This window comes from Barbatula barbatula, assembly GCF_947034865.1.
Source record: "Barbatula barbatula genome assembly, chromosome: 12".
NCBI classification, from domain to species: Eukaryota; Metazoa; Chordata; class Actinopteri; order Cypriniformes; family Nemacheilidae; genus Barbatula; species Barbatula barbatula.
In genome coordinates, this window is record NC_136775.1 from 3701644 (window position 1) to 3945436 (window position 243793).

Genomic DNA, 243793 nt, shown 5'->3' on the forward strand with positions numbered 1-243793 from the left:
AAGCTATCCCGAAGATTTTATTATTTATTCATTATTACTTTTTTAAGTTTCTAAATAAGACTGATTTAGTTTTAGTTATTGTTCATTTTCCTCTTAAGCCAGGACTATGTCTTTAATTGAATTAATATATTTATGTCGCTTTTATAAAAATGCCTTATAACAATACATTACTGGTGTGCAAAACAAAGGCACTGATATATATTAAGATATTTCAGGACAAGTTACAGTATATTCAGTTACGACAGGTCAAACATTCATTTTAGTCTAGGACTATCCTTGTCTATGAAACCGGGCCTTAATACGTTTTTCAAATCATTTTAAGGCCAATATTTGATTTGATTGGTATTTGTTTCGAGTTTAAGTTAACTATAAAAATCTTGCACAAGTTAAGACTGACCCACCATCCACGTGGTTACGTGCGTTTTTGTGCCTGTGGTCAGGTTATCAATCTGCACAGTTGTACCATAAATTAGACCGTGTCAGCTGTGTTTAGTTCCGCATAATGTTCTCAATACCACCTTTGTGAATTTGAGTTATGTAGAGACAAATGTGTTGCTGTATCACACGCAGCATTAATCTCCTCCTGGAGTGTGAAGTGTGTGTGTGTCTATCGCAGTTCCATCATCCTGTCTCATTACAGTGATAAGAGGGGTAATGACACATCTCACCGTGAGAACGTGAGCGACTGACAGCATCCCACGTGCCCCTGCCACTGGAGGAGACTGTCTATGGCAACATCCCTCCCAGTCAATCAATACATCTTAAAACAGTGTCTATTTATAACCGGGATGGACACTATATGTATGTTGGGTTGTTATTTTCTTCACCTTGGCAAACCTGAGCACAACATGAGACGTAGTTAGGATCTCTTCTGAAACTTAACTGTGGTGAGGATGGCGGGACGAGAGCCGTGACGCGAGGCCGGTGGCGTGAGTGATCAGTGCAAGCAGCTGTGCGCGCACCGGTCCCGCATCTTATCACGGAGGAGATTGGGAGCTTAAAAGGATGTTCGGCAGGACTGTTGACGAGAGAGGACCGGGCCCGGACATATGTTTAGTTTATGTATGTTTTATGGCCGGCAGTCTACCGTGAGGTGGCTGCCGGTTACTTCAGTGTTTATTGTTTATTTAATTAAAGTTTGAAAGTTTGAATGTTCGCCGGTTCCCGCCTCCTTCCTTCCCTTCTATGGATCTTTATTACATTAACATTTTAAAATTTAGCAAATGGTTTTATACAAAGTGACTTAAAAATGAGGAGGCGATAATATGAGAAGTGATTCTTAATATGCTTGACATTGTGTGTTGAATAGGAGAGCTGCGGTCCATACAGTAGTAATCCTACAGCAATGTGCTAGTTTCTCCAATCATCTCCAAATTTTCTCATGAGACACGTCGGTCCAAATATTTCAACATCCGGGATTCCAGACAGCTTGATGTAATGTGGTTGTTAATTTTTAAGCAGAACGATCCATAGCACGGTGCTACATTTCCAAAAGTCTAATTGTAGAAATTGAAGAGCAGGTTGTTAAAGCTCATTGATTTCTGTCACGTTTCTTTGGGTCGTAATTGCGTCGCTGAAGAAGGGCAGATCTCTCCAGGGCCGCCTGCGTGTCATTTAAACACATTTATTTTCATTAAGATTTCATTAGGATCCTTTGTGCAGGAAGTCATTTGTCTTTCGGCTTCCTCACAGGCACACGACTCGCTAATTCTGTTCTGTTTTTCGTGCCCTCCTTTCTTTATCACGCATAAAGTCAAAAAGAGCCGTCTGTTTGGTATATAGAGCAGCGTGCATTGCACTGTTTAATGAGTGATGTTTAAAAGCCAACATTGTTGAATGGCTCTCATGGGAGAGATTTCCATGATGTATAGAGTCGGTGAAGGGCTCTCGTGATAACTGGTTGGGACTGCTGGTGAATACAAGAGAGTCTGGTTAGTTTTTCTTCGCATTTCGACAAAAAACTGGCGTTGACAAGTATTTGCATACTTCACTGAAATGAAGGGACGTAGCGATTCACGGTTACGATGCGATTTACGAAACTGATCTTTTTGATCATTTGTTTTACAACATAAGCTGAGACAAATTAGAAATGAACAAGTGCACTTCAAACCCATTAAGAACAAGCAGGTTGTCATGTCATGCCTCTCGCATCCGGTGTTGACGCGGTTGTAAGATTTTGTCTGTGCTTTTCCTATCTTGGAATTTTTTCAACATTTTTTAAGTTACATAAGCATATCCACGTTTACCAAGTTTGCAGTAAACACAGCGGCCCCTGCTGTTCAGAACATGTATCGTGATTCATTTAACATCTCTACCGTGAATCGTTACATCCCTGCTAAAATGGCGAGTCTAGAATTCATTAGTTCAAAGCTGTCCGCGTCCGTGAAAAACAAGCGGATGAAATGTTGGATTATGTATCCATATACATTGATATATATTTCAGTACTCATATCACTCCAGTTGGACGGTTTAAACCTGTATAGGCCGAACTTTGACTTCCTACAAATCCCAGTGTTGTGAAGCTAATTGGAGGCCTAAACCCCTTAACCTTTGACCTCAGTCTAAGCCCCCTCTCTCCCCCCTCTCACCAAGCTCTCTCCTTTTTCTCTTCTACCATCCATCCTCTGTTCTTTCTCTCTCCTGTTCCTCTTCCTCTCTTCATCTGTCTATTCCGCTGGCCACCACTGACAGTGAATTTAAATCCAAAATGAAACGCAGGCAAACGGGAGCGGCGCCCGGCGGCAACATGACCAAGAGCACCAGTATCGGAGGGGACATGTGCAGTCTGGAGAAGACCGACGGCAGCCAATCGGACACGGCCGTGAGTCTGCCGGGAACCGTTTACAAGAAGCGGCGCTCCAGCATCGGCGCCAAGATGGCGGCAGTCGTGGGGCTGAGTCGAAAGAGTCGCAGCGCCTCCCAGCTCAGTCAGACAGGTAAGAGTTTAATCATCTGTGCCCGTCCGTCCACGTGTTTGTTTTGCTGTGTTCTTTGTTTTGCTGTCTCTGTTCTTCGCAGCTCTTTTAACGAACACACGGAAATTCCTGCACTTGAATCACCCCTAACAATCTAACAACATTTGTCTAGCATCCTCCACATTTCTGAGAAGTGTAAATTGGGTCGATGCAGCACCAAGGACCACCACTTAGATTCTTTTGGATAATTGAGACCCGCTCTTCTCCTCTTGTTTCACAACTTCTTGTTTCGTTTCGTTTATACGCAAACTCTCCATTTTTCCTTAGCTGAATGTGCATGGAATGAATTCTGTTTTGATGTCTGGTTAAAATTTCGCAGATTTTGTGTGGTGTTAAAGGGTTGTTATATTAGGATTGCTTTGTTTGAAATGGCAGGTTGATGAAGCATTGTAATGTGATGTCGCTGTTTGTTTGGCAATGCTTCATTACATTTTGCCATCAGTAAGCACTTTATAATTCAGTCTTTCAGAATACCACTGCGTTTATTGTGAAGTCAAATGACTTTTTTGTTGTGTTCATGCTATAATCACCTGAATGGCTGGATGCTTATAGGGCTTTCAGTGTAAAGACTGGGGGGCAGGTAGATCACATGCCTGAAAAATGAACCGGCGACTCGTGCTCGGGCTGCACATGGCAGGTGGTCGGCTGTGTGTTTTTATAAGCTCAGCTGGTGGCCAGGGGGCTGTACCCTCTTTTTTGTCTGGGGGGGAATGAGATCTGGATGCTTGTGATGTCTCGGAGCATCTTTTCCGCAGGCGGAGCATCTGCTTGCAAAAAATAGGACAAACACACAGATTGGTTGCCTTTTTGCTTGAGAGAAATTTGGTTACATTTTTGGCAGCGTGGTGTTATTTAAAGTTGATGTTTGACAGGAAAATATTATTCTGGGTTCAAATGAACACTTTTTTTAATTTGGGGATGCTTTTGCTTTTAGTGATTTTCTTGTCTTCTTCAGACTGATCTAGTGGTGTATTTTGGGGGCTAGCTGGTTATGCCAAGAATGTCAGAGGACTAGTCATGAAAACCCGGCCTTGTTGACTGCATTTACAATTAGCTTGATGACAAAATATTAAATGTACTCTCGTTTGTAAGCCACTTTGGAAAAATAATAATGAATAAATGTAATGTAAATGGGTGGAGCAGAAGGAATTTGGAAAAACGTGAAGTTTGAAATATGGAAAAAAATTCTCTAGAAAAATCTTAGAAACCTGCGGTGGGATGGGTTCATTACTCTCACGTTTGCAGAAGAAAACCTCAAAACTCACATTACCAAAAAAGTCTTCTTGTCTTTACATTCAAAAATCAAATCGCTTTAGCTAAATATGGTGCCGTATATTTTATAAAAATATTTCATGGTGAACTTTTTAAGAAAAATCCTAAACAAAGTCATTACAGTCACACCTTACCTGTTCAATGTTTGTCTTTAAAGAGCTGTCTGCATAATGTCACACTTAATATGAGTCAGAGTTAGTCAAACCAGGATGAGAAGTGCATGCACGAGATGCAAATGAATATTTCAGGGCAGGTCTTTTAAGATCTCCGTGCCGAGGTCTCCGGCTGCTTCCATGCAGCTTCACTTTGTTGCGCTTAATTCAGAACGGCTGCCAGTAAAGAAGCCTTGCACAGATGCGTTATTCAAAAGGAGGTTATTCCAGGCTTTTACTGTGCTAAAATGATTTTCTGTTTGAAGCCCACACACTCTTGAGTAGAAAAAATCTCCAGAGAGCTTTAAGTCCCATCAGGATTTATTTTATGCTGCATTCTGTAAGTGTCACAATATACATATAGACGATGACTGATTATTTATATTTTGTTAATGCTACACATATGGTAATATCATTCATAATATTGCAAGCATTTACATTTTGCCTTAAAAAATATAGAAGAAAAACTTACAATGGTAGTCAAAAGTGCCCAATAAGTGTTTGCTTTTCAACATTCTTTAAAATATCTTATTTTGTGTTTAACAGAACAAAGAAATGAATAAAGCAATCTTTTCTACGATGGTAGTCAATTGTCGACCAAGAACTGTTCGGTTACAAGCATTCTTCCAAATATCTTTCTCTGTTCGTTTACGTCACTAAAAAGGGGAAAGACAAAATAACCTAAATTTAAGATGAATTTGCTAATAGGGTTATTTTTTTATTTTTTACCATTTTGATAACTATTAATATCGTTACCAGAAACCATTTTGACCACAGTAATTGTATAATGAAAGGCTGATGTGGTGATATTCCAACACAATCTCACAAGAATTCGTAACTATGTTACAAGGTGGCTAATTCGAATGCATTTGTACGATCTTAATTGTTCGCTTTAGTACAATTAACTTTCAATCCAGTTATGTTGGGTTTAGGGGTGGGGTTAGGGGAGGAGCTTAAGTATCGATATTTCATTAATCGTACAATTCACACAAATGAGCCATCTCTTCAAAGAGTTACAAATTCTCATGAGATCAGGTTAGATCAGCGTTATTTCTGTGATTGCTACGTATAATAGTTTTTTAAAGGTCCATTGTATGTAATTTAGCAGCATCTAGCGGTGAGGTTGTGAATTGCAACCAACGTCTCACTCCACCCCTCCCTTTCGAAACACTACGGTGGCTGACACAAGAGATGCGTCATGTTTTTGCTCCTCTGCCGTAGGATATAACAGATTTACAAAACGCTCTGTAGACAGGCCCGTAGAGAAGGGGGGTTCCGGTGGTTCGAACAACCCACCCCTCACTATGAGGGTATTTTTGGTGCAAAACTATTTAGCGCTTCTGAGAGTGGAATTTGTAGATGTAGAGGTTGGGCACACATGTGTATCAGTTCATTTGAAGTCAAAATTTGAAGTTACAAACTTGTAGCCCGCAAACACAACCTTCTTGAATCCTTCAGTGCAAGTGCCCAAATCCAATTCTACAAATCACAAACTAAGACACTCAAGTTCGCACACTCTGTATCATATCTCAAGTAATCTGTGCATTTGGAGAGGCCAAACAAGCTAACCTAACTCACAAGTGAAAAAGTCACAGAGAATCACTAATCTTAATAGAATACATTTGGTTTAGTTTAAATAAGTTGACGATCCCTTGCCAAAATGAACTATGGTTTTACTACAGTTAAACAAACAAAAAACTAAGTTTTCTTATCAAAAACTATACTTTTGTTTTTATTTCGGGCATGTTTTCGAAGCATGATCTCACAGCGTGCAATTGTCAAATTTAGTCATATAAAAAATTTCCCAAAAAACAAATTGTTGACAGTGAAAATGCTGGGTGGCTAGTGTAACGGATGTTAGCGAGAGACAGCTGTGCAAGTAAACCTGACTCCCACGCCGGACCGACGCTGGTTCGAGACCCGGGTCGAGTAGGACCAGTTACTTATTTTGGAAAACAATACTGTGGTACTGTGTATCAAGCCCTGTTTATAGGTATAAATGTATCATTTGTTAACTTTACTATTCATTATATTTATTAAAGTTGAATGCATTTGTGGTTCATATTAGTTATAATCATAGACACCTCACCGAGGGCCTCACTTAATTTTCAAACCCTGCTTTCGGCCATGAAAGGGCCAACCTAAGTTAATGCCGGAGTCATGAGGATTCATGTGTTAAAACTGCCCAGGTTAACTACATGTTAGTACATTTTTGTTAGTTAAAGCAGGTGAACCCGCGAAATAGGAAATAGGCCATTCTAAGATGATAAAAACATAAAGCTTTGTTATGTTAGGTTTTCATACACCTCTGAAGACATGGTTATGTTTAATATCCTGCATTTCTGTTCAAAGATCCTCCAAAAGATGACACACTGGACTTTTAAGCAATAAACTAAAAGTGGTTGTGTGATACTTATGAATGTGGTCGAATGAGGCGCCGTTTAGGTGCGCCAGCTCAGGAAAGGATTACAATAAATGGTTATAAAAAATGAAGATCAAGTCCCTGAAATTCAAGAAACAGACCAGTATTTGATTCCATGTAACATAGTTTGTTTAAGTATGTGATGCAGGTGTTTCACGCCACTACATCGTGTTTTTCAAACCCTGTGTTTTTTCAACTGTGTACATTTTGTTTTACGTCCATATTTGAGGTTATTATTAGTTTAGCGCAGCGAGTGTCCAGAGATGCTGGTGAGAGACCTGCAGGCGCCTCTAATTAATCTTTGATGACAAGTCCTGCAAGAGACGGCTTCACGGAGCTAAAGGCTTGCCGTTTTAGTCATGACCAAGCTGAATCATCACTCTGATTTATGGTGCCCGATTGTTCTTCTCTGCGTTCAAGAGACCAGAATTCTCTTGTTATTATACCCAACGCTCCATGGAGAACCATATGAAATCGGCTCTCTCCTGAGCTGCGCCTAGCTCGAAAACTGTGTCAGCAAAACACCACGGCAGTAGCTGCAAGCGTGGATGAAAATGAATCATGTTTGTTGCTTTAAGCTGAAATTTGTATGCGTAACCTGGCAGAGCAGAAGCTTTAGAGAGTTAATATGGCTCAGTGTTCTGAAGACTAAAAGGTTGTGTTTCAATATATACATATACATACAGCCACGGAAAAAATTGGGAAACCATTCCTAATATTCATTTGATCAGCGTTTCTAGATGTATCGTATCCATTCCAGTCCAGTGTCTGTTGTATTTCATGTGAAATGTGAAAGACTGACAGCATGACAAGACATGTGAATGTGATAAAAATCAAGGTGTACTCGCAACAAATATACTTTTTCGAAATAAATGTAGAAATATGACTGTTGTATTAGCTACAAGTGTATATGAACTTGTTTTCTTTCCCATTTTGAGGTCTGAAGAAAATACAGAACACTTTTTCTGATATTCCACCTGCTTCTCCAGTTTTGCAAATAACTAGAAACAATATTTTCATTTCAAATTTGGGAGAAATATTGTTAGTAGTTCACAGAATGAAATAAGATTGATAATTTTGGTCTCTTAAATGGTCTCTTAATTCTTTTTGTATGTATATAATATATATTAGTGGTTCAATTTGTGTTTTTCAGTGTTCCTAAAGCTCTACTGATCAATGCGCTGCAACCAGACAGGTTCCCAGGGAACATGCAATGCAATGATAAATGATAGAAAACATACCTTGAATGCATAATAATGCATGTAAGTTATTGTGAGTAAATGCTCAATTCATATATGTAAAGTTAACTTTGTCTCAAATGTTTCTCCTAAAATGTTTAAGGAGAATTAAAAGGACGTCCATGACCATTGCACATGAGCATGTAAATGTACAACTCATGCATGACGTAGTCCTGACTCATGTGGATATTCTACATTTATAGTTATGAAGAACTGGATGAGAAGTTTCACATTCAACTTTGATATCATTGTAAATCCGAGCACAGATTGCAGCATTGGTAAAATCTCTTCTGAATCTTTAGATGAGACGTGTGTGAATATAGAGGATCTACACAAACACAACTTGAGCAAACGTCTCAATTTCCTTCCAATCTACTGCTGTCTAGCAGAAAAGGTTGAGTAGATCAACTGATCTCTCTCTCTCTCTCTCTCTCTCTTTCTCGCTCGGTCTCTGCAGCATCGTATCTAATAGATTTACAGAAATCCCACTGGCTCCTAATGCATCATGGGAAAGTTGATACTGCTGGTTTGCCCATCAGGATAATCAATGTAATCTCATCCGTGTGCCCTTTGCCTTCAATCCTGGAGCCTTCTTAGCTTCCATGACTCTTATGAAGAGATTATACAGTATGTTTACTGTAACCTCCTGTGACTCCTGTAATACAGAGGTGTGATGCTGCTAAAGAAGCTTATCGGACGAGGCAGAGCTCTTCACTTTAAAAGCCGTTAAACCTAGTGCACACTGCAAAAGAGAAAAGCTCATCAGCGCTATGTTTTATTTTAAGTCACAACAATACATTTTAAAGGTCCCGGTAGCGGCATCTTGTGGTGTGGTTATGGATGGCAACCAACGGCTCACTCCACCCCTCTTTTACGAAAAACGATGGTTGCTTACACAGAACTAAGATTATTCATGTTTTTGCATTTTTGCCGAAGGAGAAAACGTATTTACGAAAAGTGCTCTGTAGAGCAGTTTGTCCGTAGAAAAAACATTGCGAATTCCATGGGAGGGGATGCATGTGTATATTATATATATATATTATGAATATTAGATTGCATTTCTGTCAATAGATTCCTCCAAAAATGAATATGATGCATAAATGATGAAAGAAATATTATTTTGGGTGAACGACCCCTTTATGGAACATGAGCATTTATTCGAGCCACTGTTTCACATTTCTCTTCTCTTATTTTTCAGTCAAAACGCGTGATGGTTTCAGAATATCTCCATAAGAAACTATTCCTCCTTTTTATTGCTCTTTTTATGGATAATTTTCAATTAGGTCCTCTATATATAGTCCTGCACAACCTGTCCGTGTCTCACTTATTTTTAAAATGATTTATGTTGCATCGACTTCTTTTAAAATGTGATTTGTGAGGAAAAATACTACGTACACTTAAAATGCAGCTTTGACGCGCTGTTATAAACCTTTTCCTCTGCCTTAGTCTGTTTCCAGAGACATCACTTTGATGTAGAACAGAAGGAGTGTGGAGCGAGCAGACACAACTCTGTGCAGAAGGGTCGTGCAGCATTGCAACGCATGGACTGGAATGTTAAAGAATCATTTTGGCAGCCTGTTTGTTTAAGTTCCTCACTGTCGAACTGACCGTGCCGGAGCGTTCGTACCGGATTAGGAACTAGACAGCTTACATGTTGTATTTTGATGGTGTAAACAAAATGTTTGGAGTTGGCACAGACAGTTTGAGTTGTTGCCCTGTTCACACGCTAAGTTGAGTCTCAAACATATTTACAGGTCATAAATTGTGTAAGTTTATACAGACAGACGGAGGAGTTTGAACATCGCCTGTGACTTTTGTAACCGGACCCAGAAATGGTCAAAGACGATGGGCTTCTTTACTTAACACGGTCAGACGTTCTCAGACCTGACATGATATTTAGTGTGTGTCACAATGTCTTGTGCAGCTCATCCTGAAATCCTGTGCTAATTCTAACAGCCACGTCTTTACAATTTGTCTCCAGACCGCTTATATTGTTTATGATGCAGGTGTCCTTTGACATCCACCGATGGAAACTTGCGGTGTGTCATTTTGCTTTTGTTTAAATGCTTTCTTCTGTTCAGTCCAATCAGATCAGAGAAGATTCACCGCCAACCCCCATAAAGCATTGCGTATGACAAAAACAAGAACCGAAACATTTGTGCGAAACGTTTGACGACTCTTTCGAGTAACTGCATCACATGATTTGTAGTTGTAAATGTAAATGTACTGTATGTGAGAGTAGGATGTGAGTATCTTCTGCTGTGACAAACCATGTTACCTGACACAAAGCAGAGCATGTCACATTGTCTGTAGTCATGGTGACGTGTACAAGATGCAGATGTTCCACATCCCCCCTCACTCCTATGTAGGCACTTTGTAAAGAAATGGGTAGCAGAAGGTGGAATGCAGCATCGGCCGCATTCTTACATTGCTAAGATGAATAAAAAAACTGAAGATTAAGAGATCACTCATCTTATTCTGAGCTTCGATCTGAGCATCGTATTTTGGTCTGTGAGGATGTAATTGGTCTCCATGGGGCTTTGCGAGTATGTGTTGCTGTAGATAGATAAAGCAGCTTCAATCCTATTTCAGTTCCCTTCTTTGGATGCCGTTTTCATCCATATCCTAAATCTAGTGTTTGAAGAAGGAACTTTCTAGGACTTATACATTTTTCACAAGTCCTTCTTAATATTAAAAGACATAGCTCACTTATCCAAACCCATATGCTGTTATTATTTCTGTAGGGCCCAAATGGACACTTTTCTCTTTCTTCTTAACTTTAAAAATAGCCAGCATATTGTTTTACATTTTTCTTGATGTTTTCATCTTTCATTTACGAAGATGCAATGTCAGACTTTAAAGGTGAAGCTAGGCTAATCCATTACAGGTATAAATTACAGGTTTATTGACCGAATGTTGATTTGGGATTTATAAAAAGATCTATTTTAAAGGACAATGAACCAAATCAAATGAAATAATGCTGCGTATGTTATAAATGCAAGGAGTATATAATCAATTTGCTAGTTTAATGTCATTTTATATTAGCCTGCATAGATAAAACGCAATAAGTGTATATGTTTCCAACAGAGATGGCTAAAGAGGCAAAAGTTACGAATTGCTGCTTTCATATTATGTTTATATTCATAATTTTCATTATACGTTTGTGTTGCATCGTGTCTCAAGTGCCATACTTTTTATATTATTTATCTCGAGTTGGATTCAATGAACATCTGGATTTAGATACTGACAGCATCCAGCGCTTAAGCTTCCTTATTCTAAAAACAAGCGTGTGAGAAATAGTCCAGTGATTTTGTTCCTCATCTGACACCCGAGTTACGAAGACACTGTGTGGTGCGGGGAAAAAACAGAACGATCTTCAGCTCTACTGGTCACCATAACCATTTATGGACTGAGGGGTACGACTATTATTATAAGGCTCTCAGGAATACTTCATTCAGATTGTCCGATTGAATCGAGCTTTCTAGCGGTCTGGTATTTTACTTTAGAGTTGAATGGTGCTTAATAATGTCAAATAAATCTTTTTTTTATGCAGAATGAAGTAGCTATTAGGGGGCGAACGAAGTTCACTGAGACGATGAAAATGTTATGAAGTTTGTTAGGCCGAATGCAAAGGTCTACTCAAACAACATCACTCACATCTCAGACTCATCATAGTCGTTGTGTTTATTCAGAATCTGTTTGGTTTGATCTGTCTGTAGGTAAAGGGTTTGTTTAAGAGATGGTTTATTCCGTCCTGATCTCTCTCTCTCTCTCGCTCTCTCTCTCTTTCCATCTCTCTCCATCTGTTCACATTCTCGCCACACACTGGTTGAGGAAGTGGTCGTTCCTCCATCTGTATCGTCTGTCTCATGACATGTTAAAAGACACGTTACAAGTGTGAATTTTAGCACTTCACAGCTGACAGAGAGATGTTAGATCTATTTTGTGTTACATGAAGGCCGTTTCAGGGTGAAGCTTAGGAAATCTTACAAAATGCTCAGGTCATATTTTACATCAAAATCTTAAGCCTACAGCAATCGCATATATCTCTAGATGGAATATACAGTTCACCAGCGATGTTCATATACTTGATGTTTCCTCCAGAGCAGAACATTCCTTTTGTGAGATTCATTTATCTTGTGAAGTGTAATGACGGGGTGCAGGTCTGAATGGGATTATGGCTGGTGTTGCCGGATTCTGTTCATTTGAACTGTTTATCTGCACACACACACGCACTTATACTAGCCTGAGCTGCTCAAAACATCCTCAGTCACACACACATTCTCTTTTTACAGCTGCGTCTCGCGCGTGACGATCTTTAAATTCCCATTACATAAGACGTCATCATATTCCAGGCATGTAGTCTCTGTCTGTGATTTTATCTGTATGTGGTTTGTCTGGACACAATATTAATCTAATTTGTCAATGCTAATGCTGTTTGATATGTTGAGGTATTTCTCTATTGTTTAATACATTACCAATGCGTTAATAAAATGTGTGAATAACTCAATTTTTACCAAAATGTCCGTTAAGGCATTATGACAGATTATAATGCTTTTTAATTCCAAGGAGACGACTCTTTGTGGCCATAAGTGTGTTGATATATTTTGGTTTAACCAAATGGGCACAGATGAACGTGATCGAATGAGCCATCAATGGGTACGATTATTTCTTAGGACAAATACTGTTTTTAAACCTTTTCAAAAATTCTTAATGATCTTGTCAGCTTCCAGGTGCGAAATTGGTCGCCCAGCTGTGATGTCCTTCAGCGTTTGTTGCTTTTAGCATCACATTATAGGCCTGCAGTAAAGTCATCAAACAAAGAGGTTCCTCTTTTATTTCATACTTCCTGGAATATTGCCGTATATTCTGTGAAAGCTGTTTATTGTGTGATTAATGACACTGCATTCAGGTCCTCTTGAGAAATTCCTATATACAGTACAAACTATTCAGATCTTATCGCCTGCATTACTGAATCACTGTGAACCGGTTATTTTTTGACAATATTTCCTCTCATCGTTCTGCAAAGTCTCAGAAATAACAGAAGTGTTCGAAATAGAGAACTTTCAAAGATTGTTTGAAAATTTCCAAATTTACCCAAACAGGAGAAAACATTATTGCTCGGAGGTTAGTAATAGATTTAATTCAGTTCTCTTATACACAGCCACGGCAAAAATAAGGAGACCATTTTAAAACGATTTTCGTTTTTTTCTGAATTGACTATTCATATGTGTTTAGGTAAAATGATCATTTTTGTTTCATCCTGTGTAACTAATGTGCGCTTTTCTTAAGGAATAGATCTTTCTGTCACGGTCAGCTCTCAACCCTGCCTTTCCATGTGTTTTCCCAGCAGTTAAACACGGTATTAAAACCAGCTATTGTGCACGCATTCTTAGAGACTCAGACTGTGGGGTCTTTTTGGTTTTACAATAACACGTGAGTTCAGGCGTCAGTCGTCTCCTCGGCCGGTTTAAACGGGTGCAGCTCTCTGTATTGTGTTATGAGAATGAGGAATGTGGAGACGTCACCTCTGCCCTTGTTCGGTTTCATACTCTCAACTCATATTTGGCAAGACATTAGTGTGAGAGCGCTTTTGGCAGCTTTAGGAGTAGCCGTACATTGTGGTATGTTCTTTTATGTCTGCCAGAAGAATCCGCAACACACTGATGCAAGAGAGCCATAAAATCTAATCTCAGCACATTTTTAATGATGAATATGATTAAAAAGTGGGAATTTTATGTAATCTCAGATATCAATGGCATATCATTCGATTTCTATTCTGTTGTATTCAGTTCTTTGGGTGGATTGCTTCTTACAGAGATGGCCATGTTAAAGGAACACTTTGCTCGAAAGTGAGAATTCTGTCATCATTTAGTCACCGTCGAGTTGTTCCAAATCTGTAAATGTCTTTGTTTAGATGAACACAGAGAAAGATATTTGGAAGAATGCTTGTAACCAAACCGTTCTTGGCCACCATTGACTTCCATAGTACGAAATATGACAACGGTAGTCAAAAGTCCCCCAGTACTGTTTTCTTTCCTACGTTCTTCAAAATATATTTTTTGTGTTCAACAGAACAAGGAAAAATGTATAAAGCAATTTTTCTCTTGGTGGCCAAGAACTCTTGGTGAACTGTTCCTTTAAGATCACTTCAGCAGTCCAAATCTATTCACTTTACCTCCGTTGCCCTTCCGTTCAATTTCAAACCCATTTTCTCTTTGTCGCAATCTTATTTAATGGTGTTTGCTAAGGCGAGCATCACTCTTACCGTTGCACATATTAAACTCCTTTAACTTGTGTTGACGTGTGAAGCGGCTGTTGAAAATGTTTTGATATGGCTGCTATTTGCAGTTTATCGCTACGCAAATATTTGTCACGTTTTTTTCTCTCTAAAACCACTGATTCGGTTGTTTCTCTGGCAGAAAATCTTCTGCGGTAAACATTGACTCTGTTAGATAGTGAAAAGAGGTACGAGATAAAAGATGTACGTCAGCACCGAGAAATAAATCACGTCTTTATAGGAGCCGTGGAGAAAGAAGGAATTAGCGCTCTGTGTGTGTGTACACGTGAACTGTCGATGACTAGCATGTGGACAGTCAGAGCGAGAGATGCTCAGGTTCCTAATGGCCTCACGCACACACATTTGGGTATCTCTGGGTAAAGCTCATGCGCTCCGAGGAGCATCTGAAGCACTGAGCCACATCGTGCCTTCTGATTGGCTGAGAGAGGATGCGAGAGAGAGCCTGACTCCGCCTTCCCCCTCCTGGATGTGTGTGTGTGTTGGAAAAGAGAGAGCTTGAAAAGAGCAGACAGCCTCACTGCATTGAATGCTGCATACACCAGGGAGATAAGTCGACGCAGAGCGTTAAACCAACCCAAACATAGACCCTCTTCTGCACCCGGACGTGCAGAAAGGACCGCATTGAAACCTTTCATCCAGATCAGTGATGTTTAAGAGTTTGCTGTGTTCAGAGAGCTCAGCCCGTCTTCTGCAGTCTCAGCACCACAGCATCATTTGGGTTCGGCGCGTGTAGCCTCAGACATCAGCGGTTAACATGGGCAGGCAGAGCCACGATGCAGCCTCCACCACGGGCGGCAACGGCGGGCGCATGCAGCGCTCCCAGAGCCGCATGAGTCTGTCGGCCTCGTTCGAGGCGCTGGCGGTGTACTTCCCCTGCATGAATTCCTTCGATGAGGAAGAGGGAGGTAAGAGAAAAGAGATGATTAGAGTGACAGTTTACCTTGGGGAGGTCCGGACACGCTTCTCGCATGTCGTACCTCACGTGTTGAGTTTTTTTATGTGACGGATATTCTGGTTCTTTTTTATGTTTGATTCTGGTTGAAAAGATAATATAGTGGAACTGTGGCACGGTTGTTTTGTAATGAGTCATTTGTGTGTAGTTGTGCAGTTTTGCGATGGTTTGCTGGGGTGCAAACAGTGTTATGCGTTATGACCTTGAAGACGCTTGATTTCCTGCGTATTCTCTCTCGCTTGCACACTTTTCCTTCTCGCTCTCTCGTTTCAGCCACCAGAGATTAATATCCCAGAAAATATCATATGACTTATAATATCGTGGAGAACACAATTTGTTTGTGTAATATGATGTGATAGTTTTCATAAAATAGAGATAACCGTCATCTTTTAAAATATTTGATATTAAAATATTTAAACTCTATTATTTAGTCTCAATTGAGGGAAACATTAAGAAAATATATTTGGCACAAGGCCTGTTTTTATGACATATAAATTATAAATGCACATTAAATAACTGTCTTTCTGAAACCTTGTATCTCCATATTTCGTGGCTATTCTTTTTTTGCAATAAATATTTATTATAAGTAACCCCTTATGTTTGTCAGTGGGTTTTGCAAGTATCTAACCGATACAGTATTTCATCAGTTCAAATGTGCAGTGTTTTCCTAAAAACAGTGAATTTGGACATACAAGGTTTTAGAAGGACAGCGACGATATCATTAATGAAAATTCACCAGAAATTATCTTCATGATCTTCAATCACGAATCTTGTGCTTTTAGGGTGAGGTTAGACCGTAATGTGTTCCTTACAGGTGATCCACACAATGGCCTCCGATGGAAGCCGGTCTTACCCATTTTTCCCAATGGCACTTCGCACAGCTTTAAAAATGAGGTTTAATGTCACAATCAGAAAGGGTTTGGGGCTCATTAAATGACAAATTGTCGTAATCCTGCTCTTCAGATATTGTGTCTTTAGTTTGTCTCATTCAGAATAATTGAGCCGAACGTCACTTCACTACACCACAAGCTGTTACGAGCTCTCTGTTATTATATCCGACTCTCCTGCGCACTGTTAATGTGACAGGAACGATCACATCCGCAGACAAGTTCGTCATTCTCTTTAGCCACGGCTCAGGAGTAATGGCATTGAATTCAAAAGGAAATCGAGAGAGAGAAAGATGGTTTTACCTCAGAAGCTTTAATGCAAGTCTGATTCCTCTAAAACTTCTCGCTCGCACGCTCATTCTCTCTCTCTCTTAGCTCTTACCGTCTAATCCAGTTCATGCTCTGGAGGACTCTAGGACGCTCTTTATTTACTTTATTTTATTTTAACATACATGTAAATAGTTATTAAAGGTGATGTTTGCAATTTCAGTGCCACTCGTAAGAGCAGAATTAATCATGGTTTCCCAAAACGGTATTTCTCTTTCCATCCAGCTTCTATCGCTGTCTTTCATTATTCAGACAGATGAGTGATCTTGATCACTTCAGTCGGCCATTAGGAACCATTCGGCCAACCTGCAAATGACTAACAGATGTTACAGATCCAGAAAGACACTTTATATTGAAGAGCTATTTGAGAATACAATGAGAAAATATTGAGAAGTTTCTGACTGTTTGGTTCACTACACCTGCGTAAGCCGTCATGTCAAATCACAGCGGCGTATTTTTAGGCCGAAGAAAGAAAATGGGAAAAAATGAAGATATTTTTGAATTCTTGTCTTGGCAGTCAACTCTCTCTCTCCTTGTTTCTCTGCAGAAGCAGGAGGAAAGAAGCTTCGCAGTACCATTCAAAGGAGCACGGAGACGGGTCTTGCCGTAGAGATGCGGAGCCGAATGACCCGGCAGGCCAGCCGTGAATCCAACGATGGCAGCATGAACAGCTACAGCTCGGAGGGGAAGTGAGTGACAAAACATTTGAAGTCTTGAAGCCGCTGTCTAACACAAACAGAACTCTCATGGATCAGCGAATGATTCAGAAGACTACTCGTATTTATCCGTGCAAATCTTTTTTTCGTCTCAGTCTCATCTTCCCTGGTGTAAGACTCTCCTCTGAAAGCCAGTTCAGTGATTTCCTGGATGGACTTGGCCCCGCCCAGCTCGTGGGAAGACAGACGTTAGCCACACCCCCTATGGGTAAGCACAAAACGTAAACCCTGACGTTTATTTGCTTCTGGATGCACACTTGACTCAAGGGATTGTGGCTCCAGTCACTCTTAACCTGAATTGCTTTACTGACATCTGTTGCTTATCAATTGTCCGTAGGTGACATTCAGATCGGGATGGTGGAAAAGAAGGGAGCGCTAGAGGTTGAGGTCATCCGAGCCAGAGGCCTTGTGGGAAAACCAGGTTCTAAGTCACTGCCAGGTGCGTGTGGTTACTGTTTGCGATACTGATACTCGGCTGATAAAGCCTGACGTGTGTTTGAACGTCATCTCTTTACTCTACAGCCCCTTATGTGAAAGTGTATCTACTGGAGAACGGCGCCTGTATAGCCAAAAAGAAAACAAAAGTAGCACGAAAAACGCTGGACCCACTTTACCAGCAACAGCTGTCATTCGAAGAGGCTCCTGGAGGGAAAATTTTACAGGTACAATTTTGATGGTTGTCGTGGTACAATCTTGACGGTTTTAAGGTACAATTCTGGTAATACGGTGTGAGAGTTTACATGACAGCAATGTAGTAAAACGTTTTTAACTAGCATTTTTAAGTATCACGTAGACACAAAAAACATTGTCAAAACTATCTGTGTTAACATGGAATAACGGAAGTAAGTCAAAAAGTTGCAGTTGGCGAAACCGCTTTGTAAAGAAACACTACGGGCCTGCACACATACGCATATCCAGGTAATATAGTAAATAGTACAGTAAGTCTTCTTCTAGCACAAACACAGAGTCTTGTAGGTCGCCATTTTTGTTTTGGATATTCTCACACACATTATCACAGATTTACATTTTCATCGTTTTTATGGAAGGGATAACCCGTTTTTAAAAGTTTGTGATTTCAGTTGTGCAAAATGCTGTTTTGTCTTGTAAACGAACAGCCAAAATTGTTAAGAAGTTTTTCGTTGAAAATGTTGACGTGTTAACAGCCCCTTAATAGTTTTAGTGGTAGAATTCAGATGGTTTGACCGGTAGAAGTTTTGAGGGGGCTAAAGGTGTATAATTCAGATGTTTTACCGTATACTACATTTACATTTATTCATTTGGCAGACGCTTTTATCCAAAGCGACTTACAAGTAGTTTTTGTACAGTGGCACATTACTGCAGAGCAATCAGGGGCACCTCAGTCATGACCTGCTGTTACTGAGATTCGAACCAGCAACCTTCTGATCACAAGCCCAACACTCTAACCACCAGGTTATACTAGTGGTTCTACTTAAATAATTTTCATGGTTTTACAAGTAGAATTGTGATGGTTTCACAGATAGAATTTTGACGGTTTTACAAGCAGAATTTTACTGGTTTTTAATTGGTTTTACACGTATAATTATGATGGTTTTACTGCTAAGTTTCTCTTGTCTAACTTAATGCTCGTTTTGTAACATTTGCAATTGACTAAGGTTCCCAGTGTCTAAATAAAAATGTAACATTTACTCAGTAACCTTTACTCAAAAGTCACTGACTGCAGCTGTACTGCGTCAGAGGAGAACTGGACCTCTCAGCTGAGATTAGTTTCTGCCTATGTTTTTTTCCCTCCATTTATTCATCATTGGAGATTTGGTTCCTTGTCATTTTTGCCGTATTGGCTTGCTCACCGGGAGGCTTAGGGTTCTGAAAATGTAATTAAAATTGCTTTTGTTAGGATTGTTCTTTTCGTGCTCTTACAAGTAACCTTCCTCTTTTGCGTTTTCTTTTTCATGTAAAAACAATGGCAACATTGTCAAAAGTGCTATATAAATAAACTTGAATTAAATTAAATCCTAATAGTATAATCATTTTATCCCCCTGAATGTTGATATTGAAAATGTTCTTTTCTTTTCCATTGTAGATCATTGTGTGGGGAGACTACGGCCGTATGGACCACAAGTCTTTCATGGGAGCTGCTCAGATTCTCTTAGATGATCTGGACTTGTCCAACCTGGTTATCGGCTGGTTCAAGCTGTTTCCTCCCTCTTCACTGGTCGACCCAACCTTGGCTCCGTTGACCAGAAGAGCTTCCCAGTCGTCTCTCGACAGCGGGTCCAGTCCGTTCGGTCGCTCGTAGCAGATTTCTTAAATTTAGCATTATTGTAGCAGCCATTGAGCGGAGTTTGAGATTTGCGACAGGTCCCGTTTCCCCGGTAACACTGCATGCTTGATGTTGTGTGTTCAGAGCTTGTTTCTTAGGGGTGATTAAAGCGGTCCTGTTTTTACTCGCAAAAAAAAGTCGCACACATTGTGCGCAAAAGAGCACCCACTAGGCTAGGGGTGAGACAGGTGAACGAAGCTGGAAATGGGCTCAGTAGCTTGAAGAAAAACACGATTCCTGCTTAACTTAGAACCTGTCGGGTTCTTCAGAAGCCCTTTTTGAAATGGGATTGAAATGTTCTCTTCGACTTTTTGTTTTCCATTTCGTTTTATGTTTGTTTTAATGTTGATGTATTTGTATGTACATGGGCAAACAGTGTTTCTTTCCAGAGACTGGGTCAAGCCATGCCAACAGACTCAGAAGTGTACACAAGAATATAACATGGGATGGAGCTTTGATCATCTCACCTCACTCCCCAGATAGGATTCTGCTAGATCAATTACAGAGATGAAATGTACGTTAGAATCATCGTGAAGAACTTTTAAGATCAAAATGAATTACTTCTCTTGATACTGTATGAAACCTAAACTTTTTTTGCATGGGCACAACTTTAGCTGAACTTGAAAAAAAAATTGATGGAAAATACAAAATGTTTTCTTGAGACTGCTACTAGGAAAAAACAAGCCGGATCAGCCATTTTCAACGATTTCTATTATTTTTAAAGATAACTTTCACTAGTGCATGGTTTTCATGGGGAGTGAATGCTACAGTGTGATTTCAAAAACATTCGTCCTGTAGACCGTTTATTGGTCTTGTATTTTACAGACATGAAGAGCTTAACATTTTATTTACAGCGAAGAATCTGTTCACATGACAAAGATGTTAAAAAATGAAATGATTTACTATTGTAAAGGCGTAAGCCTTATGAAGGTAAAGATTATGTGCAAATTGTACATGTTTCTCTACTTTTCTTTTGTCCCAGGGTAAATACTGTACTTATTGCTTCCGTTGTCTGGTTTCTCCCAATATTGTTCCCAAACTTTTTTATGTTCCGGGCTGTTCCTTTTCGGACAGTTCCGGTCTGCATATCGTTTGAAGTTCATTGGTTTAACAAGCATGTTGAAAAGGGGTTTTGGCAACATGGCTTGGGCACATCTTACAGTAACGCAGCATGTTTTGATAAAGACGATATTTGGAGAAAAACAACAGTTTCTCGTGCAGTGCATGTCAATGATGATCCTTTTACCCTGAATTCAGTTTAAGAGAAAGTTAGACAGCGGTCTCACCAAGGCCGGAATGGCAAAGTTCCGAACGAACATTCCACCTTGTAAACTCATACTTTGTTGAAAATTTCAAGGAAAAAGTGACCAGGGATTTTTATATCTTTACGGAAGCTGCAGTATTCCTGAAAAAAGAGCCCATCGTTTCACGAGATCTTTACACTGGAGGTGACTGCAGCCGACGGACTTTCGCAGTATTGTACTGTGCAGTTTTCCAAGCATGATGCTGTCTGAAGAGAAATGCACACATGGGACGATGATATTGCCACATGATAAACCTTTCGTTTTTATTTCTTTGTTTTTCAAGAAAGTAGAAGTCATTTAATATATTTTTGTTAGTTTATTTACGAGCCAAGACCTATTTATTTTTTATTTTCTATTTTTAGTAACAATCAGAGCTTCTTATATCTTGAAAGTATGACACAGTTAAAATGCCTGAATGGAAATATACACGGAGACATTATACCTCTTCCAATTTAAATAAAACGACACAAATTTGCATTTTTGTGATTTATCAAAACTTATTTTTCTTCTGTAACAAACTTTGTGTACATATGATTTCTGTGAACATTGGTTGTCATATTGTAATAGGAATCTCTATGGACACAAACTTGTCTAGATAGATGTTTTGGAAGTGGGATAATGTCTCATGATGTCAAAGGTATGCTCTATTCTCTTTCAAATGCCTTCTCTCTTTATTATGATTAATTATTATTTCTTATTTGATCTTTTTTTGGTGCAATGTGTTTCATTGGCCAAGGCTATGTCTTGGTCAAGTATGGTTGAGTACAGAGATTTATGTAAGTTATTTTTCAAATTAAAAAATAAAAAATGGATATTACACTGGAAAATGAGTGTTAAGAACCACACGGTCTTTATTTACAACACAAACAATGCAAACGGATTGAACATCTTGTTATTTAGCCATAACACACTGTTACATCAGATGCAAATGCTGTAAAAAACATGAAGTGATCAGTGCCAAAATATACAAGATGAAAGATGCAGGTTTTAAAAACTTTTGGAAAAACAAAAAGCTTTCAGAAATATCATCAAAATAGACTGAAACATTCTTTAATCATCAGGGGATTTTTCAGGGGTCAGTGTTGGTTGTGGTTATGAATCAGCACTGTGGTGTAGCCTGAAAAGGAAATGAAGCATCCTGGGGAATAATACAGCTTCCTCTTGCTTCTCATAATAAATGTGAAATTGTCAAAACAAGCACACAACGCTTTTGGACAGCTGACAATCACAAGGTAAGTTTGACAAACACAAGCATTTGGTGTGTTTACAATATCACGTTATAAATGCAGTTGTGATTAGAATTGTTTTCTTAATGATATTTACTGTTTTTTGCTGCTTGGTTCAGGGTTATGAAATTAAACCCAAGGGTTAATAATGTTACACAAAACTAATGTCTGAATGTCAATAGATAAAATATTAATGCAATGTGCAATCTGCAAGTAAATCATTCAAGATTAAGATTCAAACTACTTTTGTGTAAAGATCCAAATAACTGGTTAAATAGCAACGTCGTTCACAAAGGTATTTTATCAAAGTGTAGTAGATAAAATGTTTTGTTTTACATTTAAATTGACATGTTTTCTAGGAATAAACCCACACAAACACAATTCTATATGATCGGTTAATATTGTTAATATTGTAAGGGTTTATTTAAATGTACAAATAAATGTTGTTATTTTGCAATGACATCAGATTCAGACTGGGGTTTTAACGGTGGCTAATTTGTCAGAATAGTACCCAAGACATTATACAACCGTGTCCACTCCAGTTGCTTTTAATCAGTGTTTTTGCATGTATTGTATGTTCACATTTTTCAGTTTTTTAGAGATTTTATTCATTTTTGATAAAACGTAAAATTACAGAAAAAGACCGCAAATTTACAAGAAACGGATTGCAAGGGTAAATTGTAATTGAATTGGAAAAAACAGGCTTATTCAATTCTTTTTTTTACTGATCCTAAAATACGTGTAAAAAGTATTGCGTTTTTCAAAAATTCAAGGTGTGAAAAATTAAAACATTACGGCCAGTGAGAAGGCTCAGTTTAGGCCTTAGTTACATTTGAGTTATAAAAAACATTACTGTTGCAAAGCTTAAGACAAGCAGTGGCACTCATCTTTTTTACTGTGATATTTCAGGGCAAGTTATTTTTATTGTTATTTTAATTTCAGACATCTTAATCGATCATTTTAGTCTGGGACTAGACGTATGCCTTTGTCTGTGTAACCTGGCTTACATCTTTTCGTGATTTTGTGCAAATAAATGCTGAAAGAAATTCATTTTGGAATTTGTTAGATAACCACAGTATAGACCTCTTAAGATGAAAACATTGGTTCGGGGGTCCAGAAGAACGTCCTGTTTCCGTTACACAAACATTTAAACAAAATACAACTGACTATTTAAATGTCTAGTGTATGAAATTTTATGGCATCTAGTGGTGAGGATGCAAATCGCAACCAATGGCTCTCTCCACCCCTTCCTTTTGAAGACCTATGGTGGCTGACACAGAACTAATTCAGAAAAACAGGATATCATTGTGGTCTCTTTTTTCATGGCTTTAAAATGTCCATTTGTTGTGATATTATTTCAGGTTAACAAAGTGATGAAGATGCGTTCGAAAATATATCAGTTGATATCAAGTCTAGGCCAGATCTGGTCAAGTGTGTATGGCCTCTACACAAGCAACACCACTAAGAGCCGGAAGGAAAAACTTCTCCTGGCTTTAACCTGCATCACCACCAGCCTCATTCTGAGCAGTTTACTCTTCCTTATCCTCCACTATTCCTTCAAATGTCTCCTTGAAGTCTCACTTTCCATCAGCTGTGGCTTTTGCGTAAGTTTATCCCCAGCCATGTATTTCTCAGAAAGAGCCCGCTGTTTTGGAGCCCTGCTTTTGATCTCCATGGGTTTGAAACAAGTGAGGTCTCTTCTTTTGACATTCGGAACCAGCTTGGTAATTTTCTTCAACGTCCAGAACACGTTACGCAACACGAGATTGCTAGCGAAAGGCCTGCTCTGCAACTTGGAAGAAAAATTGTTGGATATTGACAAAGAGCCCATCGGAAATTACATCAAAATGCTGAAGTGGGTGGGAAACCAACTTAAAAAGTACTTTGTAAATCTGGATCTAGCAGACTTCAACGTGGACTTTAAACTTAAGCCAAAAGTTCACTCAGAGAGCGTTAAAAATCACCTGGCTGATGCTGAACGAACCCTAAACGTCACCGCACGGAGCGTACTCGCGCTGACCGACGTCATATCCTCCGCAGGAAAGATTGTGTCTCCGACGTTAGGTCTTCTCCTTCTGATGCTTCTAACCGCTCTGTACCTCAGGCGATTCCATGTTGACAAAAAGTACAACAACATATACATCACGAAAAACTTCATTCAGTTTGATGAAAAGCAAAAGGAGAAAGGAAAGCCTAGTGTGCTGCCATTCACCAAAAGAGAATCGAGACGATACGTCATGACGCCTTCCCTCGGTCTGACAGGGCAGCGGTGGAAAGCCATGGTCAAGTTCAGTATTCCCATATTCACCCACGGTCTCACCTGGCTGGTGTTTATCGGTCTGGACAGCATTATTTACTGGCTTATTGTGGTTATAAGTAAGCGCCTTGGGGATCTGGAGCCACTTCGTGTTCCTGTGGGCATAAAACTTCAGGTAGACTAAGTGGAATCCAGCTTCAGTCACTTTCATTTTAATGTCTTGTTAATTTTGAAAATTCTTTATTTCTCCACGTTGTAAGGAGGCAACTTTATTTTTAGGTTTACAAGTTGATACGAGTGCAAAAACTGAAAACTTTTCCTACACGGTGTCTCTGTTCGAGAAGAAGTGTTTGCCTGAACCTGAACTGTGGCTCTACAGATCACTGGTTCCACTCTCCTTCATACTGGTATCACTGGTTCTTCTGAGCCTGCTGTCGTCACAACTCACTCAGCTCAGAGTTCTGCTGTCGGAGCAGTTTTTCTCAGATGTTGCAGAAAAGCGTGCTGCCTATCTGCATGCCAAGATCTTAAGAAAGCGTCTCAAATATGAACCTGAAGAGCTGCAAGGAGAGCTGAAGACTTTAGCCATGCGGGTTGGTCCTGTATCTTTTAATTGTACCTGACCTTGTTTTATTTCAAAAACATACTCTATACAAGTATGCAAACACATGCTTTCAGTCCATTTTTTTACTTCTCAGCAAAATACTTAAAATTACACTAAAGTGCCTGCCAGAAAAGTCTAAATATACACACACCTAAAGGATTATTAGGAACACCATACTAACACTGTATTTAACCCCCTTTCGCCTTCAGAACTGCCTTAATTCTACATGGCATTGATTCAACAAGGTGCCGAAAGCATTCTTTAGAAATGTTGGCCCATATTGATAGGATAGCATCTTGCAGTTGATGGAGATTTGTGGGAGGCACATCCAGGGCACAAAGCTCCCGTTCCACCACATCCCAAAGATGCTCTATTGGGTTGAGATCTGGTGACTGTGGGGGCCATTTTAGTACACTGAACCCATTGTCGTGTTCAAGAAACCAATTTGAAATGATTCGAGCTTTGTGACATGGTGCATTATCCTGCTGGAAGTAGCCATCAGAGGATGGGTACATGGTGGTCATAAAGGGATGGACACGGTCAGAAACAATGCTCAGGTAGGCTGTGGCATTTAAACGATGCCCAATTGGCACTAAGGGGCCTAAAGTGTGCCAAGAAAACCACCACCACCAGCCTGCACAGTGGTAACGAGGCATGATGGATCCATGTTATCAGTCTGTTTACGCCAAATTCTGACTCTACCATCTGAATGTCTTAACAGAAATCGAGACTCATCAGACCAGGCAACATTTATCCAGTCTTCAACTGTCCAATTTTGGTGAGCTCGTGCAAATTGTAGCCTCTTTTTCCTATTTGTAGTGGAGATGAGTGGTACCCGGTGGGGTCTTCTGTTGTTGTAGCCCATCCGCCTCAAGGTTGTGCGTGTTGTGGCTTCACAAATGCTTTGCTGCATACTTCGGTTGTAACAAGTGGATATTTCAGTCAAAGTTGCTCTTCTATCACCTTGAATCAGTCAGCCCATTCTCCTCTGACCTCTAGCATCAACAAGGCATTTTCGCCCACAGGACTGCCGCATACTGGATGTCATTCTTTGTAAACTCTAGAAATGGTTGTGTGTGAAAATCCCAGTAACTGAGCAGATTGTGAAATACTCAGACCGGCCCGTCTGGCACCAACAACCATGCCACGCTCAAAATTGCTTAAATCACCTTTCTTTCCCATTCTGACATTCAGTTTGGAGTTCAGGAGATTGTCTTGACCAGGACCACACCCCTAAATGCATTGAAGCAACTGCCATGTGATTGGTCGATTAGATGATTGCATTAATGAGAAATTGAACAGGTGTTCCTAATAATCCTTTAGGTGAGTGTATTGGCCAAGTATACTTGTACTCAATCTTAAAATCTACTTAAAAAATCTACTTAAAATCTTCTTAAAGTACAGTTAAAGGCATATTTTTAAGTGTAAAAATAGAACATAAACATAGTAGTATACTTAAATTATAAAAATAAAAATAGTAGTTCGATGTTAAATTCACTTAAAAACTTAAAGGAGACGTACACCCAAAAATCAACGTTGTGTGATGTTTTACTCACCCACATGACATTAAATATGTTAAGAGAACTTCTGGCATCTTCGGGGCACAAATAACGCTATATTGGTGACACCTGAGAGATTTTCAGGCCTCCTTATAGACATCATGGTGTCAGTTTTTGCCAAGGTCCAGCACATAGTGGCTCAGTGGAATTTCTTTGAAGCGACGAGAGTGCTTTATGTGCAATATCTTTCCTTTTTGACACTGGAAGTTCTCTAAACATGTTTAACGTCGCACAAAGTTGATTTTTGGGTGAACTTCTCCTTTAAAGGTGCGGTACGAACTAACAACTTGCACTGACATATCTTAAAATATATATTTGTATGTATCAAGATGCACACCAGTATGTTTTTTTTTTTATCGATTTAAATTAATCGATTAAAATTCCAGTCCTGGATTAAGCTGATCCCTATCAGGGAAACCGCCCAAAACAGCTATAGTTTATAACTTCAAAGTGTACTTTTATAAACTAAAAGTGGGCCAATTTATATACATTTATAAACATTTAAAAATATACTTGAGCTTTTCTTAAATTATTTTTAATCAAATGAAGTTGAAGTATACTTTTTTAAGTGTTGGCAAAAAATGTAGCAGGCATAAAGTGTGTCATTTTCCTAAGCTTATTGGCAAATCTCTAATACTGTTTGCTTCTCAAGTAAATGTATCTTGTTTTATAGGCTGATATTTGTCCAAGACAAGATAAATGCTAAATAATACTGATGTAAAAAAAGGATTTCTTGCAGTGTGAGCAGTAGCACAGGCATACTAACATGTAGTGGCCATTGCAGGAATCTTAAATCATGTGAAAAAGAAATGTAGCAGTCATTTTATAACCAGCGTCTTTTTCTATTCATTGCAGCCCAGTTTTTGGTGCCCTCTACTCTTCCATAAACAAAGAAAAGAAACAGATCCCGTTTAAATGTCTGAGGTTTGTCTGGTGATCACAGGTTTGATATAAAACACACCACGTTAGATTGCAATGTTGGTTTGCACATTTTGCGTAACGCTTTGCCTTAAGCTTGTACTGCACGAAGGGGCCTGGGACACAGTTTATCAGCTGACATGTGGAACCTAGTGTATATAATCCGATCCAGGTGACCCAGGTAGTCAGCTAGTGCTTTGTTTGATAAACTGTATGTAAACCTATTGTTGCAACATGATATAATTGATAAATATGATATATTTATATATATATACTATTGTTTGATGACAGAAACAGACTGCATCCGAAAAAACGGTGCAAATACACTGTGTACTGTAAATACAACATAGGGTTTTTTAATGCCCAAATATTTATTTGTCTGTTCGTGATTTATAAAATTGAATATTTCTATTAAATCACTTTGCAACCAAAATAAATCTTTCACATTTTATTTTACGACACTGCATTGTTATTTATGTATTTCATAAAATATTTCTGCATTTTTACAATATTCTCCTTTATGCAGAGAGACCCCAAAGCATGACGCACAAGAATCATTCATCATTCTTCATATAGCAGATGTGGCTAAATCATTTTGAGGTTAGAGATATGACTTTTCCAGCATACGGTTCTCTGCTCACGGGACTTGGTTTTCCAACCTTAAAAATAAAATAAATCCATCCTCAATAATAACAAATTCACATGCAACACAAACAGACTTCTTTTTTAAATGTCAATAAGCAGTTTTGTTTAAAATTGTAAGTTATAAATGTCTCTCTCAAATTGTTCTTTTAGTTCATATCGGGCTCTTTAGCTTGATCTAAAAATAAAACATCAACACAAAGTGTAGGATGTTGTCTTACCCTTTCTCTCTGATCAATTCTCTTATACACAAACTCAGCGAAGGGTTTTCGTGGGATGAACCGTCCATGGCCTTGTTCTGCAAAGAGCTGTCCGTTTTCATACACCACCTTCCCTCTAGAGATAGTGACCACTGGAAGCCCATGACACAGCATACCTTCAAAAATGTTATAGTCCACAGCCTGATGGTGTGTTTTTGCTGAAATTACCCTAAAATGACAACATAGAAGATATTATAATATAACTTTTTTATTCACTAAAAGGCTAAATAACCAGACTCTAAAAAAGAAAGGTGCTTCACGGTGCCATAGAAGCACATCTTTTGTCTAAAGGGTTTATCTGAAGAATCTTTCTGTTCCACAAATGGTTCTTAATGGTAAAAAAAAATTATGTATGAAAGAGTTCTTTAAAAAACTGAATGGTTCTTTAATGACATCGCTGTGAAAAACCATTGGCATTTGCAGCTTTAAGCAAAGCTAACTTGAAATGCATTAAGAAAACCGCTATATTACACTTAATTTAACTGAAAATCGTTTTATAAAGTGAACAGTTTTAAACCTCCATCCCAAAAATGTTTGATTATTTGCTCAGTGGTGTTATCCATCATTTAATCTTCAATCCAATGCAGTTTGAAACATTTCACAAATATGTTTTATTTGATTCGCCCAAACGCAGCTCTTTACATCAACCCTGAATTTTTACATCTGAAAATTGGTCAAGAACCGTACGATGGATAAGAATGAAAACATGTTGTGTATTGTAGCAATAAATCAATGCATTTTTACACCCCAAATGAATCCTTTTTAGGATCACGCGGTTTTCCCAAAATCATATTATAATCTCACTTTTAGAGATTCATAAATCAGCACAGGACACATACAAGCCCATCTGTATTTTTTATACTGTATGTTGTGTCATATTCAGCCTTTTCTGTACCACCGCTGCTGGATCAGCACATCTCTGCATTTTCATTTCTGATAATTTGCGTCAGTAAAGATTGAGACTAATCATAAAATCATGAGAGCACTTCTTCTTCGTCTTCTTCTTGGAACACTTATGCATATGCATATTGAGTTTGTGCGGCGAACGCCACACGGGGCTTTCCTCTATTGGACGCCGGCGCTCTGACTCACAACGCAGAAAAGTTATCTCGTCCAAGAAGAAGACGAAGTGCTCTCGTGCCATACACCGACAAGACTATATCGATTAAAGTCAGTATATCACCAAAATATCTTCATTTGTGCAACGTAGAAAAATTATAAAAAGGTGAGTAAAAATCCAACAACAGATCAATTAACTATGACTTCATATATTTGTCAATATTATTTATCAATTGCTTTTCTGCTCCGCACATTGACCCCAATTGTCTAACCTACACCCAGAATCCGGCATCAAACTTCACACTTCGTGACACAAGTCTCTTCTGTGCTAAATTGTAATGCATTTAGCTGACCCAGAATCACAGTAAACCGTAGAGAAGCGTGGCCCAATTACATAAGACTCCTAGCCGTTCCCTGCTCGCATGTGTGCACTTTACAAATGCAGGAAGAGCGCTCACACGTCTTTCATTTCTGGTCACATCTTCCCAGGCAATTCACAATTCTCCTCTTTGTCATGGCAACACATCTGCAGCACATCCAGCACCTATAGAACCTACAGAATGTGAACTTGAACACGTATGCATACAAGATTTTTAATGCGCCTGCTACCAAAGGCCCTCTTTCATTCGGGGTCTACAACTATTAGAAGACCATCTATTTTAGCAGTTAAAGGTGCAGTGTGTATTTTTTTGGAGGACAGAAATTCAATATAATATACATAACTATGTGTTCATAACGAAGTGTTTTTTACCCCTTAGAATGAGCTATTTATATCTACACCCACCGTGGGTCTACTAACACAGATGTCTCCATGTTGTTTCTACAGTAGCCCTAAATGGACAAATTGGTATATATATAATACGTTATCTACTTCAGCAAAGAAGCAAAAACGCGACAGCTTAGTTCTGTGTCAGCCACCATAGTGCTTCAAAAGGGAGGGATGGAGTGAGCCTTGGGGGTAATTCGCAACCTCACCGCTAGATGGCGCTAAATTTCATACACTGTACCCGATGTAGACATTTGTGTTAATTTATGTTTCTTTTATTCATACGTGTTCATGTGCATTAACATACTTGAACATTAAAATAAAAAACATACTTGGAGTATTTCAGTGAGTTTAGCACATTTCGACTAAAACCGATATTCAGGCTGTTAAAAACTAAGCTCCATATCGCTTTCTTTTAGATTACGAAGTGAATTTTTTACCTTGTGGCCTTTGGGTCCCATATAACCAGATCTGCGTCAGAACCTTTGGCGATTCTCCCTTTTTTAGGATATAGGTTGAAGATCTTTGCTGCGTTCGAACTGGTGACAGCTACGAATCGATTTTCATCCATTTTGCCGCTGTGCTGAGGAAAGTAAACACACGGCTTGTGAGTGTCCTTGCAAACATTTCGCCTCGCCTCATGGAACAAGAGGCTCAAAGGTCAGAGCCCGCAGTTATAAGACCTGTTTATTGAGTGTAAGTGGCAAATATTTGAGGTAAATATTTTTTGTGTGGTGTGTAATGTGGAACTTCTGTGAGAAGGAACTGACAACTCCTTTCTCCCATATAACAGACATTCTGTCCTCAACGCCGTTGACTCCGTTTGGGATTTTGGTGAAGTCATCTTTCCCGAGGGCTTTCTGGCAGATCGAGAATGTGCAGTTATCTGTTCCTGTTACGCTCAGATCATCGCTGCAAGATACAATTTGTGATCAGCATCCATGCATGCACTTGCAGGACCATATTGTTTTTCACATGACCTGACAGAGTACATCGACGTTTACTCGCTCTCATTTCATTTGAACGGTGAAGTTTATGTTGTGATATTTTATATAAAACACAAAATATATTTTCAAGAACGCTCAAAATATCTTCTTTTGTGTTCCACAGAAGAAAGAGTCACATACAGGTTTAAACAACATAAGGGCGAATAAATGGTGACCGATTTTTAAAACTTCTTTCATACTTGGCGAGCAGGTCCATCAGATATCCAGGGGTACTGGGGTCTGGTCTCAAGGGTGGGCCCATGACGAACCCTGCGGCATGAGCCCAGTCCTTATTCCAGTAGTTAGTGCCATCTGTACCGAGTCCAGCTGCAATGGGCTCTCCAAACACCACTCGACCTGACAGAAAACAACCGATGTGATGAATGATTTATAACTGTGAAGGGACGGGTGGCGTGACTTCACCTTACTTCAAATATAAATACTTTTGTGTGGGTTTGACAAATATTAATCATTTATCATTCAGCATATTGTAAATGGATGATTTGAGCATGATTAATAACCATTTCTGATTATGATATGAAGTACAGAAAGTAGAGAATAAATCATGGTTTAAGTCGCATATTCGTCGCTTTAATGTATACATTTAAGGATGTTTTTAGTACTTTTCTGGACCTTGACAAAAACTGACAGCATGATGTCTATGAAGAGGCCAGAAAATCTCTCAGATGTCACCTTCTCCAAAGAAACCGTGATTTCTCTAAACATGTTTAACGTCATGTGGGTGTTTAACGTCAACTTCCTCTTTATGTTCTATTATAGTACATGCCTGTCATCTTCTATAGGACTATATGTCCTGTCTCATGACTCCAGAAGGGTTTGAGAGCTTTATTTGATTATCTATTCATAACCAATCATGTGAACTTGATTTACCTAAGTAATGACATAGTTAGATGACTTTGTTAGCTTAAATACTATTGCATTTTGGATGCAAGGCAGGTCGGAACTCCTTGGAAGTGCTGAAGCTACTTCTCTTCAGTAAATTTCCCCAAAACACGTATTAAAATAGTCAACAAGATTTTGAATTTGGGGATTTGCAGAATCGAGCAGTCAAACGTTAAACCATTCCCATAATGTTCACCAAAATAGTGTTATATACAGTATAACTGGCAAATGTTTCTGGTGTATAAGCATATAACATCATATAATAATGTGTCTTGTGTTCTCAGTTGCCTCACCATTTCTCCGTGCGTTGGCCACCACCTTTGCCGCAGATTTACTCATGACGTGCACCACATACAGTGGGCAGTTAGCCGAATGGGCGATAGTGACGGCGCGCTGTGTGGCCTCTGCTTCCACTTCCTCCGGACGACACATCTCATGACCCTCAGGACCACTGATGCCCAGAGACAGCATGCGCTTTGCACCCTGGGTGAGCACACACACACACACACACATCAACATTTAACAGTTTAACAGTATGAATCGAGTTAACTGTTTCTCAGCTAAATCAATATTGTAGTATAGTAGATTGTTGCACATCAAACATCATTATGTGCAAGGTAAAATAATAATGTTTGATTTCAAATTTTACTTTTTTGCACCGATATATCAGGGTAGATAACTTTTCGTCAAAGTGTAACATTGAACATTTACTTATTTTATTTATTTAGAATTTCAATTCACTGAAATAGATTTAAAGTAATATGTAAGTAATATTTAAAAAGTATCATTATTCAGTTTACCAGTATTACAAGAGTCACATTTTTTAATCTGGTTCCGTTGTTGTAAGTAAAAATGTTAGTTTCACTTCATTTCACATGTCTTTAAAATAATAGTTAATAAATGTCTCATTTAATATTAAGATCATCTACATAGCAAAGATTGAATGACGTCTAGGTGACATGTATGTGCGTTCGACCTCTGGACCTCTCAGACATGATGGCAGAGCTTAGAGCACTTTGGGGTAAAGTATGTTTTAGCTGTGCACAGAATTTAAACGTAAAAATAAACCAATATAAATAGTTCTAGTATGGTCCTCCAGTGTCCTCTATAGAACTCAATTTACAAATAATTGATGTATTTGGTGCCCTCCAGTGGAATTTTATTATATTTAATATATTTTCTGATTCTTCTGAGAATATCAGGACAGTAAATTATATTACATTTACATTTAGGCATTTTGCAGACGCTTTTATCCAAAGCGACTTACATAGCATTATCCTATACATTTTACATAGGTATCTGCAATCCCCTGGAATCCAACCCACAACCTTGCGTTGTTGACGAAATGCTCTTACCACTGAGCTTCAGGAAAGCTTTTTTAAACCTACCCATATATTTACGAAATTCAATAAGTTGAACCAAAATAATATGGTTATCTTTAATTGCGTTATCATTCGAGTTTTGCTAAATATTAATTGTTTGTGGTAAAAATCGCTCAATTTAACCGTAACTGGTCAGCAACATACTTAACATACTTTAAATCTTCCTTTCAGTATTCGTATATACACATGTATTTTGTTTATATAAATTAGGCATAAGTGTCAAACACAAAACATTCAACACATTTTTCAAAAACATGAGATTATGTCAATAATGAATCATTGTCCTGGTAACACTTTAAACTTCACAAGGATGTATTTGTGAATATTAGTTAATACATTAACTCTACGTCATTTCGCCTTACCATGGAGCCTACGATCTCTACATTATTTTTGACTTGGTAACTTATTTGCCAGATTGAGAAAGTCAGAACATAACTTCTGCTAATGTTAAACACTTACGAGTGTTCGGGGAGTTAATGATTCGCCTCATGCACTAATAAACAGATAGCAGACAGTCAACATACCATCTTATGTGAACCATTCTGACATACAGAACGTCTCTCCGAAGTATTCACAGCCACAAAGTGTCTCAAAAAACGTATTTACAAGCGACTCATTTTTAAGAACTTGAAGTCCTGAGAATGCCTCTCACCTCTGCAATAAGATCTCCGTTCTCTGCGTGAACCTGAGCTACAGCCCCAATCTCTTTACAATGAGAGAACGCTGCGTACAGCTCGTGGTCCCGCAGCATGAAGACATCTTTATATGCCATAAACATCTTAAAAGAGTTGACACCCTTTTCACCGACCAGGGTCTCCATTTCCTTCTTCACCTAGAGAAAGTGTTATTTTTATTGTTAATTCATGTTGATTCAAAACATTGAATGTTATTTTGTTTTTATTAACAAGGGAAAGCCATTTCATTCATAACCTATGTATAGGCCAATTTTATTTCTGTGGAACACAAAAGAAGACATTTCAAGAAATGTCTGAGCGGTTTTGTGCCTGTGCAAAGAAAGTCAATGGGGCCTGTGTTGTTTGGTTACCAACGTTCTTCTTTTGTGTAGAAGAAAGAAAGTCATACAGGTTTGAAATGAACTGACATTAAAATGATGATTACATAATTACAGTCATTTTTCTGGTGTAAAACACTTTTACAGTAACCATACAGTGTCATCCCACCAGGTCACAGCCACATGCAGGGAGTAATCGCAGCAGACTTTGTGGTCGGCCGTTCTTCTCCATCGCTCATAGGCTTCCAGGAGTGAACACCCCTTCTGTGGGATGACAAAGTCCAGGATCATGGTCGTGCCTCCTGCTACTGCTGCCTGTGAACACAGAACACTGTCAATTATTATAGAGTTAAGGTGACATGAGAACATCAGCTCATTTGTTTTTCATGGAAAAATGTATGCGACGCTGTTCAATGTACGGTGGACTGATCTTTAAAGATGTTTACTAAAGCGTTACATCCGAAGGACGATGGATCTTTGACCCTTAGCCATATTTTTACATGCCCGAACCATTTCTTTGTGTCTTTTATTTATGAGTCAAGACTTAATAAATGACATGGATATTGAAAGTGATGCCCCAGAGTCTATTGGAGTGGAAAAAAAACTGTGATTATATCATTTGTTTTTATAGTATGGTTTTAACCAGTTAAGTATTCGTATAATTTTTCACTCTTTGTGAAAACGTCTTAAACCCACTTATACACTATGTGAAAAAACATATGTAATAAATGTACACAATTTTTCAAATATACAGAATTACAAATTTATTTTCAGTTTATCGGAATTTACTATTTATATGCATGTGTTTAGGTAAAATGATCATTTGTTTTTCATTCTGTGAACCACTTACAATATTCCTCCCAAGTTTCAAATAGTGTCTCTATGTGCATTTATTTGCAGAAAATGTAAACTAGAGAAACAGGTGAAAATAACAGAACTCTGCATTTTCAGACCTTAACAATAAATAAAGTTCAGATTTATTTTAAAGCAAAATGCAGTAATATTAGCAAATGTATTTCAGGAAAAGTTCAATAATTTGTTAGTTAAATCTATCAGTAAATTTTTCGGCAAACCTGCTGCAATACTACAGCAACTTTTTACAGTGCAGTTTTCATGCTGTCAGTCTTTATGTCCCTCCTGAGGTTTGATTGCATAATTCAATCCAATGTGTTCAGACTTTTTATGATGATATGAAATGATTGATAAACAAAATATATCATATCACTTGTACTCACCCTGGTACCCATATTAAAGTCATCAACAGCTGTAGTGCCCATGAATGACAGCTCCATATGTGTGTGCGTGTCTATTCCACCTGGCAGCACGAGTCTGTGAGTGGCATCAATGACCCGCGTACCCACCGGCAACTGCAGATTCAAGCCTACTGCCCTGATAACTCCATCTTCAATGTATACATCTGCCATCTCTGAGAAATCCTCATTTACCACCTTACCGCCCTTTATTAAAATCCTGCTATCATCTGTCATGTTGCCCTGCTTTGACTGGTTTCAGTCCCCACAAGTGATTTCAAAGAATCCTTATTTAGTTTCGTAGATGAATTTGTTTTCCTCAGAGAATGTGCACAAGGTATAACATTAGAAGCTTTAACTGGCTCCCTGTGTTGGTTAAGAGGTGTGATCTGCTCTGAAGGCAGGAGCTTTGACTGTCTGACGGTGCTGTGCATTGATTCACGCCCATTTGTTTGCGAAACCCAGCCTGCTCGGCCACTTTCTGACATGAAAAAAAATTGTCAGATGAGATTATCGGTTCGTTTGAACACTTTCAAGTATTTGGTCGGCAAAACAGTGTTGCCAGCTCACTTACTGACTTTTATTGGCGAGTTTCTGTCTAAAATATTTGGCAACACTGACAACAAAGCATTCACTTAATGCAAAATAAACCACCGGGAGACTGCTGACATTAGATATTATTAACTAGGTGTTTATATAACAAGTTAAATTATTAATGTACAGTGTTTTACCTTGTTTGTGTTTTTCTTATTTTCCCGTGTAAAGCTGCTTTGGAACAATGCAAATTGTGAAAAGCGCTATATAAATAAAATTGAATTGAACAAATCATTTAAACGGGTGATTTGCCGGAAACACACGTTTTTCTTTGTCTTTGGTGTGTTATAAGTTGCCCATGCATGTATTAGACATGTAAAATAGCAAAGATTTAAGCGTAAAAACAAAATATGTATTTTATCTAGAAGCGAATGATCACCCAGACCTGCCTGAAAACCCTCGTGTAACCACACCCTGGCGAATCTACGTCAGCTTGTGGCATGATTTGACTAAGACCGCCCAAATGTAAACGCAAGTAAGTTGGGCATTCTTGTAAATGTCATTGCAGACATGTCGCGGAGACGTTGTGTGTTTCGTTGCGAAACGAAAGCCTCTTTGTTTTCCCTTCCAAAGGACGAGGCATCTTAAAAAAAATGGTTACATTTTGTGTACATTTCTAGAAAACAAAAAACGTACACTAACCCTCTCTCTTCCCTCAACAGGTTGTGGTCTAGCTTTTGTTGGAACTAGTAACTTTGTATTAGCACCTATTGTACTATTGCTCTTTGTATGACATATCGCTTATTGCTCCCTGAACTCTTTGTAAGTCACTTTGGATAAAAGCGTCTGCTAAATGACTAAATGTGAACAATACTGTTCCAGAAAAGTACAGTCCGAATATTCAAGTGTGTGCAGCGCATTTCACGGATGATTGCTTCACGAATCTGGAGAGATCAAGACAGGGAATGCACGGAAGCTTTTGTGAAGAAGTGGGGCAATTCCAACAGTTAAAACTCTGCATGGACTGTCTGGTGCCTGTAAGTATATTTTCATTGTAAAAGGCTTTGTTACCGACTAACGCGAGTTGAGTTTGATGTTGTTGTTTCTTAAAGTGGAAATAAGACAACATAAATCCTAATAATCAGAAATTATATTCCAACTAGAGGCAACAAATGTCATGTTTTTAATGGGGTTTATTGTCTTTCTTGAGTCGCGAGGAGACATGACGCAACACTGGTTGATCAAGCTGTATTTATTATGTTCCCATGTCCATGCAAGCTTGTTTCTATCTCACACAAACTCTGTATGATGTATATGGTTGTTTGTTTATGGTCAATTACTCTTTACCAATCCTTTACATCCTGCTCGAGTCTCGCTGGCAAAGTTGTATCGGGTTGATCTTAATTTTCCGGATCAGATTCGGGCTTGAATTGATAAGGAAGGGTCGATGCCATCTTATCACCTGTCAGTAGTTTTGGAACCTGATGTTCTGAATTTGGAAAGACGCTTCACATTTCGGTGCAGTATTTGACCAATCACTTCGCACAAGTGAACTGTCTAACCATAGCACAACTCGCTTTTCAGAGCGATGGGCTTTGTAAAATATCAGGGCGTTTCAGAGAGTCGGAGCAAAGAGGGGATACAAACATGCCCGGTATGTGGAAAATACAGCGTTTTTAAACCTTAAATCGTGTATACACATTGTATTACATCTAAAGCAAACAATAATATTCGTTTAAGCCGTGTCCAATGACCCCTTTAAATCATTAAAATAGTAAGTATCCTGAAAATAATTCAACCTGCCGGGCAGGTTTTTATCCTATCTGCGACCCTATCTACGAAATACAGGCTAAAAGTCTTGTTTGTTTCTGTTGCCTCTTTAAGGTATTTTTTTAATTAATTAAGTATTTAATTTTAATTAATAATTAATATGTTGATACCAATGTAAAAGAAAGTATAATAATATAGAAATAATTCAGCCTATTTATAGTTTTACAGTGAAAGTTTGTTACTTGGAGATTTACAGAACAGCAAATATATTAGGCATTTCTAGTATTTATACGATTTTTATTTTGCTATATGGTGCATACAAAAAAATGAGGCACTTTACAGATCTGTAAACGTGAGTGAAATATTGGGTCGCTGTTTGACGTTTTTGGCTTCGGTAACACGTTATTGCGCTGTAGCTGCTGTGACGTCCGCACGGCAATAAATCCCACAATTCCTCAAGAAAAATAAGGAGCGTGGGGAGTTAAATCGTGCCTTTGAGATAATTGACAGGAATCGACAGTATATCGGATGGGAAGCATACCTTACATATGCCGGAGTTTATTATTAAATGCGTTTGTGGCTCGTTATTTCAAACCAGGTAAGCCCATGTCTACAAGTTTCTCCAGAACGGCTGATGACAACACTGCATGTCTGGCCAGAATCACCTGTTGTGCGCACTTGTTCTGACACTGTGAGTTTTGTTTACTCTCACAAGTTTGTTTTTATAACAGTAATTGAATGCACAATTAACAGTGTTTATTAACTAATTTATTTTAACAATAATTTAATGACAATCTTTATTGACAATGGCTTGCTCTGTTGGCAGAGGCGGTCTTAACAAAGAGGCATAGGTAGGCGGCTGCTTGGGGGCCCCTACCAGCGGTCATAATAGGGGGGCCCCAACCAACCTTAAAAATAAGAAATAAACAAAACCCTTATCGTCATTAACCCTTCAAAAGCATGGTAAATTGTATAAATATTCTAAAGAAATACGTTGAAACTTTGAAGTAGTAGTTAAAATGTCCCGTTCATGTTTATCTGTCACTACACACATACACCCCCTTCTTTCACAATGAAATGGACTAGTCCGTGACACTGCGCGTGGCACGAAAGATAAACACAGAGTGACAGGAGGACTGGGAATGTACACAAACAGAGGGAGACAAATATAAACGCGAAAATGAAACGATCTTATCCAAAAAAGAAAAAAGCGAAAAGACAGCGATAAATACTTGGCAACGCTGCCAAAGATGACACATTTTTTTGGTACTGTTGTTGAGGATAATGACAGGAACATATTGACAGGACAACAATGACGTCCAAAGTGTTGAAAAGTCCTGTACAGCAGAGAAGAAATTGAAGAGGACTTCACGTTGTTGCCGCCCGCTGGCGACAGTGTTAATGACGTTGACACAGATGAGGTGGAAGAGTTGTCCAGTGATGGCCACTTTGACACTGATCATGACTGGGCTTTGGTGACTATAAGAATACTGACAATTAATACATTTGTTTATTGCTGTTTAATGCTGCTCAAATCTGCCATATTTACACAAACATTGCTTTGCATAATGTAAGATTAATGTTGTTTAATGTGTAAATTATACAAATGATTAAAAAAAGATTTAAGGCTGTTGCTGATGTCTTTGAGTCAGAGGAGCATATGATCATATGTCATAAATATAAAAAAAAGGAACTGCAAGATTTTAACAACAACAAAACATTATCGTTACTTTTGGTATTGTTATTAAGATTTTTTATACTATAATAATTATAATGGTTTTTATGTCGTATTCTTAGGTTAGGTAGGACAAACTGTTTATGAATGAGTAAATCTTCACGTTGTCTCTTAGCAGCATGAAAAATAAACGTTTATTTTAACTGGGAATAAACAGATAGCGAGTCATTAACTTCAGCCACAATCCTGTCTTATAAAGCATGAATCGGATTGCATGAAACTCCCGTTCAAAAAAGTGAATCTGACTGATCGTATCTGCAGAGAAACAAAACTGATTTCCGCCGGCGAGACTTCTGATTGGTCATTACGTTCATGTAGTGTGATTGGTTGATGCTCAGCGCTGTGAGGCACCGTAATCGGACGTGCAAGGACAGGTTTCGAGTTAGCTCTCATTTCTCGGCGTTAGAAAAACAAGGTGTGGCGTGCGAAAATACCGAAATAAGTTTTCTCACGGTGAATGCATGAGACTTGAGAGCCCTGAAGTAATTTACTTTCATTTAGTTGCACTTTCACCAATGCGTTATTTCTAAGCTACAAAGCGTGAATTTGTGCTTCTTATCAGAACCGTTTTCCCTCATGAGAGCAGACATGGCAGCTCATTACACAGCAAGCCTTCTACATTCTAATGTGTTTTTAACTGTAATATAAATTTAAACATCTAACTTTACCCCCACTGTATGTGTCTGAAATCAGCCACTATACTCTCATTCACTATTCCTAGCATTAGTACACTAATATAGTCCACTGTAAGGAGCGGGTGAAAGGAGTGAGTAAATTTGGACACTGGAAATGCTGCGGCAAGCATGGCAGGTTTCCATTACTCTTCTGTAGCCAGGTGGTAAAGAAAATTTAAACAAGCTGTGTATGGCCCTTTAAGTGATTTGTCCCCCGTTCACATGATGCGGTGCGCTAACTCTTTGTGCGCATGCGTAACACAGAGAAACTAAAGAAAACGTTGCGCTCTTGTGGAGACGAAGCTCTGTGTGTGCTGCGTGGCTCTGAGAGGCCGAAAACGTTACACTCTTGAAGAGAAGCAGTTGCGTGTCATCGCTGGTTCTGTCCATATGAACGTGTCATCGCGGTCATGGATTTTGTGCATGGTTGTGATTCTGATCCATGGATTGAGTATGCACATGGCGAGTGGACCTCGTGGAGAATGCTAGCGAGCATTTGGGTATGTAATGTTAGTTAAATGTATTACAGCAGTATGTTACTTTCTTTATAATATTCTTTTTATAAGAACTGTTAACAGAAGCATATGTATGATCAGATAAGTGTATCATGTGTTTTTGATCGTTAATGTTGATTTTTCTTTGATGTGGTTGTAAAGTGGCTAACTGGTGTGCTTTGTTCTTCTACGCACAGCCACTACCGTATTTTGTTGTATTTTTTTTCATTTTGTGTACGTAAGGGGTTCTTTTATTTCTTTTTATTTCTTTTTTGTAAAACCGAGATTTAATCAGTGTTTTATGGGTGCTGATTTTGCATTCAGCTACTGATGGTTTTTTTTATGATTGTATTTTATTTTATTGTGTAAAACTTGCTCCCAACGACCGCTGTAATACTTTGTGGCAAACAGCAGTCAGATTAAACCTGAAATTATAACTTTTCTTTTTCTGGGTGTGTTTTATTTCTCTTTCCACCCACCACATTTTGGTACCAGGAGTGGGGTACCTGACTGTTGGGAGCTCTTTTTTTGTATTTATTTATTTTTCTCGAAATACGGTAGTGGTGAGTTGCAGGGACGCAGAGGGGAGGCGATCACCTGCGGCTGAGTGTCCAGTGTGAAGACGTCGGCTGGGAGTTGTGTGGCCAAGAGACTGGATCGCTGGACGAGGTGTCACTGCCTGTGACGGAGCCCAGGAGTGTGGTGTCGGCCTATGGCTTGTTGCGTGTGACCTGCAAGAAGATTCCTCGTGTTACAGACATTTCTGGATTATATATCCTTTGAACTGAAAAGAAAAAAAAATCTACCGGACATTGTATTTGTGGACTTTGTAATTGTGCTTTAGTAACATGTCATAGTCTAGCAACGAAGATTCTGCCTCACCGGGTACTTCCACTACTGGACAGAATATACATTCTGATGAGTATGATGTTCAGGGACAAATCCAAGAATTGAGTAGAAAACATGCTGAAACTTTAGCAGCGATAGCTGATCTAAGTCGAGAGCCCAGTAGATCCTATATCTACGTGCCAAGGGAAAGACACATTCAGTCTTTTAGTGGGGAGTTTAGCAAAGATTGTAGAAATGAAGACGAGTTCATCGAAGAGGTAGAAAGAGTGTTACTTGTCAGAAACCAGACTCCCGAAGATCAAGCAGACTTTGTTCTTTCTTTGTTAAAGGGTGCTGCTTGGGAGGAAGTTAGGTTAAGACGGGGGGATCAACCTCGGCGAACAGAGGACCTCTTTGCCTACCTCAGAGAGGCCTTCGGGGAGAAGCGTAGTTTGGCCCAGTTACTCCAGAGTTTTCTATACTCGTAAGCAATTAGAAGGTGAAGACCTGCGTATGTACTCTCACTCTTTGTCTCAGATTTTGAACTCCGTCATGAAACAGTCCCCAGATGCCATTGTAAATGTGAATTCTGCCATTAGAGATCAGTTTGTTGAGGGGGTTAGAGATGCTGCCCTTAGAAGAGAACTTCGTAGGTTTGTGAGGGATAAGCCCCGAGCAACCTTGATTGAGGTACGAGACGAAGCGATCATGTGGTCTTTCGAAGACCCCAAATTGCGTGTTAGCAAGGTAACCCTTCATCAGCATGTCACTTCTGAGTCTACAGAAGCCCGCTGTGAGACTATCGGTATGTCTGATAAAAGCTCTGTCAGGCTTGAAGAAGTCTTACAGGTAGTAGCAGAGCAAGGGAAGGCCATAGGGGAACTAACTGAAGCGGTTCAGAAATTAACTCTTCGTTGTACTAATGCTGAAGTTGCGCGTCGCCCCAACCCCAAGATGCAGCCCAGATTTACAGATGATGGCCAGCCAATCTGCTTCAAGTGTAATGAGGTGGGCCACATAGCAAAAAATTGCATTCGAAAGCTGAAACAGACAGTCAGGGAGGATACAGTATCCTTCACACCTCAGGGAAATGCGCACCCTCGGTTGCTGTGAGTCAGGCGATGCAAGGGCAGATGATTGGCTCAACTCAATTTAAATCTGATCATGACCGGTTACTTCAGAATGCTGTGGGGAGGTGTCCTGTAGTTGATTTAAAAATTAGTAAATGTTTCGTGTTTGCTTGATACCGGAAGTCAAGGCAGTACGATTACAGAACAGTTCTTTGAACAGCATTTAGCAGGTGAAGCCAAAGACATGCAGTCTACATCCAGTTGGCTAAAAATTACTGCTGCGAATGGGTTAGATATCCCTTACCTTGGCTATCTCGAGCTCACAGTTGAGACGATGGGTATGACCCTGTCGGAGTGTGGGTTTTTAGTAGTCAGAGATGCGCAGAGTTCATCTGCTGTTCCAGCACTCATTGGTATGAATATCATAGACAGATGCAGGCAGTTGGTTCATGCTGAATTTGATACCACTCTAGGTGGAGAGTTACGGTCTGACTGGAGAGAGGTTTTTCAGCAGGTGCGGAGTGCTAGTAGACTTGAAAAACGAAGTGTTGCACGACTAGCTGGAAAAGAAGCTGTGCATATACCTGCTTTATCAGTCTCAACAGTAATGGTTCGAGGAATTGAATCTGCCTTACCTGCGTGTTGTTCCAGCTGGCTGTTAGAGTCTGGAAATTCACCTTTACCTGAGGGGTTTGTGGTAGTACCGTCCCTTGTGTCCAATGTAAAACCATTGTTGCCTGTTCCAGTTGTAAATCTCTCCACAGAAGATGTGTGGTTGCAGCCTCGTGCCCGGCTGGGTACATTTTGCCCTGTTGAGGTAAATCCAAAAGCTGGCTGTGAAGTAAAGTTCCAGAGAATTTCAGCTGGAGTGGAGGAGGTATCTGTCAAAACTGAAGAGAGACAGGTATTGGCGAATGGTTTGCCAGATTTTGTTGACAAGCTGAGTCTAGGTGGTACTGTCAAACAATGAGCAGAGCTAAAAGCTTTGCTCTCTAGGTTTTCTGATGTGTTTGCGTTGGTCGATGAGGATCTCGGGTTCTCTGATAAAGAGCAGCACGAGATCCATCTTGTAGATGATGTTCCAGTTTCCAGAAAATTGAATTCAAAGACTAAACGAGATGCATTTCCGTTGCCGCAGATAGATGAAAGTTTTGATGCGTTGCGAGGTGCACAGTTTTTCTCGACCATTGACTTGGCGAGCGAGTACCATCAAGTAGCAGTCTGTGAGCAAGACCAACCAAAGACAGCGTTTACAACACCTTTTGGTATATTTGAGTACTCTCGTATGCCCTTTGGAGTCTGTAATGGTCCGTCCACTTTTCAGCGCCTTATGCAAACTGCCATGGGAGATTTGGTCTTTCAGATCATGTTGGTCTACTTGGATGATCTCCGAATATACTCCTCCAGCTTTCAGGACCATCTTCAGAGGTTAGAGGTAGTTTTTCGTAGGCTGAAGGAAACCGGGCTTAAGGTCAAGCTTGAGAAGTGCAGTTTCCTGCAGAAAGAAGTCAGGTTGTTGGGTCATCAGATCTCTGCTCAAGGAATTGGCACTGACCCCAGAAAGGTTGAGGCTGTGAGTCAATGGAGAACTCCTAGTGCAGTGAAGGAGTTAAGATCATTTTTGGGTTTCTGTAGTTATTACAGAAAGTTCATGGAGGGGTTTTCCGGGATCGCAGGTCCTCTTCACGACTTGGTGAACTTGTGCCTAAATCAGCGGGGTACAGTTAGGAAGTCGGAGTTTTGCTCACTATGGTCAGCTGAGTGTCAGTTAGCCTTTGAGTTGCTGAAGGAGAAGCTTACATCCGCTCCAATATTGGGCTATGCCGATTTCACCCTTCCATTTATTGTGGAAACTGATGCGAGTAATGAAGGTCTAGGAGCAGTTTTGAGTCAGCAACAAGGCGACGGTAAAAGAGTTATCGCGTATGCTAGTAGGAGACTGCGCCATGCAGAAAAGAATGACCGGAACTATAGTAGTATGAAGCTCGAACTGTTAGCTCTGAAATGGGCTGTCTCAGAGAAGTTCCGTGGTTATCTGTTAGGCTCAAAGTTTGTAGTCATCACGGATAACAATCCATTATGTCAACTGAAGACAGCAAAGCTAGGTGCCATTGAGCAACGGTGGGTGGCCCAGTTAGCCGTTTTTGACTTTGAGGTCAAGTACAGGCCCGGGCGGCAGAATGCTGCCGCCGACGCACTCTCTAGACACCCATTAGCAGGGGAGCCTGTGAACTCGGATGATGCAGATTACGATGACTGTATTGCCATCTGTAATGTGGTAACTAGGGGTACCCCTTTGGACTCAGAGTTGTTATCCGCTGGGGATCAGTGTTGAAAAGTGAGGCAAATTCAGGCTTTAGAGTGTGGAGTCAGAGTAGAAGGGACTGATACTCGAGGAGGTATGTTTACTCTGCCAGGTTATACAAAAGCAGAGTTGAGAGAGTTTCAGCTAAAGGATCTGTTTCTCAGTTCTTTCAGAAAATTCTGGGATGGTAACCGATTATAAAAAATTATCAGGAAAGGCGCAGCTTGCCTAAGCCTGTTTTGTCCCTTTTGAAACAGAGGAAGTGTATTACGGAGTCAGATGGGTTGCTCTATAGAGTTGTGAGTGTCACTATTGAGTGTCGGCAGCTGCTTGTACCTGTTTGTTTGCAGGGACGAATCCTGAAGAGTGTCCATGACAAGATGGGACACCAGGGTATTGAGCGCTCACTTAACCTGTTGAGGCAGAGATGCTTCTGGGTTGGCATGTATGAGGATGTAGAGAAGTGGATCAAAGGGTGTCAAAGGTGTATTTTGACTAAAATGCCTCAGCCAAGGATTCGGCCTCCAATGAAACCGTTTCTAGCGTCAAGGCCTTTGGAGGTGGTGGCTGTAGATTTTACGCTGCTTGAACCGGCCTCAGATGGTCGTGAGAATGTGTTGGTAGTTACCGATGTGTTTACCAAGTTTACACAGGCTTTCCCTACCAAAGATCAGAGGGCAGACACTACCGCCAAGGTTTTACTCAGAGACTGGTTCATGAAGTATGGCATTCCAGAGAGGTTACACTCGGACCAGGGGAGAAACTTTGAGAGTGAGGTGATAGCGGAGTTGTGTAAATTGTATGGGGTGAAGAAAACGCGAACTACCCCTTACCGGCCTCAGGTCAATGCTCAGTCTGAGCGGTTTAACCGGACGCTCCATGAGTTGTTGAGAACTCTTCCCCCTGAAAAGAAGAGACGGTGGCCAGAGTACCTTCCTGAGTTAGTCTATGCGTATAACGTAACCCCACATGCGACAACAGGGTACTCGCCTTATTTCTTGTTGTTTGGTGTAGATCCACGTCTCCCTGTAGATGCTCTTCTGGGTCAGGAGCAAGCTGTGGATAGGCGGCAGGATTGGTTAGTAATTCACCAGAATAGACTCCGGGAAGCTCATGAACGAGCAAGAGAATTTGCTGAGCAGAAAGCTCGTGAGAGACTTGCTCCCTTGAATGACAAGGTATACTGCCCTACTGTTGATGTTGGCCAGACCGTGTACTTGCGTCACAGACCGGTTGGCAGAAACAAGATATTGGATGCGTGGGCTCCTACGGTGCACCGGGTCATAGAAGTGCAGGGTACTACGTACACTGTTGAGCCTCTTGAGGGTGGCCCCAGTAAGAGAGTTCACAGAGTGGATTTGCGTCCTTGTGATGCGCCTGTTGTGAAACCTGTGGTAACAGACAGCAGCCCAGCATCTCCACAACCTGAGTATCAGGTTGAGCAGGTTGAGGTGGAGGGTTCTGATCCAGATTGTGTTGTTTTGGAAGAGGTCACATTTCCAAACCTCGCGGAAGCAGAGCGTGTGAATGTTGAGATGTCCAGGCCAGTTGAGGAGGTGTCTATTGTTGGCTCTTATCCTGTTTCGGAGAGTGTGGAACAACAAGCTTCCGAGTCAGGTAAACTATCAGAGTGTGTGGTAATTCCTAAGGTAGACAGATCTGTGTCTAGGAGACCAGTGCCTACTCCCCAGACGAACCAGCCGGCCTAATGCTGGTGTGCATTCAAACCTGTTTAACGAACCAAGGTCGGTTTGTAATTCCGTTTCTGTTAGTCCTGAAGTTTTTTCACAGGTGTTAACAAGCCTTGGTACTGTGTTCTTCAGAGAGGCTGTAAAAGAGGTGAGGAGTATGTATTGAGTCATTGAGGATAATGACACTCAGCAGGGGAGAGTGTAGCCAGGTGGTAAAGAAAATTTAAACAAGCTGTGTATGGCCCTTTAAGTGATTTGTCCCCCGTTCACATGATGCGGTGCGCTAACTCTTTGTGCGCATGCGTAACACAGAGAAACTAAAGAAAACGTTGCGCTCTTGTGGAGACGAAGCTCTGTGTGTGCTGCGTGGCTCTGAGAGGCCGAAAACGTTACACTCTTGAAGAGAAGCAGTTGCGTGTCATTGCTGGTTCTGTCCATATAAACGTGTCATCGCGGTCGTGGATTTTGTGCATGGTTGTGATTCTGATCCGTGGATTGAGTGTGCACATGGCGAGTGGACCTCGTGGAGAATGCTAGCGAGCATTTGGGTATGTAATGTTAGTTAAATGTATTACAGCAGTATGTTACTTTCTTTATAATATTCTTTTTATAAGAACTGTTAACAGAAGCATATGTATAATCAGATAAGTGTATCATGTGTTTTTGATCGTTAATGTTGATTTTTCTTTGATGTGGTTGTAAAGTGGCTAACTGGTGTGCTTTGTTCTTCCACGCACAGCCACTACCGTATTTTGTTGTATTTTGTTTCATTTTGTGTACGTAAGGGGTTCTTTTATTTCTTTTTTTTGTAAAACCGAGATTTAATCAGTGTTTTATGGGTGCTGATTTTGCATTCAGCTACTGATGTTTTTTTTTGATGATTATATTTTATTTTATTGTGTAAAACTTGCTCCCATCGACCGCTGTAATACTTTGTGGTAAACAGCAGTCAGATTAAACCCTGAAATTATAACTTTTCTTTTTCTGGGTGTGTTTTATTTCTCTTTCCACCCACCACACTTCAAAATGCTCAAAATGAAATGGCGCATTGAAAATACACCCAGTGGAAACATTTACATTACATTTACATTTATTCATTTAGCAGACGCTTTTATCCAAAGCAACTTACAAGTAGTTTTTTTACAGTGACACATTACTGCAGAGCAATCAGGGGTAAGGTGCCTTGCTCAAGGGCACTTCAGTCATTACCCGCTGGCACCGAGATTCAAACCGGCAACCTTCTGATCACAAGCCCAACGCCCCACCAGGCCACATACACTTGAAAAGATAATACGGTGGCCCACTAGTGCACAGCTCAACGAAATTTAAAATGGGAAATATAAGTTCAAAACGCAATCAAGCCACAACACTACAGAATCAAGCCACAACACAATGCAATCAAGCCACAAAACTACGGAATAAAGCCACAACACAATGAAATCAAGCCACAACACTACGGAATAAAGCCACAACACAACGCAATCAAGCCACAACACAACGCAATCAAGCCACAACACTACGGAATAAAGCCACAATGCAATCAAGCCACAACACAATGGAAGAAAGCCACAACACTATGGAATCGAGTCACAACACAACGGAATAAAGCCACAACTCAACGCAATCAAGCCACAACACAATGGAAGAAAGCAACAACACAACGCAATCAAGCCACAACACTACGGAATAAAGCCACAACGCAATCAAGCCACAACACAATGGAAGAAAGCCACAACACAACGCAATCAAGCCACAACACTACGGAATAAAGCGACAACGCAATCAAGCCACAACACAATGGAAGAAAGCCACAACACAACGCAATCAAGCCACAACGCAATCAAGCCACAACACTACGGAATAAAGCCACAATGCAATCAAGCCACAACACAATGGAATCGAGTCACAACACAACGGAATAAAGCCACAACTCAACCGGTCAAGCCACAACACAATGGAAGAAAGCCACAACACAACGCAATCAAGCCACAACGCAATCAAGCCACAACACTACGGAATAAAGCCACAATGCAATCAAGCCACAACACAATGGAATCGAGTCACAACACAACGGAATAAAGCCACAACTCAACCGGTCAAGCCACAACACAATGGAAGAAAGCCACAACACAACGCAATCAAGCCACAACACTACGGAATCAAGCCACAACGCAATCTAGCCACAACACAATGGAAGAAAGCCACAACACAACGCAATCAAGCCACAACACAATGGAATCGAGTCACAACACAATGGAAGAAAGCCACAACACAACGCAATCAAGCCACAACACTACGAAATCAAGCCACAACGCAATCAAGCCACAACACAATGGAAGAAAGCCACAACACAACGCAATCAAGCCACAACACAATGGAATCGAGTCACAACACAATGGTGTTAGGACTCTGTCCTTCCTGTCTCGAGCTTTCAAGCTCCCTGGGCAGAGTCATGACATTGCTACGTCTTTCGGGTTTTTGTTGTGTTATGTGTGGAGACATGTGGCTTTATGTTGTTACGTGATGCCACGTGTCTTCCTGTTATGTCTCTCAGCCCCACCCTCCTATCTCTGGTAATTTCCTAAGGGTTTCATTCCCATCGTCTGTTTGGTGTTTCACTTTAATTAGGGTTTTATTCCCATCAGCTGTCACCACTCTCCCCATGTAATCACTCCTCGTTAGTGTCTCCCTTTATATGGTCTCAGTTTCTCTCTGTTCAGTGTTGGTGCATTGTCTTTATCATATGTCTTTATCTATTGTCTACTGTTCATGTGTAACACGGATGTCTTGTCGTTGGATTACACGTTGTTCCTGTTCCAGTTTGTAGACTTATTATTTCTCTTTTATATAGACCTTGGTTTTTCCCCTCGTGGAAAGTGTTTGTTTCTAGTGTTTGTTGGCTAGTGTCTTTTTGTTCTTGTTTTTCCCCATTGCGGGTGTTTGTTTTTCTAGTTTTGTTCACATTCAAATAAAATTTGATTTATCTAACTCCTCGTCTGCCTGCATCTGGGTTCTGTCCAAGCCATATCGTGACAGAATGCACCAACCCATAAGAACCCAGCAGGTGGCGATTTTCCCTGCAAGGCCTCGCCAGCCTGGTCCCCTCTCCAGCATTCGCCAGGGGAACTTGGACCGGGACGAGTACCTGGACAGGTTCCTGGAGGCCGCAGTGGAGGAGCTCTTCGGGGAGGAAGAGGTGACGGCGGCGTTCAACAGCGGACTGAGGGTCCCCCTATCGCCTGCGGAGATGATGAGGCTGAGACCGCTTGGCTTCGAGGGTGTGCTCCAGTTCGCCATGAGCCGACCGGAGCCCAGTGTCTCCGTCTGTCCGAGGTTGTCTTCTCCGTTGGGCCCCATCCCCGAGGATCACACCCTGGAGCTTGGGGTGGTGACCACCACCGCACCATCAGCCTCGGACCCTGCAACCTCTTCACCACCTACCAGTCTTCAGGGCAAGCGTGGAAGGAGAGAGTCCTGGGGGTCCTCTTCGGAGGCCTCCAACGCGGAGCCAGCCCCGTCCTTCACCTCCTTCCTCCAGCCGACTACCAGGAGATTGGCTCGGCAGAAGAGGAAGAGGCAACGGAGGGGGGCACGTAACCCAGCCCAGCCGGCGCTCCTTCCGGTTCTCCAGCCGGGTTCACAGCCAGCGATCCAGCAGGCGTCAGGACCTGCCTCTCCGCAGGCGTCAGCACCTGCCTCTCCGCAGGCGTCAGGACCTGCCTCTCCGCAGGCGTCAGGACCTGCCTCTCCGCAGGCGTCAGGACCTGCCTCTCCGCAGGCGTCAGGACCTGCCTCTCCGCAGGCGTCAGGACCTGCCTCTCCGCAGGCATCAGGACCTGCCTTTCCGCAGGCATCACGACCTGCCTTTCCGCAGGCATCAGGACCTGCCTTTCCGCAGGCATCAGGACCTGCCTTTCCGCAGGCATCAGGACCTGCCTTTCCGCAGGCATCAGGACCTGCCTTTCCGCAGGCATCAGGACCTGCCTTTCCGCAGGCATCAGGACCTGCCTTTCCGCAGGCATCAGGACCTGCCTTTCCGCAGGCATCAGGACCTGCCTTTCCGCAAGCATCAGGACCTGCCCCTCCGCAGGCGGCCGGACCTGCCCTTCCGCAGGCGGCCTTCCAGCCGGTGCCTCAGCCGGCCTTCCAGCCGGTGCCTCAGCCAGTCCTCCGGCCGGCATCACCTCAAACTTTTTTTCCCCTTGGACACACACCTCTCCCTAGCCCCTTCAAGTCCCCGCCGGTCTCGTCCGGTTGCTTCAAGTCCCCGCCGGTCTCGTCCGGTTGCTTCAAGTCCCCGCCGGTCTCGTCCGGTTGCTTCAAGTCCCCGCCGGTCTCGTCCGGTTGTTTCAAGCCCCCGCCGGTCTCGTCCGGTTGTTTCAAGCCCCCGCCGGTCTCGTCCGGTTGTTTCAAGCCCCCGCCGGTCTCGTCCGGTTGTTTCAAGCCCCCGCCGGTCTCGTCCGGTTGTTTCAAGCCCCCGCCGGTCTCGTCCGGTTGTTTCAAGCCCCCGCCGGTCTCGTCCGGTTGTTTCAAGCCCCCGCCGGTCTCGTCCGGTTGTTTCAAATCCCCGCCGGTCTCGTCCGGTTGTTTCAAGTCTCCTCAACCTGTCCCACCCTTTTCTGGTGTCCCCAAGGTTTGGTCTCCCATTCCCCCACCCCCCCTCCCATGTTTGTTGTTTTTGTTGACCCACCCGAACCCCTTCATAGCCTCCCTTATGTTCCCTTTAGTTTGTTCTGTGTTGTGCTTGTGGTGTTTGTCTTTGTGCTTTTGTGTTTTGGCCCGCTGAGGTTTCTCCCTTGAGACGCCATGGGGCGTTTCTGGGGGCGGGGGTAATGTTAGGACTCTGTCCTTCCTGTCTCGAGCTTTCAAGCTCCCTGGGCAGAGTCATGACATTGCTACGTCTTTCGGGTTTTTGTTGTGTTATGTGTGGAGACATGTGGCTTTATGTTGTTACGTGATGCCACGTGTCTTCCTGTTATGTCTCTCAGCCCCACCCTCCTATCTCTGGTAATTTCCTAAGGGTTTCATTCCCATCGTCTGTTTGGTGTTTCACTTTAATTAGGGTTTTATTCCCATCAGCTGTCACCACTCTCCCCATGTAATCACTCCTCGTTAGTGTCTCCCTTTATATGGTCTCAGTTTCTCTCTGTTCAGTGTTGGTGCATTGTCTTTATCATATGTCTTTATCTATTGTCTACTGTTCATGTGTAACACGGATGTCTTGTCGTTGGATTACACGTTGTTCCTGTTCCAGTTTGTAGACTTATTATTTCTCTTTTATATAGACCTTGGTTTTTCCCCTCGTGGAAAGTGTTTGTTTCTAGTGTTTGTTGGCTAGTGTGTTTTTGTTCTTGTTTTTCCCCATTGCGGGTGTTTGTTTTTCTAGTTTTGTTCACATTCAAATAAAATTTGATTTATCTAACTCCTCGTCTGCCTGCATCTGGGTTCTGTCCAAGCCATATCGTGACAAATGGAAGAAAGCCACAACACAACGCAATCAAGCCACAACACTACGGAATCAAGCCACAAAGCAAACAAGCCACAACACAATGGAAGAAAGCCACAACACAACGCAATCAAGCCACAACACTACGGAATCAAGCCACAACGCAATCAAGCCACAACACAATGAAAGAAAGCCACAAAACTATGGAATCGAGTCACAACACAATGGAAGAAAGCCACAACACTATGGAATCGAGTCACAACACAATGGAAGAAAGCCACAACACTATGGAATCGAGTCACAACACAATGGAAGAAAGCCACAACACTATGGAATCGAGTCACAACACAATGGAAGAAAGCCACAACACTATGGAATCGAGTCACAACACAATGGAAGAAAGCCACAACACTATGGAATCGAGTCACAACACAATGGAAGAAAGCCACAACACTATGGAATCGAGTCACAACACAATGGAAGAAAGCCACAACACTATGGAATCGAGTCACAACACAACGGAATAAAGCCACAACTCAATCAAGCCACAACACAATGGAAGAAAGCCACAACACTATGGAATCGAGTCACAACACAATGGAAGAAAGCCACAACACTATGGAATCGAGTCACAACACAATGGAAGAAAGCCACAACACTATGGAATCGAGTCACAACACAATGGAAGAAAGCCACAACACTATGGAATCGAGTCACAACACAATGGAAGAAAGCCACAACACTATGGAATCGAGTCACAACACAATGGAAGAAAGCCACAACACTATGGAATCGAGTCACAACACAATGGAAGAAAGCCACAACACTATGGAATCGAGTCACAACACAATGGAAGAAAGCCACAACACTATGGAATCGAGTCACAACACAACGGAATAAAGCCACAACTCAATCAAGCCACAACACAATGGAAGAAAGCCACAACACTATGGAATCGAGTCACAACACAATGGAAGAAAGCCACAACACTATGGAATCGAGTCACAACACAACGGAATAAAGCCACAACTCAACGCAATCAAGCCACAACACAATGGAAGAAAGCCACAACACTATGGAATCGAGTCACAACACAATGGAAGAAAGCCACAACACTATGGAATCGAGTCACAACACTACGGAATAAAGCCACAACTCAATCAAGCCACAACACAATGTCCGTACAATTAACTAATAATTTTTAATGAACATTAATTAACATATAATTAATGAACATTAACATAATTCTTATTTAAGATGTTGAATTTGTGGTTTCGGATTTTAAAAACTGAAGGCACAGTTTACATATCCAAGAGCACAGATTAATCTGTGAGCACAAGTTTTTGTTGTTGATATCTTTGCTGACTGGTCCAATCTGTTCAGTGGAGTTGGGTAAAATATCTGTAGAAATTTGTCTTCCAGGTAAAAAATGCCTGAAAGTGTCAGCATTTGACCGGAGTTGTTCTGTTTTTGGACATTAGGGGTCACTATTGCTATCTTTGTCTATCATTTGTTTTAGTCATGGTTTTCCCCTGTGCCTCATTTGCCCTGTGTGTATTTAATCCCCGAGTTTTTTTTAGTTCTTTGCTCTGTGTTTGTAGGTTAGTACCCTGTCTTGGATTGTTGTCAAACTTTTGTGGTTAAAACTGAGATTTATCTTTTTGACGCCTTTTTGTTTACCGATTTGAGCTATTGGGACCTTTTGAGTCTTTTGTTTGCATCCAGTTTTTTGAGTTTTTTGTTTTGTGGCATTTTCTTCATTTCTTGGGATTATTTTATCATTGTGGATTATATCATCTTCTGGGTTCTACCGACCTCTTGTGGCTCATTCAGGTTTACCTGACAGAAAGGTCTCCGGACCACAAGAATAATAATATCAAAGTGTAAACAGATGTTGCAAGTAGTTTGTGAATGTATTTATTTTACATAAACATTTAAGCACACTTTTATCCAAAGCGATTTACATTGCATTATCCTATACATTTATACATATATATCTGCAATCCCCTGGGATTTAACCCAAAACCTTTCGTTGTTAACATAATGCTCTTACCACTGATTTGACAGTTTATTAAAAAATGGAGAGAAAAAAGAATGAGAACGAGATAATAAGGGTTATAAAGGGTGCATATTACGACTGTTGAGGCCCCCATGCCTGAAAACGCTTAGGGCCCCCAAAATCACCAAGTCCGCCCATGCTTTGATACATTGATAAGCGCAAATAGTGCATAATAATACATGATCATACAAAAAATATAATAATAATATATATGTCTTAATAATTATCATGTTTCGTATTGGTGCCACTGGCTTTGAGGCTTTACATTAAATGTACACTATGTCTGGTGCAGTGTGTATTTTCAAAAGTTTTCTGTAAGGCCACGCGGTGGGGTGCTGTTGTTTCGAGTTAGTATAAATGTTAATAATATTATCATGCAATTGAGTTTGATGTTTTGATTATAGAAGGACATCAAATACACCACCTGTAATATTTCTTAATAAATGGCAAAAAGGTGTGAACCTTCATATTTTGCATAGTCATTCATGTTTCTGTTTGCAGGAATTTGTCAGAGCAATTTTTGTTGTGTTATTGCCTCCGTCGGGTCTTTTTGTTGTAGGACAGGAATATCCTCAGAGCTGTGAATTGCATCAGCCGGTTCAGGGAAAGTCTTTCACCGTCGCAGCTTCTTGTGTAGTTTTACTTTGTCTTTGCTGCTTTAAAAAACAGAAAACTGACATGCACGCGAGACACAAAGATGCATGTGCTGGAAAGATAAGCAAGCCTTTGGGTTTATAAGTACCTCACCTCTCTCTCTCTCTCTCTCTCTCTCCCTCTCTCTCTATCTATTTTTTTCCTCACTCATTTTCTCTCTCACACACATGCACACACTAAACAATTCTGCATGCCTTAAGAGGATTTACTGCTTGATTTGAAGTGTAATCAGAGTATGAAATATTAAGAAAGCTGGAGTAGGCCTATCTGCACTGTGCCTCTGCAGACGGGGATAAGACTTTACTTTTACTTGAAGTTTAGCGTAGTTATTTGTTTATATGCATATTCACTGATCGTGTGGATTTATTACGGCTGTGGTTGGTTTAGGCCAGAATTGTAGTTTACGCAAGTCAAAGCGGGCGTCTCTACTTTGCCAACGATCCTAAAAAGATCAAAATAAATCAAATGAAATGAGAAATTGCGTGTTTCGGTACGCTTTACCCTGTAGGTTGCCATTGTTAGTACCTTACTCTTTGTATTTCTCTGGGGTAAATCTAATGTTGTCCATAGAGTTCAAACCTATTCTTTTTTATTCGTGCAGGTTTACATTTTTCAACCCATCGATACACACCAGGAGATGGCAGTATTTATCTGCATTACAGAAGATTTGAGTCCGTCCTCATTCTAAGTTACATTAAGACTCAAATGTCAAGTGAAATGAATTAGATATCATAGTTTTTCCAGTGCAAATGCATTTTTAGTTTTAACTTTATCCGTTGCTCTAAGAACTAGTAAAACAAAGCTTATAAGATCTCGATACGTACTGTAAGTGTTTTACAGTAGAAATATACCCCGGTAAATCTTTGTTTTAAAGACCCTTTAAAATAAATGTTATCATTTAATATTAAGGTAAAGAAAAACTGTATTTGGACACAGGTGTTTTGTGTAATGTACAAACATCACAAGCACAGAATCTATCAATGCTCTTCAGCAGATTGAAGCTCGTGCGGCGTGTCTCATGGCAGGGTTTGTAGATTCAAGCGAATGTGTCACAAAGTGGCACGTCAAGCACCAGTACAGAGACTCGCAAATGTAAAGCTTCCAACAATAGGAGGCGGAAAATGTGAAGGGGAACAATTAAATTACGCCTTGCATGAAGTTTGCTTTTCATTTTGTGAGGCAAATTTAGCGGCATGCTTAATCATTATGCTGTCGAACACGATTCGCAAAAATATTCAAGAGCTTTGCGTGCCTCACTGCCCTTTCTGTATTGAAAAATAATGGGGCTCTATCCAATTAAAAACTGCATTTAAATCAAGAAAGTATTACATGGTCTTTAACAGTATCTGTCCGCTGGAGCTTCTCAGATGCAGAAGGACTAACAGACTCTCTGGCTGTGTGTTATTGTGCTACGTTTTGCTTGAGGATCGAAACAAAGCACAATGAATTATATTTTCTCATTGCTCAGGTGACTTGCTTATGAGACAGAGAGCTTAATTCCTTTTGGTTTTAAATTCAAACATATAACAAACATTTATGTGTGTATGGATTGAATGGCTTATTTAGGATGGTTTGTGCATACATCTTGCATTTGTATTGTGATGGTACTATGCCTTTTTTTGCTTGGTAAATTCTTCACAAGACCACATTAGAAGTAGATTTTACTGCGTGTAAATAACAACAGGACTTTGAATTACAGAACTAATTTGTAATATTCTGGTTGCTGCATTGCATTTATTGCATTATGTTCAATGCTTGTTACTGTACCATATGTGTGTGTGTGTGTGTGTTTATTGTGCATTCATGTGACATGTTTGCATTTCTTTACTCAAATCACATCATAATATTTTTCTTACGTGTAAATCAAGTCAAGGTAAAAATCACGTCTTCCGCTTGTGACAAGATGTAAAATCTACAGTAGCTGCTCCACATCATAATTAAAAGATTTGCAAACACATGTCAGCCGATTATTGCACGCAAACTGCTTTCCCTCGTCCCCAGCTGCATTACATTCCAGAAATCATTTACTGCTGCAATCTGATGTTTACTTCCAATGTCTAAATCTACTTACCACTCAAATCATTAATTGATATTTTAATGCTATTCTTATAATTGAAGTTGGCTAAATCCATGAACAAAAGGACACTGTGAATACAAATTGTGATCACTGTAATACACACATTTATTTCTATTATTCTCTCACTGTGTGTGTGTGTGTGTGTGTGTGGTGGATGCACGGATGCTGAACCGCTAGATGACATTGTTGAGCAACTGAACTCTGTCTCTCTCTCTCTCTCTCTCTCTCTCTCTCTCTCTCTCTCTCTCTCTCTCTCTCTGTATATCTGTCTTCAAGTAATTTGGAGAAGCAGTAGTGCCATACAGAGATCTATGTGTTTTATCCACAAAGAAAGATATTTGCAGGACCCTTGTGACTTCATCGCTTACAGATGCATTTCTGAAATAGTTTAAGTGGCAGCGTTACAAAAGTTGCAGGGGATTGTGGGTCAATGGTCTTCTGAAATCAGAGACAATAACATCCTGTTTAGAGCAGAAAGGCTGGATATTTGCTCTTATCGTCTCTGAATCGAAGAGGACATTTTCTGTGTCTCGGGCTCTTCGAGATGTTAATGTTCTCTCTTTCACTGGAGGTAAAACATGACCTGCACTAGCTCCTCCACAAATGTCACAGAGTTCAAGAAAGAGGATAAAAGCAGGAGAGATATTCAGCGCCGAGACTTGTCATGTAGCCATTTCAACAGAAGAAAATCATTTGGATTCATGTTTACATTTTTTTAAATATTTACTCCATTTAAAAAAAATCTAAATTTCAAATGAAATGACACGGACAGTACAGTATAAACTACATGTTCCAAAAATAATTCTTGGAAATGTTACGGAGTATTCATTTTCTTAATGCAATTATATTAATACCTCTTATTTCATATTATATCAATTTCGGTGAAAGTTACATTTTCATGTATTTCAGAATGTTCTTATATTAAGTATGTTCCTCATTTTCTGTAATGAAGCATGCACTGAAGCTGGCATTACTGTAACTCATTTATGCAAACCCGATGATCCATATTATCCAGTGTGATCTAAAAAATATTAAAAACATTTTGTGTGCTTCAGAGAAAACATCTTTCCAAAATTGCTTGCATTAGATTATTGACCTGAAACCAAACTGCACTTCTGCTTAAATATTTTGTTTCGGTTTTATTCATTATGGCTATTATTAGTTAGACTATAATTGTTTAAAATCCTTGTCTCCTTATTAAGTATCTCCTTATTTCCAGGATCAAATCTAGACCTCACTGCATGTAATGTGGCAACAAAGGCTTCATCTCAACTTGTCAAACTTATGTGAAATGTTTACTGTATAAGCCCTGCATGTGCATGAAGTCACAGTTACTGCATCATCCGCTCACAGTATCAGATCTGATTCTCTGAGCAGATTCATGTGACGGATAAACAAATATGTGAAGGACCTGCAGGTAGATGCAAACTATCTGGGGTGAAACTACAGCATCACATATGGCAATTTGACAATCATAATATACAGCGAATTCATCTCTCCAATAAAGTGATACATGTTATTTGAGCATTAAGTTCTTACATTTTTATTACAAATGAGAAAAACACACACTGAAAGGATTTTCAGGACCCTTGCTGTTTATTCTGCTTGTGTAAAGGAAACAATGTAGACTAAAATGACAATTCTCTAGATCAGCTTATTTGCAAAATGTCGTTTGACATCAGTTACAAAATGTACATTAAAAACAGCATATAGTTAGTCTAGATGTTCTCTGTGCACTACATAAAAATAATAATTTACTGTAAATAATTTACAAAAGATCTTTGGCCACGAGAGAAGTAGCTATTGATTTATACAAGAAACTAGTTGGTTAGTAAATTGGTCTGAACGATTACTTTCCTTTATGAATCAAAACTGTTTAACTGGAGTGGAAGATTCAAACCTGTATGACATCCTTTCTTACGTAGAATACAGAAGAAGTTATTTTGTAGAATGCCTTTGGTTTTGTGTCCAGTAAATGGGGCTCGGCGCTGTTCTTTAATGAAAAACTGTAGTCGACCTTTCTACATTCAGAATTTAACTGGTCGACTCGGCCAAGAATGAACCAGATTCCAGTCAGCGAATCAATAGTGAAGGAGGAAAGTCTTTGAGGCGGTTATTAATAATCCAATTTGTGCATCTGCATACGTCTCTGATATGAATTAAAATGGTAAAACCACAGACGCTGTGTAAAATGCCTCCTTTTAAAAGAGCCTTTGGGGTGTATAGCTGAAAAATCAGATGATGGCAATTGACTCTCAACAACATTGGCAGTACTAATGGAAAACATTCGTGCTGACCTGCTGCATTCGAAAGCATGTATAATAATTATAATGGCCGTAACTATTTTATGCTTATAATGAACATGCTGTAAAGTTTGAGATACTGGAATATTGCGTGTGTGCGTAAGGCTCTTATGTAAGCTGTTACATAACGGCAGAAACAACTTAAAAAAACGGATTTGTGGTCAAACAGATATGACTAAGAGTAACGTCATTAACTGCAAAGCTAACGAAAAGTGTAATGTGTAATGGTGGGATGCAGTTATTAGCTTAGATATTCGATGGATGTGTTGTTCGTTTACAAGTATCAATTTCATACATCATAATTCATTCGACTTGCATTCGATCTGTGGTAAAATATAAATAAGTAAATCCACCTGGAGATCTATATTTCTGTAGAATAAGAGCTTTCATTTGATTTGTATAACTTGAACATGTAAAAACGTCATGATGGACATGGGGAAATGATGCAGTTCAGCCTAAATAAGTTATTGTATGTACGATAAGTGGCGAAATGGTGCAGTTCTCTAGAAACTACTCTAACTATCATATGTGGTATTATTTGAAAGCTTAGAGTTACAGACATTAAAGAAATATCTTTGTGACCCGCCTGGGGGGGTCATAGAGTTTAATAACACTTTATTTCCTAGTACCTAATGCAAGCTTTCTGACACCAACATTCCTCAAAAATATATATCTTTTATGTTCTGCAGAAGAAAAAAGTCATTCATGTTTGAAATGTCAAGAGGTTGAGTAAATGGTGATGACAGAATTTGTATTTTTGGGTGAACTATCCCTTACAGAAGACTTGAAATATAGCATCATATGAACCATTTTTATGATTTTTTTATTATTTCGCAATTCTTATTCCAATCCCCCAATTTAAAGAAGAACGGTCATTATATTCATCCACTAAGTTATGGGGGTTTGAAACGTCATGAAAGTAAGTACATCATTATGGGGTGAACTGTACCTTTAATATATTCCCCGGTGCTCTGTGCTGCTTTTACACTTCTCCATTTAGCTTAAGTGAGAATATCAAAGCCAAAGTAAATAGCTGAAAGTCAGGGATCCTCTATAAAGTGTCACGCGGCATGCAGACATCATCTGGCTTTGCCTTGCTAGCTAGCATCTAAGCTCTAATGGTTTGGGTTGCCGCCTGCTCCCCATTTCCCAGCATGCTTTGAAACATGTAAGTCCCTTCAATGACTTTTCTGCCCAGTGTCGATATTGGCTGTGCTTTGGTGACTCGGTGAGAGAGAGAGGAGACAGTCATTGGAGAGATCAGCTTTTCCACCCAAATAAAGGCAAGAGAAACAAAACATCAGCGCTACATTTATCCAAATCTGCAGCTTACCGCAACTGACACATGATAATGATATCCTCTCACCATGCATCGCTGCTGAATGACAGCCAGCACAAGATGGAGTTCAAAAGCAACTTCTTGTGAGTGTACCAGATGTTCACAAAAAAGAAGGGATCGTGCCTTTATTAAAGTGATAGTTCACCCAAAAATTTTGTCATGATTTATGAAGAATGTTGTTAACCAAAAATTCATATTATTACATAAATTGACAAATTTGCACAGTATTAATATACTAGATTTAATTGTATACTGTATTTTATCAGTGTTGTTACCAAACCTTTGTGATTCATAGATACTCTCCTCCAATAAAGTTTGCGTCTAAAGAGGAGATTCCTTCAAATGCATAGGCAAAAAGGTCATTTGAAAAATAGCTGTGACCACTGCTTTTCAGCGCAAATTTTGGTTGAACGTCTACAGTGGGTATTTATAACGGCCAAAGATGCATTTGCGCTGCCGCAAGCTGTACATCTGGCCTTTTATGTAATTTTAGATGCTATTAGGCTGTGTGTACACCAAAATGTTACAGGGCTGAAAACCCAAAGTGGCGGTTTTTTAGTAAAGTGTGTCGCTTCCACTGTGGAGTTTAAGAGTCGTTTCACTTAAAACCTATTCACAACGCTGCTGAGAGCAACTGAGAGCAAAGGAACAGAAAGAAATCTAAGAAAAAGGGCGGGGATTATCTTGTTACTATGGATGATGTCAGCAAGTTTACTGACTATGACCACAGTGATTGGCTGATAGAGGATGGGTCTCTGTCAGTCATTTAGTCATAGAAATATTATAGGATTTAATGAGATCTTATATTTAAATAAGATCTTAAAATAAAAATGTAGTCATATTCAAATAATATATTATTTAAAATATAACTGTTGCCATATTCAAATTAAGATTATAAAATAAACACTAAATTACTAATTTGAGTGAAGAGTTTATTTACAAAAAACAACAAGTTTTTATTGTGCATTCCCATAAATATCAATCAAACCGTTTGTAACTAACAATAACTTAAAAAAATACAGCTAACAAATATAGAAAAACACAATAAACACATGGTTTTTAAATGATAAAAAGGTATCTTTTGTAAATAAACTATTTGTTCATATTAAATATATGTTCAGTTAATTGTAAGCATTTTGCCTGTCTCATAAACAGTTAGCAGGTATTAGCGGTTTAGCTCATTGTCATGAAATCTTTATAAATGGTTTACGTTTCAAGGTAGACTGCCGGTGTTACAGCCATTTTAGGATTATTGAGAGTTGGACTTCGTGACTTAGTCCTTTTTACTACTCCCAATGTCGCACAGGTTTAGGAGCTAGTTTTTGCGCCAACACGCTTTGTGAAATACTCTTTGAACTAAAATTGAGGAGTCCTACAATTAGGGCAGACAGACACGCACGCCCATAATGACTTTCTCCTAAAACAGCAAGTTAGGAGCTACTTTAAGCCTAAAGATGTTTTGTGAATGCAACACTTCAGCACATTCTAAGTTGTCATTTGATTGGTTGAATTTCACAGGATTTCCAGAAGACGTGTGTGTCTCGTTCTTTAACTGTCCGCCTGGAAACAACACAAAGATCTGAGACATAAACTTCTTGAAGTACATGAAGTTCACGGCATCAAACTGATCATTGTTCATGAGTTCACTTGCGCAGATAACAGCAATGTTGCAGGAATAATAATGTTAGAGTGTGGGTATGAAGGCTTATGCGTATTTGGCATGCTGTCCAGGGAGCGGGCTCCAAACTCACTGGATTTATCAGAAGTCGAAGCACTCTACTCTGGCCAGGGCAAGTGCACCGCGTTTGGAACCGGCTCGAGCCCAGAGCACCCCCCCAGAGGAGGTAGAGGAGGGATACTGATCTGAAGAGATGAAGCAGGTAAGATGGTTTTTCCTATTTATGAGAGAGCTCGATTGAGCTGATAGGGTAGATGCAGTGATTGCTGATAGTAGACAAGCCAGACTGATTATATGCTCCGGCTCCTCCCAAACTTTGTTAATTAAACATCATTTCACAAGTTCACCTGTGCAGATAACAGCGTTGTTGCAGGGATAATAAGGATAGCGTGTGGGTATGAAGGTTTATTTGGCGTACAAGTGCGGCAAGCTCGGAGCCGACTCGAGCCCAGAGCACACCCCCCAAAGGCATGATGAAGTGGGACAGCCAGAGTATGCATTACCCCCAAAAATGCGATGCTAGGCACTGCAGAGATTGTGACCTGCGTTCGGAAAAGACGAGAAGATGAGGGCTCCTAAGTAGATGTGATTGTGAGGAGAGGGGAAGCTGGGGTAGGGGCTCCTCCGGGGACGGTTGAGGCTGAGATGATGAAATGAGGGTGCCTGGAGCGGTGGGATATTGGTTCCTGAAAGTGTGTTGGTTGCTGAGGTGGCTGAGAGCAGTGCATTTGCAGGTTATGATGATGTGGATGTCTGATCCAGTTGAAGCAGGCAGGGCTTCGTGGGTGTCCACGGTCTTAAGAATGTTTTTGGAAGGAGGCGACTGAAGAAGGAGTGTCCGCTGTAGTAGGGCGCTGATTGAAGTACTGGTCCCTGCTGCTGCGATGCTGGCTTCTGATGCGGCGTAACGCGAGATGGGATCGCTGGCCTCTGCGGAGGCGTTCGCTGCGGTGATGCTGGCTTCTGCGCTTGGGATGTAAGCACGGGGCTTTGCAGAAGCACGCTCTGCGGAAGAACTGGCTTCTGCGCTTGAGATGGAAGCATGGGCCTCTGCAGAGGAGGTTGCTGCTTCTTAGTAAGTTGTATAGTTTGCGTTTATGTCAAGTGTTGTTTTAGTTTAGTCAAGTTACAGTTAGTCTATGTTCTGTCGAGTCTTAGTAATTATTCCCTTGTTATTGTTGTTTTGCCACCTCTGAGTTTTTTGTGTTTTATTGTTAATAAAAGTCCCTGTGTCACCATCCTACTGCCTGGGCTTGGGTTCTGTTGTCAGACCATGACAATGTAACCTATATAGCCTAGTATTCTAATAATTTAATAAAACAATAGAACATTTTATGGATTTAAGGGTTATAATGGGAGTTGTATTTGTTTAAATGGAAACTATAATAGTGTACACTGAATTCTATTTATGTGATGTAATCTGGTAGCTGGGAACCAACAGAACAAAATAAATTCCTATTTTAATAATGCATAAAACACACTGCAAAAAATGATTTTTTGTAATGGTTTTAATGGAAACAATTAGGATTTCTGTGATGGGTTTTATTGTTTTCTTTCAGCAGTGTAACTATACCCATATTGTGCTGCACACTATTGACAATATTAAGCTGAAGATTGACTTAAAATTAAATTGATAATCAAATTACAATCGCAATGTCTGTTCATTTTCTTTTGTATTTTCCCCAAATCGCACAGCCGTAGCACGGGCCTCTGCAGAGGTGTTTGCTGGGCGATACTTGCTTTTGCGCTTAAGATGGAAGCATGGGCCTCTGCGGCAATACTGACTTCTGCACTTGAGTTGGAAGCACGGGCCTCTGCAGAGGTGGTCGCTGCGGCGATACTGGCTTCTGCACTTGAGGTGGAAGCACGGGCCTCTAAAGAGGTGGTCGCTGCGGCGATACTGGCTTCTGCACTTGAGGTGGAAGCACGGGCCTCTAAAGAGGTGGTCGCTGCGGCGATACTGGCTTCTGCACTTGAGGTGGAAGCACGGGCCCGGCAGAGGAGGTCGCTGGAGTGATAATGGCTTCTATGCTTTAGGATGAAAGCACAGGCTTCTGCCGAGGCGGTCAGAAGGCGGCCCCAGTTTCAAATACAAGCACTCGGCCACTTGAAGCCTGGCTTCTGCGGAGGTGATCGCTGCAGCGCTGCTGGCTTCTGCCAAGAAAGATGGAGTCGTGAGATGGGACATTGCCCGTCAGGAGGCGGTCTGGAGTGATAGGTTTTGATATGAAAGTGCTGGTGATTGTTGAGGCAGTTGCTGCAGTGGTGGAGGTGTCCAGCTGGGGATATGATGGCTGAGGTGGTTTGAGCCTGTGTGGGGTGGAATTATTTAGATTAATCTGGTAATGATGGTTCGATGGGCTTCCCTGATGAGGGAGCAGTGTAGCTCTTAAAAGCTTCCGATGACCAGTGGCCGAGTGCTTGTATTTGAAACTGGGAGAGGCCCTTTTGAGCGGCTGTGGCTGCTGCACCTATGCGGAAGGAGTGACCAGAAAAATGGTCTGATGGTATGCCGGATTGGAGCAGGGACGGCTTTGAGGTGCTTTTTGAACCAGAAGCGTTTGGCCGGGCGGTAAGAGTCGTCGACGAAAAGAGGATCTGATGCAGCTTTGGTCTGAGGTTTCCTGCTAGGAAGGTTTGGTAAGGTTGAATTGGTGACTGGAGGTTGAAAATGTAGACGAAATGGCCTCTCCTAGTTTGGTCCGTCTTGCTTTGCTTAATGAAGTAAGCAAAATCGAATTCTCTAAATCGAGTACTGTTAGGTCAGATGTAGTAGGGTTAAAGGTGAATAGGGGGTTAAAGGTGGCTGTTGCTGAGATTTCCGAGCATCTTATAAAACCGAAGAAGGATGAACATGGCATCGAGTGTTCGGGCAAATTGCTTGGAGTGATATCCTTTGCGGAGGGTAGAGATCCAATTGGTGAGTATTTCTAAGGTTATGGGTTGTCTGGCTTCTGGATGGCGGGCTGGGTTCTCTGGATGCCCTTGATGATCGTAGATGTTTGTGAGCTTGCTATGGCTGGTGATGGAGAGTTGAAAATTAGTTTATGGAAGAAATGGACTCAGGTAACCTTTAAATGAGATGAATTTTTTTAAATGTCGAGGAAGGAGATGAATGAGGCGATGGTGAGGAGAGAAAATCAGGAAAGTTGAACGCCTGGTGAAAAGACCTGAAGCTTTTCCATGCAGTGAGATATGATTGGAGGGTCCTAGGGGAAATGGCCTGAAAGTCTGGTAGGTGGATGAGGTAGGGGATCGCATAATTGTTGGAGAGAATTCAGCAAATTGCCTCTGACAACATGTCGAAAAATTTTGGGCTGCTTCTGCAACCGAAGGTGAGGCGGACGGAAAAATGAAATGTGTTGCGCCCTCATATGTGGAATAAATGCGAGACGTCTGGGTGGATGGGCATGACTTTAATGGCTTGATCGATTTTGTGGTAGTACAGGGAAAATTCTTTGAGAGGAATGTGGCTGTTAATGCTTGGAAAGGAATAGCTGAGTGGTTACGAGGGATCGAATATTCAAGTTTTTTTGCCTGAGAATTTCCATGTAGTAGTTACACCAAATGATCTGATGTGAAATGTGGTGAATGGGGAGCCTCGAAGGGGTCGATAATAAAAATGGTGTCAATCTCTTTTTTAATGAGGAGATCTACTGACTCTGGTTTGTCGAACGCAGACGGAAGGTTGGGGCAGATTAGATAAACTTAGATTTTGTTTTTATTTGAGGATTGCAAGACTGGGCAGAAGCTGCACACATGCATTCAAGGGTGCTGTGGGCACTGGTTCCATTGAGTCACACGAATGGCGCATTTGGCGGAAAAAAGCTAATGGTGTAGAAGTGAAAACCCCTTAGGAGAGAGTGAGCCGGTGCTCCGGGTAGTGGCCAGCTAGTGTATCTTGAGTGGCTAGCAGTGTCAGCTGCTGGCGTGGTGTTGGCGGGAGCCGTGTGTTGGAAAACGGCGAGAGGGACGAGATGCTGCAATCTCTCGACTGGGTGGTCCATGGCATCCGGGGAATCCATGGTGATACCCATACTAGCTGATGGCTTACTGCGGCGGCTTGCCTGTGGAAGGCCGCATCGAGCCGCTGGGCGGATTGCCCTGGCCGGGAATATGGAGAACTGCAAACTGGGCCTGGCTTGTTGGTGGTTTTCGACGGAGCGGACATCGGTGAGGTAGCATCAGCCTGGGACGAGATTTATAGGCCGTATATATTTCCGCCCTTGGTCATTCGCCTGGCGAAAGGGACGTGCTCTTTGGAAAGGGCCAGTCAAAGGCCCTGGACGTTCCATTTCTGGAGAGCGGGGATCGGTTGATGTGCTGAGGTGTAAGAAGAGGCAGAAGAAGGAGAGGAGGGTCTTCTTGAGTGTCTGGGATTGACAAGAGTAAAAAAATTGAAGAAATTTGGAAAAAGGTAACTTAAAGACCTGAAAAGACCAGCACTGATTTTCATGCTGGTCCAGACTTTGTGAATCAGAATCAGCATTCAAAACATAACATTTGATAGAGACGCTTATTTAGTCCATTGACCAAGAAGTCCAGATTTCACCATAACTGAAGGTATTCAACTTTATAACATCATAGCAGGGCACTGTGACTAATAGAGCACAAAAATGACATTTCATTTTCGACTGGGTTTCCATGCATAATTGTTTAAATCCATCAACAAGGCTTCAATCTTTCGATTAACAGATATTTCTTTCTTCAATGTGTAATAAGACTCATAAGTCTGTAGCACCTGCTTCTCGAACTGGCTTCACGTTCAATTACATTGGATCAATCTGACAAACTCACTGTCTGCCTGAAAGTACCTTTTTAGTCAGATGTTAATCGCAAACTCTTCTTATTGAAACCAGTCCCACCAGGCTGCTGAAAGACAAGACCGGTCTGATAATAAAACCGTGAGGAGCGCTGAGGAGAAGCTCGGCTTGCAGGCCTCAACGCTGACTGACACCCTCCGACGATACCAAATCCAGCAGGTGCGTTGACGCGCTCTCCTCTGATCTTTACACCGACCCACTTGTCGTCTTAGCATATTCTGTAATAAGTTGCTTCAAAGATCTCTATGTATGCTAAAATCTGATAAGATCTGCAGTTTGGAGTTCTCTTTCCTTTTACTATGTCTCTCTCTCTCTCTTTATGTGTCTCCCTCTGTCTTGCGGTTTTCTGAAAAAAATGTCAGTCTAATCATATCTTAATGCTTTGATAATAGGTTCCTTTTACGTGGGAGAAGAACAAATATCTCAAAGGACATGGACTTGAATTGAAATAAAAGAAAACACCCTTGAAATCAAAATTTTCTGCAGCGTGGGTGTAGCTGAGGCTTCGTTTGACCTTACGCGATTGCCCGAACAATTACTGAATTATTTTGTTTAAAGACATCGATAGAACAAATACACTTAGATTACACCTGATAAACTGATGAAATGCGTGGTGTGTGTGATATTGTGATGTAGTTTTTTGTAGGCCTTATTATGTAGTTGTTGTAGGCCTATTGAAGTCTATTCGGGAAGAAAACAAGCAGACGTGTGAGGGGAAACAAACTAGCGTGTCATAACCAGATGATTTAAGTAATGTTTGATTTCATCTATGCAAGTATCAAAAGACATTTATTTAGATTGATGGACGGTTATCGCCGAACTGAAAGGATGCAGTAAAACAGATTGTTTTAGGGAGGAAAAGTATGTAAATAAAGACTGAAAAAAATAAGCAAAAGTAGCAAATCCTCTTTATAATATTGAACATAGATGCTAAATCACATATAAAGCAAGTACATAAAACTTTTTTGGCTTAACCCTTTGCAACAGCTAGATTAAAACAATGATTTATAATTTGAGCGGTCATGTCAGAGTTTGTCAGGAAATGCGAGTTTGATGTCATTTGACCTTAACCCGTGTAAAGACAAGAACCTGCAGTTTTGCGTTTCAAAGAGGATAAATAGGAATATTTCTTTATAAATTTATTTGTTCTGTTGAACACAGAATAAGATGTTTTGAAGAATGTAGGAGAGCAAACTGTTCTGGAGCACTTTTGACTACTATTGTCATTTTTCTACTATGGTAGTCAATGGTGGCCAAGAACTGTTTGGTTAAAAGCATTCTTCCAAATATCTTTCACTGTGTTCATCTAAACAAAGACATTTATTCATATTTGGAACAACTGCAGGTTGAGTAAATGATACAGAATTTTTATTTTGGGTTGAACTGTCCCCTTTAATATACTGTATACAAAAAAGAACGCCAAACAACTGTTACCATTGCGTTTATACTTCTAACATAATGTACAGTCTCATAACATACATCCCTCATCCCTTTTCTGTACCGTTTGAATATGCACGGACTGTTTTATTTGGTCGAGTTAAATGGCTCCGTAGGTACAGGCCCCAGTCTCAGACCGCAGACCTTTGGGAGGAGTTTTATTTTTTCTCTCCTCTCTCAGCCGTCACTCAAAATGATGGGCAGCTGTGGCTGGAGATGCACAGAGGCTGCTGTCATCCAGCATCAGCATCACACTCTTTAACGATGGAGGTGACACACACCGGGGAGAGCGTGCGGCGAGGACTCAGTGAAATGCAGTAGAGAAACTTCGGGCCAGTAATGAGGAGATTTGACATAACTGTAATATTAACCAATGTGCCGAGCTGTTTCTGGATTGGTACAAGGTAAAGAGAGGTGCAGACTGGCAGCCTGCGGGGTTTTACTGTAACAACAAGAGCGCAATCAGGATCTTGGCATCAGCTCAGGGCACCGAGGAGCCCTTGTGACAGGGGCATGTCTGTCACACCTAATGGACCAAATGCCAGAAATATCCATCCTGCTTTATTCACAGGGTTGTAGAGATTGGGATGTAAAGTTCACAATGGGTTTAATAAGTTGGTTCCTGTAAGTTTGTACTGTAGAGCTGGACTTGCTGGCTCGTTTTTGCTTGCGTCAGTTCAAACCTGTTTGACTTAACTTTTTCTGCAGAAGACCAAAGAAGATATTTTGAAGAATGTTAGTAATCATACCACATCATACCCTATTGACTTTCATTGTATATGCACAAAACCACTAAAACATTTTTCAAGCTGAAACCTTTTTTGTCTCTCACAACTGTAAAACTTCATTCAATTAAATATATACACAAGAACAGTCAATTTGACCCAGAATATATTAAGGGATAATTCACTCAATAAAATAATTACATTCTGAGAACAAGGTCAAGAAATTCTGTTCTATTTATATCATTTTTATTACTTTTTTGGGGGTTATTGAGCCTAAAATATCAGCCTTCAAAACTATCTCCTCAAAGTACATTGACTCAAAACAGTATGACTCAAAACAGTGTGCTTTTAGACCTTTTCATCGGACGCGTGCACGCCTGACCCCCAGTTACCTACCTTTGTGTTTAGCTGGTGTCTAATATTATAACTATTATAAATATTTATATTCAATGTAATGTATGTGGATATTAATTTGTATTATTATTTTACCGTATAATAATTTTATTAAATAAACGACTTGTTGAATATTGTTGTACGTTAATTTCATTAAATATCACATTTGTTGAATAGGTCCAGTAGTTCCGTCGCATTGAAACAAACCGTATGGAACATTGACATCTAACGGTGGAGCCTGGTATCGCTGTGAGTCCAAATTCAACATATTGAAGAGACAAGTTTAACCAAGAAACGGATCCTTTTGCTTTCTTTTGATTAATCTACAGGCACTCAGACATTAGAGAGCCTGTAGATTATGTCTGATAACAATCAAAAGAAACCGAAAAGAACATATCGGTTAATGCTCCCTGAACTCTTTGTAAGGTGCTTTGGATAAAAGCGTCTGCTAAATGACAAAATGTAAATGCGTTACTTGGCTAAACTTGCCAACGCGTGTCTACAAAACGGTCTACAAAACAATTTATAAATTGAGCTTTAGGGTCATTTGGAAGTCACTTGACTTCAAGCCATATACGTAAGGATATTTACTGAAAAGTAACCTTGAATTTAATATTTTACAGAGATAGCAATATAGAACCAAATATTAGCGGTTCCAGATGTTAAACTTTATAATTTTGGATAAAAAAAGGTGTCTGGCTTTGCTAGCTCGGTACTCGAGTCTCTTCAGTCACCAGCATTGTTCAGAAACAGGCACGTCGTCGCTGTAAGATTCAACACGTCTGATGCTCTCAGTTTACAGCTCATTGAGACGGTTTGTTTTATGCAGTAAATATTTGCATGATATGAAATAGCTTGGAGAGATGCTGCTGGCTTCATCTTTTATTGAGCCGGTTTACACAGTCTGTAGAAAGCACAGTATGCAGCAGAACTTGCTCTTTGTTTCTGTGAGAAGCAGCTAGCTTGATATTGTGCAAGACTGTATGTGTGTCTGCATCCGCTTTGATTTGGGCTAACAGAAACCCCACCAAGCTAAACAATTAAGAGGAGGAATTTGTTAGCATCTAATTTCATCTTATCTTAAAATTCTGCCAAATATGCCGGGTATTGCTTTTACACAAACCCATTTCACTTGGGTTTTGTGTTCACTGGCTTTGCGTGGACAAACTATTAATAAACCATAACCTCTTACATAAAACGAATGCCGCTGTTTGATCAAAAATACAGACAGAATTGACTTATTTCTTTTGTTTTTAAGTTTGCAAATAGCTTAGTTTCTAGACATGAGAGCAAAATAACTCATAAACTCATAAAAATGAAGACACTTGCGCTCTTAAATGGAAAGTTCTTCCATTATTCACTCATCCTCTTGTCATTTTAAACCTTTATGACTTTCTTTCTTTCACAGAACAAAAGGGAATATTTTGAAGGATGGTCGTAACCGAACAGTGGCTTCTTTTCTATTCTGCAGAAGAAAGAAAGTCACACCGGTTTAAAAAGACAAAAGGGTGAGTAAATGGTGACCGAATTTTCATTTTTAGGGACTACTGTCCCTTTAAATAATTGATATGACTGCATATGATCTAATACAGATTCAGGTTATGCTTGGTTTAAATATTTTCATGCATTAGTACTGTTTAGGATTTTTTAGGAGAGGTGCATCATCATTTATCATCATTGCGTGGCAGCGTGTTCTGACCTTACAGACAGTGTCATCTTTGAAGGCCGTCTGTCCAGAGACGATAAATGAAGGTCAACAGTCGAATAATTTCTTGATATGGTGGGCAGCGTGAGTTTAGAACGAGAGGGAAAAAGTTGCGAGCTTTACAAGTAGGTCATCTGCAGCATTATATTATATCGCTTTCCGTATTATTACAGACCTGCAGACCAACTTTTAATCCTGCTGGAGCTGCACCAATAGCACTTCCACGGACATCTTTTACTGTAGTTAAAACTGCTTACAGAACCAAAACCGCACGTCGAATACCTGAAAGGCTTTCAGAAATGAACGCTGGCCGAAGGGTCAGATTTGCTGTGCAGATTTGGTCAGCAGTGTTGGGGAAATGTTATTCCTCAGAAAGCAATTACTGTTGCATTACAGGCTCTGTTAGTTGTAATGGAAGTGATTTTGTGTTGCATCATGAGTGTGATTATTATTAGTTTTAAAAAAGCACATTTTCTATTCTTATTTTTAAAACAATGATGGTATTTTATTGCAGCGTGCATTATTACCAATGCTGTTTGCGGAACAGAAAAAAAACATTGCGGCGGTGCTCGAGAACTGTTTGATTTCTTTCTGTTTGGAGTTTCATCTCCAAAAAGTCGTGCATTTATTTAGTGTCAGTTAGCGGGGTGAAATCGTCTCATGTCGCGCATTCGGATGGAATCTCGTGCATTTAACGTTCGAGCTGCTGCGCTCAGAAGCATGCCAGGTGTCCCTGCAATTAGCTCCTGTGAGATTGATGAGATCTGGCCGAGCTGATGGAATCGCTCTTATTTCATTACATCTGGACCCGTGTCCATTTATTTACGGCGCAGCGGAGAGCAGGTGACTGCGCCGTGATGGAAATGATGAGGTTTATAGTTGCTCGGCCCTCGTTTGAACTGTGACAGGTAAACAAACTAATTGATTTCAGAGGCCCCACGGAAAGAAGAGCTGCCACATTTTCCTGCTTTCTGTTTGCCGAGCAGACGAAGCTGTCATCTGCAGCGCCGAGAACGCGTCAAACCCCGAGCCGGTAATTTGTGCTGATGAATGACAAGGCGAGACTCTTGTTAGGTAGATGGCGTGCTCATTAGAAAACACATTTTTCGGATGTCAGCGTGCTCCCTGCTTCCCCTTCGTTCTTGGATAGAGGAGAGAAATAAATAAACGTCACGTGAATATTGCAATGTCATAGAATTGAGCAGAAGGAACTCAAACCTCAATTGACATGTCTGGTGTAGCCGTGCGTGTTTTTTTAACGCTGACAGCCATCTGGGAAGAGGTTTCTTTCACTCCCGCTAATGAGCGGCGCGTCACCGCGGCCCAATCTCCTCTGGCCCGTCCCGATAGAGGCCTTATAGCTGCCGGTTCCCCTCGGATTGATACCGCAGCCTACAGTAATATGTCTAGAATGGTATCGCAGGGAAGTTTTTGTACATGAAGGGTTCGTCAGAATGAGTTCATGTAAACCTCCACGCTGTTTTTTTGTTGCTGTGTCTGTGTGTTTAGGATATGTGAGCACTAATTCAGGAGAGAGGTCTGCTGGGACATGAAACATCTTATGAATGCGTGACTGATGTGTTTGAGAGAGGGTAACATATGAGGAAGTCAAATATATAAAGAGATACCAGTTGTCACACTTTTTAACTCTTTTATTCAACACTTTTTGAAAGGCAGTTTTTGTAATAGCACATAACATAGAGTCACAAGTTACAAGTCTCAAATGTGCATTGATATTTCGCCAAGAAAGGTTAGATGACAGAGCGCCGTCTTGCCACAGTTAAACATGCTCTTATAGTTTCTACAGCAAAAGATAGAGTGATCGATAAAATAAGTTCAAACCAACAATACAAGAAAACAGTTTGGATGACAGAATAAAAAAAATATTACAATTTATGGCAGGTCAGATGTTCGAGATAAACAAAAACACTGAGAAAAAAGCCCTTATTACAACTAGCCCCGGTGATCAGCGGATGTGTGTTTGAAATTCTTGTTTGCTCTTGTTATTTAATATTTTTCTTAACCAGAAAAGATTGAATAACATGGCTTCCTTAAGCCCCGAAATAAATAAAAAACATTTATTTAACTGAAATAAAATGGAAAATTAGAAATAAAATCAAATATTCTCTAGTTTCACACTGTAAATAACCAAGCAACACATTTCATCCATGAAGTAGCAAAGTAAATCAAACAGTCCACGGAGATTATTTAAACTGCTGAAAAAGCAAAAATGTGCTAAAACCCGTGACACCATTCTAGGTGATTTCAATTGCTTTGTAAAGGGAATGATCTTCTTCATGTGGTTGTTCTCTGAGCACTGCTGTTTAAGAATTGCCTTTTTATCTAATCGCAGAATCTACGTATTCACAAAGCACAGCGATATCTCTCAGATCCAGCCAGCCGTTCATTTTAAGATTTGGATAATTTAGTAGCACATTACAGCGGATGGAAAAAAGCTTTTAAGAGAGAGAGAGAGAGAACCCGAGAGAATAGTTTATCATGGGAAGAGTGTCATTTGAACCCGAGAGTCAAGTAAACTGTATGTTTTTGCCTTGAGATCAAGAGTTAAAAAGCCTATTAAAGTGCCTCTCAATGCTGAATCTGTTATCAGCGTGTCGAGGTAATTTCAGAGGCTCTCTGGTGTGTATCTTTATCTGTGGCACACTGTCCATATTGTTGATCAGGACATTATTAAATGCTTCGGAGGACAGGTTGGCCTGAATGGGAATAATGACAATAATAACGAACCCTAAATTCATAAAAATAATAATAACAGTGTTTTCAAGAACCCTTTGTTAGCAAGATATGATCAAGGTCCTCTTGGTTTCCATTGTTTACCTTTGTAATGTGTTATTGCTGTAGTTCAGGGACAATTGTTGAAGGATGTTTTAATTGCCAACTTATGGGAATAGACAAGCTTTTAGTTAGTTTTTTTATTTATGGAGTTATGACTTCATCACTTACATCAATGCCCGCTGTGAAATGATGTGATTTCTGAAGGGACAGTTCACCAAAAAAAGAATTTCGTCTTTTATTCATTCTCGTGTGGTTTTTAACCTGTATCCGATTCTTTCTTCCGAGGAAGACAAACTGAGATATTTTAAGAAATGTCTCTGTGGTTTTGTCCATACGATGGAGGTCAATGGGGGCCAGTGTTGTCTGGATAGCAATGTTCTACAAAATATCTTCTTTTGTGTTCCACGGGAAAAGTCAAACAGGTTTGGAATGGCATGATGAAATGATTTTCATTTTGAGGCCAATTGTACGTTCTAACATGCATGTAATACAATCAGCTCTTTGTATACGCCACCTGCCAAGACATGTGCTGTCTTTGTCAGTGAATTTGAACTGGAGTCAGATGGAGCCACGGTGCTCTGATCGCAGTCCGATAACCACAGCGGATCAATACGCGTGTTGTAAAGGTTAAATGATGCTCTGTAGTCTGTTGTCATGGTGCGGCGTGAGTCAGGGTGAGCGATAAGACCAGCTCAAAAAGCCACTAACAAGCCCTAAAATCTGAAGTAAAATGTAATTTATATCATGCTCATGCCGAGTATTTCACATTAGTTACTAATTGGGTTGCATGTTGGTTAGTGTTGTTGTCCATTGTGTAGACGCTAGAGTTTCACGTAGTGTTGAAAACGCTGTTCCTGTGTGCAGCGGGCTCCTCGCCGGCCTCCAAGCAGTCTTCCCAGGCAGCGTGTTGCTGACGGCGAGTCCTGATGCTGCTGTGTTCTTCTCCTGGTGGATTACACACTTCGTGAATTACGTAAGCAAGTTAATGAGCTACACACACACACACACACACACACACACACACACACACACACACACTCCTGTCCACGCGGGCACCTCAGAGAGAGTCTATCCACACATCCCCTGGGCTCCAGACTGCCATGATGAATACACCAGAGATCATTTTTGCATGTGAGTCGTGCTTTTTAAATATTTTCTTGTATTCCAGTTTGCAGGTGGATTTCTTGTTCAGTGATACTTGTTTGTTTGGACGAATGGTTTAAGGTATTATATAGATATTGGCATTTGCAAAAATTGTGTTTCGAAGGAAATATGTAACTTTGATGTGAAAGTTTAGCAGTTGTGGCAAATGTTTGTGTTATAAAGGTCCAGTGCATGAAATTAAGTGCCATCTTGTGGTGATGTTGTGAATTGCAACGAACAGCTCACCCCCCTACCTTTCGAAGCACTACGGTGGCTGACATGGGACAAAGATGTCATCACGTTTTTGCCTGTTAGCCGAATGAGCAGTTTGTCCGTTTAGGGCTACTGTAGAAACAACATGGTGAATTCCATGTAAGTGGACCCACGGTGCATGTAGATAGAAATAACTCATTCTAGGTTAAGAAAAACATAACGCTTCATTTTGTAAGGTCTTTATACACCTCTGAAGATATGGTTATGAATAGATATATTTGAAATGAACTGCACTATAAACTTCTACAGCAGGTCTTAAAGGGATACTTCACCCAAAAAATGTAATTCTGTCATCATTTACTCACCTTCGAGTTGTTCCAAATGTGTGTACATGTCTTTGTTCTGATGAAAATTGAGAAAGATATTTGGAAGAATGCTAACAGATCTCAACACCCATCGACTATAGTAGGAAAAAATACAGTGGTAGTCAAACTGCCCCAGAAACTGTTTGCTGTCCTACAGTCTTCAAAATGTCTTCTTTTGTGTTCAACAAAATAAAAAGTACAAAAAGTGATAAAGTAATATTTCCTACGATGGGAGTCAATGGGTGTCTTTCTTACCCAAGAACTCAAACTATGAAAACATATTTATTATTTTTGTATAATATTGGATGCATTGGTTGGTTATTTCTTTGTCTCTTTCATTTACTGACAAAAACAAGGAGCTTTTTTTAGCACTAGTGCAAGAAATGATCAAAAGATGCACAATAGGTGTGTTTTTTATGCATTAGCCTGTCACAGGAAATGATGGGAAATTAATTTTTGTTGCACAAGCCATTCGCCTTATATACCCAAAGCTTGTTTTCTGGCAAGCGCTGTTTTTCATCAGCGGCACACAAAATAAATTGCACAGCCCAACTTATTATGACCGATCGTTTTCCATTAGCATGATTCTTTAATTGACACCCCCCAAACTTGGAAAGTCCAATTTTCAAGAGCATCCCACTGACGTGCGTTGTTGGTGCCGTTCATGTGGTCAGTCCATAACTACCATCATTCCAACATTAACAATCACTAATGGGAAGTGCATTATGGGTAATGTGGGTGTCTTTACTCGAGGTCAGCTTTGTTCCCTCACACAACAATCGCATGGTGCCACGCAAAACATCCACTGTAAATCAAACAAAGAGTAACAGGCCTAAATACATTTGTTTGATTCAGGCCATGAGAAGGATGGTTTGCATCTGAATGCTCATACGTTCATTCACCTCTGACTGCCGTTCCTACAAACGGTAAGATGGTATTATTTTCTTCATTCATGTAACGGCACAAAAGAACAAATCAGTTGTCCTTGGATCTGCCCCTCCGCTAAAAATATAACTATTGTTGAGTGTTTCAATCGCCGGAACATGATGTATTGTTTTCATTGTCGCAATGAGCTTAGTGATTGTAATGAGTACATATTAATTCCCCTATGAACGTCAAATATTTAGATTTAGCCCTTAATTAAACTGTGTACTTGAATGCTTATCTGCTCCGCTATATTACCTCTACTGTGAACAATTAGCATTTTTTTGTTTTTAAAAAAGACACTCGCTCCCAAAAGCTAATTGTTTTTTTGTAAAGAGACTTTAATGAGAACCGGCCATTAATGAACAGAAATTGCACAGAACTATTGCATAGGTAGCTTGTTAATTAATTTCTAAGATGCAATTACATTACAGATGCGTGACCTAAATTTATCAAGCAACTTCTCTTAATCCCTTGTAATTTCAGAGGGATCTTGTTAAATCGAAAAGCAGAGTGATCGGGGTGGAAGAGTGCTAATGAAGGGCGGTGGGCACCAACAGAGCACAGGGCTGATCCTCAGCTGCCTTTTTACATCGCTGCAATGCATTCTGGGAGGTCATCCTTAAACCGGGGGCGCGAGCACCGTTCTGCTACTCTGGGGAAACTAGTGTGTGCGGCCGATAAAAAGGCACATCTAAATCCCTTTGGCTATGTTTGACAGAGATGGTTTTATCTACAGTAATGTCATCAAAAGAGTCATTTTCAGGAAAACGTGACAGCTTGTTAGTGCAACGGAGGCTCGCTTTAGTCTTGTTTATAGAAGAGGTCTGAACATTGTCTCACATGTGAGATTTACCAAGATAGCAGGTCAGAAATTGTCAAAAGAACATTTCTCTTATAGCTCTATGCTCTTTTACACGAGGACCGATAACTACATGAAGTTGTAAAACCGATTGCCTATAGTGTGAAAAATTGCTTTTTGGAGACCGGTCGCTATATCTGTGCATTGTTTTTGCTGATGAGTGCTTGCGCATTTAAATTGTAAAACTGCAGTGCCCAAGCTTACAATAAACATGATGATATAATCGGTTTGTGTGGACGCTGATATAGTTATACTTGTGTGCATTTAACCTTTTGTGAGCCTATATGTGAATCTTATAATGAGATTATGAGCATCGAAGTCATATAACCAAAAAAAACAGGTCATGAGTGTTTATTTCAATATATTGTCGTGTCCATCTGAAAACTCATATGTCAAAATTCCCTGTTTTACAGGAAATGGAAAAAACACTGTACTTTTTAAATGATTAAATACTGTGTTGTCAAAGTTGACAAGCACTTTTAAAAGGCGAAGTTCACTTTAAAATAAGCCCCATTTACTTATTTTAAACTGAAGGGAATTGGTAAGATCAAAAAAACTTTAATAAACATAAAGGGTTACCAATAATAATGATTTATGCCAAGCAATGTGCAACTTAATTCAAATGACTGAAATTAATGATTTTTGACACCACATATTATTCTGTACAAACATTTTGGAAAGTTGGCTTCCTAAACATCTTTAAAATGTACCTACTCAACCAACATATGAGATATCAAGATTATATGTTCACAGAATATTGCTTGCATTACGTAGAATTATTTTATGTAGAAAACAGTATATAACAAATACAAGTCTTTGGCTGGTTTTTAATCACATGTCCATTGCTGTCCCCTTTTTGTTGATTTGTATAAGTTTGAGGAGACAAAGTTGATACTAAAATAGAACTTAATACACTTTTCCTTCGGGGGACATTAAGCAAATGTATTTGTGACTAAAGTCGTTTTTTCCCAAAGGGTATTAATGACAAAATCCTAATACAAACTGAGAATAAAGGTATCGCGAGAAAACGCTGTAGCTCTGTCACTGTGAATCAGATGTTTACCCTTTGTCTCATGCTTGTTGACCACAATTTGCCTCATTTTAAATGTCTCCTCGGAGGAAAACACGTCCCCTCATCATATACGGTTAAGATGGCGTCCTCGAGCTTTAGGGAATCAGACAGACGACATGGCTTCCTCTGATTAAGAATGTTGGAAATCCTGTTACACACTTTCAGCTGAACGCTTCAGAATATCACAGCTCTCATTATTGGGGTGGGACTTGGAGAAATGCTCGTAGCGTTTCTCACTGGGAAATGTCGACAAACATCTTTTCATCCCTCTCGATATTTTACTCCCTCAGTCCATTGAGTTTCATCAGTCTTGCGAAAACAATGAGTTGTCATGTTAGTTTTCCTATGGTCAAGGTGACACTTTGCTAATGCTTGTAATAAAACAATTGTGTAACGAGAAATGCTCAAAGCGTTTTGCTTTAGAACAAGCTCCTATTTTTCCTGTTGCATCACCAGAAAACGACAGAAAAATGGCGTGTTTTGTATGAATTTTATGGATTCCAGTTCAGAATTTTGAAGAGATCAGTTCATGAGCATTATTTGTTAATAAATCTGACTATGCTGGTTGTTTGTGAGAATAGTGTAAAAAGAGGTTTGGTATTATTTGTTTCTATTGTTGCGCTTTTTTATTTCTTTTGTTTCTGCTGTAGGTTCAATGCAGCAACACATCGCAAAAAAAATGACTTTCTTACTTAGTATTTTTGTCTTGTTTTCCAGTACAAATGTCTAAAGTTTCTTGAATCAAGATGAGAAAAATGTTTTGTTTTTAGACAAAAGTATGCCAATGGGGTAAGAAAAATGATCTTGAATTAAAGTTTACATTTACTTAGTTATTAAATAAGATAGCATTTCTTACACCATTGGCAGATTTTGTTGCTTATTTTAAGCACAAATTCAGTGAAATTCCATATTTTTTTGTCTAAAAACATTTTCAAAACAAAACAAAACAAACAAAAAAAGAAAATGCATCTTAATGCAATAATTTTTTGCCATTTGTACTGAAAAACAAGACTGAAATACTAAGTAAGAAAGTCATTTTTTGCAGTGCACATCTGGAGCAGGAACGGTTTCAGTCCAGTTTTCCACTTGTGTCCTGCGTTTGATTCTCCAGTTTGCTTGAGTACGCCTTTCAAACTGACATTTATCGGACATTCGTTCATGAAACGGTTGCATTTAAAAAATCAAACTACACAGACAAACAAATGCTAAACTGAGTTTGAGAACCGAGGACTGTAATTACGGTCATTCGCGCCTTAGCAATTTGTTTCACGACTCATAGCGTTTTCACAAAGTCTTTCCGAGAACACAAAGCGAGCGTGCACACATACATCGACTTTTCAGGGCCATTTTGATCCTGTTAGACTTCCTATCCATAACACGCGGCCAGCGGACCGCCAAACGCAGTCGAGCTAGCAATTAGCACAAATTAACAGACATTTTCAAAACCGCCTTTACTCAGAAAATGGCCACTTTGTAGTTCAAAAACATCCCACTCCGGCCCTCGTGTGGGAGTTCTTCCAACAATTGCTTAAATCCTAGAATAAGTAGCGCAATCTCCAGGCCCAGACACACTGTAATGCTTAAAAAACAATTTAGAAACTGTCATCGTTGTAATTACAGTAACTAATTACCGTCCTCGGCAAACAAATAGCTTAACATAATACGCCGGCCCAATCAATTTTGAAGAAATGCAAATTCCAGAAGCGAAAAGGGGGGCTTTTTGGCAAACCTGAAAAGGAATTGGAGAAATAATACACTTTGTTTTTTCCGCACATAATTCCCAGGGAATATCATATCATAAATATTTGCATTCAGTTCTTATCAGGACATTTGCATTTGCCTCTTATCAGCCCGCAAACCAGGCAGCGGGCAGATAGCGAGAGCGGCTTGCGCGCCATACACACATTTCTAATGAGACACGTCCCAGGCTGATATCATAGTTTGGCTAGAACTTTATCGCCAAAACGAGGAGGTCATTTTCTCCTAGAGTTGGCTCATCTTGGAGCTGTCTTTGAGCTTTTTCTCTCATTTGATGTGATTCAACTCAGATTCATTTTTTAAAAGCCCACAAAAAAGGATTATTTCTTTTCTTCTGCCAGCCGCAACTCCCTGCTATCAGTGGCACGTATGCTCGCAATGATTATCGTCGCGTCACAAAATATTTCAGTTTTATCTGTGCATTATTTTATTTGCTACTGCATCATCTCTTGAAAGAGGGTGGGAGGGACGCAGAGGAGACAAGAGAGAGAGAGACGGCAAAGCTCATTTGCATGAGCCGCCGTCGTTCTGGTGCCACAAACGGACACATGTGCATCTTCTTCGCTTGCTATACATATGCAACAGTTAGCGGGGAAAAATTAAAATGACTGTTTGATAACGCTTTCCAAAAGGCATTCCACAATAACAATTTCATGGCGCATTGCGGAGCGTAATTATAAACCGGGCGTTTTTCTCGGACGGCCAGAGAAACACTAGAGGTCAAGTGAAATGTCCTAGTCGAACGGTGGTCTCATTAGCACAATCTGCTATTATCTGCTAATTATTTCTCTTTTGCTCCAAACCGCTGCACCGGGCGTCCGTCTACCCACGCCGCTTTCAAATCAGTCACCTCTCCAGAACGCCTGCTTGTGCGAATGCGTTCGTTTGCATAAATTACAAAGTGATACAACAAAATATTACTTTCTCTTTTGATGTCACCGTAATCACAAAAATAAACGCTGCATATCGACTCAGGCTTATTTTCTGGTCATTTTCCTATCGCTTCTTCACAATTATATGCATTTCTGTGCCGAATAAACAGTAAACAGAAAATAATAAACTACAATATGGAACGCACCGTGTTATGAACAAAACATGCTGCAGAATCAAAAAAGTTGACTATTTAATTGCTTACAAGTATATGTTTAAAGTACAGTGTTGTTTGTATTACTAATGTTGCTGTTGAAATATTGCATATGTCATTTGAAAGAAATATAAAAGAAGTGAATATTTTGTGACACCACCATAGAAAATATGGACGTAGTGTCCGTGGCGTCGCCCGTAGGTTTCTAAGGAGTTTTTTCGGATAATCGAAAATAGAGGCGGGACGTGGTTGAAGCTGAGGGCCTGGTTGCTGAAACCACTTGTCACTCAAGTGGCCACGCATCTAATTTGGTGAATTTTAAGGCTTATAAATTAAACGAGTGTGTTAAACCCTCCTCACAGAGGGGTAGATTAGCTATATAGAACAAAAATTGTTTTTGCACCAGGCTGTAAACATGTTTTTTTCTGCAGTAAAGTTGCACATTTTAACATGGGGCTCAGTGAGGTTCTGCTCTCTTTTGGAGCCAGTCCAAGTGGCCAGTTGATGAATTGCAGTTTAAGTCACTTCCGTGTTGGCTTCACAAAAGAGATCTGAAGGTTACAGCTTGGTCAACACACAATCTTAGTTTACAACGGCATCTGTTCTGCGTTTTGAAATAACACATCTGTGTGTGTGCCGTACATTTTTTGAGAACTGGAGCATTTTAAAAGTCTTGCATCTCGTTGCCTTCTATCAGGAGTGACTTGTTATCTCAGCCCTGTTATTGTCTTTAAATCTTATCGTCATCTTTGTTTACAGAGCGAGGCCAACACATTCCAGCTGTGTAGCTTCTCTTTTATCATAACATTGGTTTGGCTGTGTATTTTATCTGGACTGAGCAAAAAATGATATTGATCGTGGTTAGGATCGTGCTATTTTACTGCAGCAGTACGCATCATAAAGCTGAATGGAAGTGCTAATAGTTGGTTGGTCTATTTATAGGCACGGAAAACCAAACTTTGGAAACTTTGTCAACTCCAACAACCAATTCTTTTAAGTGGAGGTTGTAAACACGACTTTGTTTTCTGGCAGACTGAGAGAACTCAGTGCACCGGTGTTTTTTCAGGAAATGTGAAGTCACGTTTTGAAGGTTTTGATATTTTTGCATGTGCATTGGATGGCGTTTTAAGGGTCCACGGGTCTGTGTGTATATGCCAACAGAATTTGACGTTTTCTCTCTTTCTAGAGGAGTCACTTGAACATGTCAACAATACCAGAAGGCATTTCTGTTCATTTTAAGATGCTCAGAGTGTTTCAAAGGCAGCTTAACCTAAATTGTATTGAGCTTTTGGTTGCCATATTTAGAGAAAATTCATCAGTTCTTTTCACCACTTTTGAAACTAAAGGGAAAATCTCCATAATAAAATTGGTTAGTTGTATATTTTAAAACTTATTGTTTAAAGTTGTATATTATTGTCAGTAGCTTTAAAGTGTAAACTATGACTTGCTCGTAGCGTATAAGGCTGCAGTTTATAGCTTTCCCAACATTGGAATCTAAAACTGCTTGTACTCTTGCTAGCGGTCTTTGACCCTAGAGAAACTTTTACTAGGATACAGACACAAACACACAGTAAATGGACTGTTTGGGGTCTGGAAATTGCGTATGAAGGAGGACAGGACGGGGTTGGGCGGAGTCTCGCCGATTAAGTGATTGGAAGCATTCGGCCGCTGATGCGCTTTCTTCAATCCTGCAGATAGCATCGTCCCTGCGCTCCTTATCGTTCTTCTTGAACTCCTTTTAAACATCCCACCCTCCTCCTCCCTTCATTACATACTGTCATCTTCCTCTGCCGTCTCCTTTCATTACAAATTCACCCTTCCTTTAACAGAGGTGTGCCAGGGATTTTACGTTAGATCTGTGCCAAATGACATAGTTTATTTATAAATTGCATTGAATAGTTTCCGCTAAGCATGTGAGGAGAGGGTGTTGAAAAGTCAGGCTGGAATCAAGTGATGTTCAGAGGCCTTATAAGATCTGACCGGCTCGTGATTCATAAGATTTGATGCGGAACAGCCTGACACAGCTTTGCATAATTGCACCCATAAACTACAGCCATTCTTGTCTTGAGTCATCTGGAGAGGTACAGTTTCATCAGAGTACGATGTATGGATCACATTCAACCTAAACATGCTGTGTCATGCAGCGTATGGTGAGATAATAAGATAAAAAAAATTAAGTTCTCTCACTCTCATGCCAATTCATGTATATGCCTTCCTTTTTTCAGCTGAACAAAAATGAAAATAATTATTAAAATACTTTCATGTTATCCTCTAATATGGAACTCAAAATGGTGACTCTCAAAAAGCACCTACAGTACATACAATACTAAAGTAGTCTGCATAAAAAACTGTTGGTGTTTAGCGAAAGAAAGAAGGAAGGAAATATTTTATGTAGTTAGTATACTGATATCAATGTACTTAATAGTATACAAGTGGACTACTTTAAACCAAAACTATGAACTAAAAAGTGGACTCAGTCCTATGCATTGTTAAAGTCCCCGTCAACCCGACTTGCGATTGTGTTTACTTCCGTGTTTTGACGCATTTACGAGTGAAACAGAATTTCAAATGGGAAAAGAATCGTGGCCGTGGTATCTTGTTTTTGCGATTCGATTGGATGTAAAAAACTGCTGTTGCATTTTGAAATGGAACTGTCAGCAGACTGACAGCAAGTTGGTGTATCTGGAAGAAGCCTCATGCTGCGTTCAGATTATAAGTGGCTTTGTCGCTGCAAGTCGCCGGTGTTGGCGGTTAGGTCACTAGTGGTCGTTCCCACTAGTGGTTGCCTGAATGTCGACATCCACTGATCACTTTAACTCTACCATCTTCTTAGTTGCTCTTCATTTGCATGAAGTTGAAGACGGTTGCTACTGCTCATGTCGCTTGAAATCGCCAGTTCTCCATTGAAATGAATGGGATCATGTTGCTTGTAATGTGAATGAGGGGTCAGCCTGTTCCCTTGTTCATTGTCGTGTCTTAAACACGAAACAGTGGGATAAACACACAACCATTTACATTTATCTTCCTTTGTGTGGAATATCCTTCTCGCCTGTCGTCTGTGCACCGTTACACATACTAGTTTTTTATACTCAAGTATATTCGTAATTTTTTTCATGAACATGTATTTATATTTACCATTAATATTATGTTAATATTTATATTTATACTGTAATACAGCACGTAAAACTTGATAGTATTTAATATGCTACTCAATAAACAGGATGCTAGGAAAACTACATGCCAAGTATACACAAACAAAATTAATATACTTTACCGGTCTCTTCTTTATCCAGATTACTCAAAACAGTCTTGGGGAGAGGATGCAAAAGAAATTGACATACAGACTGATTCAATAAATGAATCAGGTTGGTGAACTGATTCAAAAGATTTCTGAATCAAATGTAGTAAATCAAATGAACTCTCTCTCGCGCAGCAAAGCCGAGCGTTTCCATCAGATAACGTCCGTCATGGAGTCTCTACGCATGATGTAATTTCATCAGGTTAAGAGAGGTAAGAACATTAACACAATCTCTCTTCTATGTGCACAAAGCACATTTCCCTGCTGTTTTAATAACTCATCTAAAACCTGTGATCTAATCGGCATGTACAGCAAGTAATTAAAGTTGAAATTAATTACTGTCTGTGCTGATATTCTAATCAAACAGCTTTGGAGTATTTCGCAGAAGAAAGTTGATATTTTGTCATCTGCGCTTTATCTCCGTCTGCCGCGCGAGCGATTGTCTGTACTCACAGATTCGTGTTGCCAGGAAGAGCTCGGGAAACGACAGATAAAGGAGGAGAAAGAGAAGTTTAACGCTTTCTCTTTTTTTCTGGGTCTCGTTTTGACCTCTTGACAGTTCTCATCTCTCCACCGACTCCTCCAGCCTCCCCCGCCCCGACATTTTTCTCGTCGTGACAGGTTTTCGTGAGAGATAATGCGAAGGCCTCGTGACAGCTTTTGATGGAAATTAGACAATCGTTCATTAGTGAGTTAGATAAAGTCTCTCCTTACCTCCCGCACCGCTGACAGTTTTCCCTTCGTGTCTCCTCTGGGAGCTCATTTCACACTGAGGGCTCGAGGAAGTGACTCCGGCTCGCGCGGGTCCCATCTGAGTTTTTCTCCGCAGACAGAGCCACTGGAAATGTCAGCAGGAGCAGTGAGGAGCCGTGTACAGTCCCACAGTCTTAACAAGCTGAAGGCTTCTCCCCGCGGGGCCCGTGTGTGCGGAACCGCTCTGTTTTTCCGGTTTGTCTCCGGTCGAGCTCGTCAGAGGGCTCGCTGAAATCCCAGCGGTACATCTCACGTTGCTCAGGAGACAGTACGGGGTTAACGCAAAAGTTTTAATTGTCGTTATTTACTCACCTTTGTGTCCATTTACTAAGTTTCTGAACTAAGCATAGAGATGAACTAAGCATTTTAAATCTAACATTTGTATCATTTGCAAGCGAGACGTGTTGGAAAAATGATTACAGGAAGTGTTCTTGTAGCGTGTATTACTGTCAAAACCCAAGCGCAATGTATACAGTGTTTGTGGCAGTCAGACAGAGGTTGAGTGGGAAAGCTTATAAAGATAAGTTTCTATTCTTCATGTCTTCCGGTGCCTGCAGGGTGACTTTAATGATCGGCAGTGTGAGAGACAGAACATCCAGAACCAGGCCTACGTCACAGGGAGATGAAAACATACATGTAGGCTAAACACAGACAACTCCTGCTACCCCTCTCTCTCTCTCTCTCTCTCTCTCTCTCTCAGCCATCAGACATGAAACATCTTCTCTGTGTGTCAGATCACAGATCAGAGGCCTCAGTTTTGGCCCGCAACTTCTTCCTGCATTAAAATCGGTCTGACCAAACTTTCCAAGGCTTTCTGCATTTACTCTGTAGTCACTCTTTGACCTGCTGGGTGAAGTAAATCATTAGTATCTATACTAACAATAGTAGTAGCAGAAGTACCTGCTTTTTGTTGCGTTCGCACCGAACTTTAGTTCGGGAGAACCTTTTTGGAGGTTCTAAACCAGCAGGAAAGGCACGACCCGTGACGTAAGCAAACGCTGATTGGCCGAGCTTCTGTTGTTTGTTTGTTAAATGACGTTGCTTATGTCACTAAATGCGAATGAGATCACTGAGTTCACGAACAACAGCCCTCTTCACCCGTTCCGGAACTTATCCGGTGGTAAAGCGCCTTATGTCATGTGTCGTTTGCGGAAATATGCCAAAAAACGAAATAGTCGATTGATAAATGCAAAAATAAATATAAGCCTGAGAACGTTTTTGTGCACTAAACATTAAATCTATGAAATTGGCTTTTTATCTGTGTTTGTTTTCTAATTATTGGATGAAATTTGTTGCCTCCTTGCCCCCAACCAAGTCTCAGCGTCGGGTGGCAGCCTCCCGTTCTTCTAACTCCACAAGAGGCGACTGGAGCTTCTCCACCCGTCACTGAGCCGACAGATGGAGCGACCGTGCAGTGTTCTGGAGAGCCGGTGGTAATTACTAGCCAGTAGCAGAGCCGGTGGCATTTGAGTGACATGCGGGGGGTGTTTGCCCTTTGGCCGCTCAGCATGCGGTTGTTCTGCACGGTGAGCTTGTGTCGAGACAGGACTTGCTTCAAATCTCTTGGTCTTCTTGACGCGTCATTGTGACGTGCGTTATCGATATTAGAATTGATAGTAGATGTTCCTGTTCCTGTAGCTCAATTGGTAGAGCACTTTGATCGCAGCGCATATGTCCTGGGTTCGATCCTAAAGATGACAAACTGTATACGTTGTAATGTATTTGCTTTGGATAAAAGCATTTTAATTTAAAGTCCCTGTGAATCGGAAGTTGCGATAATTTTACTTCCCTAGTTTGACGCACGTCCGAGTGAAATTAAATTTTTAATGAGAAAAACATTGGGCGTGGCTACCAACTTTCGCTGCTTTTTTATTGGTGTTTAAAAACAGGTGTTGTATTTTGAGATGGAACTGGCTTCAGGCTGACGGTTGAAGGGGAGGAGTTAACGAATTCTCTTCAATGGATAGTCATTACAGGACGGAAGTGCATTTTCAGATAATAACAAAAGATAATGAGACCACATGGTTTTAAAAAAGAAAACATCCAATATTGATAAACTATTTACAACAAACGCTGCTATATTTCATGAAAATATAGCCATTTTCATTTTTTTATTTCTCTGGGACTAAGTTGGGGCTTTTATTTCTATATTTACAACTAGACTGCAGCAAACTTTTGTTTTGGTTTTCATTGATCACTTATATTAACTAGCGCAGTCAAGCGATTAATCACGATTAATCGCATCCGGAATGAAAGTTTGTGTTAGGGTTACATACTATACAGTTTTTCTGTGTACTCTGCTCGTATAGAACACATACATTAAAAAGATATAAAAAGTTAACAAATATTTATTCTCTAAATTAGATTATTGGTAAATATAAATAAATATTTCCTTAATAGTATGTATGTAGTATGTGTACGTGTTTATAAATACAAGATAAATATGCACAGTACACAGACATATATTGTCATGATTCTGCCTGCTCTTGTCTTGATTTTCTGGTCTAGGGGCAGAATCATGACAGACCCACATGTTTTATGTGGAGAGAAACATATTATTGTCGATCAGGACATGATATGCGTTCTCTCCTGTCTCGTCATTTTAACCCTGCCCCTCTCGTTTCTAGTATAGCTTTCCTCCTGTGTCGCATTACCCACACCTGCCCATCATTATCTCCTTTGTTAGTCTCCCTATTTAATGCCCTCTTGTCTATTGTCTTGTGCTGGTTTGTTGTACTTAGTTCATGCTTCCATACGTTATGCCATGTCGTGGAGTGACTATTATTATAATCTAGTCAGTGTGAGTGTTCTGTTAGTCTAGGTGTTTTTTGTAGTCAAAGTTCTTGTCAAGTGTTAGTCCTCAGTTTATTGTGTACTCTGTTTTGTTACCCCCTCGTGGGTTTTTGTTTTGTTCCTGTTTTATTATTAAAGTCCTTGTTAACCCCTTCACCCCGGAGGCTGCCTGCCTTTGGGTTCTCCCCTCACAGATCGTGACATATATAGTATTATATAAACCACACACTTTTATTCTGGATGCGATTAATCGTTTGACAGCGCTAATCTTTACAAAACACTTGCTTGAACTCTTTGATAAATCCAAGATAATCTGCACTTTGTCCAAAAGAGCCGCATATTCCTAAAGATGGTTTATCTCTTTGTCATCCATCAGTCTAACATTCTCTGAAAAGTACTCATGAAAGGAAAGAAAGAAGGAAAAGGCAGGAATATCAAGGGAAGAGTGAGAGCAGGGCTTTGAGGTTGCTGAATTGTAGCTCTGTTATTCCCATAGGGCTCTTATTAATGAGGGTTCGGGAAAGTTAACAACTCACATTAAGCACTAATGCATTCTTTAATTAATTAGGTGCTCGTTTCTAAATATCCAACACATCCTGCGCGCGTTCAATCTGACTTCACAATAACATTAACAATTCATGTTCCAGGCATAACATATTTAAATGTCACTGATACTCAAACAGTCTGATAAACACACTTGGAAACTCTATTAGCGGCATTAGGTGACGTCTGGATTCAGTCATAATTACAGATTAATTTCACATTTACGTTCGTGAACAGCCGGGGTGAAATTTAGTTAATTAGTTGATTAAAATACACAGTTCAAAGTAAAATCGGCACAGTTTTTGGTGTAATCTTTGGGTAGTTTTTAGACAGTTTAATAGCAGGTTCTTAGACCTGGATAATGCTTTAAGCCTGTGTGTAAAAACACATATTGTATAATTATAACTAATGACTTTTTTAAGTTCCTACAAGTTTCTGGCTCGTTGTTCACAAGGCGAGGTAAGATATGATTCAAGAAATAAAAACATTGAACAGAAACAGAAATATTTTGAAGAAAATTGAGACAGCGCCGACACCAATTCTTTTCTATTGTATGGACACAAAACCAATGCAAGGCAATAGGTGTTAGAAACATTGTTAAAAAAAATCATCTTTTGTGTTCTGCAGAAGAAAGTCATACAGGTTTGAAATGGTAAGTCAATGATGACACAATGATGCCATATAATTAGTTTGGCGGCATGGTTCCATAAAAAAAACGTTAATATCTAAAGTTTGGAAAGAAATTGTTCTTTCAGGAATCTTTGACTAAATGGTTTCAATATGGCGTTGCTGTGAAGAATCTTTTTTAGCACCTTTATTTTTAAGTGTTGTATGTGTCAAACACATTATTTTTGATGAATCGAATCGATATCCAGCTGCAGACCCGAAGCACCACCAGCGCCCAGCCGCCAAGACCGGAAGTGCAGGGCGACGTTTTAAATGTTTAAGACACAAGCAAGGCAGAGAGCACGGTGAGTTGTGAAAGATTATCGCATATTTTAAGTTCAGCGTTTATCTGCTAAATATTTAATTTGTGCTAGGCTTTATCATCTTATTGAAGTTTATATATGTTGTCATACTTTATTGTATTAAAAAAAAATCTAAGGATGGTTCGATAAATTTTTGTGTAAATGGGCCTTGCGGTGACGTTTTAATCCTTGTATGGTGTTCGGGTCTGTAGGTTTATCAAAAGCAAAATTATATGATTAATTGTTTGTGTGTGTGTGTGTGTGTTCATGTATATGGTTTATGAGGACACGCATGTGTATAATGACATTGGTATTAGAACATAAACATGGTTTATAAGGACATCTGTGTCCTCATAAAACAAAATTAAAAATCCAAAAAATGCAGCGGGTCCACTGGTTTAATATAAAAAATATGAACACCACTCAAGGGTTAAAGAAGTTTATCTTGTGAAAGTGTTAAAGTGTTTGTTCCAGGTTCCTCTGTTATATGTATTATTTGTGAGGTAATGTTACCGTTATAGTTGAGTTCTTATTTATTAAACCCCATTTTTCAACGTTGAGATAATTGTGTGGTGCATTCATTGAGACATAAAACGATTCAGCTCAGGGATGACATGGAGGGGTTTTTGCAAGAATGCATGGACAAAATGGGCCTCAGAGTAAATTCTTCGTTTATTTACATTTATCTTTCTTTTAAAAAGATTAAAAATAATTGTTGGCTTTTTTTTCCAATTTCTTTTTATAGATTTTTTAAATCAAATATCCATGCTGCACGTGTTCTTGTACAATAAATGATATTTTACATAAAATGACCATAAGTTTCAAGCATTAGTTTTCAACAGAGTGATCAGGAAGTTACTCTCATAATACAATGACACAAGATTAATATTTTAAAATGCTTATTTTACTGTAACTGTACCTTAATGTATCATTATAACATGTATAAAGTATGATGTTTCGTGTGTAATAAAAGCTCCAAAACCTTAAGTGGCGCTACTTGGCTGAAAACTCCGCCCCTCACTTCCGGTCCTGGCGGCGGGGCGCTGCCGGCGCTGCGGCTCTTTATACATATATATTTAAAAAGTACTAAAATTAGAATAAAATAGTCCCGTGTTTAAATCCTGATCTAATTCTTTTTTTTCACAGCATTTTATGCAAACACATAATGTTATATTTATGCAACTTACAGTGCATTCAAGGTGTTTTTGTTATCACAATGTGTGTTCACTAGGATTCAAACTCCTAACCCATGACGCAATTCTCTACCAAGTGAGCTTCAGGAACATTGTTAAACAAATTACGAGATGATACAAATAATAGAAGTTTAAATTCTAAAAGCCTCAAATCTGAGAACACATGCATGTACAAGAACAAGGGGACAGTGGGCATAAAAACGTCGGCCACTGTTTTGGCATTTAAGCCTTCACCTCAGAGCTACACAAACACACGGAGCTCGTGTCACAGAGCTTGGAGGAGCGTCTTAATCTCTGAGGTGGATTGGCGAAGTACAGAGGAAGGAGATATGAAATGAAGCTCATATCAAATACTCTGGGGTTTGGAGGGGGGGAATTATTTACTAAAACATCCTCGTAAAATTGAGACACAGTTTGAGTCCATTACGATTTTAGCCCAATGCGACGGGTTTTATGAGCAGGATAACATGATGGAGACTTTGGGTGCATCGTGTTTGATCATATAATCTTTAAGGAAACATTTCTCTGAGTTCAATTTATGCATGTCCAAGCGTGGAACCTCATTATTTTATAATGCAAGTACTTGCATATCTTATACCAAACCATAAGGATAAAAAAGACGTGTAGCACAGAATATTGACAACACTAGGAATGACAGCAATTGTGACACTCGCAAACTTCCTAATAGAGCGATTTGTTTTACGACAGATGTCTCAGAAACTTCACATTGTTGAATTTGAATATTTATGCCCATGTAGGCCAGCAATCTGTCTTTCGCCGCACTGGAGAGGAACTTCACTCCTGGCACGGTGTTTCAGAGTAGAATTTCATGGGGTTGCACTCCCTTCTCCGAGTCCCCTGCAGGCTTCTCTGTCTGTGTGGTGAGCGGGCGCTGAAGAGAAACTCAGGTTGTTTACATAAGAGCAATTGGTCGTGGGTGGGTCATTACATGTAGGAGGAAAATTTCCAATAAAAGAAAAAGAAAAGTGTGCGAAAACAGAACATAGATCAACAGCTGCATAAAAATGCATAGAAAAATGCATATATTAAATATGTATTGCACATTTAAATCTTTATTTGTCACCAAGGGAAGACGTTTATTTCCTTTATTGTTTATGAATGACGGTTCAATGAGAATTTACACTCATATCATTAGTATCTAAGGGTGCGTTCATATTTCTAGTTCGGTTATTTTGGTTATTTTGGTCCGGACCAAGAAATAAAAAAATAAATGTAGTTCTGGTTCGCTTGCCGTTCAGATAAAGATATCGAACCTAAGAGCTCATATGTAAAGTCACAACGTGATTGGACAGCTTTAAATTTTTAGCAAGACCTCATGAAGTGATTAAAGCAGTCAAACCGGCGCTAGGAATTCCTCCTTTACATACGCAAGCACAGATCTAATAAACACTCCTTTTATATTACCAAATCACAAAATGTTCAGGTCGTATATTGTTATCACTTCCTGTTTTTGGTTCGGTTCGATGCCTTTGATCCGTGTTCATGTTTCAATCTGACTACGCCAGAGTTCATTTGAAAGTGGACCCAGACTCATCTTATCAGCGGTCTTGGTCAGCTTGTTTGGTGCGCTCCAGGGTTTGGGTGGTAGCGTTCACACTTCACAAATAAACTGCACTTACAGAGCAATCGCAGCTTGTTTTTATCGAATCATATATGAACACACCCTAACTGTATGTCTTTCCACACGGAAGAGAGCCGCAAAGCTTCATTTGTAGAAAGCACTTTCTGAGATTCAGCACCTTCACTGGTTCCTCTTCCTCAGCATGGCTGTCGGGCAGAAGAGGGCGATTGCGTTCCCCTCCCGCGCCGTGCTGCCCGTCCGCCTGTGGGACCTGCTCCATGGGCTTTTCATCAGCTGCCATTTTCACCAGCATGCAGTAATTTCATGGCTCATTGGAAGCGCTGAAAACCTTTGAAACTGCAAATGTTAACTTTTGCCTGGCCCTGAGCCATTTAGAAAGCGATTAATTCGGCAAACAGACGTGAGCCACTTTCTCCTCCCAAGTTTTCGCATAATTTTCCCAATCCTTTCTATCTGGATTTGCATTGCAGGAAACTCACAGGACGGGGATAATGACTGTTCCTGTTAATTGTGGTTTGGTGAAGACACAAGGCCTGTAGCTTCACTGTGATCTTCAGTACCAACATCTCACTTCAGTCATGAGTGAGCAGCAGGAAAGTTCCGATTTTGAGGGGTAATGTAAGGTTTTGTAAAGATATATGCGTTATATTTTGGATGTTAAATTATTGTAAAACACTGCTTTTGTAATCTGATGTATTTCAGAGTGAAGCATTCGACCATGAGAAGCAGGCGTTTCCTACTAAATTGGGACCCTGTGATTGGAGAGGAGTGGTTGAAAAAGTAAGTGGATTTTGTGATGTCAGCTGATGTTGTTTTTGGTGGAGGAGTTGACAAGGATGAATTTGTATTTGGAATAACATGCAACAACGGATAATAAACAATAATACAGGGAATGGGATACATTTTTATTGATGTAGGCGTACGTTCTGTTGTCCCACTTTTAATGTGCTAAGAGTACTATAAGTAAGCCATTTGCAGGTTGGCTTTGTGAAGAGTGTTTATATATTCAATTATTGGTCTATCGATATGGAATTTTCAGTCAGATTCTCAAAATTATTCTTATGCTGTATACCATGCAAAAAAATAGAAACAGGTCAACCAGTTGCAGATATATTTGGATAACTATAAGTGGGCTGGACTGCTTCATGTCTGGGAGAGTAATAAGAAAACTACTGATGTAATAAATAGCAGAATATTTCACAAACGAGTCAGTCTTAGAATGTTATTAAAGGCTGTTAGTAAGGCACAATATGAGGCAGAGTTTAGTTGTTTTTGCTTGCCACGTAACATCACATTAAAGGTATATTTCACTACCAAATAAAAATTTCCCATGTTTTACTTACCCTCAAGGTATCCTAACTGAATAGGGTTTTCTTCTGGAAGAATATTCCAGTCAGAGTTATAATACAGAGGTATCATTTTGCTTTCAAGTAATAGAATGGGAGTGAACTGGTGTTGATTTTTTGAAGCTCCAAAATTGCATCCATCGATCAAAGAACTGCTCGACACCTAAAAAAGGTGACGAAATCCCCCTGCCAGAATAGACGCTATCCTCTTGTGTCGAGCAGTTCTTCGATGGATGCACTTTTTGGAGCTTCAAAAAATCAACACCCGTTCACTCCCATTCTACCACTTGGAAGCAAAATTATTTGTGATATTATAACTCTGCATTATTCTTCAAGAAGAAAAACATATTCAATTAGGATACCTTTAGGTTGAGTAAAACATGGGGAAATTTTGATTCGGTAGTGAAATATCCCTTTAATTGAGTGAGTTGAGTGAGAATTGTGTGTGCATTTCATAAAAGCTTTGAAAGTGACTCGTCCAATCAGAATGTATGCTGTCATGATTCTGCCTACTCTTTTCTTGATTTTCTGGTCTAGGGGCAGAATCATGACAGACCCACGTGTTTTATGTGGAGAGAAACATATTATTGTCGATCAGGACATGATATGCGTTCTCTCCAGTCTCGTCATTTGGCCCCGCCCCTCTCGTTCCTAGTATAGCTTTCCTCCTGTGTCTCATTACCCACACCTGCCCTTCGTTATCTCCTTTGTTAGTCTCCCTATTTAATGTCCTCTTGTCTATTGTCTTGTGTTCGTTCGTTGTACATGTTCCTGTACTTGTTTCCTGTCATGTTCTTGCAGATTATATGTATGTTTCCAAGTTCCTTGTTTAAAGTTCTAGTTGTTTATGTTTGCCCCCCTTGTCGGAAGTATTTGTTTTCAGTTTTTTGTAGTTAGTCTAAGTAGTGTTTTCCCCCATCGTGGGTGTTTTTTGTTCTTGTTATTAAAGTATACTTGTTAACCCCTTCATCCCCGTGTCTGCCTGCACTTGGGTTCTTCCACCACGTCCACCCTCCACGTTCACGACAGTATGCATTCATTTGTAAAGTATAATTCATTGAATTGTCCAGATACAGACATTACCACATCGTTATTTTACTAAAAGAAAGTGATAATAATTCTCAATTACAGAAAGTGTGTGTGAGATATGTTGTGTGCAATAATATCATAAATCTTGTTTTACGATCTTATTATCGAGCACTTAGTCAAGCACTGCGCGTGCACATTCACAGCTCGGCTAGCATTTTAGCCGATTACGCTGTGTCAGCTCTGCGTCTGCTTATTCTAACATTCACCCTTATGTTGTTTATAACCTGTATATGAATCTTCTGTGAAACACAAAAAAAAGATAATTTGAGAAATATCTCAATGGTTTTGTGTCCATACAATGGAAGTCAGTGGGGTTCAGTGTTGTAAGGTTAACGTCATTCTTTAAAATGTCTTCTTTTAAGTTCTGCACAAGTAGTTGGAGGAGGTTGACATGAGAATGACTGAGATTTGATGAGAAAATCTTTCTCATTCTCTATTAATAATATCAACAATGAATATTCTGGTAACAAGTAAGATGGAGCTAGTACATAATAAAATCGCCTGCTTATCATTATCAGGGAATCACAGAAAATATCTAGATATAATTTTTTGGCCAATATCGCACACCCCTATTAGGCAAGGTAGTATTTTTATCCCTAAAAATAGTTTTAAGCTAGTTACTTATATATTTTGCTGTAGTGTGTTAGTATGAAATGTCAGTCTACATTTCAAAAACATAAAGAATGTGACAACAGCTGGTATGCTCCAAACAGAGATCTGGCCTAACCATGGTCTGTCTATCGTTACATGAAGAAAGAGGAAAAAAACTAAATATAGAAGACCTGTGGCAATGTCTCCAAGACACAAAGCTACAGTATGCTGTGAAAAGTTTTAAGCACTTGTCCAAAATGGGGATGGTCTCAGATTTTTCTCTTTCATGTAGTAATTGACAGATCTGAAGATCATTAACACTCCTCGTATTGATATAGTTATAGTGTCCCTCCGTCATTCATTAGCATTACACTGAAATACTGAAATGCAGTCATCAATGTTTCCAAACATCTAGATTTACAGATTCACACTCGAATCTGTCAACACAGTCAACAGAGCACTTCATAGGAATGTTAAGAGCTGCAGGTACGGAGTGTGTTCTTTGTGCAGTAGAGAGAGAGAGAGCGAGCGAGCGAGCGAGTCCTGTGCAGGGAAGCGTGAGAGAGGCAGACGGCTGTGGATTGGCCAGCCGTTCCCACACAGCTGTCCACCTACATTCTGGCACCCGCAGACGCGTACCGAACACGAGAACTAATTCCTGCTACCTGAACTCCATTAATTTCCCTTTGCTGGGACGTTCACATCTCTGACAGTGTAACATATAGCTTGTCTTCGAAAAGCTGGTCTGGCTCGATGTAGTCAAAGCTTTTGTGGGCTTTTGAGTATAAATATACTTCTGAAAATGCATTAATCCTATTATCTAATTGTAAAAATTATATAATATCACAAATATATATAAATTAATAATAATATAGATTTCAGTCTGTTGCGTTGCAATGTACTTGACGGCAATGGTATGGAGGAATGTTATGATTTTCTTGGTGCATTTTTCTCATTTTGGAGATTAACAGGTTTGACCCCTGTTTTGTTTTATTATTGTATTAGATTTCTCAAGGTATTCTTTAAAATGTCATCTTTGTGTTCTGTGTTCCAGAAGAAAGCCACAGGTTCACAGTGACAGGGGAGTGAGTACATGTTACCGACTTCATTTTATCTTAACCGTTTCTTTAAGGGTTTATCCTGGCAGTGATACTGTGATATACATCCAGTTTCAACGCTATAAACCTTACTGCAACGCTGCTGTCTTTACAGGCAATTTGTGAGTCACAATCACTTTCTCCTTCCGGTAAAAATACTTGAGCAGAATCACGCAGTCCTGTTAACAGTGAGCTTGGAAGTTTGCAGTAGACCTCCTCTACTCGTGCATACAGATTTTAATGGGAGACAAATTTGCATCACAACATCGTAACTGCACAGGAGTCTGACAAATAAAAGAGACCGTCTGGGATATGCCTAAAGCGTCCAAATCGTTCTAATGAGAATGCGTTCAGCTGTTAGGATGCAGTTCTGACAAACATGTTTTTCACAGGGTATTTTGCACTTGTCATTGAAATGGTCCTCTTCTGCAGCCATCAGCTTATTTTATAAACAGATCTTATGTGACATTCTTACATTCAACGCTGGTGTCAGGAACGCTTTTAATGTGTATCCGCAGCAAGTGTAGGGAAATGTTGAATCAATATTAAATTAGTGATTCCAAACATTGATTCATTCATATTTGTGCAATTGTATCTGAATTTATGCAAAAAAGTGTCATGGTGTCTTTTTTCTAGTATCATGTAAACATTTGATTTTAAAGTCCATATAGTTTTTCTTAAGGGACAAAACTGTAAAACTGTAGATACATTTAAAGGGATCGTTGAAAATTATTTTAACCTTTACTCATGTCATTCCAAACCTGTATGACTTTCTTTCTTCTGCAGAACTTGAAAACGGAAACCAAACATCCCCTATCGACCCCCATTGATTTCCATTGTATGGACATTAAACCACATTTCTTAAAACATATTTTTTGTGTGTTTCGCAAAAGAAAGATTAAAATACAGATTACATCAAGATGAATCAATAATGGCAGAATATTTTCACATACAAGCATACAAGCATAACATACAAGCATAATATCTAATACCCCCAGGGTCTGGGACCGCGCCGGGACCACATCATTTAGGAAACTGATGTTTCTTTACCTGCCTGGCCAGCAATCACATCTGCATCCCATGTTAATGGGGCAGTCCGGCAATCTGCACGCCGCCAATGCGTCGTTAATTGCGCTGGAAGCCACAGAAGTCGGTGTTACAGATAGCTGCTAGTTTTATTTCACCGCTTATCATAAAGCTTCCACATGTCCCGGTTCCAAGACAAAAATAAAAACAGATAATATTGTCTTAATTGCATCCCTTCAACAATGATGTCGGACAGCCAAACACATTAAATTAAATTTTGTTTTTGTCCAGTGAAAGGCGAGTCGGGGTCTTATATTTCCATTGGAGGTACATTGTCTGATACACAGCAGAACGAAAAGAGTAATTATGGAGAGGAAATTACATCAGAAATGAAGGAAGTCGTGAAAGCGCTGGTGCTTAAATGGGTTTGAGTCGAGCGTTAAAAAGGCCATTAGAGTGACCGCACGCAGGTGTACTCGCAAATACAAACAGAACGCCAGAGAAAGAAAAATACTCAATAAAACAGGCTTTCAAATCCGCTTATCGTGTCGTTCAGAATAACTTCTTGTTTTACACTCTTGTTCCACTTTGGAATCAGTTTGCCAAAGAAACGTTAATGTTGTCTTTCTCCCTAAAGGCAAAAGTTGTTCATTGAGCTATACTGTAAAACCATGGTAGCCAATAGGATTCAAGCTTTGGATCACATGTCTGCCGTATTTGCAGCGCTCTTTTTTTATGTGTGACATCATAGCTGTGCAATACAGAACAATTTTATATTTTTGCTCTTAGGGTTGAGATGCAGTTGTGTAGTCTTAAAGCAAGGTAAAACCAGAATCATAACAAAAGCAGAATATGATTTGATGAAGGTAATTATGGGTCTCTGGCGCGTGTGGATTGATGGATTTGTTCTCTTTCCGTCTCTTTAACAGAAACTGTTTTTTTCTGATTCGATTTTTTGTAGAATTGTAAAGCTGATTAAATGCTTTATTATATCTACATCAATTAAGCAGTACTAGAGTATTTGAGTTAAGAACCTGTGAATAGTGCATTTGGGATTTAAACTTAAGAAAATGGAAAGAAATCATACTTCGTATCTAAATCTAATAGTATCTAAATGCTGTATTTTACATCTTTCTTTAGGGAATTTCTCTCAGGGTTGACTTTAATGTGGCTTGAATGAAATCCTTCCGTTGCTCTTTCTAGTTAAAGCTTTCTCTGTGTCTCGTGGCTCAGGGTTGTGCAGCCAGAAATTTTAGGCCTGGATCACTTTATCACTTTTTCTGATCTGCCCATTTTCATCTTAAAGGAGTAGTTTGCCTAAAATGAAAATTCTGTCCCCATTTACTCACCCTGTTGTCCTTTCAAATCTGTGTGGTTTTCTTTCTTCTTCAAAATACAAAAGAAGATATTTTGAAAAATGTGGTACTCAAAAGCCATTAGTCACCATTGACTTCTATTGTATGAACACAAAGCCAATGCAAGTCAATAGAGCCCAATGATTTTCTGTTTGCAACCATTTTCAAAATATCTTATTTTTTGTTCTGCAGAAGAAAGAAAGTCATACACGTTTGAAATAACAAGAATCTTAAATATTTTTCTATGTATTTGATAGCACTAACATTGAAAACTATTTTACATGGAAGCAGTCCTACCTTGTGCAATAGGTGTGACAGTGCTGGACTGTCATAGTTTTTGCCATTGACTGTGTTTTATACCTGTGCCTTTTATACATTCTCCACTGTGCTTCATTCTCAAACATTGATCTTGTTCTCCAAACTGAAAAATCGAACATTTGGATTCTATGAAATATTTCGTCGTCTTAAGCCAGTATTGCACTCGTAGTCTTTGCGTCCTCAGCAGCCGGTGGATGTTGATTTCTCCGCAGGTTCTTTGAAAGTGTAAATGGATGATAGTTCAGTGTGTTTTAGTTCCTCGGCAGAAACACATAATTGTTCAGTGTTCACCTCTTCCACAGGTGTCCTCCTGTGATAACATAAATGGAGACCAAAGAGTCAGAGCTCTCTATATTAGACTGGAACAGGCCTCCGGGGCTGATCATCTTATAGCTTGAGAAACACAGAAATAACGTTATGGACCAAAACTCTTAAGTATTTAGGATGAAAAAACATATTGTGACATCTTATGTATTGGTGTCTGTGGTGTCGTCTGATGGTTGAAAGATTAGAAGGTTAACATGAATCCAGGGGAAATCTTACAGAAATGTCCACCCCGATAAAAATTATGAAAAGATAATAAACTTTTTGGGGGAAATATACATATTATGACATTAATGAATTCATAATAATTTAAATGTAAATAAATAGTATTATATTAAAAAGCCATTTATATAAATTCATATGTATTTAGGATTCATATAGTTTTTTGCTTAAAGAGACCGGTTGTTCTCCACAGTCCAGGATAATCGTACCTGAGACCACACAGATAGGAATGAGATAAGTCTTCCAATCACAGCACACTCACAGTGTGCACGGTGTGACGGGGTGGAGGCATGCGATTGGCTGTTCGGGCAGGGGCGGGGCTAGCGAGCCACCTGCGGCAGTGACATCAGCATGACAGAGATCAGGGGCCTCATGTTCTCTTTCTCAGTCTACCTCACCTCCTTTAATCTGTGATCATGTATCACCTGCAGCTACACGTTCATCCAGTGCAGACAGATTTCATCTGTCATCTGCGAGTGGATCTCAATACCCCAAACTCAGTCCGTCCAGGAGTCCATGTCCAGCGGCCGGCCTGCCAGAGCTAATCTCATAGATGAAGCGTCTCCTTTTTCTGCTCGGTCATGTCTCTGAGCGGGAGGGGGAGGAGAGCGGTCTCACGATCAGATTAGTGTCTTATTAGAACCTCCATCTTAGGTTAAACGACCCTGTGTGATGCATTCTGTGACACTGGAAGGATTTTAGACACACAGCAACCCAAGTTGGGTTGTTGTGTCTGAGAGCAATTTGTCCTTAAATGTGTCCAGAAGGAAAATAAAATCACGAATGAGATCTCTGTAGTGTCTCAGATATTTCTCCCTCAAAGACAAATGACTTTAACACATGCCTGATCGTATTGTGTATGATTAACTGACACCCATTACTATGAATAAAAAAGTATGCATTGTATTGTATTTGTTTATAAAAAATATTAGATCGTTCTCACTTTACCCCAACGATTTTGCTCCATTTAGAAATGCATCACCCAATTTTCATAATTACATCGTGTCTACTGTTTTTTATTATTTTATGGGAACGTCTAAGACAAAGCTGAGACTTGAGTGAGAACTTTATTAACTTTGTGTCGCTATGGATGTGTTTAAATGAATGGGGCAGTGTAGCCCAACTTTCATAGCGACTATTTTGATTTCATGAGAAACATCTGAGAAAACCTAAATAATAGAACATCATTCATTTCTAGTCCTCTGGAATGTTGTTTTTAAATGTATAAAGCAGTAACCCAATGTAGTGAGGTATGTGGACGAGAGCCGGGATTCGAGGTCTCGTATCAAGGAGGAGATCGGGAGCATAAGAGGCGGAGCGACCTGACCGTCAGTGAGAGAGGACCAGGCCTGGACTTTATGTTATGGTTTGTGTGTATCGCCAGTCTACTTTTTGTTCGCCGGTTCCCGTCTCCTTCCTTCCCTTTTATTGAACAGGTTACACCCAACTATCTAAATCAGTGACTTTTTGATTTTTATTTTATGAGGATCATGTGAGACAAAGTAAAGACCTTCATTAGCTTCAATTCCTCTGGGATGTTTTGTTTAACCTTACAAATCAGTAATGCCCCGTTTGCATACTCATATGCAGTGACTAACTATTTATATTTACTGTATTGTGATTTTAAGAAACACCTGAGACAACATTGAGGTCTAAATGATGATTCGCGAATCAGTAACACCCCAATTTTATGAATCGAATGTTTTTTTTTTAGAAACATCTGAGACAAAGATGAGACGTGATTGACATCTTCGTTAACTTCATGTCCTTTGGGATGTTGTGCTTAATTTCGTGAAGCAGCAATGCCCAAATGTCATACTTGTGAAGTGACTATTTATTATGATTTTTTAAGAAACCAAAGTTTGAGACCAAAATGAGAACTTCATTAAGTTAACTTCCTATGGAATGTTTTGTTTAAATTCAATTTGTTTTAATGAATCAGCAATGCACAGTTTTCATTCTCAAATGCAGTTGGTTTTGTGAGAAACATCTGAGACAAGTGACTTGAAGTTAATGAAGTTCTGGTTCAGCTTTAACCTCAGTAAAACTGTCCTCTGGGCCCGTGTGTTTAAATCTTGAATTCTTTCAACTACTTCCAGATTGCTGTTGTTTTTCCAAAGCTCTTCTGTTAAAGAATCAGCACTCAAACCTAGCATCATCTTAATGTGGCCTTGCGATCTGATGCGTCTTTAATACAAACACACCCCCACACGAACGCTGCGAGTTCATGTGTCTGCCGTGTCAAGGGAGCATGCTTTAATTAGAGAGACTAATCGGCATTAATGTCTTCATATTCCAGACAGGAGACTGACACGTCTTAGACTCGCTCTAAACCCATCCACATGCATTGTGTGAGCATGTTCAGATGCAGTTGAAGATGCCCACCCACATATCTGCTAATTGCAGGTCTTTGCCCCTGAGCATCCTCGCAGTCACACAGACAGCGGGGAAATTTGGTCTTTCTAGCTCTGCTGCTAGAATGAAAAATGTATGACGCTGTCACCACTTCAGCCATTTGGTGGCTTTGCAGAAAGGAAAAACATTTTATTTTCTCTTCATTTTGTTCTCTGTGTGTGCGTGGTTTATGTGAAAACTTGTTTTCAAGTTGTCATGTTTCTCTTTTTCAGGTTGAATAGCCACCAAAGATTGATGTAGAACAACTGCAGAAGTCACATGATGCTTTGGTGTTGGAGTTGCTGGGGTGTTGCCTTCAATGGAGTTTGGCATTAGCATGTTGGTAGGCTAGGCTCATGATGCAATATTACTAGGGTGACCATACATGCTTTGTTCCGAACTCTTCCTGGCCAGGATTTCGGGTGCGCTTTTGGTGGTCGCATTCAAAACATTATAAAATTAACATTTATTTCTCTTAAGACAGATAATCGTTATTTCATTCTTACCTTGAAATATAACTGTTGCATTTCTGAAGAACAACCTGAAATGATATGCGGCTGACAAGTGCCACCTCCGGAGGATGCACCCGAAATATTGTCCAGGAAAAAAGGGACGTATGGTCACCCTTATACACATAACTATAAGAACTAATACACATAAATATAATCAATTTTTAATAGATTAATATATAAATTTTATAAAAACGTACTCCATTACTTACGTAACCTTGGTTCCCTGAGATACAGGAAGGAGTAATGCGTAGCAGGACGGAATGAGGAAAACTCTTTTTTCTCCAATGACTGAAGCTTTTTCAAATAACTGCCTGGCCATTGGTTTGTGAAAAGTAAAACTTTAAACCAATGGTAGCAAAGCTGCACGGACCTATTGCGATGGAGCCCGCCAAAAGGGGGCCTGGCTTATGGCTATATAAGGCAGACACATTGACGCAGTGTCCTCAGGTTACTTCGACTGAAGTGATGACTATGCAGCTTGTAAGCACGGCCAGGAACAGTACTCGTTCGCGTATCTCAGGGAACTATTGTTAAGTAAGTTACCGATTACATTCATGTATTGATACTTCACTCTTACTGCGTAGCAAGTCTGATAACTCAAGACCAACCGGATCAAGGGAACTGAGGTCCACACTGCAAAGGCTCAAAGGGAGAGCTCTTCAGAGCTCTCAACACTGTGGGAAGATCCCATACCGGGATAGTAGAGGGGCCGCTTGTGCCAAGCGTGGGCCACGGCGTCCCCGTCCTTCGAAAAGAAGGTTGGGCAATGAGAGTTGCCTTCTGAGGCAACGAGGTCAACCTCTGCCTTGCCAAATATCTCCCAGATGTTCTGAACCGTGGAGTGTCCATTCGTCTGAATGGATGTTTCTCGGCACATGTGTCGCCCTCAGTGAGAGCAGATTGAATCAGCTGGTTCAAAACGCAGCAGCACGTCTCGTCTTCCAACAGCCCAAAAGGGCTCATGTGACACCCCTTTTCATCTCTGTCCGATGGCTACCGGTTGAAGCCCGTATCAGATTCAAGCCACTGATGCTTGCCTACAGGACTATCACTGAATCTGCACCTGCTTACTTTCTCACCCTCCTACACCCCATCAAGAACCCTGCGTTCTGCAAACGAGCAGCGCCTTGTATTGCCTTCTTATAAGGGCATTAAATCGCTTTCCCGCTCATTCTCCTTCACAACTCCTTCCTGGTGGAACATTTTTCCTAACTCGGTCCAGTCAACCACATCTCTCACAACCTTCAAAAAACTACTTAAAACCCATGTCTTCTGCGAATACTTGATAGACAAATAAAAAAACCACTAACCCTCTCTCTTTCTCTCAACAGGTAGTGGTCTAGCTTTTGTTGAAACTAGTAACTTTGTATTAGCACCTATCGTACTATTGCTCTTGTGTGTAAAAGTGTCTGCTAAATGTCTAAATGTAAATATAAACTGGGCCCATTCCAAGAGGCGGAGTACCAGGGAGAAAAGGTGCCTCAAGGAGTTTTATGTAAGACACCACTGTCATACTGTCTGACCGGATTAAGACGTGGTGTCCCCGTAAAACCAGCAGGACGTTGTGAAGGGCCAGCCATACTCCCTGCATATCCAGGCAGATGATGTGCAGGCGTCTTTCCTGATCCAGCCAGTGGCCGTAAGCCGTCATGCCATCGCACAGTGCCCCCCAACCCATATTGGAGGCATCTGTCATGACAACCATGCATCTGCATGTGGTGCCCAGGGGCACCCCCTGCTCCAGCCAGAGGGGATTCCTCCAAGGAGCTAGGGCAGCGAGGCAGACTCGATCCACTCGGACGCGTAAACCTCGTAGACGCCAAGCTTGTGGCGGAACTCTCGGTTTCAGCCAGTACTGAAGCGGCCCCATGCTGCTGTACTGGAGATGTGCAGGCCATTAGACCCAGCATTCTCCGAAATGTTTTGAGGGGGCGTGAAATCCAATGCTAAAAAGAGGTCGCGAGTCGTTGAATGGCCAGTGCGCGTTCTGGCATCAGCCTGGCTGTCAATCGAGTAGAGTCAAAGACCACCCCCAGGAACTAAATTCGTTGGCTGGGAGACAGAGCGCTATTGGCGAAGTTGATCCTGAGCCCCAGGCATTCTAAGTTGCGGAGGAGAACGGACCTGTGGGACCGTAGCTCGTCCTCCGACTTTGCTAGAACAAGCCAGTCGTCGAGGTAGTTCAGAACGCGATTCCCATCTGTCTTAGAGGGGAAAGAGCCGCGCCTAAGCACTTCGTGAAAGTGCGAGGAACTAGGGACAGCCCGAACGGTAGGACCATGTATTGATAAGCAACCCCTTCGTAGGCGAATCTCAAGAATCGTCTGTGATGGGGGGTTATCTGGATGTGGAAGTACGCGTCTTACAGATCCAGAGAGAAGAACCAGTCCCCTGGGCATATTTGCGCGAGGATCTGTTTCATAGTGATCAACGCAGGGGCCTGTGAATGAACTGGAGTGTATAGCCTCTCGCTATTATCCCCAAAACCCATTCCGATACCCCGAGGGATGGCCTGCCAGGCCTTGGCCTGTGTGGCAAGGGTTTGAATGTTTTGCTCTAAGCTCTGGGTCTACACCTGCTCTTTGAGTGCGTCTTCGATGTGGGAAGCCCCCATGCACGAGACGCACTAGCCGTGACTATCAGAAGCGTGTAGGAAAACCCTGCATGAGTGACAAGTACGGCGCAGCATTTGAAACAACACCGCAGGAAATTTTCTCTGAAAATCAGCTCTTTTAGAGTCGCCGGATAGCGGCAGGGAAAAGACTGGCACTGCTGGATAGCGAGGCAGTTGAGCAGGAGGTCAAATCCACTGCAGGTGCTTTTCGACGACAAAGCAATCAGTTCAGCGTAGCATAGGTAGTCATCGCTGAAGGAGAAGAGATCTGAGGACACTGCAGTGATGTGTCTGCTTATATAGCCATAAGCCCCGCCCCCTTTGGCGGGCTCCATCGCCGTAGATCCGTGCAGCTTCACTGCAATTGGTTTGAAGTTTTACTTTTCACAAACCAATAGCTGTGCAGTTTCACTGCGTTATTGGAAAAAGCATGAAATTAAATATATTATAACTCTATAGTATTGTCACTGTCCTTCTGAACCTTGTATGTCTAAATTAGCTCTTTTTCAGAAAATGGAAAAAACTTTTTTTTTAAAATGATTAAATACAATACCGTAAGCACTTTTTAATTTTTTATATTTTATATTGGTTAGATATTTGCGAAACCTAGTGACAAACATAAAGGTTGATAATGATTTATGGAAATAAATTAAATAAAAATCACAAAATATGGATACATGGTTTTAGAAGGTTAGCAGCGATATATTTATATATAAAAATGAAAAATTCTTCTTTTAGGAATTTTACTCTCCCTGGAGCTCTTTTTCATTATTTGGTCAGAATCATCCATTTCAAAACGGGTTTTTTAATATCATTTTTTACATATTTAATGAAAATATGTTTGTCTACTAAAGTAATTTCAGACGTTTAAGCATACACCTTGGGATCAAATATACATATACAATTGTATTTCTAAAATTGTTCATTTGAAGTTAATATTTAAACCACATCAAAATACAGTAGGCCTACATTTGTTAATGTTTTTAGCCAGGGTCAGTTATTTCTGCTCGTCTCTACTAAAGCTGAAGGTTTCCAGGTTTCTATGGAAAAAACGTTTCCAGGTTTCTATGGAAGATACTGCATGTGCAAAGTTCACAACACTCCCACAGTGATTTATTTGTCTTTGACCATTGATGATTGACTCTTTCTACACGAAGGTGGGACTTCCACCGCTAGAGAAGACATATTGAGCTTTGCATTTTCCCGCATTCATAACAGTAGAAGTGCTGCGTCTTGTAGATCTATAATCTTGTCTCAACCAATCATAATGAAGGATTGTAACTATCTGTTTTATAATCAAATCTTTATGCCATAAACCCTTAGTCATTCCGCTGCTTTCTAATTGATCCGTCAAACCTTTCCATGCAAAAGGAATCATTATTTCTCATTTAATCACACTTTAATAAATACATTTTGAAATGTCTAAATGCTGCGTCCACGCCAAAGCCTGACATTCTCTTGTTTATCTTCAGAATTTCCTCAGCAGTTGAACTTGAGATAGCAGAGCAGAAAGCCATGAGCTGATGAGTGGAAATCCCTGGGCTTTCTAATTAATGGAGGTACACAGGCCCGGAGGATGAGGCGGATCAGGGAAATGACATCAGAGGGGAGATAGCATCACTCATTTCTCCGCTCTATTGTCACCCTATGGGATCGGTTGAAATGAATCGCTCGAGCATCCGCCGATAGATTTGAATGGTGAGAGAAAACTCATTGTCCAGTGGAGAGTTTGCGATAACAATCTCATCCTCTCTCTCTCTCGATCTCTTTTATTTTCTCCTTCCACTTCTCCTCTTTGTCGAGAGCATCCCGATCAAACGAGAAAATCGAGGCTTGGGCAACAGGTGGGGTTCATGCCTCAAAGCTGCAAGGATCTTGCAAATGAACTGACTGATTTTGTCGATATCCCGTATAAGGAAGAAGGGGAGGGGCGGAGGAAACCGTGTTTCAGGTTTGAACTCGCATTTACGTGATATTCAATTGAATAGTCACTGGGAATTTTGGGAATGTATTAAGATTCTTATTCTATTCGCTAAAAGTCAGCAGAAGCTTTTAGATACATAAAACGCCTGTTTTATTTCAAACCCGCTTGTGTTTGGTACAAAGGACAGTCACCAAGTTTCTCGGTGACTGAACTTCCTGCCTTTTGTACTTTGTAATTTTCAGCTATTTCAGCTCAAACTAAATTTCTGATAAAGTTGGAAATAAAGGTATCTTCAGCGGAAAGAAAGACATCACAGTCTGTTTTGGATTAAGCTTCACGACCTGTTCCCAGTAACACCAAACGGCATCAAGAACAAAGTGCTTTGCTGCAAAAACCCGGTTTGTCTTAATGCAAAAGAGGGGATGACCCAGCATTCGGAATTATTCACCCTATCTCTTTAGCAAAAGCACAGCCAAAGGTCCGTGTGCGGGAATCACACATGTCTGCAGGATTTACACAGAATATCCATTGACGTTTCCTTCCAAATTTCCAGCGATAAGTGAAAACTTCCGGCTTTCGAATGACAATTTAAGTTTTCCGGCCAAGTACTTCCGCCTGTCCCGTGAGCCCGACGTCCGCCGGTTTTTACCCCCCTGCACCTCGGCCCTTAAACCCCCTCGCCGATATTTAACACGTAACCACTCGTAGTCTGCCTATGAGATATGAATATAATTGTATGTTAGTTTTTAATTACAGAAAGAATCTAACTTGTAAGATGATGAGCTGGAAGGTTCCACCGCATTGTTATATTTTTTCATCCTGCTTTTTCTGATTATGTGAGCCGGGCTCCTTTGCTAAGCGTTGATAAGCAGAATTTCCATGTTCCCTGCATAATTAATCCATCTCTGCCTGCCTTCCATGCCAACTGCTCCGTTATCGCCCGCACATGCCTGAATTGCAAAAGAATTCTCCCTTCAATTGGAACCTATTGATATTCGGCAAAAACGGAATCCTTAAATTTTAAGCCACAGATTGTTAAATGGATTAATTTCGCGGCAATCTCGGGCATCTAACGCGGGCAGACAGGCACGGCGAATCCAAAGTGTCTCCCGTTTGTAGAGTTTTAGTCCCAAATGATAGGGTTTTATTGGCATCCTTTTCCCCCGTCTTCTCCGTAGTCAAAAATTACCATTCATTTGCATCGTATAAAACACTTTTATATGCTCTGAAATTCAGAGGAATGCCTTTCAATGCCTGTCGTTTGGCCGTCCGATAACAACTCCGGCCGCCACATCTGGAACCTTTTGATACTGGCTGAAAGGGATGCCTGAATATTTAATATTTTTATCAGTTTTTCATCGAAGGGTTCACCATTAAGGAAGGCGGTGCGATTTGCATGAAAGCAGCCGAATGTAGATTCACTTCTCTGAACTGTCTCTGTCAATATATACTGATGCTTTTCCTCATTTTCTTCAAGCCCTCAGCTGCGCGTACAGGACAATTTGACATAGACTAGATTCAAGCGTTTGGCCAGATGGTTTCGTCCAAAATGGAGATGAAAACGGCTTGGATGAGAGAAATATATTAGCTGGATATTTTACAGATATCAGCATTAGAATAAGAGTCCGTGATTAACTGGCAGCCCGGCTCAGAAATGTGATATTATACTGTTATTGTTGCATCTGTCATGGGCACAACTGCTCGCTTTAAGCGTGTAATGAACCGCAACTGTCGTGCACTGTGCCCGGCTGTTTGTAATCTAATAATTAGAGATGAATCAACTCGATATTCTGTACCTTTTCCTCCTTGGAAATGAAGGAAATTTTGCGCAGCTGTATTTCAGGACAATTATTCTGTCACGGCATAAAGCTCGTCCACTGTGCATTCAGCAGTCATGTGCTGTTTGTGACTTAGCCACTGAATAACATGCTTGCAGACCAAAACAGAAAGGAGCGGAGATGATAAATATAAAGATTGATCATAATTCATTGCATGTTGATGATTTGCTATGGGCTGTTATATTATGTAGATGCACGAAGCTAAAGTAAAGGGAGGCATATGAAAATGCTTTGGCGTGGATTATGCAAAGATGTTCCAAAAGACCAGCCATCTGCTGTTAAAAATAAATACTGAACCTGAAACGCTCACTGATGCTCGGGATGAAAAAGAATCTTTTTTGAGGATGCATTCGGGATTGTCTTGACAAAGCCAATGTTTTTTCTCTTCATTTATATTTTGTGTCCGTGTACAACATATTTATGTTTGTACAAATCCGTCAGATTAAGGAAGTGTAGTACTCGATTTGTGATGAAACTGAGGATCCTAAATCATGAAGTGCAGAATAATTGTCTGTTTTTCACCAAAAACAGTCAGTTATGTAACAGTACAACATTCTCTATAAATGTGTCAAGTGCTTTCACAAACTAAAATATGTTTTCACAGGTCTTTTTTCTATTGTCTTTAAATCTGCATTGTAATATATTTACGTATTTTGTCCAAAGACCTAAAATGCGCTTCAGGTGGTCACCTCTATTTTCTGTTTTTTGATGAATACATCAGGGGTTGTAAGAAAATATGTGTTTATGGGGCATTATTAGCTGGTAGAAATAGATGCTTAAGATCCTACAGTTAACATTTGCACGTTTTATAATTTTTGTTATTAGAATATAAATAATGCCAAAAGTCATAATGTGCTTTTTGTGTTTTTAACATTTTTTAAAACAATTGTTTACAAATAATATTTGTGCAAATCTGAACAATAATGGTTCTGACATAAACAAGACATGAAGTTTTATTTTACTTTCTAATTATAAAATGAGCCACAGACTCCTGCTTTGTACAGTATGCTGTATGGGATTTTTTTATTATGTGAAGTTACTTTTTAAATGAATTGAAACATCAGAATTACATCACACATTTTCATTATTTTTATTTAAATATCATTATATGTAATTATATATATTTTAAAATATATAACTAAAAACAAATACCAACACGCACAAGTCAATCCCCAATCAATCTGTTAAAAGCAACAGATATGTACAATAATCAGTTAATATTCAATTTAACAATGTTTGAAATAAAATGAGCATTTCTTTATTCATCCATGTCAATATTAAAAAGGTACAAAAGACGAATCAAAAAGACATATTCTGATTTAATTTCATTCGCACAATAAACAGGCTTTAGTTAATCTCAAATCTCTCACAAAAGCTAAACATGTTTCATTACAATTCTTTATAAATTTAATAAAAGTCATCTTCTTTTAGGAATCTGTGTTCTTTTGCTGTCTCGTGTGTGACATTTCTATTTGTTTTGAACTTCCAGAAAACAAGACGCAAGTCCAAAACGAGCTTCAAAATGGAGGGACAAAAATGAGAAGAGAGCAGAGAAAACAAAGAAAATGAGAAATAACAGAAGAAGAGAGTAGAAGATGTGAAAAAGTGTGTTGCTGGGCAGAGGGCTGGCGCTGAACGCAGGGTTGGCAGGCAGGGTGGAGAAGCGGGCACGCTCACAGACATCTGTTGGCGTTGTGCGGCTGCTGGAGGGAGGGCGCTTTGCCATGACCGGCGGGAATATGGCACGCTGATGATGCTGTAGGTATACACCCTGAGATTTATCCAGCATCCTTATACAATGCCACACACACACTAAAGAACCACTATCGACAAAACTGTTAGCAGGCAGAACATACATTTTGCGTATTGATATTTCATAATTGTCCAATTTTAAGTTTAGTTCAACGTTTTCCTGAAGATTTGTTAGCCAACAGTAAAAACGCACAGTTGTTACCGTGAGACACTGTTTCTGCCCATTGGTGAAATTAAGTTGCATCAGTCATATCACATAATTTGTCTTTCAATGAAAGCTAAATAATTTTTTTGCAAAAAAACATTCCAGCGCATGTCATTTTGTGGTAATGTTAAGCTCTGCATCTTTTGGCCTTTATTAATGTGATCATTATCAACACTAGACCTTCCATCTCTTTTCAAACAGATGGGCATGAATGCCTGGCCTTCATGCTGTCCACTTCTCCAGCTGTCTAACAGCACCCACACACACTCTCGTCACCTCCTCTGGATGCCAGCCAGTCCCATAATGCCAGTTGGTGTGGCATCATACGGTAGAAAACCAGTCTTGCATCTTCAAGAGCTGCTGTTGATGCTGATGCAAAACTTCAGAAGGCAGTAAATCATAGTTAAATGTGCTGCAGGCCGACACGGATATATTTAGCTTTACACACACACTTTGTTTGCGGTATTTTGCATCCGTACAAAGCAAAATGTGCAGTTGTTCGCTCTATTTCTGCTTGACCTGACCCATAAAAGAGACTCTCTTGGTGTACCTTTGTAGTCGAGTCTACAACTGTTTATTCATATTAAATAGGTCTCTGATGAAATAAATAATGTTAATTTGGATGTAACTCATGCCTGACAAAATATTTTAAAATAAAACTTTAAGTTCATGACTGTGCATTTCATCACAGAACCGTCCCATATGTCTTATAAATCCCTTAATTTCACGTTAGCGTTAAACCCTTCACTGTACGGAAGTTAAAGTAGCAGCGCGTGATCTCTATGCCACTGATTTCCCCCGCGATGAGAACAGCATCATGTTAATTATTTCAACCATCTGCTGCAGCCCGTGATGGAGGCGCCCTCCACCTCACACAGATTTGTACCTGTCAGTCAAATCGCATGACCGACACGAGGCGCCGTGGCAACGTGAATGAGATCCAGCGCATGCGGAGGTCCCGAGGGATCAAGCCATAGTGTGAAATTAATCTGGGTTTTATAATTCAACTGGACTCTCTGAAACCGTAATATATGCCTGTTTTTGGAATGCAAAATGTTTCAACTTGAAAAATTGTGCTGCTAGTTTGGATTGAACGATAGGGAAAAATTTCATTTTTTATAGATGGTACAGTTTTCTAAGCAACAGGGTGGCTAATGACTAATATAGAATATTGCTTTGGGAAATGGTACAAGCTTTGATAGCAAAAAAAGATGTGAAGGTCCTATCTGTGCTGTAAAAAAGATAGAGATGAAATGGTAAAATACCAGACCAAGTGATGTGTTCTGGTCAAGCTCAAACTTTTCAACTTTTTAAATCTTATTTATTTTCATACAGCAAATGAACTGAATGTTTCTCAGCATGAGCTATTGCTACCGTACGTGTTGCTTAGTGAAAGATTAACAGCTTTCTGAAGGGTGTCAATGGGCTGTCAAGCTAAAGTACTTGCTTTTTTACTTTTTTATAAAATACCAATTTCAGTTATGTCATTCTGTTTTTTAATCTTTTTATCATTAAATATGTTTTGTTTTGAGTGGAACAAACCAACAAATGCCACTGAATTGATCAAATGAAATCCATTGTTTACAATGTCACCAAAATGATGTCACTTCCTGGATGGTGATGTCATCAATGGAGTTACTGGGATTACAAATTACAAATAAGTGTTTTTCAGTTAACACTATGAAAAAGCATATTTATATTTTAATAAGATAAAGAAAAAAGGACGAACACTTTATGATTACTTAAAACTGTGATCAACGAAAACAATTTCCCTCTTTTATATATTGACATTAATCATGGAATATACAGCTGTAGAAATAAAAAAGGTGATTTATTTATCACGACAAGCCTAAGTATGGGCAGCAATGAACTTTTGCCGAATACAGCTCTTTTACTGTATATGTTTGTATGCAGCTGTGAGCTTCTCATTCAGGGATGAACAACACCGTACCAGTTATTATTATTATTATACGGCAAACTATTACACAATGTCTTAAAGTCACATTTATTATCTAAGATGGTGTGCCTGAATTCATTTAATCTACCCTGAAACAAAATAAGGTTAAAGGCTTTTAAAAAAGGTAAAATTAAGAAAAAGCTGCATTTTCTGATTTCCTCCTGCCATGACATCACCCGCAGCACAACACTTTGATTCAATTATTGATTAGTTAAAACAGCCTGTAATTCCCTGCATATGTGGGGCTGAAATTTCTGAGAAATGAAACACGTTATTTGAGATATAATCCTGCCTTGAACAATGTGTAAAGAGAATACAGAACGGACAGCGTGGCACTGCACTCGCCCGGGGTCACTTAATTAATTTGGAGGTGCCTGTTAATACAAACCACACATGTTGCTCATGACCTGCCACGAGAGCTCAAAGAGGGTCAGAGAATTCAGAGTTAATTCTATCCAGAATTACACAAAACAACAGACCATGACACCTGTTGCCTTCAAATTGAACAGTTTGAAAAACACATGCACACAATAGAATATACACAGCCGTTAATGAATTGAGAATATGTATTCGTAATATTTAAAAATATATACAATATTAAATACATTCACATGTGTGTCTGTAGAAAATATCAATATATGTACATTTCTAAACATTATTTGCCATTCATTTTGTAATAATCTAGTGAGATTTTTGTATAAAGGAGTAGAGAGATCTGAAAGATGCATTGAATAAATACCCTTTTCAAATGAACTTTTATTGACTAAATCAAATAATATTTGGTGTTAACACTCTTTACTTTAGCCTACACTTGACCTTTTAGATATGCAGGACTAGATAAGGGTCAGTGTGGACCATAATACAATGTGACCTCTAACACTATAGCAAAAGAGATAAACATCTTATTTATTTTTAAAACATAATGGGCATAAGACTATTGCCTAGATTTAATACGCTAACGTGGAAATTCAAGCCTTCAACAAAATTAACTTTTAATGTAAATTCTCATAGGATGTCTTTATATAATATTAAAATAAAACATCACTTTATTCTTATTTAGAGGTCTGCATTTATTTTAGGGCTTCCTGGTCAAATTTAAATGCTGACACTTTCTGTAAAGCGAGAAACTCAAAGTAATTCGTTGAAATGACCAAAAAATAAAATAAAGAGTGCATTTAAACAGTTTTAAACTCAAACAGAAATTCCTGCACTAAAAGTTGACTATATGCTGCAGAGATGGTCTTTGCACAACAAACTGGGACTGTACAAAGAATTTTAACTTTAAAATTCTTATTTAGTAGACCGATAATCAGAACTATTGGTTATAAACAATAATCAAATAAAACGTGAAACGACATAAAGATAAAAAATATCACGTATATGATGAATCTATCAAAATGTAAGTGTCTTTGGAATAAAACTCCATCTGAACTGGTCATATTTCCTAAACTAATCTAACAGATCAATTCTTTCGAGAGATTTTCCTAGAACATCTAGGAAGAACTATAGAATCCCAGTGTGTGTTGTTTCTGTTTAATCGCTCAAGCTCACAGGCGGCCAGCACTGGAGCAGATGAGGCTGGGAAGAGCACACTTCCTGCCAGGATGTAATGGCTGGTGAAGGCAGAGGCAAACTGCACACAGGCAGATAAAGGTTTCCTCAAGGTGCAGCTCAGTTGACTAGTTAACCCCTTGAAATGATGCCGTAGTTTCAGACTCCGTTCCAAAGTCCCGGAATTGGGTTACAAGATAATTTCACAGGCGACTTGCTTGTCTTACTTGGCAGTTCAACTGGCTAATTAAAGAAGGTGATTTCCAGGCCTGAAACTGTATAAGAAATGATACGTCAAATAGGGATTTACTGTGATGTGGACATTGAAGGATTTATTTTTATATGCATGTACGTATGTGAATATATTTTTCTCTAAAATCATTGTGAAGGTAGCTTGCTTTTATCAATCAATGTGTTGAAGTCCTATTATGGAATATATGGAAAATATTTTCATATAGCCTGACCTATAGTTATGCATTGCGCTCATTGTGGGAAGGCTACAATCAAATATTTAAAAATGTCCGTAATGATAACTTAAATTTGAAAAATATGGCGTTTTAAGGCCAAATCTGTACAGACAAAATTGAAAATTGATCATTTTCCTTGGCTATTTTTTCCATATGGACCTACAATTTATAGAGCTTGTTAATCGAGGTCACAGCGCGTTGCATGCTGGGGCGGCGCCACCATCGTCTGAGGTTTTTTAAAGGCGGTTGTTATGTTTTACAACGGTTCTCAACTTGCTTTTGCGTACAGTGGTGTGAAGAGAATTAGAAGTGGAGGAAAATATGAATAAATCAAATCAAACGGAACAACATTGAACTGAACTCACTAACAGAAAAGATCTGCCACCTACAATAATGGCCGCGACGACCATCTTTAAAGGCGGCGTGACGTCAGCGCCACATTCTCTATTGAAATAGGTCAATGAAGGCTACACTACACTTCCTTAGATCCAAAACATTATTTACATTTAGTAATTTAGCAGAAGCTTTTATCCAAGACGCTTTAATTTCAAGTGATGTATTGTTAACTTAACTTTTAAAAGGCGTTTTATTTCAGCCATTTTGTTAACTTCCGCGCCTCCTTAAAACCCCGCCCCCATATACATCTGCGCAAACTCACACAGTGATTGACAAGGGAGGGAGATTAACGAGAAGACGCACGCGAACTACAGATGTAATTTCTCAAGACACCTCTTTCGGTAACATTTGTCAGGAGTTAAACGCATTTTATTTGTTGCTATTTACAATATAAATAAAAAGTATCGTACAACTTTAAAACGTATATGGCATTCCCCTCAGTCTTACAAACTCGAAGGCAGTGACATTATGCTGATAACCAGACACAGAAAGTAAGCACGTGATACTCCTGCAAAAAGAACATCAGACACACAACATCACATTTAAAATCCGTCATGATTTCACGGCGTTATTTTACGTCAAGACTTTAACCATAAAAAAACCAATGCAAGCCATCAAACTGAACAAACAAGTTGAATGTACTCGCATTCAATTACATTTATTAAAACACGAACCGCACAAACGGTCAAATTTAAAACAAGCGTGTCTGCAAGATTGTGCTCGTACGGCACCCGCGGTGGGTCAAACTTAACGTTCAAACAAAAGCGCGAAACGCCTTTTCATGCGCCGTCAGTCCGAGCGGACCGCAGCTCCGCGCGCACACACACACACACACTCATGAACGCGCTCACACACACGCACTGAGCGAGCGGAGCGCGTCTGAGAGAGAGAGAGAGAGAGAGAGATCCTGTGAATAATCGTCATTTCTCCTGCGACCCGTTCGGATCTTGGATGATCCATAAAAACCTCTATTAATAAACTAAAATAAGAATAATTATTAATCAATTATCATCCGGATCGCGGCAACATGTCCCGTAGAAAGCAGAGCAACCCCCGGCAGATCAAACGTAAGTTACGGTGTTTCTTCTTCTTATCATTTATTTCTAAACCGAGAAAAGTAAAGTTGGATAAAAGAGTGAGAGGCTGTTCACGGATCAGTTTATCATAAGGACTGAACGCAGCAGATGCAAATATCAATATTTTCATTCGCCTTTCAATCTTTCGCCGTGTTTATTTGTATGGTGGCATGTCGAGATATTTCCTCTTGATTGTGCAGTAAATATAAGGATTGCTGACATTGCAATCATGTTATAAATTCTACGTTATTTACTATTTGGGTGTAGTCTTGTTTTGTGGTGGCAGAATAAGAAATAGGAAATATTTAAAATGCAAGTTTGTGTTTTTCTGAAAATAAGTGCAAAGTGCGTTTAGAATAGACTTGCATGTTTAAGAAAAGAGATCCTATTGGCTGTTTTGAGTTTCAAGTAGTTTTGGTATGAAGATGCACAGCTGATTCTGAAGGCAGGGGGTCTCGAGGGTCTGTTTAGTGTCTGTCCATCTCTTAATCGTTTCGCATTTGTTGAGGCATGACGAGATGTTTTTCACGATGATGGGATTTGCAGGACTTGTTTAATGTTTTAATTTGCAATTAAATTATGCTTGTTTAAGTTTAATTCTATAGTGTTTGTAATGCAAGTTAAAACAAGTTTGTCAATAGTAGATGCTTGAGGTGTAATGTGGGTGATTTCATTGTCATTGAATAGTTCATTGTAGTTTTCGATCATGTTGTGAAGGAATGAGTGTCTCAGGGTCTGTTTAGAGTCAGCTGTAGATGATATGATATAAAACATTGTGAGGGATGCTCGCCAGAGTCCCTCATACATTTGTCTGATGTGAGCGTTTACAGACATTGATTTATTCACTGATAATGCTATAAGAAAATACAATAAAAAAGTTGAACAATTGCAAATCCCACAAATCGTGATGTGTTAAATGAAACAAAATTTCATTAGGATGTTTTAAAGAAGATATTTTTTGCATTTTCGATGTGTGTTTTGTGTTATACAAATAAATGTCATATTTAATAAATATGACCCAGCCTAGAATAATCTTCAGTACTCTAGAGCTAAATAAATCATGTCTTTCATAAAATATACACCATCAGTATCAGTCGAAAAAAAGGTCTGTTGTCGGTCACAGTAATGTATTTTTGCATCACAAAAGGCGACGAGATTGGATTTATTTCAGATTTTCCTGCAAATATTATAAGGGTTATTATGCCAGTATTCTGAATGAGACGGTTGTCTGAAGTGAGATCGCTGATCAGGGCCTTTACCAGCAGCATGTGTGTGTGTGTTGAACTCAGGAAGGAAGGACAAATCTTCTTCTCTTGTGAAATGTGCCTTTTAGAAACAGATTGAACTGAAGCGTGGGTCACCACTCGCCATACTGTCATTTTAATGAGAAGCAGCAAGATTATTTACCCATTCTGAAACCAATAGATCCGGCTAGTATGTTTTGTGTGCGTGTCTGTAAGCATACTGTAGATGTTTCGTTCGTAAATGTATGACATCTAATGTTAAACATCTTCAAAAAACGAACAAATTCACTGGCTTATTGAGGCCATTCAGCTCAAATTGTTTGTCTGTGGCTATATACAGTAAACTCAAACACGACTGACGGTTTGTGCTCCTGCTATCAGTCTGTGCGGTGCAATGTTTGCGCATTTTGTTTGATGTGGTACTTTTTCGTTATCTCATTCGTCAAGCGTGACAGCTTTTGAATACCGCAGACGACTTGGATTCATTAAACTGTTGACTGAGATGTTTGCATGCAAATCCGTCAGCGATTTCCTTCTGAAACGCAAGATGTCCAAGAGCTGACGGAGTTACCTAACAGCTCTCTGTTCCACTGTCAGGTCATTCAGAGAGGCGGAAATATCGCGGTATTGTCTTTTTGAATGGAAAAGTCGTGTGGTACCCACAGTTCCAAGTCTGATGGGGTGCACTGAGAGTCTGAGAGTCATTTTAAAGGACAAAAAGGTAGTCGGGCACTGTCCACCCCCCTCCTCACCATACGTTGCTGGGTTATCTAAAATTGTGATTTATGCAGTATTTTAATATTTTGCTTATTCTCTCCCCTCGGGCGCTCTCAGAGCGGTGATAAAAAGGCCGGGCTGAATAAGCACCATTAATTTGCGCCGATGCCTGTGAGATAGGGGCAGATAATGGGAACGATAAGGCAGAGAGATATACCATCAGAGCCGCGATTATTACCATTAAAATTCCAACCCAGCAATCTGCAGCCAGCTGATAATTCCCTCTCCGTTTCTACCACTTTGGATGATAAGGCAAAAATAGTCATCCTCCGCTCCTTGATTAGAGTGCCTGGATATCCCGATAATACTGTGATAAATTATGTATTTCTCCTCCTTGTTTTTGTCCCTGTTACATCTGATTCCATTTTTATTGATATTTATTTTGCCTTTATTTCCGGCCACGCCCCAAAAGCGAAGCAGAGACCCCACTCGCCGGCTTCTCTTGTACAGCACCCCTCATGGTAATAAGAGTTTGATAGAGAGGTGATGGAGGGCGAGGCGTTTTGTATTGGAGCTCATATCGGCACTATCGGCTCATCTCCACACGCGGTTGCTTGCTGCTGTTGTTTCGAACCCTTATCACTCCGTGCCAATATGCCAATAAATTGGCCAGATTGTTTGCCGGGCCAGTGAAAATTTATGACGGAAAGAGATGAAAATATCGCTGATGCTGGATGAAGTGCGATTAGCTGTGCCGGAGAGCGTCATGTCTCTCTCTCTCTGCTCAGGAATGCCTGTTGGCGCTTTAATAGGCAGGGCAGATACACAGGTTGGCCGGGGGAAAGCATGCCTCGTGGTGCGATTTGCCTGTAAAATTGCCCCTCAAGTTGTGCGTGTGGGGTTGCGGAGCAGGCGGGTGGTGAAGGTGGGACGCGCTCCGTCCTTCTGTTACAAGACTGAAAAGGGATGTTGCCTCCAAAGGCGGGATTGTAAGACATCAGATGCCATGCATTGACCAAGTTCTATAACATTGTATGATTTGCAGAGAGGGCAATCCCAGAATGCATTGCATTGAGCTGACGCTCACAATAAATCAACGATCGCAGACAAAGCGAGAGAAATAATTTTTTTCTCGTTTTAATGTTGTATTTTACATACGACAACGACTGTTGTCATTTTAGCGATTTTCCTTTTTTTCAGATTTGTATTCAGACACAATCGAGTGAGTTGACTGCCGTGTTGCGCACTGTTTTGTGAGAGTCGCAGTGGTGTGTTTCAAATCTCTTATAAGCTTCCATCATTTATGACTCTGTCTTTGAAGCAACCGGATGATAAAGAATGACGGCTCACTAGGTTTTTGGAGCAGTGCCCATCTGTTCAGGCTCGCTGCTGCTCTGCTGTGTTGATATTCTCATATCTTCGTTGGATTTTAAACTGTAAGATCCGTTCATACACCACTGATAGATTTAGAGTTCTGATCCGGACATCTCTCTTTATAAGGCTGTTCCTCGTGAGGTGCTTTGTTGTCTGCTTTCTTCATAAGCATTGAGCAGCTGTCTTCTAAAATGCTAGAGGTGTCACAATATACCGATATTGACGGTAATCGGGATATTAAAAACCTCCATCGTGTTAATGCTACACGTATCGAAATATCGTAAACTAGTGAGCACCCGTTAAATATGTTACGATACAGTTACAATGGTTACAAACTCTCTCGGCCTTCATACACTTTTATTTTAATTGTGCGACATTGATCACATAACAGACAAAAACACTGAATTAAAATGAATTTCACTGATGGCATCACTTATTTCTTACATCTTGATAAAAACTGAGATTTGCTATCGAGTATTGTTCAGGGTGCAATAATCGTGTAGTGAAAATGGGATATTGTGACAGCCCTATAAGACGGCATTGCATTTATTGAATTGGGAATATTTGTTTCTGTTCTTTTTGAACTGAGCATGTCATAGTACATTCTGGGATTGCTTAATCCTTAATATTTAAATTTAGCTAAATCAGGCTAAAATAGTTGCCATGTTGGAGCACACGCATAAGACTTTAAAATATTCTCTGGGTAAGCAGTTTTTGTGAGCAAAACCTTGGACCGTTCTCATTCTGAAGGGTTAAACATTAGACAGGAACCCAAGGATCAACCACGACATGTTTTGGACTGACGTTCTGTTTAAGATCCGTTGTCCTTCTAAATTATTTTTAAGTCCAAGCAAAGATGTGTGAAGTCTTTTTGGATGTGCAAGTTTGTATCGCCGTACCACGTCTGTGAGCTTTTGTTGTTGTTGCTCTATGTCACTGCATACATCTGTGGTTAAACTTTAAACTCCGCCCACCAGATGATGATGTCATGAGAGCTCGGTCTGGCCTATCAGGTGACACTTATATCTCTGGATGGGGTTTATCACAGACTTGACGTTTGATGGCACAGTTAAAGTGTTTACTGACTCTCCTGCCAAAATGTCAGCTTGTGTGCGTGTAGATATGTTTATGTTAGAGATGAAAAGGATTGAGTGTGTGGTTTGGAATCAGTTTATTCCCACCGGATTTACTATATTCTGTATTATAGTTTTATTATTTTTATGGCGTTTTGTATTAAGTAATTGGTGAATGTCTGTAGAGTTGTGTGGATCGGAATTAACAGGTTTATCAGTTTACTTTCACTGGATTATGTTTAACTTGATTTGATTTTATAGTGTTCTATTTTTATACCGTTTTGTTTTTAACTAATTGTCTGTGGCGCTTATTATGTGTGTGTGCGTGTGTGTGTAAGAGAGATGGATCTGTGAGTTATGTACTTACACTCGTGTTATCTCACCAGGAAAAGTGTGACTGTGTGTATATTATATATGTCAGTGTGTTTTACAACAGCATCGTCGTCCAAAGCAGCTCATGCCTGCGATGGTTTTGGAGGGAATATCATGTAGGGAATATCATGTAGTAAAATCAGAGCTCCATTCCGACAACGCTCCCATACCTCAGACCTTTTCTGTCAAATTCCACTGATGAAAGTGTGCTGCGTGCTGTTCCACATAGATTTATGTCTCATGACGAACGCTTTCTGGATGCCAACTTTCCTTTCGACATCTGTTGGCTGCCAATAACAGCTTGTGTTGTTTTGTCTTTTCTAAGCCGAGAGATTCATCTGACTCAGAGCAAAAACGTGTGCCACAATAAAGGCAATTTAAAAATCTTTGCCGTTATCGAAATGCAAACAGGGATGCTTGGACATGCATTGTCGGAACTGTCCTTGATTTATAAAACATAGCTTATAGACGGTTTCATCGGATGCACACACCTGTCCCAAAGTCAATATCTGGTCTATGCGGCGAATAATATAACCATTTATGTTTTATTTTGTATATGAATTTAATTAAATAAACGATACGTTGAATGGGTCATCTAACTTTGCAGCATTTAAGTTTAGCCAAGAAATAATTTTTTTACTGTTAACCCAAAATAATACTGGCTTGACATTAAGGCTGGGCGATCTTCCCAAAAAAGCATGTGAAGATCTTCATAACAAAGAATCTCGATCCACGATCTGAATTTTTTGCAGACAGCACTGGTGCTACAGAGGTTTAAAGTTTTGTAGCACAGGCCAAACAGTTGTACAGGTAGCACAAGTATAAAACGTCTGTTGTCATCTTTAAAAAACACAAATGCAGATCATCACACAAAGAGACAGCAAAGGACATAAATGTTATATACAAATGGATCAATTAGGGCCATGCAATATTTGGTTTACCCATTTTTTATCGTTCGGTGTTGTGCATTTTTTACTATACTGTACAAAGAGTGTTTGTATGCCTTATGGAAGAATGCATTCAGACGTACATATAGAGTTGAAGTAGCTCAACCGTAAGAGCAGTCATTTCTTTGGCTCCCTCTGATGTGTATTTTACCAAACATTCCCGATTTCTCCTGTGCTGTCAGTCTTTCTCTGTCTGTTTCAAAAGGTGGAGGTCACTTCCTGCCAAAGTTTCCTCTTTATCATCCTTTTTCCTGAATTCTTCGCAGATAATTCCAGAGCTGACAGTTCTGAGGTCACGCAAATGTGTTGTGATATTTGCACGGATTCATTTCGAGACTTCCGCTCATGAATTTATGCTTGTCACTTCAGATTAGCTTTGGCTCTCATTTGCTTGTTAATTGTTAATCATTCTGTTGTTTTTTGTAAGTTGAGCCGAACTTCAAAGGAATAGTTCATCTAAAAATGGATTTCATCACCCACCGGTTGTTCCGAATACCTACATTACACTACACTACATTACCTACAGGAATCTAAAAGGAGGAATTTTAAAGACCGCTCTTTTCTATACTTGTTGATGTTTTCTGTCGACCGAAAATATGAACCTTCCCTTAGTTCTTGGTTCTAATGATTGGCACCATTTTTTTGTGGCATTTTATATTCACTGTCGTGTAAAAGTGGAGGTTTAAAAGATCTTAGAGTTACTCCAATCCAAAACGTTGGCCTCGCTGTTGCCATCTCTGTTTAAAACATAGAATTGCAAGTGATGTAATTGCGAGTCATTTTCTTTACGTTTTGTTCGACGAGGTCAAATTGACGTTGCAGTCACTTTCCTTTTTTATGATTTGCATATTCGTATAGACATGTACATTTAGCCATTTATTGTGCTTTTTTTGAGCCGATTGACAGAGTGTATGTAAACATTTTCCTTATGTTTCCTTTAGTCATCGCTATGTGAAAAAAATAGCCACACCGGATACGTTCAAGGGCGAGCGAATGTTGACAGAATTATCATTTTTAGGTGAACTAATCCTTTAAGTCAGCGTTTTCCTTGAAGGACCGTACAAGATCAAATCACAGAAATTGTACTTGACTAATCTGTGTGGTCTGTTGTTTAGTTTATTTAGCTGTGATATCAATGATCAGTCTATTGGGCTCCGGGTTACAATTGACTTTCAGCCTTGAAGTTAATAGCCTTGTGTCTTGCTTGTACAGATCAATATTGGTATTAATTAATCAGCTCTATCAGCTGTACCATCTGATTCTATTTGTTGTTACATTGGCGCGATATCAATAGGGAAAGTGTACTCCCTGATCGCCATGGCAACTTCATCGTTCAGGTCAAAGAAAGTTTATCTTATCTCGCTGCAGAGAGTGGCAAACTGCTTAGAAATCTAGTTTAGACTCTCAGATCATCGATTCTCTCTCTTTCTCTCTTTCTCTCTATTACTCTGTGGTCTGCATTCTGATCAAGACATAAATTAAAGACATTATTTAAAGTCTTGAACTACCACGTGAAAAAAGACTGTCGTATACTTTAATATTCGCTTTAGTGAAGTGTGCTAAAATTCATATTTACTGTGGTAAGGTTAAAAATGAAATTTAAAGTATTATACAGTATTTAGGTTATCAATTCTCTATAGTAAATAATATGGAATTCTATAAAACATATTAGTGTAGCAATTGCTATCAAATACAACTGTATAGTACATGGTACAATATTTTTTCATGTGGTTTAATTTTAGCAAGATTCCAAAGATTAATTTCACATTTGTCTGACTAATTATATATATATATGTCTATATAAGTCTATATCTATAAGTATATATATAATTGTTTCATCTTTGTCGTTTTTTATTACTACTAATGAATTATAGAGGAAACATCTGAGATAAGATAATGTTACATTACTGAGAACTCCATTAAGTCTTTAGAGCTACAAAAGAGCAACATCCGAGCTCAGAAACCTTAAGACATCTTTAGCCTGTGGTTCATTTTCTAGTTGTGCGTGTTCACAGAGGTGTGAGTCATTATTCAGGAATTGATGCATTTGAGTTTCCAAATATTGATGCGTTCCATTTAATTTGGAAAGTCAGAATTTCCAGCCGCTTACATGGAAGAGAGTACTTCAGTGCCACCTTCCAACTTCATACTCCAACTCTGAATGACATCACACAAACAGCTAACATCGAGTTAAACTCTGTATTATGTACGAGATTTTGAACGTTTTTTTCAATGAATAAGTATCTGATTCTGATTCTAACAGCGTCTTTGCTTGCGGTTATGTACTCTGGTTTGGCCCATCTCCAGCGTGCGACAACTCTCTCTTTTTTGTCTCACCCACTTGTTCTCCCAAAGGTCCCAGTTGTAGCCCAGTTTACGGTTTGGTTCCAGCTTGTTTATATACCTCATCAGGCTGAGAATAGCCCCCGGGGAGCCCAACACACAGTCGCTCGCATTTTTTCCCATCCTGCCTAGGGGACACAATCGCTTCATTTAACATTCTCTATTTGGCCCCTGCCAAAAGGCGAATCAGCCAGAGAACAAGTGAGAGGGGCCACATCACGAATTCGCTCGCTTCACGTGCACATGTCCTTCACCCTGGCTCGGAACATCACCGCCGTGGAGATACGGCTCAATTAAGTGTGTTTCACAGGTTAGGCCGCCAATCTGGCGCACAACATTTTATCACTGGAAATCTTACCATGTAATGAATTTGGATATTGACTTGGGTTAAGTCCGGAAGCTTGTGTGTGTGTCAGAGAAAGATGAACAAATACAAATACAAATGAAGTGAGGCTTTAGTCAGTATCAGCATTAACTCTCTCTGTTCACAAATGTCATTTTGAAATGTTTCTGTTATTTATTTGTTTTTCAAAGATTTACGTTGTTTCATTTAAATACTATGATTGTTTCCCCTTGATATTGAGGCATCCCAGTAATTCCAAGTACCTTTGTCTCAGATGCTTCTTCAAAAAAAATCCTTGGGTTAAATTGAGGGACCTAAAAAAAAATAATCTTATTTTCATTACAGATTTTGCTATCTAAGCAAATAGACCTTGTCAAGATTCGAAACTCCAGAGAAGACATTTTACTCTTTCTTAGGAGAATCGTGTAAGAACGAGCGTACCGTTTCTCAAAGACAGCAATACAGTTAAATATCAAGATATTATATATGCGAGTTAGCAATGATGTGCATGTTCCATAAGATCATGCCTTCTTTTCCACTCACATTAAGGTACGTTGCAGGAAATATGTTTTTTCATACGCGGTGACCTTAAGCTGATTACAGAAATATTGAAGTGTGAGGTTTTGGCAGGAATTAGCTGAACCCGTGTGTATCTGATGGAGAGGTTTGGGCATTGCTTGGGAAACATCATTAAGGAAGAGGTGCCGTGGAGGATTATATCTCAGGCCTTTCACTTCAATTTGTACATCAGCATTTCTTCAGGACTGTAATTTAAAGAGGACCTCACGTTTCAGACTTGCCGGAAAATTGCAGGAGACAAAGCTGTGGAAAGTAAACAGATCAACGGGTTGTGTCAGATATGTAAGGAAACGGAAACAAACTTCCAGAACGTGTTTGGACGCACACGAGGGCAAAGCTGAGAACGGGTTCAATGGAGCACATGTCTGAGGTTTGACATGATGTGGAATTTTGGTGAAAGCCGGTTTTATCCTCTCATTCAAAAACTGCTGTTGGATTCTTGTATTGACTTTCTCTGACGAAGTGGACAGTTATAATTCATTATAAATACATAATCTTTGTCAATTTTTAAGATATAATGATTGTGATATATAATAACATAAGTCATTGAATTCTTTTTGTATTAAATCACATTAAATACGGGTTCAAATTGAATATTTACGTGTGTTTTGGTGTTTATATCTGCTGGGATTTACAGGGGCAAACATTTGACCATCGTCATCTTTTCTTAAGCCAGTGAAACACACACACACACACACACACACACACACACACACACACACACACACACACACACACGCGTGGGTCAGATGATAAGAGGCACAGTACTGATTGATTGATGTCTGACTCTACGTTTGACAGCCAGTTTCAGTGTTTGATTCTCGCTCACAGATTGAAGTTTGGCAAATGTGAAGGACAAAAAGGTCACAGATATTCGTCTCGTTTTCTCTCATCTCCCTTCTGTCTGTCTGCGCTGGTCTCATGAAACTTGTTATGCTGCATCAGTCGAGTGTAGTAGAGTCCGCTGTGGGCTGTTTGTGTTGTTATCCCTGCTGAAAAACACAAGCGCAGATTTTCACAGTACTAAATGTACAAGCAAATAAACTGCTTACATTTATTCACAGTTAATATGAACGAATTGGACTGACATTTTAGGTGTATGGGTAAAGCCATAATTTGGAATCGCTAGCTGCATGCTGTACTAGCTGAGCTAACCAAATATAAATCCAGCTGTGAAAGGTTGAACCTACTTTGTGTTTTACAACCTTAACCATCTTCCTTAAATCCCTAAAAACGTACTTTGGCATATAAGAAACAAAATTGTGTTTCATCTGAATCATAATCTGAACACGAATTGTTTAAATCATATGACTCGTGTCCTTATTCGACTAAAGATGAATTTATAATGGCATTAGACTGGACATGACACATCATCTAAAATGCTGAACGGTTTGTACATGCTGTAACATGAATGATTGTTTCTTGATTGAAATCTGATTGATTAAAATATGTAATCAGAATGATCTTCACGTCTGTTCATTTTTCAAGATTAACTTGAAGGGACAGTTCATTCAAAGAAAGTCTGTCCTTATATACTCATCCTCGAGTTGTTTCAAATCTGTATAAATGTATTTGTTCTGATGAACACAGAGAAAGATATTTGAAAGAATGCGTGGAACCAAAAAGATCTTGGCCACCATTGACTACCATAGTAGAAAAAATGACAATGGTAGTCGAAGGTGCCCCAGAAGAGTTTGCTTTCCTATAGTCTTTGAAATATCTTCTTTGGTGTTCACGGTATTTTTTCCTCCTATGGGGGTCAATGGTGGCCAAGAACTGTTTGGTTACAAGCATTCTTCCAAATATCTTTCAGTGTGTTCAAGAAGATACAGATATAGAGTTTTATTTTTGGGTGAACTGCCCTTTAAGATCAGCTCTTTGTAGTGGTAGAGCTGAACGATTTTGGGAAATAATCTAATTGCGATTATTTTCTTTTTCAAATATTGCGATTAATATGTGATTATTTGTATCTTCTGTACTATAAAAAAAGACAAGCAATAACCATTGCATAGTATGATCAACAGAATATGAGACAGATTCAACTGTTCTTTTCTGTAGGCCAGGCCTATATGTTATGTTGAAATTATGTGATGCATGCCAACTATTGACATGAATGATATGTTTATTTAACTTTTTCACTTAAACCACAGTCGAAGAATAGAATCCCTTCCACGCTTGTAAATCATTTTATCCTTGTACACATGCAAACATTAACATTAAACTGTAACAAATCACACAAACTAAAGTGCAAAATAAAAATATATATAAACAATTATAGTTATGTAGCTCCGGTGTAGTGACCTGGCCAAAGTATCTATGCTGTACCGCTTATCCAGTGTATTTATCAAAGCCATAAACCCGGGCTTGGTCACCGCATGGAGGGGCATCATATCTTTTGCGATGAACAGTTATTGCCGTTTTGAATTATATTCATAAGGAGTTGCGCTTTCAAACATCTCGGTCAGTGTTCCCTGTCGGGTGGTATTTGGCTAACTTGACACACAGGTGTGCGGGTCAGTGTCCAGCGGAGCGAAGTTGATGCTTCCTCTTGTGACCAGAGTGTACGCATGTTCTACGTGTAAGATCACAGCATCGGAAGCAGACTGGTCTCTATGCATTTGAATATTTTCTCTGTACTTTGTGCGGTCGCTTATTACACTCAGATTATAGCATCAAAGTTAATGAAGTTATCAAATCGCATTCTTTGCGATTAGAAGATCGCATTTTGTCACATTACAATCTAATCGCAAATGCAATTAATCCGTTAGCCTGATCAGCAAGATTATAATAAACCTAGTAAAAGAATCGGTATTATCTCATAATAAAATGAATAATCTAAATGTTGCCTTTCTTTCCAATGAACATTTATTTTGATCTATATCATGTTTATCAAGTAATTTCACAGTAATTCTCTCTCTCTCTCTCTCTCTCTCTCTCTCTCTCTCTCTCTCTCTCTCTCTCTCTCTCTCTCTCTCTCTCTCCCTCCCTCCCTCTCTCTCTCTCTCTCTCTCTCTCTCTCTCTCTCTCTCTCCTCCCTCTCTCCCTCCCTCCCTCTCTCCCTCCCTCTCTCTCTCTCTCTCTCTCTCTCTCTCTCTCTCTCTCTCTCTCTCTCTCTCGTATTTACATTAGTGGACGGGGGATATATATTTGCCTCCTCAATTTAGATTAAAATATGAGATGATACAAAGTGGACAAAACACTAAACCTGTATCTGTTGCAAAAAAATTTATCCTCTTGTGGTAGTAATTTATCCGGGCTTTGACTCTTTAAGCTTTGAGCATGTGTTGGTTGTAATTTTCTTTTTTTGCCAAGCCTCCTAAATTGTTCTTGGCTTTAGTTTAAACTCAAACACAACTATAAAACGCGCATACAGCATTTTGAATGCATCTTTAATAATATATTTAAATAAAGAGCAAAGACAATTTCTCATGTCATTACTGTATATAAATATATATATTTTTTAGTATGCAGCGTTCTCATTCTCCTGCATTGCCGAGTGTATGAATGGAAGTGAACATACGACACCAAGTGTAACCGTGCCTTTAATTCAGGAGCCTCCTGATCCCGATCTGAGGTGCGAACGGGTCAGCGGCGTGTGGTCATACTGAATAGGGAGCAACGTGTGACTGAATGCCTCTCTGGTGTTCAGGCACGTGTTTGTCCGCACGGCTCTCTCTGGACTTTTTATTCAGCACCTATCGCCATATCAGCAGAGAGTCCTTCAGCCCGGGCCTCTAATGCACCATGTATGGCTTTGTAGAAGCAGCCAGGATTGTGGGCAGTGCTGGACGGCCGGATAGCTGCAGGCCTTCTCTGCAGTCAGTGGATTAGAGGTAGCCTGCTTCACACACACACCAGCGCACACACACTGGTGCGAAATCGGGCTCGCTCAAATGTTATAGCTTCTTCCCAACCATCTGTAAAATCCTCGCGATCTGTGTCTAAGTTGAGATCGGAGTCCAATCTTTACTACCAAAGCTCGAGAGAGAGGGTGTTGTGGGGACAGAGAGGAAAAAGTGTTCGAGATCGTGTTATGGAAAAGAATACGAAGGCTAAATGTATACGAAGTTGAGCTTTTTGGCATTTAAGATGCATGCATTGCAAACAATACGCCTTTTTAAATAACAACTTCCTCCACCCGCTTTAATTGTATAAATGATCTTTACTTTAGCATTGGGAGAGTCATTTATGTGAAAAAGTGCTTTTTTGTGTGCTTTACAATAATAAAAAGACTTTATAGTCTTAATTGTTCAGTTGTGTTTAAGGTTTAAAAGAAATTCTGTTTGTATTTCGGAGTTTCATGGTTACCATCGTTCAGAAGAGTGGTGGTTGAGTGGTGGTCTTTTTCACCCATTGAACGGTAATGTTGCTATCCAAGTACTGCGACATCTCAAAGCTTACTTGTATATCATGTATGTTGTAAACAATAATACATATTAAACTGAAGTTAAAAAAGATTAAGTTAACTCCAATGCTTAAATTAGCATATCTTCTTGATTTTGAAGTTTATCACGTGACGTGCTTAAATAATTTAAGTCATTTTACTTGATTTATTCATGGGATATTGTGTTAAAAATAAGCTTTTAATTAATAAAACATTTTGTCTAATATTGTTACCGTAAATATTTTTAAGTAAATATAATTTTTTACAGTGCATTCTGACAAGAATGTCGGTAACCAAAAAACCTTGGCCCACATTTCTCAAAATATTTGCTTTTATGTTCTACAGAAGAAAAAAATCATATAACGACTAAATGACAACATTTGTATTTTAAGTGAACTATTCTTTTAAAAGATCTTTTAGGCTTTTAGAATGGGTGTAAAAATTGAAGTTGATGCATTGGTTTAGGAAATAATCAAGAAGTGATTACTGTGAAACTTCTGGTTCATTTGCGTATTTTGGCATTCAGTCATCCGGGTGTGCCATACTGTCTAAACGTATCTGGCTTTTATCATTTATGTGTAGTTACGAGTTGCGCTCGAAAACATTCTGTCTGGGTTAATTCACTTACCCTTAAATCATATAATGTCTGCAAAATGAGTGTTTTTTTATTCCTCGTCTGTAATCGTGTTGCATTTCGTAAGCATCTAAAAATTAGCCCTGCGCTTCAAAGAAGAGATGCTTAAATCAGTATGACGACTATTTCCAGAACTCTCGCGTCCATTTCCCACGGCTTTGGCTGTCTGACTGATTTTGCGGTTGAGCTGGACGCATTTTTTCCACATTTTGACATTTGTAAGTCAATAGTAACACTCCTGAACGTCAGCTCTCCTTAGCTGTGTCGAGAAGTGGAATAAAAGAGTCTATCATAATCAGGACACAAATTATGTTCTTGTCTTTTTTTGGAGTTGAGATGAACGTCAATTCTTTGGTGATTGTGTGGCATTTTGGGTAGGGGGGGCGGGGGATGGAGTTGGAATTGGTCTCGGCCAGCACATCAGCTTTCCATCCTTGATGTGATTCACGCTGTCGCCGGACTCATCAGAGATGGAACGTTGATTGCTTTTTGACACCACTCCAACATGGACCCGGGCCTGCACACATCATCCAATTTGAACACACCCAAAGTTTTGTGTGTGTGGGTTCGAGACACTGATTCGAAGTGCTCTCATGTTGGCAGCTGTGTGTGTGTTCTGTAGGTGGCCTGTAAGGCCTCAATGAGGTCAATGTCATTTTTGTTACTAAGAAAATAGGCAACCATCTTTTATTTTGATTTCTTTATAAATGAAAACAGAACGTGTCTGTCACATCTCTTTATCTTTTAATCTTATAAAAGTGTTGATTTTAGAGCTGTTTATGAAGAAGTTACATGTAATGGTTATTTATTCTCATACAGAAAGAGATTTTTCGACATAAAATGTGGTTGATGTTCAATTTCATACTACAGTAGTAAGGCTTAGCCGCATGTTTACCAGTAACTTACTGTAGATTTCATTTACAATTTGTTTTAAACATAAACTTACCTATTTCTTATATCTTCTTTCATGAAACAAGACTATATATCTAATATCTGTTAACGTGTCGTAATTTAAGAAGTTTCAAATATTTTTACTAGAAATCAGGACAAAAATGCTTCTGAAGAATGTTGTCTTTTCTTGCTCATTTTGAATCTCAAGTCAAAGTGTTTTAATATCAGTTTAAGTAAAGTTGAAGAAGAATTAGGTTAATACCACTGGGCTTAACAACAAACATCTGTCTCATTTTAAGCACTGACCAACGGGACGTTGAACGCTGAATGGGTTCGAGAGCTTAATTTGAGCAACCGACTACTAATGCCCTCCAGGTATGCAAATGAGCTCTTTGTAATTGGTGGGCATTACAGAGGGGTGGATATCCGCTTAATTAGGCAGTTCAAATGAGAGCGTATTATTCCGCCTATTTTAATAAAACAACTACAGACCTGAAGCATGTCAATGTTTCTAAAAGGTTGAAAAGTTTTTTTATGCAAAAAACGTGAAATGACACAATACACATGCTGTATATGAGCAGCGGAATGTTTCGTATTTGTGGCAATTCACACTTCAAAATCATAGCCTTTATTTTGTATTTAAATTTACATTCATACGTTTGGCTTTTATAAATGAGGAATACTGAAAAGATTTTCCCAAGAGAGACGGTTTCCCGTGGTTTCCCGCAAAGACTAGTCCTAGACTAAAGTAAATGTTAGATCTGTCTAAATTCCCCTGGCTAGGCCTGGTTTCCCTGAGGTTGTTTTTCTCCTCCAATGGAGTATTGGCCGTTTGCCTGGCTGGGGGGGCTGCTAGAATTTTATAGTTTTATTTCATTGACACTGCATATAGGAATTTATAGTCCGTCTTATATTTGACCTGTGTTTTGACTTGCATAACCTTATATGTTTCGCTTATAGTCAATGTTTTCAGGTATAGTTGCTTTGTAAAAATGAAAACTGTAAAAAGCGCTATACAAATAAAGCTGACTTGACTAAATTGAAAACTGCTTATTGAATGAATATTGGCGGCTTCAACTGCGAACGCAAACAAAGTGTAATTGGGGATCTTATATACTCCAAGTGTTAGATGATGATTGGTTAGGTCTACGCGTGGTAAGTGACGTAAGATTGAGTCTTCCTGGCAGAACTTGCGCTGAAGCTTACATTTTCAGAAGGACGGCAGCTATATGTTCTCTTGGACTACATTGGCCTTCAAAAGTTAGACAAATAATTTCTTTTGTTCTTTATTTTAACTTTTAATGTTGTCCACATTTCTTTTATTCTGGGTAGCAAAAATAAATATGTGGATTTTAAGTACAGTCCCAGTAACATGTGTTATACAGTAGAAGGAAGATCATAGATTGTAAAAGGACATGATAGTGTTATATGCAAACATTAGTTGAACTTGGTAATACCATGTAGTTCCCTGAAAGGGGCTAATTGTATTCATACACTAAATATCCGCTTGGCATCAGTTGGTTAAAAGTCATTCAAAAGTTGGTTGAGAAAATAAAAAGTAAGCTCTGAGGAAAGGTCTGACACGTTTTCTGTTATCTAACGGAATGACATTCAGGCCTTTAAGTGTGAATTGAGTGCGCAAACCCTTTTTGGAGGTCACCGTATACACATCAGTTCTGCATGTTTTGGGTCTGTTACTAAAAGCCTTGCGGGTTCCTTTCGGGAGCACAGGTGCACTCTCCCGAGTCGAGTTTCATCCGCTCCGTGTGTTAGAAATGAGAAAAAAATAATAACACAAAGCGCAATATCGGCTTGAACAGGAATCACACTGCTGTTTCTCCTACTAATCTCGACACTGATCTTAATTCTAATAAAATGTTTCCTTTTTTCCAGACCAGCAGCACTCCAGTCGCGTTTCTGTGGTCATACTTTATTGAATATCATTTTAGATAAGAATATAATCCTTTCCGCCAGATGATGTATATTGACCACTTTTTTTATTATCAATAACAGTGTACAAGGCTAGAGACCTTTAAAAGTGGAGTGCGAGTTGGTATCAGTGTGTGTTTTTGTGCGTTTGTGTGCTGTGGTTTTGTACTCTTGACTTCTGATCTATTGCAATAAACCCACACGATCTGGGCTCTGGTATCACCCAGAACGGGTTCATGTTGCGATAATGACCAGCCGACTGTACGTTATCTCGCGTATTACACAGCTGCTCACCAAATAAATAAATACACGGACGTGAAGTATCGGTTTCATTTGAAATGATTGTATTATGAGAGAGAATGTGGTGTGATTAGTGAAATTAGCACAGCCATGTTGGAAATTGATGGCTTGTGACAATGTTCAGTTGCTCATCATACGAAGAAAATTGACATTTGAAGGTATTGTACTACTTCAGGGGTACTATGGTATTACCATTTTACTCTGTTTTAAAACCATGGTATACTTAGCTACAGTTTCCATCAATGAACTTGTGTTTTCAGTGTTGGTGGTCATGGGTCTGTCTGATCACGAGGGTCCAGGTTGAAATCAAAAGTTGGTTAGGTAAACATCATCAGGTTTGATGGATGGTGATGGGGACACTTTGGGGGTTTGACTGGAAGCGTGTGGTTAAAGTGGTTGGATGTGATTTTTATGTGTCTGAAGCTTTTGTTTTACTTCAAGTTGTCTTAAGGCATCCAAGACAAAGTTAATATTTGAATCCAGACTCCATTAAGACCTGAAAGCAAAAACTTTGTCGGAAAAGGGACAGTTCACCCGGAAATAAAAATGATTTCATCATTATTCACCCACGTCATTCCAAACCTGAATGGGTTTCTTTCTTCTGCAGAACACAAGAAAGTAAAAATGAAGAATGTTGGCAACCAATCACGGTTCCCCATTGAGTTCCATTGCATGAACGCAAATCCGCCGAGCAATTTCTTGTGACGCAACAAGAAAATGACAAGTGTGAATAAATGATGGCAGAACATTTATATTCGTTTTGGACTGTCCCTTTAAGCAGTGCTTAACATATATTAACATATATACATTTTCATCTTTATTGAATCCATGAAGTCAAGTTTCTGAACTATATAAAGTTCAACTGACATTGGTCTTAATATCAAACTACATAAACATCTAACTTGTCTATCTTTTTTTTTACTGCCGTTTCATTTAATATTTTTCGTGATGTCATTTTTGGGGGCTGTTGTACGGCTGTTGTACGGCTGCGTTTGTTGTGCTTTTGGCTTGACAAAGCAACAGATTGGATCTGGTCTTCGTGGCAGATGTCCCCATATGAAGCCACACCGAGGTGACATCTCACCCCAAAAATGAACCCAGGATGAAGTCAAGATGTGCTTTAGATCTGCATCAAAACCAAATGAAAATCTTAGATACAAATCTGAAACAAAACATTTTCTCTTGGGGTCTTTTTCTTTGTCGAACTCTTTTTATTTGTTACAACTCCACTCACACCTGCTCTCTCACTTATATCCTCTTAAGGTATCTTTCTCACAGTGTTTTGCATTTCTGTTTGCCACAGTGTGATCCGAGAGGCCTGCTTCACGTTGTCGGAATTAAGCGGTGCAACATAAGTAAATTCTCAGTGTCGGCTTCCAGGCGCTGCATCTTTGCGGATTTCGAGGCACGGATCGCTTCTTCTAATGCTGTTATCCAAGAAGGGGTACCGGAGTGCTGCTGTTCCTAACCCTCGGATAACTGAAGCTTGTAGACCCAGGCTTGTTATCGGCACCAGATGAACGTTGACTGCCTGTGTACTCTCCAAAAAGCCCCTACTTGAGATAATTAGTCAGCCTTAAAAGAAATCCTGCGTTGTAGAGAAAAGAAACTTTCAATGGTGTCGGTGATTTCTAATGTTGTGGTTTTTGTCTTTCGGATTTTTGTCTAACATAGCGCAAAGTCTATAAAGGTTGACCGTGTCGAGTAATGGATGTGTATCGCTAGCAAAAGCACATTTGATCTGAATATTTCAAACCTTGAATAATCACGCAGGGAAATATTTTCCTCCGACAGGTCGCTTATGAGCTAATCCGTTAGAAAGATTGTTTTTAAACACTTAGATTAAAGATGTTTGGAACGTGTCTGTATGTTTTAATTGTTTTTTCAAAAGTCGAGATGATAAATATTTAATCAGACAGACTTTCCGGAGGGCTTTGAGTTGCTGTGGCTCAATCTGGAGAGTGTTGTATAGCAGTGCAAAAACCGTGTGTTTGAGGGAATTTTGACGTTATTTTGAGTAAATCAAATTCCACAGCACCACCCCTTGAATGTGCCATTATCATGGTAATCAGCGAGAGTCTTGTTTTTACTTGAGAAAACACACAGTGGACCTCATTCATAAAAACGCAAGCAGAACGAATTTCTGTGTAAATGGTTCGAGAAATCGTTCTTGCTTAACTCATTCAATTCAGTGAAACAATTTGGGGAAGAATCGTGAATGATTTTTACACGCATAAAATGTCTTTGCTTCACGAATGAGACCCAATGCTGCTTTTGTGATTTCTTTTTAAATACAACGTATATAAGATGTCATGACAATGACACAGTCTAAGCATTTTATACTCAAAGAAACAGACAATCACAAGTCTGTGCGGAAACGTGACAACATCTTAGCCCTTTGCCAGCCTCCGTAGTGCTTCGAAATGGAGGGGTGGTCACAGCTTTTTGCAATTGGCAACCTCACCCCTAGATGCTGCTAAATTTCATACACTGGAATCCTTAAATGGATAGTTCACCCAAGGATACACATTTTTGTCGTTCATATGTTTAATTATCGTGTCAATTAATACCTGTATTTTCTGTGGAACACAAAATAATAGATTTTGAGAATTGTGGTTTTGTATTCATACAATGAAAGTCATTGGGGCCAGTGTTGTTTGGTTACCAACATTCTTCAAAATATCTTTTTGAGTGTTCTGCAGGAGAAGAGGGTAAGTAAATAATAAAATAATTTTCATTTATGGATGAACTATCCCTTCAACGATAAAGCAAACTTTGTTTAGTAGATCAAACAGTTTGCTTGTTGTTTTGTGGGCTACAATATATGAGCAGTTTAAATGCATTTTCTTTTTCAAACACCCCAGATACAGTAGTTTACGATATACAGGGCTTGTAGTCTCATTAAAAGAAGAAATAAAAGGATCAGTTTGATGCTTTTTATCAGATCAGAAGATCTGAATGTTAACATGTGATGCGTACAGGCTTAATATGTGCTGTTTTCACAGGGAGTTACTGCTCCCTCAGGATCTGCTGCCATTGTTGTCACGCTCAACGGCATGTTCGCATTGCTATTGTTCTAATAGCATTCCGACAACTTCAGGAAGGGGAGGAAAGAAAGAGTGACATTATCCTTTCCGTCTTTGATGGCGACTCGTGTTTCAGCACTAGCTAATCTGCCGCTCTAATCTCTCAGAGAGATAGAAATAAACAAGCAGGTCTGTGCCGCGCATGGGTGAAGCGCAGGAGGATTATGGTAATTTTAGGGATAAGTAGACGTATTTGAAACACGGCTGTTCTTAGAGAGAGTTGCTTGTGGTAGGTGAGAATTGAGGTTAAAAAAGGATTGTTCTTAAAGGAAATTTTTTTTTCAAATGCTTTTTGATGTCACTTGGCCCCACAGTTGGTATCTGGAGGAAAAAAAGCTACTTTCAAGCATCCAAAATCTGGAAACTCTGAAATCAATTATGAGTCGCGTCTCGAATGAAAGGCAAGGCAGAACGCAAGTTAAAAGTCAGGCTGGCTCGCATTTAACTGGGTCCATTACAAAGGGACAGCGAAATCACACCGCATACCTGATCTAGCAGAAAGCTCTTTTAAAATGGGCTGCTGGGTGGCATCCAGCCTGGCAAACGTGACGGGCATCGATGGCACAGCCCCTGGGCGCGAGGACGCTTGGCCCATGCACGGCGGTCCTGGGCACATATCAGTGGGCTCTGGCCCATCCGCTGGGAGCTCCTAAGCCATGCTGTCTGAAGGAGAACCGATGGGCTTGGCAACACATGTGGGCACGCGGCGCGCGCCTGCGTGGGCACCCGATGTTATCGCCTTGAGCCACCAAATGCACTGCCCAACTCTTTGAGCCCGGCCCAAGTGACCCCGCTGACTGCGCCTCGCACAGACGCCCGCATCAAAACTTTGCAAACATTTTTGTTTTATTATTTATTTTGTCGAATTTTCTCTTTTGGTGTGTGAATAAAGTCAAAATGCAAAACATGCGAAACGGCCTTTAGATGCAAAACTAAGCGTGTCATGTGTCACGCATGCTACAAGCATTTTTCTCCGCGTTATTTTCTTCGGAGCGACCGCGAGGGTTGTCTTGAAATCAAAATAAATAACCTTTACCGTTGGATTCCATTTTTTTACAAAAACCTGGATTGAGAGCGAGCCGGTGAAAGCGCGGCGCGGTGGGCAGGTGAAACGTTTTAAAGGAAGCTCGGCGGCGGTTCATCGGGGTGAGGGGCACGCCGCGTGCTCTCCGCTCAACTGTCTCTGGAAGTCGGCTGGCAGGACATATCTTTTGTCTCGCGTTATCTTTATTTTCTTATTATTTAAAATGGCCGGTTTTTCTTTCCTCTGCTCCAGCGGTCTTTTTTGATATCCATTTAGATTGGAGCTTCATTAAAAAAGCTCAGACAATAGAGTGACTTCTAATTAAGAGCAACAGCATCTGGCCTCTGGCACTGTATCCCAGCGTTCCATCTCTTTTGCTGGGGAAAATTCATTTGTTTCTTAATTAAGAAAAACACTAATAGCGTGAAAAATCTGCTTATGTTACCTGAATCCTAATTAGTTCGACGGTAAGTGGAAAAAACACATTCCAGTAGCCCTAGAAATGAACTCAGAGCTGATAAAAATGAACCGGCCTCGCATAAATCCGAACCGGATGGAAAGTGTGCCGTCATTACGGCTAAGACAATATGCAAACTATCTTCAAAGAAATCAAATTGCAGGAATGTTTTCATTTGCATGCATTAACCATTAACATAATGAGGGGAAGTGACACCGGACCCGGATTGCACGTCTGCTCGGATTGATAACTCCTACATCTACAAATAGTCTGTCCACAGGAGGAAAAAAATGGAGCGCAGTCAAATCGGCGTGCATAGCGGTGGGCACGAGCGCCTGCGCCTCCATCTGCAGAAGGTAACGCACACGGAGAGCACTTATCTGTCCTGTAGTGTCACAACGCAAGCAGGCCGCCAACGCCGGCACGCAAAACTCGTCCGTTTTATAATCCAAAAGCGTCTTCCTTCCCTGCTGCATGCTTTTGCAGGCGATCAACCTCTCAGGTCAAATGATTCAATTAAGTGTCTGTTTATGGCTGATACCAAAGCTGGGTGTCGTCTTCACTTATCACCTTTTTTGCAGATCGGTGTTCTCCCAGAATGCCACAGGAGAGATTGCTGCGGCTGTAATTAAAATGGCACGGAGACAAATTTGACGTAGGGGCTAACAAGCGGGAGACGAGGCTGACGCGGGAGGGGGGTGTATGGAGAGAACAGCGTTTTGAAAGAGCTACTGAAACATCATTAGCCAATTAGGAAAACGAGCAAGTTTGATGGTAAGAGAGTTTTCAAACCGGGGACCCGAGAGGCCAAGTGGCTTGTCGTTTAGAGGTTTATTGGCTTTTTATGATGTCAATATGTGCACCGGTTTAGAACGTAGTTTAACGCTGATTAAATAAGGTCAGGGAACGGGTGATTGTGGATGTTTTTAACCTGTCTAAATGTGGTCGGACTGCACGGGCACTGGGTGGCACAGTCCCGCCGTGCTGTGTTTGATGCGCTGTTGGCAGACACTTGTGTTCTTGCTTCTCGTGGCAGCTGAACCTTTTTCCGTCGAGACACGTGACTTCTATGCTAGCCTGAAAAAATCTAAAGCGTCAATAAGCTGCAGAAACGAAAGATGAAAACAAGACAGAAAGCGGCGGTAGAAAAAAAAACGACTTAGGATTTGCGGCTGAAATCTTCCTCGGGCTTTTGACAATTTGCATTGTTATGGACGATAAGGCTGATGTTTTTCCTAGGCTGTACATTTGGTGTGAAATATTTCGGGTGTAAACCGAGCAAGCGTTCTCTTAATGAGCGGGGGATCCGGTCTCTTGCCGGGATGGAGTCTTAAGGAGCGGCTTTCCGCTTCAGATGTCTGATATCTGAATATTTAAAAGAGTTTCAAACTCATCTGCAAATGTGATTTGCACGTATCACACTTCTGCAGCGAAGCGAAGACGAGAACACCGAGAGAGAGGGAGGCAAGAGGGAGATGCTGCACATATGGGTTGCTATTGATGTATTCTAGTCCTGACCTAATTTAACTTCCTGCCAGCGAGCTCATATGCATACTGTACATTTGCTAAATTAGAGAGCGCAAACCTCGCCTTTTCTCTCTCAGACAGGTGTAAACAGCATTGTTGTCATATTGTGGCTGCAGTAAATATGATAATTGTGTCGGGATGCAACGGAGCACAAAATAATTTGGCCATCATTTTGATGCCCAGGGCCCAGGGGATCGCCCGCGGGAGGAACTGCGGCCCATTGACATGCGGCGCACGTGGCAATATAATTATGGCTGCCCATCTTTGTTCCTCGCTGGCGTCTTCACACTGCACTAGTAATTTGCTTGTAATATGGAAGCATTTAGTAAAAAGGAGCTTGTGATATTTAGGTTGGAGAATTCTCAGCGTGGTCGCGTTTGACGGCATTATTATTGACTGGGTGTGTGTCGCAAAGCTTCATGCCGTTCTATAAGAATTCTGTTACATATAGATCTTGGCATTGCTGTTTTTTTGCTCTTTATTATTTTTAATCATACTGGAATACGTTTGTTTTCATTTCATTAGCATTTTCATTTTCTTCTCTTAATAATAATTATAAGAAAAGTGCTGTAAATAATGTTATACTTTATTGTAGTAATAATTATATTATTATAACCTTTATCAATTATAATAACTATTATATTTTTACAAACAATATGAAATAACCATAAATATTTGTATATTTTAATAAACTTAAAAAAAACTAAACGGTGCGGGAGGGGGTTAGAACCAATGAGCTTTTCGATTACTTGCGTTTTATATCAGAAATAAAGATGACATAACATTTGTCTGAATCATATATTAATATAAATCATACAGTACATAACAGAATTATGGTTAATTTGCTGCGACCATTCATCAGAAAAGACTCTGTTTCTTAAGTGCCGTCTTCTGTGTCTCTTAAGAGGTCTCCGTATAGATATCTGTCCTTGTGTGTGTGTGTTAATGTGTGTGTGCTCTGTCAGGAGGGTTGTTGTCATCTCTTAAGGACTCTTTGACAGAGGTTTCTCTTGCTGCTTTAGTTAAAGGTCAATGTGCTGTCGTCTGTGTGTTACTGTGGGAGTGACTCTCTGTCCCCGTGGAGGTAAATGTCCCCTCCCCGACACACAGCCGGTTGTAAAGACATTTCAGTGCATTCCATATGGTTTTGCCATCCAATCAACATGTAATGATGCTTTGATGTGTTACAAATGTGTCTGTCATTATATTACATTTTCTTCATCTAATCGTGCGTAATTCACCCAAGTATTTCTAGACATGTTTGTTTTTTCACTAGGAAATAATTACAGACATGCTGCTGGGATGTAAATGTGCATCAAAAATAATGTATTTATTGATCAATGGGCTAATCTGAATATTAGGCATCACAACTGTACTTAAAACTGATTTGTGCGGGGAGCTTTTTTTGTTGGCTTGTTCCAGTAGCATAAAGATCCTGGACCTGTTAAAAACCCAGTGAGCTGCCTATATAGGGAGACTTTTTTGAGTCATCATGGGCATGTTTGTTATGTGAAGTTCGTTCCAAAGGTTAGGTATGATTATGCTGACTTTTTAGATACCTTCTAAGACAGCCCTCTGTGTGTTATTTTTGGAGAAGACAAACCCAGCATGCATTGCGAGGAGCCTAGATTGTGGATAAAGCTTGAGAAACGTGGTAAAATACTGGTGATGTTTTATGAATACTGTCTAATCTACTTAATAAATAGTTCACAATATTTCAAATATACCCAGATCAGTCACTTATGAGATTCCTTGACGCTAAAGATGCTGTCTGATATGGTAGCTCTCTATGTGTGAACGTGGTAAACAGTGTGGTTTTGGAACCAAGCTTGTGTGCGTCTTTCTTGCAGGAAGTGTGTGTGTGTCTGTCAGAATCATTAGACGTGACACTGCTGATGCTCTATGAAAGAAGAATGTAAATACCCTCTGGAGACCCCGTGGAGACAGTAGGTGAGGCCTCTGTGGGCCCCCGAGCTCCACTGTTTGACAAACATTATACTGTGCCACTGCAGGAGCTTCATGCCCTGCTACATGATGAAATCAACATGAAACCTAATCTACAGCGAACGGTCTGCGTCACTGTCTGCTAACAGCGCAAAACATCCCATTCTGTAATATCTCATGTGTTTCTAGTAAGGAGATTGAATGCAGGGCAAGTAGAGATGACTGTGATATTTTCTGTGTAGATGATGTGGAATACGGCGCTTCCATAGAGGAAAAAGTGAAATCATGTGGCGGGTGTGTCTAAAGTTTTCGGGTGAACTTTAAAGTAAACTTTTACGCGATGATATTTTTTCCTGAAAGTTGTGTTTGGCTTTAATTTTTACTGTTTCTTTAACAAAATCACTGAATTTGTTTTACCATCGCCGGTACTCACAAAAAAACTATTTTCACACATTTATACATTTTGGTATTATTGCTCGTACACAGAAATTACAAGGAAACCGGCATAACACTGAGTTTAAAACAACAGTTTAACAAAACAGTTGCAAGGAATTTGTCATAAGGGTACATTTGATCGTTTTTGTCTTTTATGACTAATACTCTCCAAGTTCCAGACGTAGTCGCCCATCATCGCTTCATCCCACCTTTCCATCCTTTACATGCATTTCTGGAATTTTCTGAATATTTTTTTTTTAATATGTGAAAATGTAAAAAAAAATTATATTTGCAATATACCGTAAATATAAAAATTTCTGATATAAGCTGAAAATTTACTTGAGCTAAACATACATCAAAACATTGATGCTACATGAAAATAAATATGATCACAATAATAAGCACCACATAATTGTACAAGAACTATAAAAAGTTATTTGTGTGCTTAACTGGAGTTTTTAATGTAAGAGACGTCCCTTGAAAATGTCTCGAAGAAAAGCTGTTTATACTGTATGTTCTGTAGCACAATGTTGTTTTGTATATACTTGCATAAAGAGGCTCTACTTTTTTCGTATATTAATACACTTTTTTTTCTAGAAGTTTTAGTTTTTCCAAAATCCCTTGATTTAAGCTGCAGTCTACAACCTTTGGTAGGAAAATGTTTTTGAGCAAGTATTCAAAACTGTCTCTTTACCTTACTCGATTTGCAGCTTAGAATAACAATTTATCATTTAAGCCGTCGGGTAAGATTTTGCGAGAAATGTGATGACCTCGTTTGATTTGGAGATGAAGAGACAAGTACATCAAGTAGCCTGCAATTTTGTTTCAAACAGAGATGGTGATATAGAGGCAAACCTCTATAGATTGCAGTTTTAATCTTTGCTATACTTTTTTCGCTTTATGATGTCAACAATTGTCACAAAAAGTCTCGTGCTTTTGGTCAAATTGATATTTTCATGTCTGGCTGGTCAGGATGCTCAAACCGACATGACTCACTTTTACTTTTAAGCGACTTCCATTGCATTATACTACAGATTTGTTTCTACGGATGTGCAATCACCTGGGATCGAACCCACGGCCTTGGCGTTGCTAGCACCAACGGACAGCTTATTCTGTATTTCATTCTAAGAATAACTACTGTACAGGACATTACAAATGGCTTACTCGCAGTCCTTGCATATTTATACAGAATACTAGACGAGACGAGTTCAGGAGAAGCATATGAGACAACAACGATACTTAAATGAAAAGCAACCTCTCAGCAATTCAATTATTTTCTTCGCGAGAAACAGAGCCACCCCAAATGAATTGTCCGAGACATTTCTTTTCCACGCTTTCAGCGAAATAGAAAATGTATTTCTCTCTTGACTCACACTTTAAACGGTTAGACCATCGTTGCGATCAAATAATGACCCACGTGAACTCCACAGATATGGCCACCCGGGCACATAATAGGCACACTCCAGAGTGTCTTTACACAAGAAAACGGGGCCTTCTTCCTCCTCAGCCGAGGAGTTTATAATCTCTCTCACACGGCCACATCAAGACTCGAAAGCCAGCGAGAGGAAAGAAATCCGCCCTCTGTCTGTTTTAAAGGATAGCACTTTGAATGTCATTTGACAATTTCCTTTTAATTAGAAGTAATTTACAGAAAGATGCCCACCGGCTAATCTTTACAGGATAATTAGCTTCTATTTTCTTTACTTTTAATTAAAAAGTGGAAAAGATTTAGCCGATCCATAAATAATTGTTCTTTTGAAATGTTCATCAGACTTCACACTTCTCTTTGGCATGAGTAATATTTAGATGGTATCGTGAGTTCTGTCTCCTTGGAGTTAGAGCGCAGATTTTTTTATCTGGGGTATTAAAAAGTGGAACTATCAATAATAGAAATAGGAACCAGAGGCACATAAGAATTGACTTAATGAGGAATTTATTGCTTAAAAAAAACGTCTGCGTCTTTCTAGCTAGTGAAATTGGAATGTCGGGCATATCCGTTTCAGAAAGTGTTCCTTGATGGAGAAACATTGTTTTATCGGCCTAATTTACAGCTCTCATCGGTTTCATTTAAAAGCCCATCATTTCTTTCCGTGATATAAAAGGTCTGGATTTAAAAGCGAAATGCTGAGAGTTTAAAGCATTTTCCTCTTTAGAAGCCTGGGAGCATCCTGCACAAAAGCTCATATATTTTTGTAAACAGACCAATATTTGAGGGGAGTACTTTATTTAATGAAGAACAAATATTTTATTCATTAGGAATTGATTGGGGAATGTGTACTTCATACCAGAATGGAGCCACGTGATTGGATGAGAGTGCTCAAAAGAGGAGGGGATTACTGGCTCGCACTAAATAAATTAATAATTAAACACATGATTTATTTATGTATTTATTTACTTATTTTATATTAAACATGAAATAAAAATGGACAAATATATTGTTTGTACATATATATATATGTATATATTATATTTTTTTATATAATGTCTTGTTGTCCAGTTTGATGTTGTGTTTTCAAGATTATCCATCTTGAGAAAAGAGAAGTGGGAAATCATGTCATGTTTGAATCAATCAGGTTCAAAGTATGCATGCAAATGACCGCACCTCAGGCTCAGAAATCCAGCGCAAAAGTCAGTTCATTTGCAAATGTCTCTCACTGGAGCTCAGTGGAGTTGATGGGGAGCGATCGGCGAGAGCGTTTCTGGAAGGCAGTCGGGTCCAAATTGGGACAGAGTGCAGAGAGTTAATGAGAGCTCACACCTGAGCTTCAGAGAGCAGGGTCTCCGTGATTGGTGTTGAACATTTGGAGGACGACCCTCAGCCTTTAATAGGCATGCAGACCTGCCAGTTGGGTGCAGAGAGAGAGAGAGAGAGAGAGAGAGAGATCCTGGCATCCGCCGTAGCCCAACAGCTCGTTCAGAAACGCCTCCAGCATTTTAATGGCCTTCTAAAATGCCAGTCCTGTTCTTATGCCACTCCAATTCCAGCCGACTAGATGCCGAACACAGGATATTTCACTTTTATATGCACACGGGAGGGTTGTCGCTGGATTTGAGCTTGTGTTGTTTTCTTAGCAGTTCTGAAAACCTCTGTTCTAATGTTTATGGGCGTTTAGTTAGTAATTGAGTCTACTCAAGATATATCTGGATGTTCTGACCTCATTAACTATGTTGTATAATTTTGAGAATGTTATAGCGATTTTTACAGAGATCAAGTATGAAATTACGCATTATTAGTAAATCGGTAAAACATTTGAAGGGGTTATAGTCATGGGAAACTTAAATAATAAAAATGGGGAATATGGGAGTTTTAACGTTTCTTTGAGAAGCCGTTAAACAACACGACAACGTTTTCAACTGAAAACGCCCCAAAAATGTATGCGTTTTGGCTGTCTGTTTTTAGGGGAATGAGAACGCAAACTTTTAAAAACGGGGCTAAAAGTGCAACCTTTTGAAAACGCTGCCGTTTTCGTTTCCGTGTAAACTGAAAGATGGAAGTTTATGATAACGATGACATCACACGCATGCATATTACGCGATCAGTCACGCGAGTATAGCCAAAACTAAATATGGCGGCTTCCCGTACTACGAGCTCTTGCTGCTCGACTATGAATCAACTTTCTCCAGCAGAATGTGGATCTGCTGCACCGATAAGACCAGCGGAAACACACTATTTACATTCGCCAGACTTTAAACAAACATATACGTTGACCAACGGTTTAAAAAGCACTTTTGGCTTATAACTATGCATGTGCCAACGCACGTCCTGTTTCTTTACACAGCAACATCGCCATCCACTGGCCTGGCGTGCATACTACAGCGTTTTTATCCGTTTTCCTGGATCCGTGTAAATGCAGACCGTTTCGAAAACGCTGTCATGTGTACGTGAAACTTTTCAAAAACGCAAAGCAAAAACGTTTCAGTTTTTCATTGTGTAAACGTGGCCTGCGTTTCTATGAATTTTAGTGTTACCAAATTGTTACCTATTGCTTGTTGTAAATAAAAAGAAATGATGATCATGACTGATAAAAGTTTTCGGTGTGTGAGTTCATGAGATCTGACTTTTCAATGATATCTTGGCGGATCTAAACACAGTTACATATTGTGATTTGTGAATTTATTGAGCAGACACGTGTAAGATTGTTTTTTCTTAAGTGGTCTCAATTGTTTTGTTTTGTATATAAACTCATTCTTGTCTAAAGCTATTAAATAAAGAGATCTTTGCACTTTTACATTGGGATAGATCTTGATTTGTTTCATTATATTTCTCTATACATATCAGTAGATGATAGCTCAACGAATTCTGCGCACATTTTTGGAATCTTGTAAACTTTAGCTTGACTATTTGAAATGCTGAAAGTTGTGCTGTAATGTGTGTTTTAGGCTGAATGGTGTACGTGCGTGCGTGTACTTTCAAACACTGAATATCCCGGCACCACACCAGAATCTGTTGTTGGCCCACAAAAGGCAGTTTCTCGTCCAAATCTGGCAGGGTTTGGACGGGCCTGGACGTCCCTGAAGGCCTTTACGCGGCATTATGTATTCGTGTTGGGTCTCAGGTGCTCGCTGTGTTTTATCCCCAGGCCAAGCCTGGTCCTGTTTTCAATGGTGCAGCCAGATGAAAAAAGCGAGTGCTGTAGGTGCGAGCAGAGTGATTTCCACGCTTGTAGAGATCTGCTGCTTTGTTCTATGCGATTCAATTACCTCTACCCTAATTAGAGACATAGAGAAGACCCGGTTCGTGATGGGGCTCCACACCGTGGCTTCAGCTGATAAAGTGTGCTATCACCATCAGAGGCCCCAGACGAGCCCCGCCCGCCTCCAAACACACTGCGGCTCCAACAGCCAATCACAATCACCCGTACATCTGTTTTGAAGTTTATTAGACTGTTTGAAAGTAATCTTTTGTCATTCTTTATTAAGCCGTTTTCAGGTTTAGCCAGATTTGAGATTTTAAATGCTGGATCAATTTGTGATGGACATGTGATGGCCTGTTTTTTGCCCTACCTGGCACACTTTTGTGTGGATGTGGATGAGCATGTGCATCAGCTGATCTGTATCTCGCCGAGGTCGCTGGGTAAGATGAGGTCTATTAGCATACAAAAGTGGTTATGAAAAGCTGTTGAGGTGTTTTTATATGAGGTGCAGTACATTACGCTCAAAAATGAAAATGCATTCAACTCAATGTTGATCCAAACCTGTACGATTGTCTTTTTTTGGAAACACAAAAGCAGAAGTTTAACAGAAGTCACCTGGCTATTTCTCCATACAATAAAAGTGAATAGTAACCAGACAAAACAAAAGAATATAAACTGATGCAATTGAAGTCTTCTGAATGTAGTTAATAGCTTTACACGATCTCTTCAGATCTTTATAAGGCAGTTCATATTCACATATATTTAAAAATGGCACGTCAAAACGCGTCACACCATTTTTGGCATCACTGATCAAATCTCATTAGTCCTCGTGTGTCTTGTTACTGGCAAAAGGGATGATTTTCAGGCAGCAATGATTTTTACTTGTTCAGGGATAATTCACTCATTTATTCACATTCATGTCCTTACAAGCCTGCTTTTTTAAAGAACTTTGGTAGACAAACAACATTGGTGCCTATTGACTTCCGTTGGATGGAAACAAAACCGCTAAATATTTCTCACAATATCTTCTTTTGTGGTTCACAGAATGCAGTAAGTCATACATGTTTGGAATAACATGAGGTTGAATAAATTATGACAGATTTTTAAAGGAATAGTTCACCTAAAAATGGCCCCTATTGACTTTCCACGTAGGAATAAAAATGATTATGGTCAAGTCAATGGGGACCATTTTTGGGTGGACTATTCCTTTAAGTCTCACTCATAGCTATTGTGTGGCTTGTGAAAACTTGACAAATTTTAGGAAATGCTTGAACTTTTCTCTTGACTGATGGGGCCGGTCACCATTAAGTTTCATTGTATGCGACAAAGCACCTTCTTTTATATGTCTCTTTTTTTGTTATTGAGAGAGAAAAGAAAATGTTGGGTTCGTAACATGAAAGTATGTAAATAATACTTGAATTAAAAGGTTTGTGCGCATCTCCTTTTACATTAGTCTATGCAGTGAACTTAATATGTTGTAGTACTTTCACTTTTATGGGCAAGTTATGGCCATGCCGTAGGCAACACGCCGGTTTTCCTTTATTTTTTATCTTAATATATTTTAACTGAGGGAGGGGTTCAAACAGACATGGCATCGCGAAGGCCTCTGTCACCCAATGACTACGACACAGATAGAAATCTTTGTTAGTTTAACACCGCAGATCAATTTTCCACATCTAGCGAAAAACCTGCAGTTTGTCAATAAATAATCAAAAAGTGTTTGGTGTAAAACAGATGACAAAGCCTGTGCTTTTCACATGACTTTAATTCTCTCAGATTCTTCATGCAACCAGATTCACACATCGATTTTCTTTCTCGGGTTCAAACAATTCTCTGATGGTGTCAGAGGCAATGAGCGCAGCATCCGGCGCATTCGGCCCCGCCGAGCATCTGCAAAGCGCAGCCGTCACGAGATTGATTGTGACAGACTTTTAAACAGTATACAACTAAATATAGCAGGGTACAGCACTATCAGAAAATGAGCTAGGAGTGCGGGCCCAGTCGTTTAGAAAGTCATTATTCTTATCGTTTGCTGTCTCTGAAATTATTTCAGGTCTCTTCATGCAATGAATGCAGTATAATAAGCCAAACATGCGTGAAGGGCTTGAACTTGGTAATCAGAGCAGGTTGGATGAAGTAGCCTTGTGAGAAAATCTGGAATGGAAGCAAAAGTTGTCCAAATGCTTCATCTTAGGAATCTATTAGATGTGATGTTTTGTGAAGGGAGGTAATGGGTCCCTGACAACCGTTACTTGTAGAAATTTACAGAAATGCATCTAATGCAAGTGCGGGGAACTAGGCAATGGATTTGTAAAATGAACACAACGTAAAAATGCTTGTGACCCATTTTGTTTTTATAATTTAAAGACATTCATTGTTCATGGTGTCTGTTTGAACGGTGTTTCAGAACCCCTTCTGCGGGTCTGATATCTCTCTGCCCATCTGCTTTTAGCATATTGAGATGTACTGCGAGGACGCCGATGTGCCGCTTTCCCCTGCGAGCCGGTAAAAGGGTGAAGGGTGATAACATCATAAAACTGTAGCCTAATTTAAACGGCTGCTCTCTCGAGCACTTCACACCGTGTCTATTGAAGATCTGTGCGCTAATTCTTTTCATGTAGCACGAGTCCTGCAGATGTAGCGCACTATAAAGAAGTCATTTAACAGTCTTAATGAACAGAGCTGGCCGTTTGGGAAGATCAGGCGGTGCTTGACGGTGCTCTGCGCAGGAAGAAAGGGCTCTTCACTGAAATTACCGCTTTATTAAAAGCGAGTGCCGCGCTCCCGTGTGACGGGCGAACAAAATGGTATGTTAAATACAGTACAGGGTAGGCCCCGGTTTATTGGTTTGGTGCTGCACACGTACATGCAAACAGGTCGAGTTTGATGCGCGTAGGGGCTTTATTTAAAACTAAATGTATCATGCGATTGGTTTCCATTTCCTTGCATTTAACAGTAGGCCTATGGAAGTTTAATGCGATAAAGTAAAACATTTATCACAGCAAACGCATTAGTTATTATAAATGTAAATTAAAACAACACGATATAAAAAATGTGATAAAAAGATCGAAAAAGTAAAGTACTACTGTGTTTACTGTATTTATCAAAGTGTGTAGAAAGCTTAAGAGATCTTTAGTACCACAGTCTTTTTTTTACAAAGAATAGCTACAGAAATGTTTGTTATTAAACAATCTTTTTACATTTACAAGGACATTTGTGTTGTAGGTTGTAACCAGGGTGGTTTATGCAGGGGCGATTCTAGGATTTTTTCAACAGGGGGGCACAAGAGGGGCCACAATTAATACAGAGGGGCCAATCTTGTGTTGAGTGAACTGTATATCAAAATCATTTTAAGAGTTTAGGAACCTTTAAATTCAGTAATAAACAGTGATACCCTGTTATTTTTAATAGCATTTATTCACGGCTCTTAATCAAAACAAAACAATTTGTGTTAACTTTTCACTTTACAAAAGTGAAAGAAAAACAGTAATAAATAAACTTCTGTGAAAACAAAGTACACACTAAATTTGAGACCAATTTTATTTACTTTGACACAAAATTCAAGAAAACTACAATATATTGTATAGCAAGATGGCAAGAAAAGTAAACATCAAGTTATAGAAATTAGATACAATTAATTTTAGCCAAACAACTGTTAATACTGACCAAACAAATAAACCATTACATAGTTCATAAGTAGTAAAATGTGGCTTATAATAGGTTTATGTATCTGGTTAATTTAAAAAAAGTACAATTCAGCTTCTGAAGGTGGGGAAGTATCCAGCTCTTCCACATCACTTTCACTCTCATCTGTTTCATCCCTAGAGACAGCTATAACACAAAGGCATATTAGTAAAATACAAGGATTTTAACCACATAACTTTATGCATTAATAGAATAACACTCTGGAGTGCACTTTTTCTGTATGATCCTGAAATGACCAATATACTAAAGTACCAATATCTAAATATAGGGACTTATGTGATTTAAGCAAATGTGCAGCCCTGATTATACCATACCACCACAACAACAACAACAATACAAACCAACTAAAACACTTAAAAACTTATAACTCGGCATTTATGGCCTTAAACTGAACAGAAAAACAGTCAAAAACACTGTGGAAATGTCAGAGCATGTCACGTGATGCGTCTGAACGAATCACGTTGTCGGAAATTGTCGGCATCAGCTATGAGATTCGCTTTTAGAGTTAAATGCCCCATTTTACTTTCACGATTGGTTGCTGATGACAAGGAAATGACCATATTGGATCCAACGAGAGAGAGAGAGAGAGAGAGAGAGAGAGAGAGAGAGAGAGAGAGAGAGAGAGAGAGAGAGAGAGAGGATTTAGAACGCCAACTTTTGTCTCACCACAAGTCTGAAAGACGACATGTTATTGAAGACAATAACATTAGCCCCAAATCTCACAATTGACTAGTAAAAAATAATAGAAAACTATGTTTTTGCCTGCCGTGTCTCACCTTAAAGTGTGTAGCGTTAGATAAACATCATAGATCGTACGATTTGTTTCGTCACCTCGCTTGCAATATCACTTGCGTTGTTGCGGCCAAAAATAAGTAAATCCCATGTTACATTCAGCATCAGGTCAGGCGCATAGTAAATATAACGATTAGCATTATCTTAGTCTGCTCTAGGAGATAACATCGTCATCGAACCTGGTCTGTCCTAACACCGAAAGATGGTAGCTGCTTACGTTAATATAACAAACCCTTCTTGCACTGCAACAACTCGCTAATCGAAAAAACATAAGCAATATAAAATAGATCAACTTACCGTGTGGTTTTGTTGTTGTTGTTGGAAAACAGCAGCTTCCTATTCTTGGTCCTCGTTGAGAAGCATCGCGACGCAATAATAAATTACTACAAACTGAACGATTATAATTTGAATTTGTGAGTGACAGACAAGTAAAAGGGTGGGGGCACAATGGGGGGCCAATCAGTTTTCAAGAGGGGCCAGTGCCCCCATGGCCCCTCCCCTGGCTACGCCACTGGGTTTATGGTTGCTAAAATGTTGTTGGTGGTTGCTATGTGGTTGCTAAGATGTTATTGGTTTTGGCTAAGGGGTTGTTGATGGTTGCTAGGTTGTTGGGGTTGCTAGGTTGTTGCTAAAATGTTATTGGTTTTGGCTAAGGGGTTGCTTAACTGTTGCTAGTTGCTAAAATGTAGGTGGTTGCTAAAATGTTGTTGATGGTTGCTAGGTTGTTGGGGTTGCTAGGTTGTTGCTAAAATGTTATTGGTTTTGGCTAAGGGGTTTCTTAACTGTTGATGGTTGCTAAAATGTGGTTGGTGGTTGCTGAAATGTCATTGGTGGTTGGTAAAATGTTGTTGTTGGTTGCTAGGTGGTTTCTGAAATGTTGTTAGTGGTTGCTAGGTTGTTCCTAAAATTTAGTTTTTGGTTGCTAGGTGGTTGCTAAACTGTTGATGGTTGCTAAAATCTGGTTGGTGGTTGCTGAAATGTCATTGGTGGTTGTTAAAATGTTGTTGTTGGTTGCTAGGTGGTTTCTGAAATGTTGTTAGTGGTTGCTAGGTTCTTCCTAAAATTTAGTTTTTGGTTGCTAGGTGGTTGCTGAAATGTCATTGGTGGTTGTTAAAATGTTGTTGTTGGTTGCTGAAATGTCATTGGTGGTTGTTAAAATGTTGTTGTTGGTTGCTAGGTGGTTTCTGAAATGTTGTTAGTGGTTGCTAGGTTGTTCCTACAATTTATTTTTTGGTTGCTAGGTGATTGCTAAACTGTTGATGGTTGCTAAAATCTGGTTGGTGGTTGCTGAAATGTCATTGGTGGTTGTTAAAATGTTGTTGTTGGTTGTTAAAATGTTGTTGTTGGTTGCTAGGTGGTTTCTGAAATGTTGTTGGGGTTGCCAGGTGGTTGTTTAGTAGCAATAGGACAAACCCAAGTCTCTTGATGAGAATTTACTGTACAGTAGATAGAGTATGAGCAATAATGACACTAACAACAATAATTAAAACATGATAAAAATATATGCAATAATATACGAATGTTTAAGAAAAAGCCTGCAAGATGTATTGTCAGTACACAGTGGTTTATGCGGTTTAATTTGCATGGAGATATTTGTTTTATGTGTTGGGTGGCGTCTCAGAGAAAGGCTTATTCAAATGCATGGTAGCTGTTTTTCTGTGGTAACAGATTTTTAGGTGGAAGCCATTCCAACAGCGCCCTCGATTGCCGTGCAATCGCAATATGCAAATACAAAAAAAGTACAGCTACAAGGTAAAGTCAAGAAATCATTTAGATTTAAAGAAATAACATTGCACGGAGCAGAGAAAAAAATTAATCATTGGGAAAAAATGTCTCTTTTAAGATTGCACCGGTGTATTACCCGCAGGCATGAAATGTAAATGGAAAAATCAACATTGTATCCTGTGATAAGGCAGACAAATTAATAAAGGCCTTTTCTGTCCTGCGCTCCTGCCGACGTGGGTGTTAAAAGTCACTGGGTCGTGCGGGAGGAACGTTTCTCATAGATGAAGTGGGTTTTCAGAGTTTTGACACCAGCTGAAAACTAGCAGCGCACCACACGTACAGCAGCGGTCATGAGGAGACCCAGTCAAGTGAGCTAGATACAGAAAACACTTTTCTTGAGCAGAAATCGTAAGCATTGTGCTTGTGCAATGCATATTGTGCAATTTTATATAAATGTTCCTGTAACATTAGCAGTGACAAGGTCATGGGTTGGATTCCAATAAGAGGAACACATAGAGTGATAAAAATAAGTCGCTTTGGATTAAACTGTATGCCAAATTCACAGATGTAAATCTACCTACTGTATGTACAGTATAAAGGTTCAGATTGTTGTGTTATGTGTCCAGGTCCGCTGGACGGAGGTGTGGAGGACGAGGAGGAAGAGTGCATAGCCGATGGAAATGAACTTGCGACTAAAGAGGAGTTTTCGATGGAGGAAAATTTTGCTGCTGACTTTGAAACGGACAACCTGACCTGTGAGGACATGGAATACTTCTGCGGCAAAGGTCAGCACTTCTGTCGCTTCTGCTTTCAGGTCTACGACCAAGCAAGGGTTTAGATAATTATCTTTGTGCATAGCATTTTGAAGTTTGTATTTGTTAGTGAAGCACGGTCCTGTCTCTGAACGCATTCTCTTGCTATTCAATGGGAGGAATTTGGCTTCATTTTAAAGAGTTTCATGCTTTGAATGCCCCCTTTTAAATTTCTTTAAAAAAACACCCAGTGCCTTAAGGAAATGAATACTGTCTTTGAGGACCAGCATATTTTTTCTGTTGGTTACAAGTTGTGCTCTATTAGTGATTTTCTTTTTCTTTTGCATTTAAAGGTGTAACAGGCGTGACATGCAGAAAGCTTAGAACTCCAGCGGTTTGGCAATATGCCGTTTCAGGGTCAAAGGAATATCTTAATATGTACTTTTGTTTTCTGCTATTCGCTGTAAGCCTTTGGAGATAAATCATTTTTTGTAGCGCTTTTCAGTGGCAGTTGCCTTAGAAATAAAATACAGTGTTCAGACGCTGCATTCAATTGCTATTGAAAAGAATTACAAGGTTTCTTTTTTAGAAATGTATTTGATGAAATTAAGAAACTTTGTATATATTAACAGATGTATGTATACAGTACATGTGCTGCTTTGATTGATCTCGTTGAGGACATGCAAGAATTGATTCTTCGGATTGAAATATATATATATTATATATTAAAGTCTTAAAAGGAGCCCATAAATTACACATAGTTGTGAGTGAATAATCTCTAAAAATGCCTGTTTTTTTTAAACAAGTATTGGGTCAAAATGGGATGAAGAACCCAGCCGTTGGGTTAAATTAACCCCAAAAATGGTGGAATAATGGTTTAAAACAACCCAGCATTTTGGCTTTAAAGATCCCTGCTTAAGGTTATTTATAAGCTACAAATGGGGTTTTTCTTTTTTAACCCAACGGTGGGTTCAAATAACCCAACATTTGTTGGCGTGTGTATATTAAACCCTTATTGTTATAGTAAAAGTATAGTTATAGTTTTTCTGTATTGAATAATATGTATCTTACCATAGTTTAGTGCAAATATCATGGTTAAACTCTGGTTACTATAGAGAAACAATGGTACAGTTGTGTTGTAGTAAAACCATGGGTTATTTTCGTGAGGGTGTACCATGGTAACACCAAAGTACTTCAAGTGTAAGCGTTGAACCAAAGATTTTTTATAATTCAAAGTTTTAGCAAATCTCCCCTAAGATTCCTTTAACTTTTCTGATGGCTTTGCTAAAACGTAAAACCACAGCGCAAGATGCTTAAGTAATCTCGTTGTCAAATGATTTAACAGTTCTGCAACTCTGTGTTAAGTCTCCGTCGAATTCTCCGGACAACTTCCATTCTCTTTCCTTTAGCCCTCAGTACAAGCTCATCAGGTGTATTCATTTCCCCTGATCCTCGGCTCAATTAGATCTCTTTAAAGCGCATTTTGCCCTGCGTCTGAGTGGCTTAAATTCACTCCACTTCCATCGAAGTGCCGTGAATGAAAGAACAACGCAATCCTGCTGGCTTTAAAGGGTTTACGCGTGTTATTCCTCAGCTATAGAATGACAGAAAGGGTTTCTTCATGAGGCAAACCCTCTCAAATGAGATGGCATACTGTAATTAGCGCATGGGAAGTCAAATGGTGAAGCTTTAAAACCGGCCACTCATCCCTGGGCCTTTATCTGTTCTGGAAAAATAAGGTCTCCCGTGAAGTTGGTGGCTCACAGTTCAGTGGTCGCGTATCGTGAGTGCGTTTGGCGAAGACTAGCTTGTAAGAAGAACCTAAAACTTCCATTAAAAGTTTGGCTCTTTAATAGGTATTAAGAATCTGTCGCAACACAGAGAGGAATCGTCCGTTTTCATTAACTCAAGAAGCCCTTATTAACTTTGATCGGAAAGCAAAGCAGCTTAAATTCGCAGAGGTCAGACAGTTGGATGAAAGTTTAGCCAGTTTGTTGGCATCTTCCATGAAAAGCTATCTGTTGCACTTTGCACGAGGCAACTTTTGCAACTTGCTAAGCCCATACGCACAATGTCTGACATATGTACTGGTTTGTTTTTATGTAAAAAGGACATTCAACTTTTTGCTGCATCATTGCTTGGCTACTGAAGTTGTGTGTTGCCAAATTAAATAGTTTACCCAAAAATTTAAAATACGACATCATTTATTCACCCTCATGTCGTTCGAAAACTATACTGTATTTGACTCTTTCTTCTGTGGAACACACAAGAAGATACTTTGAGAAATGTATCAGTGGTTTTGTGTTCGTAGAATGGAAGTCAAATGGATCCAGTGTTGTTTAGTTTCCAGAGCTTTTCGTAATGTATTATTTTATGATCTCCAGAAGAGAGAAAGTCAGGTTTGGATTGACATGACGCCGATTAAATGATGAAGAATTCTCATTTTCTGGTGAACCTTGCCCTTAAATAAGCAGTTATCTGAATCATATCAACAATGACAATTTTCCATTTTTACATTTAGTCTTAAACATGGATTGTGCTTTATTTTAAAGTGACCAGCCACATTGTTTTATTTACTCATCATTTGGACACAATAGCTATGATATCATTTATAGACACCTGTTCTGATTTTAAAACTGACTAAACCCCCTTAATCGTGACTTATAAATAACTCTACAGCACATAGCAGTAAGAGTTCACAGCAAACATCGTGCATTACGATCAAGTACTTTATCTTTAAAGCGTCGAACGACACACATCTTTTCACACATTCCAATTCCCGGCAGCCTTTGTGGAACCAAATTCCCCGAAACAGCAGAAGGGTTCCTCTCTGCGCCCACCCTAAACTGTTTGGAGAGAGTCTCGCTTTTGCGGCATCGCTGCACACTCATGTACCATGAAATGATTGAGACGCTTCTGTCAATGGCTTCATACGAAATGGTCGAGAAACAGCAATGCGCAGTGTGAAATGAAGTCCGTGGCCGTGAATAGAGCGTGTCTAGCACACAGTGTGAATAAACATGAAACTTGGACCCGTCAGAAGAACACATGGGCCCCTTTTTGAATGTGGAGATGAGAATATAAGGGGAAAAAAGACAACCTTGTTGTCCCCTTATCAACCCCTCAAAAAACAGCTCCACGGTCAATTTCACATTTATAGAGTGGTTGTGAACAAGTTTCGAAATAAATTTTACAAGCTTCTGTCGCACACGGTGATGTAATTGTGAGAATGCTGGTGTTGTGAAATTTGACCTTGATTCCACGCGTGTCCGTTCTTGCAAGTGTTTCTGTTGGGAAGAGATGTGTCGCTTGTCACGCTGTTTTCGGCTTTGACACAAAGGCAGTTATGAGGTTGGAAGGATGACGATGTTGCATCTGAATGTAATCTAATGTTTTTCTGCAATCCAAGATGGCAGAAGCTAGAAAATTGTCAATAAATGGATGTGATTCATTTCTACGTATATAAAATGATGTTGGTTGAGCTAAATAATAATACATATTTTATCTTAGGTTTGTGATTTGTGCACATTTTAGAAAGTAGCCCTCGATTGACATGTTAACAGTCCTTCACTGTCAGTTGGTTATATGATCTCTCCATTTTGTGTTCTTTTCTGTCATTGCCACAAAACCTGCCATTGGGTAAGAAAACCTGAATCTACTTATAAAATGAATATATTAAAGACTAAATATATTAAGTAACTTTCCTTGTCAAGTATATATATCTTGATTTAAGAATGATACTTAAACGTACTAAAGAACAAGAAATACATTTTTCGCAGTCTCTGGTATGATGCTTCCTCAAAAGGTAGATGCCTAGGCAGCTCACTAGGAACAGACCCTTGGAGTCACATAAATAATGTCCAACCTCCCTTGACTAATAGCTTGTTGCGTCAAAGCACAATGAACAGAATTGTGAATTGTGGCAGGAACCAATTAAATATTGTGACTGTCCCGGTGTTCTTAGTAACAATAAAATTGTTTCGTCTTCTGGAAGCTGCAGCACAAACATGTTCAATATGAAATCATTGATCGAAATAGCAACATTGAGATTCCATTCTGCACTGATGGTATCGCCGCAGTGAACGTCTTGAATAATTATCGGTGGCTTTCGCCCGTAGCAAGGTGCCACTTACGAGCAAATCTGTTGAATCCAGGCGCCCTCGCCACGCCAGCCAATAAACAGAAAGCGATAGAATTAATTACGCTCTTCTTTGTGCGGTTTCCTCTCTAATCGGGATCTTCTGCAATGGAACGATCTTTTCAAAATATTTCTCCCGTTGCTGACGCCAACGCGGGACAATATGGGAAAATGGCCGTTTGAGCCGTGATAAGATGAAAGACACATCCCTTTAGCCCCGTTTGACTCCGTGCAGGAAATGATTCATTAATGTTTGTTAAGTATGACAATCTAGCCAGGCCAGATCTACATATTCCAGACGGCATCGCAGGGAGAGATAACACAGGCCGGCAACAGCCAGAAGAGAGCGCAGCCAGTTCCTGTAATGATGGGGAATTTATGGGCCTTTAAAGAGATAGTGCTGTGGCCTTCTGCTAATCACACACTCCACCGGGATGCTGGGTGGGATTGTGTTGGGTTATTTTCCTTTTTTTATTTTCCATATTGGAGCCTTTCGATTTTTTTGGGTAATCTGCTTCTGAACGTTGCACGCCAGCGCAGATTATTGGGCCAAAATATTTGACGCTTTGTTGTGGAGTATTTGTTTCACAGGTGTCTTTGGTTTTACGGTAAATGTATTTAACAATTCACTTTACAAGTTCTCAAATACCTTTAAATGGAGGGGAAATATTGCTTTACTAAGTGGCCACCCATCACCAAGCCTAACAAAATGAGCTTGTTATCTTCAAAACACACAGTATACATAATTCAAAAGTTCCCATTATTAGAAAACAATCCAACAAAGCAGTTTTGGTGGTGTAATATCTGTTATATTTTTCCGCTTTTGCAAGGTGACGTTCAATAGTGCAATTCACTCCAAATAAACTGACATAAAAGGGTAGAAATTACATAAATCTTTAATAAGAAAAACTTTCAGTTTTATGCGGAAATCTTTTTTGCTAAATTATTCTTGTTGTTGTTGATTTAAATGTAAATGATTGATAAACGAACACTGTTTGTGCTGTATCTTGGATATTTACTGTATACCATGGTACTTCAAGTCAAGTCATCGAACACTTTTTAAAAACTACTTGGCCCCCATAATCTGCAAAGCATAATGAAGCTGATTGGTTGAAATGGAGAGACTGTAGTAAGGAGGATATGTGATGTCACCTTAAAAAGAAACGCTGATTTATTTCACTTAAAGTTAGTACATTTTGATGAAAGATTATGAAGACAATGTAATTGACTTTTTTTTATTCATACGTTTTTTAATTATGATTGGTACAACAAAAATATGTTTATGTACTTTTGAATGCATACAGAGAAAAAGGTGTAGATATCATTTGTCGTCTTGAAATATTAATTAGATTGGTATACGTTAGCCATCAGAATATAGAGAATGTCTATGTCTGTTTGATCATTGTATCTCTGTCTCGTTCTCTTTTAGTTGGTCGGGATTAGACAGCTCAGATCTCCTTAAAATCACCCTCACCAGATTGACATTTTCAAGGGCTTTCTTGGTAGAACAATGCTGTGAGGAAGAGAAAAGCCAATATGACTTTGTGTCTACCTTGCTGCAGGAGCTGTTTGTGTAAATCGCCTATAAGCTTATTGACTCGCATGCATGTCACTGCCATTAGACAAAACAGAAGATCTGTCATCTGATTGGCTGGATTCATCATCTCACTAACTCCTTTCTAATGTCAGACATATGCACACACGCAGCATCATCTTGGGATCTGAATCAGTCTGTTTTTAGGAGTCGGTTTAGCCGAGTGGAGAAGGATTGTAGATCTCATTTGACACGCTGCAAATCTTTTGGTTAAATATGTGTTTAATCTGGTTACTTGCAGTGCTCTTGACACCGTTGCTCTATTATAAACCCTAGTAAGCTGTCTACAAAGTTGGCAAACTTTTAAGGCAGCATCCTAGATTTCCTGGAACTTCACAAATTACAAATATGAAGCATCATGCACAGAATAATTCACATAATATTACATTTTGATATGAAAAGCATTTTTACTACTAAAGGACCATTGTGTTATTTTGAGATTGTGAATTGCAACCAATGGCTCACTTTAAGCACCCGCCCCCCTTGCGAAGCACTACAGTAGCTTACGCAAACCAAAGATGTCGTCATTTTCACTTTGAGATAACGTATTTACAAAACGCATTATGTAGAGCAGTTCATCCTCTTTGGGATTCTGTAGTAACAACATGGCTATATGGCAGCAACAATCCTTGCAAGCAGACCCACGGTGTTGACCCGGCTACTGTAGAAACAAGATGGCGAATTTCCACTTAAGGGGGCCCGCGGTGTATGTAGATAGAAATAGCTCATTCTAAGGTAATAAAAACGTAACGCTTCATTATGTAAGATCTTTTTATACATCTCTGAAGACATGGTTATGTATATTCTATAGCATTTTTGTCAATAGATCCTATACAAAATGACATACTGGAGCTTCAACATGTATACTGTTATTTGTATACAGTCATATTTTGGTAATCAATACTTACCTCGATCTGAAACTCCAATTGGATGAGATTGCGGTGCATTCTGCAATTGTTTATTTCCTGATGCATGCAAAAACATTTTGTATTCTGTAAAGCAGGTCGAATTCGCTTCCAGTAACTTATTGGTTTTGACAAAGACATTTTCTTCTCATAAATATAAATATTCATCAAAAAAAAGAATGCAGACAATCTACAAAAATTGTCTAACCCTAAAATGCATTGCATCAAACAACATGAAACCAATTCTGGTTTGGTCGTGGGATGTTTGATATAAAGTATGAAGCATTTGAGCTTGGCCACAATATACGGTGTGCTGTTTTTCAGATCCTTTAAGATTTATATCATTTTTAGGCAGTTTTGATATTTATATAGTGGCATACCTGCAAAAGCAATGAAAAAACATGAAGACATTATATCCAACCCATGCAACTTATGTTTGCATAGACACAGTTGGCATTAAACAGAAAACTTAAAGACTTTGTTTTTTCTGCAGAACACAAAAGAAGATATTTTGAAGAATGTTGGTAGCGATACCCTCCTCACTTCTATTGTATGAACACAAAACCAATAGGTACCGGCAACATTTTTCAAAATCTCCTTGTGTGTTCTCCAGAAGAAAGAATGTTACAAAGGTTTAAAATGACAAGAGGATGAGTAAATGATGACAGAATTTTGATTATTGGGTAAACTTTCCCTTTAATTCCATCACATGTCAGTCGTTCTGTATTTATTTTACGCAGGTCACTTGCAGACCACTGCACCCGATGGCACAATGTTTTCTCGGCAGATTTCCCTGAAAGAAACTTCGACACTCGCTCCCTGCGAGGTTGCCTCGGCGATCGTGTTTAAAATGCATTGCAACCGGTGTTAGATAGAAGGCAGAAAATCCTTAATCACCGCTTAATTAACGAATCATCTTGTAGCTTCATTTCCTGAGCGGTAATTAAACAGTTCCAATACGTTTCGTTACAGGGCTTAACATGTTCGCCGGAGATCAAGGTAGAGCCTTTAATGTTATCTCGCCGCCTTTCCAAACTCGCTACACTGGAAAGGAACTGTTGATATTGGCTTTTGTTATCCTATGGTAATGCTCAATGAGTATGCTAAGGAGCTTCTCAGGGCCTGACAATACAAACAGAGAGGCAGTTTAGCGAGGGAGAGTAAAAAAAGCTGATCCCTCGCAGACTTGCGCAGGCGGTAAAATAGGTCATAATGACCTTGCGTGCGGTAAGTAGGCCAGTTCGGCCTTCGCCTCTCGCCCGGGTGTGCAGAGGCAAGCAGGAAGCTGCGATCCTTTCGGCCATGTTTACTGGCTGCCTTTGAAGTGAACCACATCTTAACTGGCTTAAACGTAGCGTAGCGAGGGAATTTGATCTTTAGATTAACCCATCCGGACGGACCAGTGTGTGTCTGAGGACCATGGTGAAGGCCGTTCCGGTGTGTTAAGTGCTCGGATAGACACTTCTGTAAAACGGCCCTACCAAGAGTGTAACTCCGAGACATGCTGGGGTAAAAATAAAAAAGATGATACGGGACGAAATTGTCGAGATAGAAAGTGTTTTGGTCACTGTTTGTGCCGTGGCGTTTGTAAAAATTCATTACTGTGACTATTATGTACTTGTAGGTTTAAAAAATGTATTGACTGAATGCACTTTGGATTAAAGCATCTGCCAAAAGCATTAAATGGAATTTAAATGAATAAAGGAATCTTTATCTATGTCTGTCTATCATACACATTTGATGGATCTGTACTCTCTCAGGTGAAGAGAACGGCAGCAGAGAAATGGGAGACACAGAGATGGAGGTGGAGAGCGAGAAGGGCAGGCCGCCACCTCTGGAGCCGGAGGAATGGGATGGTCCACGTGAGTTCATGATCTGATCACACACCTCACACGGGCACGTGTGTAGACTTCATGTCTCGTAATTGTATCTGTATATCTCACATTCAGACCTTTTTCTAAAACTTCATCATTGCAGCTTTATATTTTGCAAACTGGCATGTCAGGTGACTGATGACATCACTTGGATGTATGTTGCTTTAGTTTTGGCACTATTGGATACTTAATTCGACATTTCTACATTTTTTAGGTCTCATTCATTTGATAAATTAATGTTTATGACATGAATGCGTATGTATGCAGTTAAATTTTTTATAAAGCTTTGGATTAAGTGAACCAAATCCCAAGTCTCCACAGTGTGTCTGTATGCTTGTAGGCCAAAGCCACAGTTATGGACAGGAAGTCCAACTTCAGTGACTATTTAGGAAAACAAAACATTTTATTTATTTATTATTAAAGTGATGTAGTCATTCATCAACATTAAAGGTTAGTTCATCAGTTCACCCACCCAAACAAATCTGTCTTTATTTACTCACCCTCGAGTAATGATTTTGAATGGCATGTTTCTTGGGGTCGGGCTCTAAGCTTTAGGCCCCTGGTTGTCAAGGGCCCCGGGCCACTTTCTCTATTAGTGTAGTTCACATTTGGTCTTGTCTGTGATCACTGGCTGTACTTTTGCACCACAAAGTTCCAAGAGAAGGAAAACCTGGACGCACTGCCTCTGATAGGATACTCGATCCTGAAGGTCCTGTCCAACATCAGATCATTCCTGACCCTCTTTTAACCGTTTAGCCCATTAGCCAGCGGCCAGTAATCACTTGTAAGCAGCTCATTATGACACATTTTAAATGAATCCATCTGGGATCAGGGGATTTCAGACGCTCAATACCAGGACATCTGAAGATATCCTTGACAAGGCCACCCGACGGAGGTAAAACTCCCGCTATCCTCCGCAGGCCTAGTGAGCTCTTGAATAACTACGTTTTTATGCTAACTTTTATGTGTTTGATTGCAGATTTGTTATTTTAGTGTACAAACGTGGACAAATGAAATTCCTTTTTTATTTCGGATGTGTTCTGTAATGGTCACAGGTTCAATTTGCACTTCCTAATATATTAATTTAATGTCTTTTGTACTAAAAAATAGAAATGACGATTTATTTACTCACCTCTTGCTTTCAAAGTATAGAAAAGAACACCGTCAACATTTTCCTTCCCCTTTTTTAACTGTCACTTTAAGATTTAGCAGAAATCACTGAACAGACATAAAAACAGATCTCTTTTCTTTTCCAAGAATCTCATCTTACCATGCAGATTCTGCCTCGCTGTCTCAGTAGAAAAAAATGTTTTATCTTTCTCACTTCTTAAAAGTCACTTCATCAAAGTGATGGATAATGCATCCAACAAGATAGCAACGACAGCAATTACTGTTCAGCCGTAGCGTCGCATCTCAGAATACACAAAATATGATTCCCCTTTTAATGCATATGACCTCCAGAATTTATTGCAGGTACATACGTTTCTAAGGAAGTGGGCAAGTTGGCACCGCCGAGCCCCCCGGGGTGTGTATTTTATACTGACAGCGAATCAGAGTTATCAGTAGCTATCAGATAATGCATTTATCATTAAATTTCACATTTGCATTTCAATCTGGGAAGGAAATGAGCATTGGCGGCGGAAGATTAGAGCCGTCGGAACGACGGTAATAAACGATTCCTGTGATCAGGCAGCCGGCAGGGCTGAGGGGGTCAGTCACACGACGATGGGGGCAAGCACATAAAAAAGAGGCATCATAGCACAGTTTGAAGAAAATGCTGAGCGTCAGACTCCTGCTTTAGATGTAGGAGGTGCTGAGGAGGGAGACGTCTTTCTGATAGTCCTGTGAGGCTGAAAAACAGGGAACTCAATTCCTATTTGTTCTGAATGTTGAGGGGAAAGTGCTTCGTATATTTTTGCGTCATAGAAGTAAACGACAAAGGAAGACATTGATTTTTTATGTCTGGGTGGTCCCAAGTCAACCATTTTTTTCTTCACCCGATTTTAATACATAAATTTCATTTTGCTTCTGATTTAAGAATATAAGCACATATTTATGCTGGAATTAAGCCCAAACACTCAGTATGTTTTTTCTTTTATAGTGTACACTGGAAAAAATAGATTTTAATGGTGGGAGGTAAATATGGATGTCAGCACTGGGTCTTGACGACTGTCCGTTTTTCTTTTACACTGTATAAAAATAACTTCTTAATAAGCATTTTTGTCTTGTTTTTTTAGTACAAATATAACTAATCCTTAAATTAAGATACATTTACTTGGAGCTGATCGCTGTTTTTTGTTGCAGTTTGAATATGGATTTCTTGCTAATATCTAAATAATCTTAGTTCAAGATATCTTATTACTGTAAATTTACTTGATAAGGAAAGTGATCTATTAAGTCTTGTTTTATGAAATAAATTAGAATTAGAGACTTATGACTTTTGACTAAATTCAAATGAGTTTTTCTTACCCTGTGGACCTTTTTTGTGATGAAGCATTCAACGGTCATCCGCATCGTAAATCCTCCAATGTTTTTCATATTTTCTTTTTTGATGTATGTACGTATGTATTTTGCTATTTGAGCAAATGAGAATGCAAAAGTATATTTGTGGTTGTCTCCCATTCACCCCTATACAAGTTTACCCACCTATGACGACTTCTGCTGCTGAGAAACCCGGAAACATGAAAAAGGTCCTTTAGCCAATTGCTTGATTTGATCATGAACTTACTTCATTTTCATATTTTCTTACATAAATCAGGACTAAAACATCACTTTCCTTGTCAAAAAATGTACAGTATACTTAAAAGATTTTTAGGAGTATTATACTAGAAAGCCAGACAAAAACACTCAATGAATTCATTTATTTCAACGAAAACAGACAGTGATAAGCTCCAAAAAGTACAAAAAAGCTCCATGCAAGGTCATTATTACCTTAAACTCTTGCTTTTTGGGGTGAATAGTCCCTTTAAATCTACTCCGCCAAGACTCAACTCAACGCCTAATTCCATATTTACCTCCCACTGCGATCTATCTGATAACACAAACAGTCGCTAATGCTGCTGATAATCTTGTAACATAACACAGATAAGAACTATTCTACATGGCCCATTCGCTCCATACAGAAACATTACTGTCAAAACCCCACAGGAATGTGCATTTCTGAGAAATATCTCAGTCTTTCCCAACAAGAAACAACCCTTTCGGAATACAGGATATGACACGCGTTCACCGCAGCATCACCGTCTCTCAGGGGTAGTAGTGTGGACGGACATTAATCTCTGCACGTTCAAACGGCATTTACTTTCACATCATGTCCTCTGCTGAAAGGCCATTTCCCCGCTTTCATATTATGCCATTGTGCTGGAAAAGTCAGATGGTCATGTTATAATTTGAATAAAGACGGAAATCGCACCATCAAATATGAAATTACATGACTTCCTGTTCGAGGCGATTAAAAGCAAATTTATTGGGCTGGAGATAGACCGCTGCGTTATCGCTTGATTTATTTATTTATTTAAAAGGGCCATATGACACAGCTAAAACTAATATTATGGTTTGTTTTAGATGTAATGCAATGTGTTTCTCAAATCAGGAATCTTTCTGTTGGTTTTGTTAGTGGCCGGCTTAAGTTAAAGGTGATGTGTGTAATGTGTTTCTCTGTGTTAGCATACTTTATCTTTTACCAGTTTAATTTGCAGAAGGAACTTTAAAGAAATGATTTGACCTCCACTAACAAATGGATCCATAAGAATAGTGTTGTCTGACCAATGGCAAGTTTTCAGGCAGCAATTAAAATGTTTTGTTCGTAAAAGCTGTAGTTTGTAACTTCCCCCCTATATCGCCGTCTCCGTTATAAACGCAAACATGCAGTTTGCTTCGTTTGCGTACATTTATGTGAGTTCTAGTAAAATAGTGTCAAACTGAAATTTCCGTCAAATTGTACCTTGCAGCTCAACGTCTATATCATTATTATAAGCTCAATTTAAAGAGATAGTTTTGAAAATGTAAATCTTGAAACACAGAGATGTTTGCTCAATAACTCCATTTTGTTCATTTATAGGCAGAAAAACTTATGGATTGCATGGATTGCAACCAACAGCTCAGTCTACCCCTTACCCCTCCCTTTTGAAGCACTACGGTGGCTGACATAGGACAAAGAATGTTGTCACAGTTTCGCTTCTTTCCTGAAGGAGATAACGTATTTGCTTCGCGCTCTGTAGAGAAGTTTCCATTTAAAACTACTGTAGAAACAACGTGGAGAATTCCATGTAAAGGGAGTATATTTAGTGTATGTAGATAGAAATAGCTAGTTTTAAGGTAATAACAAATATATTATATTGCTTTTCTGTCAAAAGATTCCCCCCAAAACTACACATTGCACGTTTAAGCGTAAGAATATGTGTGAATTTGATATTTAATAATGACCTTATTAATAGGACTCAACCAGGTCCACCCACAGTGAATAATCTCAGAAAACAAGATTTCTGTATGATGAAAAATGGCCACTGCCCTATTTTAAGTTATCAGTTCACATGTTTGATGTTAAGCACTCGTTCAGATTTGTTCTCTGAGAGAGGGAGAATATCCAGCTTCTGAAGGAAGTCTTGTGTTATCTAGCACTCTCATCGTGAGCGTTTGCAGTCTTCTGTATATAAGTGGTAATAGCCTGTACGGCTAGTTTGCTAATTATCATGGGTGTCTTTGATACGTATCTTGTCACACTTCTTAAGGCATAAAGAAAGCTCATGTGCAGGAAGAGGAGGGATGCTTTATTCATTAATGAACTTCTTTTCTTATCACTTTGTCCGCCCTTTAGAATACTTAAGCTGCAACTTAAAACTTTAACTTCCAAGAACAGTTCACCCAAAAATGAAAATTCTGGCATAATTTACTCACGCTCGATCAATAAACACAGGCCGGAAGTTAAGGTGCGTGCATCCGAGGAAATCGGCTAGACAGTAGCTAGTATTTGAAATCTGATCATGTATGAAAATGCACATTGAGATGATTCTAACCAGAGAATCTGCATCGTCCAATGAGCATTGAGTAACCCTCAACAAAATCCAATCACCTTGAGGAGTGACACATCTCCACCTGATCGGCTGTCGGAACTCAGCAGAGCCTGTAGGACACAGTTCATTCTCTCTGTGTGTGTGCCAGCTGGACCAGATCCACGTGCAGAACACAGACAGGATCTGCTGACGAATTCCTCGAGTCAAACCACCACCTTCCTACGGTCGGTTAACACACACTGTACCCTGAATTTTCTGTTCTCCTGTTAGCCCACCTGTACAGTACGTTGAGCCCACACCGACCGCCCTTGACCGGACCCCCTCACCCACTTCAGTTGATGCACATATGTCATGCAAAGTGAATTTATAGAGCAGATGGTCGCGATAGCATGGCAGGTGCCTTCGACAAATGTTTGCGTTTGCCGTGCTGCTATTTATATCACCGGCACAAATATTTGCGTAAGGCCACTGGGTGTTTCAACATGCGTCACGCACTTGTCTCTTTTTGTTGTTGTTGTTTCTAAAGCAAAACGAACAGATTGCAGATTTGTGCGGATTTGAAAATGTATAGTGACCAGACAGAATTGCAGGAAGAAGCCGGAGGGTTTAAAGGACATTTTTTAAATCGGTTTACTTGCGTTATGTTTACTATCAACTAGAGATTTACCGATATATCGGCCAACTATAGTTTAAAAACAACCGATAGTCATAGCCGATACATCCTGTCAATGAAAAGAGGACAGGAAAATGCTATTAATATGTGCTCATCGTATAGAAAATGTTAAGAAATATCACCAGGTTGATGTACAATATTATATGAATTAATAACCTTGAGAAAATTGTATATTAACTTTATATTCAGAATTTAGTTAATGCAAGGTAATATAACCACCAAAGTATCGGCATCGGCAGAAATCACTATAAATATTTGGCATCGGTGGATTTATTTAGTATCAGTGCATCTCTACTTTCAACCCATTGGTTCAAATATGAACAAACCCATTCTTTGGTTTAAATTGACCTAGAAAGTTTTAGGTTGGGGTTGTACATATTTAATCCAGCCATGGGGTTGATTGCACGCAAACAAACTAAATGAAAAAGCAAGTAGTGTTCTCTCAGAATATTTTTCCTTTGTGTCCAGCGACTAAAGCAACACCAACTACGCTTCCTGTCTCTCTTTCTCGCTCTCTGCATTTGTGTATTTTTCTCTAATTATTCACAGAAGTCCGTTAAGTCAAGGCGTCGTCCGAGGGGAGGGGGGGCTCCAGATGCAGATTAGACTCCTGAAGATGAGGGTCTAAAAGAGATTTAATGGTAGAATGGATTAGAGAAATCCTTGTAACAATGTTAAATAATTATAGTTCCAGCTGAGATCAAAGCAGCATTGATTGAACCCCTCAAGCTTTTAACACGGAGAGAAGGAAACCAGAGAGAGAGAGAGTCTTGGAAAGCAAAGATTGGTAAACTCCCGTTTGGCCTGCGCATGTGGCTCGGTGAGGAAGAGTGTGGATAAAGAGATATATCCTTTAGGAGAGCTTCGTCTGGCTTTTGTCACCGAAGCTCGAGATCCATTCGAGAGCCACGATAACGGTGCCGTCGAACTCGTGAGGGAAGGTTGTCAAAGGCGCTCGCGCTGATACCTAAGCGTTTTAAGACGACTTATAGACGGACCGGAATTTAATGTATGCAAAGCACCAAGTTTGAGCAGCGGCTTTCTGTCGGAGTTGTTTATTTCTCGTGTAATCAAGAAATTTTGACATGCCTGACTGGCGCTCATTTTCAGAGTCGCGGCGCTCAGCCATCTTGCTGCAGGCTTTCTGTACTAGTCTTGAGCAGATAAGTGCTTTTGTGCAAAATCAGATTGTCGTGACAATGTGCTACAGTAGAGTTTAGGAGTGAATGAGCTGGGGTTATGTAGTGAACGTTGGTCGTAAAATCTTGTGCTATTCTGCAAAGTGCATAAATAGTTTGTATGAATATGTGTGCGTGTTTTTTTCCCGTTTCTTTTTCTGTATCGCTCTAAAAGTCTTCACCTCTTTGAAGATGAATCTCTAACACATCTTGTCAGAATTGCCATTGTGAACTGATGACGTCCTCTTTCAGCTGTTTACATCCTTGTGTTTCTATGGCAATGCTAATTCCAAATGACTTCATGCATGTTTGTACGGTAAAATCACGAAGTACATAGAAATATCTACAAAAAGTGTATCAGGTAACATTGGCAATATCACGTGGAAGCAGAGTAGTTCATAGTTGATCTTTTATTGTTAAGCCTCGTCCATTTTTTATGTATTTATACAGTATGAGGTCACACCAATTGAGTGGGACTTTCATACAACTCTATTTCCATGCGAATGGTTTTTACTGCTGCAAAGCTCATAATGACGGTTATTTAAGGACGTAAAGGCAACATTAGACTGAAAATCTTCATAGTCGCACACAAAACTAGTAGAACAGAGTCTGATCGTTGGGCTGATGAAATATATTAGCAGAGATTAGTCTGAACTCTCCGCTTGTGGTCTTAAAGTGTCCTGATGCAAACACAGCCACTGATCGGAGATGTTAAGAGGTTTAAGAGCAATGACTTCATGCTTATTTGCACTCAAAGCAGTCTGAAATCGAATTAAATCAGTTATGAACAATAATGTTTGTATCTCTGTTGTTATAATGATCATGTTTTCCGCCATTTATTGATGTTTAGATATGGAATGTGTTGTTGCTGCGAAGTAAAACTTTTCACCAACCGTGGATTCATTTGTTTTTGGTTTTGGTTTATTCATTTTAAACATTGAGGTGCACAGTGATGGACTATAAATTGTTATAAATGCTTCTGTCATTGTCAGTTATATCACTACACTCACTTATTGGCGATCAATGTCAGTTTTTCTATTAATATTACAAAATAAGGGGAAAAAACTTACATTAAGTAAATCTGGTGATGTTATTCTAGTTGTGCATTTACTTATATTTGTAAAAATCTTTAGATCTATATAAATCTGAATCTAAAGCATTTTTTTCCGACTATGGTAGTCAATGGTGGCCAATAACTGGTCGGTTACAAGCATTCTTCCAATTATCTTTCTCAGTGTTCATCAGAACAGAGACATTTATACACATTTTGATGGTGAGTAAATGAGGAAAGCCTGTTTTTATTGTTAGGTGAACTGTTCCTTTAAAGTACATTTTGACAAAAATATGAATTGTTAAGTGTAAGAAGTAAACAGCAGCAGATGTTCTGGCAGTACGAAATGGTCATTTTGAGTTTTGAATGCGTAAATCTTTAAAGATGATTTGTTATTTTTCGACATCTTATTTGGCCTTATACAACTTATCCACATCCCACAGTAAATGGACAACATGACTTGACAAAAGGATCATTTACAGTTTATTACAACTGTAAAACATTAAAGGCACATAATTATGATGCTTTCACTTTTTTACCATGGGTGAAATTTGTACCTTTTAACCTGTGGACAAATCACAGTGACACACACACGTCTTGTGAAGCGTGTGAAAACTATGCGACACAATTAACAGTAGGAATATTTGTTGCTATTATCATTATATAATGTGTTCAGTCTACATGGTCTGCTCATACGTTGGTGTTTTTCTTTCGAATTATGCAATATTCAGCATATTAATCATCTTTTCACCAAACAAGTCAGTGTTAATTAAAGCAGAGCATGTGACTGAAGACGTGTGACTAAATCCTCATTCTGTTTATCACAAATACACCGAGCCTGTGAAAGGAATTTCAATATCTGCCCTCCTTTCATCAACATCTTGTGTGGTTGAGAGAGAGCGAGGAGTTGTGTTGTCATGGTAGCTCATCTTTTGAACCTCAAATGTTCTTGAGGGAAGATGTGCTGGTTAAAATGGTCTTGGGATGATGTTTTGACTCTAAATTAATACGCAATTTAAGAATTAAATCTAAGCCTCGCATGTTTCCCCATGAAAGTGCGTCGGAGAAATAGAAATACAAATAAGATGATTGTTGAATGCATAAATAGTATGGAGCTGTCAAATTGTTATAGATTATATAGTGTAAATTCATATTGAATAATTCAACTATGTTGACTTTAGATTTGGCAAACTTGAGCTAAATTTGTGACATTGTTAAGATCTCTTTCCTGGGATGTGTGAAACAAAAACAAAGGGGTCCGTTTGCTTTTAATGTAATGTCATTGCTGTCTTGGAGATACGACTGAGTTATTGAAGAGTCCTCAAACCCAGTGTGTGATTTATCAGATACATGCAGATCCAGATAATCAGACTGAAGTTTAGCAGCAGGGTCTCCGTTCGGAGCTTCAGCAGAAGAGGTTGAGTCGTGTGTGGGCCGGCAGCTCTCTTCCTCTCTGGCTTTATCAACTCGCACACTTGTGGGTGAGACGAGGGCGAGTCTCACCCTCTATACGTTAAACACGAGATCTCTGCGGTTTGAAGCACTCGGCTGCTCTTCTGTCCTCAGGCGTCGCTCGCTGCCAATCTGAAAGGCAAACAGACCTCCGCCGGAGCCGGCGAAATCACGCGTACGCGTACTTTCGTTTCTGCTGCGTTAGCTTGAATCTGAATGCACTCAAACAGAATGCTGCACAAGAGCGAGATCTGTTCTGCAGGAAGACGGAACGGAAAAACGAGAGCGAGAGAAAAGAGAGGAAGAGAACGACGGAGAGAGAGAAACGGGAGTCAAAACCGCCACATAACAATGCCGGAGAAAAATCAGAACATTTTCCAGTGAAAGATGGGCCATTTCCAAATCCGTGTGCCCTATCAGACAAATTAAAGTAAATCAAGCATGAAATGAAGCAGGAGAGCCCGGAGATAAGACGCCTTTAAGTCCTTTCCAGATTAGGATAGAGGAAGAGAGGTGCATCTGCTCTCTGCCAGCCGATGAGGCCAGCTTCTCATTTCACAATAGCAGCCTGTGTATAGGATTACTTTCCCCCGTCACACACACACACTTATAAACACACAGTCTGGATGTGTCCTTAATGCGTCGTCTCACTAACTTGTTCTACACATTTTTACAGGTGATCTATAAGTGTACAGCAGGTGGTTGATCATGGAACGGTGATACTTTTGCCATCAGGAGATCCGATTTCTTCAATTTCTTATAGTCAGGGTTTTCTTTTTTTTTTGTCGGTCAAATGCAGTGACACTATGATCGTAATGGGAAGGTCATGAGGTTGTTATCCAGGTAACATTCTCACAGATAGTAAATACTATAAATGCATTAGATATACTTTGATTGAGACGTCCATTGGTGTTAGTGGTGTTAATGGTCCATGGCAAGACTTTTGACTGTTAACATGAAGTCTGGTCCAGTAAACAGCTTGTTTTATCATTTTTAATGGACTGTGGACGATCCGAGTCTATTGGACCATCCGATCGAGTACAAATTTTTCTGTTCTGTTGCATACTTGTTATGCATGTAGCTTTTATAATCTCTTATTACCTACACAGAATAATTTGACAGATTATTTCAACGTAATTTGTTTTAACCCAGGACTATTTTACACAAAAAATGATGTGGATAAAGATAATTGTGTTCTCTACCTTAGACAAAATAATATAGTTTTGACATAGGAATTATTTATTTATGTATTTTATTGCTTTTTCTGCTGAAATTCTCATAACCGTAACACGTCCGACTGCATTATATGTTGTCATTTAAACTTTGTCAAATTAAAATAAAGTTCGACTAGATGTTCTCAAATGACAGAAAATGACCAGAAAATATTTGACAGAATATTCATGTATAACAAAAGTGAAGAAATATAGGAAGAAAGTAGTGTCCAGCGCTGATATTCTCATTGTTCGTAACATTTTGACTGTTTTAACACACAAACATTTTCATTAAATTACACATCTACTAGTACCTTTTAAATGGCTAACAAGTTAACAAATTACTTTATATATACTGTATAAATAATTATTTCCTAGATTGAAATATATATTCTCTTGTCACGCTGTGCACAATACTTTTTAGTTCATTAATGTCTTATTATGTATGATATTTAAAAACTTGCTTAGGCATCATGGCTTTGCTTATTTTTAGCAAAACCTGCTATGAGATTGACCGTTTTAAATTGTTACGGTAATGAGAATTTTTATGGCCTTTTTTGTAAAAAAAATTCAAACTGTCAGGAAAAGTTTTGAAATGAATGTGTAAAAGACATATTTTACCTTAAAATACTAACAATGGTACCTAGGACTGTGCATTTTAAATAAATGTAATGCACCATATATATATATATATATATATATATATATATATGCTTGGTATGTATAAGGGAAAACTTTTCCTTACAAGTACATATATAAACTCATACATGATATTGTGGTCTATAGTGTAACTCTCTCTAGCGTATACACGCATATACATACGCTCTAAGGTCTATATGGACTATCTCTATATAGTACCATAAATACAGAGCGCCTACTTTTACTTATACAGATTTACATTTGCACGTAGTCATTTAGCAGACACTTTTAGCCACCAAACCTACAAACAGGGGATCAATCACACCTGCGAAAACAAAAGAATATGCAAGGACTATAATATAGTATATACTGTATATGACTGTGTATATATAGAACTGCGTGTTTATATATTTAGTTCTAGTCTAGCTTTTAGTTTCTTGGTTTTTATCTCCATCGGCAGTTTGTTAGTTATAAAGCGTTGTGGCCACGACCTTCTGCACCCCATGTCAAGTTTAGGCATTCTATCATTCTCAATCTCTAGCCATTTAAAAACTCCTCCTGAAAGTGACTGATTTAACCTGCTTTTACGCCGTTTATATCAAAAGCGGATGAGAGAGAAGGGGAGAGTGAGGAAAAAAACTTAATCCATCTTATCTGTTGACTGTCAAACTGCTGGAGCTAAGACCTCCTCACAAAAGACAACTGGGTCAGGCAGGCAGGAGCGGCCGGATTTGCGCTGGAGGAAAGTTTGAAATGTGGTAATTGACTGGGGGGGCGGCAGCGGAGAGAGCTAATGACCAGTTCTCGCTCCTGTTGGAGAAACAGCACCTGTAAACGCAGTAAAAAAACAAACATGCGGGATATAACCGCCAGCTATTGTTTCACCCGGGAGCACGGCGGTTATTAACCCACCCTCAGATACGTGCCGTGTGTGTCTTCCAGAAGCACAATATATCCAAACGTTCGCCGCATTCCCATAATTCAAAGCACATGCGGGTATTTCCAGCAGATATCGACACTATTAGTCAGTCTGTGCTGACAGGAGGAAGAGGAATTACGACCTACATGAGCACTTCAGATTTGTAGACTATCAAATCTGGAATAAACGCTCTTATGGATGTAGATAGAGCATCGGGTTATTATTTAGAGCTGAGACAGAAGGGCTTTCGGAAATGTAAGAATGACTTTGGTCAGGTTTTGATTTGGCCGTCGAAACGCATAACGTTTGTAGCTTTTAATAAATACTATTATTCTCTGCCTTTAGCAGATATGCAGAGTTTATAATTGAATGCTTTATCATAAAAATTCTCTACTGTCATACCTTTACGCTGCAATATTGCAGTATTACTCATATTGCCGGAATACTTATTTTTATGTATCGTGCACAGACAACAAGAGTTTTTATCTTAAAAGAAACAATAACCATGGAAGTGTTTTTGAAATGCAAGTGCGCAATATATCATGCATCATATTCAAGTTTCTTATCGCCGATACCGTGCTTAAACTTGCCAGAACTTGTATTTTTCTGCAGTTAGGAGACATTTTAATACTGATAACATTTCTGGCAAGTATTTTTGTGTATTTTTTGTTTACTTTTAAAAGCTAATTGGCTCTCTCTGTAAAGTGGTACAATCCTTTGACAAGGGTACAACAGACACTGTTGCTTCTCCCCCCAAAAATCTCAAAATGATCCTCTTCCAGAAAGAGTAGAACTCTATAAAGGGTTTGTTTATTAAGAGAGAAAGTTTATGTGAGTGTGGCTATGAGAAAGAGAGAGAGAGAGAGAGATTTTAAGTGTGTGTATGTGATAGAGTGAGTGAGTGAGCGAGTGATGGAGAGAGGGAGGTAAAAAGGTCCTTGCGTGTTTTAAAACAAGTGTCTGCAGAGAAGATAATGGTAAAGCCGTGGGATAAAAATGATGCATTTGCTTCTCTCGGCTGATAATGGGGGTTTGGGGGGGCCGGGCTGGAGAAAAGTTCATCATTCTCTTATCAAAGCGCTCTGACATTTCTCCTTCAGCTGTAAAATTTCAGATCGCATATCTCCTTCCGAGCTCCCGCACCTTTTGTGGAGTGATATAGAGCTCTCCGTTTCTCTCCATCTGCCCCTCGCAGTATGTTCATTTGCTTCATAAGCCCTCGTACATCTTGATATGCGACTGTCGAATTGTCAACCGTCGCTGTTGGGTGTCTGTACCCACAAACTCAACAAGTATGTGTGACCATCTTTTTTTTAAACATCTGTCATGTCCTGATCACAGCGACTATTAGCAAGGAATTCTGGGTAAAATAATTTCAAACTGCTTTAATAATTAAATGTGCAATTTCAGGCGGTTGGTTTGTTTGTTTGAAGTCAATAGTCAATGCGGTGTTGTATGTTTTAAACAGGGCTTCCTGTTTGTATCTGCAATGGCAGATGGTGATTCTTGAAAAGCTGTTTCGGTTGTTATGTTACCAACTCCAAACGTACTAAATCTATACATATCTTGCTTAGTATTTGTCCATAATTTAAAGGGGGCACATGAGCTTCCCTGCCCCCAGCCCACGGCCCCTTTGTCACGGGGGGAAACAAACAGTTGCCGCGTGCGGCATCTTTTTGGGGCTATCGGAGAAAGATCTCCACGCACAAAAGGGACATTCATGGTTCTGCCAAGGATCTGTGGTGAGGGGGAGCGGCGGACCCCGGAGAAGAGCGACAGATGATCTTATCGAGGAAGAGATGGAGGGGTGGAGTTCTCTTCACTCATATCCACAGCTCCTGCGTGCCAAGATGGTGGCATTTCTGAACTGGGTGATGAGAGTTTGGGGGTTTCAAAACATGGGAAAGAAAATTTGCTGGTTGTTTCTTTTGTCGTTGTTTTGAACGGATGTGTTGCAGGTCTGTGCTAATCCACAGCAGGATAATGAACTTTTTCACCTACATTTATTTATTTAGCTGACGTTTTTATTCAAGACTACTTACAAATGAGGAAGCTTTTAACATTTTGTCAATGAGTTAAACAATACATTTATCTTACAAAGCCTCTGCAATTTGCTGGATTTAGCTGGTTTAATCTGTCGGACTGGCATAACCAGATTTATGAATGTCTAGCTGGTGTCTCCATCGAAAGGAAAGTCTACAAGTTTGACCAGCTCAAAACACTAGCAAAGATCGGTTTATTGTTTATTTTTATGCATTTTGTTTATAGTCAGTAGAGCACAATAAATAGCCTTTTAAAAATCTATTTATTCTTTATTTTAAGTACCATTTTTCTTGTGCTGTATAGTTGCTTGGGTTGTATAGTTAGATGTTAGAGTGTGCATTTCACTTTCTCCCGGACATGCTCAGTGGTGTCCGTCTTATTTACCCGAAAATATATTTTCATAGTATTGTAAGTTAAAATATTGCAATAATTCAAAATATTGTTTACTTCCTCAGAAATCCATTTGATATTTTTCGTGTCGTAATGAGTTGTTTTTACTAGTACTTTGCAAATCACATCACCGTGTGTATGACTCTCGAGAGTCTAGAAAAGAAACACGTGCTTGTCTGCAATGCCGCTCCACATTCAGCATTGTTGACGTGCATCTAAAATCAATCGGATCATCTCGGACTGTACATCTTGATCTTGTAATCTATGGCGAGTAAACATCTAAACGCCAGTGGCAAGCAGGGCAAGCTGGCACGTTACGCCCCTTGGGCTTGTGTGGTATCTGTAACAGCTGGGATGTGAGGTTTCGAGATGAGACTTGGCTGACTGGCAGTCTTTTACTTTCTAGCATTATGACTTCAAATGTCCTCACGCCCCACTCGCCCCAGCCCAGACAACAGAACCAACACACGCCCCAGCACGGGAAGCGTTGTGGATTTGTGTAAAAGTGTCGTCCAGGGCTAAAGAGTAAGTTGCGCGATGGTGGCGAAAGGCCATGAGGTCTTATCAGAGTGGGCGCAGAGCACATCAAGCAGGGACGGGCTAGCATAGATTTAGCCAGCCTGTGATGTGGACCAGCTGCGCTCCAACGCTTAATTATTTCCCTTTAATGAGGTTTCCCACTATCCAACAGGCTGGTGGGATTACGACAGGCTTCAGAGAGACCCCCCCACACCCCCAAATTCTCCCACTATCTCTTCTGAGCTTCCTAACATGGAATGAACACATATGTGCTGTGTAATCGTAATATGCATTTCTTTGAATACATCAGTATGAATTTAAGATACTTTTTCAATAAGGTGCTTAAGGTATAAATATTAATAATTATTTTTATTTTTGTAATATTTTTCAAAATATATTTTTATAAACCTTTGTACAATATGTATTGTTTCAGTGTGTGTGTATATATATATATATATGGTAACACCCACAATAAGGTGCTATTAGTTAGTATGAGTAAATGCATTAGCTAACATTAGCTAACAATTATCAATTTAGTTTATTAATCCTTGTTAATGTTGGTTCATGTCAATACAATAATTCATGTTATTTCATGGTGCATTAACTAATGTTAATAGTGACAAGGTTTGAATCATGTGCTGAAATGAACATTAATACATGCTGTATAATTTTTTTTTTATTGTTTTTTTTTCATGTTAGATAATGAATGAATGAATTGTTAACAAATAGCACCTTATTGTAAAGTGTTACCATATATTTATTTATTATCTATTTAAACCTGTAGTTTGTATTATTAATATATTGTTGTATTTTGTATTATTATTTATAATTTTTCATTATATGTTTTATGAAAATAATAAAAAAATATATTTAGTAAAATCTAACTGTACTTTAGTATATACTTTGGTGTTGTTCTAGTAAACTAGATACTGTAGTGTTGTTTAGTACAGTTTACCAATTCAGTAAATACTACAGAATACTATAGTATACAGTAACTAGAATTTGCTACAATATACAAAAAAATACTACAACTTTAGTTAGTTAAACTGCTTAGGGTTCATATTATTACATTATTTTGTAAGTGTTATTGAAACCGAAGTGTCCGTCCCGCTTTATTTCATATGTTTAGCAAGCAGACGGGTATTGAGGAGCATGTTTGTTTAGTCGCAGGGGAGTTTCCACACAAGCAGTGCGGCGTGTGAGCATGTCGCAGATACGCTGCTGATATCTGGAGTGAAAAACGCATCTGAATAGGTCATTTTAAAGTTCAATGACTGCCGTAGTGCTTTCAGCCGACAAAGAGCACGCTAAAGATCATCTCTCAACCAGTGTTTATTTAGTACAGGTCGAGAAACATGTGTATTACTGAAACGCCTTCATGTTGTGTCCGTCGATGCGGATTAGTTCAGTCAAACCGTCAGGAAAGAAAAGTCTCTGAGAGTTGTTTGTCGTAGAAATCTGATTAAATGGAGAACAAATGCTGTAGTAAGGAAACATGTTTCATGTTTACTTTAAAGGGCACATATTGTAAATCTGAGAACTTTATTTAACCTCCTGAGCTACAAAAGAGCGATATCCGAGCAATATGTTCCCGCACACAGGGTTTGGTTCGAGATACGAGGAAGAAAGCATGTGTACATGAGCACAGCGTACAGTTTCTCAGTCCCGGCTGGCGGTAAAGAGCTCTGGTGTTGTCATCGAGTGTTGTTGCAGTGCGCTCGCTGAAAGATAAAGCAGATAAGAGTCATTCTCTGAGGGATAAATCTTCCTCAGTCACAGGTCGACCTCAAACCCTCTCAACATCACTGTAAAAGCCAGCCGGAAGTTTGCACTTGAGATTCTCGTGACAAGAGCCCCCCCGGCCCTCAGAGATGAGAGTCATGACCAGGCAGTCTATTATAATAACTGTTTGATTAATCACCGTCCGAAAACAGCACACAAAATCTAAGCGATAAGATGGAGGCGCTCGGGGAAGTCGCGGGGCTCGCTGTGCTATCCCGTGACACGGTTAATTAACTCCGAGATCAGCGCAGCGCTAACAAGAGGCCTCGGCCCCTTCCTGGAAAAACAGAAATAGAGCTCACGCTGCCAGCCGGCGAGCCTGTAACATCTCAGCGAGGTTTTATCAGAAGTACGCTGTTCGGAGAGGAGTGAGCGTCCCGCCGGCTTGATGCGCTCCATCTGATCTGCATCCTCTATGAGAACAGGTGCTCGGGTCTGAATCGTGAACTACGGTTGCTTGTTAAAAATAGTCTGCAAAGTGTTTCAGGTTCAAAAGAGATCTCAACAATCTGAGCTATTTTATATAAATATAATATAATATAAATTCAAACACAACGCGAGATCATTACATATCATTTCATCTTTAGTCTACATTAACTTTTATACATTTTGTGCAATGTATTTGAACAATGATCAACTTTGTGTTTATTTTTATCAAATATGTTATAATTAGCTCTGTGCAGTAAGAAATGAACAATGGTTGGCGCAAGTGGTCCAATGGACTGTGTGCTCACATGTTGTGTATATAAAGGCCAAAAAATTCAGTATTTACTGTGTGGCGGAAAGACTGACCGTTCTGATTTGTCACAGGTGAGCTGGACCTGTTTAACAAAGATGGAGAGCGTCGGATTCTCAGCCGTCAACAGCTTCCTGTAGGAACAACGTGGGGACCTTTCGATGGGAAGATCAAGCAGAACACAGAGTCTCAGGTATGTTAACACATGATCAATCTTGGAGATGGTTAAAGGGGAAGTCATTTCTGTGGCACTAAATCAAATTGAACCGAACGGAGTTTGAATAATGTGATCGTTTGAAACACCCAACAAGGTCTGGGAAAGTTATGCAGAATAATGGCATTTTAGGGAAGACTTTTTGAAAATAGATATTTCTATTTGGATTGATATGTACTGTATATAACAGCCGCTTAAAACTAATAACACCATGTAACCCGGATGCTGCAAATCATTTGCAAAGGGGCAGTTTCACATTACACAGTCTTTTAATACGATATATGACATTATATTTACAAATGATTAAACCAATTGCCTGTTCGTGACTTTTGAACGTCGTTTCTTACTTTAAATCCGAAACTAAAATATTTCAAATTAACATTTTATGTTAAAAAAATTTCTCATGTGGCAAGTAGCTGTGTAATAAGTGGGATAGTGTACAAGCAGCTGGCTGTTATCCCGAAATAAACGATAACAACCGGCTGCCTGTACATTTTCTCTTACATAACAACTCGACTGCAGTTTTATTGATATTACTTGTAATGCACGATAAAAAACATGATTTAAAACTGGTGTTATCTGTTTTTGCAAATTAAACTAAAATATTTTTGATATAGCAGAAATATACACTGTAAAGAAATTCTGTAGAAATTACAGTATTACTGGCAGCAGTTTGCCAGTAACTTACTGTAAATTTACATTTACATTTGTGATATTTTTTCAAAGATAAAGGATCTTTATTCTGACAGAAAAACACTATAAAATAACAGCCTCATGCAAAGCATTCTGGGAACCAAAATTTGAAAAACAAACTGATAAAGGTTTATGTGGATTTCTGGTTCCCAGAATGCTTCGAGTGAGGTTGTCATTTTATCGTTTTTTAACACATATCGTTAGACTTGTTAACGTTTAATATTCATTTATCTTTGAACAAACTGTTGCCAGTAAATTAGATAAAAATATAAATCTACAGTAAGTTACTGGCAACTAGCTGCATAACTAAAGCCAGACCGTTTACAGTTTACCCTTAAGTAACTGTTTGTTGAAACCGGTCCATGAATCTATATTAAAGGGTAATGTAGTGATATTAAAGGGTAATTCCGTCCCAAAATGAAAATCTGCCATTCATTTCACCCCCTTTAAGTAGTTTAACCACACGCTAGTACATCCGGTGTCAGCATCGCTCGCGTTCTGCCTCTGTGGTCACCAGATGCACTGTCATGTGGCTCGTGTGTAGAGCTTCCAAAACTACCTTAATTTGCATTTTTGGGAAAAATGAAGGTCAACACAGATGTTAAACTACTTGAGGGTGAGTAATTCATTGCAGAATTTGGCATTTAAAGGTGGAGATTAAAGGAATAGTTCACCCAAAAATAAACATTCTGTCATCATATACTCACCCTCAACCTCTGCACATTCCTTTGTTCTGATGAACACAAAAGCAGATATTGTGAAGAATGTGAGAAACCAAACAGTTCTTGGAAACTATTTATTTACCTAGTAGTTTTTTCCTAATTTAGTTTAGTAAACAATATATACAAATAGTATTTTTAATAGTGTCCCAGAACTGTTTGATTACAACATTCTTCCAAATAGCTTTCTCTGTGCTCATCATGTTCTCAGCTTAGACTTCACTTCGCTTCAGTTGTTAAAGAAAGAGGAAAAGCAGTAGTAAGAGTGTTGAGCTCGCTCAATGGGATCCTCATTTTCATTTTGCATGTGGATTAATTAAGAAACACTTATTAAGATTGCAACGAATCTCATATTTATCCAGTTAAGAAACATACAGAAAGGTCTATAAGGAGTTTGGACTCACAGGACTCATCCATAATATAGCGCGTAACTTATAACTTTATGAAGTCATTTTTTGTTACGCTCCTGGGCAGTTTGTTTCTCCGGACTGCCCCAAATAAGCCATTTAGGGCGGTTTCACACTAGCACATTTGGTGCGCACCCGGGTTCGTCAGAGTTCGGTTCTTTTGGGTGATGTGAACGCGGTCTTCCGAACAGGGGGGCGCACCTGCGAACTGTACCCGAGTCCGCTTAAAAGAAGAGGTCTGGGGTGCGGTTCATGTGAACTCCAGTATGCTTCACTGCTGATATGAATGCAATCGTACCAAAGTGAACCGCCATTAATGACGTATTCTTTGGTAAAGATGTGTGCTTGTGTGTTTTACTCACTTTTCTGAGGAGCGTGACTGACTTGCTCCAAGCAGAGAGATGTAGCCTATAGGGTCATTTCTGTTCGCCTTCGGCGTTCTTAAGAGCATTCTCAGACGAAAGTGCCGCTATGTACTGAAGTGTTGGAAAGCAAACTAACAGTTCAAAAACATAAATGTATAAAAGTGACACGAGCAATGTTATGCATTTTGATGCTTTCTCCTGCATCGTCGTTACAAGCGACAGGGTAAACAGCTGCAGGCTGATGACGCAAACGATCCGCGGTGCAGGGGGGAGCAATCGAACTGGGATTCGGGCCAGGCAATGTGAACTAAATGTGAAACCAACCTTAGAGACAGTGCTAAAGTAATTCACTTTATATATGACACATGGGAATAAGCAGATCTTTTAAACGTATAAAATCAGAGATGAAATCGGGATGTCAGAGATTAGTTGAATTGAAGTGCGAGGGCGCCAACTCCATCTTTATGAATTGTTGAATCGTCAGAGACGGTTCCAGTTTTCAATACACTTCATCTGCGTGACCCTCTTTACTGTCTGATCTGGGACAGATAGATTGGTATGGTATGAACAGGGCTCTCAGAGTGATAAGGTTGTGTCACACCGGGTGCTTTTCAAAGAGATATGAGTGTGACTTTTGCATTATGGGAGTACGGAATGGTTCGCACTTAGAAACCATTATCGGTTATCTTCACGGCGTTCTTTTCGAAACTGGTGTGGATTTGAATGTTCCCTTAATTGGTGATTTATTTGGGATGTAAGTATTTGTGTGAAAAATGGCAATCTGCAAAAATGATCAAGATCATTGACCATTGTCTAGTATAAACAGTTAAAAGTCTTTTTGTCTGAGTTTGAGTGGGGAATGTGAAGTCTGAAAGTCCTGAGATCTGCCGGGCAGAGATAGGGTCATGTGATGAGAGCTTATCGGTGCAGACGGCACATCTGATGGAGAGAGAAGTCAGTGGAGACCGGAGGAAAGTTTTTAGTGACGTGCTCCGTTGGGTTTGTTTGTGCGTGTTTACACGCAGAACTCTTCAGATGTCACGATCTGACTGTCGTCCACTTCGTTCCGTCCAAATGATTCACTTAGATGATTCACGACTCAGTGAGTCTTCTCTCACTGTGATCACAGTTATTGATCTGAGACTCTGAAGCGGAGAACAAAAGTGGACACAGATACCGTGACATTTGGACGCTTGTAAAAACTCTCCAAAGATGATTGATTTAATGTTGAATCAATGTTAAAAATAACAAATTCAACATGGATTCAACATTATATCAAAAGATCCAACATTCAAACGCTTTTTGAACATTTGAAACCGAACAAACATGTTTGCAAATGTGGCTTTGGCATATTCATATTAGTCGGTTCAATATTTTATGTATGGAAAGACCTTCATGTTGTACGTTTTTAAAAGTGGCGCAAGCTTAAGGACGGAGAGATAATGTAGAATTCTGAATTTGTATTTCGTACACCAGTCCAGAAATAATTGGAAAACGTGGTATTGAAATAATTGAAGCTGTGTATAAAATATGATATCCGTCCGTTTTCATTCAAACGAACGGATCCTGTACTCGTGAGGCAAGCCGTACTTTCAAACGTGTCCAAATGGATTTGAGATATATTGTGGTGTCGGTGTCCGACGGATGTTTGAACCGCTCTGTCTACACGGCATTTCGTCCCTGCGTCTGAGTGATTGTCGGGGAGCTGTTGATCAATCAGGCCATTAAAGCTCAATTACCCAGCAGCCCCTGCACAGGTGAGCGACGAGCCCATCCACCCCTAACAAATTAACACAAATTAATAATGACACTCAGACATTTAATGTCTGCCATCTGGGGGCCGGCCGGCCGGTCTGGGTCGAAGCTATTGAGTAGCAGGTGTCTCTATCGCAGTAATTACGGGGTCCGAACGCAACCCTGACTGCGGCCCATGGCTCTCTGTTTCTCTCACCACCCAGTGTCCATTTTAAGTGTTAATAAATGATTTGGAAACAATCTAAGCCTGGGTGGTTTGTTAAGGATGGCTTACCATTCAATATTCACGTGATGAATGAACATTGCTTTAATTAAAGAGCTTTATTAAGACGCTGTTAATAACAGGAGGGATTTTTGCCCTGTTTGGGGGGAATTTGGGACAATGGTCATCTGTTATTGATCTGGCTCGGATTATAAGTAGAAGTTTGTCTGTTTTAGTACCAAAATCTGCCAACGTATCATACAAGTTTTCTCTTTTGCATATTTCAGCAATTTTATGCTGAAATATGTCAGAGGATAATTTTGTAGCGTGCGGTTTTATAGCTTTTATAGCTCAAAGGTTGCGTTTAATGTAAGGAACAACTTTGATTTAGATGTGTTTTTCTAAACCTGCTTTTGAGAAATGATGATAGATACAAGTGTGATATTAGTTTTTTCTTTTAAAGTATTTATTTTTCCTACTATGGCAGTAAACGGTGGGTGAAATCTTACATTCTTCCAAATTTCTTCCTGTGTGATCAGCAAAACATGGAAATGTATACAGGTTTGGGTTGTATCGCTCTATAATGATTATTGGAATGTAAGCTATATAATTAAAGTACGAATTATCTGGGTTGGATATATTTGTTGAGAAATGTTTGACTTCCTTTTAAAATCTTGCCAAAAAATTTTGAGACTTGGTAAATCTGAGCCTAGTTTCTGAGATTGCTATCAGAAATATTGGTGATACGGAATTGTTCAACCAAATATGAAGATTCTGTCATTTGTTACTCATCCTAATGCCATTTCAAACCTGAATGACTTCTCTGAAAAACACAAAAGAAGATATTTTGAGAAATATTGGTAATAAAAACTCTTGCCCTAGTGACTTACATTGTATGGACACGAAACCACAGAGACATTTCTTAAAATATCTTAATTTGTTTTCGTGTCAAATTTGCCAAGATAGTCTGCAATCAAATGTCAGGAATCTCATCTCAAGATGTTTTTCTGTATGTGAGCTCTATATCCTCATATATACTGTACATACTGTAATGTAATGTCAGAAATTACATCAAATGTCTTACATTTTACTCTTTTATTTCTCTTAAAGAATTTTAGAAGAAAAATCTAATATGGACAAAACCTCTCGGTTTCATGGAAACTTATGACGTTTAAAAGTTATTGATTCTTTAATGGGAACTCCATTGTCCAGCAGACGGAGAACTTCATAATAGGAGTTTAACCTCAAAGCATTATATTTTTCCTCAAGGGTGGTTTTGTTAGATAGCTGCGAGTGTTAAACAGCAGTACGATGCACATGTAAGTGTTGCATTTGTGTCTGCAGAACTGACGTGCTATATTGTCTTTATCCGCATGAGCCTGAGAGCGAGGTGTGTTAATGCCGTATTCAGCAGGTGTATCGATTCAGCATGGGGAAAAATCCCAGCCATCATTCTGGTTTATCTTCCATTTCCTCACTCAGGTTTTTTGTTCACATCCCAAACTTAAACAAGTGGCAGTGGATTTTTGTTCCCCCATATTTTTCTTCTTGTCATTACTTCATTATTCAAGAGCCGGGCCTTTGGAAAAATGTTTTGTTTTGGAGGCTGCAATCTATTTTGTGGAAGTGTGTGCATGTGTTTGAAAGAGAGAGAGTGGATGTGTGTGTGTGTGTGTGTGTGTGTGTGTGTGTGTGTGTGTGTGTGTGTGTGTGTGTTGGTAATCTGTGCCTGTGGCAGGTTTCCCCTCCGAAACGCAGCGCTAAGCAGCGGTATCGCATGCCTATTGTTGTAGCCTCTGTCATAGCAAGAAGCAGTCTGATGCAGGCCTGCGCAGCTCTGATAAGAAAAGAGGATTCAACATGGTTAGAAAGACGAATCGGTGGGACTTGAGAGTGGAACGCGCACAAACGCGTACGCTCGCACACACAAACATCATCCTAATGTTGGCGCACGCATTACCAATTATTTACACTTAGGTCTAATTATATGTGCAAGCGGGTTTATTTTCTCATAATCAAGTCGAACTCACATCTGTAAATTTGGCACATTGTATAAGTATAGATGGCGTTCGCATCGTAGGCTATATTTATCAGGCAGAAAATCTCCCCTGTTGTTTGTAATGTTGCCTGTTAGTGAGCTTTGATAGGATTTTAATTCTTCGTTGGACACCAAGATGTTTTTGGCACCCAGAATGTGGCTTTATCTAATAAAATAATAGGCCCGAAGTTTAGGCGGGGAACCAATTTGTGATTGCATGCATCAATTACTTCGCTGGGCTTTACCCAGTCATCAGACCAGCGACTGCTCAAATGCGAATGCCTCGGCTTTCAGCACCTGGCTCGGGCGTCAGGAGACGTAAAATCCACACCAAACTAGCTTTCTAAAGTGCGCCATTCTAGATTTCTAAAGTCACCGCTACAGTGTTATGGGGTTGCCAGATTGTTGCTGTATGGAAGCTTGTGCCAATGTTAAGAAAAGCCCACAACCAGGACTCTGTAAATATGACTCTTTCAATGCTTATCTTAGGGATTTTTTTCCAGTATTACATTTCAGCCGGCAAATCACAAGTGTCAGTAGAAAAGATTCACACAGGTATTCACTACAAGCTACAACATTTTGATATATGATACATGACTGTGAGTTTAATACTTTTATTTATGTTTTTTGGAGGTATTCCTAAATCACATTCATTTTGCTTTTATTTCTATAGACCACTTCGCAAGATGTTATTACTCAAAGAACGGTTTCAGGTTTTATTTGTTAGTGTTTGTACATCTTACATATAGACATATGTAATGTAAGTCAATCTTAATTATGTCTTTTAACATTTTGATTATTAATATCATGATTATTGGATTATTAAAATTTGTTATAAATGATCCGTGGGATGTATTTTTTTAAACATTTGTGAAGCTTTAAAAGTTTAAACATGAAGTTCTTCTGGACCAGAGTTGTTTATGCCTTCACAAGTGAACTTAAATACATTTAAATAAGTGAAAAGTACAATTGTATTCTGGTTATTAAAACATTTCTATAATATTTCAATGGATTCACACTCATGTAAAGACACATTTTCTGCTCTCTCTCTCTCTCTCTCTCTCTCTCTCTCTCTCTCTCTCTCTCTCAATTTAAAGGTACTTTATTCACATGATTTTACAATATTGCTAAAGCATTGAACAAATAACAAAAGACTTACAGTAAGTACAAACATTAGAGTAAAATAACAATAAGGTGCTAAGTAAGGTATAAATAGAGAACCAAATGTAAAATAAACTATAAGTAAACAAGTGAAATATATAAAATATTTATATCAAATGTACATTTTAGGCAGAAACATGGGAATAGAATAAAATAAACCGCATCTTCTCCACCAGTAACATCTTCATTTGCTCTGTTTCTGAAGACCTATGAAACTCTGGCATGAGCTTTGACATTTTGTGAGTGTTTCTCTCTCACTTCTTTATTTTTATCACAATGAAGGAGAAACTACCAGTGTGACATTGGGCACAGACCATCTTTGTCTGTGTCTGTATTCTCTATGGCCAGACTGTGTTCACGGAGTCTGTATTTGGTCAGGATCCGTCTGTTTTACATCTCCAACGGTGTAGAGATAATCTTCCAGATTGTTTTTTCTGTTTAGGGTCCGTAAGCATTCTGGTTTACTTTTGTCTTTTGACTTTCTTTGATCATTTGGTTTATTCTGATTTGGGTTTGTCTGGCGTTTCAGAGCCAGCTGGCAGATGGGACCGGCTTTAGGTCTCAGCTCTTGGTTTACAAGTGCTTCATATTGAAGTGTGTTAGGAGAACCTGATTTAAGGTGTGGCCAATATTTGAGGGAATGCTTTTGGATATGTATTATTAGGGGTATCTACCCAATTCATGCAGGGATTCTTTGGGGTGTGTATCCATACAGAGCTATAGGCATAATAACGCTATTAAAGATTTTTCACCAGACTGTAACTGGAATATCTGTTGGGTGAATTTGCCTTTGATGGTGTAAAACGCTCATCTAACTTTCTCTTTCAGTGCATTCACTGCCAGATCAAAACCTCCTGACAAGCACATTTTTAAGCCAAGATAATCGTAGTGTAAATTCTGTTATATTGTGGTGTTTCCCAGAGTGAATGTGTATCTGTTGTACTGTAATCTGGAAAATCATCATTGAAGTTTCTTTCAGATTTACTGTCAGGGACCAGTTTCGACAGTATTTCTCTATGAGGTGTTGCTGTAGACCTTCGGTGGTATCTGACAGCAGCACCAGATCATCAGCATACAGAAGACATTGCACATCGGCGTTGTTTAACATGAGACCGGCTGTTACAGATTGTTCCAATAACTGACTAACTCATTTATATACAAGTTTAACAGAGTTGGACTCAAGTCTTTGCACATACTGCGTTTATTCGTATTTGCGGCTTGTTTGTACGGTTTCTCTGAATGCCTCTCAAAAACGCAGAAAATGGAACCCATTCTGAATTTTTTATGACGGACGAAAATATCGGAGGCAGTGTGTAAATGTAATTGACACAACGTGAGTTCGTATTTTATTTTTAACCGGCAGAAATCTTCGGACGCAAAGTGCAATGGCCTTCACTCCGCGCCCCTGAGTGAACAATTCTGTTCTTTTATCGCCAATTTTACATACGCATTTACTTTCAGTGTACATGGATGTGATGATGTCATATGCTTTTCCTCCAATTCCTGATTGTGTAATTGTATAATATAGGCCGTCATGCCGTATCGAATCAATGCTTTTTTTTAAATCAACAAAACATCCACACATGTTTCCTTTGTTTTTATGATGTGGTCGGTGTCTACCGGTTTGGTAGAAATCCAATCCGACATTTGCTTAAGACATTGTGTTCGGTAAGGAAAGCTTGAAAGTCTTCCCCAGGTTACTGTTCACACAAATGCCTCGGTAGTTATTGGGGTCAAATTTATCTCCGCTTTTGTGTAGAGGATGTATTAAACCTGTATTCCATGATACAGGAAAGTGTCCGGATTGGGATATCAGATTAAATAGTTTTAGGAGAGCCTCCTGCATTACTGTAGGACTGTGCTTCAACATTTCCATTCTGTTTCTGTTCTGATGTCGTCTTAACCACAAGCCTTCCTCGGTTTTAGTTTGTTTTAGTGCTTTGTTTTATTATGTAATCTGAATCGTTTCATTCTTTCAAACTCTCTCTCTCTCTCTCTCTCTCTCCTCTCTCTCTCTCTCTCTCTCTCTCTCTCTCTCTCTCTCTCTCTCTCTCTCTCTCTCTCTCTCTCTCTCTCTCTCTCTCTCTCTCTCTCTCTCTCTCTCTCTCTCTCTCTCTCTCTCTCTCTCTCTCTCTCTCTCTCTCTCTCTCTCTCTCTCTCTCTCTCTCATGGAAACTCTTGTGTTTTTCAATGCTAATAATGACACTCAAATTCTAGTGACGTGCTCTCTTCTCTGGCATCCTTCAAAGCTGTTTGTGTCTTTAAACGATGAAGGATAAAGCCGAGTGAATGAACGTGTAAATGAGTTTTTCGCGGGTAATGAAATATTAAATTGACAAACAAATGATTTGCTCCACGTGAAAGCGTGCCTAAATACTATTGATTAGATATGAATCTGCCACATTGGGCTTCAGCGAGCTCTTGGTTTTGTCATTTTTGGTGATAACAGGCAAACGGAAATAACTTCAGCAGGGTATTGTGCCTTCTTGTGCTAGATGAAGCTGTTGAGATACTGCATTTGCTTTGGAATATGCACTCCTTGTGATCTAATAAGACAAACCAGGATCCGATCTTGTGATCTTTGCAATGATTTAGATTTATTTATTTATAGGTTAGCATTTTTTGAGTGAAAAATATTGCGTTGTTTGCGTTTTGGAGGCTCTATTCAAAACATAGCCTTTATATTGTTTTCTTAACTTTACTGTAATCGCATTGAATCAACTCGACTAACCAAGCGTGATTCGAGGCCGGTTTACAGCCTGAATGATCACTGCAACTATAAATTGTTTTAATTGTTTATAATTTAAGAGAATGACACAACTATAATGATCATATAGAAGAGGAATAACGATGATGTCAGCTTTTTTATTTTTTTCAGCTGATAAACGAAAAAACACAAATGGAAAGGGATAGTTCAGCTTGAAAATACAAATTCTGTCATTATCTATGATCACCCTATTGTCATTTCAAAACTGTGGGACTTTCTTTCTTTCGAACAACACAAAAAAAAAATATTTCGAAAAATGTTGGTGACCAAAAACTGTTGTTCCTCGTAGACGTGCATTGGGTTTGTGTCCATACAATAGAAGTCAAACGGGGACCAATGGGGATTTAAATGATAACAGGGCTGCTTAAATGATGACAGAATTTTCATTTTGAAGGTGAGCTTTTCCTTTAAGGGCTCACGCATTAAAAATATTCAGATGCATTGCAAAGTTAAAATGAACATTGTGTCTGTGTCTATTGGTGTGGATGGTAAAATATGTATTTTTTATAGTAACAGTATCTAAATATTGTAGTTGAGGTTATGGGAATAGGCCTTGAACAGGCCTTTGAGCCAAATGTTGAAATCTTGGTTCCTTTCTATGGTTTTCTCATTAGTTGGTGAAATATGAATATTATTTTGCTTACATTTCTGGTACTTCAATATTTTTTTAAGCAATGCACATTCAAATTTGACAGAATTCTACAGATTTTCCCTGACACCGAAAAATGCATAAAACCCCGCCCTTTTTATTGACCAATGATAGTTTAAATTCTCCCAAAACCTCAAAAGGTCATTTTCTAATCTGATCCTTCCTTCTTAATAAACGCTTTGTAATGCTAAGAAGGACTAATGCTGCATTGAAGAGCTTTGGGGGACCTGAGGTCGTGACCTCTGTGGCGGAGGGGTGTTTTGAGATTCATTCTTCACCCCTCTCTCTCTCTCTCTCTCTCTCTCTCTCTCTCTCTGTGAAGATCATCTCAGCTCTCTGACGGGAAACAGGGGGTGTGTGTCTCTCCTCAGAGCGCCGACGGCTGCCGTGGCTACAGATGACTAGAGCTGAGATAATACAGGCTCGACTTGATCTACAAGTGAACCTGACATTTCCCCTCTCCTCTTCATCACTGCATGTCCCAAACAGGCAAACAGATACGGAAGCCAAGCGATAAGCAGCCGCCACATTGTGACTGAAGTGATGGCTACATAGTTTAGCACAATCAGGGCGAAGATACCATTAAACACTGCGTCACAATTCACTGTGTCAACTTTTTGAGCGATACATCAGCAGCGATGCCATTTCCTTTTTGACTTTGTGCAACAAACCGCATGGTCTATTTCATCTAAAAGACAGGGACTTGATCCATAAAACAAAATATAGAGGTGTGAGTTACAAAATATGTTTTCGAGAAATGTCTCAGTGGTTTTGTGTCCATGTACTGGAAATCAATGAGGGTCAGTGTGGTTTGCTTACCAATATTCTTCAAAATATCTTCTTTTGTGTTCTGCAGAAGAAAGAAAGTCATACAGGTTTGAAGTGACATGAGAGTCAGTAAATGATGAAAGAGATTTCATTTTTGGCTGAAATTCACAAGAAAAATTTAGTTTTTATATCCAACAGTTGTTAGACATACAATAACCAGAAATAACATTTCGAAAAGATCTGGATTAGGTTTTGTGTTCTTTGTCTTGAAAGAATTAAAAAGTTACGTCTGCCTTGAAGTTTGATACTTTGCATAACCTCAATCAGATCTGAATTAGCAAGAAACGACATAAGTTTGTCCACAGCGTTGTCTCTCTTGGTTTGCGCCACATCTTGCCAAAGTGTTGGAATACGCCACGGCAGAATCCACTGCGAACACTGAGGGGGAAAAAACTAGCACAAGGGAGAAGAGTTTGAGAGATGCCAGCTGCTTTACCATCTGTCACTGTCAAGACTCGACTTGTGGGACGTCGAAACAACTTCCTTGAAAAGTAGCCGAGATAATCCACAATAGTTTTCACTTGCAATCTCGATTCCCCTGTTGGAATTCAACATACCGCCGTGTGAAGTGGAGATGGCTAATTGGTGGAGACGTTGGCTGTACTTTCACGTACATGCGTGTATTTTGAAGTGTGCAGTGAGCCAGTCTTGGCAATCCATTCTGAAATTGTCTTTCAAGTAAATAAACGTGTGATATATTGTCTGGTTTGGAGCTTCGGGCCAAGTCGGTAAATGCAGTACAAGAGCGATTTACCCGAAGTGCTTCAGTTTAAATTTGCCATTCCTCTCTACGGTACGTGAAATTTGGCACCCCAAGTCTCCGACTCCACTTTTTCTTTTCTGAAATAAGTCTTGATTTTGCTGAAGCTCACTTCCTCTCAGGCAAGAGGCCATCGGCGAAGTTTGTGCGTTTCCGACATCCACGGGCCCTCTCCTTTCCTCTTTTGTCACAAAGACGCTCATCAGACGAGTCCAGATGGTAGCAGCACTAAATGAAAGTATTCAGTGTGAAAATCGCAGATTTTTTGCAACGGTCATCTGGTGCGTTATCACAGAAGCCTTTTGTGAGATGGAAACGTTTGATGGAGGCTGTAGAAGTCTGGACAGCGTCTGGCCGTCTGGCCCGGTGGTCTAGCACATTAGGCGAGCCTGTCAAAACAGGAAAATTAGACCACGGGGTCGTCAGTAAACTAATTGGGTAACAAAGAGCGTACGCAGCCCTGCGAACCGTTCCTTTAGCGGTCGGTGTGCACAGACAGTGATAAGAGAGTTCAGGACTAATGCACTCGGATAAGATGTGTTTACTCTTATGTATCTACCTATAACTGGTTTTGGAATAGGTTTACAAGGAGTGCATCTATGAAGTGAAGGGTTAAAGATGTGTTGCACTTGAATGTTTTACTGTACGATGATGCAAATGTTTCTTACCCCTTTACAGCCCTAGGAAACCAACGGCAAACAATTTATTTACATTCCTTTTGCTCATTTATATGATCATGTATAGCAGTGCTGGGGCTGAGAGGCATCACGCCTTCAGATTTTTCTAGGGCCACTCCAAAAATATCCAGTTTTATGGATGACTATTAAATACTTAATAAATACTTATGTGTATGATCTGTTAAATAATGATCTGAACAGGTACAGATGTACAGTGTCCAAAAGTGATGTCCAGAGAGGATTATTTGGATAATATTTGCCTTTAAATCCCACTCAGATGAGTGTCTATGGTACAAAATGGACCAAACATAAAGGGTATTTATTAGACAAAGTTATCCGGCAAAAAAAAAAAACTATCAGGGACAAAATAATACATAGAAAAACTTTTTGTGCGTAATTCTTGTACAGTATCTTCCTCAGAGCTGTGGTTCAGTTTACAAAGAACAACTATGCAACATAAGAACAACGTTTTTAATACATTCCTAATAATTTTTTAAATCATAAACAAAAACGACCATTTTAATAAAGTTGGGCATCCCTCTTGGCCACATCTGTATATTCAATTGCTGTCACAGAATGCATCTAACAAAGAAACTACCTAATGCGTGTCCGCCACTGCTTGTGCATATTTCACTTTTTCCCTACTCCCTGCCAGATTGCAGTCGGTTGCCCGGCAGATGCCACCCGCCTCTCTAGCCTGCGGGCATGCAGATATCGGTACAGGTGTACGGGGCGTACAGAGAACACCTTGTTATGTGGCCCAGTAGCTGCCGCTTGCTGTAGGAGTTCACTGCAAGTTGCATGCAAAGATCAAAGAAACCGGCAATTGGATTCAAAGTGGAAATTTAAATTGAAATAGGCAGATCTATGGGAGAAGGCACGCCATTTCACGAGCCGAATCCGAGCACAACAGCGTGGCATGTTCCTCTGCCTTCTAGACATTATTACAATGCAAAGCAAATATTATGAATGCAGAGATTCCATGTCCTCTTCACGTAATGTGCGTTGGAGTTATGCACAAGGGCGCTCAACTTCGCTGCGACCGGGTGATCTTACGCCCTACCTTTGTTTGCTTTCAAGTCTGGGCGAATTTGTTCAGGTTGTTTTTCATTGTTGTGGTTTTGTATTGTTGTATAATGGTGGTTGTTCTCTGCGGAAGATGTTGATACACAGTTTCAATTCATTTCCATTTCCAGATGTTGATACATATTTTCCATTATGAATATTAACCATAGTGTAGGATCGATTACCATTTGAATGACCATAGTTTCACAAATATACTATAGTAAAAACATTATTAATAAGTGGTTGCGTGATTTAACTGGTTTATTTTTAACCCAAAAGTTCTTTATGAAAACATACTTATTATTTACTCTTGTATCGTTTCGAAAACAGCACATTTACGGTAAGTAAATAATGACTGAATTTTCAGATGTGCGAGGGCTGTTCCTTTAAATTCCGTTTTTTTATAATAGCATTATAAATCACAGGGTCCATGTGTTAATGAAGCCCCCACCAGCTCTCTGACTGTATGATTTGACCCTAGAGGAGAAACAGACAGAAGGTGTTTATGTCCTGAAGGCTAAGTGCTCATTAAACCAGAAAGCATTAGCGCCGAAAGCTCATTCTATGCCTGACACGGAAAAAAATACATACAGGGATGAAAATATGTGTGAGTGCTGGCTGGCATCTACACCTCCACTTTTAATTCATTTACAGCATTCAGAGGTGAAAGAAAGAAAGATGAGATGTTTTCCAGTCAGTACCGGAAAATGGAAATGCGAATGACATGTCCAAAGAAAAGAAAAGAAGAGACGGCGACACTTACACGCAACAAAATTAAACAAGTTGTATTTCTCGTTCATTTCGAAATGGAAATGATGTCATCACTGTGCTGCTCGACAGTTGCGCGTAATCTCCATTAAAATCCGTGTTGATCTCAATTCGTGTTTATTTTAGGCCTTGTTTAGGGAGAAAATAGGACATATTTGGTGTTCAGAGAGAGAGATTAAATCGGCACAAAGTCAAACTATGTTTTTAGCCAGGACGATTTTGAATAAATATGCATGGTTCCTATAGCAACGGTGAACACGGCTAAACGATAGGCCCGAGCGAACCTCAATGGGTGTTCCTTAAAAGATTGGTAGAGCCGCAGTGATTCTCAATTTAATCGATTTCAAACGAAAAAGTCAATTTAACAAAGTTGAAAAGAAAAAGCCGCACAGAGGAGAGGTGGGGGGAGCGGGCGGGCGGGAGGCTGAAAGCATTCTTTTGCACTCAAGCAGTAAACTAACTACGGCACGCGGGCTGAGATTTCTTCCCATTATCTCCCACCTCACATTTGCTCTTAGGCAAGCAGTTTAAAAGCCAAGCGATTGAGCCAGTGATCCAATTTGAAATGCAGAAATGATTAGAGCAGCTTGCCTCATTTCATATCGAAATTCTCTGATTTATGACAGGGCAGGCGCCAAGATCTATCTCCAAAGGGAATTAGCGTGCAATTTCTCTTTTTGCATATTTCCGTTATTTAGCTTCCCAATAGCAGATGCTCGCTCGGAAAAAAAGCAGAAAGGCAAACGGCAGCGAGGAGGGAGGTATCTTTTCATTTGGGGGCGATGAAACCGCTGCCATTTAAAAAGAGGAGGCTGGAACGCATGACAGACATGGGAATATATTTTCTGGGGTAGATAGCGATTTTCAAAAACGCCGGTCTTTATTTAGTTTATCAAACGGCACATGAAAAGGAGAAACATCAGGGTTTATTTTTAGACCGTCCTTAATTGCGTGCGGATGCGCGCGGAGGGGATTTGCACGTTTGCTGCGCGGAAGAAAAAATGTCGCCCGTCCGGCATGCCCGGGGAAATATTAATACGAGATAGAGAGGGCTGCGGGAAAATCTGCCTTAATGAAATTTCCAGTTGACCACATGCAATTTGTTTCATCGTGGCCAACAACTAATTGAAGTTGCCGTATCGAAAGTGCGTTAGGTTGTAAACAGAGTCTTAGAGCGGGACCGGTCCTGTTATCCTCACCTTCAGCCTGCACCTTTGCCTCACCCGTACACATGTCATCCTGACCTACACCTTTCATATTTTCATGTCTTTCGATGAGAATATGCTGTGAATGCAGGGAATGTGAAAGGTCTTGATTTGATTTATCTATTACAATGAACAGAATAAAATTACTGTATATATATTCATATATTTTATAGTAAAATACATAGATGGATTATAAACGTTTCATGTGACATATTTAGGCACATTACACAAATAATGTTCTTGCAGTTTCACATGTTGAATAACAATGCACTGTTCAACAAATGTTCTGATATACTTTGCATACTCAAAAGACATCATCGTCATTGATTTTGATCAATGTGTGACACATTTTTTTGTTTCCTCCTGCTCACTTCAATTGGAAAAGGTAAAGCGTGGTCACTTTCTCACCGGGGGCGTCCCCTGGAGCTGCGAGGCGGGTTCGAGCGTGGCAGCGGTCAGCGGTGCTATCATTAGCCCGTTGTTTACACGCAGGCCTGGAGTCAGGTTGCTTCAGTGTCACCATCCACTTTCTTCCCTTCACCTCCTAGAGCTGATCAGAGGATCAGGGTATCAAGGCCGGATTAGCGGCGATTTGGGATTTGTGTGATTGGTTAATTTATTGCAGCGATGGCGGCTCTTTCATCTACGGCAACATTTAATCAGCCGCTGCCACACAGGCTATTACAGGTTAGCTCTATTCTGCAGGCCTTTGCGCCGCTGCCATCAGCTCCATCACAATTCCCCCTGAAATTTCCAAATTATCTGGAACAGGCTTTAGCTGCTCCGTAATAAAAATTAGAGCTGATTCCCGATAGAAGCTTTCGTCCGTACCGGGCCAATTATAAATAGTACAGCCGCCGCTCGGAGAGAGAGAGGTGGGGGCGGGAGAGAAAGGGAAAGTGACGGAACGGGAAGGGAAGGGGGAAACCTAATGCTGAGGAATGTTAGCGAGGAACTTATCGGCCGCCTCCGCTTCCCTGCTCTGATCCAAATCCGACCGGCTGAAAATTTATATTAGATGTTATCACACAGACCTAAGTCGTGAAAAATCAATGAAGGTTATCTTTTATGTTGCAGCATCGTGTGGAAATATTGATTTTCATTTTATAGCGAATTTGGAGCATCAGTTTGTAATCGCTCGCTCGCTGACTACACTGTTTTGGTCACTGTATCTCTTACACGTGTAGACAGAGAGAGAGAGAGAGAGAGAGAAACCAATGCAGTGAGACCAGAGATCTGTTACTAATACACAGAACCGTGTGTGAAGGTCTTAAATCAAGCTTCACAATCTGTCTGGAAATTAAAGATAATTTCACTGAAAAAGTCACACACACATTTTCTTTTTTGTGTGTGTTCTTATGTGCTTGTTTCATATGTAGTTTTTTAAGTATACAGTATATATTGCTCAGTATGTAGTCATCCAATCCATATTATAAATAATATGAATAAACAGCAGGAATATAGATATTTGATATTTTTACAGAATAGATTTTTCTGAAATTTATTATAAGCTTTTGCTTTGGAGTGTCCGGTTCTCGATTCTGTTTTTCAACGAAAAAGAGAGAGCAGACCTTTGCTTCCGAATAAGTGATGACTCCAGACGCCGAGGATCAGAGAAAGGGTTAATCCGATTCTCATTTTAGATAGTCGTCGTGGCAACAATCGGTCGGTCTTCGGAGCTCTTTGACTGAGCTGTAAAATTCTCAGGTCAGTCTGGATATAAGACGTTATTGTATGGCTAATTTGAGATGTGAAACGGGAGCCGTCTTAAATGACCGAGGCTTCTCTGTATCGCTGCCAGCTCTGGGAAAGACACCCACATGGAAATCCGGGAGGGGCAGAAACATTTGTGGTCGAGCTTTTGTCTGATCACCTCGACGGTGACAGTTCTCTGAGCGTGATTAAAATGACGGGGTCATGAAGGATCACAGATGAGATGGTTTAAACGTCTCTGTTGTTTTTCCTAGGCGACAGTGAGATTCAATGGAAAGCTATTTAAGACCTTTTTGTTTAAATAAAGTCTCGTGTTTGGTTAATTCTTATTTAGAGAAAACAACCGTAGAAATCACACGTACAGTATCTCATCTAGAGTTTTAGAAGAGAGTCTCATCTGCGCTCAGATTTGAAAAGACAACAAAGTATTAAATCTATGAAACATAGAAACAAAAGTGTTCAAATGCAGTGAGTAAAACGAATGTAGTTGGACTAGAAATTTTCATGTTGAGATCTTTATTGACATTTGATTGCAGACTTGACAAATCTGAGTTCAGTTTTTTGACATTCGTGTCTAGAATTTGACATTTGTGAGATTTCTGGGTCTCTAGCGTCTCAGATATTTCTCCTTAAACTTTCCATTTGCTCATTACTATTAAATGTCATTGATGCTTAGGAGAAATAACTGAAATATTAAAGAGATATCATTGTAATTTGTATTTCTTATTTGTATTATTTTGTATAGCTCTATACTATTATAGACCACCTGAAAAGGAGTTTTAACATTTAACATTTCGACCCAATTTAAAATGTTAAATTGATATCTTCGAGATTGAATACATGTAAGATTAAATAAATAAATGTCTTTACATTATATCAAGTGATCTATAGCAATGTGTATATCAGCAATTGTATCATTTGGGCCAATTCTGAATTATTTCTTCTACATGACCCTAGTAGAAACATCTTCAAATGACATACAACCGAGAACTCCATGAAGTCTCAAAGTGGAAGGCCTGATATGTGAGGAGCGTCTCTCTCACATATTTGTCTATTAAGAATTCATTGTTTACTTTCAACTGTAGGGACAAATGCAAGATGTAATGTGCAGAGGAGATGCAGAGACAGGAAAGGAAGTCACGTGAGGTCCCTGAGAGTGACTGGAGCTTATTTTCACTTAGCTCAACTATTTCTGTTGCACTCTAATGAAGGTGTGCCTGCGGCGTCACGTCTAATGGCCTAGAAAGACAGACATTTTGCCTGCCAGTAATGGGCTACTGTAACAGCTGTCCAAGATCTCCACCAATCCTGCCTCGGAGTGAGGCGAACAGGTTCTCCAGGCTTTCATTGGCCTTTAAAAAAGCCATTTGAAAAACGAAATAGAATAGAGACGAGACGCACCTTTTTCTCCACAAACGGGTGCGAGTGCATTTGAGTTTCTTCTCTCTATCTTACCGCTTTCACCTTACTGATACAACGTAAAGCGCAGCGTTTCGACCCCGGCCCGTAAAAGAAAAATGGCATCACACATTGGAAATAATTTGCAGGAGCATTATAAAACGTAACCTCAATCGGCCTTTGAAATGGATACTGATTCTTTAAATTCTTCCCAGCCCGTCGCAGGAAATAGTGAGATGGCGGCGATAGGAAGGCACAATGTGGGCAAAGTTCAGCGTTGAACGCTCGCCTTCTCCCGCCGAAAGCCGTCCGCATTCTTTTCGTCATTCCCAGGCACCTGAGATCAGGCTGTAATCGGAGAGATCAGAAACTGGATCGTCGAGGGGGAAAAAATTCGGGCTGATAATTCCAGACTCACCGGAGTTAAACGAGTGGACGAGGACTGCAGGGTCAGGCCGGTTGAGGGGTTATGGATACTGAATGCAGAAAACACACCATTAAACTGCGCGTTAGAGTCACATATTTCCCAGAATTCCGTTCTGTTTAGTAACATGTGAAACTAAAAAGCATCACGTTTATAGTTTAATCATTTATTTAGCTGAGATTGAGAGTGTGTCTGAACAGAGCTCAACAGTCATCATTCACTCAGTCTCGTGTCATTTTATACCTGAAGATTTTTGGTAACAAAAATGATCGGCCTACAATTGACATGCATTGTATGGACATAAAACCATTTCTCAAAATATTGTCTTTTGTATTCCACAGATAGTCATATGGGTTTTGAACAAACTTTATTTTAAAGTAGACTGTCCCTTAAAGGAGTGAGTTTAATCCCCCCAATTGCCCCCCGATAACTTAAAGTCCTATACACATTTTTGTATTTAAGAGCTTGGCATTACTTCAGATGCACTGTATATTTGTTATGAAATGTTTTAGCTTTTTTATGCTTGTTTTTGTCTTATTTATAATAGCTTTCTATCATCTTGAGGCCCTTTGGAAGTTTGTTTCATATAAATCATTTTTATTAGTCACCCTTTATGTTTGTCACTTGTTTTTTGCACAAATCAAACCTTAAAAGTATTAACATGTGCTTGTCAACTTTCACAAGACAGTATTTAATCATTTAAAAGAACTTTTTTTTCTATTTCCTGAATTTCAGAATGACAGTTTGTCATTTGTTGTGTTTGTAAACCGTAAATATATATTTATTACAAACCTAAACTCTACTTTGTGTCATGCGTACATATACGATATGACGTTGTCATACTTTACATACAATGTAAATTCAAAATCAAAACTTCTGACCCGACCAGAACGTCCCTGTTAAAAATCACAGTATTACTGTGCGTATTAGCTTAATCATCTCTGTACATACTTAAGATTTGCGTCTGTGTGTTATCTCCACTTCTACAGAAGACGAAAGCATCGGTCCCGCTGGTGCTGAACGCCGGTCCCAGGTGGCTGCTGGATATGACTTGGCAGGGCTCCGACGACAACAGGAACAACTGTGTGGTTTACAGCAAAGGTAAGAAGACCTTTATCTGCCTAATACACACACACACTGTGCATCTCTTCAAATGTATTTCTTTCTTACATGTATGTGTGAACGGTTCTCGTTCAAAGAGCGATGTTAAGCGCGGCTTTGTCTCTCACATCTATTAGCAGTGCGTTCTGTGGTGTAAGGTCGCCGGGTCACAGGTCAATCTGGCTTTGCTTTGACAAATGTCATTCTCTGACATTTGCCGTTTTTGTGTTGCATTTCGTGTACACGGCGTGCTGCCCGAAGACATGCGATTGCATATTTGTTATTGAATATTAATATAAAGTGTGTTTTTTCATGAATGCATGCTTTGATGGCCAGACTACACGGCAACACGTGTATGAATAAGTTAACAAGGAAAGTACCGAGATTTGAAAACGGCGAGAGCTCTCATTCAGCTGAATGTTTTGTGCATGATTACCCATGATTCTCCTCTGCGCCGAGACGTGGGATTTTTCATTCCCCGCTCTCATCTCATAATCACTAGTACCCAAGGACTGATCCTCTTTACCAGCGCATTCATTTGTGCACTTTATCAGCAAATCATTAAAGTTTCGATAAGCTGTTCAAGAAGATTATGCAGTTCTTTTAAAATCGACTAATCTTTTTGCCAGGAGACCGAATATTGGTAACAAAAATGCTAATAACAGGATTTTGGGAGTTTTTCATTAAATCTCTATAATTTCTTCTCATTCTTCGTATTAGCGCGAGAAAACGTTTTTATTACGAGGTCACTGATTCAACTGTAAAAAGCTGTATGTTATCAAACTAATACTTCTGATATATAATGCTTTTTAGCTGCTTGAATATCTTTAGCACCTTTATGGAACCGCTTGATGATAAAAATAGGCAAGATTCAGAAAACGGATGGCTAGACTGTCGGTTACATCACAAATGTATTGACGTTTTATTGCAGATTCTTGCATCAGCGTTCACTCAAGGCTTCAGTCCGTTCACAGTCCGGTCCCTGCACACAATATCAGCACTTATGCTGAGAAAGAGAATTGTGTGGTTGTCCTGTAATACATGCATCCCACAATCCTGTGCGGTTTAATCTATTGTATTCAGGCCTGTTGGGCGTGTGTGATTCCCTGAGGGCGTCTCTGGGCGACTGTGAGAATTCACGCTGAAAACAGAGTAGCAAGAATAATCAGCGAGACCAAACTTGGACACAAACACTTTCGGGATGTTTCTCTTTACCTGCCTCGTCTTGTTCCACATCTTTATTTTAGCTTGAATTATACATTTAATGTCATCTAATATGGACGATGCCTGTGTAATTGTGGTTTTGTGTTTGTGTTGCACTGAACTTTTGTGTTGCTTTGAATGTTTCCGATCTTACGATTATTTAGTGACGTTATGAAATATGTAACGTAGATATGTTAGATCATTTGCGAAGTCGGATTATGTATTAACAGTTGTTAACATGCTTGTCAGACGCTGAAGTGATGGAAATTCCCACTCAGCAAAACAAAATGTATTCAATTCAAATACGAGCAGTGGTCGGTTGAGCTCTCTTGCGTTCGGACAGTAGATATTCCGCTCTAGCGTGTCTGATTATTTAAAGGTCACCTCAATTTTTCCTCTAAGCCTCTTAGAAGCAGGAACAGTCAGATAGAGCGTGTCAGAGGAGTCGAGGGGGAAATTTGGCCATTGTGCGTGTGGAAATTGACCAGTGTAACAAGAGCGTTTTACATAAGCTCATATTCCGCAGAACTGGACTAATTCACTGTGTCTTTGTGTCTAGCTCATATTCTTTCATTTCTTTCCATCTGATTTGCATGGACGCATCTGTATTGAGCGTTTTTTGTGACCGAGTCAGAAATGACATGTTACCTTGACCTCCATTGGCGCCTTGACCTCCCGTTTCTTTGTAATCTTTCTCATCTTCTCTCTGTGTATATGGACACTACGGCTGTGATTCAGATTATTTTTTCTTTTCAGTTCTGATACTTTAAAGATTTAGTAAAGAAATATTTTAGTACATTTGCGAAAACCAACATAATAAACAACGGATGCTAGATATACAGGCTTTTTCGGTGAGCGATATCACGTGTTTTGTTAAACAAAATCTAATATTAAAAGTTATTGTATTCATAAATGTAGTGGTTGCACAAAAAAATGCAAGTATTTCACGCAATAATAGTTTTTATTATAATGACTGTCAATAGATTTGTAAATAATACAACGCCAATAATCCCAACATGCTCAAACTGCTACAAAAAATCAAACATCATGAAAATCTCTCCGTTCCTGTATTTCTTCCAAGTTCTCGATTCAGAACCCTAATAGACGCCAAAGCGTTTCATCACCGCACAAACCGAATCTTCAAACGTATATTTATCTCCGTTTCGGTTTGTCTTTGTGAAAGCGCAGCGCTGGGTGAGGGGTTTCACGCTGACATTAAAGCGCTGGGAGATGGACACATGCCAGTTGAGTTTGGAACGACACAAAAGACAAACACTGTCACGTTTAAACTGTTAAGGCCATTAAATTGTTTTCATTTCATCTTCCGCTTTGAAAGGCACGCAGGCAAAGCGTGCGGAGGTGCCGGCGTTATTATCTCTTATCTTTGAACAGCGCAAAATACTGCGACGCATAATAACCAAACAACTGCGCACAATGTAACATTTCATTATCAGGGTGTTAAAACTGGGTTGTACCCTGAAGGGGTCCCCACCGCAGCTCTGAGCGCCGGCGTAATTATGTTTAATTAAAATACAACAGAGATCAACAGAATCGTTTTCATTAGGAAATTATTAATGATGCTACTGTAACAATAATTGATTGCAGTGAGCCAGGCTGTAAGAGCAGACGGTCAGGGAGAGAGAGAGAGAGAGAGTTGCATAATTTTAAAGTTAAACACACAGCTGAGAGTACACACACCCTTTATTGGAAATAAAGTCTAAAATAAGTGTACAGTGGCCTTTTACCACAGTCCCACAACAGTACAGTAACCATATTTTTACTATAGTATTTGTAGTAAAACAATGGTAATACAAATGGTAATCAATCTGCCAAAAACATGGTTAACACACTTTTACTGTAATAAAATCATGATTCATCTTTCTAAGTGGAATAAATGTACAACAGTATTTCCAAGATGCTCAAAGATGTTGAAAAGAACCATCTTTGTGTTTATTTAAGCAGAAGGCTTTGGTGACACTGCTGTCTCTCATCCTGCACACTTCAGCTTTAGTGTGTGTATGCGTCCATGTGTGTGTGTGTGTGTGTGTGTGTGTGTGTGTGTGTGTTGCGCTGCCTCCTGCTGCTACTATTAATTATGATTCCATTGTGTAGCGCTGAAGCTGTTGAGAGTGATGTTCAACTCCCCCGTGGCATTTCTAATCAGCTCATGAAGTACCTGCACCTGGAGTGAGTGTGTGTGCGTGTGTGCATGTGTGTGTGTGTGCGTACGAGTGTGTGGCATTGATGATTTAACCTGTATAATTGTATAATCGATGTTGAGAAATGCCTGTGCATTGATTTGCAGACAGCACGCAGATTTCAGTGTGAATGTGACGCTCTGGAGCTCAGACTGAGAGACACACTCCCATTTCTCATTTAAAGGCCATTTCTACTATTTACATTTTTTAGAAGAGGGTTCTGGTTTTAAAAGCACTGTAAGCATGGCCTGGTTAAAATTCACAACACATATTAAAGTTCACCCAAAAATGAAAATTATTTCATTTTATCACCCATTTTTTGTTCCAAACCTGTATACCATTGAGCTATGAAGAGGTTCAACCAGGCGCTCAGGTGAAGTTGAAAAGTCGAAAAGTCTGTGATAGGTGCTCTTGGGGTAGGGAACAAACGAAACCGGAAAAAAAAGCGGGTCCCAGGCAAGGATGAAGTTAAAAAGCCTTTATTAAGTGTGGCTTAAGTCATTTAAAAGAATATATTTATATAAGAGCCAACATGTTTCGACCAACAACTGGTCTTCCTCAGGGTGATACTTTGCCCTGTTGGCTCTTATACAAATATATTATTTTAAATGACTTAAGCCAGACTTAATAAAGGCTTTTTAACTTCATCCTTCTCCTTCTCATATTTGACTGAGTGCCTGGGACCCGCTTTTTTGTTCCTGTATACCATTGGTTGTCCTGCTAAACACTAAAGAAGATATTTGAAAGAATGTCAACCAAACAGATCTGCCGTAGTAGGGAAAATAAATACTTTGAGAGTCAATGGGGGATTATGTCTAATATTATATATTATTATATCTGTTCGGTCACTGACATTCTATCAAATATCTTCTTTTGTGTTTAGCAGAATAACGAAAGGTATACAGGTTCGGTAAAGTAAATGATGACAGAGGGTGAACTGTCCCTTTAAGAAAAGTCTAATATTTGACCCATTGTAAACACTCACCTGATCCAATCCTATAATGAAAACAAGTCTCATTATATGAAAAGTAGTGATATAGATTTTAAATAAATAATATGTATAAATAATAAAGTAATTGTATGCTGTGCCATATGTTGGTTGTTTTGCCTTCATCACTCTTTTATCACTTGTCATTAATTGTTTACTTTATCTACAGTGTGTTATGCAAAATATAACTTATTCAGTATGATCTCTGGGTAAAAATATAACCTGGATCTGCGGTCTAAGATGGATTTGTTTTTTCAAGACACCTATTGCATTGATTTATTTTATGTAGTGGTGTTTTAAAGCATTGTAATCTGTTTACATTTCTTTCTTTCTGCCTCAAATGATTAAGAACCAAAGGCTAATGTGATTATGAATGTCCATCCGTTCTTACAGAATAATCAACTACGAGTACTTGGGGGAAAGTTGGTAAGATACATGTGTCTGTGAAAGTTTAACTTTGAAGTATTTGAATCTTATAACATTTATATGTAACATATTGTATGTATTTTATTTGATGTCAGTGAAACGACAAGATAAAATGTAGGGTGGGATTTTATTTTAGAAGTCAAAAGGGAAGCCAGTGGGTTTCTATTTGCACTTAGTCTTAAAGTCTTTAAGGTACAGCAACAAAAAGCCAGTTTTGAGCCAGGAAAGGTGATTAATGTGGTTAGGACTGTTTCGGAGATAGTGGGCCACAGGTGAGAGCTAGAAGTGAGATATTAATGTGTGTTAATGTCTATGTAACATGCATGTGACATCAGTGACCTCCTGGAGGAGGTAAACACACTGACTCACACACCGAATATGATTTCATGCTGCTGTAAACGCTCGACCCGCAGGTACGACTGTAGAGATGACCATCTATCCTCTGTCAGTGGGCGGCATTATGGTCTGCATGATGCTTTCATATCCATTCACTCTCTCTCTCTTTTCCTGGACCTGTTAGAAAGGTCTCTTTACCTAGGATGTGTTTTTTATTTTAATTTACGAATTTAAGTATATAAATATTGTATATTGTTCCTGATTAATACAATCCATGTTTTGCTTTCTATTTGATTGTAGTTTTAATTTATTCAATTTTTATGCTCATTTAATCTTAATGTGTAGCAATTCTGTCTTATTTTTTTATATATATCTATATACATTTTGCCTATTTTTATTTAGTTTTGTATTTATTTTCAGTTAATAAGCTTAGTGCCTCGTAAACTTATATAACACACTTTCGGTTTCTAATCTTTGTTCATTTTAACATTAGAATAATTATTTACAAATAATATTTAGACTGATATTTTATATTCTTTAATACTATTATATAACAAATAATACCCTTGGAACAAATATATATATTTTTGAACATAGGCTATTTGTGTATTTGAATATATAAAAGTTGACATTTTAAAATAACATTTTAATAACATTTGACGCCAGTCACTCTAAATTTGTTAGATATTACCTTTTTTAATTGACAGTTACCAACTCTGCTTACCCAACCTGAGAGAGAGAGAGAGAGAGAGAGAGCAGGATGATACAGTACCATCTGTAGGTAGCGCCATCTGTCTAGTCTCTCTGGGTGATGTCATATACAGCCTAATGTTGTCATAATCCTTACATGGCAGAGGTCATTAGCGTTTATAGACGTACATAAAACTTTATGGTTGGTGAGCTTATGCTGCCATGATGTGGTAATCAGTGAAACATGGTCTGAACAAAAGACACAAAATGAACTTTCATATCCCACCATGTAAGTGATGTTATACTACATTCTTTGAGTTTCTTCTTATGGATTTGTGATATTAGGAAGGTTTTTGGAATGTGCTTCTTTTTGGCGATTGTGATGCATAAAAGCATCGTTCATACGTAAGTGTTACTTTGTAAACCATGATGTCACGGTCAAACAGCAAAGCCATGGTAAGACCTGACAGGACCGTATAGTACACCATACTGACTTCTTTTAAAGCTGACAAGTGTCCATTTTTGGGTGTCTGACATGATACTTCTGGCTCAACCAATAAGGTTGCGAGTTGGACCACCTGTTTGTTTGAGTATGGGCAGAAGACACTGTGTTATTGCATTTGTAATAAAATTGTTGTTGTTAAATTAACTTCAACGCTGTTCTGAATATTAAGAAACAATATCTCATATGTGCCACGCACCGGCTCATGGTGTCACTACCGCCATTTCTGGGTTGCGGTCACCACGAGGTTGCCCGCTTTTCATGCGAAGCCAGGCGTCGGCTTGATTTAAAGGCCGTTAGGAACGGCAGCGAATAGAAGACAAAGAAAAGACGGTCGACAAATCAGCCGGCGACGGTGGCTCTCAAGGTTCCAGCTGAAACCTATTCAGCAGCAGAACAGAGAAAAATATATACACACTCTATCCTGTCAGGAGCTTTTGGCTTATCTTGAGTGACTGTCAAGGCTGAGAATATCAGGAAATGGACAGAAACATATAAAATTAATAAGCTGGTGGATGTTGTCTGAAGTTATGATGCTTCCATAAATCCTGGTTTGATCAGAGAGGACAAGGCTTAAAGCCAGAGCCTCCAGACGCACACAGCGAGTGTACTGAGGCCGAATTCTCATTCTGTCGCTGAGATAGAAACCCTTAGCCGACGAAATAAGATTTATCTCCCTTTTTGCCCTCTTTCATGACTGACAAATCTAAGAAAGCCAGAGGCGACTTGGCAGCCATTACTAGCTTTAATAAAGGGCACATGCTCAGCAAGGTGAAACTTGGGCCAACGGCAAAAAATATGTGGTTTGGGGAAAACGGAAGAGAAAGGAAACCGTCGCTTACTTATCAGTTGTATGTCCCGTGTTGGGTGAAAGGTCGAAGAGCTTTTTGTTTGTTTGTTTGTTTGTTTCTTATACCCAAAAGGATGGATGCTATCTGTTTCAGCATCCACACTGCAAGGCTTTCTGGAGTGGCGCAGGTAATATTTCATGTCAGGAATTACGCAGGTGAACTTTTTTTTCCTGTGGGTGGTGAAGAGAATCATTGATCATCGTATCAGTTTTCAGTAGTTATCTTTTTTTGGTTTGGCGTTTTGTGCTGCTCGTACGTTTGTTGGAGGGTAATTAAATACAGAGATGTGTGTGTTGAGGTAGGGCTGGGACGATATATCGTGCAATTCTTATGCCCAGTTTCCTCAATGAGTTACGGTTTAATGCCGCAAAATCCGAAAGCTAGAGGGCGCTCTCCCGCAGAGACTCCGAATATGAGACAGAAGAAGAACGATTAACACACAGAAGTGCTTGTTCACTCTTTCACTATTCCCTATATAGAGAATGCTAAATATTCCACTATATGGAGAAGAAGTGAATGAAAATGAGCGAACGATTTTGGACACCTCTCGTAACATAACCTGCATCTGACAGTACCTTCCCGGACATTCGCTTATAATGCACCTCAGACGGTTGATTCGCGGTGTATCATGGGAAATAATGATTGAACGACTACATTGGATGTACACTCAAAGTTAGAATGCATTGTGGGTAGAAACTAGTGAACGGATGTAGGGAATGAGTTGTTCACTCAGAATTCAGACAACACTACAAAATGTTGTACACCTGATATAGTGCACTATATAGGAGATAGGGGACGAATTCAGTTCCAGGAAATGCAAATGGTGATATTCTATCGCTGTTCTTCAAACCTTTTCAGGTATTGTTATGATAATAAAGTATATTTATAATGATGATGTTTGACGGGTGTTGCTTTTGCTCAAATGCACGTTATCGCAGTGATCCTCGACTGAGCTGTACTTCCTACTGATCAAAGAGCCGTAGTTCACGAAAGAGATGTGTATAAAACACAGAACTGATGTAGATATAATAGATATAATGAATACGATATAACCAACACCATACATGTTTACCATTCTTTCTGATGGTCTTTATGATCTTTATGATCATCTACATGTCAGAGCACACGCATGGAGGGTACACACACACAAATGACATTCAGAGAGAATATAGTGTCTGTGTGTGAGAGTGTTGTATGTGTGAGAGGAAGTGATTGTGATGTGTCTTTGTGTGTGTGTGTGTGTGTGTGTGTGTGCGTGTGTGTGTGTGTGGTGTGCATGTAAGAGAGGTGTGGAGTGTGTGTGTGTGTGTTTGTGCACGAGAGAGAGAGTGAATGTTGTCTACAGTATGGTGTGTGTGTGTGTGCGTGCGTGCGTGCGTGCGAGCGAGCGAGTGAGTGAGTGCTGTGTTTGTGTTGCATATGAGAGAGTGTGTTATGTGTCTGTGGTGTGTAAAAGAGTGTGTTGTGCATGTTAGGCAGGTGTTTGTGTGTATGTGTGTTTGACTATATTTTGTGTATGTGGCCTGTAAGAGAATGCGTTTTGATGTGCATTTGAAGATACTGTATGTTGTATATGCGTGGTGTGTGTTTGTGAGTGTGTACTGTATGTGTGCAGCAGACTCGAGCATGTATACGGTTATGTTCGTCAGCAGCAGAAAATGACAACAGAAGCAGTATAATCGTGTTTGCTGGACCAAATCAGAGAAACTAATTTCAGTTTGAGAGTCTGTATTGAGTACAGGTCGCGCTTTCTGTGCATGACTGTCAATAAGAAACATTTCTCTTTTTCAATGAACAAATACCTCAGATATCATAAACACGCGAGCTTTCAGTGTCCAATGTGTCGGGTCTGTACAGCTGTACCAACTGTACTGAAGCTCTGAAAAATCTTCATTCTCTGAATACAGTAAGTGTTTTCTAGGAAAAATTGAATTGAGTTCTTGACGTCAAGGCTCTGGGTGCTTTTCTGCTGGACTGCTTCCGTGCTGAAGTCTTTTAGATTATCCGCTACCTGTGAAGCCTCCGGTTCGCCGACAGCTCTTCTGCATGAATTATTCAGATTGAGAGTGGCCTCACAAAACGCTAGTCCTGGACTTGAAGTCTGCTCACCGGTAAACAGATTTTTTACGATTTTCTGCTCTGAATCCCAGTTGTGTCTGGGTGCCAGCGATGGGTAATTACATCACACCTTTCTTTCCCTCTCCAAACCCTTTCAAACTGTCTTCTGAGGTTATCGTAACCGGTTTGGCACCATCCTGAATCGCTAGAAGTTAGGTTGTGTGATACATAAAAGGCATCAATTCTGTCAGCTAGTAAACCATGAAAAATAAATGACACATTTAAGGATGCAGGTTCGTGTTATGGGTCTGACCTTCACCCAGGCAGTTTTTAGGAGGATGCATCTGAAGCCGGTGACCCGAATTGGGCCACGTTAGAGAGGAACATGGCAGACATTAAGGAGTGGCTTTTGGCACACCAACGGCGAACACACGGGACCCGACTCCCAGCATGAGCGTTAGTGTGTGTGTTCAGATATTATAGACAGGCTCATAAAACGCCTACTGGTGCTGTACAGACGGTTCAAAGAAGATCCAGCATTCCAGGACAGATGGGGAGGGAGGGACTCACACGTACACGCTGTCCTGGAGGAAAACCGTAGGGCTCAGAGTTTCCTCTTTCATAGCTCAAAACAATGCGTCTCATCTGTTTCTTGTACGTCTGAGAATCTATTTATTTGTGGGTGTACAGTAAGTGTATAGGATAATCCGATATAGTTTGTTTTATAGCATAGCCTATATATTTTTATATAATTGATACAATTATAATGACTTTTTAAAGATGTGTGCCGACAGTATATGTGCATATGAAGAGTTCAGATGCTAAAAGCCACCTCCATCAAAAGTGAGATGATGATGTCGAGTGAATGTGAATACATTGTGAATGTAACCCGCTAAAAAATGCTCATTTACGTCTTCTGGCGGATTTAGAGGGTTTTGCATCTCTTCATTTGTTACAAAATGAAATATCAATTCACATATGGGTGATTCTTTAATTTCAACAACATTTTATGTCTGAAGTCATTTTTTGTCTGGTTTGTTGAGATACCGGTTATACCGATTTGTTACTTTACAAGATCACAAGTTGCTTAAGGTCGTAACAATAATACATATATTTTTTAAAAGTGTGATTTACTGTTGCCTAGTACGTCAAAACTGTAAGCTCATTTCAAATGGTAAACAGCATTGATCATTGATCCCAATGTAAGTTATTTACAATCTTTTTTTAAACACGATTTGATTAATGCCGTATGTTCATAGCATCCATGGAGTATTTGGCTAAAAAGCTTGAAATATTCAGTTCTGTTACTGTCAACACTGTTACCAAGGAAGACATGTAACAGAATTGACAAAATTGATGCACTAATCTACGTAATGTTTTTTTTATTTCATCAAATGAATATTTCCGATGCATGCTGGTTTTATTACCCAAATGTCTTTTTTATTAAATTATTCAGATGATTCATTTCAAAGCAGTCTTGCTATCAAACACCAGTTTATTTGCACTGTAAAATTTTGGTGGCTGGTCCTTCCTCCAGATTAAAGCCGAAACGAACATTTCCAGCACGTCTGTCTGTTTGATTACAATCGTCAAAGGACTCTTATTATTTCTATACCTAAACATTAGCCTTAAGGGGCTGTTTACACAGCAATCCGGGGCACCGTTTTTCTTTACCACTTTACGGATTAATAAAACATCAAGTTTGTTTTCCCACATTGAGCTTTAGAACGGAAGAGAGACCAAAACCCCAAAGACGAACACGGGTGACGCTTCCCTGCTCTGGCTTTGTCATCACGCTTGAAGAATTTCCGTTTAATGCACTGTAATGTGGAATTCAGAGGGGAGCGGTTTAATTGAGTTTTACACAAACCAGTTGGGAGCGTCTCGGGAAGCTAGGTGATGTTGAGGTTCTTAATCTGTCGCTCCGTAGAGGCTTGTTGACGAGGTGGTTCTTTCTCTTTGTGCGGGGAAAAAAGAGGAAGCCTAGGAAATGATACATCCATGGATAAAACCAATTGGCAACCCTCAAAGGGAACAAGGTTGATAAGACAAATCCAGCACTTGTCGAGAAATAAAAGAATCCGACTGTTCATTAAAGGCGGAAACAAAACAGCCGATTGAGAAGGCAGGCCGGTCGGTCGGAGAGCGGCAGGCAAACAGAGATGGCTTCTATCGGAGGACGGGATTGGAAAATAATCAAGGATTTGTTCGCTGAATTAATAACAAGACGAACGCTGATTTCTTTTTTTCTGCATTTATGAAATTAGGAAGGATGGACCACAGTTATCAAACACAGGAGAATGGCGTTTAACTGTACTTCCTGCTAATTATAAACGATAACTGGAATCTAGAGACTTTGCTGGTCTCTCAGATGTTTTATAAAAGACCTTGTCACTCAAAGACTCGTATTCTGAATTCATTACTATGTGACTTTAGAGTTTCAGGAAAGATGTCTATAGTTTTTAAAGTTGTACACAAGTCTGCCATCGAACGTTATATCTCAATTTGACCTCAAACCTTTCTCGTCGAATTATTTAAATGCGAATGCGTTAACTTGATGCTATTTCTGTTTTTCAACAACTGTCTGATCCCAGAAGAACATTTTATTGCTCTGATGTTTCTCTTTCATGCAGAAAGTTGAAGTATTATGTCAGAGGTCTTGATATTGCTTAGTGGAAATTATAATGGAAACAAATGAGACAATTGTGAAAATAGTATGGAGCTTTAAAATGAATGTAGATTGTAGAGGTTAAATAATCTGGATTTGGGTAAATGTGCAGAGGAAGGTTTGAGTTCATATTTAGATCTTAATAATATAGACGTTGGATTGCAGACTTGATGAATCTAATGAAGACATTTGTGATTTCTGGATCTTTTTCTCATGAGAAATATCTGAGAGACAAACGCGATCTTCTTACGGGATTTGTCCTTTACTTCTTTTAAAGAATTCTAGGAGAAGCATGCAAACCAAAGTCAACACCTCAATGAATCTCTCAGCCATTCACCACAGCAGTATATTGTCTCTTGACACACATTTGTATCCAGAAATTAATTCCCGAGGCTTAGAATGAACACAATGTATGCAAGCGAGCAAGGGTGTGTGATTCTTTATCAACTGACCATGGCTGCGTAATGAGAGTTTTTCCCGCTAACATTAATATAGCCCACACACACACACACACACACACAGAGCTCATAGATGCAACGTTGCTTTCCTAACGTCTCCCTCGCAGTAATCAGCGCGTGTGTGATCTGCACGCTGCGACATGCCATGGCTGTTTCCTGTGAAATAAAGCCATTCATCAACACATCAATAAAAATATAGAGCAGATTATTATTGTGCCGGCCACCCCATACAGCTCCAGTCGTAAATAATGGCCCGGCCGCCGCTGCTTATATTAATTAGAGGTAGAATGCAGATAATGCGACGGCTCTTTTATTGCGGCGAGCTGAATCAATTTTACAGCGTTATTCAGACGCACGCAAGGTCAGGCAAAGTTGTTGAGACAAGATTTCTCTCTTGTAAAACAGCGTTTCTGTGATCTTTTACTGCTCGCTGCGTCGAGGGCAGGCGGGGTGATAGAACGCCCTTAACATTTGTGGTAATGATTGTGGTCATTTCAGGTGTATTTGGAATATTCGGTTTTGGTCCAGATCAGTGTTTCTCAGGTTTCAGAACATCAGTGTATCATCTGTAAGACATTTCCTATGGTTGTTAGTATAGATATATACAGTACATAGATGCTACATTCAGCTACTCTAGCCAGCTTGGAACAATCCACATTTTATTTGCAAAAACGTCACGCTAAAATTTGGTTTTCATACAAATCACTATATTTATATAATAGCTACTATATAATAGAGCCGTTACGGTATTGGATTTTCCACTACACGGTTATCTTATCTCTGTTTATGTACACTTGCATTCATTTATGTGCAATATACAGTGCAGTATTACTGAAGTTCTGAATTGATTGTGAACATATGTATTTATTGTGATGGTTTTTATGTCAAATACTTGTTGTAAGTTGGGTATGTAAGCTGGAAGGGCATACACACAATAATGCAATGACAATAAAGGCATCTATCTATCCCACCAAAAATTGCAACGATATTATCGCAATATCAATTGATTCATTTTTAAAGAAATAAGCGATGTTACCTTTGCTGCATATCTTGACCAGGACTCTCTGGTGGAAAAGATATTGTATCTTAAAGGGACCTTCTTGGTTAAATAACATTAAAATCTTCTTTAATTTGCTTTGTTTTGTGTTTTTGGGCCAATATATTACACTCAAATACGAGTACAGTGAGCTGGAGAGTGAGCGATTGTGACCATCTTTGCTCTTAAATGGACAATGTAGAGATTTTAGTCGGAATTTGGTATCTAGCGGTGAGGTTGCGAAATATAAACTAGCATAAGAGAGATTCATCTTCATTGTTGGTTTTTAAAAATATATTTGATATATATTCAAATATATATATTGTATTGTACACACAGAGTGATTAATCAGAGCTTTCACTCCCACATTTAAATCTTTATTTTGTGTATGATGTTTTGCCAGCCTCCGGTCCAGACCATTTTTAAAGACCTCATAAGTCTGTTAGCATTTAACAGATAAACTCCATAATCTTGTCAACAAACAGAGAGTTCATTATTACCACAATTAGCTTCATGAGAACTTCCCTGGTTTTTTTGTACCTCGTACAGTTAAGCGAACTTTTCGTAGGGTTTGTGTAGATGCAAGTTCCTGTCTCTGCAGCAATTGACCCACTGAATGTCTCTCTCTTGCTCACAGTCTCTATCTCTCTTGTTGATCGGTGCCCTGACTCCTGTTAAATCTTGATTATGAACTCCGTGACATTGTAAATGACAGGTAGATCGAATGGGATGTAGGGAATAATCGGCGGGCACGGATGCAGATTCTGTCGGGAGACTTCATCTCGGGCAGAGAGGCTTCATTTGCACTCGGTCGCCCCCGTTGTGCATTCAAAGCAGATTTGGTGATAGGTAATCCGTGTAAGGTTTTTAGCAGATAGCTTTTCAGGGGATTAAAGAAAATGTTTTAAAGAAATAATGCATCCACATTGAGAAGTCTGTCATTATAAAATTTCCAAATCCAATGCTGTTGTTTACATTTCTTTTTTAGTTTAAATTATTGTATATAATTGTCGAAACAAAAAAATCACTTCATTTAGTTTTTGGTCACTTTAAACTGCCATTGAATGATTTAAAGAAAGAGCAAAAGTATACAATTCTTTCAATTTTCATCTAAATGACATCATGCATGTTTGGCTTGACACGAGGGTGACTTAACACATAATTCTCATTTCAGGTGCGCTGTCTCTTTAACACGGCCATCGCCTCAAAATGTTTAAAACAGTAGGGAAGACCTTTTTTCATTTCTTTGCACATTCTCTGAGAAGTGCCTCCAGCAGTCACCGTCTCTCTCCCAGAGGACCTGAACTTTGCCGGAATATTCCGGAATATCGCATTGTTCCCGCCTTAAAAAAGTTTGCAGCACCTGTCAAGCGTCCAGTTATTTTCCATTGGGTTTATACTGCTCTTTCATATTATGGCTCATTAAAGCGCAGCGCCGTCCGCCGGCGTATTTACATAGGGCTGGCGGGAGAGTTTTAATTTGCGCCGGTACTGAGCGTGACCGTAACTGAAGAGTGCAGCGCCACAAAATGACTTTTCTCACTTGACATACCTCTCAGAAAACACAGAGCTGGGCTTAATTGCTTGAACGGGGCCACAGAAGATGGAGCTGGAGCCCCTCGCCGAGGGACTCGGGGGCCGAGGCTGGTGAAGCTGCCCGGCTCCTCATTGGTGCCGAGCGTTCTAGTGAGATATTATTTTACAGGACATGACCATCCCATTAACCCTCTCAAAATGCCTCGAATTCTCTTTGGTTACGCTTTTATTCAGGCTTTGGTGCCCAGTTGGTTCCTGCACCTTATTTTTTGTCCTTGTTTTTGCAAGATAATTGAATATAAATGTATGATTAGTGTTTCCTGGACAGGGTCATTATAGCGAATCAGATTTAAAGCGAGCATCGTGCAAGACATTTCAGAGGTCTTAATAAAGTTCTCATCTGACTCATCTCGGATTCGTAGTGTTGTATTAATGATGAAGTCTTTCTCTTTGTCCTCGTGTCTTTGTTCACTGTTGTAGTCTCTAGATCAGCAGTAGTTTTAGGTGTCAAGCCAAAATATCACGGCCTGTTTGCACCACACGCGCACACAGATCTGTGAAATCAATCACCAGCAATGGGGTTTGGCTCTGATCTTGCTCATCAGCCCCGGCCACACCGAACCACTCCACCATCAGCACCATCACTGCCACACGGAATGCGCTGGGGTTTTTTGGAAAGCATATTGTATCATTTGACCATCTGTCTGGGTGGAGGAGAAGCTTGAGTCTGTTCACCGTCTGCTGTTTTCAGCTGATGCCGATTCGGAGTGTTCTTTCTGGAAAGCGGAGCCTGAAGGGGTCGCCATTTAGTGCAAGTTACAAGCAGGTTTCTAAAATATATATAAATACAGATCATTTTTGTTTTCATTCATTTGTAATCTTTCATCAAATCTTATAACTTAGTGGAGGACAAACGAATATTTCAAAGTTTGGCAAAGCAGTATAGTTGTATCAAAACCCAGATATTGATACAATAATTTATCCTCCTGATTCCCACTGGTACCGCACACCGTGGCATTTACATGGTTTTGGGGACGTCCGCTTCTTCGATGTGGCTGCTGGCTGCGGGTTCGACTGCTCTTTGGTTGATAAAATAATACAGAGCAGATTGGTGAAGATCTGCAGCCCTTGTTGTTTGATCTTTCCTCTTCGCGCCACGTTTCCTGGCACCAACCGTCTCATCCTCACCGCGTGGCGCGAGCAGCACTGGCGTAGCCTCAACCTGCGTGCCAGCTTTCTTCTCCCTCCCTTTCTCTTTCTCCGTGTGTGTCTCTCTCTCTTTTTCCCCCCATGGCTGTTCCTTATACATTTGCAACCCATTTTACAAGAGACGAATACTTCGATATACGTATGAATGGCCCATACGTTCATTTTTGCACAAACTAATTTGTGTCGCTGTATAGTTCAATTCATCTGCTCAAGGCCAAAGCAGACCACACACGTTTGCCTCGGGTTTGTCAATCAGTCATGGCTTTATTTTTATATTCAATAACCTCCATGGTTATTTCGTGCACAATGACGTTAGCACCTGAAAGAAACCGTTTTTGAACAAAACTGGACCTTGATAAGTCTCGCAGGTCAGCGTTCATTATTAACTCACCCCAATGTCGTTCCAATCCCATAATGTTTAGTTCGTCCTTTTGAACATAAAAACGTATCTTATTGTGTAATGAGTTGACTTTAGGGTGACTAAACGACGACAGAATTTTCATTTTTGGGTGAACTGTCCCTTTAACTGTCACGCTTTGTTGTTTTTTCTTCTTTATCATCCCGGTGGGCGGGAAAACCTGGGGCTAATGTGGTAATAATAGTGTTTCATGATGTGTAAGCCCAATTTGCACACTTTCTTTGCCATTTCCCGCTCTGCCGCGCTATCTCGCCACATCTGGCTCTTATCTGCTCAGCGTGAAGCACTTCATTTGAGGCTAATGGCATATGCCTGATCCTAATCTCTCCCATTCATTCCTTCGCTGGAAGATGGAGATCTTCATTGGCCCGATGAGACAATATGTTGAAAAAAGGCCTCGGTAATGAGCCGTGCCGACTTCTTATTCTGTGGTTTAGAGGGTCAAAAGCAGATTGAGTCGAGGGAGAAACGCATGCGATCATTTTAAGAGGACACGTGAGATTAAAGGGGAACGAGAAGACGTGGCCCGCGTGAAGGAGATGTGATGATCAGAAACAATGTTAAGCATTATGTGCCATGGTTTAGATTTGACCTTCAGAAGAGGTGGACACGTGATTCTTCTTGTATATTAGGGGGTCAGCTGTGGCCTAATGGTTAGAGTGTTGGGCTTGTGATCAGAAGGTTGCCGGTTCTAATCTCAGTACCAGCAGGTCATGACTGAAGGGCCCTTGAGCAAGGCACCTTACCCCTGATTGCTCTGCAGTAATGTGCCACTGTATAAAACTACTTGTAAGTCGCTTTGGATAAAAGCGTCTGCCAAATGAATAAATGTAAATGTATATTGCTGTATGTTGGAGAAGTTAAACGTTTATCAGTTTTCATTGACCTAGCAGGTAAAGGAATAATTCACCCAACAATGACACTTCTGGCATCATTTACTCAACCAAGGGTTGTTCCAAACCTGGTTCATTTCTTTGTTCCTCTAAACTCAAAAGATATTTGGAAGAATGTCAGTTAGGAAAAAGGTCTCACTCCCCATTTACTGACATTTTTTCAAATATACTCGTTTGTGTTCAGCCGTACAAAAAGAATCAATAAATGAAGACCGAGAAGACCATTTTTGGGTGAACTATCCCTTTAAAACTCCTGACACGTTAAATTTGAATCTTAGCATTTGCTAGCCCAGCATCTGTTCCTCATACCTTCAGCTTTCCTCATAATTTCACATTGTTTTAAAGCTTCTATATGTGAGTGTAAAAGCCCAAAAAAATCAAATATAAAATAAAGCAAGAAGCAAGCGCCAAGAGGCTGTGTTGCATTGTTTTCATGATGTGTCCTATGATAAAAGATAACATGTGTTAATAGTAATTATAATTTTGTTTTGCAAACTTTAGGCTATGTATTTAATATAGAATTTTTATATTAACATATAACTTATTTTACAAAACAAGAAAAACTTTGTATTTTACATGTTTCATTTAATGTATTACATTTTTATTGTTTTTGGCTATAGATAAAACATAGTGGCTATAGATAAAAAAAAATTATTGTTTTATCTATAGCCACTTAATTTCGATAGTTTTATTAGATTGTGACTTCATATATATTTTAATGTTGTGATTTTAATATTAACATTAAACATGAATATGATTTCATATTATTATTTCTTAATATTACTTATGAAAGAAATGCACTTTTTGAAGTGTATATTTTATGTATCTCCAAAATGAGTATGTATTTAATTTAACTTCAAAAAGGTATTAATGACAAAAATAATATCTAATAAACTAAATAATAACAGTTTACAGTGGTCGTCCTGCTTAAAAGTTTATATGCTTTTATACTTAAAGATGTGCAGAATTTGTGTAAAATTAATGAAGGGACAAACACGTTAAAAGAAACACAAAATGTGTTGTCCCAAGAAATAACAGAGATGTGTAGGAAGTTTGCATCTTGCATGTTTCTGTGCTCGTGGATTTGGATGAATGTAGTTATGTTCTTGAATTTTGTCCCCAACACGAAAGTAATAATTGTATAAAAGTCTCGGCCTTTTAACACTCACAACCAGACTGAAAGCCTCAGAAAGTTCCTGAAGGTATATCAATAAAAGTGCACTCGAGTGTCACCGTTCTTGATGTTCCGTCACCTTCTTCAGTCTGTGTGTCTGACCACACACGGATTTAAAAAGAGGATTGTTTGTTCTTTCTGAAACACTGGTTCAGACACTCAGCCTCCTGGGCAACATATGGAGGCCTGTGAGATGCGGCTGTACCTCTCCATTGCTGCCGTACAAAGTGGCGCTCTAACTGTGGCCCTTGAGATCTCATTAGAGGCATGATTCAGCCGTGTGGCTCTGGGAAGTTGCCGTGGGCTGCGCAGCCCCGACCAAGACAGGATCTGTACCGCCTGCTGGATCATAAACAACATTTGCATATAATGTCAACGTTTGGCAGTATCCTTCAGCGAAGGCACTATCTTCCCTTTCACAGTTCCTCGAGAAAAAAAATGCTAAGCTAAAAGGTAAACAACAGCTTTTAGTACAGTGCGAAGATATTTGGTTTATCTCAAGCAATTGCTTCTTTTCTTTTTAGTAGGGAAAAAATAACACCTTTCTATATCATTCAGAAGTTGCGTGATGGCTTGGAAATGTAAGTCATTATTTGTTTAAAATCTCCTTTGGTTAAGGTTGATGTTAGGAAATATACACAAAAACTAGTGATGCTTGACATTATGACGTGTTGTGTTTGAACTGAATTGTTCATAAAAAACATTAGCAAATAATCTCAATGTCAATTTTTTTGCAATATCCCGTTGAGGTAAATTACAGAATATCAGTATTCAAGTGAATCGTCAACAGTACAGATATATATAGTTTGTTTATCACGATCAGTTCTATTCTGTCTAAACTAATATTAAAGGGATTGAAAATTCTGTCATGAAAACCTCAAGTTGTTTAAAACCTGTATACATTTCTTTCAGGGAATTCAGGGAAACAAACAGTTCTGGGGCACCTTTGACTTCCATTTGTTGACTACCCTCGAAGTCTAATTTTCTGACATTCGTCTTTCATTTTTTGGTGGAGTACCCCTTTAAAACTTCACAGAAGTCATATAATAGCTTTGTGTAAGAGAAAGGATTCATGTTCATTCTCTCCGTTAAAATATTGCCGCCTGGGGTTTGAAGTCAATAAACATATGCAATATTCCGTAACATTTAACATTTTAACGTCAACTTTTTCGGTTCACCATTTACAAAAAGAAAGTAGCCTACCAAAAGTATCTAACCAAAGTGGAAGATCTCTCATGAACAACATTTGCATATAACCACAACGTTCACAAATATCCTCCAGCAAAGGCGCTATCTTCCCTTTCACAGTTCCTCGAAACAAAAAAGCTGCGAAGCCGAAAGGTAAGCGACAGCTTTTAGTGTTCAGGTAAATCTCGCCTACAATGCGGAGATATTTGCCTTGTTTATCTCAAGGAATTGTTTCTCCCTTTCACGTGAAAACGGAAGAAAAATCTCTTTACTCAGTTTATCATCAAGCTCACCCTTGGGTGACTCGAAGCCCCCCGATTGTTCTCCAGATACCAGCGTTACCGTCGAGCCGTCGCTGTTGCGTATTAGCGGTGGAGTAATTAGGTGGCATTAGGTATTATTCACACCTATCCAACTGAATTAGAGTGTCTTCACAGTGGCGAGCTTTGCGTTAATGAGAGCGTCTAAGCTAGTGCACCGTCGAGGACGCACCGGCGTACCCCCACCCAACCCCGGCGCTGTATTTGTCATGCGGCGTAGTCTCACACAATCAACTTTCAGTTCGTCTGTAATTGCGGCATGGAGCTCCACACAATGACATGAGCCGCGAGAAGACTCGCCTTGACGGGTGTTGTAGGTCTTCGGGGATAAATAAAGAAAAAACAGGCGTAACCTCTTTTACTTGAACTGTAAATCACTGTGTGCCGTTTCTCTCTCTCTCACACGGTCTCTGTTATAGATGGGAAATAAATAATGTGTGAAGGTGCGATGATTTAGGTGATTTAGAGAGAGCTTTGAGAAGCGTATTACGGGGGTCTGACAGGAGAGGGGAGATAGGGAGGCAGTGTTAAGAGGATGGGATAAGAGGCTATGACATTATGTCTGCAGGGTTAGGGTGTTGGGAGTCAAAGCATCAGTTGCTATTACTGGATCAATACCTCTCAGTTTTGCACTTATCTCTGGGCTGATGGTGAGCTGCTTTACTGGATGCACACCAGGGACCGAGTGTGCCAAGCTTCTTTCTCTCTCTCTCTCTCTCTCTCTCTCTCTCTCTCTCTCTCTCTTTCTCTCTCTCTCTCTCTCTCTCTCTCTTTCTCTCTCTCGTTAGATTATGCCGGTGAGACCTTGAGAAATTAGTATCAGCACAGATAGTTCACCGTGAGGCATTTCTTTCTGTGTGCACTTTAACCGAAGCATTTTTTCGTTGCATAGTGTTTGAAGCTTGAATGAAGCAATGAAGACATTGATGAGGTGATAGTGTTGTTAAATGAAGTTTTGGGAATGGAAGGCATTACATTGTAGTGTTCCCGCGCAACTTAATTATTGTAGTTTATGGAAATGAATGTACTTTAAACGGATAGTTCACCCCCCCAAAAAAGAAATATATTCCGTCAACATTTATTCACCCTCTTGTCGATTCTTCTGATGAACAAAAAGAAGATATTTGGAGAAATGTCTCAGTGGTTTTGTGTCCATACAGTGGAAGTCAATGGAGGTCAATGTATGTATGCTTATCAGCCTTCAAAATATCTTCTTTTGTGTTGTGCAGAAGAACGAAAGTCGTACAGGTTTGGAACGACATTGGAACTTACATTTTTGGGTGAACTTGGGTAAACACAATTTAAACGTCTTTAAATAGTGATGAATGAATGTCACTTTTCTTAAAAGAAAGTTTAATGGTGTAAATGAGAAGCAAACACATAATTAGTGTGATACCCCAGCGCTGGTTATAATATGATGTCATAGGATGTGATATCAGAGATGCTGTCTTTTTTTTGTTTGTTTGTAAAAAGGTCATCCTGTGAAGCGCCCTCCATTCATCAGCATAGGAGAAACTGACTTATTCTGTTAGCATGAGGCCACGGAGAAAGAGTTCCGGTCGCGGTTGTCCTTTGATTTTCTGCAGAAAACGTTGTTAACGACCGGAAAAGAGCCGAAAGCAGACGAGTTCCCCAATGGGGTGTTTGCCTTCTTTCAAGCCCTTCATTTCATTAAACTTCAGAAGCTGGAGTTAATCCTTGCCATAGCGCACAACAAAAACTCGGCATTCAACAATTGAAAAGAAAAAAGAGAAAATACGAGGGGGGGGGAGGCATTGGGGAGGAGGGGGAAATAAGAGAAAAGAACCGGGCCGATCGCTCCAAATTCATATTCCTATGCAAGCGTTATCACTTAAAAGGCTTTCTAATTACAACAACAAGACAAAAACTCTTGGATTCATTCCAGACCCGCTAAATGATAAAATAAGCCCGTGCTCTCTCCCCGGCTTAATCTCCGTAAAGCACCTTGGAGCGCCATCTCCCAAACACATGCCACTGAATGTGGAAATGCCATTTGGAGATGCAGGTGTGACATTTGATAAGAAACTTGTGGATTAAATATGTTCAGCTAATGAGGAACCCAGCTACCATCAGGGCAAACTATTGGTCGGATTGTGTGCGGACTGATAACATTCCACAACTCGATTATTAATAAACAGACCCGGTCTCTCTCTCTCCTTCTGCTGGAGATGTTGTTTCTCATTAGGAGAGAGAGAGAAAGCTGTCTGCCAGTGAGTGTTGATGGCGCACCGAAACAAAAAGTTATAAGTTTGAGTTCCGATGGGGCGCCCGGGGGGTTCTGCAAACGGCACAGGGACCGTTTCAGGGCAAGCGTGTCGTATAAGCACTCAGAGTGTTGAGGCAGAATTCCCCAGCCCAGGCTTGACATTTAGAGTGATTTGGAGCAGATTAACGGCGCATTAGTGCCGTTGCCCGTCAAAGGGCCGTTAATGAGGTGTGGGGGCGCTCGGACTCTGACGGCACTCCCAGATTTTGGGTTGATGCACCGATGCGCTGTAGTTGGTGGAACTGATCAATAAACTCGGCCCGGGCCTGATTTGTTTGGGGTTCTGAGCATTACCGGACCTCTGTGCGGCGTTCATGCCAAAGTCTCCGGCTCGTCTCATTGGAGAGTGTCATTCTAAACCTGCTTAGCTCAGCCGGCCGGAGAGAGACTGGGAGAATGACAGCAGTGTGTTACCCGGACCAGTGGCTATTCGCAAATATCCAGATTTAAATTCAAATTAGAAAAACCAAATGCATTCTGGATTTTGCAGGAGCTGGCATCTTATAACAACGACGGAGGCGCGATATAAGGCACAAGACAGGCGTGTCAATTATGAGATCATTTTCATACCTGACCGTAGCTAAGATCAAGAAGCAAAAGATGCCCAGAAGTTTGTCTTGTAGCGTGCAGTAGGCTCTGACAGTCACAGTTGATATCAAATGGCGATCAATTTCACAACCTCATTAGCAAACGCATACATTAGCCCCAAAATAAAAACAGTAGACATTTTGCATTGTTTTAGCATGTGCAAATGAAGGTTGCAGGTGTCACGCTGTCGCTTAAGAAACGCTTTATGATGTTAATTAGAAGTTGGGTTAATTTTCAGTCTCCGCCATCAGCCGTGAGAAGTTCACAGACCCGCCGTACGACGGAGCCCCGAACGGGGCCAGCACGCAGATAACAAACAGGTGAAGGTGTCACGTGCCTCTGCCGGCGGTCAATTACAGAGACAATTGAAAGTGTGAGCCAAATGAATCATTCAGACAGCATATCAAACGCAAGCTCCATGTTGTGTGTGCGTGTTCATTTAAAAGATAAACAGATCTGCAGTCCACTGTCATTAAAGAGCCGGAGAGATTTATGTATTTGACCCGCGTCATATTTAAATGGCAGCATAAATAGAGTTCTGCTGGATTGTGCTTAGATTACAGGTGTGTGTGTGTGTGTGGCCTTGTTTTTATGTCCCAACCTGAATACACACCACCTCATGGGGACTCGTGTCACCATGGTGACCAAAATTGAGGTCCCCACGGGCAAAAAATCTTAACTATATATTTTTAAAATCTATAAATGCTGAAAGTTTTATATGATCCTTAGGTTTAGGGGTAGGAGATAATATAAACAGTTTTACAGTAGAGAGAGAATAAACCAGACATGAATAAATAGAGAATTAATGCAAAGTTTCTCAATAATGTTTCAAACGCATTTCAGGGTGGCACGGCAAGAAGCTTGTTGATAAGAGTAATAAACAGTCTCAGTTGCCAAAAATCTGTGTTCAACAGAATAACAAAATGTATACAGGTTTTGAACAGCATGAGGATGAGTAATTCATTACAGAATTTTAATTTTTGGGTAACTTATCCCTTTAAGAATTTAACAAAAAGTTGAAATGTAAAATTTAAAAAAATGTGAAGAATAATGCCAATGATGTTTTATATATGACACACTGTAGTTTACTGCACACATTTAAGGGCTGTTTGTTTGTTTTTATGTAATTTTACGTCCCCAAGTTTGGGGTCTTTCACCCTCGGCGCCCCTGAGAGTCAGAGACCCCAGAAGCATCGACTCCGTTGGCCTGATACATACAGCATGTGAGCAGTGACGTCTGTTGAGACAGATGTGACAGTGAATGTGATGTAACGGCCAGCGTAAAATTGAGACGTGCTGCAACATTTCATATTTTTTCTCCCATCTCGCTTCTCGTGAAGTGAATAAAAGCCATGGTAAGAGACTTTCATCTCCGTAGGCCCGCGCGACAGCTAATCTTTCCTCCTCTGCAACAACATTTCCACTCCAGTTCCTCTCCACTCCAGATGCATTTGCTCTCCGCACCTGCTCGTGTCCCGTTAAGATTTAAACGGCAAACACAGAATGCCCAAGATAACCTGCGCGCGGGGGCTTCCGGAGACGCTTTACTCCCTCAACATTATTTTAAAAAGCAGATCTTAGAGCGGGTCCAGCACCGCTAGAGTGAGACGCGATTATCTGCCGTGATCCTTCTGCAACGCAACACCGCCATTCATCTCTCACACACACACACACACACACACACGCAGAGGGCTGATCTGAATTCAAGGATTTTGGCAGGTCTGACTGTAGAGTCTGTGTTGTGACTTTCATTCTGTTTGTGGTTCCTCTGATGAATTGCCTTCTGGCGTATGGAAATCATGCAAATCCTGCTTTTCATCACAAACGTATCCGTGCACTTTTTTGATGCGGGACATCCACGTCCGCTTGATATCTGTTGAGGTGTGTTTGAAGGAAATGTTTTTGAGGTCGCTCTGCAGATATCGTTGGGTTTATCAGACATTTTCCAGTTAAGAATCAGCTCTTTCTTTAAACCTCATGGAAGTCATTTGAAAAGGGAATTCATCAGCATGCCGTACAAAACTTTTATGTCAATGGAAGTCAACGGGGGATTGGTTACCGACATTCTTCGAAATATCTTCTTTTGTGTTTAGTGCAGAAGCAGGAGAATCATACAAGTTTGACAAGACATGAGGGTTTTCATTCGACCTCTTACTGGCCTTGTCTAGTCCTTGGACCAAAAGTGATGTACATACACCGCACGCGGTAACTGTTTGCATTCCTCCTGTCAGGATTTCAGTGCAGGCGCTTCTTGTTTTAATACAGTGGTAATTTAAAGACCCGTCTTAATTGACTTGAGTTTTTCCTGTATGCGCCGCAGTGAGTCTTGTTGCTTTATTGGGCCACACACAATGCGGCAAGTTCAATTTTACCATTCATAATGAATGCAGTCGTGCCATTCAAATGCAGCCATAAGCACACAGCAGATAAGAATTTAATTAAATGTAGATTAAAACCAAACAGGAAAACACACTCGCTGATAATTTTTTATCACGGCCCCTGGTCATATTTTTTTCTCCTCCTTCCTACTTTCAACTAGTTCTTCCTTGGGCTACAGGACTCTCTCTCTTTCTGCCCTTGTAGAAAAAGAAGCACCTTGTGTATCTGGCTTTGGTGCCCTGAGATTGAATGGAAATGCGAGATGGTCGCTGGTTTAATCAGCTGCAGGAAGGAAAAATGAGGGACGGGGAGAGGAGGGGCAAGTCGTGATGTTGACACGAGCTGAATGACACACACAAACTAAATGTCGCAGCATCATTTGTGTTTCTTAAGCACGGATGCTGAAAATGCGACCTCAGCACATGCGTTAAGGGGGTCATTACGCAATTTGAAGTGTATGTTTTTTCTTGTTGTCACATATTTTTGATACAGTTTTTGATTGAACTATATAATGCTTCCAATGTATTCGCACACTTAATCCGCATTTACAAATGCATGAATTGCATTGCATTGCATAGACGACAAAATGTCAAACAAGTGGGAGTGCCAATAAATGATGCTAGACTTTTAGTCAACTGGATGAAAAGGGGTTTTTGAGGTCAGTTTCCGTCAACATGACACAGGTGTTTATGCAGAGTAACCCCAAGTGTTGTTCATCAACTATACACTTTATTGTAAATAGTGTATCCATTATGAAAATTACCATAGACATACTGTATCTTACGATGCTGTATCACTATGCTGTGCCGTGTTCATAATTCAAACCTGCAAAATAAACCAAATTTGCTTAATACACAGATCTAAATGAACATTTTGTATTTACTATATTAAAGTGTAATATACTGTACACTACAATATTTTGTAGGAATAGTAACGGGATAAACTGCAGCAAATACAGTAGTATACTCTAATATTTACTATGGTACGACTCGAAGATTTTCGATGAAAGTCGTCATGAAACGGAAGTAGCAATTGTCTTTTTTTCCAGGTTAATGTTTTTGACTAAAGATTACAGGTGCAAATTAAATTGATGAAATATTGATGTGCAAGGATAATTCATTTATAATAAATACTTCACCACTGTGTAAAACAATTAGAATTATCATTTTTTATTTCATGACGACTTTTTGTTATAATTACTGTAGTAAATATTAAAGTAAACTTTGACATTTTTCACATGTGTACTCATTCAAATTTCATTTATACAGCGATTTTCATGAAGGGAAATGTCAGGCTTATTTTAAAGTCCCGCTGAAATAAAAAAAAAAATCATGAAATATTGCAGCGCTTAATTGTAAATAGTTTATCAATGTGGGTCATTCTCTTTTTAAAAACGTGTGCCCTCATAAACTTAAGTTAAAATCTTAAAAAAATGCACTTCCGTCCTGTATTGACTATCCATATGAAATGATGTATGTTAGTCGGCTTGGGCGGAGCATCCGTTAACTCCTCCCCTTCAACTGTAAGTCTGCTGCCAGTTACATTTCGAAATGCAACGGCAGTTTTTATACATCCAATCAAATCCATTTCACTCAAAATGAGGAAGTAAAAACAATAACAACTTCCGGTTAACGGTGGCTTTAAATGTGAAACTAAAACGACCAGTAGGTGGTGGCAAGTTATTACTGACCCAGTAAATCATTCAACCAATTCGTTCATAACGGCTGATTTATTCAAGAACAAATCAAGTGACTCAATGAATAATTCATTATCTCGTCCGAGTCGTTCAAAACACGGATTCATTTAGGATAGAAACACCGCAAAAGGCAGATGTAAGTGTTCAAGTGAACATACCGATGAAACCGATGAAAGCTGACCTCCCAGGGGCATTCCAATGGGCGGCGCTAGAGACGAGTACGCTCAGCCTCGGCGTGACATCCGCCAGCTGTTGCATGGAGGTAAATATTGTAACAAAAAGTTTTGTTGTTGTCATAAAGTTTAGTATGGATAACAGTTTGATCAAGGTATATGACCCAGAATCAGACCCCGAGTCTGTAGTAGACACAAATGAAATCCTGTGCCGTACCAGTAAACATTGGTAAGACTTTAAAAAAACACAATTTCATATACATTATCATAGAAAGTAACGCTTTCTATTTTGTATTTTAAAACTCTGAAATGGCTAACTTCTGTCTTGATTCTGGTTCATAAGATTCCTTTTGTTTCCATTCCATGATTCCATCAATATTTCACAGTTTTACCTACCGGCTGTGGTTCAGACTCCAAAACTTTTTGCTTTTATAGTTGGCACCGCTAATTCATCAGAGTAAAACTGGGACTTGTCTTCGTAATGACGTTCACAAACAAAAACATTTTCGTTTTGCTGTCCTGGAAATACAAACTCCATCCACTGATGTCATGACACCGGGTCCTTTGGAAACCTTAACCTGAAAGTTGACCATGTGAAGCTTGAGGACCCGGCACGTTTAACAGCGTAAAGAAGGCACAACGGATGTAATATGCATGCTCCTCCTTTAAAGCTGCAGTCCTTAACTTTGGCATATTTGTCGCCATCTCAGTTTGAAACAAAACGTCAGTCATATGCAGAGTTATTTTCTTCACATGGGTTGTGCTTTGGCACTGGTGCTCTACGCGGATGAATCCGAGCTCTAAATAACTGACTGCTCACCCTGCATCAGAGCACATCTATACACCAACGTGACAGTAACACATGACCATATCTATACCAGATACAACCCAAACCGTTTAAAAGCATCACTAATATAGATTCAATTGTAGAGTTTGATATCGCGTTGTGCCTGATATAGACAAAAATTCGAAATAACATGGAAAATATCGCCTACCTACGTCCTACAAGTACTATATATGAAACATGTCGTCTGAACACATACAATATCTGCCGCTTTAGTTCTGACTACATGAAAAAAAACACCGTCACTTTAGCTCACTGGAGCGCGAGGTTACTTTGTTTTAAACAACAGATGATTCAATTGATTTCGGATATTTTTTTTAATCAATTGAATTTTAACAATTCAATTGTTTTTGCGTCATTATTTTGTTCTTAACAGCGTGCTTGTGCTTTTATTACAGTACGGATGCCACTTGGTTCTAAAGCACTGACATTCATACATTCTTTTCGGAGCCAATGTATAATTATTTTTTATAATAGTTTATTTATCGCTGTATTGAATGCTATAAAAACTATTTAATTGGTACATTTATAATGGAATGTTCTACGTGGAAGTGTTTTGCTGGTCTAGCATGAAAAGTTTAGCAGATGTTTAGTGCTCATTAAAATGTTCTTGTATTCAGCAGTTTTATAAAGTACAGAATCTGTGTGCCTATTACAAGCAAGCGTTCTCCATCTGGTGCGTTCTTTTTCTCTTGAAATGTTTTTGAGGGATATATCCAGGCTCATTTTTTGACACTTTTCAAACTCTTTTGTGTTCAAAAAAAGAGGTGTCGTTTTTTTCAACACGTTGCTCAGCTAAACCTTTCAACGGATACAGAAAATAGTTTTAATAGTGTTTTCGCTTTTTCCTTCCAGTCCTATTTGCTGTTTCATTCAAAATGCAAAATGCAAAAAAACTCCATCATGTCTCAAATGCCGCACACTCACATCATCTGAAGCGGTCACACCCTGGCACAGCGTCTCAACCGGTGCCCGTTCCATGCTGGCTGTGGGTGCCAGGGCTGGTGTGTGCCGCAGCGAGCCCCAGCGAATCTGTTCCACGCTATTACCCCTGTGCCTGCCGCCCACCTTTACTGTGGGGAAAAGAGCAATTTCCTGTCGCAGTCTGTTTGATCAAGTGCTAAACCCTTATGATCAATAGAGAGACAGATGTCAGCTCCAGATGGCCGTATGGCAGTACCTGGGGCAGTGGACGGGCCGTGCCAGATCGACAGCATGGCACAGTGCTGGGGCAGCAGTGTCCCCTCCCGCCACACCAGCCGACAAACGCAATTAGATCCTTTAGCCTCTGACTGTTTATTTCGGGTTGCTCGAAGCGGTGGAGGGCGTAATTAGCTCACGCTTTACGCAATATGTGGAAATACGGAAGGGTTATGGTGCAAACGGTTAGAATTGGATCGTACATGACGGTGGCGGTCGTGCTCTGGTCCAGTAGTTGCTGTTGCTTCCTATAGTTCGAGAAAAGATGTTGTGAGTTTGTATAGAATATTGAATGAAATAGAAATGTAAAATTGCTTTTTTTATAGCTCATGAGATTTGACGGAGTTTACAGAAGTGTCAGCTTCGTCTCTGATGTTTCTGCTCATTTTGTTTTAAAACAATTTGAGGTGAAAAATAATTGTGGATTGCATGTAAAGATATTTTAAATTTCATAAATTTGATGAGAAACATTTGCTTTCATATTCAGATCTTCAATGATATTGAATTTCGAATGCAGAATTTGCAAATCTGAGTAAAGTTTGTGACGGTTTTTAAATCTCATCTGAAACTTTTGTAAGATCTCTGCCTCTTTTTTTCAGCATGAATGTTTACGTTTGTTCTCATTTAATCTCATCTCATTGCATTCTTATGGATGATTGCATTTTATTTTCATTCTGAAGTTATGATCCATGTCTTTCTTTTCCAAAAACACACTTCCTAAGTGCGCTGATAGTGACACCTAACCGCGCAGACATCTTTGTCAGCTCCCCTCCTGCGATTTGTACATGTCGCTGCTATCCGTCATCTTCCAAAATGGTTGACAGGTGCATCAATCTGGCTCAATCTCCCACGAAAAATGCCACCGCCAGACGCTTTCCAAAAAAAGAGACTGAGACGTTTTTGTGCATTTGCATGAGGGCAACAACCACACGCCCATGTGGCACGGGGGAAGGAGCCGTGTTTGAAGTGAGCGGTCCCGCTGGAGCCTGGCCGTTCACCTGCTCCCCAGCGTGGGGCATGCTGGGAAGGGGACGTGGGCCACCGACCACAGCTGGGGGTCTGCTCGACACGGCGCCACGGAGGCGTGACATCCCATTAACACTGATGGTCAAGACGGGTGGCACGAGTGTGTCCTCACCAGCGGGGGCCGCAGTAAACACATGTCGGCTAGCCGCAACCAATGCGGAGAACAGACGAACTAACCTGCTGTCCGTAATGACAAAGTGTGCTCGGTCTCAGAGAGTGTTTGCTCTGTATAACAGTAGAGGTAGTGCATTATATGACACAGAGGGAGGTGTCGAGATACAGAAAACAAAACACATCAGGATACTTTCTCAACATTCTGTTTATACAATTGAGTGTTTTATTTTTGAGTATTTACAATCTGTGCTTTAAAAGTACTGTTGCTATTGAACATTTTTCATTTAGTTTTCTAATTAAACCCTATAAAAATGTGCCCATAATTCAAGTCAGAGATGTTTCTTTCTCTGTGGGATGCTTCTCATCCTGCATTTAATTTGAATGCCTTTTCTAACATTTGTCAGATGTGTAAACAAAGTTTAGATTTGGCGTTAAACTGATGAGCGGATGTGTTTTTAATGCTAATTCTCATCACAGCTTTTCCTGTAAACACAATAAATGAAGGCTTTTATCGGTGGGATTCTGAAATCTGCATATGAACACACACTTCTGAAGGGATTTGTCACAAATCAGTTTTTAATCATTAGGCAAGCATCTCATTTTGAGTCTCACTATTTGAAATGTATCGGTATTTGAGGAGGAATATTTACCATGTCGATATACGCATGTGTGAAGTGACTGTAATGATCCGGCCTCTTTATGCTTCAGATAATTTTGTGAAACAATCACCACCAGACAATGAAATGCTTACAAAATGAGTAAATGGTCGTTTCTGGGAGAAAGGGGCGACAAGTAGCTGTTTAATATTTTATCTCTGTGGTTCGTCTCGTGTGGTTTTGGGATGAGCAGAGGAGTTGTAGGATGGACCTCTAGGATGTGTTACAGTATGGGAAGAGTGCCCCCCTATGGCCATACATGACATAACAGTAGTGATGTTAACATTGACACAGAATACAGTGAGTTGCATAGTTATTATAGTTTTAATTATATATAATTTTTAATCATATATAATTTTATTGACTTTTTATTAATATTAATATTATTTCAGATTCATAGTTTTGATGTCAATTTTAGTAAAAAAGTAGAAAAGTTTAATCTTGTCATTTTATTCATGTTGTATATAAGATTAATACATTTGGATTTTAGTTCTATTTCAGTTTTTGTTTTGTTTTGAAGTTTTTCTAATAATTTTTAGTTCAATATTTAATTTAATTTCTATGAACAGAATTTTTTTTTAAGTAAGTTTAAATAACTAAAATTTTCGTAAACTAAAATAAAATTTTTAGTATTTTTTTAAATAACGTTTAGCAGGTAATACACAAAAGAAGATATTTTAAAGAAAGTACGGAACAGCACTGGCCCGCGATCACTTCAACATTGCATTGCAGGCCAAGAACTGTTTGGTTTCAATCATTCTTCCAAATCTCTTTCTCTGTGTTAAGACATTTATACATTTGAGCAACTCGGGGGTGAAATTTTTATTTTTGGCTGAACTGTCACTTTAACAGTTTCATGCATGTGTGTATGAAGCTGAAACGTGTGTTTTCCTCCGTCATTTATTTGCTCTTTTAAATAAAATGCACTTATTTATTACATACACTGCAAAAGTCTGCAGGTAAAAGATGTTTAATCTTCCTGGAAAGATTCACTTGTTAGACATATGAAATATATGCAGGATTTATCTTTCCTTTTTCTCTCTTGATGCCAGAGGGTTTGGGTTGGTGCTGATGTAGCTGCCGTCCGTCTGGACAGATGGGAGAAACAAACACGGAGATGTTTAACAATGCATTTTACAGCAAACTATTAAAGTCTTTTGTACATGCAAACATTTGAGTAGCTGTCCTCAGGCCAGTTCATTACCAACCCCTTCTGTCAGCCTTTACCACAAAACCATTTTTTATCCACAGCGCTGTCCTTTCTCATCATAAAGAGTGATCATTCAAAGCGCTTAAAATGTGTATGTGGTCTTTTGAGAGCTCAGGGCTTGAAGGGACACTTTGGCCTTTACTGGTATATTTGATTAGAAAGCTTTACACATGTCATTGCATAACGCCCCGCTCTCCCCCACACACACCTTTATGCCAACATCTTTAAGTAAGTGTTTAAAAGCATCATTAGTGAGAATTAGGGCCGAGTTTGAGGTACGAGGACGAGCCACCGCTGGTGGATTCTACAGTGTGAGATTGCATGAAAAGAGGCTTTTTTTAAGTTATCTGGTCTGTGTACAGGATACCGGGTTTTGATTGTTTTAATGAAGCAGCTGGTGTATTGTGTGTCCTTAATTCCTCCATTGTTTTTGGAATATGTCAGAGTTCTTTATTCTTTTATCAGGTGAGCTGCAGGAGGAAAGAGACAATAGCCTTCATTGCCACTGCATTGGCCGCAACACAAAGGCCTTTTTGCAGGAGACAGCTCGCGGGCGAAACACAGCAGCGTGCCGGCTTCACCGAAGGGTTCCTCGACTGCTGCGCCCGTAGAGCGACCCGTGAATTTGGGTGGCTGAACTCATAATAGAGCAGACAGGAAACCTTCATATTAATGATATGTGGGGTGGGCTTCCTCGGGTTTGGCATTTTGACCCTGTGACCATCTTGTGATGAGCGGTTAAATCATACCGAAATGTTTCCAAGCCGTCGTAAAGGGCTTTCTATTTCAACTGTTTGTCAGACTGGTCTTTTAGCTCTAAACATAGATGTACATACATAGATGCCTCATTAGCACTGGAACAAAGGCAGGTCAAATGCGCCATCCGTACACATTTATGATTTTAGCTTTCAATGAGAGGTATTTAAAAAAACATACAGAGAGAGCCTGAGTGCCCCTTACTTTTGTCTCGGCAACCGCACACCTACGCATTCGCAGACGGTCTGGTGCATAATACACGTGGCAGGAACAGTCTGACTTCATGGAGGCGGTTGTCATGTGGTCTCAGTGTCAGCCCGTCCAATAGGCAATACAGGCGATTGCCTGGGGCCCAGTGACAAACGCAGGGCCTCCTAAACTCAAAAATAATTTACTATGTCACCAACCGCGCAGACGTGATCGGGCACAAGTGAGCGCAACGGGCGTACGGACATTATTGGAATAGGAATCATAGGAATCACAGAAACGGTCAAATAAAATATCCACAAGGATTTAATAACAGGATCAACTCTACACACGACAGAGAGTAAAATGAGAATATATACAAAACATAAAAGAAAAATATGATGATAGGAGCAGAGTGAGCTAATCTGCATAATGTTTATGACGCGATGATGGAGGTGCGATAGGTGATGTCAAATAAGTCTCATGGAGCATGCTTGAAGTTGAATGGGTAATGTAGTATCTCATAGCAACGTAATGTCCACGTCTTTAGAGATAAAGTTAATTGTGTTGAATATGTTGCACGTAATAAACATTTCTACACTTAAATATATATTGTATATATATTGTGTTTTTTTACTTTAATACCTATTCTCATGGTCCCACAACCCCACGAGCCGACCCTGTGTGGTCTTGTTCAGCAGGAATGCAATGCTTCTGAGAAACACTAGACGTCTCAGTCAATGCATTTCAATCTTTATTCCACTTAAATGCATTGAAGATGTTTGTAAGCGGGACTCGATGAGATGCTTTGTTTTCACAGCTGCCTTTAAAATTGTTGGTATTCATTACCTTTGGAAGAAGAGAACTTCAGAATTCATAGTCCACACGTTTTCATTCAAGACAGCTATAGGTTTGTTTAAAGCTAACCAGAGAAATAAATGGTTAAGAATCTGTTTTTTCATAGCTCAGAAAGAAAAATAATAGAGAATCAAATGAGGCAGTTCTTTAAATACATTAAGGGAATAGAGCTCTAAAAACTAATGTCGATTGTATATTGGGTAAATTGGATGTTTAATGCATTTGGATGATAAATGTTTAATAGTATTGAATTCTGATTGCAGACTTTGCATATCTGAGGTCAGTTTATGACATTTTGTGTGCTCTGACTTTAATCTCATTGATTTTCTAAGATTTCTCTTTTAAGTAATATGTAAAAGAACCAAAAACTAAATAAATTATTATATGAATTATTTCAATTATCATTAATAATTTAAAGGGACAGTTAACCAAAAAATACAAATTCTGTCTTCATTTACTCTGTATAAATCTGTATAAATGTCTTTGTTCTGATGAACACAGAGAGAGAAATGTTTTGAAGAATGAGTGTAGCATTCTTGGCCACCATTGACTTCCATAGTAGAAAAAATGGCTTTGTTGGTTTCTCTGTTCTTATAAAGAAGATATTTTGAAGAATGTAGAAAAGCAAACAGTTCTGGGGCACTTTTGACTATTATTTTCCGACTCAATCTTGGCAATGAACTGTCTGGTTACAAGCATTCTTCCAAATATCTTTCATCAGAACAAAGACATTTACACACATTTGAAACTCGATGATGAGTAAATGAAGCCAGAATATTCATTCATGCACAGTTCCTTTAAGTTTAAATAATGTCATTTCATCATTACATAGGTAGTGTGCTATAAACACTAAATGATATTTTAGAAAGCCATTTCCATGAACCATAAAAATGTCTAAATGGATTTTGTGGTCCATGTTTTTGATTGATCTGCTTCGAGATGCCCACAGTGCTGAAGTGGTTTAGTAGATCCAGCATACTTGAGAGCTCTGTCTATTTTTCTTCTGTAAGTAATGAGTTCTTCCTGAAACTTCAGCGGCGCAATGAGCAGACAGAGGTGACCTGTGGCCTCCCGCTGTTGCAGGTGACAGTTTTGATCTGCGCTGATGGCGACGGCAGTTTTGTTATTTTAATTAGGAGATAAGGAAGGAGAGAGGCTCTCCAGGCAGTGTGTGGTGTGTGACAGGATCCTGCTGATGAAGAGGACCCGTCTGAAGTGCGTGTCTCCTCACTGCAGATTCACACCTTGATAAGTCGCTCTTTCTGCCAGCGCTGGCCCGTTTCAAACACACGCTCAAGCTCTCGCAGTCCGCGCCCTTTTTTATCCTCCGAGTTGTATTTATGATTCATATATCTGATCTGATTTTATCGCACTGTATAATACTTTGCCAGCCCTGAAAAATTGAGAGTTACAGTGCGATGAATGAGACATTTCTGGTGGTGAATGTTCTTTGATGTGACGGTTGATAGCTTGACCTTTTTTTGACGGGTTTCTTTTTGGCATGCGTGTTTGGACTTGTTGCTTTTTACTAGTGAATACTTTAGAAAAGGTGCAGAATCAAAAGTTCACCTTTAAACTGAAAATCATTTTAAATCTGTATGACTTTCTTCCGCAGAACACAAAAGAAGATATTTTGAAGAAAGCTGTAAACAGACCCCCATTCACTTACATTGGTTACAATTGAAGTGAATGGTGGGCTGTGCTATCTGATGTGTTCTGCAGAAGAAAGTAAGTCATAGTGGTTTGGGTGAGTGAATGATGACAGAATTTTCATTTTGATTGTGAAATACTCCTTTAATATATTACCTAAGAAAAAGAAAGATAAATATGAATTTAAATGTAAGAAATGATTGACACAAAGTAATAAGTATTTTTATGCGTTAACTTTTTATCCTAGAGTTTAACTTTCTTAATCATATTTACAATTTACACATTTTACAGGCCATGTAAACTAGTGTCAGTTTGTGTATTTTCTTCGTTGAACCTACAATCTTCCTGTTTTTAGCTTCATGCTTTACCTATTGAGCTAGAGAAACACTGCCCACTCAACAGAACAGGTGGATTGAACTTTGTCTGTCTAAACCTCAATGTATCTACACAAATTCAGAAATATTGGACTTCCTGTTTTTGCTCTTAACCTGGAAAACAACAGCAGCTTCTCTTTCCTTCTTAATCTCTGTCTATGTGTGCATCTCTGAGAGCCTTTACTGTCCAGCTTCTCTTCTGAGACAATATCCTAATTCTGCCATTTAGCATCTCTATCATAGTTTGTTGTTATCTGGAGAAGCAGATTGTTTGTAAATTTTCATGTAAGAACTTGAATCTCGTCAATGGGAAATGATATCAGAGATTTTAGCCTCCCTCTCTCGTTTTCACTTCCTTTTATTTTCTGGGTTTTTTAAAACAGGAAAATGAGTGTATTGGAAATTCCCAAGCAAAGTGTTTGATCTGAACCGCAATATGTAAATGAACAGTAGACAGACAAACAGCCCATTTGAAAGCAACATATTAACTATAATTGATATTCATCGATAACTCCCATTCATTGTCTACAGTGTTTCAGATAAAAGCAGGCAGTTATTCTATAGAAATGGGTTTAACTGTGAAATCATTTGTTTTGGTCAGCTTGACTTTATTTGATTTCAACCTACGTAAAATATGTATATAAAGTATATAAAATAACCTGCATTTTATGTTTTAAAAAGAGATTGCAATAGAGGCAAAAGTTACGGATTACAGCTCAAACCCACCCAAGTGCCTTCAAATTCTAGCAATAATTTGTTGGGTTATATTGACCCCAAAAACGTTTAAATGTATAATATACCTTACTCACATTTTTTATGAGTTTTTTTCACTCAAACTTTACCTACCTAATACTTTAAATAAAATATTAGGACAAAACGTCAGCTTTTGTCTTGAATATATTATATTTGTACAATTGATCTGATTTCTCTGAATTAAGTTACAAAAGAAGATTTTGGTTATTGGAATATAAATATGAATATTAATACTATTTTTAAGAGTCGATGTTTAAAATACAATCGGGATACTTTTCAGAAGAAGACAGAGTTGTTTTGGGTTCAAGCTGGTGTAAAATAGCTGATGTACTCAAACCTGTGAGCTGTCAGATTAGTCATGCTAAAGACAACAGAATATATTAATAAATAATCTCATTATCTTTTACATGAATACCTTTTTAATTAAAGAGATACTTCACCCAACAATGAACATTCTGTGATCATTTACTCAAAAATATTGTTAATAGTTTTTTATTATAGTATAACAGTATTTATTTACAGAAAATGAAAACTGGAGAAACAGGTCAAAATACTGTAACAGAAAATATGCCGTGTTTTTTCTGACCTGCAAAGAAAACATGTTCATTTAAAGGTCCGGTGTGTCGTTTTCGGGATGATCTATTGATAGAAATGCTATATAATATACATAACTGTCTTCAGAGGTGTATAAAGAGCTTACATGATGAAGCGTGGTGTTTTTATTACCCTAGGAAAGAGCTTTTTCTAACTATATACACCACGGGTCTCCTTGCATTATTCGCCATGTCAGCCGTCGTAGTGTTTCGAACGGGAGGGGGTGGAGTGAGCGGTTGGTTGCAATTCGCAACCTTGCCGCTGGTTATTATTGACGGGTCCTTTAAGCAATACAACAGCAATATTTGTACATGTATTTAGGAAAATAAAAAAATAAGCTTGATTTGATCACAGTTTTGTCTTGTCGTGCTGTCTGTCTTTCACATTGCTGTTGGATGACGTTGTCACTCCTGAGGTTTGATTTGTTGAAATTCAACATACAATGTACTGGAATGGCCACATAACATCTAGAAATGCTGATTAAAATACATTTTTGAATGGTTTAGCCGCTAGACGCAGCAGTAATAATGTTTCGTGCGTTCTCTCTCCCACAGGTGGCCAACTGTGGTGCACCACAACCAAGAACATGATGGAAGGTGAGGAGCTGCTGGCATTCGCTGTGGACTTTGACTCTCGATTGCAGGCGGTCAATCACATGTCTCTCGGTGAGGGCATGTACCCAGCACGCCTTCTGGACACCATTCAACTCCTGCCCCAGCAAGCAGCGATGGCATCTATATTACCCACAGCTATAGTCAATAGTAAGCGTCATTTCTCTGTTCTCACACAAAGTCAATATTTTGTACAGCGTACAGCCATTAATGACTGTCAACATACACTCCCACGATAAAGCTTGCTATAAAACTTGGCTGCAATGACGCTGCATATGGGGTCTCACCTGTTTCCTACTGCTGTACTCTTTCGCTCGGTCATTTGAGCCGGTTCAGAGGATATTACACACACACACACATATATATATTCACAGATTAACTTCTGCCTGAGGAGAAGATGAGCTCCACTTCGGTTCAGGGGTACCGTAAACATGATTGGACTTTGACCAACCTTGTAATTGCAAAATTCTAGCCATTTGCAAATACTTTGTTTGTTGACTTTATCAGGGCGGTCTTGAGTTCAGTTTGTCATGGAGAATGATGCTGCTGGCAGATGGTGCAGTGTTTTCAGTTGCCCTTGAGGAAAGGGCACAGGCCTGCAGGAATCATCCCATGCAACATGAAAATAACCACAGAGTAGCATGAGTTTGTTTTGTTTGAATATTTGAGACGTGTAAACAGACCGTACATAAATCTGAAATGTATTATTTTTCAGAGAAAATAAATTTGGGAAACCACAGGGTGGAATGATCTGTATTTGCTTTCTTAGCATGGCCAGAATACTAAGTTCACCCACAAATGAGAAGTCTTTATTTATTCCACATGTCATTCAAAAGCTGTATGACTTTCAATCTCAAAATAAGATATTTTAAAGAATGTTGGATAGCAAACTACATTGGCCCACATTGACTTCAATTGTATGGGCACAAAGCATTTCTCAAAATATCGTCTTTTGTGTTCCACCGAAGAAGCACATGCAGGTTTTGAACAATATAAGGGTAAAAAAATTTTAAACATTTTTAGGTCAACTATGCCTTTATAAGATTTTAAAAGTGTATTTAAATGAAATGCATAACTAATTACGTAGGTGACTGTAAATATATAACGTGGTAAAAGAACACGCTTGAGTTTTGTCTTCACTTCCTTGTCTTGTCTCTTTCAGAGGATATCTTCCCCTGTAAAGCATGTGGGATATGGTACAGGAGTGAACGAAACCTGCAGGCTCATCTGATGTATTACTGCAGTGGGCGGCAGAGGGAACCGGATAACGTCCCCGAAGAGACTGACGCCAATTCTCACCAAACGCCCAGCATGTGCCCTTTTCCACAATGCAACAAGAGCTTCAGCAGCCCTCGTGCTCTGGAGATCCACCTGAGCTCACACAGTGGTGAGTATGCTGACATCATAAATACATTTATAATAAATATTTAATCATCATTTATTAACATGTCATTCAAAACCTGTATTTGACTTTTTTGGAATAAAGGAAGATTTTTTGAGAAATGTCTCCTTGGTTTTGTGTCCACAATATAAGTCAATGGGGCCCAATATTGTTTGGTTACCAACATTTTTCAAAATATCTTCTTTTGTGTTCTGCAGAAGAAAGAAAGTCATACAAGTTTGAAATGACTGAGTGTAGGTAAATGATGAAACCATTTTAATTGTGTTAGACAAACCAGGTCTCAGTTTATTGTTAACACAGATACAGAAATAGAGAGCAAGACACAGTGTGAATTCTTCAGTGTTTGTTGTTGCATCAAGAAACAAGATTAAAAACTGTCTTTTAACTTTTTCACAGGCGTCAAAATGGAAGAGTCTCTTCCCCCTGGCACCAGCTTAAAATGCACAATCTGTAACTACACAGCGGATTCGCTCCTTACATTCCAGCATCACATCATCTCTCACCTGTCACAGGCTGCTTTCAGATGCAATCACTGCCACATCAGCTTCCAGAACCACAGGGAGCTTCTGCAGCACCAAGACCTACACGGCCACTCCGGCAAGATTCAGAGGGAAAGTGACAGTGAGAACTCCCCTAGAGGAGGAGAGGAAGGCCTGCAGACGGCAAGGGCGGAACTCTCAGCCAGAAAAGACGTGGTCATGCAGAGTCCCAAGACCACACCCAACAAGGCCAACAGTCCTGACGGAGAGCTCGAAAGACCTGAGAAGAAACCTGCGCCTGGACTCCATAAGGGCGAGAGTCATCCGGGCAGCAAGGCTAGTTTCTCCTACACCAGAATCAAGTCGGAACCCTCAAGTCCACGGCTAGCCTCCTCTCCAGTTCAGCACAACATGGCCCCAACCTTTCCCATGGGTCCATTCTTGTCCCAGTTTGCATTTTCCCAAGACATTTCCGTGGTGCCGCAAGCATCAGAGATTTTAGCAAAAATGTCAGAGCTGGTGCATCGCAGGCTACGCCACGGAGGGAATAACTACCCACCTGTCATCTACAGTCCTCTGATGCCCAAAGGTGCGACATGCTTTGAATGCAACATCACCTTCAATAATCTGGATAACTACTTAGTTCACAAAAAGCACTACTGTAACAGTCGCTGGCAGCACATGGCAAAGTCTCCGGATTTCTCAAGTGTTCCAGACAAGGTTTCCGATGCCATAAGTCCAAACAGTGGCCACAGCGCGGTCGGTATGCTCCCCGGATGCCTCCCATCAGACACCGACAGTCATCATGTGACGACGGCATGCTTGAATTCTTCTGTTTTGGATATTATGAATGCTAGTGGGAAAGTGCCTGAAAAAGATCTCACAGGGCAGGTCAAAAAGGTCTCGACGCCAACAGGTGTTGAGGAAAGACTCGGAGGAAAACAGACTGAGGTCAAGAGTCCCAGTACATCTATGGTTGAAAGTGACAATGACCCAAACAAGACCACCTGTGAAGCGTGTAACATCACCTTCAGTCGCCATGAAACGTTCATGGTTCACAAGCAGTACTATTGCGCCACCCGTCACGACCCTCCCATGAAACGAATGTCTGCTAAGGTGCCCGCCATGCAGCGGACCATGAGAACGCGCAAGCGGAGGAAGATGTACGAAATGTGTCTTCCCGACCAAGAGCAAAGGCATTCTATAGGGCCACAGTCGGGATTCCTAGGTATGCCCACTTTGGGAAATCCTTGTACATCCCAGGAGACTGTTGAAAGTCTAGCTGACCGCTTTCATCCGCGAATGGACATCTTTCCAGGCCTCATCCCGAAACACTTAGACGCTTCTCTGGCAGTCTCCAAACCCATCCTTCCTCCCAAAGGTAACGCTATTGCAGACCCACAGGAACTAGATGCACCCATTGATCTCAGCAAAAAGTGCTCATCTGACAAGACATGCAACTCTCCCAAAAGACTGTTGGACTATCACGAATGTACCGTGTGTAAGATAAGTTTTAACAAAGTGGAGAATTACTTAGCCCACAAACAGAACTTTTGCCCTGTCACCACTGCTCAGCACGGTGAGATTGGCGGTCTGGAGCAGCCCATGTTCCCGGCGATGAAAACTGAAGGCAATAATTCTGATGACGTCTTTGACAAGAGTTCAATAAAATGTGAGAAAAACGGAGGAAGCAAGCTGATGCTGCAAAATGGCGGTATGTTCCCACCGCACCTCGGGCCGGTGCCAGATCTGAAAGCTTTCAGTGACCCGCAGATCATGTCATCTAAAGATGACAACAAGAACATGTTTTTGCCTCACTGTCTGTATCCCGGAGCAATAAAGAAGGTGAAAGGTACCGAACAAATATCGCCATATTTTGGGATAAAGACCAGCGACTACATGGCGGGAAGTCTGGTTATGCCGGGTGAGGTGACCGAACTGGAACAGAGCAGCAATGGTGCAGGCGAGACGGGCACAGAACAACCCACAGTCAATGGATGCCCCCATCCCGGCAAGGATCCCTTGCCTCTGCTGCCCAAAAACCGGGGCATGGTGATCGTCAACGGTGGACATAAAGAGGAGCGTCAGACACCAACAACGCCCCAACAGGAGAACCAGCCTGAGGAGCAAACGTCCCCCACGTGGGGCTCCGAGAACCCTCCCGACTCGAACGAGAATGTATCGCCCACATGTAAATCACCCATTGAGGAATCCGCACCCGTCGCAAAAGGCATAAATGGGTCAGCGCAGCCCACGGGTGGCGGCAAGTACTGCCGCCTGTGTGACATCCAGTTCAATAACTTGTCAAACTTTATTACTCACAAGAAGTTTTACTGCTCGTCACATGCCGCCGAGCACGTGAAATGAAATGGCGCTCCACTCTCCCCGATCCTTTTAACTTTTTTGGGGTACAAGGTTGTGTCTGAAATAGTGCATCATGCAGTTTTATATGCTGCTTGTGGACAATCAAGAGAAGCTTCTTTGTTTTTCGTTATTTGAAGACTTAATGTAAAACGATGACAAAAAAAATCCAAGTGTAATATTGGTGCCACTTTCACCTTTTATTTATTTTACAATCAGTATTAATAGAAGTAGTGCTCTTAATTTAAATTCAAAGAAAGTTTATATCAGAGTTGTTTGTAATGTTAATGTATAGTCATTCTTGTGTAGCAGACATATGGTTTACAATGTATGTTAGGTTCAAGGAGACCATAGGCGCAGAATACAAAACTGAA

The 243793-nt window shown here is 39.7% G+C and overlaps 4 protein-coding genes across 4 annotated transcripts in view; 3 read left to right on the top strand and 1 right to left on the bottom strand.

The window, feature by feature from the left end:
* Positions 1 to 21678, top strand: part of rims2a (regulating synaptic membrane exocytosis 2a) — a gene marked incomplete at its 5' end in the record, with an annotated part of 113104 nt that extends 91426 nt beyond the window's left edge. The window contains 6 exon segments of the mRNA XM_079469300.1: positions 2692 to 2936; positions 17074 to 17215; positions 17338 to 17450; positions 17580 to 17681; positions 17765 to 17904; positions 19305 to 21678. Of these exon segments, the coding sequence (XP_079325426.1) occupies positions 2692 to 2936; positions 17074 to 17215; positions 17338 to 17450; positions 17580 to 17681; positions 17765 to 17904; positions 19305 to 19520 (958 nt within the window). The 3' untranslated portion in view covers positions 19521 to 21678.
* A 372-nt stretch (positions 21679 to 22050) lies between these two features.
* Positions 22051 to 30727, top strand: dcstamp (dendrocyte expressed seven transmembrane protein). Its single transcript, XM_079469302.1, has 6 exons — positions 22051 to 22080; positions 23436 to 24506; positions 24592 to 24924; positions 27350 to 27418; positions 27939 to 28012; positions 30647 to 30727. Exons 2-4 carry the CDS (start codon positions 23448 to 23450, stop codon positions 27407 to 27409), a joined length of 1452 nt encoding a protein of 483 aa, XP_079325428.1. The 5' UTR covers positions 22051 to 22080; positions 23436 to 23447; the 3' UTR covers positions 27410 to 27418; positions 27939 to 28012; positions 30647 to 30727.
* On the bottom strand, positions 27745 to 36076 carry dpys (dihydropyrimidinase). Its single transcript, XM_079469301.1, has 9 exons — positions 35658 to 36076; positions 34579 to 34737; positions 34063 to 34242; positions 32322 to 32511; positions 31326 to 31482; positions 30910 to 31051; positions 30580 to 30722; positions 28276 to 28483; positions 27745 to 28071 (listed from the first exon to the last, which is right to left on the bottom strand). Exons 1-9 carry the CDS (start codon positions 35907 to 35909, stop codon positions 28003 to 28005), a joined length of 1500 nt encoding a protein of 499 aa, XP_079325427.1. The 5' UTR covers positions 35910 to 36076; the 3' UTR covers positions 27745 to 28002.
* An 80613-nt stretch (positions 36077 to 116689) lies between these two features.
* On the top strand, positions 116690 to 243425 carry zfpm2a (zinc finger protein, FOG family member 2a; the record flags this gene model as incomplete). The annotated part of the gene is made up of 8 exons (XM_079469928.1): positions 116690 to 116825; positions 153920 to 154078; positions 162443 to 162544; positions 180236 to 180354; positions 200959 to 201070; positions 239121 to 239327; positions 240340 to 240564; positions 240976 to 243425. Exons 1-8 carry the CDS (start codon positions 116786 to 116788, stop codon positions 243423 to 243425), a joined length of 3414 nt encoding a protein of 1137 aa, XP_079326054.1. The 5' UTR covers positions 116690 to 116785.
* Between the last annotated feature and the right edge of the window lie 368 nt (positions 243426 to 243793).

Coding starts and splice junctions, on each gene's coding strand:
- dcstamp (XM_079469302.1), top strand. CDS start 23,448: ATGAAGATGCGTTCGAAAATATATCAGTTGATATCAAGTCTAGGCCAG. Junction 24,507..24,591: donor CTGTGGGCATAAAACTTCAG/GTAGACTAAGTG, acceptor CCACGTTGTAAG/GAGGCAACTTTATTTTTAGG. Junction 24,925..27,349: donor TGAAGACTTTAGCCATGCGG/GTTGGTCCTGTA, acceptor TATTCATTGCAG/CCCAGTTTTTGGTGCCCTCT.
- dpys (XM_079469301.1), bottom strand. CDS start 35,909: ATGACAGATGATAGCAGGATTTTAATAAAGGGCGGTAAGGTGGTAAAT. Junction 34,738..35,657: donor ACTTTAATATGGGTACCAGG/GTGAGTACAAGT, acceptor CTGTGTTCACAG/GCAGCAGTAGCAGGAGGCAC. Junction 28,484..30,579: donor TGGGACCCAAAGGCCACAAG/GTAAAAAATTCA, acceptor TTGTCATTTTAG/GGTAATTTCAGCAAAAACAC.